This window comes from Antechinus flavipes, chromosome 5, assembly GCF_016432865.1.
Source record: "Antechinus flavipes isolate AdamAnt ecotype Samford, QLD, Australia chromosome 5, AdamAnt_v2, whole genome shotgun sequence".
Lineage (NCBI taxonomy): Eukaryota > Metazoa > Chordata > Mammalia > Dasyuromorphia > Dasyuridae > Antechinus > Antechinus flavipes.
In genome coordinates, this window is record NC_067402.1 from 196,053,980 (window position 1) to 196,342,337 (window position 288,358).

Consider the following 288,358-nt stretch of genomic DNA (forward strand, 5'->3'; position numbering starts at 1 on the left):
TTAAGTCAATTAGAAGGGTGTGGGCCAGGGCCACCTGAGGTTATGGAAAATTTTGAAGGTGACTTGGAGGGTGCAGGTTATAACAGGAATGATAAAGCATGCCAGGTGTGAAATTATAGTAATAAGTCAGACTCAGAGACTCCCTCAGAATACTCGGATCATAAGGGAAGGATGTGGTGACAGGAAAAAGAAGGGATGGGACTTCCTGGTGTCTTTTTTTTTTCCTGGACTACCGGATGAAAGGGAAGAAAGGGAAAGAAGGATTTGCTGAAAGATGAGGAATCATGAGATACTTCAAGTCTTGAGGACTCACTCTCCTGAGTCATATGGAATCTTGGATCAAGAAGGCTTGCCTGTAGCAACATAATTCAAAAGTCACTTAACCTCTCTGAGACGATTTCCTAATCTGTAACATGAAAATAATTATACTTGCTCTAACCACTTTCTGTCATCTTGAACAAAGTACTTTGTAAACTTTAAAGCATTAGATAAAAATCAATTATTAGCATTACCACATCCACTCAGGCTTCATCAGATTCTCTAAATGTGCCCTCACCTTTGACTCTGAGTTTGCTAGAGAGGAGGATGCATTGGTTATAGAACCATAGAGAAGAGCTGGAAGGAGCCCAGATGCTGTATCTAGTTCAACCCCATATTTTTTACTGATGAGTAAACTGAGACCCAGGGAGAGTGATTGATTTGCCCAAAGCCACACGGAGATTTTAAGAGCTGAGATTTGAATTTATATTCTCTGACTCCAGAGCCAATGTACCACATTGCCTCCATCAGACATTTTTTTTCAAGTGAACATAAAACAGTGGAAAGTGTCCTAGGCTGAGTCAAAAAATGTGAGTTTAAACTCATTCCATTATATGTTGTAGCTATTTGTACATATTTTATATTCAATTTTGTGCATATATGTCATTCTTTCCCATTAGAAGGCATTCTTCATGAGAGAAGTGACTTTTATTTTTAATCCCTGATACTTGAGGAGGGCCTGGACATAGCAGGGGCTTAATAATTGACACCTATTTGAACCTCTATTTTCCTGTCTGTGAAATGGGAGGATAAGTCCCACCCTACCACTGCCCCCAATGAGTGTTGTGAAGATAAAATGAATTTAGTATACAAATAGAAGAAGCTATTATTATGAGCTTTGTTTTTGATAAGCCTCAGGTTAGGGCAGCCATTGGAAGTCTCAGATCCAATCCATTCCCCAAGAAGAGTACCCCAGATGAAAGCTTCCCTATCGACTGCTTGCCATCAGGGGGAGGAGGTGGAGGGAGGGAGGGGAAAAGTCAGAACAGAAGTGAGTGCAAGGGATAATGTCGTAAAAAATTACCCAGGCATGGGTTCTGTCAATAAAAAGTTATAATTGTGAAAAAAAAAAAGAAAGCTTCCCTATCCCTGAAGTCTCCTTTTCTCCAAAATTGGAGAACTTGGACTAAATCAGAGATTCTTAACCATTTTTGGTCATGGACCCCTTTGGCAATCTTGTAAAGCTTTTGAATAATTTTCTTCTCAGAATAATTTTTAAATACATAAAAGAAAACATATATAATTACAAAGGAAATCAATTAGATTGACATACATTAACAAAAAAATTTTAAGTTCAAAGATCCCAGGTTAAGAACCTCTGGATTAGGAGTTTGGGATAAGGGCAATGGGGAAAAAGGGAGCAAGCCCTCAGAACAAAATGAAAAGTAATGTGGGCCCTGACCTAAGGAAGCAAAGAGGTCCAAAAAAAGCAGAGACAGGCCAATAAAGATCACAGGGGGAAGGGACAAAGATAGGTAAGAGAAAGAAACTAACTCAGAACCACTTTTGTACAATGCCAATGTGGAAAATAGCTTAAAATATAGAAATAGATTTAGGCTAATTCAAGTAAGTTCTTCTGAAAAGAAATAGTATTTAAATATAAGAAGAAACTATCAAGGGAAGAATCTCTTCTTTCCTGGACTATAATAAGTAGGAAAGAGAACCCATTTCTCCAATTCTCTGTGAATAGTTTAGGGTCTATACCTCCCATAGCCAAAATATTCATTTCTGGAGATATCTCCATGCCCTGTAATCTTAGTATCACCTCTCCAAGCCATCCACCCATGTCCTTTAAGGGATGAAGTCTGGCATAGGGGAAGGAAGAGGAGAATGGGAAGGGATAAGGAGGAGGGAGAAACCTGCTCAGTTTGTCTACGAAGACAGAAGCTCAATCCCACGCTGGGCTCTGCAAAAGTTGTAACAGAACTAGTAAAGTCCACAATTTCCCAGCCACCTTCCCAAGTGCAGAAGTCAGATTCTGGTTCCAAGGCTGAAATATCCCTCTGTACCCTGCCCCAGGCAGGAGAAAATCATTTGCTCCCTCACTTCCCCATGCATTTGGGCAATGTCCACTCTCTGAGTGCCCACTCACTGAAGGTTCCAGGGATGATCCACTCCCTGTTCTCCGAGGCCCTGCCCAGTCTCCACACCCACATACCAACGCCTGTTTCCACACACACACACACACACACACACACACACACACACACACTCACTCTTGTCGTTCCTGGTCACGTCCTTCTGCACACACATACCTGTGTTCACGACACCAAAACCTGAGGGCCTCTGTCCACCTAGTCTGTCCTTCACACCCAGTGGGCAAGTTTGTACCTATGCTACCTTCCCCCCTCCTTCATTCTCTCATTCTATCCTTGGTCAACTATTCCCAACCCAGGAGACACGTGCATTTTTGTACACCCCCTCCTCAGTCATCTCAGAGCCCAATTAACTTTCTCTTTCTTGGAGAAGCATGTTGCTGTCACAGCTAACTCAGAATGGAGAGAGATACCTCTCACTACATCTCATCTCAATAACCTGGTTTTATTGTAGTCCACCTCCCCTGCCTCTACTACACTGGCCCGCCAGTCTTTTATCTCACCTACTATCTCTTCCTAATGCTCTCTTCTCCTTATCTCTCCTTTGTTGTCCATCCCATCCAGTTCCTGACCCCCTTTTCCTAGGGGATATGGCCACCTACTTCCTTTAGCAATCTCTATACTCTTAGTCTTCCCTGTCCAAACATATCTATGTATTTAGAAATCCAGATAGTGAGACTGCAATAAGGGAAAATGATATTTCCATATCAAGATTTCTCTAAAACTAGATCCTGTCTTTGCTCTCAGTGTATCTTAGAGGAAGGATCCCCTACTCCGTCTCCCTTTCCTCCCATCCCATGACTACTTTCTAGTCAAGGATCTTAAAGCTCAGCTAAACTTCCTCTAGTTGAGAAAAATCCTTTCTGAAGGCAGCTTTCAAAGTCAGTGACAAGTCCCAAGTCCTCCATCTCACCTCAGTCCCAACTCCAGGTTCCTGTGGTCAGCTCAGCCTTGGGCCATCGGGTCTTGGGACAGGCACTCAGGAAACTTCTGGCTTGCAAGAAAGCCAAAAGAAAGGGGGCCTGGGAAGAAAACACCACTCCACCTTCACTCCTCCTACTTTCCCTCCCACCTCCTGAATCCCATCAGTTGTCCCAGGACTCCCAGACAGAGAGCTGCTCTGTGTGTGTGTGTGTGTGTGTCTGTGTGTGTGTTTGCATGCACCCGTATGTCAGGAGGGAGGTATGGGAGTGGGGAGGTGGCTGACAGAGAAACACCACAAGCAACAGGAGGGACTGGCCAAATATCTGTGAACATGATTACAACATCCAACCCCAGGAAGTCAAGTCCCCAGGGTCTAACCGACGCCCCCTGCCTCCAACCTTCTAATCCCTCCCTGGACACAGTCCTAAAGCTTTGCCTCTTTACAACTGAACTGAACTACTCTCTCTGAAGGGCCTGGCAGACAAGATCCTCTCATTACCATCAGACATCTCCCCTCTCCTCTCAAAACCTTCAAATCCAAAAGACCAGGGATGGGGATGAGTGGAGAGGGAGAGCAAGGACTTGCTTACTGACTCTTAGGTCAGGAGTGGTGGTCTAGTGTTTTTGGCAAGGAACTGGGAGGTGATCCAATCTTAGAGTTACTGGACTTTTCCACAAAACATTAGCCTTTCAGACAGACTTTCAGAGAGACACACTGAAATTGGACATGGAGTCCTAGCCTATCCCTTATAAGGTGACCGTGGATCATAGTTTCTTCCTCTGTAAAATGTCCAACTGATATCCCAGGGGACAGGTGGAAAGACAAGTGCTTTGTAAACTATAAAATACTGTATACATGTAATCCTCATTTTTATTATTGACATCCAAAATGAATCTGGGGTGGTAAGGACACCACCAATGAGCATCAGTTTCCCCAAAACTAAGAGCCAAGATGCTTAAGATAGTGCCTGGCCCCTATCAATAGAAATAACCTTCTGATTGTTCCCCTCAATCTTAATATATAAACATATGGAACCTGTCTCTAACAGTGAGCCTTACCTAGTAGATGCTTAGCAAAGATTCTTAAGGGGAAAAAAACCCTATAGCCCTTTTTTCTTATTTTTTTTTCTGTTCCCATATCTATCATGAAATTATTACTTCCTTGAGGACAGAATTCATGTCATGTCCTGTCATAGTGCCTAGTCTTGACCACAGAACCACCAAGGTTATGAAGCTGACATGGCCAAAACTCACTGTGAGACAACAGTTCCAAAATAATACTGGCTAGCATATACACACACATATAAATAAACTCATAAACTTATACCTGCAAGGCTTTTTAGAGTTTATTTAGTCCAGTCTTTTATTTTACAGATGAAGAAACTGAGGTTTAGATAGGTTTTTTTCATAATGGTGGCATGAGGACTTGAAGCCAAATTTCCTGATTTCAGGTGTTTGGATCTTTCCATAATACCCCTCTGCCTCTGAAACTGGCTGTATGGCCCAAAGAAACAGAGACAGAGGCAGAGGGGGAGGGGGAGAACGGGGGAAGACAGTACATTTCCTTTCTCATCTACTTCCTCTTCAAAAATGAGTTCTTCCTCATTCAGGATGAAGTGTGAAGTGGGTGAATCATGGCTTGTAACTTTCCACAAGGCTACTGCCCTGTTTCCAAACCACAGTCAGCATCTTCCTGCCTAGAAGATTATACAAAATGATTCCCAGGTAATAGGCTGCTCATTTAATCATCAGCTACCCTCCAAGAAGAGGGTACACTGCTCTATTCAGTGAAGTTTACATTGCATCTGTCCACAGAAAAATGGCACTTTGAAAAAATACTCTTTGTTCAGCATGCTCCTCAGCACAAAAGGACATACCTGGGGCTTTGAATCTCTCTCTCCTCTTCTCTCTCTCTCTCTCTCTCTCTCTCTCTCTCTCTCTCTCTCTCTCTCTCTCTCTCTCTCTTTCTGGCAATTGGGGGTAAGTGACTTGCCCAGGGTCACACAGCTAGGAAGTGTTGAGTGTCTGAGGCCAGATTTGAACTCAGGTACTCCTGACTTCAGGGTTGGTGCTCTATCTACTGCCCTACCCAGCTGCCCCTCTTTGTCTTTCTCTTGTATGATTGTCCTGTCCTTAACCTCCCCACCCCAATTCCAGCTCTCTTCAGATTGTGAGCTCCTAGAAGGCTGGAATCATTTTTTCTACTAGACCCTTGAAAAAAACGGACACACAATCCATGCTGCTGACTTGCTGAGACCCCCTACAAGAAGGGAATCCTGGGTTTTATCTCCATTTTAAAAAATAATCTATTATGGGCAAAGTGCTAGGGATCACAAGAAACTACCCATGCCCTCAAGGAACTTCCAGTTTACTGATAGGGATACACATAAGTAAATCCAAAGTAATTTGAGGAGGAAAAAAAGCATTAACAGCTGGAGGTTTAGGGAAAGGACCCTCAATAAAAGATGGTTCATGAGCTAAGCCTTGAAAAAAGAGAAAGATTCTGAGAGGCAGAAATGAGGAAAGAACGCATTCATTCTAGGCATGGGAGACAGTTTGTGCAAAGGCCCAGAGGTGAGAAATGAGATGCAAAGTTTACAAAATAGTTAGAAAGTTAATTTGACTAGAATGTATCAAATGAACATGAAATAAGTCCAGAAAAGTAGATGGGGGCTAAATTGACTTTAAATGGTAAACTAAGGAGTTGGTATTTTATTGGATTAGGGGATTATTGGACAACAGAGAACCACTAAAGGATTTTAAACAGGGAGTAGATATAATCTGAGTTATACCTTAGGGAGAATATTTTAGCAGTTGTATGGATTAGATTGGTTGGAGATTGGAGAAACTGGAAGTAGAAACACATGCTACAAGACTATTACAATAATTCACAAAAGAGGGAATGGGGACCTGGATTAGAAGTTACTATATAATTAGAAATAATAGGAAGGATTTGATTGATATGAAAGTATAATCAACAAAACCTGGCAACTACTTAGATATCAGCAACTACTCAGATTAGTGGCAAGTGGTTAAAACTCTGAAAATACACATTCAAATCACTAGAAAGATAGTAGTGCCTTCAAAAAAACTTTGGAGCAGAAAATAGGGAAGTTGGGGCAGGAAGAAGATGATCAGTTCCATTTTGTACATGTTGAATTTAAGATATCTATGGTATATCCAAGGTGTTGAGATCTCCAACAGGAAGCTAGTGATTTGAAAATAGAGCTCAGGAAAGAAATAAGAATTGTCTATAATGTAAATGTGGGAATCTTCTTCTGAGAGATGACAATAAGCCTATGTCAACTGATAAGATAACAAGGGGAGACAGTATGAAGATAAAAGAGAAAAGGGTCCAGGACAAATGGGACAGTCACTAATAGGGAATGGGAGCTTAAGAAGTAGTCACATAGTCAGGAGAAAAAGAAAGAAAGCTATGTCACAGAAACTAAGGCGGGAGAATATCCAGGAGGAGGGAGTGGCCAACAAAATAAAAATCTGCAGAGACATCAAGGAGCCTGAGGAATTAGAAAAATGTCATTAGGTTCAGTAGGTAAGTAACTATTAGTAAACTTGGAGAAAGTGGATTCATTCAAGTGGTGGGGTCAGAAGCCAGAATGCAAAGGACTGAAAAGTGAGGAATAAGTGAAGAACATGTTTGATGACTTTCTAAGAATCTGATTATGAAAGAGAGGAGATATATAGGACAAAATGATGGCAAGGTCAAGTGAAAGGTTTTTTGATAGCAGAAACCTGAGGGTTCTAAAGTGAACTGAAAAAAAGAGATGGATTAAGAGACATTAAATGTGAGACAATGAAGATAGGACAAGCTATTAAAGGAGATGGGAGAGGATGGGACAAAGGGCTGAATGAAGTAGAGATTGACCTTAACACTGATAAAGACACCTTGTCCTCAAAGACTAGAGGAAAGGAATAGAGGATGAAGATATAAACGAGTTTTGAGGTAGGAAGTAGGAGCAAAGAAGGAGTTTGCAATGAATGAACTCAATTTTCCCAGGACAATAGGAAGTGAAATTCTTTTCTAAGAGGGACAGAAGTGGATGGCAGTAGTACAAAGGACTTAAGAAGAGCTGACAAGGGATAAGTTTTTTGGGGAAAGCATGACTAGAGTTCAGTCAAGGAAGAACAAAATGACTACATTGTAACACTTGGGGCCCAGTTGAGTAAAGAACATGAATTTGTAATGGCCCCAGTGACTTCTTCAGGTCATCATATAAGAGTGAAGATACAAATGGCAGGAGCTGTGTTGGGACAGAATTTTATAAGGTGTGTTTGGTAAGGGATTCAAGGGTAGAGGATAGAATATAGTTGAATTATTCAACAATAAGGCCAATAGAGGAAAATAATGTTAGATTCAGAGTGAAAAATGGAACAACAGTAAAAGGAGTCACTGAAAGTCATAATGAATGTGAAGAATAGATTTGATAAGAGTGAGGAAGAGAGAAAGATGAAAAGATAAGTTATTATCATTAAGAGTAATTTAAAAGTACAAAAATCATGGAAGTGTTGCAGTTGTGGATGATAGTGAAATCAAAGATATAACCATGTAACTAATACGATATACAAATAAAGTTCATGGGGGTCAAAGAGATTGGTAAACTGGAAGGCCAAATATTTGAATAGACACTAATAGCAGAGTATTCAACTCTAAGGAGAACTTCAGACTTTGGAGTGGAGTAGACTATTAAGTAGTTACTTGGATTCTTTGAGAAAAGATGGAGAATGACTTTGAGGACCATGGCTATAGCAAGTAAAGAGTTCTACTGGATTATATAGACAGATGGTATGAATTTCAAAAGAGGAGATGTAGAGCAGTAGTGGTAATTGTAAGATCTGAAAGAGGCTGGAGAGAGCAAAAAGTAGAATAAGTAGGAGAACCTTAGAGAAAAAGTAGAGAACCATTTTTCCACAATGGAAAAAAAAGTGGAAGAATACAGTATTTTTGATGTCTTTTTTTAGAGCAAGGTTTCTGTGAACCCTAGAAGATAAAAAGAGCATAAAATCATAGGATCATGGAGATCCAACTAGAAAGACCTCATGAACAATATAGTTCAATGCCTTTATTTTACAGATGAAGAAACTGAAACTTGGTGAGATTTAAGCGATCTGTACAAGATTACACAAGGTAGTAACTGAGGAGCAGAATTTGAATCCAATTCCTCTAACTCCAGAGGTAGAAGAGATGCCTTTTTGATTAAATTATATCACTTCCTTTGATAAAGAGAGCTGGGATGAAACAGAGTCTTTTAACTTTAAAGCAATTCTTAAAGGCACAGTTGAAGGGAAAGACATAGTAGGAACAGAAAAGGATAGCTAGAGATGAGACATTAGTGTGAGTCACTGTGACACAGTAGAAAAAGAGTTAGTTTTGAAATTGGGAAAATCTGGATTTGAGTAAGACACATTCTACCTGTGTGGTCATGGGCAAATCACTTTATCACTCAGTGCTCCTAGACAACTTTATAAAATTACAAGTTGTAAAGGAGTTGCTGCTCTACCTTGGTGGAAGAGCTTCCATCCCCAATTTTTCATACTGGTGAAATCATAAGTTTGGACTCAAAACAAAACAAAACGAAAGAAGGATTTAAGGAAATAGGACATGAGAGTTTACCAGATGTGGCATGGGGAAATAACCAGTTAGTTGGTTATTTCCCTCTATGATCCCACAGTGACTGAGTTCCATAAATATATGGACACAGTGACATGAGTTTTCATAGGTTTTCACTCTAAGCTCCAAGAAGGGCACAGGCAGAGGGCTATTTAGGTTAGGCATATGGGTCAGTGGATATCTTGTTAGATCACTGGAACTAGACTGAACTCAAATTCTATACCAGTACCATAAGCTCATCCCAAAATGGCAAGGGATAAGAAACACTCAGAAAATAATTTACATCTGAGTTATATATTTAACTTCAAGTATTTGGTAGTTCTGAGTTTCCAATGCTTCAAAATTCACTTCTTTTCTGGAGGAGAGCTACTTTGTTTCAGCTTACAAAGAAATGTCAACACTCCCACCCAGGAAAATGATAGGGCATTTGACTTTCCCAAAGTATACCAAATAGGTTTTTTGTCCTGCTCTGATGCCCAGGTTCAAACCTACTTTCTAAACTAGCTTCATATCTACATCACACAGCCCCTCAAAGTATGGTCAATTCAACCTCAAGAGCTCTAGTGAAGCCAGTCTAGCACCAATCAGATATTGTATGTGGATGAGATGAAAAGCTCCTGGAGATAAGCAACCCATCTTTTCAAAGAATTACAATTTTAGTAGCACCTTGGACAGTTCCACAACCCTAGTTGGAAGGACTTAGCAGGGGTTGGAGAAAAGAGCCAGGGTAAAATGTTAGCCAACTAGGTCACCCTATTTCAGGAAGAGCCCAGGAGTTCATAGAAAGTCCTCTTACTACCATAGGGACTTCAACTGGTAAAGACCACATTCAGCAGACTTAAGGATTGTAATGATGATGATGATGATATTTAATATTTATTTAGTACCTACTATGTGCTAGGCATTATGCTAAATACTTTACATTTATTATCTTAGTTGATCCTAAGACAGTTCTAGATGATAGGGGATATGATTATCACTATTTTACAGTTGAGGAAACTGAAGCAAACAGGGGGTAAATGACTTGCCTAGAGTCACACACCTTTCAAGTGTTTTTGAACCATTCCATACACTTTTTCCCAAAGAAAATATCCAGAGAGAATCTTGGTCAAGCAAGATTAGATCCTAAAAGGCATTAATTGAGGGTACACATCTTCTCAGCAGTCTTTTCTTCCAGACAGTATGTTTCTTGGGATAATAAAGGTTTCTTTGATCTCCATTTTGGTAAATGCAGTTGTGAACTGGATGAAGTATCCTCAAGACTGGCTCAAAGGCAGAAGACTGTTGGTGCTCTCTAGGAAGAAAGTGATTTTGCCCAGGAGACATTATGAGGGAAGTTTGAGTAATCTAATTCCCTTAATTCTTTTAAGGATTTTTTTCAACTGAGGGCTGACTGGGCCTCTAAAGTAATAATAGCTTTCTCTTCCTTATAAAAATTGAGTGAAATAAATGCAAGGGTCCAGGGTGAACTGAATTGATGACCAGGACTGGAGAAACTGAACCATTACATAGTCATGTAGTAGGTAGTCAGTAGAATAACAAACAGCAAAGATCTCTCCTGGATCTTTCAAGTTTGTCCCATTCTGGATAACTAAAGATTGAATGCTGAGAGTGGGATTGTTGTTAATTGTCCTTTGTTCTCAAATAGAACCAATGACATCATGAGAATGATGTATCAACTTGCAAGTGAATTAGATTTAAGTGAGGCAGAGTTTTGTAAAGTCATCAGCTTCACTCTCTCCTCCATAGTCATGGAAGTCCAGGGGCAGGACATAGGTCAAGATGACTGGGAATGGCCTCTTGAGTATGGGACCAGAAAAGTGGGACTGGAGATAGTCTGGAAATACATAAGGTTAATGTCATGGATCAAAGAAAATAGATTTAGAGAAAATCGAAATACTGAGCATAAATATCAAGTACCTCACTCAGGGGTATTATGCTCAGTTCCTCCCTAGGTCTCAGTGGTTACCTCTTAATCATGCCAAAAATGGAGAAAGCAGCAGAGTTCTGGAGAAATGAGTTTCCCTCTCTAATCACCATAGATGTGGCTCTTATCCATGGATTTGAAGGCCAGGGGAAAGGTATTGTCTGATTTCAAGGATTCTCAGACTATCATCAATACAATAAGGCTATAACACCCCTAAAGTCACTGCAAAGTCACTACATCTTCACCCGTTCTCAAGCAAGGGGACACATTGTTTGAGAAAGACATGAGTAGTAAGAGCATGCAAATAAGAGCTGTCATCATAGTAACAAATCCATGTTACTATCTGGATTTGTATATACATATGTGTCTGAGTTTCAATAGTCATGCTTAGGTAAAAATTTGTGGTAGAGTGAGACTCATAGAGATTACAAGGATGTTTGGAATTGCTCGTGTATGCTCAGGAGAAAATATTCACTTGTGGATTCATATAACTGTCCTTCTAGACTTCTGGGTTTTATGATATGGCAAAGATCAAGTTTGTTTATATTATGCTTCTTTCCCAGTGCTCTGATTAGATTTTAAGCAAGTGTTTCTTGAACATACTTGGAAGAAAGAGGCAAGAAAACCTATACAAGTGTATGAGCTACTTGGGTACTGAGGTCCCATAAACCACATTGCTCAGTTGACCTCATTGATATAATAAATCTCACATTTTTATAGCACTTTATTTATTAGGGTAAGTGGGTTTTCTAGGTTGGACACCTGGGCAACCTATTCATTCCCCAGTTTATAGGTATCACCTATAAATAACAGTGGTGCCTTTATAGGAATTTTTTTTTTTGCTTTTTTCTTTCCATTCAGCTACCATTTGCCTCAGGCGCTCCCCAACCTGATGGACTTTTATTCTCTGGTTAAGTGTGATCATTGGACAAACAAGCCAACTTTCATGTCTTTTGTGTCTCCTTCCAGACAGGACTATGGGATCCAGTGTACGCTCTTCCTGGCGGAGGAAGAAGATAGGGCAGGGTGATTCCCCTAAGCACTCAGCCTGACTAGCTAACAGTGTTAGAATGAACCAAAACCCAGCCAGTAAGTATCTGAGGTAGGCTTTGAAATCAAGTCTCTTGACTCTAGGTCCAGTAGTGTGTCTTTTAAGCCACCAGACCAAAGTTGTGCTGAATAATCTCCAAATCACCTTGCCCCACTCTCAGCAGTTTCAGTCCCCAGAGCCCTGAACTAAAGAATTTAGGAAGATAGAACTTTTGGAAATTTCAATATATTTTGATATTATGCAAAAGAATATACAAATGAACACCTCTTTTACAATCAGCCTATGAAATGTTAGTGTGTATGTGTTATCAGACTGCAGTATTAGTTACTTACTTCACGTTCTATTTGAATTAAATATTGGAAGTTTTAGTATGATGTAACACTTCATTTGATTTTGGTTGCTGGAAATGGGGGATTAATTCAATGAATTTAACTCTATGATTAGTCAATGAATACCATAGACCTGGAAGTAGCTATCTAAAGCCATATTAGGGGCTCAAGGTGCTCCTAATGGCCAAGGCAAAATGGGGGCATGCACCCACATACCTACATGAGAACTACATACCTGGAGGCATACATGTACACAAATTCACAGTATCCAAACAGGTATCATGGTATGGTGGAAAGAATACCAACTTTGGAGTCAGGAAACCTGAATATAAACCTGGACATAACAGGATCCTATAACATTGGGCAAATCATTATTTTGGGAGCTTCAGTTGCCTCAACTGTAAAATGGAGGGGTTGGGGATAGCTAGAAAGTTCAGTGGATAGAGTGCCGGCCCTGAAGTCAGGAGGACTTGAGTTCAAATCCGGCCTCAGCCACTTAATACATTCTAGCAGTACGATTCTGGGCAAGTCACTTAACCCCAATTGCCTCAGGGAAAAAATGGAAGGGTTGATACTATTGAGCATGAACCCTAAGGAAGTCAGAGACAAAAAAAGAAAGGTCCTATAGAAACCAAATAATTAATAGCATTACCTTTTTATCTTGTAGATAGAAAAAAAATCTTGAAACAAAGTGTATGCCTATTAATTGGGGAATGGATGAGCTTTGACATGAGAACGTCAAATTATTATTATTATGATGCTGTAAGAAATAATAAATATGAGGAATTCAGAGAAACATGGGAAAAATTATAAGAACTAATAAAGAAGAAACCAAGCAAAACCAGAACAACAGACACAATGACCACAATACTGTAATCAAAAACAATACTAAAAGGCAGTTTAACTCAAATTAATTGAAATAACAAATTTTGGGCTTAGAAAACAGAATGTACACACTTCCCTCCTCTCATCAGAAAGATAGGAATAGAGTGTTGCATATGCACCTATCACTCAGTTTTGCTTTTTTTCTTTGTCACACAAAGGGGGAGAGAAGAGGTATTGGGAAATAACTGTGGTGTAGAAAATAGAAGGCATCCATATAAGTTTCCCCCCTCCCAGAACGATCTGGATGATCTCTAAGGTGTCTTCTATTTCTAGGATTCTGTGATTCTCTACCTATGGAAAGAAGTGGTCCTTGGGAAGTTCTGGTTCTGTACCCGTGAGTTCTAGGAACAGGGTTTGAAGACACACACTAGAGGATTCTTCCGAGGTGGGGACCCTGCCCAGCAAAACCAGAAAGGCAAAGGCCCGGTCACTGTATCTTTACAGCAAGGCTTAAATCGGTTTTGAGCAGCAGGATTCAACCCTCTTCCATAGATGTTAAACCATTCCCTCCTAGTGCTGGAACTCAAATGGGGCTTTGGTTGCAGCAGGGCCACCCCCTTGTGGTGACAAGTGGTCACTGAAACAAGGAGGTGGACCTTGGGAAGATGAGGACCAGTGTGGCCGAGTCTGGATATTGCTATTGGCTCCCAAGATGCTAAGCTGTTTTTCTCACGTTTTCGCCTGTAGCATCGTTGGTCACATCCCTTCTTTCCTAAGGTTACAGAGAGAGACAGAGATCACTTGGGAATGGGGGGAGCCAAAAAGAATTGAAAACCTGAGGTTGACAATTGTAAACCTGCTCAGCAAAATTGCTCTTCTTGTGAGGTCTGAAGGAAACACATCAGGAAAGCGTTTAGAAAGCAATGGAATTGAGAGGATAATGCTTGCAGATACAGCCAACTCTTAATGGTCTTAGGACAGATGCACCAGTGTGTAGAATATTTTGGAGAAAACAGGATTCTCTTGTTCTCTTGTGATACTTTCTACTTTCTGTCATGTCTCTACTCAGCAGCCCTCCTAAAAGGTTTAGGAGGAATAGGGAAAAGGATAATTTTTATTCCCTGAGATCAGCTCCAACAAACTGTTTGGTTGAATAGAGAAATTTAAAACCATTGACCAACAATAGATGTGAAGATTTCAATTATACTCATCCCCCAGTGATAACCCATAAATAGGGATGAGCTGAATGGCAAAAAGTGACAAGAAAGAAAAAGGAAGAAAGGGGTGAGACAGGAAATTAGCTCTCTAACCCTATTTTTTACTGCTAGCATACCTATATCTGTAAATCCTTAGGCCTAAAAATCTGAAATGTACATTTCTGCTCCTGGCCACAACTTTTCTCATCATCACTTGCACCTCCACCTGAAATGTCCCTCCTATCTCCTCTTTATCTAATTCCTGTCCCTACATCCCAAACTCAAAACAAAAACAAAGGACCTGCCCCCAGGGAGTCTATATTCTACCAAATAGGGCATTATATATTACATATACATAGATAAGTAGAATAAAAGGTAAAAAAATGATAAAAGATACATCAAGCAAAGAATATGCTCTAAGAATAGTTAAGGAAAAGAGCATCAAAGTCTCAAGGATGGGGAATCAGGTTGTCCCTTAGTAGCAATGTTCAAGGGAAGATTGGACAACTACTTATTAGGAATGTTGTACAGAAAGTTGGACTAGATATTTTCTAAGGTTCTATGTGATTCCAAGATTCTGCCTACATAGGACATAGCAAGCACTTGGTAAATGTGGATGGAAAGGCTAATGAGATGCCAAAGAAAGCCAGCTGCCTTTCTTTTTACTTTCCCTGTATTAGGATCAAACCTTTGCTTACCCAGTAATTCTTTTGTCAGAACCTCCCCCTTTACAAAGGAATAAGGAGACTTTAAGGGAAGAATGGAGGGAAAAGGGTTCCCTCTGTTCAAGATTGTGGTGATGGAACACTCCAAAGTGTGTCTTCCATTCATCAATCTATCCACCTAATCTAATCATGGGAACTATGAAACCTCATAAACTCCTCATATATCTCTCTTATAAAGCTCCATGAAGGAAAACTGAGGTAGGGAGAGGGGAATGAGTGGAGTTAGAGAGAAAAAGGCAGGAGTGGCTGAGTCAGGAACCCAGGTTTCCAAAGCTCTCTCCTTTTGTCATGCTAACTTCATGCTGTAGTATCTGTCATATCTCCCTAACTAGATTGAAAATTCCTCAAGGACACAGACCATATCTTCTGTCTGATGATTCTTTGTGTCCCCAGGCTTTTTTAAGCTGTTAAGAAAAAAAAGAGGACAATCAAAGAAAGGGAAAGATTCTGAAATTTCAGTGTAGATGAAACAATGCTTAATACATAAAGGAGACATAACAGAAATACTCAACTCTTGTTTTGTGATGAAGGTCATGAGGACTGTGAGACCTCATAAATCCTGCATAGCTCCTTCCTGTTTTTTACATGTTCCATGAAGTAGGGAGGAGGGAGGAAAGAGATAGCATCATGAAGTAAGGAAATCAGGGAAAGAGAATAGAGGGACAAAGAAACAGAGACAAAGTTGAACTTTTGCAGGAGGACCAGTGCAAAGAATGTGGATTTAATGGAATGAAAGGAGAGGGGCCTTTTTTTTTTTAACCTTTCTATCCATTCCACCCTATTCTTTCCCCAAAAAGGATCCCCTCCCTTAAATAGCTGAAGACTTAATTTGCACTCAGTTCTTTCCTCTCCCACAAGACATGAACTTGGGAATAGGAGACCTCCAGCCCAGAAGGAATAGTACAAAACATCCCCAGCAGTTTTTTTGTCTGTGATTCTGGGGTGAGATAGGATTGGGTATGGTTAGAAAGTTCCTTCCTCTCAAAAAGGTACAGCAATTTCGCCTGCTCCTCTCTGCAGCCATATCAAGGACAGGGCAAGGAGCTGAATACACGGAACTTTGGAAAACCAGCAGTGTCACAGACTCAGTTGGTCTCTAGCAGTGGGACTCAAGTTCTGTGAGCCTAAGGAGTGCTGCCCGAGTAGTGGAGGGAGTGGGGGGTGCTGTACACAGCCGCTGGGGCAGGTCCTCTTCTGGGCAGATGAGCTGGCGGACTCTCTGGAAGACAAAAGGCAGAGGACATGAAAGGGTCTGACACTAGGGGTGAGACACCCTGCCTCTCCCCTACATCAGATTCGGTCCTCTCATCTCATAAACTCTTCTCCCAGAGTCTTCTCCAGATCTAATCACATACTCTGGCTTTGCCCCTTGCCATGCCCAACAAGTCTGCTGCCATGTTCTTTAAACCCATCCTCAGCTTTACTTCCTAACTAGCCTAACTTGTTTTGTTGGAAATGTAATCTCAGGAATCAACAGTATGTCATGGCAGCACTCAGTAAATACATGTAAATTTATTCTATTTGGAAGGGATATTGACATGCATACAAAGAAGAAGATGAGAAAAAGAACTAGAAAGTGAATCATGTATATTTAGGAAGAAGAAGTTAGGGAAGGCAACAGGGTGATGTATAATCACTACCTTCAAATATCTAAGTGACTCTTTTCCAGGACAGATGGATTTTTTTTTTGCCTGTCTTCAAAATAATTGGAAGTTGTGGGAAGGTAGACTTCAGGTCAATATAAGGAAGAACTTCCTAACCATTAGAAATATCCAAAACTGAAATAGGTTGCATGGGTGGGGACAATAATTTCTTTTTCATTGAAAGTAATCAAGAATGAGTTGGATAATCTGTCAAGGATGTTGAAGAGAGAGGATTCATATTTCTGATCTAGGTTGGATCAAATGATCTCTAAGATTTCTTCTAATTATTAGCCTATGATCCCTTAATAGCAGCATCTACTGATCTCACTGGCTTTGTTGCCACATGCCGATTTATGGCAGGCAGGTATGCTACCTACTAAGACAGTCACCATGACACCTCCCCTTTTGCCTTCTTCCCTCCCATTCTAGCCACAAAACTTCCAGTTTCTATAAGTCTACTCTTAAGTACTTCTTAGAGTATACCTTGCCTACCTCCCCTTGCCCTACCCCTACCTACCTCTCTCAGGGAGCCTTTGAGAGTTGTCAGTTTGTAACCACTCCAGGCAGGGATGCAGACCATGGAGGACAATGCCAGGAGCCAGCCCAGCGCATCTCCCCACCATGGATAAGTGTACTTCTTATTGTAGGTCAGTGGGGTGTACTTGGCCAGAGAAAAAAGGAAAGTGGCCTAAAATAAGGAATGGGAAAGGAAAGAGATCAGTGGAGAGAGAGCCCCTGGATCTTTAGGATCCCCCCATCTCCAACCTCCTACCCCCATCACAACCATTCTATAAAGCTTGTATGGTAGGAAAACTATTCCCCCTGCTTGTCAATTCTTTCTCTGTTAATCAATACCTCTCCCAACTCCACCACTTTCTATATTCTGTTTTTACTCTATTTTCTGTTTTTATTTTACTTTAATTTTACTTTCTTCTGGAAATATTTTCTGATTAATTCTTTTTTGACTAAAATTATACTAGAATTCCATAATCCACTTAATTTATAGTATCCATTGTTGATGCTATATTTATCTGAACTTATTTAAGTGCTAATGTTATATGAATCACGAGTCACTCTTATATATGATTTTCTTAAGGGATTCTCTATTATTTTCTCAAGGATCTTCCTCTGTATCTCCCAACAGTTCAAGGCTTCACCACAGGAGATGCTAGACATATATTATTAGCAGAAATGTAGCAGCTATATATATATATAATATAAAATTAATCTTCCAGCCTCAGATAACCTGACTTTTCATATCCTCAGCTCCTTCCTCTTACTTTTCTATGGGCCAACATGGAGGGAGAATTAGAACCTATGCTGTAAAATGCTTTGAAATCATCATAAAAGTAGCTTTGTGAAAGGAATGATGTCCCCTCCAGAAACTATTTCTACTTCTTGAGCCCTCTCCCCTTCAACCTGACCAAATTCCTCTGAGGTTTTCTTACTGTGCATACAGCTGGAGTGAGGAATATCCAACAATATTTGATAACAGGCCATGGTCGGTAGCCAATCATGTCTTCAATGTTATCATAGAATCTCTCAGCTCCTATGAGAAGGTGGGAAGGACAAAAGGGTGAAATGGGAGAATTAATTCTTTTTCTGCCTCTGCACTCAGAGACATCAGGGGAGGGGCTTCAGGAAAGCAGTTGCAGGGCCCAAAATACGGGCAATTCAAAGGTAGTATAAAGTTATTATAGCAAGGGGTAATGGGTCTAATCCACAGCAGAAACAACATTATTTAGATTTCTAACATAACTTTCTGACTTCCATGGTGGTAAAAGGGAACAGATGAGGGAGTCTCGTGAGATATCTTTCCTCAGAGAATTTTGAGGAAAGAACAGAGATCTGTATATTTAGGATGGTATAGAAGCCTGGAATGGCCCTTCCAACCCTGAAAAGTCCAGAACATTAATGATCTTGCTGGAAAGATTCTGGAAAAGGCTGATTATCAGCATTTCCCTTGAGATCTGAGTTTCTCCTCTGATAGGGAACTCTTGAGTATCACTTACCATATACCCAGGCCACACACAGTGTCTCAAAAATGGCTACAAATAAGAGGCACATGCCGCTGGCCGCATAGTAGTCAAACAGCTGAAACACATACATTCCACCCTGGCAAAGAAGAAAGAGAGGGAAGGGGCTGCTGTGGGATCTGTCCATCTTCACATCCACGGGACAACCCCTAACGCAGGCTATTTCAGTCCAGAGGCATAAAAACTGAGCCACTTTCTCTTTCAGTGGACTCAGGTTAGGAGAGGTCACTGCTACCATCATATAGTCATTTAGCCAGGGTCAGATTACAGCTGAAAGCGTTTGAAAATTTGCCCAGATATCCTAAGGGCCAGCTGGTTCTTTTCTTTCTGAAGGGCAGTAGACATATAGGAAATCCCTTTTCATTATCAAAGGATCATAGATTTAGAGTTGGAATGTACCTTGGAGGCCTTCCATTAAGTGGTACTAAGACTTGTCTATTTTCTACTTCTTTAGATCATCACATGGAATAAAACAGTCCCTTAAAGTTTGATTTTGGTAAAGAGAGTATGGCTTAGCTTCAGGACCAGCTCTGAGTCCTAATGCTCCTATCTCCAGCATAGGGAGGTGAACTATCTCCAGCCAGATTCCATGCCGGGTCTGATATTCAGCCCCTCCTTCTTCCAGGATCACCCAAGACAACCCCTTTCACTACATTTCTCAGGACACTATTCCTAGGATAGTCTATGGTAGAAGCTACTTTGATTTCTCCGAGAAAGATAAGGGAGCAACGGCACCCTAAGTTCCCTGGAGAGACCCAATACTTTAAGAATTTGGTGAGGGTTGCCCGACCCTGGCTCTGATCTGATGTAACCCACCCTGGAGCTCCACTGGCCTCTCACCTCAGTGAGCATGATCAGCCCGATGAGGTAGGAAAGGACAGAAATCACCAGGATAAGAGTTTCCCGTCGGTTCTTCTTTCGGAGTATGTTGGGGTACATGTCCACCAAGGCCGTCACCAGGCTCTCCACACATACAAACTGGATGGGAGGGCCAAAGAATTAGGGAAGAGGATCCAAAGATAAGTTTCATCAGCCCACTCTTTCCCCAGGTTAGCCAGCTTCTCAAGCTGAACCCCCAGTCCTCTTCACATAAACTGACCTTGTGCTTCAGTAAGTCCTGGACTCCTGTCCAGTGATGCTAGTGCTACTGGGGAGGGAAGCTGCTCTCCTGTCATTAGCTTTTCCATTCTCCCCATTCGAGTTTCTACAGAAAGTTCTCTCCTCCCATGCCTCTCTACTTCTCCCAACCACCCATTTAGCCACATATTCTCTCCCTCCCTCCACCCTCCATCTCTCTCTCTCTCTCTCCCTCCCCCTCCTTCCCTCTCTCCCTTCTCTCTCCCTCTCTTCTTCTTCTTCTTCTCTTCTTCTTCTTCTTCTTTTCTCTGTTTCTGTGTGTGTGTGTGTGTCTCTCTGTTTCTCTCTCTTACTCTCTTGCTCTTTCTGCACGTCTGTCAGTATCTCTCCTATCTATGTGTCTATTTATCTCTTTCTCACACGCACCTGTCAGTCTTCAGGTAGGAGGTAATGAACTATACCTGGCTATCCAGCCCAAGCAGCACAACCATGAGGAAGAAACAGCACGCCCAAAGTGGAGAGAAGGGCAGCATCACCACAGCCCTGGGGTATGCGATGAATGCCAATCCAGGGCCTATGGCAAGAAGTAAAATAAAAGAGTTTGGTCCTGGAAAGAGGGTGAAGGCCAGGAGAAGAGAAAGGACAGGGGATGCTCCGCTCCAAAAACATTCCCTTTTAAAGCAGATCTGGACGTGCACAAAACCTGAACCCTCCAAATTTGAACCATCCCAGAGAAGGAAGCAGTATGGCTTAGTCTGATTTAATCAGAAGCTCTGGGTTTGAATAATAAATCTGCCACAGGTGTGACCTTTTATAATTCACTTCCCTTAGCCCCAGTTCTCCAATCTGTCAAATGAAGGGATTGGACCCTATAGTCTCTGCAAATCCCTCCAACTCTAATTCTGAATCCTAAAATCCTAATTCTCTGCTGGCCACTACACTCCTAAGGGATCACCTCCCACTTTCCCCAGCTCTACCCCTACAACTAAAGTACCAGTTAGAGGATGAAGAATAACAGAGCTAATGGGGGGATTTTTAGTGATTATATTTTTAATCTAACCCCCTCATCTGACAGATAAGGAAAACTGAGACCCAGAGAGATGAAGTATACTTAGAGCTGTGACAACACAATAGCTGCCAATGGCAATGCTAGGACTACTCAGGTCTTTTGACTCCTAGGCCACGCTCTTTCTACTACACTATATGACCTTTCTAAGTATCATTAGTCCCACCTATACATTATTTCTACACACCTGATTCTCAAATCTATTTATCCAGCACTAATCTCACTCTGATCTCATACCACCAATGACTATCTCATGGCAGATCCAAAGCTGAATTAATTATCTTTCTCCTAAATTTTCCCCTGTTCCAAACTAACACTATCAAGGGGAAAACCATCTACCTAGTCACCCAGGCTTGCATCCAGGAGGTCCTCCTAGACTCCTCCATCTACCCTGACAATCATTTCAAGTCTTATCATTTCTACCTTCACAATGAACCCCTCTCTTCTCTGACATCACATCCATGCTGGGGCAGGTCCTCACTATCTCATGCCAGTCTATTGCAATAGTTGCTGATTGGTCTTCCTTCTTAAAGCTCCATTTCAATCCTTCCTCCATTCCATTGTCAAATTGATCTATCTCCAGCTACAGGGGCTTCTTATCACTTCCAGGATCAAATAAAAAGTCCTGCTTGGCTATTCAAATCTTCCATTATAAGTTGGCCCCTTTCTACCTTTCTAGTTTTCTCTTAACTTGCACCTGACACTCCAGATCTCAAATGCAGCCTTTTCACTGGCTTTTCTCCATCCCTGGAATTCTCTCTTCCTTCTTCTATGCCTCCTGGCTTCCCCAGCATCATTCAAGTTTTTGCAAAAGTTCCACTTTCTGTCTTTCCCAGCTTTCCTTAATATTAATGCCTCCCTTTTAAGAAAATCTTTAATTTATCCTTTCTATATTTTGTTTATACATAGCTGTTTGTGTTTTGTGCCCTCTATTAATCTTGAAGCTCCTGTAGAGCAGAAATTATTGTTTTGTGCCTTTTTGGTCTTTTTTATATGTCTAGCATTTAGCACAATGCCTGGCACATAGAAGATACTTAATAAATGCTCATTGACTGCCCCAGGCTGTCCTTTGGTCTCCCTAAACCTCAAACTGATATTCCTCAACTTGACTATAGTTTCCCCAATCTGGCAGTGTTTTGGACATTTTGAGATTTTCACTGGAAAGTTCCATCTGGCAACTCTTCCTGAATAGGGATAAGTACACTGATGGAATCAGGACTAGCTCTACTTCAATATCCAGGCATTCTCTCTGCCCCATCGGTGCAGTGCTACTCACCTGACTCGGCCACCTCAGAGATGGGTACCCCCTGCTCCTGAGACATGAAGCCCAGAATGGAGAAAATGGCAAAACCAGCCACAAAGCTGGTGCCACTGTTGAGGAAGCATAGTGAGATGCAGTCCCTGGGGGAAAAGAAGAGACAGAAGTGGGACAAACACAGCTAATCAGCTTCCTGAAAAAGTCCAACACCCAATTACATTCAAATGTCAAGGAACCTATAATCACTCTTGAGGGCAGGGGTTTAGCCAGTCTTGGTTTATTTGGAGGAGAGGGAGCTATTGGCAGGGCCTTGCATATGTTAGCTACTTAAGAGTTTATTGAAGTGAATCAAAGGAATCAATTATTAAAAATAGTCTCTCCAAATTACCCTGGCATGGATTCTGTCAATATAAAGTTATTATTAAATAAAATAAAATAAAATAAAAATTTTTTTAAAAAATAGTCCCTCCACTATCCAAGTGCTATCTCCTCTAGGAAGCCTTCCCTGGTCCCCAAAACTGGAATTATTATCTCTCCCATATCTTTTGCAATACTTTGCACCCTCCAATGTGCTTAGATTCCATTTTGAATAAGTTATTTGAGCACAGATTGTGTATTACGTAGAAAAAAGAATTCATTACTAATGGCCAACCAGTTGTTGATGAGTTAGAGTAGGAGTTCTGAACTATTTTTGTGTCCTTAAATTCGTAAAGCCTATAAACCCTTTCTCTGAATAATGTTTTTAAATAAATACAATAAAATATATGGAATTACAAAATAAGCCAATTGTGTTGAAATATGGTTATCAAATCTTTTTTTTCAAAAAAGTTCATAGACCCCAAATTAAAAATCTCAGACATGAATATGGGACATCTGTAAGAGAGGATTGATAGAAGACAACATAAATCAGATAGAATGAGAAATGGATGAGCTACCATCTTCACTAATTAATGGTTTAACTACATTCTTGGTTTCTTAGATCCATCAAAGTAAGAAAAAAGATTATAGAATTTAGATGGAAAAGACCGTCATCTAATCCAAAGCTCTCGTTGCATAGGTGAGGAAAATGAGTTTCAAAGGTGATAAGAAGCAGAGTAAAAATAGGAAATGAGGCCCTTTGATTCAAAATCCAAGGCTCTGTCCCCATTGTGTACCTATAGAATTTCCCTACTAGACTATATATAATCTAGAGATTGGGGTCATATCTTATTGACCTTTGAATCCTCTGGAACTTAGCACAACACCTTGCTTGCTTAATAATTGTTAATTAGATTGAATCGGAACCTCAGGAAAAAGGCCTAGTTTTGATCTGCCCAGGACCTTAAGATGTATTCTAGCTATTCCTTCTTTATGTCTCACCTCCTTGGACTGTACTTACTGAGCTAGTGCCATCCATGAGTTAGTCCAGTCCTAGAGACCTAAATCTCTGGCCTGTTCTCTCTGTGACCATTCCTAAATCTCTTCCATGAATTCAATAGTACATGTCCTACCTCCATATCATCACACAAGCCTTTTTCTGGGCCCAGAATGAATTCCTTCTCAATCTCTTCTTCTCAGAACACTTATTTACCCTCAAGGCTGAACTTAGGTACTATCTTCTCTAAAAACCCTTTCTTGATCCCTCAGTTTTCCTTAGTTTTCATGTATCCCCTCATTAAAATACAAATTCTCTTTTGGTGAAGACTGTTTTGTATCCTCAGCAACTATTAAATATTTTACACAAGCCCAAACACAGATTTAAAGCTAGAAGGAATGTCAACTGGTTCAACTTATTTTAAGGATGAAGAAACCAGAGAATTAAGTGAATTGCCCAAAATTGCAGGAATAATAAAGATGCAATTTTAATAGTGAGTGCTTCATAATATCTTAAATTTCAATTCAATCAGCTTTGTATTTTGATCTAGTACATAATGGGTGCTTTTTTAATTTAAAAAAATCATAAAGTTGTTCCCTCCATACTAATGTTCTCTATTAGCAAATGCACATTGGATGCCCAAGGTCAGCCAACTAGTATAAAAAGCAGAGCTTTTGGTGTTGTTTTTTTTTTAACTCCAAGTTCTACTTCATGGATTATCCAAAACTGAAGATCAAAATGCACTTCAATTTAAGTTTAGAACAGATGATATGATTTTTTAGATAATATTTAATTCATTTTACTTCAACTAATATTAAAACTTATTTGCTTTAACAAATAGATACTGTGATAAAAGGTGATACAGAGGTATGAGTGTGTTAATAAATATTTAACAACCAGATATCCAAAAAACAAAGACTATATAGATAAAACTTTTAAGTTAATCTCAATTATTAAAATTTATCTATTATTTTCTCTAAGCCTAGGTAATTAACAAAACAATAAATCATGCCCTGATTTGTAGTATTTGCCAATTTTGAAAGTAGAAATTTCACTCTGAAAATTTACTAATAATAAAATTAATTTAATTAAATTAATAATAAAACGAACCATTGGAAGCTAGCTTCAGCACATCTCTGTAGCAGGTACTAGGGGGTAGACAGAGAACTGTCCCAATATTATCCTCTATGGCTGACCTACAAAGCCAGTGACTTAGACTTAGTTGCCGTTAACAACTCTATAGGGCAGCTAAATGGTACAATAGATAGAGCACCAAGTTCAGATCTAATCTTAGACACTTACTAGTTGTGTGACTTTGGACAAATCACTTTAACCCTGTTTTCCTCAGTTTCTTCATCTGACATGGAAAAGGAAATGGCAGACCCCTCCAGTATCCCAGCCAAAAAAACACCAAATTGGGCATTAAAAGTCAGAAAAGACCAAAATGAATGAACAACAAAAGCAATTCTGCCCAAGTCTTTGCCCACAAGTCTTTGTTCAAGAGCCTCACATCCCACTGACCCCTATGAGCTAGGCTGCTCTTCCATTGTTGTGGGTTCACAGATCTTAATGGCTATCTTCCCCTGAAGAGGATTTCTTTTACCTCACCACACAGCCAGAACATATAGGAGTAAGACTGGGAAAATTTACTAAATTGGTAGATTCTTCCAAATTTTTCTTGGCATACTATCTTGCTAGAAAGACAATTCTGTTACTGTGGGCAATATAGTGGCCAGAGAAAGGCTTCAGAATCAGAAAGACATGGTTTCAAGGCTTGATGTACACTGGCCATTTGAACCTAGACAAATCTCTCAGTGCCTCCAGGCATCCCTCAGTTGTAAACTGCCCAACAGTTACTGATCTGTAATAGGCAAAGGGGTTTCTACACTGAGGAATTTCTCTAAACCATGAAATCATAGGCACAGAGTCAAAATGTGTAAAGTACTGAACACTGAATTCAGGCTTTAGATACCAGTCATTGTTCAACTCAACAAATCTTTGATCTTTCTCTAAAATCTTGCTGTTCTACATAGATAACTGGGTTCAATAAAACTGTTTTAAAGTAGCTCACTTAATTTTCCAAGCATAATTTGTTTTATCTGTGTTGATTAGTAAATTTAAAAGGTTTACTGCCATTTTATTCTTTAAATTGTCTTTCATTATTATTTCTTATCTTTCATTATCATTTGGTTAGGTAAATGGCACTGTCAGAAACACAAAAATGAGTTATACCTAGTCCTTACTCTCAGGAAGCTTATAATTTAATCATAGGAATAAGTCAACAATAACTCTAACATGCGTTCAACCATATTAGGCCATGATGATATTTGACAGAAGTAAAATAGAGAAGGGTTAGAAACTAAGGGAAAGACTTTAGATAATAAAATCATTTCATTCACAATAGGGGAATGGAGAGCAACAGGGGTGATAGAAAGACAAAATATGTCTAGAGACTCACTTCCCAAGTTACCTGTAACAGTTGTTGTGGTACTTGTTGTAGCTGCCCAAAGCTGTCAGACATCCCAGACAGATGGCATAAGAGAAGAAGATCTGGGTACCTGCATCCATCCATACCTGCAATGAAAGGGCCAGCACAGCTAAGCAATAACTACTAGATAAGATATTTGGCTCTAGAACTGCACATAGAAATATTATTGAGCTTTAATGGATATTAACAAAATGCTAGTAGGATGAGAAACTAGCAGATGAGGAACAGAAACCCCAGTCTGCTTATAATGAGCCCTTGACTCTGTTTTCTAGAACCAATGTGTTGGACAGGGCCCAAAAATGATCAGAATTTCCTAGACACTCAGGTAGGGAAAAAGGAAAGACTTGGGTAGGGTATTCCCAGGAACTAGTCCACAGTCCTGAGTGTTGAGTTTTCTGATTTCTCCTAATTTAGGCTTTTATGGAAGGAATAAAAGGAAATCCCCAAGCAAAAAGAGATAAGTCATCATATAATCATAAAAGTTGGACATGCCTTCCTCCCTTCTTTACAGAGTTAGACTATGGCTATGGAACTATGGAATATGCAAGGGCATATACTGTAGAACTCAATTCGACTATTGGCTTTGCTGAACTTTTAACAAAACATTCTTTGTGACAAAGAACAGTTACTTGTCAGGGAAGAGGGGAGGAAAAACAAATAAGTTTCAAAATACAAATAATATAAAACAATTTTAAAACACCAATAGATATTTTAAAAAGAATGTTAGAATTAGAGAGAATTGAGATCATTGTATTTGTCTCTCTCAATTCCTGGTTCCTGAAAAAAATGCCATACCTCATCCCCAACCACATTTTGTTCGACCATGGCTAGCCTAACTGGAAAAGGTTTGAGGCAGAAGCTCTGGGGATATTGCTCCTAAAAATAACCTCGCATTTCTGCAGCATTTAAAGTTGATAACTATGTACTTTCTTCACAACAAGTGTTTATTTAAGTGTTATTATCTTCTTCTTACAGAAGAGGAAAGCAATCATTATCATCATCATCATCACTAACATTTAGTGTTTTAAGCTTTATAATGTGTTTTTTTATAACTATTCTGTCATTTAAGCCTCACAACAACCCTGTGAGGTAGGTGCTATAATTATCCCCGTTTACAAATGAGAAAATTGGGACAGGGGGAAGTTAAAATGATTTACCCAGTCATATTACTAAAAAGTAACAGAATCAAGATGTCAGACTCTAAGTACCATGTTTCCTCACTTCCCAGTTAGTTGCAGCATCACTAGTGTATTAATATCATCCAACACCCACCCACCCTCCGTTCCATATTCCCATCTGAAAATAAAGGGAAGTAATAATCCTCAACACAGAGAGGGTCAAGGAAATGGACAAGATTTTTTAATGTAAAGGGCTTTACTCTTTGAATGTAAAAGAGGTGGGGGAGTTGAGGAAAGATATCTGGGGGATACAGGGAAGGAAGACAGGAATAGCCCTCTAGATAAACACTGGGTATTATTGTTACTGTTATTATCTCAGCTGGCTGGCACAGCCTGTGCATGTTATGATTCAGCTTTAACAGCTAGAAAAACATCCCCAAGAGTGTGTAGGTCCTGAAAAACAGGACTAAGCAGTCCTACAGCCTTGCAGGAGACTGGGGTCCTGTTGCTACGTGGACCCTCCCCCAGGCATTTCCTGACTTCAGAGGATTTCAGTTCTCAATCTGAATGTTTCCTTATACCATACAGTCCAGGCCTGTTACCCTATTACAAAAAACATTCAAACTATTGACTCAAATGACTGAAGCACATCATTTGACCACAGAGCATATTCACATCGACCTGGATCCTGTTCTTTATCCCCATCTTGATACCCCTCAGGTCCTAAATCACTATAAAGTTCCCCAAGTATTTCTATTCCTCTACATCCATCAGTAATTAATCCCTACTTCTTATCTTTTCCCCACATCAAAGCTGCCCAGTCTTTGCTTTTTTCCCATTTCCATTCCATCATGTAATTTTCAGCATTATCCACTGGCTTGCTACCTTCTTCTCTCCCCAACACCCAACAAAATGTCCCTCAAAACCTCCCAGGATGACATTTTTTAAAATTTCTTGGGTTCTACCCAGCCTTTATTTTTGTACCATTGTAATACTTGATAGGTAGCATGAGTGGGTACTCCTGGGTATCCTACTTTAGTCTCATCCCTGTGGAAATGGGCCCCAAAAGAGCCAGAAAAGGTGATGAGATAATCATGGCTCTAGTCTATCATGCCTATTGTGCTCACCCTGAAGGTCCTTCATTGGTTCATGCGGGGTTCTCAGGGCCAGAAGTTGCTGCTAGGGAAGAGAAAGATCAAAGACTGGAGTTACAGATGGGCAGGGATTCAGGATTGAAAAGGAGCTAGAACCACCATGGCTATGATTTCTGCATAGGTGGTGGGGTGGAGACTAATGGAATGAAAAGGTACAGTAACTAGAGGAAAGATTTCAAGGAGGATAGGGTAAGAAAAGGGATCTTTGGACTGATTTTGAATGGCAAAGAAAAAAATGAGAATGAATAGAAAAGAAATCTTGGCCACAGTGAAGCTCTCAGGTAAATTTGAAATGCCTTTAAACCGAGTTTGATGTTAGAGGTTTAAAAAGTGGAACAAGGAAAGTTTAAGGATAAATGGCCTTAGAAATGCCAGAAACACTGAATGTTCCTTCATGATGCTTTGAAATACTTTTATTTTCTAAAAACCTTTCCACAAGATTTAAGGATTCACCCCAGAATAACTGTTTTGGCTCAGGAAAACAAGTCTGACCACAGATCTCTGGCATTGACATCAGAATCTTAGGCAGATTTCCAGGGACTTAAGAAGACATTGCCATTCCCTCCCCAGACCTAAAAGTTCAGTATGAGATTTTCCGAGAAGATACCAGGGAGATTCCTGACTACCTTCTGAAATAGTCTGAACATTGGCTGTCTAGAAGCGCCTCCCAGGGGAGGAAAGAACCAAGAAAAATCATACTGTTTCATTTCCCCACACATGCAAAGGTCTAAGATGAGACAAGTTATTAGGGAACAAGAGACCCAGGAGGAGAGCCAGAGTTCAGAGATCAAGGCTCAGATCCAGCCCCTGTGACAAGGGGCCCCCTCACTGCGTTCTTGGCAAGCCATCAACCCTCTGCACAGCTGCCTCGTGATGAGCCTGCCCAAACGCAGGAGAAGAACAGTGGTCAGAGCAGGGGATTAGGAAACCACAGGGCAAACTGTTCGCTCCCCACTCACCCCCCCCCCAAACATACACAAGCTCCTCATTTCCACCAGAGGATATTGGTTTTCTGAAGCAAAAATTTTGCCAGCTGGTAGTCACCTTGAGCAGAAGTGGAAATTCTCCAGTGAAACTTCATGGAACAGCCTTTGAGTTTAAGAGACACAGGAGGAAGGGACACCTAATTATTACTGATCTTTTCAAGGTACTTTACATTATGTATTCCAGTTGAGTCTCAAAATGCCTCAGTGAAGCAGCCAGAATAAGTATGATTATCTGCATTTTACAGATGAAGAAACAGTCTTATAACACTTAAAGGACTTGGAAATCATGGAGGCAGGATTCCAATTCGGGTCCTCTGACTCCAAAATGCAGTGATCTCTTAGATTAGAGGCAGACAGATAATTCAGTTGGTAGAACACTGGATCCAGATTCAAGAAAATCTGAGTTCAAATCCAGCCTCAGACATTTACTGATTGTGTGATCCTGTGTTAACCTCTGTTTGGCTTAATCCACTGGAGAAGGAAATGGCAAACCTCTCCAGCATCTTTGCCAAGAAAACAACATGGACAGTATTGGTATGTTGTAGTCTACGAGGTCACAAATAGTTGGACATAACTAAATGACTAAATAACAATATTAGATTTAGGAAAAGTTATCTGGAAGAAAGAATAGAAATCCTTCAAAGAGGTGTCTAGTTCTGAAGTGAAGCAGCTTGTAAGTCTTGAGCAAGGAAATCTTGTTTCTTTTCCTTGAAAAAGACACTCTCACTCTTTAGGCCATGTGGGACATAATTCATAAATGATGTAAAATTCATCTTTTTTTTTTACAATAGCTTTACTTTTTTCCATCAAACCTGCCTCTAGAACTGCTTGCAAAGAGCAAAAAGAAATGTTAGGGAAAAGCACTATAATGGGAGTCTGAACAGCTAGATAACTTTGAGTAAGTCATTTATTTACTCCCCAAAGACTGTTCCCTCATCTATGAAATGAGGGGTCTGTACTAGGTCATCTCTAAGGGATTTTTCAGCTCTTACATTCTATGATTCTAGGAGTTTCCCCATCTCCATCCTTACTTATTTTGCCAAACAAGGGAATAAACAAGATGACAGTGTAAGTGAGCTGAGCAAAACAATAGAGTGATCGAGGTATCAGATAATTAGCTCCAGAAAAAAGAAAAGTCAGTTTTATCTGAGACTCTAATAGTTATTTACTAGTATAAAAAAGCTGGGTGTCAATGCAACAATCTATCCAATTATCCAAGACTGAATGAGTTTAGGAAAATAGTTCAGACCCCAATGTTAAGTGCTGCTCTCTAGCAGAGAAGTTAGCAATTAACTTAGCTTTGAAGGCCACCAGTGCATCCAGAAACCAAGAGACATGATATCTAGTCATGACTCTATATCTCAGATGAGCTCAGATTTCCATTCCCTTAGGTTTCACTTTTCCCCAGATGTAAAATGTGAGAAAAGATTCCTTGAAGTTTCCATTTCAAAATTATGTTAGGAGGATAACATGAAATAGTGAATGTGAAAGTACATGTGGATTCTAGGGGAGGGAGGGAGGGAAAGGAGGGGAAAAGTTGGAACAGAAGGTTTTGCAAGGGTCAATGCTGAAAAAATTACCCATGCATATATCTTGTAAATAAAAAGCTATAATAAAAAATTAAATTAAATTTTAAAAAGAAAGTGCATGTGGATTAGTGGGCCTTATCATTTGCCCTGCTACTAAACTCTTGGATTTCTTAGACTTTTCCACTTACCCTACAGCTCAAATCCCTGAAAACAGGGATTATCTAACTTTTGCTATTTGTATCCTTAGCATCTAACATAGCAGGTTGTAGGGCCAAGTGGTTTTAGGATGCTGTAACTGAGCATTTGGTAGGGCTTGACAATCTTGCATCTCCCTCAAAAGCTTGTAATTGGTTACTACCATCTTATCTAAGTAGTAATGCTCAGTCACAGCATCTTAAAACTCGGACCCACCATATGCTCTGATACTGTGTCCTCCAGATACACAGGTACCGTGATCTGACTTGATTGTATAGCTAAGGATCCTCAGACTTTGCTATCTACCCAATTGCTGATTCTTAGAACTTCTGACCTTTCTATCTGTCTTTCAGATGAACTCTTCTGTGCATGTTGCCTCTCTCATTAATGAATGAGTTCTTTAAGAAAAAGGACTTTCTCATTTTTAAAAAATATAGTTGTATCCCCAGCATTTAGCATAGTGCTTGCCACATAGTAATTACTTAAATGTTTTTTCATCCTTTCAAATTATAGAACCTGGAGCAGTTAGATGGTGCAGCGGATAGATTACAAGGTTCAAATCCAGCCTCAGACACTTAACACTTACTAGCTGTGTCCTGAACAAATTGCTTAACCCCTATTGCCCCCCCACAAAAAAATGATCACATAAAATTATAGAATCATAAGATTCGGAAGTGAGGAGAACTTGGAGATCATGTAATCCATTCTTTTTATTTCATAGATGAGAACAATAAAGAAGCAAAATTATTTGCCCAAAATCATATAGGTCATACAGGGAATTGACAGAATTTGAACTGAAGTCTCTAATTCCAAATGTAAATAATTATATACATTGCCAGAAGGATGGTTATGAGGCAATAGATACAATAGATACTTTGGGCCATCACGATGCATGAGAACCATCTATTAAGATCCAGAAGGGTTCTTCTGATTTGCCTCAATGAGGAAGATAGATAGACTGACAAGATCAGAGATCCTTAACGTATTATCATTAGTATTCCCTCTCCTGTTTCCATCTCCTTTCCTCTGAGAAGAAAAGGGGACAGAAGAGATGTCATTCTTTTTACCTGTGTGGGTTACGTGATCTCAGCTCCCTAGTTGAGTGTTTGAAAGCGAAGATAAGAGACTACAAGTGCCAGGTTGCCAGCTGGAAATGTCACACTCCCAGGGAGGTGCCAACTAGATTCAATTATGGCTCTGGTACAGACACCCTACAAGGAGCTACTCTTTCTGCCTGTTACAAAGACTTATCTATGAATTGAGGTCAAACAGTAACCACAGATTCAGAACTGAGCTTGGGTCACAGACTAGGTGCTAGACTGGAAAAGCTTGAATTAAATCTCTTAGGAAAAAAATGGCCCCTCTCTACTTACATCCTTGATCCCACCCCTCTTCTCTCCCCTGAGAACTTACACCTTTGACCTCTCTATCATCTCAAACAATTCTCTCCCAGGTTCCCAATATCCTCCTGCTAAATGAAGCAGCAGTCATGCAAGCTTGGAATCTAGTCATCTTCACTTCTTCACTCTTCTTTGTTCCACATAACTAATCGGTTGGCAGGATCTAGTGATTTTAATTCTCTAATATTTCTCACAGTCACTCCCTTCTCTACAACTACAAACCTAGAATCCTAGCTTGCCAACAAATGATGTGGATGTTCATGAAGAGGAGAAGGAAGAGGAGAATGTGAGTTAACATTAACATAGCATTTTAAGGTTTGCATCACCTTACAATATGTTATCTCATTTTATCCCCACACTAAATCTGGAAGGTAGGCAGGAAGAGGTCAGGTAATTTACCCAGGTTCACACAGCTAGTGTATGGCTGAGATAAGATTCAAACTCAGGCCTTCTTGTCTACAGGTCTGTCTAATTCTATTTACGAAACCTCTAGCCGCTTCTAATTCAGACTCTCAGCAACTCTTCTCTAGACTATTATAACAGCTTCCTAATTGATCCCCCTGATTCAAGTCTCTTCTTTTTCCAATCCATTCTCCATGCCAAATTGTTATTCCTATAGCATAGGTCTATCTATATCACTTCCCTGCTCACAGTCTCTGGGACAAATCTCAATCTGGCATTTAAAGACCTTTACAATCTGGTTTCAAACCATCTCTCTAGTCTTGTACATTCCTATCCATCACACGTTCTTCATTCTAGCGAAAGTGGATTAATTGTTGTTCTCCTGACATAGCATTCTATCTCCCACTTTTATCCTTTCGAACATGTTGTCTTCCATGTCTAGAATGTTCACCTTCTTCACTTCTGTCTGTCCTGATTCTCTGCCTCCCAAGTTGTTAGTGCCCTTTCTACTTCCTGCTTGACACTGCCTCAATAACCCATCTCATTATTTCCAAACTGGAATTCATTTTATCCTTTAAATTCATCCTTCCTATAATTTTTCTTTTTCTATTAAGGACATCCCCATTCTTCCAGTCATTTAAGTTTACAATATTCAAATCATCCTTCACCATCCCCCTCATTCAATAAGATGCCAAGAATGATCAATTCTACCACTCCAGCATTTCTTGACCTCTTCTCTCTATACACATTAGACCCCTCTAGTTCAAGCTCATATTACTTCTCACTCATACTATGTCAATAATCTCTCTATTAGTATCCTAGCTACCATGATCTTCACTTTTTAATCCATTTTCCTCATGATTGCCAAAGCAGTCTTCCTAAAGCATAGGTTTTGATAATGCCATTCTCTTGCTCAAAAATTTTTAGTGGTTCCTTATTGCTTCTAGAAGGGAATACTGGTTGCTCCTGAGGATTTCCTGATACTTTAGGCTTCTACAATTTTTCTCCTACTTTTCTAGACTTATTTAATATTTCTCCCTTTCACCAAAGAATTATTAGCTGTTCCCCAAATTTATCATTCCTTTTCCTATTTCCTTCTCACAGGCTGTCTAGCATTCCAAGAAGGCATTCTTCTTCATTCTTACCTCTTTAAACCCTCACCTTCCTTCAGATCTCAGGTGAGTGCCAAGTACTCAATGAAGCCATATTGATTGCCTCAAATATTAGTGTAGTCTTCCTACTCAAATTAGGGTGCTACCTCCTTGAAAAAAGATTCTGTTTTGTTGTTTTGTTTCTTTGTATGCTAGGTGACTAACATAACTCCTTGAACATAGTGTATGCTTCATAAATTTTTTCTTGAATTGAATTGAAATGTCTACCCCAAACCATCTTTCTGATATTCTTAAATGATGGTTCCTATTCATTGCACAACACACAGCTACTTGGGAAGGTGATGAGATGTGGGCAGCAGGAAAAAAGAATAAAGATGATTTCCTGCACATTTAATTAATCATAGCCCACCCCCAACTGAAATCCAATTCACTTGCAAGTCATGACATCTCCGTCTTGATATCATGGTCTTTTTCAAAAATGAAGAACAATCAACCTGTAAGTAGTAGTAGCTGTTCCACTGGGGACCCAATTGACCAGTTTCAATTGAACAATGCAGCTCCTTCTTTCTCTCTTTCCTTCCTTCCTCCCTTCCCTCCTTTCTTCCTTCCCTCCTTCCTCCCTTCCCTTCTCTCCTTCCCTCCTTCCTTTCCCTCCTTTCTTCCCTTCCTTCCTCCCTCCCTTCCTTCTTTCCTTCTTTTCCTCCTTCCTTCCCTCCTTCCTTCCTTCTTATTTCCTTCCTTCCCTCCTTCCTTCCCTCCTTCTCTCCCTTCTTTTCTTCTGTCCACATGCCCTTACCAGTGGGTACTCTTGTCAAAGGAATATAAATTTTGATCACTGAAATCTAACAAGATATCTTAGGGTTTATTTCTTTTTTATGGGCCATGCCTTAAATCCAAATCACTCTGACTAGCATTGATTGGCCAACAATAGGTTCCAGGTCAAGCCCCACTTGGTCTTTGTTCAGATTCTGATGGCTCAGAGTATAAATAGCAATTGTTTGTGTTTTGGCCAGAAACCCTCAGGATCTTCCCTCCTAGATTGGTTTTATTTTATTTTATTTGACTAATAAAAGAAGTCATTCTCTACCTCATTTCTTACCTATCCTTAATCATTGAATGGATGTTGCCTCAAACCAACTGAGAAATGGGAAAGACCTTAGTTTTAAAAGGCTGAGATCTCCCACTGCATCCAGAGCCATGTCCAGTTGTCCTGATACATTTAAATCCAATTCATTGTAAATTATGACATTAACTTCCTAATGTCTTGGATCTCTTTAAGAAAGGACAGACAAACAACAAGTTAATTAGTAGTATTCATTGAATGACTACTCGCTGTGTATGGGAATAATACTATACTAATTACAAAGTAGAAGACATGACCCTTTACTGTCAGTCACTTATCCAGGCAACTTCAAAGTATAAAACATTGAGGATGAAAATCAGACCCAGAAGCCTTTTCTCTGCCTTCCTGATAAAACTGAGGAAGCAGGAAAAAAGGGGACAAGACACCAACTTGGACTTAGCTACAAGTAGGGGTTAGAGGGCAGCATCTGACTTTTGGCACTCTCCATCTGCTTTATAAACACCCCACCCCTGACATCAGAACAGCAAATAAAATCTATTGGAAAAAAATAAGAAGGCCACAGAGATCTGAACTGAACTCTTTCTCAGCCCCCCTCCTGCTTGGACCCTTTAATCTCCTTTGGAGGTACTTTTGTCCACTAAGGCTGCCTTCCCTCTGTCCCACCCTGCACCCTGTAGGGAAAGACAGGCGTGAATGATATTTATTACAGAATAATACTTCTTGTGCCAGAGAACTAAAAGCAGCCTCTAATTTTGAGGTCACAAGATTAGGAATTGCCAGTCTAAGGGGAAAGTGGTTGAGGGTGGGGCCCAGCAGGAAGGGGGTGATGAGGAGAACAAAACCCCTAGGACATAGGAATGGGTCAGATGAGCAGAGGAAAATAGCTCCGAGAATGGGAAGTTGAGGAGAAAGGAAAAAGGAGGAAGATGTCAAATCAAAAGAGAAAAATGGCATAAGGGGAGGGGAAGAGGAAGCAGCTGTCAAAGAGCAAAGTCATGGTTTCCAAGGCATTTATAGAACCAATGTTAATCCAAGCCCCAAAGCTCTCTGGCAGCTATGAGTCAGACAAGGGAAGCTTCCAGACACTACTTCCTACACCATTTAAGATCCAAGAAAGTAATTGGAAAGTAATCTCCAAGAATAGACAGATAACCTTTGAATGGCCCAGAATGGGCATGGAGATTCCTGCACCTGAATACCCTTACCCTGCATGATTTCTCCTTCTTAGAGCTTCTTACCTGGGGATCCCAGAGACGAGTGAGATTTGGGTACAGGTAGAACTGGATCCCCTGGGCAGCACCAGGTAGAGTCACCCCTCGGATTAACAGGACCACCAGCATGAGGTATGGAAACGTGGCTGTGAAGTATACTACCTGGAACAAGGGAAGGCATCAGTTTGGAGGCGTTAAAATGAGGAGGTTTTCAAGCAAAGATACAGGAAGGTACCAAGCTAAGGAGGAAGGAAAGTGAAGACAGGACATTTGGAGAAAAGGGGCAAGGAAATCTCCCCCATGGGAAAGGTCAAAGAGGTTCCCCCTCAGCTGTTCTCTCTCTACATACCTCACAGCTGCTCAGATCAATCTCCCCTCCTCTCTCCTGCTACCTTTCCTCCACATTTTGCTCCCTTCCTAGAAAGGATTCAGACATCCACCAGCTATCCTCTATAATTCTTCTATCCACCTCCATTCATTCATCCTTTTTCCTCCTAAAACTCACTGTGTTTTGCTAGACAACATGGAGTACACAAAGACATAACACAAAATTGCAAATAAGGCCACTATCCAAATTCCTCCTAAATCCTGATCTAACTGGAACTGGTGACATTATCCCCCTTCTTCTACAGCAAAGACAGCAAAGACTGTCTTCAGGACAGTCAAGCAACCGGATGGGGAAAAGACCTAGCTGGGTCCCCTAAATGGAAAATTATTTGATAGGCTCAAAATAGCTACTGATACCTCATTCATTCAGTAGAAAGTTACTTTCAATTTTAAAGTTGTTCCCAGAAGATGAGGGGGCTGGTTAGTATCTCTACTGGGGATTTTACCAGGAAAATGTTTCAGATAATGGGAAGTCTCTAGGCACAGAGTGGAATAGAATTTTGATCTTTCCCCTTCCCACCCTGTGATCCTTGGTAAGCCCTTTCAGCTTCTCTAAAGCTCAGTTTCTTCATCCATAAGAAGGGACTCTCTTCCTGCTGGGCCCCAATCATTATCTCTTGTCTTAGAATTATTGTGAGAGTCAATTGAGATAGTGAATGTAAAGTGCTTTGTAAACCTTAAAGTTGGCTATTATTATTAAGGAGGGGGGAAGGATGTAAACTGTGTACAAATTGTACTTAAACAGCCTATGTGATATATTCTCAAGCTGTCTGCAAATTAGAATTTCTTTGTAATTTCTTTTTTACTTTCTTCTAATTCTAATTATCAAAGACCTTATTTTCTTCTACGAAAAGTATGTAGAACAGAGTGGAAAGAGTCATGGACCTCAGAGGAAGGGAGATGTCAAGGGTAAGAGTAGCTGGGCTTTTTAGCTTCTAAAACTAGGGCTCTTAAACTTTCTTCTGTCACAAGACCCTTTAGCAGTCTGATACCCTTTTTCAAAATAACATTTTTGAATAATTGAAGGAAAGGTTAAATTTCAGCTAGAATTTAGTTAATTACATCAATTTTATATTTAAATACCTTACTTAAACAATAGCTTATATATTTATATAATTTGTATGATAAAATTATAATTTATGTAGATTATATAATTAATTACCTAGATTACAAATTTACATAGCTTATATAAACAACAGCTTATATAGATTACATATTTAGATAGTTTGTATAAATTAAACTATAACGTATATAGATTATACAGCTAATTATATAGATATCTATTTAATTAGTTTATATAAAGTAAATTATAGCTTATGTATATTATATATTTTAAATCATTTATATAAACTATAGTTTACATAAATTATATAGCTAATTATCTAGATTAGATATTTATGTAGGTTAAATAGAATATACTACAGTTTATGTAGATTATATATCTAAATAATTTATACAGAGTAAACTAAAGCTGATATAGATTATACAGTGAATCATAGATTGTATATATAGTTTAAACTGATTAAGCTATAGATTATACAGATTGTACAGTTAATTATATAGATTATGTATTTACATAGTTTATATAGAGTAAACTACATTTATGTAGATCATACAGTTAATCATATAGTGGTTAGTTAATTATATAAAGCTATAATTTTTCCCATACAATTAATCAGACATCTTGAAATCTATCTGTAGATCTGAGGTTGAGGACCTCTACTCTAAAGTATCTGGTGCTTTATAAGTCTGGTGACTGTAACATTCAGGGAAGGCAATGAATCCTAAAGTTGAAAAATATGGGAACTCCTTGGATGCCTACTTTGCCTGTGGATTTGACTCCTTTCCAAATGCAGAAGTAGCAGATAATCCAGGCGAGCAAGAGGCACAGGGCCAGCTCCCAGCGCAGGCTCCCCAGGTGCTGGATCCCTTCGGAGATTTTCAGGACCCGCCTCCTGTAGAGAGAAAAATTGAAGCTGGCTCCAGTTTGGGATGACCCATAAAGTTTTGCAAACCCCATCTTCAGAACAACAGCTCAATTACATGAACTCTCTCTAACCCAAGGATTCATCATCACAGAGGTCACCAGCTGTGGTCCCCCAGACATCCACAGGGAAGTCTCCTTTGCCCAGATGAAAGGCAGGGAACTGGAAGGTCAAGAGGGACAAATGCAAACTTCACCATAGCAAAAGCCCAAGGGAGCACTGGGAGAGAAAAGGGGTTGTTATTGGCTTAAGCTAGGAAAAAGAGTCTAAAACTTTATTCTCCAACCGTGTATTAGGATGTTCTGAATACATTCCCTCCTCACCTCCAACCCTTGGAGTCTCTTGCTTCCTTCAAAGCTTGTGCATCTTATATGGGGCTTTTCCTGACCCCTCCAGCTGCTAGGATCTTGAAACTAGTTTATTTTTGTATACTTATATTCATACTGCTTATCTCCAACACACACACACACACACACACACACACACACACACAGAGGTACATAAATCTAAATCTGAGAAGAACTTCAGAAATCTAGTGCAACTACTCTCTTTACAGAAGAGGAAACTGAGACCCAAAGACCCAAGCTTATACAAAAAGATAGTTTTAGAGACAAGAACTGACACAAATCCTCTGCCTCCTAAACCAGTGCTTTTCCCACCTTTCCCACACTGGTGTAATGTAAGCTCCTTGAGGACAAAAACTAAATTTTTTTTGGTGTGTATCCCCAGTGCCTAGCACATAGCAGGAGCTTAATTAGTGTTTATTTAGGAATCAGATTGATTTTAAACAAATGGAGAGAGAGAGCTGAAAGTAGAGGCATGTAAAATAGGCAGCTGCTTAAAGTCTAGGATGAGAAGAAAAGGGTTGAATAACATCTAAATTTATGTATTTTATGCCAGAAAATCCTACTTTCTGTGATATTTCAGTATTTATTTTCTGGTGTCAAGTTGCATATGTTATGAGTAGGATCGTGATTTTCAAATCTTGTTTAGGGTACACATACTTTGTTCTAGCTTGGCTGAGCATGTAGTGGGTGCATTTCATGAAGTGGGTGCTTTTCTGCTTAAGAAAAAGAGTACACATACCCACAGTATATGTGTTCATGTCCACGACATCAGAGGATTAGTCTAAGAAATGGAGAGGAACTTGGAGATCTAATCTTATCTTCTCGTTTACAGATGAGAGCACTGGAGCCAAGAAGGGAAATAACCTGCCCAAATTTACATGGGCCATTAAATGGAAGAATTGAGATTTGAACACAAGTCCTTTGATTCCAAATCCAGCACTTCTTTCCCCTACCCCATTCATGCCTCTATGTATGTACATTTGTGTGCGTGCCGTGTTAAGAGTAAGAAGGAACAAACATGAAAAGGGGTGACAGGGCAGGCAATCTCTCTCAGCAAATCATAAAAAAGCCTGAGAAATGCCATACTAAGGGACATAGCTGTGATCCAGGTTAACCATAATGGGAAAAAACTAATAGAGAATTAAAGAGGAATCACTCTTTCATGATTGACATGGGACAGCTAGATGGTGCAGTGGATAGAACACTGAGCTGAGAGTCATAAAGACTCATCTTCATGAGTTCAAATCTGGCCTCAGACACTTGAGCTGTATGACGCAGAACAAGCCACTTAACCCTGTTTGCTTCAGTTTCCTCATCTGTCGGATGAGCTGGAGAAGGAAATGGCAGACCATTCCAATACCTTTACCAAGAAACCCCCCAAAAAGGTCATGAAGAGTCAGACATGGCTGAAATGACTGAACAACAGTTGATATCATGACTGTTTCTTCCCGGATCCCTCTTTCCAACAAAGCTAAGGTTTCACTTACTCCCAAAACTCAATGACAGGAGAGGTAGCATTCTCAGCTGTCACATTCAGGGAGCCATTGGTCCTCTGGAACTCCACACAGTGCTCTGCTCAAGAAACATGTAGGAAGGAAGAAGAAACATTAGGCAGGTGCTAGGCAAGTCTAGAAAACTGAGGAGAAAATTAGGGAAGGGGAGAAGCACTAGGGGGAAATGGAGCTAATAAATATAGAAGCTCCAAGCTGAATCTATGACCACATTGCCCCCTTCTGCACCACAGTCCCCAAGGCACTTCCTTTCTATAGACATTTATAGATAGTTTCATGGCAGCCATGGAGATGGCAGCTGCTTCCCTATGTTTGTGGACGTCTCACTTGAGGATGGTCAGATGGAGTTAAGAAAAACATTTCCTTGACTCAGACCCAGAATGTTTCACCTTATGAGGACACAGCTTCATGAACAATGAACAATCCGACAAAACAACACCTAGAAAATCTGAATCTCACACTTAACCTTGAGGGGTTACATGGTACTAGGAATGCCAGTTTCCTAAAGGGAAATAGCTATTAATAAAGAGAAATCTCTAATTGTGATGGCAACATTGGTGTTCTGAGTAATACCAGATAAACTGAGAGAGCTGTCCACCAGGAGTCTTCTGAAAGAGTCACCAAGTTTTGTCAGTAAAAAGAATCCCCAATTAGTCCAAAAGCACAGAAGCTTGAACAAGAATTTAGCTACATCAACATATGGCCCATTAGTGAGAAACTCTGTGGATAAACTCACTAATACATCTATCAAATCAATAGACACTTATTCAATGCCTACTATGTGCCAGGCAGTGGGCTCACAGAGTAACTGCAGCAAAGCAATTACTGCCATTTAATGAAGGATCTGTCATGATGACTTCAACATTTTTGCTGGCAGCCATGTAGATGGCTCAGGATTGGAAAACTGAAAAGCAATGGTTTTGTTTGCTGGCTTTAGCATCGCCACAAAATTATATGCTTCCTTCTGAATACAGCAGGGTTGGGAGTAGAAGGAGAATCACCAGCATGACCAAGATTAATTAACCATCTCACTGATTTCATCCTTGCTGAACAACCATAATTAAGAGAAGTCTAGGCAAAGATAACAGGTTCTATCCTGAGGACAGACCATAGTTTGATTATGCTTCAAAATTGGTGATTCTAAGATTAGGTTAAATGCATTTGATTGACTCTCAGCCTCAAGGCAGCCAAGCTCATACACCAAACTGCCTGAGGAAAGCCACAAGCAACCACACTCTTCTGAGATAAAGAGCTGAAGAATATTCGATTTCTGTTTCCATCCATAAGCCAAAGGACAAAACAAGTGTACTGTGAGAATCAAAGAGAATATTTTGAGGGAAGTGCTTTGTAACCATAAAGAGCTATTTGTTTTTTTACCAGTCTGTTAGCTTTTTGATGAGCCAAGGAAAACTGTATCCCCAAATCACATACTATTAGAGCTAGAAAGGACTTCAACATCTGGTTCTGTACCTGAAAGGAATTTCTATTATACCATGTTTAGCAAGTGGTTATCCATTTTTCCTTTTTATAAGAGGTCTAGAATAGCCTTTGTTGATATCATGCTTTGCTTGTTGGACTTACAAGTGTGCTGGAAAGAAGAGGAGAAAGACCTGGGATCAGGAGATTCAAACAGCTCTGTCATTTAACAGCTCCAGGACTTGGGGCAAGTTATAGAATTGCCAAATTTCAAGTTGCAAAGGACCTCAGAGGATGCCATCCAATCCAACATGGATTTAGACAGAACTTCCTTCTCCAGTGTCCTCAACAAATAGCCATCCAGCCTTTCTTGAATCTACTACTCCTTCAGGCAGACCATTTAAAAAAAATCTAGGGGACCTGAGTTCAAATCCAACTTCTCACTTACTAGCTATGTGACCCTGAGCAAGTCACTTAACCCCAACTGCCTCCAAAAAAATAATGGCTCTAATGGTAAGGAAATTTCTCCTGTGATCCAACCAAAATCTGTCTCTGTGCAACTTCCACCCATTGTTCCCAGTTCTGCTCTCTGAGATCAAATTGAATGACAATCCCTCAATAGGTTAAAGCCCTTTTCTACATGACAATCCCTCAAATATTTGAACACAGCTAAACAATCCCAGTTCCTTGTGATTCTCATAGAGGATGGAAATAACATAATACATAATGTATTTAAAGTATTTTGCAAACTTTAAAATGCTACATAAAGGTCAACTATTAGTACCTTTATAATTATTATCATCAAACTGATCTCATATGGAATAATCTCCAATCCCCTATGACCCTCCTCTGGACACTCCTAAAATTTGGCAAGTCGAACTAAATACAATATTTAGATGCAGTCTCTGATCAGAGGGCAGGGAATCTATTACTTTCCATAGTTTGGATTTTGTTCCTTCTTCAATACTACACTCTTTTGGCTTCCAAATCATGTTTTTTATTCTATTTGGCCTCTGAGGGAAGAACTGGGGGCATTGGGCAGAAATCACAGAGATTTCAGTTTAGAACGATGTAAGGAAAAACTTTTTGACAGATGGAGCTGTCCAAAAATGGCTCAAGCTGTCCCGGCAGATAATTAGTTTCTTTTCCCTTAGCAAAGGCCAGATGACCATAATGTTTGAAGAGAAGAGTACTTCCCATTTTTTTGTTGAGGCCATTATTTTTGCTTTGGAATCTGCTTCAGTAAAAGCCAATTTAGGAGATGAAATTTTATTACTTTTAGTCTTCCTGTATTGTTCTCTGAAGAAGGAATCTCTATTCAAAAAACTGATACTGGCTCAGTGTTACAATGAAGTTCACCATGTTTGAAAATGAAGCAACCATGAGGCCTGAAGAAGTAACTATCCCATGACTTAGTGAGTGCTTTGAGAATAAAAATGAATTATTTTACCCAATAAGTGAGTAGGGAATAAATAAAAAGGGACTATTGACATTGCTATCTTTCATTTCTTACTTCCAGGAGAAGATAATGAACTTAGAGACATATCCCTGTGGGTCTGTAAAGTCTCTAGGTTAATACTTTCATATTACTTTATTCTAATAGTTTCCCTTCCAAGAAGGCAGTGATGCTATCACGAGTCCATGGACATTTCATAATTTTTGCCTTTTGATAATTATAAAAGAGGAAATCAAAGAGAATGACTGGGAAGTCAAACTTGAATGTAATTTTGCATTCTCAACCTTATCCATGAGTTCTACACATTGTTAGTTTCTCTGGCACGGAAATCTTGACCTAGCTATGTAGTAGGACTGGATGAAGACAATTTTGGAGCTATGAAAGCTTCATCACCTATGTGGCCTTCAGGAAGGTGGTATTGACTGAGGATGCCTCAAGAAAGCTAAAATTTTGTTTTTAAAAACAATTCCTTTATAAATAACAAGGCCTATGCTGCCTCATTTATGATCCAGAGAAAGGATTTAATTTTCTTAAATTTAAAAGAAAAAGAATTTTATACAAGGGATTCTTGTTCAAGAATAAACTTGATGAGAGGACTATTGAGGTTCCTTCCAGAACTGAGATTCTGTGATGCTCTGGAAATAACCATTATTAATTATATTGATATTTTGGTTATAAAGAGTAATACTTTACTTATCCAGCAATTTTAACTCTCTAAAAACAAGACTGAAAACTGCACAGTAAATAAAAGGAGCATCTGAACAATCAAAGAGAAATCAAAAATGTTCTTGTCCTCAGGTTTTCATTCAAATCTTAGTTACTCCTACTTAAAACAATTCTAACAAACCTATTTGGTTTCTCATGTCACAGCTGCTTAGGATAAGTAAATACTATAGAAGAAGTATCATTGGAGGAACAAAAATTAAAAGCAACCAGAAGAGAAGGAAGCAAGAGAAAAGATAGAAAAACTATAAAAATCAGAAACAAGACTTTAAAATAAATTTCAGTTTGGATCCATTTCATATGATAACAGATTCATCTAAAGAGCCCCCAAAGACAGAGCATAGTAGAATTCACATTCAAAATGAAGCTCAGTTATAAAGGAAATGTTAAATGATGTTAGTTATATTTTTCAAGGAGAAATGAAAAATGTAATAATTGAGGCAATAAGATGGCTAGAGTTAGTCAGTGAACAGAGTGTTGTACCTAAAGTCAGAAAGATCTGAGTTTAAAAACCAATCTTACAATTTCATAGACTTGGGATAGAAAAAGTCCTTTGCATCCAGAAAGAGAACTATGGAGACTGAATGCAGATCAAAGCACACCACTTTCAGCTTGTTTTTTTAATTTGCTTTTTCTTTCTCATGCTTTTTCTCTTTTATTCTTATTTTCTTTCACAACATGACAAATATGGAAATACATTTAAAACGATTCTACATATATAATCTATCTCAGATCTCTTGCTATCTTGGAGAAAGGGAAGCTAAGGAAGAGGAGAAAAGATTTAGAACTCAAAATCTTACAAAGGTGAATGTTAAAAACTATCATTACATGTAATTAGAAAAATAAGATATTATTGAAGAAAAAATAAAAATAAAATAAAATCCAATCTTAGACATTTACTAGCTAGGTGACTATTTGCTTCCATTTCTTCGACTATAAAGTGGGGGTAATAATAGCACATACTCCCCAGGGTTGTTGGGAAGATCAAATGATATCATATTTGTAAAGCAATTAGTATAGTCCCTTACACATAGTAGGTGACACATAAATATTATTATTATTATCTAAATTCAAATCCAGCCTCAAACACTTATTAGTTGTGTGACCCTATACTAAGCCATTTTACTTCTATAACCTCAGTTTCTTCATCTAGACAATGGGAGTAATAACTGCACCCTCTCACCCCCAGGGTTGTTGTAAAGATCAAATGAGATCTTATTTGTAAAGTGCTTTGCAAACCGTAAAGCACCATATAAATGCTAGCTATCATTGACACAGGAGGAGAATTAGAGAAAGGAATAGAGTAAGAAGACCTGGGGTTCAATTCTCCTCCAAATAAGTTGCTCTATGTGTAACCTTGAGTGAGTTACTTCCTCTCTGGGGCCTAAGGAAACTGATTCAAAAGACCCTCATCTTACAAGAATTGATTTCAAACTAATAGATGATTTTGAAAGATCTTCGCAGCTCTAGAGCTTGTGATCCTAAATGATCTCTGACTTCCCTTCCTCAGCCTGTGAAATATGAACACTGATACTAAGAGACAATCATAATATCTTTGCTGCTGTTGTTGTTTTTAGTTTGTTATACTGAGACCCCATTTAGCAAAGACAGTGGAGTGCTTTGCCATTTCCTTCTCCAACTCATTTTGGATGAGAAAACTGAGGCAGAGTTGGGTGATTTGAGGCCATATTTGAATTCAGGTCTTCCTGACTCCAGCCCTGAAGTCTAACCACATTGCACCATCTAGCTGTCCTCCCATAATTTTAGGATGAAACAAAACAAAAAAATCAAACTATATTTCCATACACAAACAAATAAATAAATGGATGGAAATCCCAAATTTGTCAACTCACTTCTCAATGATTCATCAAAGATTTTCAGGAGTGACCTGGGGTTTTCTTCTCATAGCACAAAGCCAGACTATTATATTGAATAATAAATCCCCAGGGAGCACAAACAGCAATAACCATTTATTTATATATAGCACTTTACAATTTACAAAGGGTTCTTGCTTTTGTTAGCTTATTTAATCACCATGACAACCCTGTGAGGTAGACAAGAAAGGCATTATCCTCAGATATGCGAATTTTTGTTTTTGTTTCATGGTTTGTTTTTTGTTTTTAGGAATAAAGAAACTGAAGCCTCAGAAAATTAAAGGATTTGCTTAAAGTTTGTCTACTTAGGTCACAGACCTTAGAACTGGAAGGCACTTTAGAGGCCATCTAATTCTAAACTCCTCATTCTGAGGAAACCAAGGCCACATGATTTGTAAAGAAAAGAGGTGGGATTTGAACCAGGTCTTCTGGTTCCACAGCCAATGTTCTCTCCACTATATCACACTGACTTCTTTAAGAGACAAAAGTAGAATTCTGGCTCTCAAATCTTCATAAAATGTTTTTTCCCAGTATTTTCTCCTGTCTCCCTGAAATAATCTGCCCAGTACTAGGCATGGTATCATTATATGGTTGGTAAAAAAAATCACTTTTGTCTAATATCAGTGGCTAGATCTCCTTTGGCAACATAATCTTAGAGCTGGACAGGACTTAATGGATTAACTCTCATCCAATCCATATAAGAAGCTACCCTACAAGGTACCCACCTAATGTGGAATTACTGACCAAATTGTAGTACATGAGTATAATGGAATATTACTGTGCCTATAAGAAATGACAAAATGGACCATTTCAGTGGAAACCAGGAAGACCTCCCTGAACTGAAACAGAGTGAAATGAGCAAAAGAATAGAAGAATGTATGTTATGATGACTATTATATAGAAAAACAATTTTGGAAGATTTTAGAACTCTGATCAATGCAAGGATAATCCATGAGACCAGAATCTTGAAAATAAAATATACCATTCACCTCCTGCAAGAGAAGTAGTTGACTTAAAATGCAGAATGAGGCATAAATTTCTAGACTTGGCCAATTTAACAATTTGTTTCACTGGATTGCATAACTATTTATAAGGATATTATTTTTTAATTGTCCAGTGGGGGGGGAGACAGTGAAAGAGGGAGAAAATAAATGCTCAGAAAAAATACTTTAAAAGCATCCCATACATGACAAGTAGTCATCCTTCCTTTGCTTAAACAATTCTAGTGATAGAAAACTCATTACTTCTTGAGGCAGCCCATTCCACTTAGTTGCAGTTTTAATTGTTGGAACTATTTTTCCCCTTTATTTTAAGTAAAAATCTAACTCCCTTTCCGCACAACAGCCATCCAAATACTGGAAAATCACTATCTGATTTTCTGCCCTCCCATCAACATTAATCCATCCTATCCCATGAGTTTTTTATTTGTCCTAGTTCCATCAGTTAGTCACTCATATGGCTCAGCCCAGTCCCTATCCAAGACAACATTAATAGAATTTGTTAGGAGCAGCCCTTGGGGAGGAAGAAGGGAGGATAAGAGGTAGTTTGTATATGAGAGAGAATTACCTGTGTTCCACTCATGGTCACAGCTGCCCCAGGGAAGGTCGATGGTGAAAGAGCTGAAGAGGTAGAAGAAAGCCCAGGCCAGAACTATGATGTAGTAGAAGTTGAGGAGAATGACAATCACCTGGGAGGCATAACCAATGCCTGGAGAGCAGAGCAGAGAAAGGACAGAGAAATAGACCTGAAATGAAACTTAGAGATCATCCAATTCACCCCATCCCCAAGTGACTTGTCTAAAGCCATAGGTAGTCAAGGAAAAAAAATCAAATCTAACTTCTCTGCCTGCATCATCACCTCAGAATGGACATTAGAGCTTGTGAGGACTCATCCTCTTCCCAACTCTACCTTGAAGAAAGTTTTGCTTTGTAGTGCTAAGGTCCTTCCTGAGCTACTGATTCTTTCTATTCTGTTCCAATCTCCAAAAGTCAGTTTCTTTTTTCCTTTTCTTCAAAAGTATGACTTTTGCTTCATTGGTTTTTCCTCAGCTTATCTCTCCAGCTGTTTTTACCCCAAACATTCCCTTAAGTTCACCAATTCACAATGATTGTTAACATTTACAAGTTGCAGCATCATATACACTCAGGAAATAAGTTCATACAGTTTGCACATAATTTGAATGCTGAACAGAAGGTAAATGGCACAGTCCCCCTAGCCTTTACTTCCTTATTCCTACTGCTTTATTCCTAATGACTTTTTCCTTGACCTCCTCTCTAGCAAAATCAAGCTTGCAAAATCAACTGTCCAACTTCCAACTGGAAATATTCATCCCTTCTTGGTCTCAATGTTCTTTCTAAGTACCAAATTTTCTTAGGCCAGCTTTACCACCATCACTTTGTAACCCTAGAGCTGGACCCTCTTTGGTACTTACCTTCAAAGATAGGACAGATCTTTCTCCAGGCTGTGACACCTCCCTGGCTGGTATACTGACCCAGTGCCGTCTCCAGGAGGAAAACAGGAATGCCACAGGTGAAGAGGAAGATGAGGTAGGGTATGAAAAAGGCACCTATGGGAAATGGTTTGGGGAAAACATGTATCTTATACCTTGTATTGTCTCCAACCACATCATTACCCACCCCCCCATTCCTCTATCATGCAGCTCTGAACCCTCATTTGTGGCCTTTGGTCCTTGCAACCCATTTTCCTTGGCAACTTTTCTTGCCATGGTCCCCACCCCACCCACAACTACGTAACTTCAACCCAGGACAAGCAGAACACAAATCCTTCGATATAAATGGGAGGTAGTTTGCACATAGCTCTAACACAGGGAAGTGACATTGTGGGAAAGAACGAGGCAGATACTACCCTTTCAATCCTGTAGGTTTTTTCACTGTGAAAATTAATTAACCTCTACCAAGTTTTTTTCATACAATTTATTATGTTTAACACGTTAACATGCTGTTAAAAGTTTTTTAATATACAATTGTAACCCCTTTTAAGGGTTGCTGCTGTTTGCAGTGGCTGAAATCCCAATCCCCTCTTGTCATTCTTTTCATGAACACAAGATGTAACAAATATTTAGACCAGAAACATAGTTATTTTTCCACCAGCTGCCATGGAGAATGGGGTGATATGGAAGTGAGACAGAGGATTGGAGAGAGGAGGAAGAGGAGGAGGAGGAGGAAGAGGAGGAGGAGGAAGAAGAGGAGGAGGAGGAGGAAGAGGAGGAAGAGGAAGAGGAGGAGGAAGAAGAAGAAGAAGAAGAAGAAGAAGAAGAAGAAGAAAGAAGAAGAAGAAGAAGAAGAAGAGGAAGAAGAAGAAGAAAAGAAGAAGAAGAAGAAGAAGAAGAAGAAGAAGAAGAAGAAAGGAGGAGGAGGGAAAAAAGAAGAAAAGAAGAAAAACAAGAACAAGAAGAAGAAGAGAAGAAGAAAAGAACAAGAACAAGAAAGGACCCTTGGACCATGGACCCTTAGATTTAGTAACACTGGTTTTTTCTGCCTATTGAACTAGCCTATTCATCTCTTGACTCCTGGCATTTACTTTCATCCATACCTGGGATGCCCTCTCTTCTCATCTCTACCTCCTGACTTCCCTGGTTTCCTGCAAGTCTCAGTTAAAATCCCACCATATGTAAGAAACTTTTTCCTAATCTCTTTTACTGTCAGTGCCTTCCCTCTTTTGCTTGTCTCCAATTGATCCCATATCTTGTTTGTAGGTAACTATTTGCATGTTGTTTTTCCCATTAGATTGTAGCTTCCTTAAGAGCAGGAAGTCTATTGCTTTTCTTTGCATCTCTATCCCTGAGCATAATTGCCAGCACAAAGTGCTATTATTATAAAATGTCAAGAAGTCTCTAACCTGCAATGGTCAAGGGAGGTTCCTCATCTGGCAGTTCTCTCTACCTTTGAAATCATGTGTTCACTCTACTAGTAGGGAACAAGAGGAATTTGGCCAGAGACTAGGTGGAAAAAAGTTATTCTTTACCTCAATTTTTACCTAGCTTTAATCACTAAATGAGTGGTTGTCTCAGTCAAACTGAGTCCTGTTTAAGACTAGTTTAAAAAGGTCAAAATTTCCCAGTCCAAGCAGGCCTATCTTCAATCATCTTCATCTGTATTTGGCCACTGGACCCAGATGGCTCTGGAGGGGAAAGTGAGGCAGGTAACCTTGCACAGTCCTCCCTTACTTAAATCCAATTCACTTGCATATCATGGTATCACCTCCCTGATGCCATGGCCCTCTTTGAGAAGAAGGAATAAACAAAAACAAAAAGCACAAAGGATCAAAGCCCCAAAAGATAAGATTCTATAATTTTTACTCCTTATCCTAAGTCTCTAATTCCTATTATACATCCCTGATGCAGACTCTGGAAAGGAGAATCCTCAGCACTCTGTTCTTTCCAAGACCAAGAAACAAAAAGTATTTTCAATGAAGTGCAATATGTCCACAAATTGATCAAAGCTAGATAGAGGGGGAGAAGTCAAAAGGGAGGAACAAGAAGTGCCTGATACTGTGAGTTAGCCTAACAAGGTAAGACTGGCTATATTGTCTACAGTACAGTACAGGATAGGGAGAGAATTATTTGCCTACTCCCAGTTCCTCCCCTTTTCATCTTCCACTCCAGACTCTTTTCCAAGCAGTCAAGACAATATTTAACCATCCAGTCCTGCTCTACTTCCCTCCTTCCTAGCCTCTTGAAAGAGCTGCCAGTATGTGCTAGAAGGGCCAAAGTCTAAACCTGCTGGGTAGAGCAAGGCAAGGATAGGGAAGGAATGACCAAGTTAGAACAGAGTCCAGTAGGCAAGTATCCTGCCTTTGAAACACTTTAGGGAAATGTCACCAAGAGAATTTCTAATGGAAATGGAGTTGACTCAAGGACTGAAGTGAGGTTCCCACATACACTTTATCTCCAACATACATATTACATACTATTTCAAACAAGCCTCCTCTTAACCTAAAACTAGGCAGTCTTTCCTGCCACCGTCATCACCACTACTCCTTCTACCATCACCCAAGAAAAGAGCCCCACCACTGACTCTCTTTACTAAGGGAAGCACTCCCCTGAAAACAGGGTTGCCACTGTCATAAACAGATCCTAAATTCTGTAATTTTCTTAGGGGTAATCCAAAGAGAATGAATGAGAACAAAACAAGGCCACACTTCAGGTTTGAGCTTTATAGCTCCAGTTTCCATGACTTTCTCAGAACTCTCAAGTCTGGAAATCCCACCCCTATTGGAGAAGAACATTTTCTTTCTCTTTCTTTCTTTCTTTCTTTCTTTCTTTCTTTCTTTCTTTCTTTCTTTCTTTCTTTCTTTCTTTCTTTCTTTCTTTCTTTTTCTTCTTCCCTTCCTTCCTTTCTTCCCTTCTTTTTCTTTCACTCTTTCTTGCTTTCTTCCTTCTTTCCTTCCTTTCTTTTTCTTTCATTCTTTATTTCTATCCATCCATCTATCCATCCATTCATCTATCTATACATTAAAGATAGGAGCAGGTAGTATAGAGTGATGGGATGGAGATTCAACTGCAAAACCACTTCACTAAGTTTTCTGAGTTAGATGCTCTATTCTCTACTCAATTGTCTTTCCAACTGTGAGCTAGCTAGAAGTTATGATTCCTAGGGCTTTGCTTTGATTTATGGAAATTTATAGTATAAGAGAGGTAAAAAGCCCTCTCCACTCCTGAAGTCCCAATCCCCTAAATGAAATTAAACCTGAGAAAATACTTAACATAAACCCAATTTCTGTCAAACGGAGCCATTTTCAGGGAGTATAAAAAAAGTACTGGACTTGAACTTTTGGGGACCAGGGTTTGAATCCCATTCCTAATGTATAATTGCTGGCTGACTCCAGACAAGTGTGTTTCAATTTCCTAATCCATCAAATGGATAAAAAAAATATTTGTACTATCTATATTTCACAGGTTTGTTGTGAAGAAAGCACAACTTTGTAAACTTTCTAAGCATATGCTATTGTTATTTCTAATCAATCTAACCAAAGGCTAATCCATCATTCCTTACATGATGCTCCTTTCCCCTTGAAAATGATTTCAAGGACCTAAGATCATTTGCTTCTCATATTTTCACCTCCTTGGGGGTGGGAATTGAGAGAGAAGAGGGATGATAGTATAATCAAGGGGGGAAAGCAATACAAAGATAAATTTTGTCTCCAATGACCACCTTGTTTACCTTCAACTATGCACATAAAACCAAAAGGCTCTTTATACAGCTAATTTTGTCCTATGTGGTTGAGCAGGCAAGAAGCTTAGCAGTCAGTTCTAGTCATCAGTAACCATTTCATCAGAGTGGAGATCTGGGAAGGAACACAGGAGCACAGAAAAGGACAGTGACTTGAGTAAACTAAAAAATAAACAGGAAAACAGAAATACTGATACATGCCCCATGGTAATATATATGTATAGGGAGTCTTAGGTTTTTTGTGTTTTGCTTTGTTTAGTATTTGAATAGTGGTTCTTGGAGTTTTTCAATCCCCTGACAACTCCCCCACTCAAATACTTACCACTTTACTACCAAGAAAAGCTTTTTTAAAAGTCTATATCTGGTCTTTTTTCTTTAGTATAGCAGTAGATCTTTAAGTCTGAGGAGGCAGGGAAAGGGTATAAAAGTAGAGATAGCCCTTTCACATAGAATGCAATTTGTTAACAAATTGTCAGTTTCCACAAATATCAAAGATTATTCTGCAGTGACCTTAGGAGACTCAAAAAGACTCAGAAAAAACCATAATAGACAATCAAGGAAGTTAGCTCACCCCATTACCCCCCCAATCATATAACACAAACTTTTTTTATATGAAGGTAGATTTCCTTTTTCTAGGGAAATCAGGATGACCATAGGATGAAGAATAGTTCTGTATACTTCCCCCTCTCAGGGGGCAAGCTTGCTGGTGGGAGCTTGATATACTTGGAAAAAAGAAGGGATCAGTTGACTGGGGATAAAAGCAAATAAACTCTCTAAGATCAGCAACCCATGCTCCCAAATGAGGAAGCTACTTTCACTCACCTATGGTCCTCATTTGATCAAAATCTTTTAGAGTAAATCTTGACAAGGGGTACCATCTCTGATCAGCCCTTTAGACCAACTTTTTTAAGGTTGGGACCAATGGACTTCTGAATACAGAGTTAAAGTCTATTTTTCCAGAGGCTCTAGATCTCAATAATATTCTCTATTCCCAAATCCTACTTTTCGAAAGGTTGTCCCAATGTTTCTACACCATGACCCACAGGGAAATCTGATTTGGACCCAAACACTCCAAGCCAAATGGGTTCATTCTGTACTTTCCTTCCCTTTCTTCACCCTATTCCTGACAATTCCCAGACCAAAGATCACCCAATTTCCAAAGAAGCTTGAGGAAATCGGCTTCACCTCCTAATCCTCTTTCTGCCAATGTGAGGGGCTAAGCGGGTTATTCAATCTCAAAGGTTCCTGGAGCCTGAGCTCCAATTAAATCCTCCAGACTCCCAGTACAATTTTAACAGCTGAGGTAGTTAAGCCAGGTTTTCTCTGACAAAGCCATAATGGTTCTCTAGGTACAGAGGGAGACTTTGGGGGAAAGAAAATTAGAAAAAAATATCCATGATCCCAGATGACAAGGCCATTTTTCCAGGGTGGGGGACTTTTGCTATCTCTACACCTTTTGCAAAAATGTCAGTCAGTCTACAAGCCTTGGAGCAATGCCTTAACTTCCATAAAGAGGCTGATCCCCTCCTGCACCTATATTCATAATCCCTCTTATCCATATTATACCTACTCTACACATCTTCCACACCCTCAAGTGCTAAGTATTTGGAGGCACATACCAGGATACATACCAGGTCAAATAAACTAATTCTAGCTATAGCCTACTTCTAAATCACTAAGAAAAGAGAAATATAAAAGTCTTCATTAGTCCAGCCTGGCAACTCTGCCTGTGGCAAACTATAATTACTCCCAGAGGATATTTGAGCCCCTGCATTCTGTGGAGTAACCCAACAAATTCCATCTATTAGTTTTGTCTGTTCTATATCCATAACTTCTCCAAACATTTCTAAAAGCCTTGCTTTGAACCCTTCCCTAACTTGACCTCTACATGGTAACCTATGAATTTGTATAGCAAATTAAGCCATGTAATCATGCATCTACTTTAGGGTTCTCTAAGCTAGGATACCACATGAAAGAGAGCAGCAGGAATCAAAATGCTATTTTGAAACATTTTTTCATTAATCTGGATTTCTATAAAAGTTAAGAATTAAAGCTAAAGTGGAGAATTTTTAACCAAACTATGGATAGAAGAGATTATGAAAGACAAAGTAGACAATTTTGATTATATAAAATGTGGAAGTTATTGCACAAACTAAATCAACAAAGATTTAAGACAAGTTACCAAATGGAATAAACATTAATATCAAATATCATCAAGAAAAATCTGGGTACATACAGAGTACATACAGAAATTGATGCTAACATATAACAACTAAAGTCTTTTCCTAATGAATAAGTGATCTAAATAAATTTCTAAAGAAAGATTGCAAATTGAAACAATTCTGAGGTTTCACATCATATTCTGTGTATTGAAAAGGATAAACAAAAAATGGATATAGTCAATGTTGTCAGAACTGTGGAAAAACAGGTATGCTAACATAGTTTTGGTGATGTTGTAAGTTAATTTAACTGTTCTAGTTATCAGTTAAGAATGTTGCAAGAAACATGACTAAACTATCCATTATCCTTTGACCCAGAGATCCTACTGCTTGACTTTTACACCCAAGAAGGTCAAAGATAGAAAGAAAGGTACACATTAATATATTTACTTTTTTGGTAGTATCGAAATCCTGGAAACAAAGTTGATGTTTATCAATTAGGAAAGAGCTAAACAAATATGTTACGTGAATGTAATAAAATATTACCGTGCTATAAGAAACTGAATATGAAGAACAAAATACTACCATGCTATAAGAAACTGAACATGAAGAATACAGGGAACACGAGGAGACATATGAACTGAAATGAGTCAGAACAAGGAAAACAATGTACACAATAACTATAATAATAGAAAGAAAAAATGAAACTAATTATAATAATCAAACTTGGTCCCAAATAGGATGAGAAACAATGTATCTCTATATTCTTTGTAGAGGTACAACACTATGAGTGTAGAATGTTATACATACTATCAAACTCAGCACATATTATTTAATGTCACTTAACTAATTCCCCTCCCCAAATATGCTTTTTTTTTACACAAATTATGGCTTAAAGAATAAAAAAGAGAGGAGTCTGTTTTATTAAGGAAACATTAAGAAATGAAGGTAATCTGAAAAAATGTATTAATCAATAATTTTTGTTCTTGGATTATTTTTTAACCTACTCAAAGTTCATAATTTATACTTTGTACATTTGCAAAAATAATAAAAAACTACAAGCAATGTTAATGGGGCTATGGAAAGATGGGCACACTAGTACATTGTTAGTGGAATGTGAATAGGTCAAACCATTATGGATATTGATTTGGAAACATGTAAAAAACATGACTGAATTGTACATACTTTTTGACCTCAAAGGAATAAGAAATAGAAATAAAAATCCAACATATATCAAAATAAATAAAATGAAGTGCTGCCATGCTATAAGAAACTAAGCCTATGAAGACCACAGAGAATCATGAGATCTATATGAACTGATGTGGAATGAAGAAAAGCAAGGAAACCAATAAGCACAATGACTACAACAATATATGTAATGCTAGCAAATGTAAATGTAAATGCTAGCAAAAGAAAAAAAAAATCCAAACCTAGAAAGAAAATGGATTCTCATTGAGTTAGGAATAGTTGGAAAAGGGGGAGGGAGTTATTAATGTTATCAAATTGTATTGTGCAATTAGAAATGATGAATATGAGAAATGTAGAGAAACAGAAGACTGAATAAACCAAATTAACATAATGAAAAACAAAGGAATATTATGCCCAACTACAACAATGTAAATGGTTTTTTAAAATCACCAAAAGGAAACAAAACTATAATTAATTGTAAAACTATTAAAGATCCTACAGAACAGACAATGAAATATGCCTCCCTTCTCAGCAGAAAAGTGAGAGACTACTGGATCAGAATGTTGTATACAATGTTAAATGCATCCATCGTATCAAGTATTTTTGCTTAACTGTTTTCCTCTGGAAAATAGGAGAGGGGAAAGATTTTGTTTTTTCTAGAACTCATTGCTATGTGATCACAAAAGACGTCAATAAAGCACAGCTAAAAGGTGGAGGGGAGTCTAAGGAGACAGAGCCATGATTTTTTTGTGAAACAAATACTCATTTAGTTGAAGAGAATGCTCCAAGACACTAGGATGTCCTGAAAAACCACAATTCCTTAGCCCACTTTAATTACATTTGCTAAGACCAGAGAGGCAACATCACATGCTGTCAGTCTCAGAATTGAGAAGACCTGAGTTCATCTTCACCTCTGACACATGCTGACAGTGTGAGCCTAGGCAAGTCACTTAAATCTACATGCCCCAGACAATTTTCTGAATTGCAGAGGTCTGGCTTATCCTCACTAAGAATTCTCTCTTATATCAAAAAAATCTGTTCCAGACAGAAAAAAATGCTAAAATTAGTTGTTTCTATGTTTCTGAAGGGCTGAGAGTGCTGTTCTTCAATTCCTCTAAATTTAATAAAAAGACAAAGCCCCAGTCACCCGTCACCGTGTTATAGCTCCAAAAAGAGAAACACTCAACCAGCATGGCATGGGTATCCCACAAAAATAGAGTCAAAGATGAACTCCCCACCTCTGATCTGTGGTGACTATCTCTAAAAAGCAAGAACCCCCAGGTCCAAAGGTCACAATGTTGAAGGTAGTTCAGTAATTCAGAGAAAGTACAAAAAAAAAAAAGGACAAGGAATCTCAGGATTTTAGGACATTGAATCATTTAGAACATTAGGAATCATTGAATACAAGAGATGAAAACTTTTCCCTCCATGGGAGTCAGTGAGTGCTCACCTCCCCCATTCTTGTAGCAGAGATAGGGGAACCTCCAGACATTGCCCAGCCCAATGATTTCCCCAGCTACAGATAGCACATATTCCAACTTGTTGTTCCAGTGACCCCGCTCTAGTGTGCCTTCCTCTTCCTCCTCCTCTTTCTCCTTTTCCACCACTGAATAAGTTGGTATTGTCTTTCCATTGCTAGTTGCACCAGGGACCCTGCTATCCATTCCACCTGAAACAGAGATAGAAGTGTTGTTATTGGTAGAAAATCCCTAGAAATAATATTCCTCCTATTCCCCCAAATACATATGAATGAGAGAGAGAAAAAGAAAAGAGAGAAGGAAAAAAATGAGATGATGATGATGATGATGATGATGATGATGATGATGATTATAATGATGATGAAGGAGAAGAAGGAGGGAGGGATGGAGTAAAAAAGAGAGGAAAGAAGGAAGAAAGGAAGGGAGGGAGGGAGGAAAGAAAGAAGAAAGAAAAAAGAAAGAGAGGGGGAGAGGTAAGGAAGGAGGGAGGAATGAACAAACGAAGGAGGGAGGAAAAGAAGGAAAAGAAAGGAAAAGGGGGGGGGGGGTGTTCTACCTGAATGGTCACGTCTTCTAAAGCATTTCCTACTGAGAACTATCTAAATGTTCCAGTTGAGATCAATCTACATCCTCAGTTTCTCTACACTTGTAACTTTTCCTTCTTCCTAGAAAAGCATTCATTAAACCCAAATGTTCAAAGTGAGTTCACCACAGACTCTCATGGATTACATAGAGCATGTGAAGGGGTCACATGACCATAAAAGTTGTCTAGGTTCTGCTTTCCATGCAGGAACTAGTCTGCTAGATCTTGTAAGAAGGGGAGAGTTGAGGTACCATTGATGATGTTTTCCATTCTGGAAGCCACATTTTAAGAAGGCCATTGATAAGATAAATATCATCCAGAGTTGAGTGAACAGGACTATGAAGGGTCTACAGATTATAGTAAAGAACTAGGAGTTTATTTTAGACAAGAGAAGGCTTGGGCAGGGGAGCATGAAGATATTTTTCAAGTATTTAAAAAGCTGTCAGGAGGGCAGTGGGTGAGTGGCAGAGTGGGTAAAAATGCCTGGAAGAACTAAGCTCAAATTCTACCTCAGGCTTTACTAGCTGTGTGACCCTTGGCAAGTTATTTAACCTCTCAGCCTCAGCTTTCTTGTCCATAAAATTGGGATAATAATAACACTTTCCCTACAGGGGATCAAATGAGATAGAATTTGTAAAGCAGTTGCAAAATTCAACCATTATTATAATTATTCTATTTGTTTTGCTTGGCCTCAGAAGGCAGAACTTCTGAACAATGAGTTCAAATTATACAGGGATAGATTGAGAATTAATGTGAGAGAAAAAAATCACTTCCTAACCATCAGGGCAGTCCAAAAGTAGAATTGGTTCTTCGTTTTCACTTCACCTTCACAGAGGTTGGCTATTTGTCAGGTATGTTGCAGAGACAGATGTCTCTATGTTCAAAAGTAGTTGTCTACTGAGGACTCTTCCAGCTCGAAAATTCGTTATTTTGTGATTTTATTCCCAGATCAATAAAGTATTTTGCTCTTATAAACCTGGAAAACTCCAACCTTATGTTTCCCTAATCTTCACCCAGTGAGAAGAAAGAAACTAGAGGAGAACATGATTCGTGAAAGTCCAGTGCTCTGAACGTAATAAAGCTTATATAAATTAGCATGGCAACTGGTTTCTTCATGTCTTTCAGTTGCTAAGATTTGGTTCAATACTAAAAGTGATATAAGTACCAGTCTTTTTTTTTCCTTTATGGTACAGTATGGGGGGAAAGAGAGGATACGATAGGGCATAAAAGGCACTATTGGGAAATAAGTCGGAGAATGAAAAGAATTTGAGATCTTCAACTTTGGATACACTCAAGAGATAGTTGGTTGTTAGTCCCTATTTCTAAAGGCCAATCAGTGTTTCTAGGATATAGAAAATTATGTATCATTCCCTTTTCCCACCACACCTTTGCCAAAAAGAGACCACTGGGTCCCCCAGAAAGTTTAAAAAGAAGATATGAGAGCTTCTAAATTATACACAGAGCACCTAGACATGACCCTTCTTAGAAATGTCTTTTCCTCTATCCATAGCCCTCTATGGGTATATACTTGAGGGCCTCTAGTATAAATATCAAGTGAGGATTTTAATAATTCTGTCCAGCAGTACTTCTATAAGAGAGAGACCTGAAGGAAAGGAACAATACATATTTTTCTATACTCTAGAGGCCTCCCAGTATTTCTTCTGGCCCAACAATATAGTATTAGGATCAAAAAAGCTATCAATGTTCATCTTGACAGAAACAAGATCCATGCTTGGTGGTCATTACGGTTTATGAATAAAAAGAGGGGTTTGGGTGATTGATTATGGGAAGATTAGGTAGAAAGGAAGGAATAGCTCAATGAAGCACTTTGGTTCTCTTTAGGTACTGATGTATGAAAGCTCTCTAGCTAGTCTTTCCTTTCCCTTTTTTCCTGATGGACTTTTCTCAGGCCCAGAAAGAAAAAAAAAACAAAACACTGTTATTGCTAGCTTTATTCTTCTTTACTCTTTTCTTCTCTAGCTTCTCTCCAGTAAAACGACTCTTTTATGGATCTCTAAAGGTTTCCAAAGCCCTCATGCCTACCTGGAGCCAATCATTGTTCCACTTCCTAGAGAAGATCAAGACCTTAGGGGCCAGAAATCAAGTAATCCTTAATTACTTGGTGAAAGAACTCAGATGCCTTCATCTCACTTTGGGGTTTCTTCTTTACCAGATCACATTGTCTCCAAATCAAACAGTCATAAAAAGTTATATATATATGTGTGTGTGTGTGTATAGATAGATAGATAGATAGATAGATAGATATGTATATGTATTATAAGATTAAAAAATATACACATACATATATATGTATATATAGTGATATTTAGCATATATAAAGATATAGATATAAATATACATATGGGGAAAACATATTTAGAAGAAGGAAAGGTATATCATATGTTTTCATACACATTCCCACAAATTATTTTTCCTGCCTCCTTTTTAAAAAGAATTTTATATGGACTCAAGAACCTGAAGATCAGAACCTGATCTACAGAGAGAGAGAGACAGAGAAAAAGACAGACAGGGAGAGGAAAGAGAGAGAGAGAGAGAGAGAGAGATATTGAGAGAGAGAGATTGAGAGAAAGAGAGAGAGAGAAACAAATAAGGAAATGTTACAGACCTTAAGGAAGGAGCTGCCAGGGGTCCAGCTAAGGGGGAGAAGAAAAATCCAAGGGGGAAGGTGCTGGCTATTTAAAGTATTGGTTGAGAACGCCTCTGCTGCACTGTAATTCTAAACTTTGCCCAACCCACATTCCGCCCTCCTGCCCCCCCCTTCTCCCCACAGCCACCAACCAACTACCTCGATATGAATGACTTTCCAGCCCGGAGTGTGAGTGTGTGTCCGTGTGTATATGTGTCTGTGTCTCTCTGTGTATATGTGTACATGCATGTGTATACTCTCATAGATCATCCCAGGTGCTTATGTGCTTACCTGGAGGAAGGGAACTCTCCTAGTGGGTCTGTATGTGTCTACAAAGCACATGTCATCCTCTTTCTGTTTCTCTTTTTCTACAGTCCATTTTCTTCACCTACTCCTATCTGAATTCACATCACCAGAATCATTTCTTAAAGTGCCTCTTGGGATACTTTGTTGTAAAAATGAAAGATGAGACAGTTATCTCTATGTTATAGAATGGCCAATTAGGTGGAACAATGGATATAGTACCAGGTCTGAAGTCAGAAAGATCCATCTTTCATAATTCAAATCTGGCCTCAGATACTTACTAGCCGTATGACCCTGGGCAAGTTACTTAACACTGTTTGCCTCAGTTTCCTCATCTATAAAATAAGCTGGAGAAGGAAATGACAAACCACTCCAGTATCTCTGTCAACAAAACTTCATATAGGGTTATGAAGAGCCAGGCACAACTGAAATGACTGAACAATACACAGACCAAAAACAAAAAAACAAAAAAAACCATATAAATTACAAAACAAGTACTGGTTATGTGCACAAGTTCTTTATTCAAATAAAGTTTTAGCACAAATATTAGGTGTAAGTATAAAAAAAGTAATTGCAGATTCTATAATTGAAAATCTTGAGATATATATATGTTTATGCAAGGAAACATCAAGGAATCACTAAGTAGACTTTCAATTGGGCAAGAAACTTCTTTAAGATGGGAATTTGAGAACATTTTGAATGAAAAAAGGAAGCTTGGTGGGATGGGGAGACACAGAATGTGAATATATTAAGCACTTTCTGTGTGACAGACACTTTTTACAAATATTGTCTCATTTGATTCTCACCATAAACCTGGCAGGTAGATGCTATGGTTATCCCCATTTTAAAGCTGAGAAAGCATGAGAAAGCATAAATGGTTTGCCCAAGGTCACATAGACACTGAATAACTGAGGCTGGATTTGAATGCAAATCTCTGGGACTCCAGCAGACTATCATCCAGTGTGCCATCTAGAAAAGGATATAGTATAGAAGAAGGCTTAGAATGAGAGTGAGGTATCTGGATTAGTGAAGAATTGAGAATGAGCCTCAGAGAAGAGATAAAATCTGGTCTCATCATTCAACTGAAACTGTCTTCTCTAAATCATCAAATAATTCTTAATTGCCAAACCTAATAATTTTTTCTCAATCCTCATTTGTGAGAGTATTAGTTACCTTAATCTTCCAGATATGTTCTTTTTACTAGGTTTTCCTAACAACTGCTTTCTCTTGATTTTCCTAATATATTTCTGGCTACTCCTTCTATGTCTCCTTTGCTCAATCTTTATGCAGTCAACAAATCAGCATTTATTAAGTGCTTACTGTATGCCAGGCACTGAGCTAAATGCTAGGGATACAAAAACAGTCTCTAATGCTCAGAGAACTTACATTCTAATGGGGGGAAGACAACACATAAACTGGAGCTAAAAAAGCAAGAGTGGGGGAGAATGATGGAGTTACCCGAACAGGAACATAGTGATGAAGTCCATAGGAAGCAAAGCCTATAGAGGCTAAGAGAATCCCCCAAACACCTGTCCTTAGTCCTCTTCTCTTGCCTGGTGTGCCCAATTACAATTTTTAAGCAAATGATTCCCAGCTTTCAGTCCTAACTTCCCTCTGGAGCAGCCACATGGCACCATAATGCACAGAGTACTCAGCCAGAAGTCAGAAAGACTCATTTACCTGAGTTCAAATCTGACCCCAGACATTTGCTAACTGGGTGAGTCACTTAACCCTTGTTTGCCTCTGTTTCCTCATCTGTAAAATGAACTGGAGAAGGAAATGGCCAACCACACCAGTATCTTTACCAAGAAAATCCCAAATGGGGTCACAAAAAATGATTCAACAACCAAAACATCCTTGCCCTACTCGATCTCCACTGTCGTATCACTAATTGCCTTTAGATGTCTCAAATTGGCTATCCTATAGGCATGTCAAACTTAAGACATGCATAACAGAACATTATCTTTCCCAAAAAAATCTTCCATTCTTCCAAATTTCCCTATCAGTGTTGAGAGCATCACTATCTCCCAGTCACCCATGTTTACTACTTTGTCGTTGCTCTCTCTCACTCCATATATCCAATTTTCATTTCTACTGTCACATCTCTGATATACATCCCCTTCTCTCCACTTATGGGGACTTTCATCATCTTACATCTTGAACAATATTCTAATTCCTTTCTCTGCCTGCATCCTTTACTCAATCACCAAAGTGATTTTACTAAAACACAGATCTAATCATGTCACTCCCCTATTCAATAAATTTCACTCTTTCCTTATTACTTCTGGGACATATGTGTGTGTATATATATAAAGAAACATATATGTATATATAGGCACATACATACACATATATACGTAAATATATGCACATGTGTGTATGTATATCATCTGCTTGTTTTTTCACAAACAATTTTTCATAATCACTTTCCAATTTCTTTATACTTTACTAGTATATAGCACATAGAATGTGCTTAATAAATGCTGACTGACTGGGAAGGATGACAGAAGAATAACCAGAGTATTCTCCAGTTTTCTGGTCTTTCTGTAGGATCAAATTCACGCTTTGTCTTTCAACCTTCTCTTCTCATTCTATAAGATTTTACAAATTTGTAAAGAAGTATATTGATGGCAATTAACAAACTCCTTTACACTTTTAAGGCTGGCAAGGATCAAATAGGATAGCCCAACATCAACTTAATTCTATCTTCTATTAATCTCCTAAAGATAAGCATTTAATTAAGTGCCTAGTTTATTCCAAGCACTGATGAGAGAAAAATTAGTGAGAAAAATGCCTTCTTCCACTATTACCCAGTTCAGTTGATATAATCACATAATGTAGTCACAAATGATAAGATTTTAAGGCATCTATACCCTGGGATCCCACAATTCAAACTTCTTGGGTCAAGTAGGGAACAACTAGCCACATATCTGGGGACTTTAGATAGCTGGATAAATTTGAGTAGCTCCAACTTTAAGAGTTGGAGAAGTTCAATCACAAGAGCAAGTCATGGAGGAGAATATTATGGAAGGGATTTTCTCTTCTTTCTGGTACCCAGTATCAGAGCTACTATACCAGTAGGAGACAATGAATCCAATTAGGATCAGAGACACAAGCTATCTTTTCCTGAATCATACACGTGTGTGTTCATACCATTGTATGAGCCCATTCTTTCCATGGACACTGTGTATTTATGCTGGGCTGGGGTGGGAGATAACGGATTATAACAACTCTTCTTACTACACCATCTTAATAAATGGCTTTCCTAAAGGAATAAAGTATACTGTCATGATTGTTCATGGGAAACACACCAGGTGGGGCTCATAGCTATAAGCTCTAATAATAGGAGTAGCCACCCAGTGTTAAACAATAAATAGGTGCCAAAGGGAAAGGCAGGTCTGGGAAGTAAATAACTAGTTAATAGTTTACTTAAGAGAAAAGCAAATATGGGAAGTAAATAATTGATTTTTTAAAAGTTATGTCTAAAGATAAGCTTTAGATTTCTAGACCATGGTTAAAATAGAGGGGTGACTGGCCTCAGGGATGGAATTCATTTAACAAGGACTAATAGAAATGTATTTGCATAGAGTCCTGCATATATAATCAAAATAGCTTTAAGCTGAAAAAGAAAGGGGAAAGAGAAAAATGACCTATACACATTCTATAAGCTTTAAATATCTACTATTTGCCAGACACTGCACTAGATTGTCTTATAGATATTTCATGTGTTGGTCTCATCAGCAAATTGTAAAATGATGATTTGTTGGCATTTTTCTCAAAAACCTTTGTGCAAATATTTTTATTCCTATGTGGTGAGTACATGAGTGATTCTCTAATCTGGGTCCCAAGACTCCCAAGAATGACCATGCAAGAAGAGATCTGTTCTAATTCAACTCAGATACCTATTCTATAAAAGGCACTACACTACTCTAGGGAGTTCTCAAACAGATCTGTGATCTCACTGATTTTGGAGTTCTCGCCAATAATGCTGATTACATACCATCCATACCCATGTAAAAGTCAATAAGGAATTATTAAGAGTTTGTTATGTGGCAGACACTGTGCTAAGTGCTGGGAATACAGACACAAGCAGGACGTAAGACAGGCCTTGCTATCAAGAAGCTTATGGTCTAATAGAGGAAGGCAAAAGAAAGTTGGAAAGATTTCTTTCTAAGGAAGAGACAGAGGTGGTAATGAAGGTACACCATGAAAATAGGAGGCACTGTAGAGGAAATCTTGGAGGAGAATCACAGCCTAGGAAGCAAGAAAAACATGGGATATCTGGATATCCTACTTCCACTGGAAGTTCTGGAAGGAACCAACCAATCAGATGGAGGATCCTTTCCACATATGAAGTTCAGACCTGGAATGAGCTTACAGGAAGGGAAGAGGTTTCTGAATATTATAAAGAAAGTCCAAGAGGAGAATCTCAGTTAGACAATAAATGAACAACCTATGGGACTCTTGTCCATGTCCTCCCAAAAGTTTCCCACAAGGAACCCACCCAATGTGCTGGAGACCTTCTTTGCTTGGGGAGCAATCTCCATTCTTCACTTTCATGACATCACTAGCACAGTTTTTGTCATATAATCAGTCCTTTAATGACATCCTTTACTCTTGGCTAGAGAAGGTTTTTAAAAGCAACAAATAAAATAATCCTTGTTCTCAGAGGTCTTACATAATAATTATAATAATTATTTTATTATGTAATTATGTAATAAGTATTAATTATAATAATATTTTAATATTATATTAATAGAGACATAGGAATATCTCTTCTAAAGACCAGTTCTCCAAGCTAAGGCTTGGGGAAGCCTGGCCTTTAAAGAAAGAGGTTATGTTCTTTCTGATAATCTCTTACTCTTTATGCCAAATCATTTAAATATTAAGTTTTCCTCAAATCTGACATCTCACCAAAGGGATCAAGAGGTTTTTGGTTTTTTTTTTTTTCCCTAGAGTCAATGTAGGAAAAAGATCATCTATAAAATAACTATTTATTTCTTCCACACAAAAGAAATTCTTTAAACACAAAAGACTCACAAGCTTACATTAACAAAATCTTTTATCATTAACAAAGTAATCTATAAATTCTGTCATACTCTTTCCAGTGATTGATATTTAAAATATCAAAGCATGAAACATCTTGGGGACTGTGAACAGTATTTCACTTACAACTTAGGTCCACATTCACTATTTGAGCAGCTTTCTCAGAGTTCATATTTTCTGGCAAGTCATATCGTAACTTGGGCACATGCTCTTGGTGGAGGTCATTTCCTCTGAGTAGAGGGATTCTGTAGGACAGCTGATATTGACTGTAAAACCCAGGAACTGCTGAAATAACCACAGGGCTCAAGAAGTCCATCACTCATTTCTGTTCATTCATCTGTATTCAAGAAAAAAGCAATGCAGAAGAGACTGTGAAGACCTTGAGATGCAATCTCAAACCCACCTGGATGATCCCATGCTCTTGCTCCATGTGCCAAAGCTGTTGGAGAGGTTGAGAGAGTCCCATATTTGCAGGAATTCCAAGAAAAAGGTTTACAAAGTCATCCAGCCACACATTCAGAAGAGATGAGAAGGAAAATAAGAACAGAATTCTCTACTCTGTCCTCTTGTCACTATGTCCTGCCAATACTCAGACTTGAATCATTCCAATCACCCACTGCATTTGTTTTTACATACATACTGCTAAATGAAGATGGAAAAAAAAAAAAAACACCCAACCATTCTCATTAATCCACTAAAATCTATGGTTCATATTCTCCACTGGGCCCTCATTGCTACTATATCTCCCTCATCCACTTGCTAGCCCACTCCCAACAGTGGTTCTTCTAAACCTTTATATCTCTTCTCAAACTTTCCATGGCTCCTCTTTCCCCAATTCTACCTTGCCTTATATTTACAAGAAAAAAAAAAGACCATTCATCATGAACTCCCTCTTCTCCCCTCTTCTTCATCTCCTATCACTCAGGTGCTTTCCACCACCTTTTCCTCCTTTACTCCTGTCTCACATGATGACCTTGCATTACTCCTTACCAAGGCTAACCCCTCTCTACCTGTTCAAAGAATCCAATTACATCCTGTCTCCTTCAACAGACTGTCCCCTCTGTCATCCTCACTCTTTCACTTATTTTTCAATCTCTCCTTGTCTTTTTTCCTATTCTCATTTCCTACTGCCTAAAACATGCCCCTATCTCCTTCATCCTCAAAAACAAACAAACAAGCAAACACAAAAAAACACTCTTACTTGGTCCTTCCACACCTGCTAATGATCATCCTATATGTCCTGTGCTTTGTGGCTAGACTAGAAAAGATTATCTACAATAGGTGCCTCCACTTTTTATGTTCTCATTCTCATCCTAATCTCATAATCTGGTTTTCAATCTCATCATTCCACCCAAATTGCTTTCTCAAAAGTAACAATTATCTCTTAAATGCCAAATCCAATGCCCTTTCCTTTCAGTTCTCCTTGACATTTCTGTAGTCTTTGTCTACTGAACTCTCTCAACATCTAAGATACATTCTTGTTTCTAGATTTTCAGATCACCATTTTCTGCTGGGGAGCAGCCAGATAACTCAGTGGATAGCAGCCACTGCTATTTGCACCTAGAGTCAGGAAAACCTGAGTTCAAATGTGATCTACCAAATCAGATCTGACTTCAAACACTTACTAATTATTTGACTCTGGGCAAGTCAATGTTTGAGTTTTCTCATCTGCAAAGTGAGTTGGAGAAGAAAACAGCAGACTATGGCAGGATCTTTGCCAAGAAAACTCCAAATAGGGTCACAAAATGTCAGACAATAAAAATTCTCTCCTACCTCTCTGACAACTCTTTCTTATTCTCCTTTGTTGGATTTTCATCCAGATTATGACTTCTAACCTTGGTGTCCAATGAATTCCATCCTGGATCCTCTGTCCTGGATCCTCTTTTTTTTTTCTGCCTCTATACTACGTATTTCATGATCTCATCAATTCCCATGGACTTAATTACCATCTCTATGTTAATGATTTTCAAATCTATTTCTCCTGTCCCAACTTCTCTGCTGATCTCCAATCTTGCATTCCCAACTGTCTTTTAGACATCTTGAAATGAATGGCTAGCCCTCAAACTCAATATATATCCAAAAACCAAACTCATTATCAATTACCCTCAATTCCATCCCTCTCACCTTCTCCATTATTTACAACCCAGAAGTTATTCTGGATTATACACACACATATATATATACACAAACACACACACACATACACACACACATCCCACAACACCACTATATATATATATATATATATATGTCTACTTTCCTCCTCTGACACCCCTCTAATGCAGCTTCTCAAAGTCACCTTATCTCTAGACTATTGCAATGGCCTGCTGGCGAGTCTGGCTGCCCCAAGTCTCTCCCCGCAATAATCCATCCTCCATTCATCCACCAAAGCATTTTCCTAAAGCACAGATCAAATCATGTCACCTTCCTACTCAATAAATTCCAACAGCTCCTTATTTCCTCCAGTATCAAATACAAGACCTCTGATATTCAAAGCCCTTCATAACTTAGCCCCTTTTTTTACATTTTACTCCCTGCCATGTGTTTTTGATCCAGTGTCCCTTGCCTCCATGAACAAAATACTCCATCTCTCAGCTCCAGGCATTTTCTCTGACTGTCCCCCATGCCTAGCATACTCTCCTTCCTCATCTCTGCTTTATCAAACTTCCCTGAATTTCTTTAAGTCCAAACTGAAATGCCATCTTCTACACAAAACCTTTCCCAACCCCTGTTAATTCAAGTGACTTTTCCTCTCTTAATTATTTCCTACTTATGCCATATATAGGCTGTTTGTATGTATTTGTTTGTTGTTGTGTCTCCCATTCCTTTCAGAGAAGGACTGTCTCTTGCTTCTTTTGTAATTTCAGTACTTAGCACAAAGCCTGCCATATAACAGGTGCTTAATAAATGTCCACTGACTGACAAGTTGTCTCTAAATTCTACTAAATAGATAATGCTCCCTGGCTCAGTGGTCAGTACTCCTTGATTCAGCTCCTCCCACTTAATGCCATCAAAAGGACCAAGAGATTGATGCTTTATCCCCAAATCTTTCAATAGAGATATATGTCCCCAGAAGTACCCAGGAGAGTTTATTTCAGCCCTAACCATGACATCTCCTATAGTATATCCATTAGAAAGAATGATAGACTGTGAAAGAAAAAGAGATAATGAGTCCTATACCTTTAATTGCCCCTAAAGAGACTGCCATGCACTGAGGAATCAGTTCCCAGACAGAAATAATGAAACAGCAACAGAGCCACAACAGGAAGGAACAAAACCAAGAATTTGGCCCTTGTTACTACACGAGTAATTAACTTTGCAGGAACCATGTGCATGTACCACGGAGCAATGCTACTCAGGAACAAAATGAGGAGCTGCAAATCTGAGGAGGGTCTGTTTCTTCAAAAGAGATCCATGTATTAGGGAACTGCAGACACTCAGGAGCAGCTCAGACAAGGACTAAGGCACATGGATTATGGAGGTGGTAAGAGAAGGTGGGAGTTGCCCATGGTGGGGGGAGGAGGGCTGGAGAAGATAGCCAGGAAGGAGGACAATGAAGGTTGTATAAACTGCCTGAACTAAGGCCTTCCCAGGTCCCTAAAGTACCTAAAGCGAAGTTCAATCTTTTTACTTCTGACAGAATGTAGTTTCTTGAAGATAAGAAAGATTGGCTGTGTAATAGTGAGAAGACTGTGATTATGGTCTAAAACACCTCCTCTTTAGATGGAAACTTGAAACAACAAAGGTACAGCCAAGGCTGTCATATAGATGCTCATCTGAAAGGATCCCCTATACACAATTACAATTATTCTCAAGAGCAAAATGGTCTTGCCCAGAGATTCAGCTTTCAAACCATGATTGGAGCATACTACAGAATGCCTGCACAAATGTCAGGTACTTTTAGAAGAGGCCCAATGAGCCTTTATTTGCTAGAGAATCTTTGTGGACATCCCTTTGACATTCTATCTTCCTGGAAAATGGAATTCCACTGTTAAGAACACTCAAATGTCGGTAGCCTCAAGATATACACTTTGATGATACTGAGAATGGAGAGCATATTTATGCTAAGTTCCTAACTTTATCTTCCAGCCACAGGGAAAACAATTTTCCAGCTTTGTATAAAGTAAGGACTGCAGAGACCTGTGATTAAAGGGGCAGTGACTATACATATGAAATTACTCTAGGCTCATAGAAGTGCTGGGGGTTGGGTGGGCAGGGGGGAAGGAGAACAGCCAGTGACACACTGATATTATTAAAAGTATACCTGGCTAAGCAGCTAAAACAGACCCTTGGCTACTCCCTACTGATCCCCTTTAACAAGAACATAGGGGGCATGTAAACAAAGAAAACACCTACAAGTTACAAAAATGGGTCTCATGGGTCTTCAAGCAATCTATTCAGGTATGAACTGCAGAGATCAAAATAGGAAATAAACCAAAACATAAAAACTACTTTTTTTAGTCACAAAACAGGTTTGTCATCTATATAATTGTCCATTATATGTGCAGAGAATCAAAGTTCAGGTTCAAAAGTCAAGACAGGAGTTACACTGAAAGAGTGTGGCTCCAAATGGTATTTTGTTTCAACGATGGACAATTTGGATACAAGCTAAATGCACATAAGAGAATCTAGTACTACTCTCCCAAAAGTTGAAATTTCAAAAAGCTGGAGACAGGATCTGGGAAAAGCCAATTAATGTAGCCCAAATACAAGTGATCTATGACTATAAAAAATGATTTGGATACTTCAGGCAAGAGAACTCTATAAGAAATATGAAACCTGTGCTTGGAGCATTCAGGGAAAACTCACCTGCTACTGACAAAGGATGTAAGCAGTTGACCTGGTGTACCTAAACACCTTTACTCTAAAAAAGGGACATCCTAGAGCAAGAGGTATGAAACATATAGCCTTCTGGCCATATATGGCTTGCAACACTCCCAAATGCAGCCTGAATCAGAAAAAAAATAATTGGGAAATAGTTAACAAAGTTAATAAAAATACAACAAAATAAAGATACAATTACATTTTAAAACTAAATCAACATGCAGCCCACAGGAAATCTTTTGTAAAGATTATTGGCCCTGTCTCTCTTTGAATTTAACATCTTTGTCCACGAGGTAGGCCCTTTGGTTCAGGTATCATACCTATGTAGGTTTATTCAAATAGTGACCAGAGGACTTCTGCCATGACCAAAGTGTTCTAGTATTAGCTTTTGGCTTTGGCTTCTTTGCAAGGATTTATTTCAATCAAAGTTTGGATTTTGAGATCTGACTACCTAAGGAGGTACTTGACTTGGAGGAATTAAAAAGTCTAAAAAAATCACTTCCAAGGAGATATATACACCCACAGTTTTTTCATTGTTGAACATGATGGGGATGACAAAGAGACCCAAGTGGGTAACTCACTGGAGTCAGCATGTGACCTCTGTGTATAATGTCACAAGGAATAAGACCATAGCCTAAGAGCTCCACTGCCTGTGGATTTGTACTTTGGCATCTCTAATATAGAGATTCATAACTAGTATGTCACTCATCTGAAAAATCATTTGAGGGAAGCCTATTGCCTAGCATTAGCTTCAGCTCAAATGAGTGTAGAAAGGTGTAATTAATAGTATAATGTTCAAGGATACTGTCTGAAACTCCAGTCAAGGGAACATATCTTGCAATAAAATCTTGGCATTCTGAGAAAATGCAAGATCATATATTACTGGAAAATTACTCTAAGCGACTAATAGGTGAGATGGTTAGCCATTCTACAAAAGAGTCTGCAGAGGATGGCCATGGCCCATGAAGAAGACACACCACTACATAGAGCCTAGAGGAGAATGAAAGACTCCTTGGTTGTTATAATTAGAAAGGACCAATGACATCAGGAGGGTCATGTCTTGACTTGCAAGTGAATTGAATTTAAATGAGGCAGAGCTGTGCAATTTCATCAGCCTTATTCTCTCCTCCAGAGTCATCAGAATCCAGTAGTCAGGATGACTGGAGATGGCCCAGGATGTAATGGGAGACCTTGGCCTTCTTAAACTAAAGATCTTTCCCAGGCCTCAGTTTGTCTGAGGCAACACCCATTCAGTAGTTAAAGGGTAGGTAAAAACTGAGATAACATATGGCCTTACTTTGCCTTCACAAAAGGATCAATCAGGGAGTGGAAGACTCAGAATTAAACGAATCAGGTGACATGACATTAATAATACTTAGTCATGAAACATTTATTAAATACAAAGGCAAAACCAAAAATAATTATTGTATATTGACCTATTCATAAATCATACTCTCTCATCAATGTGCAGAGTATCCACAGGGAAGAAAGGGTATAAATTTGTAGAAATCTAGCTGAGACGCAGAGGGAGAGAAAGTCATGAGTCTGTGTCAATTCACAACTGTGAATTTGTCTGGGTGTCATTCTCCATAAGAGACAGTGTCCAAAACACATCCCCTCAGGGCACTATTTCTCTTCAGTGCAGTCACTTCTGGCTTACAGCTACTTACTAGTAAGTACTCTTGGGTGGCTGTGGAAGTGTTATGCGCTTTTAAACTAGAAATCCTTGGGTCTGTAGAGCTATTTTTGTCTATTCTCTTGTTGTTTGTTCTTCATTTTTTGAAAAAAATCAATGATATAATTTAGCTAGGCTTTCAGCAAAATTGTTTTCCCATTCCTGGGCTTTCCCCTCTTCACCTGTAGGTGACCAATAAAGACCAATGAAGACAAACTTCTAAGACATTTCTACCTTTCAAGATATTGGTGGTAGTAAAAGGAAATAAAGCCTAATCTTTTCTTTCCCCAGTTCACTCTTCAAAAATGGCTGAGGATTCTTTTTTCCTCCAATCAGCTTAGCTTTTAACACTAGCTGCAAAGCCTAGTATTTCCCATTCATCTTGTCTTGACTGTGGCTCAAATTGAAGTAGATGTGTTTTTTTCTCCCTCTCTTATAATTCTCCACTCTATTTCAAATCTTTTTGTTTCTATCTCTGACCTTAACTCCACTTGCTATCTGATCCCTGCCTCAAAACATGGTCTCATTGTGTAAAGTGAGATCTCTATTTTACAATGTGAAACTACAACTTACCCCTGGACCACAAAATTCATTAAAGATAAAAAATGCATGACTACTCCATAATTATTTTTTTTAAAGTTCTAATTAGGCTCTTACAGAAGTCACTTTTAAAATTCACATAACACTCATATAAATGAGTTGCTGGGAAGGAAAGATACCTATTTTTGATTTCTCTAAGTAGATTTTCTCTGAGGCATTACTTTCTCTCAGGTACACTCAGAAGTTTCCTCTGAGATAATTTTTTTCTCAATATTTGTCATGCAATACAGTATATCCTTTCCTTTCCTATATCCTTCAATGGATCAAAATGTTCATATACAAAGAGGCTATCTACAATGCCTCCAATGTAGTTTTCAGAAGCTGAACATTGTTAACTAGGAAGAGGGTATAGCAGGAAAGTAAACTCTCCTCCTCAAGATTGAGTAAAACTCTTCTATCTCATTCATGGGGAATTCCTTCTTGTACATGTAGCATTTATATATAGCATCCAAATAAATCCAAGAACAAATATAATTGATGAGAGAGAGAAACCCCAAGTTATACAAAGACCCAGAATAAATTCTGCACATCTAAATCCAAATGACCACAGTAGGGAATTCCACACATTAAGGAGTAGAACCAGATGGGCTCAGTAAAACTGTAAAGAGGGATTTGTTGCAAAAATGGTAGAAGAAATAGTAATAGAACAGCCTTGCTTTTTCACAACTAACCCAATGAAGATGAAAAATGAGAATTGGACTGAGTAATGATTAAGAAATCTGAGGAGAAACTATAGTAAATGCATTTTTCTGACCCAAGTCCACATGAAGAGCATTCAGAAACCTGTAGGTACTGGGAAAGAAATCCATCCCCTGCAAAAACTGTCTTAGGAGTGCAGCACATGCAAATCTTCCAGAGTATAGACCATGAGCAAGGTAGGTAAACCCAGAACTTGTGCCTATGTTGCTCTGCCTACAAGGTCAAGGGTCAAGAATCTGCAAAGTTCAGTCAAGGAGAGTAGCAATCAGACTGCATCGTAGGTCAGATTATTTAGAGAATGAAAAATGTGCTTAGTGGCCTGAATGGCTCCTAAGGTCCTTGAAGAACATGGTATTCAGTACCTAGAGAAAGCACTGGCAGGGCCCCATATAATACAGGTTAAGATTTTTTTTAAAGTCTATCATTCCTTCCAGAAGTATTCAGAGTTTAATAGAGCTTAATTGGAACAAAGTTCCAATTCTAGAAGTAAGGATAAACAAATGGACAAATAAAAGCTCCTAATGATAAAGAAATATTACAGAACTTAGGACACCAAGATATAAACCCAGAAGAAGATAATAACTTCACAATATCAACTAGCAAATCCTCAAGCAAAAATAGAACTTTACCACAAAGTGTATTAAAATTCCTGAGAGAAATGAAGCAAGCACATTTTTGTTGTTGTTTTTTAATGATACTATAAATGAAATTATACTTCTGAGGAAATAATTAGATGGAGAATTTAAAATGTTATCATAAATGGTATACAATTTTGTACAAGTAACAAACTCCCTGAAAATTAAAATGGACTAAACAGAAATTCATGCAATAACAAGAAATACTAAAACAAATTTTCTTTTAAAAAATGGAAAAAATAAAGAAAATATAAGAAACACCATCAAAAACAACTGGCATGGAAAAGTAGTCAAGGAAATATAACCAAAAAATTATCAAAATATTTTAAGAACAGGAAGTAGGTTCAAGCAAGAGAAGAGATGGAACAGGGGGATATGTTAATTATAGAATACTATTTTTTTAAAGACATTACTTGCTCGTCATCTTCTTTATGTTTTGAGGGAAAAGAATATAGAAGAAAATATAGGAAAAAAGCAGAAGAGGATAGTATAGAGATAAATTAACAATTAAAAATAATAACTGTGGACGTAAATGGGAAAAATATACCCATAAAATGAAAGAGGGTAGCAGAAGTGATTAGACAGTAAAGTACAGTGAGACATCTCATAAGAAAAACAACTAACCTGAAGAACAGATCAAGAAGATAAAAGTATAAAAATAATCAAGCTACCTGAAAGTTACGATTAAAAAAAAATCTTGATAATATACAAGAAATAATTAAAGAAAATTGTTCTGAAGTGTTAGAACAAAAGGGGGAAATAGAAATAATGATCACCACCTGAAAAATATCCTAGAAGGAAAACCTACAGGAACATCATAGCCAAATTCTGAAATCCCCAGGTCAAGGAGAAAATATTACAAGCAACATGGAAAAAACAATTCGATAAGGCAGAGACACAATTAGAATCACACAAGACCTAACAGCAGTTACATTAAAACACTGCAAGTCTTGGAATACTAAATATCAAAAAGCAAAAGAACTGGGATTGTGGTCGAAAATATCATACCTAGCAAAGTTAGGCATATCAAATGAGCATTCAGTGAACTGCCAGACCTTCAGGATTTTGTAACAGAGACCTGAACTTAATAGAAAAATTGACATACAAGATCCAAGATAAATATAAGGTAAATATCAAAGAATAATTAATTACAAGGGACTCAATAAAGACAAACTGTTTATATTTTATATGTGGAAATGGAAACTGTATATCTAAGATTTTCATTAGTAATTGGGTAGTTTGAAAGAAAAATGGGTAGAGCTGAATATGAAGTGATTCTAAAATAAAAGCAAAAATGTATAAGAAAAGATTTTTTAAAATCTTATATTAATGAGGTGCAAAAGGAAGAACCAATAGAGAGGAATTAGATGAGAGAAAAAGGCTGGTAGTTCTGGAATGCTATTCTTATCAGGAATGAGTTAAAGAGAGACTAATACATACATACATACACACACAGAGAGAAATAGAGACAGGGTATAATAGAAATAGAAGGGTTTAAAATCTTCTAAATTTAGAAAGAAAAAAGAAAGAAAGGGATAGGAAGGGGGAAAGAATATAGGAGAAAGTTTTGGAGAGAACTGTACTCAAACCAGGGTTAAAAGGAAATAAAATTCTTCTAAATTTATAAAGAAAAAGGTTGAGGGAATAATATAAGGAGAGGTATGGAAGGGTGTGTACATTAACAGGAATGGGATAAGGTATGTAGATGAATGAAAATGGGATAAAAAGGGAAGGAAAGAATGAGGGGAAAGGATAAGGGAATGATCCTTAAAAGCGAAAATAGGTTAAATAGTTAAAAAAAAAAAAAAAGGCAAGGTAATGGGTAGAAGTAAGACAGAAAAGTAAGGAGAGATAGGAAATAAGAAACACACACAAACATAATAATGAAAGGCAGAAATGTAATTTATTAGTTTAAAAACAGCAAAGATAATGATTGACCTCAAAGATAAAAATAAAATAAATTTAATCAAAAAAGAAAAATAAGAAAACTACACAGTATGTCAGCTATATTAGTTTTAAACTATTTAAAATAAGTAGACAGCATAAGGTCAAATGTTGTCGTGGTGATGGTAAATTGCTTGAATTAGAAAACTATGGAAAGATTTGGACTTATGAAGGAAAGTGTTATCAACCTGCAGACAAACAGGACAAACAAGCATAATACTGTCTTACATTGATGAATATAAATGTATATGTGTAAGTATGTGATTATAGCTATCTATATATAAAATCTATATATATTGTTTATATGTACATATTTATCTATGTATGTATGCACATATATACGTGTGTGTGAGAGAGAGAGTTAATTGTAGGTGTAGCTAAATGGTGCAGTGGATAGAGTACCAGGTCTGAAGTTAGAAGGACTTGAGTTCAAATCCAGCTTTAGACACTTAACACTTATTAGCTGTATGACCCTGGGTAAGTCACTTAACCCTAATTGCCTTGCAAAAGAGACAAAAAAGAATATTTCATGACACTTAAGAATTGTTCAAAATTCAAATTCCAGTATCCATACTTGATTGTAGCCTTCTTGGGGGAAGGAGAGGAAAGAGGAAGTGGGGAGAATAAAATAAAAAACTGCACAGCAGAGAACAAAAAAAAAACCTACAATAAGCAAAGATGGACAACTCTGAACATAATATATAATATTTATTATATAGGTTTTCTTGAAATAGAAACTTATTGTTTTATATTTTTTAATTCTCTCATGTTCTGATATGCATGTGGCAATATTTTGTTTTCTCTTTCTATTTTGTATTTAAGTTTTAAATAATTTTTTAAAAAAGAAAATATACTATGACACTATATTCTGCACATGAAACACATTGGAAAATTAAAAATTTATAGATTTAGAATAAGGAGCTGCAACAAAATCTATTATAATTTCAGGTGAACTAAAAATAAGCAAGAGTAATAAACATTTTCTTAGATAGGACAACAGTAAAATGAACAATTAGAAAAGATAAATAAGGGAACTACGTTATATCTAATGGCATCATTAATAATAAATCAGTATCAGGATTTAGTATATATACATTGAGTTACATATCATCTAAATACTTAAATGTTAAATGAATTTCAGAATGAAAGAAGATAACAAATAAAGAACTATAAGAAACTACCAAAAATTACTTTTGCCCAATTTTATGGTAACAAAATTGATAACTTATGTAAAATGATTAAATATTTACAAAAAGTATAAAATATTCAAGATAACATAATAAAAATTAGAGAATTTAATAATTCAGTTTCAGAAAAAGAAATAGGACCAGCCATATACAAAAAGAAACAACTTTCAAGATTAAATAGCTTTACTAGTGAATGCTAATGAATATTTGAATAATTAATTTTAACATTACATAAACTACTTGCAAAAATGAATAGGAAGAAATCCCACCAAGCAAATATATTTTTGATAAATAAACTAGGAAGAAATAGAAAGGTGAGTAATAATTATTTTTTTAAGTGTCAGATATATTAATATGTCAGCTACTGTGCTAAGTGCTAGGGATACAAATACACGTAAAAAGATAGTATTTACTCTCAAAGAGTTTATATTCTGATGATTGAGGGGAAGAGGAGGAGATAAAAGAAGAGGCAGAGAGAAAGTATGCATGTGAAGTCATGGCAATAAAATCAGCCCAGTTCAGAAAGGAATACAGCATGACTGACCTAAACCTGTCCCCAAGATGGAGATCCCTGAAGGAACTCAACAATAGGAGAAAGGGACCAGAATAGGCAAGGGATATTCCAAGGTGAGAAGACCCCAGATATTGGGTGGTTGGAAATTCTAGGTTAAGATGGCAGTTTAATCATAGAGGATAAATCTAGGAGAATCAGAAGCATAGTTAAGAGGGGAATAAAGACAAAACAGAGAAAAAACTATAAACGAGTATATTTAATTAATATAGTACAAAAAATTTATAAAATATTAACAAAAATACTATAACAGCACTATGACTAGTTTGGTCATAGACCAATAGACTGATTGAATATTAAAAATATTATATTAAGAATAATATTAAGAAAACTTTAAACATAATACACTATTAAAATATTAAATAAACAATGTCAACAAAGTTAATAAAAATTAAAATCACATAATTATATCAATAGACACTAAAAATATAGCATTGCAAAGCACTCTTTAAAGCAATAAAAAGAGACCCAAATTATTAGAGAAATATTCATTGTTCATAGGTAGGCAATGAAAATACAATAAAAGTTACACTAGTATCTTAACAAATCTATTTATTCAGTGTCATATCAATCAAACTACCAGAATATTGCTTTATAGAACTAGGGGAAATTTTGTTATCTGGAAAAACAAATAGTCAAGAATCTCAAAGGAAATAATGGGGGGAAAATTGGAAAGAATGGAGGCTTTGAAATACTACAAAGCAGTAATTATAAAAACTATTTGGCTCTGTTTTCAAAAAGTAAAAAGATTGATAAGTGGAACAAATTAGGTATACAAGATAACAGAAGCAGAAAAATAGTAGCATAGAATACTATAAATCATTGATACCAGCCATTGAGGTAAGAATTTGCTTTTCTGCAAAAACTTTTGAGGAAAACTAGAAAGTAGTCTCATAGAAATTAAATTTAACCCATATTCTCATACCATATATCAAACAAATTCCAAATGGATATGTGTTTTAGATATAAAAGGTCACATTATAAAAAAAAAATAGAAGAGCTGGTAAGGATGTAACTTTTGCAGCTATGGATAGGTTGAAATTCTTAACCAAACAGATTGGATGGAAAAGATTAAAATTGAAAAGCAGACAATTGTGATAACATAAAATTAAAGGTCTTCTGTATCAACAAAATCACTGCAATTAAAACCAGAAAGATGTGAGAGAAAAGTGAAGGGGGAGTCATCTTTAAATTAAATATTTTAATAAAATTCTAATATTTATAATATATAAGGAATTTATCCCAACTCAGAATGAGAGCCACTTCCCAAAAGACAAATGATCAGATGATATGAACAGACATCTCTCAAGGGAAGAATTCCAAGTTATCAACAGCCATATGGAAAAAAGTTCTGAAACACTAGTAGAGAAATGCAAATTAAAACTAAGGTTTTTTTGCATATCTATCAGATTGGCAAAAAAAAAAAAAATGAGCAAAATTATAAGAAGAGGATAAAGGAAAAGAGGCATACTAATGTCTTGTTAGTAGAACTAGGAACTGGTCCAGCCATTGTGAAAAGCAATTTTGAACGATACCTAAAAAAATGTATATACCCTTTTAGTGATATTACTCTTAGGCCTATGAACTCAAAAGGTAAAAGAAAGTGGAAAATGAGCTGTGTGTATAAAAATAGTAGAATAGCTCTTTTTGGTACAACAATAAACTGGAAACACTTCTCCCATTGAAGAATGGATGAACAAATTATGAATTATGAATATATAGAATATTATTGTACCTTAAGACATTATTTAAAATAGTTTTTTAAGGCAATTGAGATTGTGACTTGCCTCAGGGTCACACAGCTAATAAAGGGTCTGAGGTCATATTTGAACTCAGATCCTCCTAACTCTATGACCAGTTCTCTACCCACTGTACCATCAAGCTGCCCCAAAATAGTTTTATTAGAATCTGAGAACTGATGCAAAGCAAAGTGAGCAAACATAAGAGCACAAGTTATACAATGATTACAATAATGCAAAGAAAAATAATTCTATAAGACTTAAAAAATCTAACCTATATAAAGACCACAACTCCAGAGAGATAGCCAATAATGAAGCAAACTTCCCAAATCTAGACAAAGATATGATGGACCCAAGCTACAGAAGGAGACCATATATTTTCAGATTGCAAATGCATGGGTTTATTTTGCTTGATTATATCTTTTCTTAAAATTGGGGGTGGGATTTGCAGAGAGAGGTTAGTAATAGTGTTGTCAAAACAGTGAAGCAGTTAAAAATGCATGAAAGAGGAGAAAATTTAAAAGAAAATCTACTGAAAAGGACAGTTTTGAAAGCACCGTTTTTAAAGTTATTTCACAGAGAGAGACAGAGAAATGTATGCACTGTACATATATGTATATACACATACATATACATATGTGCACATACACATATATTTATATTTATAATACACATATATGTTTAAAGTAAGCTATTTGTAATAGATATTTGTAGTTTTATATGTAATCATTTTCTCTTCTTCTAGTTTCTATATAGAAATAGCTTTTTTGTGTGCTTGTTAAATAGTGTTATTAACAAAAAACAAACCAGCAACATAGCCACAAGACTTAGCTCTGTTAGTGATAGAGAGTTCAGGACATTAAGGAATGACTTCCTCTGAGAAGCCAGAACTAGTTCTTCATTAGTATTGAATCATGTAGACTTCATGGGTCCCGAGGAACCAATAGGTTGAAAAAGGTTTAAAAGGGCACTCCCAAAAGTGGAGAAGAACTTTCCTGAGGTCCATGAACTCATGTATGAGCTATTCTGCAATTGTATTGCTAAATTCAACCTTTTCTATATTTGTTTCATAAGCCAGAGTGCTGATGGAGTAGATAGTTAAGGGCCATTTGGGTTAAATCAGAATTAATCAGTTCTCTAGGTTACCTTAGGTGGACACAAATCAAAGAGGTTTTGTTAAAGATTTCCCCCACCTTAAAAAAGAAAAACCCAATATTACATCAGGGTTAATTTGACACACAGGGCATATCTACTTTACAACTGAGCAAAATGATATTTTTAGAGGTTAGATGATTTAACCAAGATCACCCAGGTCTTAAGGAGGTGAGACTTTGACAGCAGACCATGCCTTATAATTTCCCTCACAGTATTACACCCTGTGCTAAACACACAATAAAATATCAATATTTATGAATTCATTTATTCAACAAATATTTATTAAGCATACACTGTGTGCTGAGCACCATGTTAGGCAATAGAAAAAATACAAAGTTTAAAGAAAACAGTTCGTGCTCTTCTGGGGCTCATAGTTTCAGGAAGAAGATGACAAACACAGAACTACAATGTGCAATGTTATAGGATGAGGGGTGCTTTAGAGAAGGTCAAAGTACTTTATGAGATTTGAGGGAAAATGTCATCATCAACTAAAGGATCAAGAATGTCTTCTCAGAGGAGATGGTGCTTGAGTTATATTTTAAACCATGGGTGGAAATTTAACAGGCAAAGGGTGGATGGGACAAAAAGATTAGCTTGAGCAAAGGTAATGGAAAGGCTGAGGAATGTTTGGGAGGGAAAGTCATCTGATTTGGTTAGAGATCTTAGTGTTGTAGGTGAGGAATAAGAGATAAAAATGAGAGAGGGTAAGAGATCGTGAAAGGCCAGATAAAAGATCTTGAACTATATACTTCATAAGCAATTAAAGAACCATTGAAGATTTTGTGTGTGTGTGCATAAGAATTGCCAGATCTAAGCACACATAAAAATTCTGACAATAGTATGAAGAAGAAAATTAGAAGAAAGAATGGACAGCAAAAGACCCAGTTAAGAGGCAAGGGCAGTGGTCCAGAAAATTATATAAGGGTGATGGCTATGGGAATAGAGTTGATAGATTTAAGAGATAGTGCAGGGTTGGGATGAATTTGAGGGGCATTGTGATAGCACAAAATAAACAGTGGATTTGAAGCTAGATGGTGGGATCAAACGACAGATTGTTACAATATATTTTTGTTGTTGTTCAATCGTTTTCTGGTCATTTCCAACTCTTCATAATCCTATTTGAGATGAGTCTTTCTGACTTCAAGTCTAACACTCTATCCACTGTACCACCTAGCTTTATAATATAATAATATAACATGTATATGATAAAAGACATATATATATAATGGAACATAACATATAATGGAATAGAATTTCAACTGGTGTAATGTTGCATTTAGTCATTCTGGGTTTCATCTGCAAAACGAAAAGATTGAACTACAGGGTTTCTAAGGTCCCTTCCCACTATAAATTTATGAAGTTGGAGAAGAATCAAATAAGGGTGGTAGTGAAAGGAGAGCAGTTAAATGAACATTTATTTGGTAAAGTCATCCCATTTGGCCCACTTATTGAGAATATTCATACTCTTTCAAGATCCACACTTTCAAAATTCAGGACTCCTTCAGAAACTAAATACCAATGAAAAGAAAAACTATGAAATGGACTAAAATTAAGATCATGGATTCTGTGCCAAAAGGCTACTTCTACTAAAATCTAAGCAAGCGTAGGTCACGTTTCTAGTCAAAATGTTCTGGGAAAAATGAGGTTCTTCTATTCTAAAAGCTCTTAAAAAGGAGATTCCCCAGCTTGCCTCAATCCCAAGGCTTTGATGTACTTATTTATATACAGGAAGGTCTTTTGTTTCACTCAAGCCCTCCTACTGCTACTGACTTATTTCTTGTTCTACAAGTACAGCTGGTCATGTATTTGAAGGTTTTGTTGTTGTCTTTTTTTTTTTTAAAGGACAGCCTTAACCTTCTCTTCTCCAAGATAAATAACCACAATTCTTTTCATCTTTCCTCACAGGTCCTATTTTTCAAAACCTTTTGTCATTTTCATTGCTTTTTTCTGGATGTCTTCCAGCTTTCTTTTAGAACCTTGCTGAATTGCAGTCTGAAACTGCACAGAAAATTTTATTAGGGCCTAGACCATGCTGAGTGTAATGGAATGATTGCTTCATTGTTCCTACACGTGCATATTCTTGTTTACACGGTCTAGTATATTTATTTTAATGACACTACATTGTTGACTAGCTCCTTGGTTTCAACTGATCTGGAAAAAGAGAGCAAAATGACAGCTGGGCACAAGCCCAAACAGCAAAATATCAAAAGCAGGAAAATATTGAAGTTGAGTCATTCTTGGAATGAGATGGAAGTCTTTCAGAGGAGATATCCTGGTGCTTCACAAGGGAAGATCCAGAAGACACTGGGTACAAAATGGACCATGAGTCAATAGTTGTATAGAAGAAAGAGCACTGGATTAGGAGTTAAACAATTTAATCCTGGCTCTGCCACAAACTGGTTGTTTGAGCTTGAGTTAGCATTTTCTTGAATCTCAATGTTCTCATTAATGATAATAAAAATATCAATAACAACAATAATAATAATTAGTATTTTAATAGTACAATGTGCTGAACAATGTAGTAAACACTTTATATATCATATTTCATTTGATCTTCACAAACAACCCTTGGAGGCAAATGATGTTATTATCTTCATTTTACAAATGAAGTGACTTGCCCAGGATCACACAGCTAATAATTATATAAAGTCAGATTTGATCTCAGGGCTTCCTGACTCCACACTCAGTACTCTATCCATTGAGCCACTTAGCTGCCTTGGAAAGAGATCAAGAAATAAATGTATGAATAATACAAAATGCATGAATAAAATTTTAATAAGAAATTTCTTTAAATGGGGCAGCCTCCAGCTTTATGAAAGAAATTGACCCAAAGCTACTTTAAAGAAAGGATCTGATAAGTCCCCTAGTATTATTACCCCCAGTTCTTTTTTTTCTCCAACAATGTTGGTCTTCCTGAATTTTTATGACTATATACAGAAAATTCTCTGAAATTGTAAACTTCTTAAGATCAAGAAAAACTTTTCTCCTAACATGGTAGGTAAAGATGTAAGTAGCATAAAGATGTAGGATAAAGCTCCAGAGCTTAGGAAGTTAGGAAATCTTGAGTTCACTTTCAGCCTCATTCACTGAATGATCCTAATCCTTTTAACTGTTACCTGCCTCAGTTTCCCCACTTGTAAAATATGTTGAGTCATTTAAATCATGTCCAATTTTTTATGACCCCATTTGGAGTTTTCTTGATAAAGATACTGTGAAGTTCTTTAACTGCCAGACACAGGACTTTATCTACATTTGATCTCAGCAAATTGACCCAATAGAGTTTATTGAGTGAAAGCCTGACATGAGTAATTAGGATGTAAAAAAAAACTGGCATACTTATCAGACATTCCATTTGAGATGTCCAAAATAAAGTTGGTGATGTGGAGCTAGAGCTCAGGACAGAGACCAGGACTATTATATAGATCTAGGAATCGTCTGCATGAAAATAATTATTGAGCTCATGGAAACTGATAAGATCATTAAGTTAGCAAAGTGGGGGCAGGACCCAAGAGAATCATTGTTGGTGGAAATAACATGAAGATCCAGCAAGAAGAATGAAGAGGAGCACGGAGGAGAAGAATCAGGAGAGGGCCTTGTCATAAAAACCCAATGAGATTAGAGTTTATAGGAGAAAATGTGACCATTTTTGAAAAGGACCAATGACATTGTAAGGTAATTTTATGACTCACATGAGAATTGGAGTTAAGTAAGGCAGAGTGCACAAAGTCATCAACCTCACTCTCTTCCAGTCATTAAAATCCAGTGGCAAGATATAAGTCAAGATGACTAGTGATGGTTCTGGATGCAGTGGAAGATCTTGGGATCTTTGGTGTCTGACCAAGCTCCAAGCACATTGCAGTGTCTGCTTCAGCTGCCTTCATGGTCCAATGAAACAAAATGTTCACTTCTGCCTAAACTACAGGGGAAGTCTTCCCATGTTAGGGGTGGATAACCCCCTAACTCGCTTTCAAGTTTGAGGCCAGTTGGTTACCCTTATCTTGGCTTAGACCATCTGCCAAGATGGTTTACTAGGGTATAGCCATTGTGCATGTTGCAACTTCTTGGAGTCACAACTGAGAGTAGAGTGACAGGTAAATGCCAAAGATGAATGAGCAGTCCTGAAAAAAGACTCAGCAAGCCCTCACACCAGAAGTGCTAGTTCTCCTTGAGCACCCATGCAATGGATGTTGAGGCTGGAAGCCACATTGCAAAGAGTATACAAAAAGAGTGAGAGAATTAGAGGCACTTAGAATAAATTGTTTTTTCATGGAGTTTAGTCAAGAAGGGAAAGAAAAATATAGAAAAATAATTAATGGGGAGGGCTGGATCAAGTGAAGGAATTTTTTAAGGATGGAGGTGATATGTGTTTGTAGGCAGCAGAAATAGAGCAATGGTGGGAGAGAGACAGGGGGAAAAGGAGAGGGGGGAAGGAGAGAGAGGGAGAGGAAGGGAGAAGGAGACAGAGGGAGAAGGAGGAGGGGAGGGAGAGAGAGAGGGAGGGAGGAAGGGAGAGAGAGAGAGAGAGAGAGAGAGAGAGAGAGAGAGAGAGAGAGAGAGAGAGAGAGGAAGAAGGAGGAGGAGAAGGAGGAGGAGGAGGAGGAGGAGGAGGAGGAGGAAAGAGATTAGAATCTGAATTACAGAAACTCAATATAGAAAGAAATGTTAATTACTCAAGTTCATTCCTTACTTAAATAGGATTTGCAATATGGGTTCTCATCCAGTCTTTGCTTAAAGACCTCCAGCAAAGGGCAATTCTATCCTTCCAAAAGTATCTCACTGCCCTTTTAAAGAGATCTAATTGCTAGAAAGGTCATCTAGGTGGCACAGTGGATAAAACACCAAGTCTAGAGTCAGGAAGACTCATCTTCCTATGTTCAAATCATCAAATACTTGCTAGCTATGTGACCTGAGACAAGTCCTTTAATCCTATTTTTCAGTTTTCCCATTTGAAAAATGAGTGGAGAAGGAAATGGCAAACCTACTCTAGTATTTCTGTCCAAAAAAACTCCAAATAGGGCCATGAAGAATTGGACACAAATAAACAACAATACTTGTTAGGAAATGGAGGTATGGCACAGAGGTTAGAAAACTGGTAGGAAAGCCCTAGGCTTAAGTCCCACTTCAGATATATACTATGTGATCAAGGACAAGTTATCTAGTGTCTTGAACTAAGAGACATTTCTCTAAGACTATAAGTTGCAAAACATATTATTCTGAATCTTTAGAGGAAGGTTCCTAGGGAAATTCCCTTTACCAATGAAATCAGAGGTTCAGTTAAAAAAGATCTTTCCCTTTTGAATTTGTTCAAGATGTGGTCTGTAATTCAGCAGTAGGTCTTTCCGACAGACTCTGCTAGTAAATCAGGAAAGCAGACTCAAGGAATCATTGTGCCATTGTGTTCTGAAGTGATGTAAAGTGTGTTGAGGTTACTTTTATGTATTGGGATAATCACCATGATTGTAGAGCTGTTCTGGTACTCAATTATGGGACTCACTATTAGTTGGTTTATGCTTTTTTCCCCCTGGTAGGGGGAGCAGCTATTAAATAATTAGTAGGAATAATAAATAAAATAGTAATTAAATGAGGAAAATATTAAAAGGGCTCTTATGTTAGGCCTTCTTGAGGGGATCATGGAAATAGAAATGTTATATAATACTGTTGAGTGATCTGCCTGAAACTGAATGACATTCCGAGGTCCCCAAACACATGACTGGAAAGGGGAATATTTGGAAATTAGTTATTAGCCTACTGGGGAGAAGGCAAGGAGGATACAAGAAGGAAAGCAAGAGGAGAGAAAGGTGTTCTTCAGTGTCGGTTGTTGTTTAGCCATTTCAGTCATGTCTCACCTTTCATGACCTCATTTGGGATTTTCTTGACAAAGATAGTAGGTGGAGTCAAGATGGTACTGTAAAGATAGGAACTCACCTGAGTTCTCCCTCAAACTTCTCCAAATTTCTTTAAATAATGACTCTAAGCAAGTTTTAATGTGTCAGAACCCACAAAAAGACGGAGGGGAACAATTTTCCAACCAGGACAACTTGGAAGGTCAGCAGGAAAGGTCTGTAGCACCAGAGTAGCAGTCTAGCCCCAGACCTGCCCCAGTGCCAGCAAGCCAGGACTGGGTCTTAGGGCCCCTGAATCAGTGCCAACACTGGTGGTTTCCAGACTCTTCTCAGCTCAAAGTCTTCAAAAAATGACTTGGAAAGATACTGGAGTAATTTTCCACGTTCTTCTCCAGCTCACTTTACAGATGAGGAAACTGAGGCAAACAGGGTTAAGTGACTTGCCCAGGGTCACATAGTTAATGTCTGAAGATAGATTTGAATTCATCTTTCTGACTCTTGGCCCAGGTTTTATCCATGGCACCCTCTCACTGCCCTAATCATCAGGTCTTTCCCCACTCAATCATCATAGGAGGATTGGGAGGAAAAAGCAATGGTGTCCAATTGATGGTCCAAGTTCAATGTCTTTCTTAAAAAGAAATCTTGACCAAAACTCCACATATACACACACACACACACAATATGGGAAACCAGGGATATCATTCCAAGTAGTTTGGTCATTGGGCAATTTGCCAAGCTAAAAAATAAAAAATAAAACTCGAGGATTTGAGACTTTAAATCATAAGCACCTATTGTTAGACTTGCTGGTGAGGCGCAGGCTGAGTGATGAAGAGCTAAAAAAGCAGTTTCCAGTAAGGGACTTACCAATGTTACAGATGAACAATTTACCTTAGACGATGGCAGGGATCTGGAATGAGATCTCAATATAAAGGAAACTGCATCTTGATACTCTTTGGGGGATGAAGAAATTTATCAGGGGACAACCTGAGCCTGAAGATAACCCACTGATGGGGGTGCAGAAGTGGATTACCATTTTCTCTATAAAATGAAAGTTTGGGTTTGATGATTTGGAGGACTCTTTTATCTCTGCAACTACAATTCTTTGCTCCTCTTGGTGTACCCTATTTCCATAGCTTAATACTTAACTCCCATTGGACCAAAGACTCTTTCAGTTCCAGGCTTGGACTAGAGTTCCTTCAGGGTAGTGGATATCAACATTCTGACCTGCTGCCCCCAAACCCCATGAACAGCATAGCCATCAGATCCTGAATTACCTTAGGGATGACCATTAGTGGGCCAGGTGAGGCTTCCAGGTTAGAGAAGCATTCACAGAGGTTCTTAATCTGGGCTCCATGAACTTTTAAAAAATCATTTTGATAAGTATTTTAATAAAACTCATATTTGTAAAGCTATATTTTATATATTTTAAAACATAAGCCGCCTAGAAGCTCCACTAGACTACTTTAGTCCATGACACACACAAAAAAGGGTTTCTGCTCTAGGTGGTCCAGGAACATTTGAGCTATACTAGGGAGCTTTGTCAAGAGTTGGATGCAATCTGGAGATTTTCACAGAGTCAACCTGGCAATGCATATTCCTACAGTTTAGTTCCCATAGGTCATTTACTTTCCCCCTTTGGGGATCATTGTTTCCATATTAACACCTCTCCCAATAAGAGTCAGGTTCCCCATTGGGGTCCATTAATGAGTTGCATCTGTGACCACAAAAGATGTTTTCCATCCTCCAGTCAATGGAAAAAGAATCCTTTCTGATTGCTGTTTGTCTATAATGACCTAATTACTTGGTGTGTTGTACATTCTCTGACACTTGGATTAGTACCTGCTCTAACTCACAAGTAGGCTTAGTGGTAATTAAGTGGGCCAACTTAGTTTGTCCATCTGGGATGGCTGAGTTAGAGGGAAGATCTTATGAGACACTCATTTTTCCCCTTGTTCCTCCTCCCATCCTCATAAGTTTTAATAATTCCAAATACTCCCTTTTCTAGATGTCTCTCTGGGGATTTAGTAATATTCCCTCAGTTTCAAGCAAGTCACTCAATAAAACTACCTCATTGTCCCATCTTTCTTTTATTTTTGCTGAGGCAAATGGGGTTTAAGTGACTTGTCCAGTCACACAGCCAGCAAATTTGAACTCAAGTCCTCCTGATTTCAGGGCTGGTGCTCTAATCACCATGCCATCTAACTGCCCCGTCCCATCTTTCTTACTCAGTATTTAAAATTCCCTTACAGAATACACAAAATGGTATGAGAACTCAGTATTTTCATTATCTCTAAATAAGGGTCTCAATGCCCTATAAAGCCTCTTTCGACTTTGAATCAATCATCCATTAGGAGTTTAACCCCTACCCCACCTACTCAAGAACAGGTCTCTCTCTCCCTTTACAAATTACCTGAGTTACTTTGCAGGGTCTTCACTTCTCTCTTGCATGGCAATTATTTGTGTACACATCTATAAGATCATAGGCTCTTGAGAGCAAGTCTGTGATAGATTTGTTTTTAATTCTCAGGGCTTAGCATATAATTAATAAATGACCTATTTATTAGGAATTACAAATGGGAGGCAAAATGGCATTGGTGATATAGCACTGATCAGAAAGAGCTGCATTTGAAATTCTCAGACACTATATGAGGACAAGCCACTTAACTTTTATTTGCCCGTTTTCTCATCTGCAACAGGATGTAGTGAATATCAAATAAATTAATATGTGTAAGCTATTTTGCAAACCTTGAAATGCTATAAAAATGTTAACTATATTTAACTAAATCATTGAATTGAAAGAAAAACAGGGCAGCTTCACCAATTAGCATTTGAACATTCATTCAGGTTCTGGTATTAAATAAAATGTTTTATATAAAACAAACTAGTCCATGTATTTTGCAAGCTCACTGTTATCAAATGCAAGTCTGATGAGTTTAAACCCCACCTCCCAAAATAATACATAATTCAATGGCTACTTCCTCATAGCAAAGCTTGCTTGGCATTCTAAGTCAATATATTAATGTCATTTTTTTTAAAAAAATTGTTAGTATCTTTTACTGGATTGGAAACCTCTTGAAGGTAGGGAGCTCTCCCAATCGTTAGCATAGTATATGGGGTATATGAGATGTACAAGGAGAATTAGTGCCTCTGGTGGAAGCCCTTTTCAGGGCTCACCTTTGTTGTTCTCCAGCTTTCACCTATGGCTCCAAGAAGCTACTGCATGCATGGCGGCCACAGCCTGGTCAATCCTCTCAGGCGGGTCTCAAACCTGTCAGTGAGTTTGGGGAAGTGACTATCCCAAACATGTGAGACTTGCCCTGCAGAAGAGGTGGGCCATGAAGGCAGATGAAGCAGGTGTGGTGGGGAATTAGAGCATGGTCAGATATCAAGGCCCTCCACTGCCTCCAGAACCATTCCCAAACATCTTGGCTTTTGTCTCGCTAGTGGATGCCAATAATTGAGAGAATGAGGCTGTTGACTGTGCAAGTCTGCATTGTTTAAATCCAATTTACACATGAGTTGACATGTCTCTGTGATGTCACTGGTATTCATGAAAACAAAGGACAGGCAATAGTACATTGCACATTAAATGAGTAAAAGGCAACAGTAGGGAAAAGGAGGAAGAAAAAACTACTAAGGACAAATATGAAGTGATCAAATTATATAGTATGAAGAAAGTTTAGGATGAAGAGCTTTTGAGAAATGTCAAGAATAGCAAAGAGTGTTAAAAGATATGTTTGGAGTAAGGGGAGAAAAACGAGGGAATGAGATTAGAGTGGATGAGAAAAAGTCTATTTCACTCCTGTTTTGCTTCAACATTCTCTCAAGAACTAACCACCACTAAGAAAAAAGTTGTAGTCCAAGGTAGGTAAACAAAGGTAAGAGTTCAAAGTATTTACCTTCTAATGGGGGAAGTAACAGCCTACTTGACTGTGATGTCAGAGAACTGGCACTCAAATTCCACCTCTGGCAATTATCACTTATGCAGTTTTCTTGTGTGTCAGATAGTGATGGATTCTGACGTATTTTCAGTTCTTGATCTATAATCCCCTAAATCCTTGTCCCGCTTATTTCATGCTTAGGATGCTGCATGTTCCAGTCAGGCTGTACTACTAATGGGTCCTTAAATTCTACATTTCATCTCCTCACTCCAAATCTTTGTACAAGCCATATTTCCCCAATGCCTGGAATACACAGCTTTCTCCTGTTTACCTCCCTTCAAAGTTCAGCTCAGGAACTCTATGTGCCATGACCCCCCCAGTTGCTATGTCTTCAAATCAGTTGCTTACTTTCCTGTATTATAACTCCCAAATGGAATGTGATCTCTAGAACAAAGATTGGTCTATTTTATATCCATACCACCTACCATAAAGCCGGCATGAAAGGTCAAACTGAATGTTTATCGGCAAACTCTATGCATACTTTGTTCCAGATTTCCCATTCCCTATATCTAGGGTGTTGATTTTTTCTTTTTCTGGATGATCAACTGCATGATTGCTAGAGACCCATTTCATCCTGTTACAAGAACCTCTCATGATTTCTGCAAATCCTTTCCATTGTCTATAGGGCCAAACTCTTTCCCCTTTACTACTGCTACTTTTCTTAGAGAAGCTGTGTAAAGGTCAATGGGAAGGAAAGAAGAGAAAGTTATATAAAGAACATATTGTATATTGTGATTTCTACTCCATTAGGCTCTACTACGAGCTTACTGAAGCATCATCCACAGAACATTCCCTTTATTATCAATTATACTGCTTCTATGCCAAACTTGCTATTCTCAGAATCCTTCCTTCTCTTCGGATCCTTTACATTTCCATTCCCAAAACTCATCATTAACAGTATGATCAAAAAGAATTAATCAAAGAAAACTCGTAAGTCTCCAGACAACTCTGGTAAACATTAGTGTAATAGAAAACTGATAATTAGGATCTGATTCTAGATCTGCTCCATACTGTAATGTCCTTATTTCCAACTTAGGAAGGTATACTACTGGCCAACAACCTTACAAGAATGTTAGCATCACAAATGAGAAAAGGTTTGTTCAGTTAGCCAACAAATATTTATTGTACAACAAATTACTTGGCATTAATAACTAGAGAAAAGTGGGACAGTATCAGATTATTTACATGCAGTGTATTCCAGACTCTTTCCAGCAAACAGGCAATATCTTTCAAGAATGGCTTAGATTTTGTCCTGCCCAGCAGCAGAGGTAGACAAGATGATCTCCTAAAATCCCGAGGATTCCCAATATTAATCCCTAGAACCTCAACAGTAAAGCAGTAAAGACAGGGATGTGTCTGCTAGTGGAAACATACTTTAACATACTGAGTATGTTTCCAGGCCTAGAACAGTTATACATACCAATAAAACCCAATGATCCCAAATCAATTAATTGGAAAGCATCAAGTTCTTAAGGTAGAAATCACCATATGACTATCAATCTTATCATTTGGGATAGTAACATATTACTCTCCCAAGTTTCCAGGATAAGCAACTTTTGGCCCTTTTTTTATCTACTCCTTCAAGGAAACCAAACTGCTGACTTCCCATCTTATTCATTCTCAGGAATAAATATCAAATCTCATACTGCATCCCAATTATTCTGAAGGATTAATTTCTATAAAAAGGAGACTCTTCAATCCTCCACATTTGAATGAAATGGGGAAAGAAATTACATGCTGGCAGCTTCCAAAAGAAATGCAAAAGAAAAAAAATGCCACAGTAGTTTGCATAGAAAAGGATGCAGGAGTGTTTGAGATCCTGAGGAGCTATAAAAGTTTGACTTAACCAAGCTCAATAAACCAGTGAACAGAGAAATTGCATCTGACACTATTGCAGCACAATCTTGTAGGATTTCCATCCAAATCCAGAAAATTACTGTGGTGCCACAGCACCAGGTAGTGTGCTATAGGTGTAAAACGAAGCACACACTGTCAGACATGGCCTATATGTTGATTTGTTTTGCTTAATCACTTTTATTTCAAAGAGAGTTCTATTAGGACAGGAGAGGACAAGTTATAGGGAAATGACAATTAAAAAAAAAAACAAAACTTAAAAAAAACAACCTACGTAAGATTTAGTATTAAAGGTCCAATACCAAAAATTTTTTAAATGCCCATATTGGGGGGAAGGATAAGGAGAAATATTTTATTGTAAACTTTTATTAAACTCAAGGGGAACAGGCTCTTTCCCCCAGGTATTTCATCCATAGCTTTGTTTATTTTTCATATGCAGTGAATCTATGTGTACACATATACAATTAGCATATGACTGTCCTCTGTTATACAGGTTCATATTTAGTCACTGGGATCATGAGGAAAACATTTTGTATAATTTAAAGTGCTACATAAAGATGAGCTACTTTATATGTTGTATCTCTATATAAATACAGTTACACAGATACATGTATATTCATTTATGGAGGCAGCGCACACTTGAAGCTAAGGTTCCTTCCAGGCCAATCAATTGGTTTAAGAATCATAAATAGTAGAGCAGACCAGGAAGATCTTAAAAAAGGGTGAGGAGGAGTAGGAATGCTATAAGAAACCAAAAAATTTGGAGCAGAAGAAAAAGGAGAAATTTGTTAATATACTAACAGTACATTAGGAATTGATGTTTTGAGAAAAACAATCAGATGATAAGAAATTCAATGAGAACTCACATAACAGACCAAAAAGAAACATACAGTGATGCAGAAGAAAAAACATTCCCTAGAGATTTTTAAATTTTGGGGTCAACACTAGTATTTCTTTTCAGTTGGTTATATTCCTTTCTAGGGACAGGGAAGATTTGAAGTCCCTTTCACCTATTTTATGAATCAAATAAGATAACAAATGTTAAAGTCACTCTGGTAGTGGCAATTTTGGATAAGATCAAATGAATGGAAGGAAAGTAACAGAATGACTCATAAGACTTATAATCAAACTAGCAATGTCATACTGACAATGATGGCTACATAGGGGAGCAGGTACTAAATAACACTGAATCAGCTTTCAGAGGGCTGGCATATCAGACAGAAAATTTTAGAGTCAGTTATCAAGCAATAAAAGCCAGGTTTGTTTTTTTTTTTTAATGTTTAAGGTGTAGCTAGCCTAAGGCTACAGAGTCAAGAACCTTGGTTTTAGTGTCAGAGAATGTGTTCAAATGTGATCTGGGCCAAGTTATATTGAGTCTATTTCCACATCTGTAAAATAAGGCATTAGACTAGATGTCTTCCTAAGATCTCCCTTTTCTTGTGTGAGCTGAAAATTTCACATAGAGAAGACATGAGGAAGATCTGGTACTTCACAAATTGATAATGGGAATTTGAAGCTTTCCCCAATCTCTTGTAATTCTAGTGACTTCCCTGTGTTATTTATCCTGTATATATTATATTTTGCTTCTTTCCCTCTCTCTGGCAGTTAGCATAGTGCCCAGAATACTTACTGATCGAATGACTAGGGATGAAGAGTACAGAATGTACTGTTCAGGATTATAGAATTTTTACAGGTAGAAGGCTCCTTAGAGATCACTGCATATATGTCCTATACATATAGAAACATTTTAACTAAATACCTAGGACTCTAACCCCTTTTGTTCCTTAGCATTTTATATGATGGTCTAAGCATACCATAGCAAGTATTTAATATTTTCTGGTAATTATCACCTAGATCCTTTACCTCACTTTAGATATAAAACTTAAAAGGTTGAACGTCTTACCCAAGTTTACACACCAGACTAGAATCCACCTCTTTTATATCTGTTTTTTCTGCAATGTAATTTTATTTGGGGAGAGGTGACTTGCCACTTAGATGATTAAATTTTCCCAAGATTAAAAAAACTATCACTCTATCCAACATTCCTGAGCAATCCATTTGGACTTCATAAACCAAGATTCATCAGCTTGAAGCTATCCAAATCATTTCTGAGGCTCCTGTGATCTCCTCCTAAACAACAGACTAGCCAACTCTCTATGGTTGGGGGTCCCCAGTGGTAGATTATAGTAATAACTGGCTAACACTTGCACAGTGCTTTAAAGTTGCAAAGTACTTAATACTTTATCCCATTTGATATTCAAAACAATTCTGAAATAGGTGTTATCCTCATTTTATAGGTGAGGAAAGCCATTGACCACTAACCATGTGAATTCATTAGGGTAGGAATTCCCTAAATTGATGTGACTGGAAAAATCACCCATTGTGATGAAGTTTTCCTAGGCTGGCCCCTTCTAAGGGAGGATACAAATTAGATCAGACCAGAGAAGGACTGTTTTTTTTTTTTTTTTTAAAACTAATCAGAGATTTCCTTGTATAGGGAGGTCCTGATGAGTAGCTTCCAATAGTAGTACCAGTGCAGACTGATAACTATTCTGCAGTTTCATCTTATACATTCTCCTACACTACTGAAAGATAAAGTGACTAGCTCAGAAGGGGGATTTGAGCCTAGGCCTTCTGAATTCACAAAGGCCAGCTCTATAACCACTATACCATGTTGCTTCTCAGTGAACTGTATTAAGCAGACTGTTTTTTCACAGATTAAAATTTTCCCTATCAAGAGTTGGATAAAAATAAATTCAAATGAGTAAATGCTTCTGCAGGAGAAATGTCAAAGGAATTCCAATGGCAATTTAGTCTACATTATGCATTTTATTACTTATCAACTCCCTAGTATATTCTGCCATGTTTCATGCATATGTACCTCATTTCTCAATTAAAATGTAAAGTTTCTTCAAGAAGGAGATTGTGCTTCCTACTTATACATTCTACACAGTATATATCACAGTGGTAGGCACACAGAAAGTCAATATATGTTGACTACTAGGGAATGCCCTAAGGAATTTCAGAAGAGAATTTACTATCTTAAGAAAATGTAGGCACCTAATTATTACATGTAGAAAAGAAATTCCCTCATAATTTATAAAAACAGAGTACATTTCATTCTTATAATCAGAAGGTACTTAGCAGTCCCATTATTTGTCTCTGAGATTTCTATGAGAACCCATATCATTTCCTTATATGAAGACACTTTGGGTCTGAATCCATCTTGGGCATTTGGGAAATACAAATTTCAAATGGCTTTTTTTTCCCCCCTCTCCTCTATTTTTATGCCTAGTATTGGCTCACCGTAAAGGGACAAAGTTTCAAAGGAACAGAGGTAGAGTCATATATATATATATAGAGTCATATATATATATATATATGTCATCACCTATATATATGTCATCACCTGAACAGCTGATCTCTTCAGGTACCAAACCCATCTATATTTTTGAAGACTGTTTTCAGTATAATATCAGCTGAATAATAATTCAGTATAATACCATCAGATTATCCAACATCTTTCCTAGCCACAGAGTGAAACGTGTCTGGGAACTCCTATTCATCTGTACAAGTTTGTAAGCCAGCTTTCCTCATTCACACTTTGTGTCAAACTACATCACATGTTAATAACTATTACAAGTTGTAACCAGTTTGAGAATATAAGTGAATGCACATCAAACTTTATTTTCTTTTGGCTCTTATGTGTAATAATTAATTATGTTCAGCTGACTAAAATAATGAAATAAGCCATACTTATTATAAGGCACCAATAGCCCTGTTAAATGAGAGCCCATATGATATGAAATAATATTCTACACATAATCTCTAAAAAATGTCCTACAACAGATTTTCCTAACCAAAGTATACTTCCACTACATAAAATATTTTAAATTATTTTACTTCAGAGCTGGGTGGCAGAAGTAAGAAGAGAAGTGAGACCTAAAGAAAGAGGGTTGAAGATTAGGAAGAACAAGGGAAAATGTAGAGAGGAGAAGCAACAGGAGTCAGAAACCAGGTTGTTTTAAAACATCCACTATTTCTCCTCTTCTTAAGGCATTAAGGAAATGTGATTTGCATTGATACAGGGAATACACATCAAAAAATGACAAAATTTTAGATATTTTGAAGCAAGGCAAAGTACATGGTAAGGACTTCTGGCAATAAATTTTGTGGACCCCTAAAAATGTGCCACGGACAGACAGTAAGACAAACACTTCTCTAAAAAGAATCACTTGAAGGATTATTTATAGGAAACATTCCATTATGGGATTGTTTAGACAGTAAAAAAATTTTGGTCTGAACTTAGGATTTCAAATAGGTTTAAGGAATTCCTTGATATAGAAACTTTCATTCACTGATGCAAATAAGAAACATAGTTTTCTAAAGTTGCCTGAGGCTCTAAGAGATATTTTGCCCCCAAGAAAATAGCTACTATGGTCAGAGGCAGGACATGAATTCAGGGTTACCTCTATGCTTGGCCCTATGTCCATTATACATGGATTCCAAACTACCTCCAAACAAAAGAGATGATATAATTCTTGTTTAAAATTTTTCAGTTCTATTTCTGTATCAACATTTTTTTTTTGCTCTGGACTTCTTTCATCAATATGAGGAATCCAAATGAAATCTCTTCTCACTTATCTGTGGCACAAGACTTGCCTGTGCACATGATGCAAAATTATGTGAATTGCCCACAGCTAATAATATGTTTGAGGAAGAACTTGAATGCAGATCTTCCAATCTCCAAAATCAACCCTGTAATCTCTCCTCTATAGTACCTCTCATTAGCAATAAATGACAAAATATAATTCAGGTAATAGGAAAATCTAACAATACCCAATCTTTCTAATTCCAAGCTATAAACTTCCAGCTAGAAGAGACTTATTTTTTCTATCTCGTTACCTATTACATTGTCTTGTACAGAAAAGGAAACTTAAAATGTCTGCTGAATCAAAAACAACTAGAACAGTAGAGAACAGAACAAACCAATCATTTTTCTTGCCAATCTGGCAGTCAATGAAACTCTAAATATACCAAGAGTTGACATAAATTTTTAACAATTTCACCTTAACACATTTTAGCCCAAACTCTTGATTTTCATCAACTCTCTTTAAAAAAAAATGTAGCAATCAATCATCTTTCCTGCAAATATAATTTCTAGTTTCTTTTCCTTATTTCCAAATAGATTACAGACCTGAGATCAAATCTTTCTTCTGAAGTCTCAGTATCCCCTTATGCTTCTTACTGTACACTTTCAGCTTCTATCCTATATTAACAGTGATTTGCAGATAATTCTCATCTCAAAAAACTATAAGGTACATGAACTCCCTCAGTCTTATACATGGTAGGTGTTCAATGTTTGTTGAATTAGTGAGATCTTGCTCAATTTTAAGTACTGATTCATGCAGACTTATTTTTTGGTTGGGATACTAACACTTATAGAAATAGCTTTTCAAAGTGCTATTTCGCATCTAAATTCTAAAAGTGTAAAAATAAAAAATAACATTTTCTAGAGTACAAAAGCAAGTAAGAACAGAACTGAGGCAACAACTAAAATCTTCTTGTCAATCTGACAGGTCCATCAACCTCCAGTGTGTTTTTTAACTGTTATTTTCATTTTTAAACTTTCCTTTTATAATTTTCCATAACCTTTGTCGAAATGGTTTGCAATGACAATTGCCTTTGAAAAGAAATAAACAGGCAAAATGCTCAACTATGATCAACTGCCATTTTCTGCTGGCAACCATTTAAAAACCAAGCTTCGATCCCAAAGTTATCTATAGTATTGAAGAATGACGTAAGTTGTAATATCAGTAAGTAGTTTTTTTTAAATTATGCTTTAGAAGAATACAAACATCTCTTAGCTTTTACTTTCTTTACTCTTCCCAAAAACTAGTCTAGCATGTGAATAATAATTTAACTTTATGCTTCCCAATCCTGGAGGTCCAATGTGTAATCTAATTAAGTCAAGCTCTCATATTTTATTTGAGTGATAGTCTCATAGTTCTAAAAAAAGGAATATAAATTCTTTTAATGTCAAATGATGTCTATAACAACTTTTTAGCAAGAAACCATATACTGCTGGCAGATAGTTTGTTTCTTGTGAGTTTTCTGGGGAATAATACCCCAATATGTATACCTAAGGACAGAAATCATACTCTAGATTGCCACTCTCGTTGACCCCACCACTTTAAAGGGCACAAAACTTCGACAAATAGTATACCAGACATTTTTATGGCCTGCTCCCAACAACTGAATTTTAGAGAGAAGTACAAGAGGTAGCAGAGCACACATACATCTCTAAGGAGCCAGAGACATCAATAATTATGGGAGTTCTTTTGATTTTTTTTATATAGAAAGCCACAATAAGGAGACTGATAGAATTTCTCTCATATTTTAAATTCTCAGGATTATTTTCTATTCCTGTCTTTATCTTTAATTAATCATCAATTATTTTATTTATTTCTCTCTATCTTTGTAATAATAGATTAACAGCCTATAGCCCATACTGACAGTAGAGGGGAACAAAACATATAGTTCAGGCATGAACTAACTGCAAAATATCCACATATTTTGATAATTCTTAAATTAAGAATAAAGTATTTCAAAAAATAAAATATTCACCTACTAAATCTTGAAACAGTTATATTTTCCTTATTTGGGATTGATAAAACCTGAAAATATGAACTACTATTAATTCACAAGATTAAAAAAAAAAAAAACAGTAGCATTGAGGGGAAAATAACTAAAATAGGTGGCATGCAATGAGGAAATGTCCTCAAGGAAACCAGATTTTGTAAAATTTGTTTTATATAATCTTGTATTGACTCAAATGATAACGGGACAGTAGTAGCCACTAGCCATTAAAACAGAATGAGGCAAAAAAAGAATGGAGGAATTAATATAAGCTTTTTTCAGGATACCTTTTAGTTCAGCTGCCGAAATGTCATAAATCGTTACTTTTAGGACATGGAGAAGAGACGCAGAACAGTCAAAGACAAAACACTATTTTTAGGAAGATTTTTTTTTTTGTTTTGTTTGTTAAATTTCAGCTCATCTTCTACGTAGACTCTGCTCTATAACTCACCTATCATCTGTACAAGAAATGAAAACATAGTGGAAGGGGAGAGAATACAGCACCCTGGCCAGCTTCAGACATCCACATACAAAACAGCATCAACTAAAGTGAGACCAGCACTTCCCCAAAGACAGGGACAAATCCCAATACATGAAGAAAATGTAATTACCTATTTGAACACAGGCAAGATGATGGAAGTCTAATTAACCTAGTTTGGGAAAGAGTGACTGCTTACTCCTTGTACTACAAGGAAGGAATGAAGGTCCTTTTAAAAAGCAAAAAACAAAAACAAAAAACAGCCCCCAAATGGGTTTTTGATGGTGGAAAACTGTATGTATGCTGCTGGTAATAGTGGTAAATATATATTTATATATGTATATTAAAAAAAGGAAAAATAATCTATTTATAGAACAGTCAGTAGTCAGACATTTAGAAAAAAGTAAAAACAAGTTCTTTTCTTTAAAAATGGATCGACTAAAATGACCTCATCATCTAGAGGTATCATAATCCTACATCTTCTGTCGAAGTCAGGGTATGACTCAGCATCATCTGTTGCTGCTTCTGGGCCAGAATCTGAAATAGCCAGTGTTTAGAACGGTAGTTTATGGGTCAGGACTACAAGGTGAGCAGTTACATATGGTGGTCTTGCTTATGATCATGCCTAAAGCCTGGTGATGATAGGAATACTTGTAAAAGAATGTTATCCCCAAAGCATGCACCATTGTGGCTCTGCAAGACAACCCTTCTGGCCTTTATTCCTTTTCTTTGTGTAGAATCCTGGGTCCATGTAGTTGTTCCTCTCCAATATGTAGGCCCAGGAGACTGGGAATTCTCAAAGCCAGTCTCTATAAGAGAAGCTGTTGCTCTTGGAGGAAATAAAAAATGCTCTTCTTTCCAAGATCCAGCCTAACATCTGAATTGAGATGGTATTCTCCACATTCGGTGGTCTGTCCCAGCTGAAGGGAAGCTCCAGGTTTTCTTTTTTGGTACCCACAAGCACTAGGAACTGGTATAGGTAATGCTGCTTTTCCATGACTCCTAATAGAACCTGCAGATCTGCCCTCCCTTCAATAACTGTAGAATATAGAATGCTTACAAATAGTGGAAAGGGACTACGGTATTCTGATGGCTATCTTGCTGTCCCATTCAGGCAGACCCAAGGCACTCTGGTTCCACACATGCCTACAAACAGTGCTGCCATTAGGCTGTAACTCTCTAGCTAATGCCTACAGGCCCCGAGCCAGCTCCACACCCCAGCTGGATCAGCCACCCTACTGCTCAGTCAAGTCTCTGAACACAATGCAGGACACCCCACTCACGAGCAAACACTCCAGTTAAGAGAACGGCTGGCAGGTCAAAGGAGACATCTCTGCATAGATGGGCTGGTGCAGTATGTGGCTCACACAGTCCCACTGCACAGAAAAAGCGAGGAGGGCTTTCTCTGCGGCAGGCCATTCGTCTTTGGAAGCAACAACTCAGAGCAGATCCAAACCACCCTCCCTTGATGACAAGGGTCTCAGTGTGGTCCATTTCCCTCATGTTCTAAACTAACCAAGCTTCTGCTAGCTGGCCTCCTTCAGTTCCTCCACTGGTAGCTTGTAGCTCATTATGAAAGAAGGAGGCTGGGCCTGTCCTGGGCTACTTGGCCCCTGCTTCTTTGCACAGTTTATACAGATGTAATCTTCATTTTCTGCCATTTCTGGAGAAACACCCACACAGACTTGATGAAACCACTCATCGCAGCCACCATCACACTGTACCCAGTCTACCTGTAGGAGATAAGATTGAGAGGGCTTTAGGACAGTTAGCTATCCCTAGGGTGAAAGTAAAGTCAAGGCATAATACATAACAGCTTAGTTTTTACACTATTGTTTCGTAAGTATTTCTGTATTTTTTACATCCATTACTTCACTTTATCCTCACAACAATTCAGTGAGCCAAGTGGGACAAGCACTGTCCCCACTTTTCAGATAAAGAAGCTGAGATTTAGAAGAATTAACTAACTTGCTCAAGATCAAATGGCTAGTAAATGGCAGAGTCAGTGCTTGAATCCAGGTCTTTTGACTCCCCAAGTTCACTACCATGATCTATTCACTATACCAATGGTTCCCAACCTGTAGGGCAAGAACATCTGAAGAACTAGATACTGCAAAGAGTCCAAGAACCCATGTGGTGCACTGATGTGACTTCTATCTTAATTTGGCTCCAAAAAAATATGTGTGTGTATATCCATTTGTGTGCACATATGTATATTCCATATGTCTTACAACTTTTCCAAATTCCATATTCTGCACATTTATAATAAAATACAAATTTATTTTAAAAGCATTGCTGATTTAATAGATTTCTGTAGATGTCTGTTTTTCTCATTCAATAATAACAGTGTAACTATTATCACATAGGGCCTCTGTAAAATTTTTGACCTAAAAAAAAAATCCTTTCTTCTCAAAAATGGGGAACTAATCCATAATATCAAGTTATCTCTCAAAAAGAAAAGCTGTTTAAGTTATGCTGGTAGAATCACTGAAATGCCCACAGTCAATACAATCTCTATTTCTTCTTTTTAAAAAGGGGTTGGAGGAAGCCAGGAAGCTATCTAAAAGTTAACTATACTCACAATATTGGAACAATTCTCAAGTGGCATTTTTCCTCCATGAATATCTGTCATAAGCACACAACTGATATATTCAGCAGCTCTTCACCAGCCAATCTCTCATAGCAGGCATTGAGCACTAAAGTAACATCATGGTTCCACTTTGCAGATCTCATCCGAAATCCACAAAATTTCTGTTTCTCAGATCCAGTCTCTTTCAGTCTACCAGAACTATCAATATCATTTCATTTTTGGTCCCAACCCCTGGTGGCTTACCACTAGATCACACTGCTTCTCAAGTTTACTAATCTAATCAGAACTATTATCACAGAATATCTTTAAGAAGAAAGACTACAGTAGTCACTGTTGCCATAAATATTAATTACTTTTATAGTTCCTTCTCAAACTAAATTCATTCCTTGTTCTCTATGAGAAGTCTGGCTTTTGAACTCAAACTGTGCAGCACAAAGAATAAGTAATCAAAATGTACCTATCCCAGCAGTAATATAATAAAGCCAGAAAAAGAAGTTAATCACTTCTGTGCACCAAAGTAAAAATAAAAACACTGCAGATATGTGATTTAAGAAGATACTAACTGTACAGTAGGTAGATACAAATAGGACACACAAGAGGAGTATGTTGGCTATTTTTGAATCTGTGGACGTTTACTTTAATTAAAGGGATGAACTTTTATTTCTCTGGGCTACCTGAATATGACATTATTATCCTTTTTATGAGCTAACCCACAGACCTTTGCTCTAACATTAATTCTCTTAACTAGAATAGTCACTACTCAACTACTTGCCCAAATGTCAAATCAGTTATCAATTACCTACATTTCCATGTCCTGAACTTTTCTTGACATCTTATCCTACACTATTATATAAGCATTGAGCCCCAGTTTTCGAAGGGAAACATACATACCCAAGTATAGATTCATCTATCTTTCTCTCTCAGCCAGGAGCAAGAAGGAAAGCAGTTCAGTTCTCTCTCTTTTTTTTTTTTAACCCTGGTAAATATACTTGCCCAAAGTTAAGATCTCTTATGACCTTTTTAAAGAACAAGGTTTCCCTTGAAACATAGCTATATTGACTATAATGAAAAAATGTTATATGCCAATTTATATAAATTCTTAAATGTTGCTTCTCTGAAATTTGCCATATTTTGTTCTCTCAACTTTACTCCTTTTTTTAAAAAAGAATTTAAAAAATATCCCATGACTACTCAAAAGTTAAAAGACTAAGAAGTTAATTAATACTGTAAAAGACTAAAAGTTCAGTAGGAGAAGCAGATGACTAAAAGCTCAAGAGTAGTGGTTCAAATTTCACTTTGGTCACTCAGTCATTAGATATTACTTCAAATACTTTCCTTTTCACTGCTTCTGATCGAATTAAGACTATTTACTACTTTACAGAGGCATCTGAACAATAAAAATAAATAACCTTAAAAAATGTGAGGTGCCCAAACATAATTGATAATAATGAAGAAGAAATGTTTAACTTATAGTGAAATAAGTTAATGGGAAATAGTGAAATGGGAGAAGGGGAACAACCTACAAGAGAAAGCAATATGGTAAATAACACGTCTTCTTTTCATATGTTTAATCCAAAAATAAGTAAGAAATTTAAATCTCCTAGGACATAATGAATAGTTATTGTCCCTAGAAACAGGAATAAATATTTCAATACTATCAAAACAAGTTTTAATCTCTCAAAGATTCTTTATATATTTCATGTTCTGACCATTTTCTAATGAAAATGTTATTATGTAATTGCTATAGCTAAACCTTAGAAATGAGATACTGAATGATTTTATCACAAGTACCTAAATACCACTGAATTTGTAATGCCCTAAAATTAAGTCATTTAATGCTATAAGTAATAAGTACTCCCAAATTAGTTTACTAAAATTTTCAATCAAAAAGCCTCATTTTTTCTATACATTTCTGAAATCTTCATCATGATCACTTATTTTAAAATTTTGAACTTCTAATAAAAGGAAATTAGAGATCTCATGACTAGGATTATCTATTTTAAAGCTTACTAACAGCCAGAAAAGACAACTATGTATAAAAACATTCATGGGGCATTATTTGTAATAACAAAATTTGGAAATAAAATGTGTCCAGCAATCAGGGAATGGTTGAGCAAATTCTGACAAATAAAAAATGAATGATGACTATAAAGAATCTGCTTTAAAAAAAAAAAAAAGGATATATCCTTTGACCAAGCAATACCACTTTTAGATTTCCCAAGATTATCAGGGAAAAAAAGAAAAGAATCTATATATCCTAAAATATTTATAGCAACTGTCTTTGTGGTAGGCAAAGAATTGGAAATTAAAAATATGCCCATTAAGTGGGGAATGCTTAAACAAGTTGTGGCATATGATTGTGACAAAATACTGCTGCAATGTAAGAAATAATAAGCTGATTAATTTAAGGAAAACATAAGAATACTTGTATGAAATAATGAAAATTGAAATGATCAGAACTAAGAAAATGTTCCAGCAATGTTGGTCAAAGAATAATTGTGAACAACCAAGTACTTCTGAATATTATACTTAAACCAATTAAAAGGTACCAATAAAGGAAGATGTTATCCTCCCCACCAAGAGAAAGAAGTGATAAAGAGAAGTTAGTATGGTTTTACATATATTTATAAAAAAGCTGTGGTAATAGTAGCCTTCTCTAGTGCAAGGCGGGGAGGGAGGAAGGAAGAGAATTCAAAAGTTAAAATGTAAACCAAAAAAATTAAGTTAAATTATAAACAAAACAAAAGCATGGAAAGGCATGTATAAAGTTATGCAAAGTAAAGAAAACAGCTAAAAGCAACATACAAAGTAACTACAACAATGTAAATAATGTCAACATGTAGTTAACAAAACTCTGCTCAATCTGTCAAGAAATTTATAAATATAAATTAAGAGTTGAGGTCATGCCAGAGAGTGAAAATAAATAAAGGTGGAGTCGAGATTTCTTGTTTTAAATTCATCAACCAAGACCACCGCAAATTTGGCCTCCAAGACAATCTCTGGTTTTGATTTTTAAAAAAATAATAATAATCCTAGCCTCCAGGGTTTACAAGATTTAAGCAAGGGGTTGAAAAAGATAACATTTCATTTAGAGAGTTAAAAGTACACATTAAGTTTGGAATCTGGCAGAAGGCACAATTGAGTGAATAGTTTTACAATTCTACTTCCATCCCACCTCAATGTCAGTCCACTAAAAAGTACAATTTTCTAAAGTAGCGAATTCATTATCATTTTGGGTCACTTATAAAAAGATTTGGTCCTGAGGTTCACATAACACATCACAGCAAGACAGGACAAGCACAAAATCATACGAGAAAAGTTGGATGGGATCTCAACCCATGCCTCAAAGAAAAACCCTTCCATAGCATCTCTGACAAATGGTTATCTTGCTTTCATTTAACAAAAAATGGGGAAACTCACTCTCCCCAAGGCAGATCATTCCCTTTTTCAACAATTCTAACTGTTAACAAGGCTTGATGCATATACATGATGCGTATTGATAAAATCCTTTTGGAAAGCAGTCTGATAGCATGTTAAAATGGTTTCATTTTCTTAAATGTATAAATTACTTATAACTTTTGATTCAATAATCTTATGATACATATGCCCTAAGAATATGAACAAAAAGGAAAGAGCTGAGCTAACTATTCAAAGATACCTATGATAGTATCATTTATGTACCTTCAAAAACACCAGAAAACCTCCTACAGAACTGGAATGAATGCTCAATCTGGGATCCGAGAAAATAAGGTTGAATCTTGGTTTTGCAACTTTCTACCTAAGTGACCTTGGAAAAGTTAACTTACCTCTCAGTTTCCTCATCTGCAAATTATGCCATTTACTCTGTCATCTCTTAGGTTCCTTCCAACTCTAAATTCTATAATCCTAAAATCTTCAATGTACAATTTGGGAGTAACTAAATCAATGTAATGAAATAATACACTGCAAGTGAAAACAACAGTCAAGGGACCAACATGGTATAGTGGAAAGAACTCTGCCTCTAGACTCATGAGAACTTGGGTCAAATCCCACTTCTGATCTTTTGTGACTGGGAGAAAGTCACTTTAATCTGTCTGGGTTTCCTCATCTGTAAAATGAGGGAGCTGGATTAGGTGGCTCCACCTCTAGACTTACAAACCTGTGAACAATCACGAAAAATATGGAAACATGACATAAAGAACAAAGGAACAAAGTATCAGCACACATTTGTGACAACTATAAAGAATGAAAAGTAGACATAAATACAGGGGTGAATAGACAGACAATACAGAAGGGAACAAAGGGAGGAACTGTTAGATTTGTTATAAATACCTTTATGCTAAAGACTTTAAAAAAAAAAAACTGAATGTTAAAGTAAATTTAATTGATTTTGTAATTAAAACTACATTCACAATGATTTATAAAGTAAAACATGTTGCATTCTAACAGTTGTATTGCTTGTCCTTGCATCTGCCTTACTATGTTCATTCAATGTATTCTAGTTTTATTTTATTTAATTAGTGAAAGACTTCTACTGGATGTCATCCCAGTGGCCTAGACGCCTCACAATTTACCAGGGATTGTTAAGAAAAAAAATGCAGAAACCAAATTATTTAGAAGGCCAATTTGGACTGCACCAAGAACAGACTATTATGTTACATCTATGCTCTCAAAAACTCAGCCTTTAGAAGTCAAAATTCTTCTTCCTCTCTTACATCTGGTTGAGTTAGGGATGAGCTAGGATTTACCTTGTCCTTACAAGGCCTCTGGCAATTCTGTGCTGCACAAACTGCATTTTCGTCATCTGACTCCTCAGCTCCTGACCAATCATACTTTGAGGGGATATCTAGCACCTTCTTCTCTCTTTTCTTCTCAGTATTTTCCTTTACAAGTTCAACCTTGGCTGCAGCAGCTTTCTCCCTCTTTTTCTTCCTTTCCTCTTCCTTTGCCAGCTTCTTGGCCAATTTATTCAGCTCCTTTGACTTATCTACACTCATCTTCAACTTCTTCTTTTTTGGTTTGTCCAGTTTCTTCAGTTCCTTGGACCTCTGTTTCCCTTCTCCAAAGAGCTGTTCAACTTTTTCCAGTTTTCGCTTTCTCTTCTTCTCAGAAGAATCCTTTCCTTTTATTCTCAAAGGTTTCTCTTCCATACTGTCATCCTTAAGATAAGATTAAAAATTTTGTGAAAATCAGGAGGTTTAATATCAGAAATTTTTAAATTCTACAATATGGAATAAAAAAAGCAATCAGGAATCTTGAATTAAAATTAACAAGGATTAAACAATAAAACATGCCTCAAGTTTTCAGATTTCCTAAAGAAAAAAAAATTAAATTAAAAAAAAAAATGGACCCAAATGGACTCACAAATTTAAAAAAAAAAACTTAAAGAAGTAACTTCAAATTACATAGATGTTTTCAAAACACAGCAAGACTACCTAACTCCCTTTCTGAGGGAAATATAATATTGATCCCTAAACTGTCCAAAAATATAGCTTAAAAAAAAATTATGGACCAATATAATTAATGAATAAAAAGCAGTCATAATCATTTGGAAGATATGTAATCAGAAAGTCTGGAGTATTAAAGTAATTCTTATAGAGTGAAGCTTTGAAAAACTAATTTAAGGAATTTGAAAACTAGACTGGAACTAATTTTATGAAGACCAATTTCTAAACTAAGTATAGACAAAAGTTGTAATACAGTTTTCCAAAGAATGCTGCTAGTGATATTGTTCCACTCCTATTAAAAGTTTTTCTCTTCTTTCTCTCTCTTCAGTCTTGCCTCTCTCCCCCATATATGCTACTCCTTTATTTCACCACACCCCCTGCTTGTGTTTTAGACCTTCTTAACCCCAGCAAAGCTTGGTAATGTGGTACAGTGTCACACTTGAGACAGGAAGACAGGTTCATAACACTCTTCTGATATTTAATAGCTGTGATCTCATCAACAAGTCACTTAAGTTTTTTTAAGCCTTAGCTTCATCGTTTGCAAAGTGAAAACTATAATACTGTTAGACTTACACAGCTCAGGAATGCTGTGAGGCTTAAATGAGATAATTTAAATTTATGTAAAGCACTCTGCAAACCTTCAAGTACCGTATAAAGGTTAGTTATTATTATGGCTTTAGCACCACTGGCAATACTCAGTAAGTTTTAAATTAGTACCTACCTCCATGACATGAAGGAATCTATCCTCTGAGGGTGGATGTGTGGCTTGTAAGATTCGCCAGATGTGTTGTGTCTCATCCAGAGATACCTCAAGGAGATCACCAACCATCATAAGTTCTTCTAATTGGGCTTTAGCACCAGCTGATAACTCCAAGACTGGAGACTCCAAACTTCGGGGCACTAAAGGACTCTTTCTGGGTTGTTTCCTTGGGGTACTGGAACCTTTGCAAACAGAAACAAATAAGTTAAAAAACACAAGAAAGCATATGTATGACAGAAATTTTTTGCAATGGAAATCTTAATCCTGGTAGCAGCATTAGATAATACAAGTATAATATTATGGATTAATGCAAAAATAAAACATGAAATAAATAAAATGACCTTTACCCAAATATTTTATATCCACAGTTCCTCCTATATAAAAATGAATATTAAAACAAAGATTTTCAGGATTTTGAAACTATTTATCATAAACAAATACAGAACCCCAGAGATATAATTATACTTCAAAGCAAAGTATTTATTCTCCAAATCAAGATAAAAAGATGTATGTGACCTTCTCTGCTCTACTGGTTGTCACTATAGAGAAATAAAACTAACACATATCTTATTGAGGTATATCCTAAGATTCAGGATGCTACTATTCCAAATCAAGGATACAGTAAATCATTTTCATAATTATACATTAAAGACCAGAAAGCAAATTATTATTGGGGACTACTTTCTACGATCTGTGATTCATATTGTTAATATTTTTTATAAAGCAGATAAATGGATCCTCAACCTTCAAAAGCACCTCAGGAATTTTTTCAACTATTTATCACTGTGTTCCTCTAATTTTCCTTATGTAAACTGGGGAAAAGTTAAGTGCCACAGCACATATACAAAAAAAGTTATCAGCCTCGTACCTAATATACAGCTACTTTACAATTAACAATTACTTAGCCCACAAAATGCAAGGCCTAGTCAACTAGGTTGTTTCCTTCAACCACATTATTGTAATTGATGGAATTATATTCTGGAGGTACAATTATTCATATCAAGGAAGAAGACAATCCCATTGAATTCCACACTGATAAGAAAATATCCAGAATACTGTGTTGATTTCTGATTGACATATTTTAATCAAGAGAATTAATAAATTTATAAAGCATGTCCAAAGCAACTAGGACAGTGAAGAGGTCTGGAAAATGTCTTACAAGGAAAGGAAGAAACCAAGAACATTTAGTTATAGAAAAGAAGGTTCTGCCTCAAGGGATGGAGTCAGGAAGTCTGAGAATTAAAAGAGGGCAGTTAACATATATATCACGCAGGGTATGGCACTATCCAAAATATATAAAGAAATAAGGAGAAAGAGATCCTAAAGAAGGGAAAGAGACCTGTATGTGCCAAAATGTCTGTGGCAGCCCTGTTTGTAGTGGCTAGAAACTGGAAAATGAATGGATGCCCATCAAATGGAGAATGGTTGTGTAAATTGTGGTATATGAATGTTATGGAATATTATTGTTCAGTAAGAAATGATCAGCAGGATGAATACAGAGAGGCTTGGAGAGACCTACATGCATTGATGCTAAGTGAAATGAACAGAACCAGGAGATCATTATACACTTCAACAACAATACTATATGAGGATGTATTCTGATGGAAGTGGATTTCTTAAACAAAGAGAAGATCTAACTCAGTTTCAATTGATCAATGATGGACAGAAGCAGCTACACCCAAAGAAAGAACACTGGGAAATGAATGTAAACTGTTTGCATTTTTGTTTTTCTTCCCAGGTTATTTTTACCTTATGAATCCAATTCTTCCTGTGCAACAAGAGAACTGTTTTGCTCTGAACACATATATTGTATCTAGGATATATACTAGTATATTTAACTTGTATAGGACTGCTTGCCACCTGTGGGAAGGGGTGGAGGGAGGGAGGGGAAAAGTCGGAACAGAAGTGAGTGCAAGGGATGTTGTTGTAAAAAATTACCTAGGCATGGGTTCTGTCAATAAAAAGTTATAATTATTAAAAAAAAAAAAAGAAAGAAAGAAAGAAAGAAAGAAATAGGGAAGAAGGATGGGGAACAGGGAAACAAAGGGCGAGAGAAGAAAACAAGGGAGGGATCCTTGGGTGGAAGAGGTTAATAGCAAGGCAAGTTAGGAGAAAGCAAAGGATCAGCAGAAATAGGAAAGCTATACATATGTGTAGGTGGGAGGGAGAGACCATGTATGTGTGTGTGTGTGTGTGTGTGTGTGTGTACTTAGGTATACGTGTGTGTGTGTGTACTTAAGATATACATAAATATATCCTTTCTTAACAATAGCCTATTTGGGGATAGGATGGGATGCAGATGAAAGGGGGAAAAAAGAATAAAGTTTAAAAGTGTACACACACACACACACACACACACTTTCTTGAACACGTAATTTGATGTTATATATTTTGATCTTCCCTGATGTTCTGCTGGGCACATGACAATGTTCTCTTTTGTTTTATTTTGCTTTGTATTTCTTTTTTCTTATTTTTTTTTAATAAAAGAAAAAAAAGAGGGCAGTTAGACTTATTCTAAAATTCTACAACACTATGAATTAGAATTGAAACCTTCTGATTCACTTTCACTACATATTCTACCTGATATTGAAGTGGGTTGTGGTCCCTTTAAGCAACTGATTTGTAATCCTTTCAGATTGATTTGTGATTCAGATTACTCCCAACCCCTCCTGGCTGATGCATTATCAGTTCAGGAAACCTGCACCAGTGATTCACAAATTCTGGTCAAAAGCATCCCTTTGAATTCCAATAGGAGATCTGGGCTTGTCTCAGCCCCTACCAGATTTGAGTCACCTTGGACTCTCACAACCCCCATCGGATCTGAGCTAACTTGGGACTCCACCCACAGGCCCCCTTTAGCTAAATCTCTCATTATAAAATGAGCCAAACTAAAATCCTCTCTTAGCAGAGGTTCCAAACATGCCAGTCCTATGCTTGGCATCCCAAGGAGCTTCTGCCTACTGGAATACTGTTTCCAATGCCTTTCTCTCTTTATCCTCACCTATTTCCTTAACTAGATTTTAACCTTACTTCCTATCCCCATAGTAAACTTCTTTTATCAATTTAAGTTTTCGGGTTTGTAAATTCCTTTACAGAGAACTGCTTGCGCCACTAGAAGGGAGTTCCCCAAAACTCCCTACCCTTGTGCTGAATCCCAAGGGATGTAGGGAAGCCAAACCTATGCTGTACCCCGAACCTGCCACTAGACTTCATTTAACTCCCTAACCACCAGTAACCCTAATTTCATTTGGATTCCCCAAATCTAAACCTCATCAGATATGTTCTACCATTTCCCAAAAATTCAAGGATAGACAAACTATTCAGACTAGGAATCACATTTAGTACACTGATCAATAATCGACAATTTATAAAGCACAATTTTGATCAACTTTAATTAAAACAATGTTTTTCTTCTTTGGCTTTAGGTTCATCTCCCCACATGTAAAAATAGAGGAATAATACCTTGAGAACAACTCTTTGAAGCAGACGAATATGCATGTTCAGCACAGAATGATGGTGCTGTCCACATATGGGTCACCACCTCCTCAGATTTAATAGGGATCTCTTCATCGCAAAAGAGATTGGGTTCCAAGCTACTAGAAGACTTTACACTGGCAGTATCCTAAAGAAGAAACCCAGAGAATGTAAAGGTAAGTAAACTTGGCTTATGACTAAATTGTTAAATGATGATTACAGCACTGTAGCTTCCTATAGAAAATATCAATAATCTATCATTGCATATCAAATTTACAGCTTTGTGCAGCATACTAAAAATAAACAATTTTTGGAGAAAAATGGAAAATTGTATAGTATTAAGCAAACAACGACAACAACAAAAACCTCAGCAAACCTTCAAAAATCTATATAAAAGATCTAAAAGCATACTGATTTCTACACCTTACAATATAATATCATCGATATTTCTGTGTGAGATAAAGAAATTCTTAAAATTTAATAAGAAATGGTTTCATTTAAAAGAGGAAGTAATATTCTCGATATAGTCTTAGGGGATGGGGATTTTATAGACAACAGCACTGTTCTGCTATTTTCATTTACTCTTAGTACAGATTTTATCTGTTTATATCAAAATCACATCAAAATTTTTAAAAACCCTGAAGCCACAGACTGTGCAGTAGTCAAGTTATATCTGATGAGCAGGAGAGTTCAAATTATCTTGAATAATCTTAATTTTAGCATTCCTGGAAATTCTTTAGAAAATAGTTAAGTAGTTATAGAAAAGAATACTTGTGAGAAAGTCTATAAAAGTGATTCAAGAAAACAATGTCCCGTTAATTCCACTAAAGAAAAAACATAAAAACAAGACGTAAAGGATTCTCCCTATATGAGTGTTGTGCCACAGTTCCCTTTTATTGTCCTGACTCAGTTTCCCTAAATTGTCCTGCCTGGGTTTCCCTGAATTGTTCTGCCTCAGTTCCTAATTATTCTGCTCAATCCTGCAATACCATTCCTCCCTCCTAATCATCATGATTCAGATAAGGAGAAAGACTACCTGTCTTAGACATCATGACCCCAGACCTTACCCTACTTATCAGAATATCCAGTGCCTCCCCCTATTCTGTCATTGTTCTTCTTGATCCCAACTTATCAGAATGTCCTGTACCTCTCCCTACCATGTCAGAACTCTATTGATAGTCCATTCCAGTTCTCAGTACTCTGACTCCACTCCTGCCTTGGTCTACCCCTGGTCCCTTAAAGCCATGTGCATATATACTTCATGGGAAGCTCACGAGCTGCTGGATGCTGGATTGTTGGAGATGATGTTTCTTATTCAGCCCCAAGACCAAACCATGGATCCATTTGGTCCCAGTAAATCTCTCCCTTTCAAACAAAATATTAAAAACTCTCTAATCTTTATCCTGCCTCACTTTCTCCAGCATTACATGAAAACCTAACTTACAAAATTTCAAACAAAGGAGAATGTACAACTCCTTCCTTATACTCCAGGGACTTTTTATCAACAATTAGAAGTTATTCTCTCTTATCTGCCTGGTTTTATTCATTTCTCCCATTCATGTGGTGGGAGTTTCTGCTAAACTTTCAAAATGAAAAGACCAAAAAAGAATTATGAAAATGAAAGTGGAAGAATTTAACAGAAAAGTTTATTAAAGAAATACTCTGCAAAGGGAAAACAATTTCAGCCAATCCCACATGACTAAAATTGACAAAGGTGATTAAAAGACTGAATTGTATCCCTATGAAAGGCATGTTTACAAATGCTGATGAATTACTAGTGGTAGTTCACTCCTTAAGTGGTCATCCATTTAGAAAAGCAATTGGTAGTTTGATCCAAAGAGCAGAAGGGATTAAGTATTTATATAGTACTTACTCTGGGTCAGGCACTGTGCTCATTAAGCACATCCTGAAAACCATGTGCAGTGGGTGCTTATTATTTCATTTCATAGTAAACTGAGACAGAGTCATGCAGCTAGCACATTATCCTGACTCCAGGCCTGAGACTCTTATCTCCCTGTGCCACCAGCTGCCCTAGAAGGCTTATATCCCTAAAAGATCTAAGACAGATCAATATTTTTTAACAAAGAACAAGAAACAGAGTTGCCCAATAACTGGAGAAAGGCTGAACAAATTATGGTTTATGCATAGGATGGAATATTATCATATCATAAAAGATTATGAAAAAAACAAAGAGAAACTTGGAGAAAACCGTGTGGACTGATGGAGAGTGAAGTGATCAGAACCAGAGAAACAATTTCTATACTGACTACAACACTGTAAAAGACAACAACTTTCAGACTTATAACTCAGGTCAAGACAAGGACCAACCATTAATCCAGGTAAATGATGAGGAAGTACACTTGCTATCTCTTGACAGAGTCAATGACAGTAGATACAGGATATAATATATACAGGATATAATATACCAAATTCACTTGACACTCCAGATTTAACCAACACAACAAAAAATTGTTTTGTTTGATTATATTATTTGTAATAAAGGAGAACAATCTTGGGATAAGTGAAGTGGAACAGTGATGCAATTTTAAAAAGGAATATCAATGAAATACATAAAAGAATGCATATGGATGAAACTTAAAAAGTAGATACTATTTAAAAAAATAATTGCACAAAGGAAGACTTGCAGTTTTATAGACAATCTTTTTTTCTGTTCTTTGTATATAGAAATGTTCACCCATAGATGATTTGTCAAGGATATGATATTGAAAATAAAATTTTTAAAAAGGCATATCCTGACCAACTGTGATGGACTTCGCTCTTCTGAGCAATATGGCAATTTAAGACAATTCCAACAATGTGGAATGAAAAATGCCATCTGCATCAAAGACGGAACTATGGAGACTGAACGTGGATCAAAGCATAGTATTTTCACCTTTTTCTATTTGCTTTTTTTTCTTCTGGTTTTTTTCCTTTTGGTTCTTGTACAACATGACAAATACAGAAATAAATTTTAAAAGATTTTATGTGTTTTAACCTATATCAGATTTTTTGCTGTCTTGGGGAGGAAAAGGTAAGGGAGAGAGGGAGAAAAAAATTGAACACAAAATCTTACAATCACAATTTCAACTACAGATGGGAAAAAAAGGGTGTCTCTCTCTCTCTCTCTCTCACACACACACACACACACACACACACACACACAAACAGAGTTAAGGATGGTTAATACCAAGTGATTTGATACTAAGTAGAGTTATAGTGCCAGTTGGAACCAATACCTAGAAATATGTTCAAACAATGTTTAAGATCCCTCAGTATTAATCAGGGGAAAAGATAAATATAAATGAGTCTCCATATTAAAGATATGCCTTTTATTTTATTAAGATGAGCAATTAGTGAATTTTGTTGTGGTGCCATTTGTTATCAAACTTCCTAAGGTTTGAAATATGTTTATGATATGCATAGGACAGTGAGAATAAAGGGTCAGCCAAATGTCTAAAAATGAGATACCCCTTAAAAAAGTACATAAAAGCATTATTAAGAATTATAAACTTTCAAAGAGAATGCTCCAGGGACAATGGAAGAAGGCTGAAAAAATGAAGCAGTTGACACATCATTATATCCATCAGGACTATACTCAAGAAACCAAATTTTGCCAAGTTACACAATGTGGTAAACAAAGAACCACAGAATTCCTTCTAATCACTTCTGAATCATCAAAAGGTGATTATGCACGCAAGTTATGGTCCTTTAAAGATTTTTAAAATAACATTTTAGGGGCAACTAGATGGTGCAGTAGATAGAACACCAGACCTGGAGTCAGGAGAACCTGAGTTCAAATTTAATCATAGGCACTTAACTAGCAGTGTGACCCTGGGCAAGTCACTTAATCCCAAATGACTTAAGGGGAAATAATAAATTTTTAATATCTTTTCTTTTTACATCATTTACATTTCTCACTGTACTTCCTCCTCCCTTTCCTTTCCCAGAGGGACATATCATAACAATAATAAAAAAAAGAAAAAAGTTAGCAGAATGAAAGCTATTGAGAAAAGTCTACCATTATCTACAGTGTTTCACATTCATAATCCCCTATTTCTTCCAAGAAAGGAGGAATGAGGATTGAAGGGAGTTAGGATAGAAGAGAAACATCTATCTTCTTTGGGATCATCATATTTCACTGCATTCAGTCAATTTTTTTGTTGTAGTTTTTTTCCATTTAAAATGTAACAGTCATTGTGGAACGTTTTCCTGGGATCTATGGACTTTTACTTTGCATCAATTCAATCTCTATATTCATCATATTCATTCTTTCTTACAACAAAGTAATATTTATTAACTTTCAAGCATTCTGCTATTATAGAAAGTGTAGTTATAATTATTTTGGTGTAAATGGATAAAGCCTTTCTTTTTGTCATCTGTCATATACCTTAGGTATATACCTAGCAATGCAATTCTATAGATGATCAGCATGTGTCAGTGCTTTCACACAATTCTAAATTACTTTACAGAATGATTATACCAATTCACAACTCCAAATAGTACATTACTATCCCTGTCTTCCTAAGTAAAGTTAATGGGAAATGAAGTGAAGTGAAACAAGACACAGAAGAAACCTTGATTGGGCAATTTGAGACATGTCATGACAATTGTGGTCAAAATGACTGATCAAAATTCTATTTCTGCACAAACTACTTCAACCTTTTTCTCAGATGAATAAAAGGTCTTTTCCTTAAGAGAAAATATTAAACTCAAATCATTATGATATAGAAATAATAATACAAAAGAAGTCATTAGTTTGGTGGCATGGCTTCTGTTTTATAGCCAAATGTTCCACAGTGCAGAATTGTCAAATGAAATCTCTACTATATAACAAGTATTCCAATTAGCAAATGCCTAATGGGATCAGAATAACAAAGTAAGATTACTCCTAAAACCCTAACATTCTTGTCACTATTCTGCCAATATGCTAAACCTTCAAAAGTATCACTAACTCAAACACAATCTGAAACTTTTTGATACCTTCCTCCCAAAAACCAGGAAGGAAATTCAGCAAAGTGATCAACCAGCACAAAAGAGATCTTAGGCAAGAATCACATAATCTCAAAGTTAACAGAACTTCAGATTATCCAATTCAATACATTCCCCTAAACCAAAACAGTGCAATACCAATTAATCCATAGCTCATCTGAATCAAATGAGCCAAAACTCATCCCCGGCATTAATCATACAATGACCAACGAAGGGTTTTCTTTTCAGCTTACCAAACTGCTTCAAAGCAATCTTCATTGCTTTATCTAGCCACTCTATGTTATAGCTGATGAGAGCTGCTTAGCTGCTATAGAATATTATATAATGCCAAGTATGACTCCTCTGGCTTCAGTATTAAAAGGAATTTATCAGATCTGGTCCAGAGATTAGCTTTTTTTCCCTGAGTACTGTTGAACATTAGTGAATGAAAAAGTTTTTATGAAGGACTTCGTATGTGCTAAGCACTGTATTAACCCCCTTCTACAAAGGGTTTTCCCAATATGTAGCAGAAATGATCTTGGATTTCTAGTAAGTGACATTCTACTTCCAAAATACATATATTATAGTTTGTGAAGTCCTATATCATTTACAACTATTAACCTCTATAGAATCTGTTCATTATGTGTGTCCTTGTCAACTAAAAATTAAGTGGATAGATATTCTTGGTAGTCCAAGAAAGCAAGAGCTAGACACTGAACCAGAACCTGAGAGTTTGTTAAAAAGTCACTCTCTCGGGACATCTATATGAGTCAGAGTAATGACTTTAATGGCAAGTGGTCATTAGTACAAGTCTGAGCAATTAAAATGGAATGGCTTGGGAAAAGATCCTATCATTAGTCTTGATTTCTGCGATCATGATGCTCAGGTTTACTTACACTAGTAATCCAATCTTCATGAAGGCTATAATCCATACAAATGAAGGTTCTTTCATGAAAAATTAGAATTCAGGTTAGTTCATGAAAATTATTTTCTAGTAGACATTTTTGTAGGGGCACACATGTGATAGTTTCAATTTTACTACAGATGGAATTCACATTGCCCAACCATTCTATACAATGAAAACAAAAGGGAATTTAATAGGAAAGAGAGAAGAAAGGAGGGAGGAAGATAGGAAGAAAAAGAGGGAAGAGGAGGGAGGGAAGGAAGGAAGAAGGGAGGGATGGAAGAGGGAAGACAGGAAGAAAAAGAAGGAAGAGAAGGAAGGAGGGAGGGAGGGAAGGGGGGAGGAAAGAAGAAAGGGAAGGAGGAAGGAAGGGAGGAAGGAAGGAAGGAAGGAAGGAAAAGAGGAAGGGAGGGAGGGAGGGAGAAAGAGAAGAGAGAAGGAAGGAAGGAAGGAAGGAGGGAAGGATTTAGAAGTTCTTTGGAAAATGTCCTGCTTCAAAAAAGTAACAGCTTCTGGATTATGTATATAATTATGAAGGCTTATTTTGACCCAGCAAATATTCTTTTCAGACACAGATGCCACTGCTAGTTAAAAAAATGAAGAACTAGGCAACTTGTGTTAACAAATAATGAAGCACAATTCAGTATAATACTTGCATTCTAAGAGGACCTTGTCACCAACAATGTTTGGAAATGAGTATGCTGATGTCAATATAATCAATCATTGAAATAATATTACCTTTTATATATCCTTACTAAGGGACTAGATTTTATCTATCTTTGAAATAATATATAACTTGCATCATGAAAATAGGATCTGAGTAAGAGGATCAAATAATTGGACTAGGTCTCATAACCCTAGACAAAATTGTGGTAAATTAGCCTCACAAGTTTTAAGGAACTAAAGTACGTGCTTTCCCCAGAGTGTCTAAACATCAAGTACAAATAACTTTAAAAATTGGGATTTTAAAGAGATTGCATAATTGTGGGATAGACTCAAATGAGAAATTAATTTTTCACCTTTAATTATCACTGTTGTCAGATTTTTTAACATGTTTAGTTGATAATATGTTTAATATGACCTACTTAATTACCTTCATGTCATATCCATATGTCTCCCGAATATCTTCATCAGAATCTGTCTCTTCATCATCATAGTCCATGGTTTGCCGAGGGGAAGATGACACACTACTTACAACCCTATTAAAAGCAGACTGCTGGAAGCCAGGCAAATGTCCCTAAGTATAACAATACCAGAATGAAGAAAGAAAATTTCTGACTAGATCCATGGAAATGAACTATATTTAAGGTGGGGGAATAACTTTGGGATAGCTTCAATAGCTAGTAATTACATTCTATTTGTGCTTATAATGCCAAGCTATACATGAAAGAGATCTATATGGTAAAATCTCTCCAGAATCAATACTACTATAAAGAACTTTGCATAGTTACTTTCAACTCTCAAAATCACATTTATAATCCTTAATTCTACAATATGGACATAGTTTTAGTTATGTAGTTCAATGTACAAATATTATACTTACATGATTACAACAATTTCCTCCAGTTAATAATTTTGTAACAAAATCTTTCTTTTGTTACTATTGATATAGCAGTCACTAACCAATTACCTCCTAGTAGACATGGTAAAAGAAAATAGATGAATTGAATATAAGCTAACTTTTTACATCTCATTCTGCTATGAAGTAACAATCTCTCCCTTTCTATCTCTCCCCTACTTCCCCGTTCCCTCCTTCTTTATCACTGAAACTCCTATTCACTAACATAGGTTAGCATTCAGTGTGCAATTTAATCTATAAAATTGGGTGGGAACATTGCAAGAGCATTGCCTTAACCAGATCAGAGATTGTTTCTGAACTAGTCTTCTTAATGGGCCAGCATCCACATACCTCTCTTGAGACTTTTTGTCTCAATTAAAGTATTTCTATCTCATTAACTATATGGTAATGTATGTTAAAGATCCATGCATATACTGCTGTCAAGACTAATCCTGTAATTATTAATTTATTAGTTGAAGCTAACAATAGGTCTTAAGCCACAGGTATACTTGTACTGACCACTAACAGGATCTTGGTGACATGAGAAACTGAATTATTGACTCAATGACCAGTCACCTGCTTTTTGTAAAGTTTGGCGTGAGTAGATTCAAATCATTGACCTAAACAAGCAGAAATATGGCTTCATAATTGCTTCATAGTAATTAGTAGATCACAGGTGCCTCTCTAGACTAGATGGTAGAAACATAGTGTATTTCAGATTTAATTTACCAATCACACAGAGACAAATGTCATCATTTAATTTAGGATAAAAGATGAACATACTATATTTACCTGTAAGTCAGGGTTGGCCGCTGCTTTCTGGAGTTCAGCACTGATGATCTTTTCAGTTTTCTCTCGGGCTGCCTGCTCCACCATACGCTGGCTTAACACAGAAAGTTTGGCTAGAGCAGATGACAGTTCATCTGTGGCCAGTGCCTGCCTTGCTCTATCTTGCCAACTCATGGCACGTTCTGTCAGGCACTGGAGAGCCTCTCCTTCAGGCAGTCGCACAGGTAATTTCTGCAGGGACACTAGGAGAGACAGGATGGTCTCTAATCGGGGCCTTCGGGAGCGCATACAGAGAGGGCACAAAAATTTTACTTCTTTGGCCTGCCAGCTGGATCCTTTTTTCTGGGAACTTGTTTTGGGAAGGGGCACACAACTGCTATGGAACCAGTCTTTGCAGAGCTCACACTGAAGCATAAACCCACTTGCTGTCTTGCGGCAGATACAGAACTTTACATCTTCAATCCGATCCACCATAGTGATCTTAGCTAAGTTAGCCGCCCTGAGAGAATGCATGGCTTCAATTTCCTTCTGCTCCCGATCTTTGAATACTGCCACCTGTGCAAAACAAACATTTTACTGAAAAAGGGGAATCATTGTAATACACAGGACACATGGCAGGGTTGAGATCAAAGCATGATTGTTAGACTGAAAAGTCTAAGCATCATTCTACTAAAATCAATCCATTTTCTATAAATTAGGGAGAGTTTCCTCCTGTCCTGATCACTCACGCCTGATGACTGACATGACATCACTGAAAAAAGGTCTGAGCTCTTCTTGACAAAGTTATAAAAAAATTAAATCCATTAACATCTTTCAATTTCTACATAAAGCAGCATGACCAAATCTGATCAATTAAAACTATTTTTCCAAAACTGGATTACATGTTTCATAAAATAACAGTGGATAGAACATGGTGCCTATAGTCAGGAACATCTGAGATCCAGCCTAAGAGATTTACTAGCTATGTGGTACAGGCATGTCACTCAACCTCTGTCTACTTCAGTTTCCTCAACTGTAAAATGAGGTTAACAATAACACTTTCCTCATTGGGTTGTTGTGAGGATCAAATGAGACAATTTTTGTAAAGAGCTTAGAAGAATGCTTAGCACATGTTATTCCCTTCCTTTTAATCTAATCTCAAATATATTTTCCTTTTGAAAACAGTATTAGTTTATTATTTTATTAGGAAGATTTTGAGAGGGAAAAATGGTAGCTTCAAGGTGTGAGAATACACAAATGCAGAAAAAGGGGTTGGGGAAAACAGTCATCTGATGAACCTTATTATCTGAAATGATGAACACATACACATGTGCACATAAATACACAATGTAGAAATACAGCAAAGTCAAGAGTGGGGGTTTGAAAATGAGAGTTAAGAGAAGATAACACTAAGGAAAGAATAATACAATGCATAACAAACTTCCTAATCTTGAAAGGGGAAAGAGAAAAGAAAATCAAAGAACTAGAAACTAAGGAGGTGACCATTAAAAAGGAAGTAACCAACAAAAACCATCCATCCTCAATTTCCCCTACTTTCCTAGCTGAGAATCTTGCCTCACAGATCACTGAGAAAACTGAGATCATTTACTAAGAGCTTTCTCTTTTTCCATTCTCCTTCTTTCATATCACCCAGATGCCTTTTGCCATTATCAGCTACTTCACCATAGTCTCACATGAAAAGGCAGACCTTTTTGCCAGAACAAAACCCTCTTCATACACAAATGCTTCCATTATCTCCTGTTTTCCCAGCAGATTGTTCCTTTTATCATCTCCCCTCTTATTTATCTTCCATCTCTGAACACTGGCTGCTGTCCTACTGCCTACAAATACATGTCTCCCTTATTCTCAAAAAGCCCTCCCTCTATTCATCAATCCCTATGAGCTATCTTTCCCTTCATTCTCTTAATCTATATAGTATGGCGTCCAAATGCTCTCTTTGTTGTCAAAGGCCAATGCCTTTTTTCAGCCCTCATACTTCTTGACTTTCCTGCAGCCTCCAATATGTTTGATCACCCTATTCTCTAGTACTTTCTTTTCTCCAGATTCCTTCCTACCTCTGTATTAGTTCTTTTGCAACCAATCTGACTGCTTTCTCAGTGTACTTTGCTGAATTTTTATCCAGGTTATACCCATGAATGGTAGCTAGCCTGGGGTTCTGTCATGGGCCCTCAACTCTTCTCTGTCTATACTACTTCACTTGGGACATCCCAAAAGATCCCATGGATTAAGTTATCATTTCTATGATTATGATATTCAAATCTACTTATCCAGGCTCCAATCACATGCTGGGCTTCCAATCCTATATCTTCATTGGTTTATTAAATTTCTCAAACTGAATGTCTCATACAATCTTAAATTCAAAATATCCAAAATGGAAGTCAATTTTCTTTTCCACTAAATTCTCTTTTCTTTCAAGGATCCCCAGGCATAGTACAGGATCCAATTCCAGCTCCTAGGCTTGTCTGCAGCTTATACAACTTCAGAGCAGGACAGGAATTCCAGACAAAGGCAAATCTATAATATGAACCAACAGAGCTTCCTACCTAGCTGATAGTGGATCCACAAGCAGTCTTCTGAAACACTACCCATACATTTTTTTAGATCTGTTTTGTCTGACTATACTTACTTTTTATAAGTTACTGCTTTACTTTTAATTCTCAAGTTTTTTAACTAGGAAGGAGAGAGGAAAGACTTAAGAGTAGTAAAAAAGAAAAGGTCATGCAAACATTTTAAATGTACAAAAGAAAATAGAAGAAAGCATAGATAAGAAAAAGAATTCTTAAAGTAACATGGAATTTATTATAACACATGGAACTTATTCATTTTTTTAAAAAGAAGTATGAAAATAATATTTATGATTACATTTTTTGCATTATGCTAAATAATGTTCCTTTTTAGCATTTAAGTTCAAAATAAAAAATTAAATTATAAAATAAGGAACTAAACAATGAAGAATAGTTTCCTTTTTCTGTAATCTAGATAATCAAATATATGGAGTATTTACTATGCAGTGTTAAACACTATGGGAAAGAAATAAGTACTATAAGACATGATCCCCAATCTTCAATATAACTAGTTGGAAATGCAAAAATTATCATACATGAAAATGTAAAACTATGTAGTACTTAATGTACAATAGAAGTTCAAAGAAAAGAGAACAGAAAATTAAAAAAAAAGAATAAGGAGGTCAGTAATTAAAGAAGGAAGCAAGATCAAATTTTGTTTTCTTTCTTTTAAAAAAAAAAAAAAAAGACAGGGGAGTTGGAAAAGAAGTGCCCAATTATGTTTGAAGGTAATTTATGCAGAAAGATATTTAAGATGGTTAAGAAGTAGGAAATATTTGTAGGACCAAAAATCCTAAAAAGATGGGAAAGATGGAGTCCAGAGTAAAGATGGAAGAAGTAATCTTAAAGAGAAGGGGGAAAAATATTTTCCCTCCAAAATTTATTGGGAAGGTTGAAATAACCAATTTATAGACACTGATAGAACTAACCTTTACATGTCTATGCATATACATACATAATTATACCTTAAAGACAGAATTCTTCAAATGAAACCCTTACCACCACCGCTGTATCTCTAGTTTCCTCTAATCCCTCTTCCAGATCACTCAGAGGATCAAGGTCAATATCTTTCTCCTTCTCCTTCTCCATTAGTTCTTTTACTTTTTTCCTTCGGTTCTTGCTGCTTCCATAAACACCAATATCAGTTCGAGGACTTAGTACCTTTTTTAAAAAGTGTAAAAAAAGTAGAACATAAAGAATAAGAAACTGAAAGAGAAGGGGTTCTATCCCTATACAAGACCTTTTTATGTTTAGAGATCAAAGTATATAATTATCTGTCAGGCCAATTACCATAAAAGTATCTTCTTCTTTACTATATCAAAAAGGATATGAATATATATTCTTAAGAGCAGTGGGCAGCTAGGTGGCATAGTGCCTAAAATGCTAGGTCTGAAACCAGGAAAGCTCCTCTTGCTGAGTTCAAATCTGGCTTCAAACACTAACTGTGTGACTCTGGGCAATTTACTTAACCCCATCTGCCTCTGTTCCTCATCTGTAAAATGAGCTAGAAAAAGAAATGACAAACTGCTCCAGTATCTTTGCCCAGAAAACCCCATATAGGGTCACAAAGAGTCAGAAATGACTGCAACAACTGAACATATAAAAACAGTAAGTAAAACAGCTTGAGAATGGAAATTTCATGACAATGTCTGATACTAATGCAAGTGGTTCTTAGAACACATGACTTAAAAACAGATGAGGAAAAACTGTCCTTTAAGTTAATTTCATGCTAAAATAATAAAACCTACAGTATCAAAAACCCTTACAGATTTTGAATCACCAAGGAAAGTAAGTCAAAATGTTGTCTCCTTCCAGCAACACTGCTGCTCACCTGTAACAGAGTGTGGCTAGAATTCTTTTTTAGAAAAGTTCTCCCAGTACGTTCCCTCCATGCTCGTGCAGCTGCTACTTGTGACTCCACTTGTGGCAGGGCATCTAGTCGAACTGGGATAGGCCGTCCCTTGGCAGACAAACTTTCCAGTTGCTCTAGGTAAGCATAATTGCTGCCATTCTGAAAAAATAAAAAACCTTTTGGTTTAGTATAATAGTCTATTGCTGAAAGGTATTTTCCAAGAGTCTGGAGTAAATTTTTTATATCATTCCTTATAATGCTCATGAATAAATTAGAATATATCAGTAATTTACATGACACAAAATTATAATTGATAAAAATCAGAAAAATTGAGATTGGTACCAAGATGTTTGTGGCAAACATTACTGGGGAAATGAAAGCACTGTCAGAATACAGGTTGAGAAGGAAGTGAAGGGGAAAGAGAATTCTTACTATAGTGTCTCAGTAGAAATTTAAAATATTTCTTGATTAGTTGATTCTTAGAAGGAAAGGATTGAGTTGAAGAAGAAATTAAAGAGTTAAGCTAGATTTCTTATGAAACAGACTGCTGAAATATTTCTGAGTATAGAAATAAGAAATGATAGCAAACAAAAAATGTGGAAAAATTCTCCCGAAAAGGAATTTTAACATGAATTTAGGAATTATACCTGGAGAAAGAGATAAAAAGGATGTCATTCTTCAAGGGACTTAGCTGGTCTTGAAGTAGAGTCAGAGTGGGAACAAAAAAATGACCAGACTGCAATGTTAAAATTAAGCTAGCATGCTAATAACTACACCACACAACTACAATTTACTGGCACAAAAAGAAACATAAAAGATACCAAAATCAATCCACAGCCATTTCTTAACCACTTATTATGTGCCAGGCACCAAACCAAGCAATGAGAATATAAAGCAAGGCAAAAAACACCCAGAAGCATTGTAAAGGGGAAATCAACATCTAAACAGCAAAACATACAAGATAAATACAAGAGAGTTGAAAGGTAATCTTGGAGGGGGTGTTAGCAACTGAGAAAACCAAGGAAGGTCTCCTGGAGGAAGTGATGCTTGAACCAAGAAAGTGGAGATTCTAATAGTCAGTGGTAAGGAGAAAAAGCTATCCAGGCACAGGGAACAACTCACATAAAGGCAAGAAGATTACAGATATTGTGTGTAAAAAATAGCAGCAGGCAAGTAAGGCTGTACTATATATAGTGCATGGTAGGGGGTCAATACAAGAGACAGTGTCAGTAGAAAAGGAGATAGGAGAATCATGAAATGAGAGAAAGAGAAAATTAATGATTAGTTCTAATAATACCCAAGAGGCCAAGAGCTAAGTCTACAGCAGATTAAATAAGCACTAAATAAAAAGTTCCCTGAATGGTATAGGTGAGAGTTATAGGATAAGAGGATAAGGACTGTAATTTGCACTACTGAAAAGATATACTGACATGAATAATAGGAAAGATCAAATGCTGAAGTATGCTAATTATGATACCTTGGCCACATTACTTATCTTTTTCTATGTCTAAATTTCTTAATATGTTAAATAAGGCATGTGAACCAGATGGACCCAAGTTAACACAATAACAATGTATTCTAGGAAATAGGTAGGCTTGGTCAAGCTCTTTATCATGAGAGAAATTTTACTAATTAAGGGCTCATGATTTAACACTGAATTATTCATTTACAAAATTACTGTAATATTCTAGGCCCACTTTAAATTCCATTCCAACTTAATTATTTGCCTTAAGAAACATTGTCTGCTTCAAAGACACTACAAATTGGAATATTAAGATTCCTTAGCACTTAAGCCATGCCACTATTTAACATGCAACACGAGTTAAAAATGTCAAATCCAAGGAAGCTGAGCTACTGATATTTGAAAATTTAACAATAACAGGGTGCCTTAAAATTTTTAAAATACTTTAAATATATTATTTTATTTGACTCTCACAGCAATCCTTAGGGCACTATACATACAGATTAGGCACAGAGGTTATGACCTGCCCATGCTCAAACACCTATTAAGTTTTTGAAATAAGCTACAAATCCAGTCCTTCAAGCAAAGTCTGGGTAAGTATTTGATAGGTAGGCCTTAAAGGGGATTCTTATTCAGTTGAGGCAGCTGGGTGGTGCAAGAGATGAATGCCAGAGCATCTGGTGTCAGGAAGATCTAACTTCGAATCTAATTTCATATATTTACTAGATGTAATTCTGAACAAGTTGCCTTGTTTGCTTCAGTTTCCTCATCCGTAAAATGAGTAGAGAAGGAAATGGCCAGTATCTTGGCCAAGAAAATCCCAAATGTCGTCACAAAGAGTCAGACACAAAGTGTAACAACTAAACAACTCAGTTGTGGGTTGAACCAGATCATCTCTAAAGTCCTTTCTAAGTCTAAGATTCTGTGAATATGCGCGCATGGGCGCGTGTGTGTGTGTGTGTGTGTGTGTGTGTGTGTGTGTGTGTGTTAGAAACAATCATTGTCAGTCAAAAGAAAGGTCTCTTCCAGAGACTGAACTCTTCAAAAACAATGTGCTCTCTTATGGTCTCCCTATTTGCCTTTAATATAAATTCACTATTAGCCATTTTTGTTCTGCTTTCCAGTCTAAAGGTTTCTTTTCTTCGGAAGAAAGAACAAAAACAAAATAACAATTTATGAAGATAGCATTTAAATGGCATTTTAAAAGATGGATTAAAAATTCAACAGGTTGAAAGTGGGAAGAACATTCCAGAAAACATTCCTGAGAAGAGGCACGTAAACACAGGATACATCTGAGGAAATGTAGTTCAATCTAGCCAAAGGATATCATGTTTGATGGTAATCCTATGATATAAAATTATAAAAATAGGATGGCCCCAAGTTGTGGAAGGCCAAGCTTATTAGTATGAATTGTCATCACCAGGCAATAAGAGACTAAAGAAGTTTTGTTTGTTTGTTTGTTTGGCTGAGGCAATTGAGGTTAAGTGACTTGCCCGGGATCACACAGCTAGGAAGTGCTAAGTGTCTGTAAAAAAAATTTTTTGAGCAGAGAAATAACATGACTGGATCCACACAAAAGAAAAACCTAACAGTTATAAAGGATGAAGAAGAAGAAAAAGAAAATAAAGATGGAAGATCTTTTAAGAGACTATTTTTAATAATCTTGGGTGGGCAAAAATGAGGATCTATACTTATACAGTAGTGACAATGGATCTGGAAAGGGCATATGCAAGACTAAGAAAATAAGAGTATTACTAACAGAAATAATAAAACTAAAGCAAGGAACAGGTCTAAGGGATAAGGTCAATTTGGGACCTAAATTTAGACTAAGTGAAACCAGAAAATCTCTTAATCTGGTAACTACTTCAGAGGTAATTATTTAGTCAATTATTTAGTCAAACTCATACATAAAAAAGAATTACCCTATCAAACTGTGCATACCCTTTGATCCAGCAGTGTCACTACTGGGTCTGCATGCCAAAGAAATCATAAAAGAGGGAAAAGGAGGCACACGTACACATGTCAATAACAGCTCTTTTTGTAGTGTCAAGGAAATAGAAACTGAGTGAATGTCCATCAATTGACAATGGCTGAATTAGTTATGATATATGAATGTAAGAGAATATTATTGTTCTATAAGAAATGATGAGAAGGTTGATTTCAGAAAAGCCTGGAAACCTGAGTGAAGTGAACAAAACCAGAACACTGTACATAGTAACAGCAAGATTATGTGAAGATCAACTGTGGTAGATTTAGCTCATATCAGCAATATGACAATCCAAGACAGTTATAATAATTAAGATTTTTCTTTTGTATAGATCCAGTCGTGTTACTTCTCTGCTCAATCTGATAAACTTGGGATGGAAAATGCCATTTGCATCCAGATAGAGAACTATGAAGACTGAATGTAGATCAAAGCATACTATTTTCACCTTTTTTTGTTTGCTTTTTCTTTCTTGTGTTTTTTTTTTCCATTTGGTCTGATTTTTCTTTCACAACATGATAAATATGGAAAGATGTTTAAAATTATTGTACATGTATAATCTATATCAGATTGAGCAGAGAAGTAACACGACTGGATCTATACAAAAGAAAAATCTTAATTATTATAACTGTCTTGGATTGTCATATTGCTGATATGAGCTAAATCTACCACAGTTGATTTTCACATAATCTTGCTGTTACTATGTACAGTGTTCTGGTTTTGTTCACTTCACTCAGGTTTCCAGGCTTTTCTGAAATCAACCTTCTCATCATTTCTTATAGAACAATAATATTCTCTTACATTCATATATCATAACTAATTCAGCCATTGTCAATTGATGGACATTCACTTGGGGAGGAGAGAGGTAAAGGGAGAGGTAAGAGGAGGGAGAGAGAAAAAATTTGGAACTCAACTTACAAAAGTGAATGTTGAAAACTATCTTTACATGTAAATGGAAAGATAAAATACCACTGAAGAAAAAAACTGGCAAAAGCTAACTAATGACATCTCCTAATTCCTCCAAAATGTAATCTATTTAGGCCTGATGACCTGAATTCAAGAACAACGTGCTCTCTTATGTTCTCCCTACTTGTCTTTAATATAAATTCACTATTAGCCATTTTTGTTCTGTTGTCCAGTTCAAAGATTATTCGGAACAAAAATAAAATAAGAATTTATCAATTATACCTTCTTTTTGTTAGCAGTTATCATCTTAAGGACTTGTTGATAAAGCAAAACAACAAAAAATCCTTTTAGTTGTCCTTAGCTTTTCTTGTCCAGAAACAGCCCATCTTGAGCCTTTGCCCTCCTGATATATTCTCATGGAACCACGGCATATTTTGGAGTCAACCTCCATTAGTTGGTCTTGCTTTCATATTCTATAAAAATTGTTTGTTTTTTTTTAATTAGTTGAGGTATTCCTGAATATCCACATTATTTAACTTATACAATGAGTCCTCAATGAAATTCTCTCTTTCTCTCTTCAGAATTTTATTCTTGAGAACTTTTCACTCCTTCCATGCTCCCTTTCCCCTATACCATGGGATCCTGCCCCTTTCCCCTTTCTCTGAATACTGTGAAATCTGAATTGTATAGCAGGCAATAAGAAACTAAAGAACATTTCTGAGCAGAGAAGTAACACGACTGGATCTATACAAAAGAAAAATCTTAACAATTATACAGGATAAAGGAGAGAAAATCCAGTATTATGTGACACTGTGCCCAGTCTTCCTTTCTTCTACTACTAATCATAAAAAGACTATTTCCCTTCCAAGGTTCCAATCATGTGTATAACAGCAACCAGTTTTTCCCTTTTTTTTTTTTTGAAAATCAGATTCTAAATAGAACTTCCTTTTGTTGATTCTAACTTCTGAAGTATGAACACATCACAAAATATGTCATTATTAACTTTGTGAAAGCTTTTGCAAATAATAAATAAATGAAAGTATTTAACAAATAAATGAAGCCCTCCATTATTAATATTATCACACACTCATGGAAAGATCACATTTCCTATAGGAATTTCTAATTTTGCTTAAGTGGTCTATAACAGAGGTGCCAAACTAACAGTCAGCAGGAAATTATATTAAAATATAATTGGAAAATATTTAACATAATAAACAAAAATACAACATAGCAAAAATATTATTTTGTGATTTTCTAAGTCAAAATGCAGATTCAGAAATCTATTTCTATTTGAGTTTAACAATACTAGTTTACAGGATATTACACTAATAACATGGCTTCTGAAAGTTTGTATGACATAGTAGAGAGAAAGCTGACTTCGGAGTCAGGCCTCAAATCCTGCCTCCAACACGTAGTGGAGACATATAACATTTATTCAAAATAATGCATGGTAATTTTTTTTCAGGGGATCATTAGTAACTGGGGGAAAGAAGAGAAATAATAAAGACTTTATGCAAGAGGACAGTTAGATGTTAAATAGGATTCCAAGAGATAGAAAGAAGGAAGAAGCATATTCCAGGCATACATGGGAGATAACTTGTACAAAGACAGAGAGATGGGAGGTAAAATATTGTATATAAGGAAAAATAAGAAGGCCATTTCAGCTAGACTGTTTAATTTGGGAATGAGAATGATTTATATAATAAATCTCTAGGCTGGATATCATATAGCATAGGTACATTTTTCTTCTTTCTTCTACCTTTTCTGCTTAAAATCTTTTGATTAAATATGTCAGGCTCTTTAAAAATTTACAAGCTCTTTTATATGCACTATATTCCTGTCATTTCCTTTTAAACTAGGGTCCAAAAATAAAAATTTCCTTCTTGAACATTCTCTTCATTACCAGCATTTCATCTCTCAAATCTGCTCCTCTCTTGTGAAGTCTCTGATTTCAAAAAATGTTAAGAGCTGGAAGGAAGCTTGGTAGTCACCTAGTCCAACCTAAAGTGGAACTTAGAAGAACCATCACAGCAACGTACCAGACAAATGATTCTCCAGCTCACCTCGAAGACCTCCAAGAAGGAAAAACCCATCTCCTTTTAAGACAGACCACTTCAGTCCTACTTCTTGTTCTTCCCTCCGAGTCTAATCAGTACACATCTAATTTCTCCTTCACATGATAACTTTAAAAATACTTAATGACAACTATCAGGTTCCTCTGAGTTTTTTCCTCATCCTGGGTAAACATTCCTAGTTCTTTCAATCAGTCCTCACATGACATGGATTCAAAGACTCTTGATCACCTTGGTTGCCTACCACCAATTAGTAGCAGTGATAAAAACGCTACTTAGAACTCTAAAGTCTTAAGTTTCTTGCCCAATACTCTGTAATCTTCAGCCATGTGTTCTAGATTTCTTCTGGGAGTTTCATTTGTACCTCTACTAATTATCAGATGTGAGTCTTGTAAGGTTTTCCTTCTTTTCTTAGATATATACCCCCAGAAGACCTCAGACCTTTCTCACCTAATTAGAACCTGTGGAGGATAAGCAACTGCTTCCTCTTCAAAGCATCCAACCCCCTTCTCCTTACAAAGAACTACACATCTATTTCTTAGCTCTAAGTATTCAAAGGTCCTTCTTCCTTCCTTTCTCCCTTTCTGGACATAATTCCATCCTTCATCTCCAGGTACAAGTGGGTTTATTCTCCCTTAAAATTTGCCAAGTGAAGAGGCATTCCTTGAGCCCCTTAATTTCTCTTCTGTGAGGGAGATTAGGTTCTTGAAAACTAAAGACCACTCTAGCTTTCCAGTCTTCTCATTCTGCTACCTTCTACACAAACTATATTCCAGACAAACTGTATTGCTCTCGGTTCCTGGAACTTTCCTATTTTTGTCCTTGTGCTCATATTGTTCTCAATACCTGATATTCTCATTTCCCTTTTTTGCCTTCTGAATTCCTACCCATCTTTTAAAAGTCCAAAAGAAAGGAAACCTCTTTCATGAAGCCTTTCCTTATCATCACATTTGCTAATGACTTTCTTACCTGCCAAAACTCATAAAATACTTGGTTCTTCAATAATACATTTTTTATTATGATTATCCATGATTTTGTCTTATACCCTACAAACTTTAAAGTCTACAAGAGCATAGGGTCTTACTTAAATTTTTTATTTTCCTGCACTTAGCACAATATTTTACACAAAACGGTACTTAACAAATGTTCACAGAATCAATATTCTATAGGTGGCCGGAACTGGTAGGCAAGTTCTGAAAAGTGCTGAAGAAAAATAGTTGAAACTAAAGGAATATATAAATGAGAATGCCAAGAGTAAAAACAGAGATGGCTAAGGACAAAATCCTGGAGAATACAGAACTTTTCAGATATTAGAAAGATGAACAACTGGAAAGATATTTAGAGAGATAGGAAGATCAGAGGAATATGGTATTCCAAATCCAAAGGAAGAGAGGTTAGAAGGGGGTTTTCAATAGTGATCAAAAGCTACAAAGAGATCAAAGAAGTTTTAAGATACATCGCTAGTATTTCAGGATCATCAATAACTTTTAAAAAAATTTTATCCAAGAATTATATTTTTTAATTTGACCAGGCTACTTATGGCAAGGAGAAAGCAGGTATGTTTTCAACAAGTTTGGTAGTAAAGGGGAAGAAAAATAAGAGGCAAAAGAATCAAGAGAAAACTATTTTTAGGATTGGACCTAAGTAAGTCTGTAGGCAAATGAGAAGGAATTAGTAAGAAGGAAAAATTGAAGATGCCTAAGAAAAGCTAATTGTTAGGGACTAAAAATGAAAAAAAGAGAGAGATTAGCTGTAATAAGAAAACAAGGCAACTTTACATCTGTTGCCTTGGTTGGTTTCAACTTCAGAGGACAAGCTGTTCCTCTTAGGTTAAATTCATCACACTGAAATCTCACCGTTTGCTAACTCAAGTCTGGACTGACACTACCTCCCTCAACCTTCAAACTCCTCTGACTGAAGGGTTGATGATGTACCAAAACTACTTTAATGCTTTCCTTTATACAGGGCAGAAACTGGACTCTGAAGTTCATTCCATTTTCTATCTACTGTCATGCCTATCTACTATTTAAACTCCATTCAACTAGATACCCCCAAACTTGGTACTACTTTTTGTCACCTATCCAGCCTCTTTTTGTGTGTTTTATTCCCCCCATTAGAATGTAAGGTCCTTAAGAGCAGGGTGGATCTGTCTATCTGTCTCTCCCCCCAATTACATTCCCAGCTTAGCATAGTATCTGGCACAAAATAGACATTTCATGTTTATTAGATTGGATTAGGAGGAGAGAATGAGTAATGACACTCACAAATTCTTTTCAGGTATGAAAGGAGGATATATTGAGATATCAGGCAATCCCAATTAGTGAAAGAGGAGGCTAAGGAGGCTGACCAGAAGTATGGCAGTACGATGCAACTAGACTTGAGCTGTGACAAAAAGGTTTAGAATAATGGCTGTAGAGAATAAATGAGGAGCTGACAAGAGCACAATATTCATTTATTTTTAGGATAAGAAGAAACAAACACAAGCCATTTGGTCCAGCATACTTACCTGAATAGCTTCTACTTTAGCTGTCCACTCTCTAGCTCTTTGCAAGGCTTCCCTTAGGGCTAAAACATTGGGTAGGAAGGCTGGGATATTCTTGGCTTCATTCACAATACTTTCTAAGCTTGACATGCTGTGACGAGGTCTAAAAGAAGAAAATAATTAGAAAAACAGAGTCAGAAGAACAGTAAGTCATTTTTTTATGAGGCATCCATGATAACTTCACACATGAATCACAGATAATTAGAAAAGGTAACATATTTAAAAAAAAAAACAAAACACCGGGGTATATTAACTACAAAATATCACTTAGTAATGCAAGGAAGGAACATATTAAAGTTCCAAATAATTTTAAATTAGTATAATCATTTACCAGCCATGGTTTAAGTATGCTCCTATCTAAAGGAAAGGGGAAAAAATTAGATGACCTCTAAAATCACCTCCTTCCCTAGTATTCTATAATTAACAAAAGGACAAGCCAAAGAAATAAAGCTGAAACTCCAACACTGGGTAGCAATGTAGGAGCCTCACATCCTGTCCTTGAATTAGCCTATTTTTTTAAAGTGAGGATTAGAAGGGATAGGAAAATTAATTTAGGGAAATAATTTTCTGTCATCATGTATTATCAATTACAGACCATATATAGAACAAAAAATTGTATTTAGCCACTTTTAATTAATATTAAAGGCAGCAATAAATAGGCCTGAATCACAAAAGAGTTCTACTTGGAGCAATAACTCTAATACAAATGCTTATTTTTCTCATGACTAGCCCTTTTCAACATAAAACCTCTACTCCAAACACTCTGATAATTCACTGTCCCTCAAATACTTTGCATATTCTCATCTCTGAGCTAGATATACACATATCTTCCTGATAAAAGATCGGAAAGATAGACTATCCAATATCAGAAAGAAGTGCCTTCACTTTTTTGCTTTGTTTCTCCAGCAAAGTGTCTTGTCACATAGAAGATGATGCTTAATAAATGCTTATTGATTGATTTGCTCTTACCACTCCTCCCACCTGGAATGCCCTTCCACCTATCTGTATTCTACCCATCCTTCAAGGCCCAGGTCAAGTTCCATCTCTTGAAGCTTCTTCCCTGATATCCTGAGCCTACAATGAAACAGGAAATAAGTCTGGACCAAGCAGTCTGAAACTAGGGTCTAAATTTGAACCAAGCCAGGAAAAGATCAGGGCAAAAGAAGAAGTGGAACAAAGTAAGAAAAGGGGAGAAAGTGGCATGACAAAAGATCAATGGCATAGGTAAGGAGCTATTGTTTTTGTTATGGATTTATTTTGTTCACCACACTCAAAAGGAGGGAATATGACAAGATAAAGAATATATAAGGAGGAGATCACTAATGAAGGATCATTTTTTCTTTCAACTGAAAGTAGAAAATACCAACCCCCTCCCCAGGCCTGCAGTGAGTGATCTTTATCCTCCAAACCAGGTCTTCTTAAACTTTTTCTCACACCCTCTTTTTGCTGGAGAAATTTTTATGTGACCCTAGGTATAGAGGTATATAAAATAGGGAAACAAACCAAACATTTATTGTTAATAAATCATTATTTTGCAACCCCCACATTCAGTTATGAGATCCCAGATGGGGTGATGAACCACAGTTAAGAAGCTGGGCTCAAAATTCATCATATTTAATGACCGATCGTTATCACCTATGTCATACTTAAATATAGGCAGTGTTTATTATTTCCAGTATGTGGGCTTTATATCTCAAATAATCCGTAAGCTCCTGGAGGGGAGATAGAAACCACATTATTAACTACTTGTACCCCCCAAAGCACCTGGCAGAGTATCCTGTACATCAATAGCTAATGAATTCTGATTCACAACCATCAAGATCAGCCCCAACTGAGAGTTTAATGCATATGCAATGAAAAAATGTGTAATTATTCATTTAGTGAATCTTTCTGATTCCCCCTTCCAGATTCTACTTTTTGGTAAATCCTATGACTATTATAGGGGGCAACAGTCACCAAAAGCATAACTTACCTAGCCTGTAAGCAAACCTTGGCCTTCTCTTCCCATCTCTCAGAAACTGTAAGGAGCTCCTGAAGCTCAGCCATAGCTTTCTCCACAGCATGATGAGGTGCCAACCCAACCCCAGAGTCTATTAGCTTCTTCATGACATCCAAAGTGACACGCTGTGGATCTGAAAGTGTCAGTCTCACTTCATCCAGCCATCGAGCCTGTTGCAGCTCCTGCTTCAGCCGGGGCAACTCAGGTAATTCTACATAGAGACAAGAACCCATGTCTATTAACATCTGAAGTTTGGAAGAATCTGGGGTTTCATCCATCATAGCCTCTTGAGCACGTTCATGAAATTCTTCCACATCATCCAGAAGATTCTAGAAGGCAAAAAAAAAAATATCCAAAGTTAGGCTGCAACAAAAATGATTAACATCAAACTGAAAAATGATTATCCCAACTGTCTAGGATTTTAAAATTATCTCTATTATAGACAAGAAAACACAATACAACAGTTACAGGTATATACACCTGTGTATAATAATCACTATACTTTATTACTTCTGGTGAATCACTGCTTCTTGCAATAAATAGACCAATTTAAAAGGTATTTAAACATTTAAAAACTTCTTACAATGTAAAACACATGTATAGTATTTGTAGAAGATAACTGTTAGATATTAATTAAAATTGGGCCTCTATATACAAATATTAAACTTGGCATTCATAACTAATAGGAAAGGTGGGGAAGGGAAAAAAGCAGACGGGAAATGAGAGAGATTAATAAAACAAACCCAAAAAAGAAAGCACTGGTGTGCCTTATATAGTTATGGAGTAAATAATATAATTCAAACTAATTCTTGGTCCTCTGAAATTAAAGGGGAGGGAGGAACAACAATTAAAACAGACAACAAAGTCTTCTTAATAGCTCATTTTAAGATCTCAAATAGCAATAATTTTATGAAGAAAGGAACAACAGAACAAAAAGCTTATTTTTTTTTCATCCCTAAAATGAAGTGGAAAAAACAAGATCCCTTCCAGCTCCAACCTTATAGCACTTAAGGAAAAAAGAAGGTAGCAAACCACTGAGGCTAAACTATCCTGGGTTCATGCATGGTAGTTCTGGTAGTTTCCCCATAGGAGGGTAATGTCCTGTAAGAAATAAAATATTCCAAACCTTGACTTGTCGAGCCTGGCTGATGACACATGGAAGGCTAAAAAGTTGCTGGACAAAGGCCTTTAATTCTTCCATAGTCAATTTGGTCCGAGTCTTCCCACTCTCTAGGCTCTGTCTGCTACACAGTTAATATAAAAAAGAACACAGATGATATGACATGAGATAGCATTCGAGGAGATCAGTATTATTTATAGAGAAAAAATCCATACTTGTTGATACAGTTTTGACATTGTAGATTATGGATTAGCATACATAACTTTGGGTTACTGGAGTATTTTTATATGAGTACTTATAACTTAGATTTCTTCCTTTGAAAACTGCTTGTTCATATCCTTTGATCATTTAAGGAATGGTTTTAGCAAGATAATTGGAGAGCTTCAATTCTTCAGAAACTGTAGTCTCATGTAGTTTGTAGCCACATGACATTACAAGATTAATATAACTATTAAAAAGATGGGCAATTCAGAAAGAATGTAATCACCAGAGAAATAAACTTAATTTATCCAAAAGCAAACTTGTCCAAGATATACATATTCATATATATACACCACGAATAAGCCAATTTATATAATATCCTGTGAACAACTACCTGAACAATCCCCTCCTCCTTTTTAAAATACAAATCATTGTCAAAATCTTCATCGATTATGGACCTTGTTTAGGAGACTCTGTAATGTTTTAGGCCTTAATGCAATCAGAATAATATCACATACATACAGAAACACCTGAAATATCTTATCACCTAAATGGAATCTCTCTTTAGCTTGGTTGCTACATTAAATCCCATCCATGGTAGCGGCATTCACATTTAGTGAGTTCACTTCTCCCAGTTTTATGCCCTCCTGTCCATGAATAATGAGAGTATCAAAATTCTGTCATTCTATTTAATCTTTTGGCATTTCAACAGAAGTCACTTTAAAGTTAGAGATGCTGTTACATGCAACAATGTGCTATTTTATAATATAGCAATAATCAGCACAGTGCATTCATATAGTGTATACTTTCTAATCAATTGTGTTATATTAAATGTTGTCTTCTATTTTAAGGAATATTGACTCTGAAAAATTGCTTGTTCATATTTTGCAATCCAGCTTCTAATTTCAACTCTTAACTGAAAGCTGACTCACCAGAATCTCTCTCCAAAGTTACTAGGTAAACTAGAAGATTCATACAGAAGAGAATTCATAGAAATATAATGTCAATAAACTTTCTGAATTAATCAGCAACTAAGGAGTCATAGTGGAGAGAAAATCTAGCCATGTCCAATTTAGTCAAGCAGTTTCAGAACTAGAAAGAATACAATCTCATATTACAGAGAAGACTGAGGCTGAGAGACATTGAATGACTTTCCTAATGTCACAGCTGATGATTGTGTGGGACAGGATTTGAAAATAGGTCTCTTTGATTCCAAGTTCAGGGCTCTAACCAAAGCACCAACTCGATGCCCAGGCATTCTTGTTTGCAAAAAAATGTGCCTCTTATAAATAACCTAATGATGTTGGCTTATCTTTTTTTCAGCCATTCTGTAATTAATTCATTTAATGCTAGAATTTCAACCATTCATATTCATAGATTTGATTAATAAGATTATAAGCAACAACATTACCAGGCAGATAAGTAGTCCAGGTGATAGATTGTCCAAGTGGAATCAGGAAAACCTGAGTTCAAATACTGCTCCACACACTAACTATGTGACCCTAGGCAAGTCTCAACCTCTAGCCTCAGTTTTCTCATCTGTAAAATAGGGAATGATAGTAAAACCAAGTACTTCTCAGTGTAGTTATAACAGAATGAGGTACTATTTGTAGAGCATTTTGTAAAACTTGAAATGATGATGGTGATGATGATGACGCATCTCATCTGCCAAATCTTTGTGGCATTTTCACCATGCTAATCCTTCTCAATTTATGGACTGCATTTGATAGTACCAATTACCCTATCTAGCTCTTCATTCAGATTATATTCACTGAGCCTAAATTTTCATCAGATTCTGACTTAGATCTTCCTTTTCCTCACTCTATCAAGGGTTCTTAATTTCCTTCTGCAGGGGCCTCATTGGAAGACTAGTGAAATGTAAGGACTTCTCAGAATAATGTCAAATGCATAAAATAAAATACATTTACAAAAGAAACCAATAACAAGACATCTTCTCCTCCCCCCCCCAAAAAAAAAGTCCTTGGACCTAGTTGAAAACCCTGTTCTAAATTACCTCACTTAGCAATCTCATCAGCTTCCACTGGTTCAATTATCATCTCTATGCAGATAATTCCCAGATTTATATATGCACCCTTGACCTCCCACTTGAATTCATCTCACATGTCAATTACCTTTTGCAAACTTTGAACTAGATATTCTAAATATATCTCAAATCTAATATATCCAAAACAGAATTCATTACTTTATCCCAACCCAAAAAACCTCCCTCTCTTCCAAAATTCCCTATTACAATTGAGACACCACCATTTATTATTAAGGCTCACAATCTATCATCCTCATCCCTTCTTTCACCCTCACTATACATATTTAAATATTATGTCAGATCTTGTTTCAATGTTCACAACAACTCTTGTATATGTTCCCTTCTTTCTCCTCACAGTCACAACCCTTGTGCAGGCCCTTGTTACCTCACAACTAGACTATTACAACAGCATTCCAATTGATTTTCTTGCCTGAAGTCTCTCCCCATTCCAATCTATCCAATCCCAACCCGCCTCAGCTGCCAAAGTGATTTTCCTATAATGTAGCTCTATGTCACTGCCACCACTTTATCAACTCTAGTAATTCCTTATTACCTCAAGAATCCCCCACTTCCCCCACTGGTAATGCTCTTCCTCCTCACTTCTACTTCCTGGCTTTAGTTCAAAATCCATATGCTACAGAAGACATTTCCCATCCTTCTCCTTCCTCACTGCTAGTGCCTTCCCTCTAAGATGGCCTTCTGTTTAATTGTACATATTTTACACACATACATACACGTGCGCGCACACGTGCACACACACACGTGCTTTCTTCCCCATTACAACGTGAGCTCCTTGATGTTTTTATCTTTCTTTATATACACTGCACTTAGCACAGTACCTGGCACATAGTAAGTACTTTTTAATTAACCACTCTTCATCCTCATCAGAGATATGCTGCGGATGTTAATAAACTATGAATGATTCCCATGGTTCTGTGCTGGATCTCCTCTTTTGTTTCTTTATTCTTTCTTGGTAACCTCATTCATTCTACTAGCTTTCTTTACAATCTCCATGCAGAAGATTCCCAATGGTCTATATCAAAACTGTCTTTCCCAAGCTTCAATTCTATGTCACCACCAATTGCCTGTTGGACAACCTAAACATGATGTCATCAAGGTATCTTAATTCAACATATCTAAAATTTCCATTTTTCTGTCAAAACCACTAGTCTTCCAGTCTGTACAGACTACAAGTGTTATCCATACTTTGTGAATGAAGAACATGAGATACAAGTATTAATGTTATTTATTTCTCTTATTTATAAGAGTATTATTTATAAAAGCCCCTTAGCAGTTGCTCAATATTCTCTTCTCAAAGCTCTATTAACTACATTATTATTGATCTAAATGCTTCTTAACAGCCATTCCATACCTTCCTTTTTCATTGCCCCAACTTCCATGCTCTCCCAAAACCTCCAGAATAAAATATAAAATTCTTTGATGGGTATTCAAAGCCCTTCAGGCAGCCAATGGCACAATAAACAACACTGCGCCTGGAATCAGGAAGATAAATTCAAATCCAGCCCCAAGTTCTTACTAATTGTGTGATCCTGGGTAATTCACTTTCACTTAATCTCTCTTTACCTCAGTTCCCCCAACTGTAAAATGAGGATAACAGTCTTTTATTACCTCACGGCATTGCTGCCAGGATCAAATGAGATAGATAACATTTGTAAGAAGTGCTTATTAGCATACTGCCTGGTCCACACTCTACAGATGTTTTTTTACTTTCCCCTTCTACTTCTTCATGACCTCCCTCCCTCCTATCTTTTCAGTCATTATATACCTTACTCCCTGCCCTACATACTCTGAGATCCAATTACACTGCGCTCCTTGTTGTTCTGAGCTAGAGTCTGTCTCCTGACTCTGCATTTTTATTGGCCGTGTTTCATGAATGAAATACTCTCCTTCCTCATTTCTATCTCATGGCTTTCCTGGCGCCTTTTAAATCCCAGCAGAAATCCCACTTTCTACAAGAAGCCTTTCTGATCCCCCTCAATTACAATGTCCTTCTGTTTATTACCTCAAACTTATCCTGTTCTTAGCTTGTTTATACATAATTGTTTGTATGTGGCCTCCTGTTACACTGTGAGTCCCTTTTAAGATAGGCTTTTCTTTTGTGTGCTAAACAGTGTCTGACACATAGTAGACACTTAAATCCTTGTTGACTATCCATAGAGATAATATGTGTTAACTAGCTTGTTTAAATTAGGACAATACATCTCTAACTCTCCCTCAGTTAAATCCTTCAAAGATTCAAGTCTTTGTTCCTTATCTTATAGTCATAGGTCTACCTTCCTTCCTGTCATCTGGCTTACAGAGTGAGTAAACCTTAAAATTCTCCTGAACTTTTTTAATTCCGTTGTAATTTTTTTGTTAATTTTAGCTTTTTATTTACAAGACATATGCATAGGTAATTTTTCAGCATTGATCCTTATAAAACCTTCTGTTCCAGTTTCCCCCCTCCTTCCCTCCACCCTCTCTCTCCCCTAGATGGAAGGTAGACCAATAGATGTTAAATATGTTAAATACAATATATGTATACATATCGTAAACTTTTTTTTTAACCAATTTGGAAAGGAATACAAAGAAATCTGTTCATAAGAGAGGAGAAAATTCAAACTCCTAATAACAAATAAGGGGGGAAAAAATCACATATTATACATGTGTCTATCTGACTAGAACACTTCTTTTTGCTTTTTTCTCAATACACTTGTCTTAGGATATACATTTTTAAAATTAGTTTTGTCATTTTATTTTAGTTCAATATTGACAAATACAAGTATTCAAACATATAAGCCAAATAAAAATTAAAAACTAAATGAAACTAAATTACTACAAATTGTGTCCATAAACTTTCTTATTTACTAAATAACTCAAAACAACGAATGTGTAGCATAACGAGGCAGTGAAGGAAGAAAAATCAGTGATTTCATTACTGAAACCAACTTCTGGCCTGAAAATTAACTTCTTTTTCCTTTCTATCCTTATCAATCAATAAGAATTTATTAAATTCCTAATATATGTCAGTTGATGAGTATGAAATGGAATCTAAGAGTTATTTTATTTTATATTTCTCTGAGAATTTGGAACATTTGTTATAGTATATGCTGCTACTTTGGTTTTTTCCCCAAGAATAAATCAACTATTTATTAGGCAACTATGTGCAAGGTACTATGCAAGGCACTGGAAATATAAATACAATAACTTTCTTGCTTTTACTAACTGCAAACTGTCTCTTATACACTAATAATGCATGTGTATCAAAATCTAATAAACGTTGGATATAAATTTTTATCAGAAATATCTGAAGTGCAAATATTTTCTGAACAATTTTTCCCTTCTGAGTAGAATACTTTGTTGTGATAAAGATTTTATTTTATCTATTTGTCTCAGTCCTTTGAATTAACAATCGAACATATCTCATCTTTACAATTATGAAAAATATTTCTATTAGATCCTCTAATTTATAATTTAAAAAAACATATTTTGCTCAAGACACTATTTGGAATTTATTGAGGCAAATGGTGTTTCATGCTGGTCTACTGCCAATCTACCAAAAAATTATCTAATTTTTTCAATAGTTTTGTAGACTGATAATTTTTTAATCTAGTCCTGAACATAAGCACTATGTTAGAATATCTAAACCAAAGCTTCTTAAACTTTAGGTCAATGTTGGAGTTGCGAAATTATGATTTATTATCAGTAAATGTTGATTTATATACTAATATCCTCAGGGTGATATAAAAATTTCTCAGGTGCAAAGGGATTGCAAATGGAAAAATTTTTAAGAAGCCCTGAACTATTTAATCTATTTTTCATTTTTTTATTCTGATAATAGATTATTTTGAAAATTTCTACTTCATAGTACAATCTGAAATCTGGCAATTTAATAACCCTTTTCCTCCTTTTTCTTTTTCATAATTTCCCTTGTTAGTCTTGACCTTTTCTTTCATGAATTTTGTAATTTATCCACATTCCTTTTACTTATTAAAAGCAAAGCAAATTAAATTATATGAAAATAAATCTATAAGTAAATTTTGTTAGTATTACTACTGAACTACATTAACTAAATCTAACCAAATACAATGAATTTTTCCCAATAATGACAGGGAAAAGGCAAGATTGCACAGTCTAAGTTAATATCATCTGACACAACTCTGGAAATCCTAACTACAACAATAAGTTAAGAGAAAGAAATATAAAAAAACACTAAAGTACTTCTTGAATGTCCTTTTTTTATTCTAATGCATTTTTTATATTCAAATGAGCACACACACACAAACACACACATATACAGACACATACAGATAGTCTCTCTTTCTCACACACACACATATACACACTTTAGCTATAACCTATGATTTCACTCAAATAAAACTTCTTGAGAATAAACTTTTTTTCACTCTTAAAACACTGTTTAGAAGGAATAAAACTTTAGGTTACGCAACCAAAATCTTATCTAGCCTATGTCAGAGAAGAGATGCAAAAACACAGGTCACGGGGACTTCAAAGCCAGCACTCTATCCACTATATAGAGTGATTATATATATGATTTTCAAATCAACAATATATCAAGTAAGTGTGTTGGCAGATTAATTTCCAGATATTTAATAAATCTTTATGTTAAATAGTATTTCTCTTAATTTGAGAGCAATGGGGAAAAAAGAGATTCAATACTGGCAATTGTTTTCTTTTCTATCTCCTTACTCTGAAGAAGTTATTTATTTCAATTTTTTAAAACCCTCTTAAATTTTTTAACTAAAGCATACTTTCCACACAGATAGTTTAGCATTGTTTTTAATCAATGCTTAGTTCTTTAATTTCCTCCTCTTGCCTTATTAAAAGTAGAATTTCTAAAACTTACATAAACTGATGCAAAGTGAAGTGAGTAGAACCAAGAGAACATTGTACATAGCAACAAGAAGACTATGTGAGGACCAACTGTAATGGATTTGGCTCTTTTCAACAGTGAGGAAATTCAAGGCAATTCCAATAGGCTTGGCATGGAAAGTACCATTTGTAACCAGAGCACAACCTAAGAAGGCTGAATGTTACTCAAAACATATTATTTTCATCTTTTTTTTGTTTTTGTTGTTTGTTTGCTTGGTTGGGTTTTTTTGTGTGTGTTTGTTTGTTTAACCTATATTAGATTGCTTGTTATCTTGAGAAGAGTTGGAGAGAAAGAAAAAAATTAGAACACAAGGTTTTGCAAAGGTGAATGTTGAAAACTCTTTTTGCATGTATTTGAAAAAATATTGAAAAATAATAAAAATATAAAACTAGCATTTCTAGAATTAGCATTTATTAAGCACCTAATATGCTCTAGCTTTTGTGGTAGGGATACAAAGACAAAATTGGAACAGAACTTGCTCTCAGAACATTATAATCTGTCAAATAATATTAATGATAACAGGGAGATTTGTATAAAAGATTCTAAGGTTTCTGCTGGCTATTGGATTCAAAAATGCTATGTACTGTTTTAAGAAAAACTATTTCAATTACTATGCTTATGTTTTTGGCTATTTTTAACATAAATAGGTTCGTCTATTTTTCCATATCTATTGCTATAGTCATATAATTATTAACTATAACTAAAATAATAAAAATCATGATTACTGATAAAAGTAATTATGTTCATTTCAATCCCTAATAATTGAACCGTCCATGCAAACTATGAATAAATCTAATTTGACCATAAAGAATAATTAGCTTATAAACTGCTGTGATTTTTATTAATAAAGAAAGTTTTTTTCTCTTTCTTTTCCCCCCCTAGTTTGGTGAGGGATATGTATTCCTCAGAACAGAGTGACATCTGTATCTTTTTAAAAAAAAATTATTTAGACTAACATGGAAATGTTTTGCATGAGTCCACATGTACAACTGATAGCAAACTACAAACTGCTCACTTCGTTTTGAGGAGAGGACAATGTGGGGGAGAAAAGAATTTGAAACACATATTTCAAAAAGAATGTTAAAATTGTACATGTAATTGGGGGGAAAACAATATTAATTTTTAAAATTAAAAAATAAAAATAAATTAACTGTTTATTTAACATAAGGACAATTTGTTCTTTAAATGCCTACTAGAATTCATCTAGTCCCCATGGGATTTTTTTTTCTTCATACAAGGCTGTTCATTAATAATCCATTTAATTTTTCTTCCTAAAACTGATTTATTTAGCTTATGTATTTTTTGTTTTGTCATCTAAAGAGATTGGGGAGCTATTCATATTTTAATAGATGGACATTTATATTCTCAATTTTGCTAGAATCTAATTACACATATGTCTGTAATAATTTTGCTTTTTTTTCATTCACTGTATCTTCCTTCTTGTCTGACATTCAATCTGACATTACTCTTGTTTGATAACTCACATCTAAGAGATTAAGACATTTACATAAGTGACTTAGGTGATTAAATTACTATGTAAGTATCAGGTTTTTTTATATTATTTGAAATATTTCTAATTTGACATTCAACTTTTTCCCAGGTGGATTTTTTGATCCTTAACCTCAATTATTTTGGGAAATTTCTTTTGTGATTTCTAAAAATATGTTCAGATTCCCTCAATCTACCTTGTTCCAATAATTTAATGACTTAAATTCTCCCTTCTATTCACTGCATAATTTTTGCTTATAAAGTTATCAAGTCTTCCAGATTAGTAGATCTTTGATTTGGTTTCTTTAAAGTATTATTGATGCCTTTTGTTCTTAGATTGCAGTCATTTCTGCAAAAGCCACTAACACACACACATACTGCCAATGAGTCTTTTCTTAATGCAAAGTTAAGGAAAACCATGTATCCATAATCTGCTCTACAAAATGGAAAGTGGGTACATTCCCTCAACTGGCAGAACAACTCCATTTATCATAAATTCTTTTTTTTTTTTTTAAATGTCCACAATCCTCTCTTGAAATTTTTCAAGTTTTAAAAAATCTGGTAACAACTAGGTCTTCTCCTTTTACTAACATTCTTTTAAATTGATAATTCTTTTTTCTTTGGTTACCTTAAAGAATTTGTTATTCAATTTGAAGCATCTTGTACAAGGTTCTAGATTTATTTTTTGGAACACGATTGATGTTACTCTGCAACCTTCCCTCTTTTCAAACATATTCTTTTCAGATTATTTTAATTCATAATATTTATTCACTGAGTTTTCTTTCTTGTTCTTTTTGTTTACTTTTCCTTCTCATGTTCTGAAAAGCTACCCTCTTTGAGGCTCTTTGGTTATGTTTATGAGGGTGTTCACCACTACTCTTGAAGAGGGCATAAAGACACAAGGTTATTTTATGACCTCTCATTTTGCCAATTTCTTGGCCAGACTCTGGATGTAATATAAGAGGAGCCAGATGGGAGGAGAAAGGTTGAAAATCTGTCTCGTCCATTCTAGAGAATTATGCACATGATGAGTATCCAAAAGAAGGAAAATCTAGATCTGAAAGAGTTTAAAAAAGCCAAGAGCAATGGTAAAGGTTCAAGTTCAATGAACATAAATGCAAAGTGCTGAAGAACTTCTTGTGATAAACAGAGCACAAGGTGAAAAAAACTATTAAATTATTGAGAAGATAATAAATTAACCAATCACTGTTCACTCTTACCTGTGTTTTTGTTTTTTGCTCAAAAGTAACTGAGCCACTGAAGCACATGTCTCTGCTTCTTTCACAGCATCCCTGAGTTTTCTAAAAAGATCATTCTCTGGATACTTCCTATCTTCAGCATCTTCCAACATCACTCTCAATTCGATCACATCTGCAACATCAACAAGAAGCTATCCAATCAGAAAAGGGAAATAATAAATGTTGGAGGGGATGTGATGAAAAGTGGAGCATTAATGCACTGTTGGTGGAGCTGTGAACTTATCCAACCCATTCTGGAAAGCAATTTGGAACTATACCCAAACTATGCACATCCTTTGATTCAGCAATACCACTACTAGGTCTGCATCCCAAAGAGATTTCTTTTTTTTAAAGGGAAAAGTACCTATCTGTAGAAAATTATTTATAGCAGCTCTTTTTATGGTAGCAAAGAATTAGAAATTGAGGGGATGACATCAACTGAGGAATGGCTAAACAAATTATGGTGTATATGATTGTAATGGAATATCTATTGTGCTATAAAAATGATGAACAGGTGGATTTTAGAAAAAACCTGGAAAAATACACAAATTGATGCAAAGTGAAATGAAAAGAATCAGAACACTGTACATAGAAACTGCAATATCGTCCAATAATAATACAATATATGAATGATTTAGCTATTGCCACCAATACAATGATCCAAGATAATTCCAAAGGATTCATAAAGAAAAGTGCTATGCACATCCAGAGAAATAATTGATGGGAATCTGAATACAGATTAAGACATACTATTTTTCACTTTTTTGTTTTCTTTTCAGGTCTGCCTTCTTTCACAAGATAAATGTGGAATTTCTACATCAAATTGCTTACCACTTTTGGGGGAGGAAGGAATTTGGAACTCACAATTTTAAAAAATGAAGGCAAAAAAATTATGTATAATTGTCAAACAAAAAATAAAATAGTATTTTGAAAAATGCAATGCAAATACTTTGAAATCAGCTTTAAAAGCAATTTTAGAATCTTTTAAATTTTGAAATTTTAAAACCCCTGTTCTATTCAGTCTTTTGGTAACAAGTTTTAGCTGTGAAAATTTTAACAATCTAATAAAAATAATTCCTTATATGCTTATTCTTCTGTGCCACAGTTTCTTCCATATGAAGAAACTTCTTTTCCAATCTGCTTTCTTTACCAGTATATTGAGAACAATCATTACCCAAAAAAAGCCTTACGTCTAATGCAAATCACTGATTCAAAGTCGTTCTTTATCTGGGGTCCAAGAATTTGTTTTTTAAAATAGTGTTATAATTTTGTTTCAAAATTTCCTTTTAACATGTTTTAAAAATATCTTAAAACATTGTTTTGACAACAATACTATATGATGATCAATTCTGATGGACATGGTTCTCTTCAACAATGGGATGAACCAAATCAGTTCCATTTTTTCAATAATGAATAGAACCAGCTACACTTAGCGAAAGAACTCTGGGAAATGAGTGTGAACCACTATACAGCATTTCCAGTCTCTCTGTTTTTGTCCGCCTGCATTTTTGATATCCTTCACAGATTAATTGTACACTATTTCAAAGTCCGATTCTTCTTGTGCAACAAAACTGTATGAATATGTATACTTATATTGTATTTAATATACACTTTAAACATGTATTGGTCTACCTGCCATCTGGGGGAGGGAATGGAGGGAAGGAGCAGAAAAATTGGAACAAAAGGTTTTGCAATTGTCAATGCTGAAAAATTACCCATGCATATATCTTGTAAATAAAAAGCTATTAAAAAAAAAAAAAAAAAACATTGTTTTAAGAGGCAGGCCAAAGGCTTCACTAGTCTGCCAAAGCGAACCATGACATAAAAAGATTAAAGATGTCAATTTTTTCTTCTAGATATCCATTCCCACAGAGGCCATTTCATTCTTAGCCAATCCATTCGTCACAAACTTCAAAAAGGTTCAAAGTTCTCTTGGTGGGTTGGGAAAGCTTTTAAAAGAGAAAAAATAAGAGTCTCACCCCACCAATTGCGTCTTTAGAAAAATGATTTTGCATAAAATAACCAACGTATAAGTCCTCTAATAAGAAAATAATTCTTCTTGTATTGGCTATACTAGAAAGAAATCTAACCTTTCTTGTGGTTGAGGCTGGCAGACAATGCCTCTGTAACTCGACTGACCCAAGTGTCATAGGACTGTGCTCTGACTTTAACACCATACAAAAGAGAAGGAAGGTCTTCCAATGGATACCGGTACCTGGGCATAAGACATAACAGCAAAAACTTCAAAAATTCTAACAAATTGGAGGAAATTGTTAAGTCACATGAATATATTCAATCTTAAAAAACATATAAGAGGCAAAGGAATGGCAACTTGGTCTAGATGAATACCACAAGGAGAAGAAGAAACATAATAAATACTAAATTAAATGAAGTCAAATTTTAGCTTTCAAGATCAAAACAAAATTTATGGGAATAATAAAACAGGAGAAACTGATGAAAAAATACAATTCCTTTTTTAGAAATTTAACAATCATTAAACACTAAGGATAAGAGAGTTTTATATATATATAAAAGAGAGCTTCTATACCATGGGTCTCCATTTTTTTTTAGCCAAGTTTGCAGCTTTCTAGCTGGAATTTCAGTTTTCTAGTTATTTTTGTACGTTTCCAGTTGGTCTGCCAATTTGATAATAATCATAACAATAAGTGGAGTAATAACTAACATTCACAGTGGCTTAAGTATATTATAAATATCATCTCATTTGATCTTCTCAAAAACCTTGTGAAACAGAGTCCCACTTTACAGATGAAGAAATTGAGGTAGATAGAAGATAGCAAGTAAGTAACTGAGGACAAATTTAACTCAGGTCTTCCTGACTCCAGATCTACCACTCTATCTTTTATCCCACCAAGCTGTCCCTAGCTAGGTTTCTAACCCTCTCGTTAAATGCCTTACATTTTTAAATATTTATAGCTACGTTTGTAGCTCTCTACCTGGATTTTCAATTTTTCAGACTATCTTACAGCTTCAAAAGTTTATTTCCATCATTTTAGCTATGTTTGCAGATTCCTAGCTACAGTGATTTTACCACATAAGAAAATGGCAGAAAACTTTAAAAAAGATGGATCATTTTCATACCTAAGACACTTCTTCTGCATGGGACAAGGGCACAAGTCAGCAGGATGATAGAGACAAACAAGCCGATCAGGGTTACAGGAACAAGTAAGAGCAGAGAGAAAGCATGTAGTTCTGCAAGCTGAACATTGTCGTTCATCATCAGGAACAAGTTCAAACACCTCTTCTTCAGATAAGAGTACACCCTGAAATAGAATTTTTTTCAATAAAAAAATATAAAAAATTTTAAAAAGAAAAAAAATACCTACTGATTATTTTCTAGTCAGCAGTACAATCATGGAAGGTGTAATTTCCTTTAATAGCAGACCAAAGAAACATAAGCCATTATATGCTTAAATAATATAAGAAAGTATTAGGTCCCATATGTGTATAACATCATTCAATAATGAGAAATTATTTTTAGTCTTTAAGAGTTTAAAATCTGAATTAACCCTGAGATATACACAAAGAGAAATAATATGATCCCTTTCTTATTTGGAATAGAAACTGTAGCATGGAAAAAAGTATGGTATTCACACTTGTTTTCTTTGGTGTCAGAAAGCTTAATTTAATAAGGGAAGGAGTCTGTAGAGATGAATAAGCCAAAAAAAAAAAAAAAAAAAAGGCTAATAGGATCACAGACAATAAAGTAGAGTTGTAAATTTACATGTTTAATTTATTATATATATAAAAGAAAAACAAGCTCTCAAAGAGAATGAAGCACAACTAAGAAAACAACTCACATAGTGACTATAACAATGTAAATGGAAAAAACAATCATACACTAAAAAAAAAAATTAATGTGACAAAATTAATAAAAATCAAGCATGACATGAAGGAAGAGATGAGAGGATAGCTCAAACCATAGCTTCTGTGGAGGTAATATGTCCACAGGTTATATATTGCACACTGTCAGACTTTTTCAATGTTCAGTTAGTTATGGGGTTTTTCTCTCTTTAAAAAATACTTTTTGTTATATGAAATGACTCTCTGGGAAGAGATAGGGAAGTGATTGGGGGGAGGGAGGAAATACTGGAAATAACTATGATGAGAAAGCATCAATACAAACGTATATCTGGAATCAAGCTATCATCTTAGATCTTGCTTGGATATTATATATTTTACACATAATTTTTTTATATTGCAATATTCCACAAAAAGATAATGCCACAAGCTGATATTCTAACATCGCTACAGCTTTACAGTAACAAAAGTATTGATCAAAATTATGAAAAATGTACTGAACTGATATGCCCAGCCTTGCCTAAGTGAATATTCCACAAAAAGATAATGCCACAAGCTGATATTCTAACATCGCTACAGCTTTACAGTAACAAAAGTATTGATCAAAATTATGAAAAATGTACTGAACTGATATGCCCAGCCTTGCCTAAGTGAAGGACAGAAGGAAGACAAAATTACAACATACAATCCCTGTACTCCATAAAAGCATACAATTTACTTCAGAAGACGAGTAGTTTGACACAATACTGAACAATATAACATAGTACACAATAGCATTCCATCTATCTTCTAGTAACCTCAGTTAAACAATAAAATTTCAGAAATAAGAGGAAAATTTTTTTGAATAATTGAAGATGGTTAGAATAAAACTCAAGGACTGAAATCTGTATGTTTTAAAAGATAGAAGTCTTAGGGCTTCACTCAAAGGGTATGGATTTTATTTACATAAAAAAACAAATTAAAAAAAACATTATCACCACAATATAATGACTGATTTTATGATCCTCATCAATTTATGATGGGGAATCAAATTATCAAACAATTATATCAAATTATGATTGGGGAGGGGAATCTATGATCTCATGGACACAGAGAATTCCCAATGAAGAAACTCTCTCTTCCAATTCATGCTGGCACCTATTTTGTGACTTAAAGTCTTTTCTCCAGGGCACCGAGAATTCAAGTGATTTGTCAAGGGTCATAAAAGAAGATTAATAAAGAAGGCATTGTCAAGGGCAGGACTTTTCTGGCTCTGCAAGCGCCAGAGCCAGCATTACTTTCTGCTTTCTTTGTATACCCAGCACAGAATCTGGAACTTAACAAACATGACTGTTTTACTAATTATTGCTAACCTCAAGGTCAGTTCTCAATCCAGTACATTCTCTGTTTTAATGAGCAGGGAAATATGACAGAAATTGGCCTTGCTCTTCCCTCAACTCCAGCTCATTTTATAAAAGCCAAGTGAGGTAGAAAACCATTGTTATTTTCAGTATATTTTCCTTTCAGAAGATCTCTTTTAAGGATTCTGACTCATACAGTAATAATGCATTTTAGAAATATTTCAAATAATATAAAAAAAAACTGATGCTTACATAGTAATTTAATCACCTAAGTCACTTATGTAAATGTCTTAAAGATGTGAGTTATCAAGTAAGATTAATGCTAAATGTTATGGCTTAGACCACAAAGGAAACAGAAGTACAAAGAACAAAAAATAAAGCTGAAATGAATATGTTGGGAAGACTTGACAGGTGGGCCTTAGATGGATTTAAGACACAAATGTAGGACAAGAAGATGAAGGGAGAATTCCCGATGAAGAGAACAATATGGGGAGAAGGAGGATGGGTGATAGAGCAGGTGAGGAAATGAGCCTGCCTACAGTAACAGAGAGACTGGGTTAACAAGTAACAATATAGAGACTGGTACACCAAGGCCTTAAAAAAAAAAAAAAAATCAAGCAAGAATTTTAGACTTAATATGCTAGAAAATAGTAAACAAAGTACTTGAGCAGACTTACAACATATGAAAGCTCTCTGCCTTCTGATATGGACAACATAGATTGAAGAAACCTTCAAGTCAGAGAATCTAACAATAAACTTTTATGGTAATTTCAAGTTAAAAAGCAAAAAGCACTGAATTAGGTCAGTGACAGTAAATGGGGAAAAGGGGTGAACATGAAAAACATTTCAAAAGAAAAAGTGACAGCTTAAATTAACAAGGGAGGGAGTCTATAGAGATGAGTAAACCAAAAAAAAAAAAAAAAGGCTAATAGGAATCACATAATAAAGTAGAGGAGTTATAATTTATTATATATTTTAAAAGAAAAGCAAGTTTCATATAATATAGATTCAGATTTTATGTGTGATCCTCTCACACTTACAGTATACATGGAAATGTTTGTTTTGCTTGCTTTTTAGGTTCAGAGTTTTAAGCAATAAAAGAAACTATGTATATGAATTTAAAGACATGGATGACTCAAAAATGGCACCAATAATTTCATCTAAAACAGTACAAAATAGCATAGTTGAAAGAAATGGTTTCAAAGTTAGGAAGTGTGGCTGTTTGTGAGACATGGTGAAAGATTAGGATACAAGAGCTGAAAACCCTAAAAAGAAAACTAACATCAAAGTCCATGGCCCTATCAAATGGTTCAACATCAGAAACTGATATAATTTTATTATGTCACATTAGAAAAGAGGCATTTGCATCTGTCATTTTACTTTAAGACTGCAAAAGTTTTCCATATGACTTGCATCTGAAATCTTCAACACATTGATATCTCCCCCAATTAGAAAGTGAGCCCCTTAAGGGTAGGAAATATTTTACTTTTGTATTTTTACTGTGTAGACAGAAAGTACTTCATAAATGCTTTAGTTATTCATTCAAAAAATAAAATAATAGCATACTACTGTGCCATAAGAAATGACAAATGAGACTTCAAAGAAACAGGGGAAGCCCTTGATGAACTGATGCAGAGTGAAGTACAAGCATGACCAAGAGAAAATTGTATACTACTCACACTGAAAAGACAAACAATTGTGAAATACTTAAGAACTCAGATTGATACAATTATCAATAGGATTCTAGGGGACTAATGATGAAGACAAAACTCATTTTAACAAGAGAGATGACGGACTGATGGATTAAAGAAATAGAATGAGCTATACATTTATGGATGTATTCAATGTGTGAAATAGTTAACAAGGTTTTATTTTTCCTTTTTTTTTCCTGATGGAGTAAAGGGGAATATTAAGAAAATAAATGCATAGAGTTCAGAAAAGATGACTGCTAGAAAAAGACGATCACATTTAGCAACAGAGCACTGGCAACTTTAAAGAAAATAATTTCAACTGAGCGACGAGCTAGGTTACAAAAGGTTGAGAAGTCATTAAAAAAAAAAAAAATCACTGAATCTCATAGAAAGTCACCCCGATGATTCCATTCAGAAATTCAGAAATGAGGGCAACATAAAAAAAAAAAAAAAAGATATCAACAAAACCACTTTTAAATCATAATAAGCAAAGCTGAGAAGCAAATACAACATTTCCTAGAAGTTTGGTTGTTGAAAGTAGAAAAGATAAAGGACAACAGTATCTACAAAGGGCTTTTTAAGAATAAGGCAGATTTGGGCATGTTTATAAGCAGTAGAAAAGAAATCAGCAAATAGGGAGAAAGTGAGGGCAATCTACAACACAGAAGGGGATGGTATGACAGATAAAGTGACTGGTATTGCCAAGAAAAGCTATCTAATGTCTGAGACTAGTAAAAGAAAGAATGGGAAAAGATATCAAAGAGTTTCTAGATTTAGAGAAAGGGGGAAAGGAAGAGCATGATGTTTACAACAATTTCTTCTATTTTCTCAGTAAAGTAGATGAGTTTATTAGCTGTGAAGGGGGTTGCATGGAAGATTTGATGAAACAAGTTTGAAACACCTGCTGCAATGAGCTCAAGTAATTAGACACTGAATCAATTAAACTTCTGAAATGAGATATGTGGAAACCTTAAGCTATACAGATTCTTCTTGTAGCATATTTCTTACACAGGTAATACTGAGCTTACTCACCATTTGTACAACAGACTCCCTCAGTCGTGTCTCCTCTTCAGTCATAAGGGTCATTTCTTTGCAGACCATAGCAGCAAGCCCTACATCAAGGCATTCTGGATCTGCAGCCATCTTGAAGATAAGTTCCTCATGTGAGAACACACAGTGACGCCTTAGTCGTCGATAATGATTCACACACTGACGTCCAATAGGCAGCTGAAGCCATGAAAGGATACCCAAATCGAATTACTTGTCTACGTTACATTCTATAATGCAGAATAATAATAATAATAACTGGCATTTATAAAGCACTTTAAAGTTTTCAAAGTTTTATATATAGCACTTCATTTGAGCTTTATAAGCAGGCAGGTATTATAAACATTATTATTTCTTGGACTTAGACCTGAGATTTCTTTGAATATGGTATTTTTGCCATTGCAAATCAGCATTTATTCTGCCACCTATATTCTTAGTGAGTATCTTGGGGCACTCAGAGGTTGAGTGACTTGCTTCTACAAACCAGTATTATATCAGAGTTGAGACTTAAAACTATGTAACTTCATTGTTATTGGGCCAGCTCTCCTTCTAGTAAACTGCATTGTTTCAACATATAATTATCCCCAATTTAAACATGAGGAAACTGAAGATAATACAACTTAAATGGGTAGTCACATAGTATTAGGTGAGACATGAATTTAGGCCTCTCCTCATTCCAAGTTCAACCTGGGGACAGCATAATGCCACCCAACAGATCCCTCTTTTCTGTCCCAAAAAGATACCCTCTAAGTACATATTCTATATTTTAAAAAGATAAGTATATATCAATCTGTAATATTCAGGACCCCAAGATAAATGCTATTTTAAAAGGACTATTTAAGAAATCAAGCAAAAAATTTTACATTTAACAATGCCTTTTTTGCAAAAGTATTTTTTAAATTTTTTTGCAAAGGATTGTTTTCTTTAAAATAGACAGCCTAACCTTGATTTCATTCCAAAACACTAAAATTATGACAGAAAATATTTTTTCCTAACAATGAAATACACATTTCTTAAAGATACAGATGCATTCTTAGAGGTGAATTCTAAATTTAGCATACCAGCAACTGTCCTTTCTAGCAGATTATACTAGCCAAGCCATACATCTTAAAAAAAAAAAAAAGTCAATCCAACATGTGGGCAGGTCAGGTGACAAAATTTTATCTGAATAAATTTTAGGAAGTTTTATTTTCATCTTATTTAGAAATTAGATTGCAAAAGAAAAATATATAAGTGGATCTTTAGGAAATTTTAAGATTAGAATGATCTTCCACTTTGAAGTAATCAAGGAGAGCAGGTCAGTCAATATGTTAGACCCATTCTCCTGATGTCAAATTAAATATCATCTAAAAATAGAGCAAAGCTCAAGCTAAAGGCAGAATATTTAGAGGACACAACTAAGCATAAACCCAGTATGTCTTAAGAAATAACTAAAATCAGCAGATCATATTAGGTCACAGAGTTTATCATTTGGTATTTTAAAAATTAATTACTAACTTGAAACTTTTTTCAATTTGATTTTTCTTAATGAGAATTAATAGTATAATTCGATTCAACTGTTTACAAATAATTAAGTGTTCAGAATTTGAGAGAGATACAACTGAGTTCAGTCAAGGAAAAACTGCTAATGGGAACTTTTTTTAATGAATATTTTTGTGAAAATTACAAAAACATAAAAATTATTGTTTGGGTCTCCTATTAAATGAATGAAAAACAGTCAAGTTAACAGACAATCTTAAGTCACTGGTTTCAAAACTTTCCCACACTTATCCTTTATGAGAAATAGCATTGCCCAGTAAGAACAATACTAAATTTAGGAGTTAAACCTAATATAAGAGTTAACATTTTACCAAGGACTGTCCAACCTTGGACAATTACCAAATTCCAACAGTTCTCAAGAAAAAAACTAGCACGTTGCTTTATCCAATTATAATAAAAAAAGAGTATATATGTGAAAACATTCTATAAAAGAAAAGAATGATATCAATTTCTCCAATAGAAATATTCTACCTGGGATACAATAATGAAGTAGTTATAGACTTAATGTCCATAAAACATGCAAGAAAATAATTTTAATTAATTTATGATCACACAATTGTTCTAAAAAAACTGGAATTAATAGTTTATATATGGTTTGCAAAGTAATCTGCATATTTTTCATAATATAGTTATAATAATTAATAATTATATATGATATTAATATATATAATTATGTTTAAATGCTTTAACATTATATTATGACTAATATAATATTAAACTCTTGAGCTGGGAAAAAAACCAGGACTTGAATTTTCTGCCACCTTATAATTACTTTTTAGAAAAAACAAAATGGGAAAAACGACTAATGAAAAAAAAGTTAAGAAAATCAAGCATTAGAAATCAACAAACTTGGATGATAGTCCCTTTCAGAAAGCTTTTCGGATTTCAGTTGTCAGACTGCAGCAACACTTGCGTACACCAAAAGGCAATTTGTTCTGTTCTATCTCCTTTACAAGTTTAAGGTTTCAAGTTAAGTCCTAATTAGTGGTCTTTCTTCATTAGGCTTTTTCTGCCTTACTTCAGTGATTTCACTGCCACCAAGTATGTGGGAGTTATCGAATTCAAAGACAGCTAATGATCAAGCTACACTAGAAATGTATAGCCATGATTAAAGGAGTAACCAAAATCAAAGTAAAACAAAGGTAAAACTGTAAAAATGGTGACTGTCACAATCATATTGTGCAAGAATCTTCTGAAAGACTATATCTATATCCTAAGACATGCAATTTCATGTTCACTTGATGTGACATAACTATAACTATTATTTCCTGAAGATAGCAAAGTTTCCTAGTATTCATGAGTAGCACCATTTACATTACATACATAAGTTATTTTCATCATAATACCTATATACCGCATAGAAATTTCAAAGCTGGAATTACTCTTTGGCTCTGAAATCGTTCTCAACTGAAAAAGATATTACTTGTATCTTTATATATATATATAATATATATATAAAATATATATATATATATATATACACACACACACACACATATATATATACACACACACACACACACACACATATATATATATATACACACACACATATATATGATCTCTTCTTGTATGAGAAGAGGGCAGGGATTACTTGATTCTACATTATTAAGAAGAAAATAAGGTCAGATCCTTTTTTAAAAATCACATTGTCAGAAATTTAGCTGTTGTTGTAAGATACTTTCATCATTGTTATTCTGTAAATAAAAGCAATATTCTGCACTTAAAAGCATCATTTCCAAAATCTGGGTAGTACAAACCCTAAATTTAGTCTATAATCCCATTTTTAGTAGGAATGACAAAATGACAGATGAAAATAGCAATGGTCCTTTTTTAAAATATGGTTTGATAACTAAAAATTTCATCATAAAATGACCAATCTACTGGTGTAAGCCAGTGGTTCTTGAACTGTGATAACATTTTTCCCCACTTGGTAAAACAGATGAGAATTTATATGCTAGTAGTGTAACTTTTCAGCAACTTTTCAATTAGTTGCCTTCACAACATATCTGAAGCATCAGAATAGAACTTTATTTGACTTTAAATTTTTTAATAGAATTTACATAATAATTTTATCTAAAATATTTTTCAATGTATACTGAAAATGTTCTCTCTTGACAAAGCTCATTTTAGGAATATGGCCTACATTCAAAAAGTGATCTACCTTTGGACCAATATAATACTGTTAAATTAATACTCCAATTAACACCTGAACATTTAGTCATCTCCCTGATGCCAAAAATTTGCAAAAGCTTAGACAACAATGGTCAAATACAAGAAGTTTAAAGAAACCACTTCTAAAAGCAAGGAAGTATGACATAGATTGCTTTTTTAAAATCAAATAAAATTAATCAAGAATAAATAAGGGATGAATGAAAAACAATTAATTGTAAATAAATCAAATGAAGAATGTGACAGAAACTCAAACTGACCTCTCCATTCCAATTTATGAATCCTATCCACTGCCTAACTAAAAACATAGTGACTAAGCTATATATTACAGACTTGTTAACAGATAAAACAACAGCTACTAGCAATAGAACCAACCCAGTCAGCAGTGCAGAAGTTCACAGCTTCAGCAAAATTGTAGCCCTGGTTAAATCCAGAGTGATAGGCACGAGGAAATGTCACCACAAACTCTCCTGCACACTGATTGGTCCTGAATACCTGAATGCAAATTAGAGAAAGAAATACAAAAAAGGAGGGAGGGGAAGGGAATGGAATAGGGGAGAAAGATTTTTTTTTTATCAGACAGCTATTTTAGAAATATTTTTTCAAAATAGAAACAGCAAGTACCCTGCTACATTTGCATTAAAAAAATTTTAAGGTTTTTAGAAATATCTAGGAGCTTTTCCTTCAGGGGGGGAAAACTCTTCCTAGTAATACCAAAATTACTAAATAACAAAATCAGTTAAGGGATTAAAAAATAACAGATTCTCAATATACCAAATGTTTCCTATATCTTCAAAACAATTTAATGGCTAAGTTGACACATGAGGGAATTTTCCCTCCATTCATTCTATGGAGTACAATGGGAAAATAAAAAGTTTCATCTGAGACATATGGCCACCTTTGGGGAGTTAATCAGACCCCAATCTTTGATATGTGGTCATCCCAAGACTAGTTATTTTGTCATTGCGTCAGCTTTGTTCAAAAAAATTTAAATTTGCCCTTCAAAAGATCCTAGAATAAAATCCTTAATCAAGAGACAAGCAGAACCATTAAAGTTGCTTAATCTGGACATTTTCTTTCTTAGTCAAGCATCTGTCTCTAACCAATTTGTTAAAATAGTGCTTTATAAGATGCTTATATAAGTTTTAGAAAACATCTTAACATTAAAATATTGAATAAAAATGTTTAGATATAGTAGTTATTTTATTAGGTCACCTGGTTAAATGATTACAAATCCTCATATGAAATTCAATTTTCACAAGCATAAGGATTAGCCATTGCCATTTAAAACACTTGGATTTTATTTAAAAATGGCTTTTGAACAAACAAAAGTAATATAAATTACAAGACTGAATTAACATAGGATGTGAAATGTCCTAATGAAAACAAAAGGGCTATTCTTCAGAATATTCCATTTAAAATAGGATTTGTGAAGTACAGTCTGATTCGTTTTTCAAAACACCCCCTTTTAACTAACCACAGAATAGCCTATTTTGACTCTTATCAAAATGTGAAATAACTTCAAGTACTAAAAAAAAAACACAAAAAGACTCACAGGTACACCATGCTCCATTAGTACATTGGGGTTCATAATAGTGACTAACTGATGTAGGAGATCAGGTTGGGACTCAAACAATTCAGGGGCCAGCTCTCTCATAACTTCTTCCAGTTGTTCTGCAGCATGAGATGGGACACCATACCATGTCTTTGGCTCCCCCCTAGGAAAAAAATTAGCTCTTAAGCAAGATAGAACAAGTGCTGCCTAAGGATAAAATCACAAAGTCAATTCCAACCAACTAACTTCAGTTCATCTCATGATCACAGATAACATCCAAAATCCTGACAGCTCACAAATGGAAGACCACACATGAGTTTGTTGAATGAGCAATATATTTCACTGCAATTCAAAAATATTCATTAAGCACATACTATGGTACTGTGCTCTAAGGATATGAGGCAAAAGATAGTGCCTGCCTTCAAGGAACTTACAATATAACAAGGGAGGCAACATGAAAACAAATACATATGAAGCAAGCTATTTACAGGATAAACAGGGAAAAATTAAAAGAGGGCAAAGACTGGAGTTGAGGGTTTAGAGCAGGCTTCATGTGGAAAGTAGGATTTTAGCTAGGCTTTCAGCAAAGTCAGTAGTCTGAGTAAAAAGAAGGGAAAGCATCCAGGTGTGCTCCAGGACAGCCAGCAAAAAAATGCTCAACAGTCAAGAGGTGGAGCATCTCGTTCACAGAGCAGCCAAGAGAGTAAAGTATGCAAAGACATGTAAGGGAAGGGAGAACTTGGTTATGAAGGGCTTTGAATGCCAAACACACCATTTTGTATTTGTTCCTGGATATACGAGAAAGCCACTGGAGTTTACTAAGTGGGGGAATTATAGGTGGGGAATAACATGATCAGACCTGGAAAAATGCCTCACAAAAAATATACTCCACCAAGCATGAAATCTTTATCATCTTCATATGTGAAGAACACTTATGTTAAAATCTGGAGTCTGTGGTTTCATCACAGTGAGAGGTAACCCCATTGGGAGCTGCAGGTTATAACACCTCTATGTCTTAGTGGGTTTATGTTAGTTGCTGTTACCACTTGCAGAAAGTTGTTGTAGAAGCACAAATGAATAACCTGGCAACCAACCTTCTGATGATGATCTTCTTCAAATTTAGTTTATGCTCATACAACAGGCTATACTGAAACTTTTCCACTTTATAAGGACTCGTTAGAGCTTTGGCTCTAGTGACACAGCCTTCAAGTACCTAGGATCATCTCTATAACACAAAGAGGCATGTAGTGGATAGCATACAGGATAGTACATTAAAAATAGGCACTCTTCTAAATGCTGACACACCAACATGAAAAACCATAGCACACCAAGTCCAATGGATTAAAGTTATAGTTACTGCTCTGGTCTCTAGCATATCTTTAGATAACATCTTAATGAAGTCCAACTAATAACCCAAAAGTCAAAACCAAAGCTAGACTAAAAAACTGATATAGGACAACTACATAACCACTTTATGCTACTAACACTTGAAATTATCAGTTACACAACTTACAGGTCAAATTTCTTAAGCCAATTCACATGATGAGAGTGGAAACAAAATAGGCTATGGTAAGGTAAGAAGGTTACAGGACTTTCTACTTGTCTTCTCTAGTAAAAGTGGGACATAAAGAATAAAGAAAAAAGTTTGGTTTCTGGAGGTATCAGAACACTAATCAAATAACTGAGAAAAAATAAAGATCACAAATACAATTCAGGAGGAAAAAATGGACATCACTACCTACTCAAGTTTTCTGAAGGCAAAATGTTTTTTTTAAAAAATAAACATAAAAGGATGGAAATTCTAGAAAATTAGGTTTGGTTTCATATTCATGGATTAACCCACTTATTTGGATTTAATTTACCCACATGGCTAAAGGCTAACCATTATTAGAACACAAGATTTTGCAAGGGTCAATATTGAAAAATTATTCTTGCATGTTTTGAAAATTAAAAACTTCAGTTAATAAAAAAAAGAAAAGGCTAACCATTCAGTTAAGTTATTCAGTAATATATATTAAGCCAGAATGAGCTAGAAAGACATATAAGATTCAACCAGAACATATTGGCCACGTATCATTTGGTCCAAAAACTTTTGCCTGTACTTCTTACATATGTTGGAAAGGAAAGGGAACTGGGATGTTGTAGCCTACAATAAAAGGAAAGGAGCTTAGCAGGAAGCAGCCTTCAATGATATTTCCAATTTCTTTCAAAATCAAATTTTCATTTTGGGTAGAAAATATTTTTAGATCTACTCAATAAATCACTTAATAAATTAATCTGTCCCCTACCCCAGAATGACTTCTATTAAGTATACACATTCAGAAGCAATCTGCACTGATAAAAGTACAAGGGTCATTAAAGGATACTCCTACCAGTGCAGATAATTGATGGAGTAACTCCAGTGATCCTCAATATGCCAGCAAAATGAAGAGAAGCACATGCCCACATAGAGCCAGGGCACCTTCATACCAGAGATATCCACATTGATGTGTGCAAGGACAGACTGTTCCAGCACAGGCATGTTATTCAGGTTCCAGCCAGAAAGGGCATACTCCTGTCAAAAGATAAAAAGTGTGAGACATGGCTTAGAGATGAGTGAGATCACTAAGACTGTATTATGAGGCATCATGCCTTCTATAGCTGGATTCCATTATATGGAATCTCACTCTCTCCCAGTCACCAATTCTCCAAACCATGATCTGTTTGAGCCTCATCTCAATGCTCTCAGTTATCTTTGGTTAAGCTTGAAGCACAAATGCAAGGCTTTAAAATCTTTGTCCCCACCCATCCACCCTTAAATCAACTTAACAAGTAATATTTTTTGATGATCCCAATGTTATGTGTATAAGTTAACACTGTGATGGATATTTTAGGGAATCTGAAGAATTTTAAGACATAAGTCTCTCCTCTCAAGAAACTTATAATCTAACTGGAGACAAGACCCACATATATGAAAATAATCTAACAAGAAAAGGTAGGATAGTTCAGTCCTAAATAAGTGAGACAGTAGTAATTCACGTCAGGAATAATCACTGTGGAGTGTGGTGATCACAGAAACAAGGTTTGTAAGAGACAAAGTTGGGACTGAGACTTAAAGGATAGGGAGGCCTGAAGGCATTTCAGGCAAGAAAAAACAGCACAAGCAAAATCACTGAAGGAGGAATGTTTGTGCAGAATTCCAGAGACACTTGAGCAGAGAAATTTGGCTGGAATAATGGATTGATTTGAAGGAACTGTAAAAAATTGAGGCTGAAAAAAAAAATAGGTTTAAGCCAGACTGTTGCAGGTTTGAAATAACAAAATTAATTTAGACTTTTTGATCAATATAATGCAATAGGATACTACTCAGGGTTTGTGAGAAAAAGGACAATCTGCAAGCAATGTTTTCAGATAAGCAGTACATAGCATAGATCACAGAAAGCAAAGATTAGAAACAGGATGATTCAGGTTAATTGTACACTATTTCAAAGTCTGATTCTTTTTTGTACAGCAAAATAATTGTACGGACATGTATACATATATTGTATTTAACATATACTTTAAACATATTTAACATGTATTGGTCAACCTGCCATCTGGGGGTGGGGGTAAAGGGAAGGGGGTGAGGGGGAGGGGAAAAATTCGAACAAAAGGTTTTGCAATTGTCAATGCTGAAAAATTACCCATGCATATATCTTGTAAATAAAAAGCTATTTAAAAAAAAAAAAAAGAAAAGAAAAAAAGAAACAGGGTGACTATAGTAATGTCCAAAAGCTTTAAAAACTAATTGGTCCTAAAACCCATCAGCTACACATATTTTCATATCCTTTTTTTTTTTTAAATTCAAGGATGAATAACATGACAAACTATAAAATATCTAGCTGATAAGCAGATCAAGAACTGCTTTGGGTTTTGGACTTTTAAAATGACACTGAGTTTAAGACTAGAAATTCGTGTTTGATTTTAGTCTCAAGACATTTAATATTAAAAACAGGTCTTCAACATCAACGTTTCTACTATATAATGTCTGGTTAAGAAATTATTCCTCAAATAATTTTAGCTAGATGGTAGGGGGAAAGACACAATGACAGTCACAGACAGAACAATTGTCTGAATCACAGAAGACACAAACCAGGGCTGCTCCAATTCATTTTTTCCCTGTTTTCTCAGCCAAGGAGAACACTCTGAGTCAAAAATGACAGGCAAAAATATAGCTAATAGATAGCTTAATTTTAAGATAAGTAGAATACTGATATTTGTTGCTATTTGTTCATTTCCATTATGTCCAACTTTTTGTGACCCATTTGGAATTTTCTTGGCCAAGATAGAGTAACTGTCATTTACTTCTCCAGCTCATTTTCCATGTGAGGAACTGAGACAGTTAGGTAAATTGCCCAAAGTCACACAGTTTCAAGTGTCTAAGGCCAGATTTGACTTCTGGCCTGGTATTCGGTACACTGCACCACCCAGCTGCCCAATAAGATAATGATTACAGCATACTTAGAAAAGTTCCAATCATCTAAGTCAAAAGAACCACATCTAAAAGTTCTAGAAATCTATGGACATGGCAGTAAACTCTGAATTATCATGGAGGATAGCACAACTATACCACAAGGAAAATTTCCACACTTCTAAACAGGAAAGAAAACAGAATCTACAAACTATAGGCCAGTGAACTTGACTTCAAATTCTGGCAAAAACATAGATGAGGTTACTAAATGGCTACTTGATGAACATCTAGAAAAGTAACGATCTCAAAAACCAATGAGATTTCATCAGGATGTCACATGTCAACTTTTTTTTTTAAGTTTCAATAAGACATTTACATTTAAAAAGAAACAAAAACCCATTCGTTGACTATGGAAATGAAAACTTAAAAGAATTCTTTTAGAGAATAACTGGCAATGTTATATAAAGCATAAATATAAAATATAAATATAAAAACATAAATATAATTTTAAAGCAATATATAAAGCATAAAAGTAACCATACCATACGACCCAATAATTTCAATGCTGGGATTTTACCTTTAAAATACCTTTTAAAAAAAAACCTAAAAATAAAAATTTAATTTAAAATTTAAAAAAGCCTTAAAAAAAAAAGTGAAAATAATACCAAAAAAAAAAAAAAATCTATTTCAAGTCTTAAACTGCAACAATAATTTAAGGCCAAACAAAAATAAAATACCTCAAAGTAGGATAACCTACATTGCTGATGTTGATATAATGTAATACTACCATACAATTAAGATCAATAATTGATGATACAAAGAAACTGAAAAGATTTTTATGGAATAAAGCTAATCAGAAAAGGGAGAACAGAGTACACACTATGTAAGACCATTCTAGCTTTTGTGGGAGAAGAAACAAAAGAGAGAAGCGGACTTGCACTAAAGATGTTCTCAAGAAATTGTGTAGGTAACTTGAAGGGGAATGGCCTTGTAAAGGTAGAAATTAAATTTGAGTAAGGACAAATTCAAGAAAATTTGAAGGGAGAATGATTTTCAAGACCAGAACATATTCTTTACTCAGAGAAAGAGTTAATGGAGAAAACATAAAAAAAAGACTGAGCTGTGAGGACCTGAAAAGAAAGATTCAAGAAGGCCCCAAGGGAAGAAAAAAAAATAGTTAGGGGGGAAAAAAAGGGCTGTGGAGCAAAGTAATAGACAAAACAAATCAGTAGACCTGGACTAGTTAAGAGTGAGCTGGTATGGAGAACTACATGGCACAGTGGATAGAGCACCAGCCTTGAAGTAGGAAGACCTAAGTTCAAATCTGGTCTCAGACACTTAATTTACTTCCTAGCTGTGTGACCCTAGGCAAGTCACTTAACTCCAATTGCCTTAGCCAAAAAGAAAAAAGAAAAAGAGTGAGCTGGTAATAAGCTATGATGTGGCAATGGAGCTGCTAAAGTGAATATAAGAAACTGGGTATAACTTCCAAGATCTTAACAAGGCATTAACACTCACAAGAAGTTTGGTTTGTTTTAAATCTCAATAAGTACCAAGAACAAGAAAAAATATGCAGTGACTTGTAGAGTGAAGGATATTTGTATTTCTGCCATAGCCAAATAACTGTCTGTTCCAAAAGCATTTGGTCTTCCTTCAAGATAAAATGGCACCTGTACTCAAGGAAAACCTTTCTTCCATTCAGGTTTTACGTACAACTACTCTAATGAAACTGAAAGCAGAGCCTCAGCAGGAATCCTTAGAGAGGAAGGGAATTGTCAGAAGCTACAGAATGTAAAGTTATTCCACAGAAAAGAAAGAGAAGAAAAAGAATGAGGTTATTTCTGAAACAACATAATGGATTTGAGATTCTTCCTGAAAAAGAGGAAGCTGAGGGAACTGAATGGGCTGAGTAGTGGCAGAGCTGTCAAATGCAGTCAGAGGAAAAGGGTTACTGAGGCTCTTGAGATAGCTCTTTGTCAATATTAAGAGAAAGGTGGTTTTCTTCCTGCAGGAAGTAATCAAGACCTAACGGAGAACCTTCTAAGACTTAACAAAATAGGAGATAATGATTCACAACTGGTAACTCCTACAGACACAAACTATTTGGTCATAAGAAAACAATCAAACAACCAATATTTATTAAGCACCTACTATATACTAAGCACTGTATTCTAGGCTAAAAATATTGCCAAAAATTATTAAGTCTTGGACTCAGGTTGCAATTTTTTCCTTACTATTTAGGCACTGCAAAAAAGAAGAGAAAATTTATCTTGGAAGTGAAGAGTTGGCTAAACAAATAAGTGTCTGACAAAGTGATTTGGATTTCTGGAACAAGTAAAATATAAAGATGAGAGACACTTAGCAAGAGATAGAGTATCCCTAATAAGGGCTAGAAAGAACAGCTCTACTGAATATCCTACAAATCTAAATTAAAAGACTTTAAGTTAAAAAAAAAAAAAAAAAAAAGAACTGAGAAGGGAAAAACCTGCCTATGCCTATGAATCAGACTGAAAACCCCTACAGACTAGCTACAATGAATGAAGAATGTTAGATTAGACACCCAAAAGTTCCTAGGAAAAGAAAATCCAAGAAAGGAACTATTGAGGTCCATGGCCTCAAATGTCTCTACAGAGATGCCCAATGTTTAAGCAACAAGCAAGAGGAACCAGATGTTGCATTAGCAAAAAATATTTGACCTGATGACCTCATAAAGATTACTGAGCTTAGCAGAATGAAACTTATGACTTGGATAGATTCTGGCTCTACACAGATATAACTTATTCAAAAAATATAGTAGAAGAAAAAGCAGAGTAAGACAATGGTATACATTAAGAAAGTATATTCATGTGAGAAAATTAGGGAAACAGGAAATAATCAATCACAGACTAGAATCCAGATTTAGTCTAACTTGGGCCAAATTCAGCAGATCCATTGTAGCTTTGGTTTGAATGTTGTCTCCGCTCAGGAAAAGAGGTTTTTTGCCCAGGGCATGCATCTACATACTTTCATTCTCTCCCCTAATTCTCTCTCTCTCTTTCTGCTCTCTTCTCTCTACTCCCCCCAAATCAGAGTAAGCTAACAACCTCTTGCATTGCAATAAAAGAACCCAAAAGGAGAAATTCTATACTGGATCTGATTTTCATTTGCTAGGATGAAAATGATACAAATATTGAAGAAAATGACCCACGACTCCTAGGGTTTGTGGGCAGAGAGAAGCAGAGACAGAGAAACAGACAGAGAGTCAGAGACAGAAAGCTTGAGTAAGCAGATTTCAAAAAGATCAATAAAAAAGATAAGCAGGATCCCACAGATGAAAATTCTATATTAGTCAATCCAGGAGGAATAGAAAACTCTCAAAAATAAAATTCTAAATACAAAAAAGGAAATTATTTCAGTGAGGTGAAAAGGGGAAACTATCTGAAGAGATCAAAGTGACTTCACAGAGAACATTCAAACCAACTTTTTAGATTTTTTAAAAGTAGATATGGAAGATAGATACAAAGAAAGGTAACTGGATGAATACAATAGCATGGCCCATCTGTAATGGTCTCAGGAGTGCCACTGGGAATAAGTTGATACAGGCAGAAAACATTCAACACAACAGAAGGGTTTCAACTTCACTGGGGCACAGGAAGGATAAGAGAAAACTTGTTGTCCAGGTAGGGGGAGCCACAGTGACCACAATAAAGTGCCTGGCTACTTTTGTTATTTTGCTCATTTTTTTCTTTGCAAAAGAGACTAGTCTTTGCATGAGGAACAAAAGAAATAAAGTGCTACAAAGAAGCCTGATGTCTCAAGGAGAACACAAGAGAACCCTGTTAATTCTAAATTGATAGTCACCAACCTCAAGTGACAAAGATCCTCAATCAGAGAAAGATTTTGGCAAATCTGACCCCTCTGCAATCATCAGTAATATGCAAAAGACAAAAAAGAACAGAATATATGGGACTGGAAAGGAAAAAAACGTTCTCCTGATCTTTTTATAAAGGGAAAAAAAAAAACAGTCTACAAACTCCAGGCCAATAATCTTGACTTCACTTACTGAGAAAGTTCTAGAAAAGCTCATTAAAGAAATGCTTAATAACCATCTAGAAAAATAAATGCTCAACACAAAAGCCAGGCTTCATTAAGAAAAAGTCATGCTGGACTTTTCTGAGTTAATGTCTGACCAAAGAGGAAAGAATCGGGAAACATGGGTTTAAAGAATGCAAAGAGGGTAAATTTAGGATTAGCAAAAGAAAAAACTTCCTATAACTTTAGTTAGCCAAAGGCAAAATGGGTTGTCTTGAAATGTACTGGGTCCTATCCATACTCCCCACATCTAGAAGAGGTCTTCACCCAAAGGCTGACTGAATACTTTGTAGCAGAAGAGATTCTCTCTTGTAGAAGAGATCCTTTTTCAGATATTGATTGCCTCTAAAGTACCTTCTATTAGGTAGTCCTTTCTAACTCCAAAATCCAATTACTTTGTGGTCCATACTCAATAATAACTATAAAGGATTGCAGCCATGCCCTAAGTGTTCTGTGACTATGCTGATGCTTGGAAAGGGATTATGGAGGGCCAAGACAGGACAGACAGAAAAAAATTATTTGCCTTGTATTTGGCTATGGCTAACTGATCATCCCTATATAAAAGTCTAAGTCTAACAGAAAAAATGGCCAGAGTATCATTGAATTTCCTCATTTTGAGAAGAAAGGAGTTAAAAAGTGAAAAGAGACTATAGCTACAAAGAAAACAGGAAATTTTTTTTGTAAAAATTAAATATATGGCAGGGTTAGCAGTCAGGGGTACTATTTTGGTACTATATTAGTATTATTCATAATCTTCTATTTTCTACTACTTCAGAACTAAAGAACATTTACATACTAAATAGAAGCTTGGGGCGAGAGAGTTGGAGGAAGAAGGTTTGGACATGAAATTTTATTGGTACAGGGAATGCCTGTGGTAATAACTTCCCTCTGTGCTTAAGACTTAGGGTCTTACAAATTAAATAACTTCTCCACAGAGCTAATAAGTACTGCTTGAAGTAAGACTTGATACTTAGAATCTGACTCCAAAATCATAACTTAATCTACTTTGGTTTGGTTTTTTAACATAAAACTAAAAAGGAAAAATATAAATGATATGTCCAAGAACACAAAAAAAAAATTAATAGCAGAGAAAAAATTCAGAGGAAAGAAAAGAACGATAGTTAACAGATATCTCCTTTCCTTAAGCAAATCAGAGCATTAATAATCTGACATTTCTTCATAGTCACATACATAAGAATAAACAATATCCTCTTTTTTAAGACCTTAAAAAGCATAAATGCTTTCTAGCTCTCCAATTATCCTGTTAAAACCACTCCTTAAATTTATTCAAATTAAGCCATTTCCCAATTGATAAATGATCAAAGAATATGAACAAGCAGTTTTCAAAGGAAGAAATCCAAGTTTATAAGTACCCATGTAAAAAAACACTACAAATCATTAATAATTAGAGAAATAAAAATTAAAGCAAACTCTGAAGTTCCAGAGTTCACCCAAAAAGGAAAATGACAATGTCTAAGAAGCTGATGAAAGACAGGCACATTAATGCACAGAGCTATGAAATAGTCCATCCAAAATTTCTAAATGGCACATACTCTCTTATCCAGGAATATCACAATTAAACCTAGACTCCAAAGAAATCAAAGGAAGAGAAAAAAGACCCACATGTAAAAAACATTTACAGCCAACTCTTTTTTTGTGGTGGCAAAGATCTGGAAACTAAGATGAGTACCCATCAATTGGGGAATGGCTGAACAAATTATGGCATATGAATGTAATGGAATACTATTGTGCCATAAGAAATAATGAAAAGGATGGCTTCAGTGAAACCTAGGAAGACTTGTATGAACTGATGCAGGGAGAACCAAGCAGAATCAGGAGAACAATTTATACAATAACAATATTGTGAAAAAAAACAACTCTGAAAGATTTAAGAATTCTGATCAATGAAATGACCAACCATGATTCCAGAGAACCGATGATAAAGCATACTACCCACCTCCTGACAGAGATGTGATGGAGTCAAGGTGCAGAAGGAGACATATGTTTTTTGGACATGGCCAATGTGGGAATTTGCTTTGCTCGACTATGCATATTTATTACAAGGGTTTTCTTTTTTCTTTTTTTAAATGGTAGGGGTATAGGCTAGAGGGAAAGAAAAATCAATTTTTGTTAATTGAAAAAAATAAAATTTAATTTTTAAAAAAGGCTCATATGAGTCAATGGCAAAAAATACACACACACACACACACACACACACACACAAACATGCATGCATGCATGCATGCGCACTCTGTCTCCCCCTTCTCTCTTTCTCTCAAAACTATTTCTTAGAAAACTAATACTCTTTTTCCTTATTTTTGGAATCAGTCTCTTCCTCATTTGGTGAACTCAATGTCCATCTTACTAAACTCAAATGTCCATCTTACTAAAAAGCAAAATATTTCTCTTGATTTGGAGCCTTCCATTCACAAAAACATCACGGAGTTCTCCTAATGACCTCCATCACAAAGTTAGACTAGAACAAGTAAAGTCTACCAGAACCAGTGAAAGTGTAAGAGAACAAAAAAAAAACAAAAAGAAACAAACTAGCTAGGATAACAAAGAATTGGGTAGAACTGGATAAGACTACAAAGAAAATGAATGGGATCAATCAGGTCTGAAGTGATTTAAAGAGTAAGGAAAAGTGATCTAACCATTCAGGAAAGCAATTTAGAATTATGTTTAAAAAAAAAAAGCTCCTAAAATATCTTTGACCTAGAGATTCTAGAAATCAAAGACAGAAATGTCCCATATATAACAAAACATTCATAATAGCACTTTTTGTGGTGGCGAAGAACTTACAAAATAATGAGATTGAAATGGCAAAACAAAACTGATACACAAACACTATAGAACATTATTGTGCTATAAAAATATGAAGTTAGAAAAGCATGGGAAGACATGTGAACTGATATATACTATAAAAGCAGATCCAAGAAAACAATGTATAAAATGTAAATGGAAAGAACACCAATAAAATTAAATTGAATACTATACAATTATAATGATCAAGCTTGGCCTGAGAGAAGAGATAAGAAAATGCACCTCTCTGCCTTCCTTTCAGAAGTGGGAATTACAGACCATTATATATACTGTCTATCTCAGTAGGTGTGAGATTTGCTGGATTCCTTTTTTCCTCTCTTTATCTTTTTGGCCTTTTTCACAAGACTTGATGCAATGGGCTGACAAAGATGTCAAAACAAAAGTTAGCGATTTTTAAGAAACCTTGTGCTTTCTAAAATGTGGCTATAGTAGATATAGTTTACCACTCAGACTTTACTAGATAATTATAGAGGTAAGAGAAAAGAAAGAGATTAAAATAAAGGGCAAAGAAATAAACAATTTCCTTTTTTTTTCTCACACTTAACTTACAACATTTTTCCCTGGAGGCCCAGAAAGTCAACTTCATCATGATCATACAGAAATTTGTGGGAAAATAGAAGGGACAGAATGGGTGTATGTGTATGTGATGATGGTCTCTCTTATGAATGACCTGCGTGTTAAACAAAGGTAAACTGAGACTCAACCTTTAAGTTTACCAAATTTTAAGCTCAAAAATAATGAATTTGATTATAAAAACCACTTCAAGTTCAAAATGAGATTACTCAAAAAATTTTAACTGAATGAAATATTATATTCACTTTTTATCAAACTCACTGTTTTTCAAAGAAATTAAAGTGGTTTTTATCATCATATAAGCTTCAAGTCAAAGTGTTCTTTGCACAACTGTAAGTGAAAATGTGTTCTTTGTTTTACATGTTTACCCTAACATATATTTATTAAGTCAAAATTACTCTGGTCCAAAACAATAAAAGAAGGGTTTGTAGAACAGACAACTGCTCTACAAAGCTCAGCCTAGATGTAGGTACACAGAAGTTTGCACCTCCTCTTCTGGCATCATCTTTCTCCGACCATCCTTTACAGGAAACCCACTTCCAAAATCCTTTGAAGAGATATCAGCTCCATACTCCACAATGACATCTTCTTCAATGGTGCTCACCAGTCTCCAGAATTCCTTCTCTACCAGTTCTGTTGGTACCATCTGAAGAAAAACAGAATGGCTAATGAGTAAAAATGGCCATGACATGACATGCAGGGCAACTATTATAAAATGACAAACCTCTAAAGCGCCCAGGTCCAGACAGACTAGATCCCAGCTTTTTTTTCACTAGAGATTTAAAATAGAGAAGTTGGGTTCCTCAGAAAACCATCTGTAAGTGTAATTAACCTTTTTCTACAGAAAGCTGTTTCAAAACTGAAAAGGAAGAAGATGAAACAGAACATCAAAGGGAAAAGGAAAGAGGTGAAAATCAGAGTAGAATTTCAATAGAATAAGCAAAAATATCCTGACAGAGCACCATGAAAGCCAATGAAAAGGCTTTTTGGAAAAAAAACAAATCCTATTATTACAAATAGGTAAACAAAAACAAGCAAATGCTAAGTACTTCGTGTTTCTCAGTTGTCAATTATTCCCTATGAGGAAATTAGGCCATCAATACTTAGTTCTTAACAGGGAATAACACACATTTTAATATATATAACTTAAATGTTTACAAAATACTTTCCTCAATAACTCTGTGCTACAGATAATACATGTATCATTAAGCCCATTTTACAGATGAGGAAGTTAAAAACTCAAAGGATTTACTTACCCACAATCACACAGCAGAGTAAGTGTTAGAACTAAGACTTTAAACTTGGTCTCTCAACTCCAAATCTAGTGCTTTCTTTCCAATTCACCATACTAGGCACTCTCAAATCAGAGAGCCAGTGAAAGCATTAAATTCCAGGCTGATTTCAAGTCCCACATTCTATTACATCTTTCATACTGTGTGTTCTGCCTACCTTTATTTTTTTAAAGAAAAAAGGAGGGGCAAGAAGGAAGGCAGGAGCAAGAAATAAAGAAAAAGAAACCAAAAGGTTTGAAACTTGTAAATCCTTCTACCTCCCCATAACCAACCCTTAGACACAGACTCACATGAACTGGCATATTGAAGTAATCTGATTTAAAATTATCTGCCATCTCTCCAAAGCTCTGGAGGGTGTACTCTCGAACTGCTTGCTCAAACCCAAAGGCCTCTCGAGGTTTGTTACATTCCTGGAGTAATAAAGAAAAAACACAAAACTGAGTATCACATTCCTTGGAAGTATACTTCATAGAACTGTGACAGATACTGCCAATTTCTGAGAGTGAAAGTTCTAATTATTTTCTTGAGAAATACATAAGCTATCTAATTTTGCATCTCAAAAATGATCTAAAAACCTCACTTGCAATGTTATAGGCTTATACCACTCCACCTGATGTAAAAGGAAAAGTATAATAAGGCAGTTTTTAAGTCTCAGAGCTGGCAATAAGCTCTGGCACCAGGACAAACATTGGCGGTGTTAATGGACTAAAATCAAGCCCACAGCAGCCTCTCAAGTCTTAACATTTCACGGGATTTCACCATGAAAAAGACAGATATGTATTTAAAAAAAAAAAAGGATAAAAGGGATTAAGTTATCTGGCTAGGAATAACAGTTTCTTCATATTACTTTATCCATTATCATAACCATCATATATAAGCATATATATAGATTTAGAACAAAATACATTTCCAATTATCTAATCCACAAAATATAAACTACACCACCTAGACTTGCACTTCTAAATCCAAATACTTCTAGGCACATCGTATCCAGCTTTTAAAAGATTTTATTGGTCCTTTTTCTACAGAAGAATATCCAAATATCCACACTTACCAGAAAATCCATAGTTAATTACTTCTTCCTAATCCCTCCAATTAAAATAGCTCATCAAATTCAAAGTAAGATACAATCAAAACAAGACTTATTGCCCAGTGATGCTTTGGGTAGAAGTATACATTTTGAGTGTCCAGATCCTATGCACTGCATGCCCCTGTCCCACCCTATTTGTTTTATTTAAATACTTTAGTTTTTAATTTAAAAAGAAAATGAAAGCTTTCCAGTCTTCAATAATTTGCTTATTCTTAGGTTCTGTTCAATCGTCTATAGTAATTTGTGGGTTTATATATCCAACACCCAAAGTCACAAAAAAAACTTTTACAAAGCAAATATAATCTACCAAAATATGAATTTTAATTTCCTCCAGTATAGTTCTTCAAAAGACAAGAGGATTTCATGAGCTGATAAGAGTTCTGTGCAATTTTCTGGTTGAGGTGCATTTTTTTAAAAGGGTAGAAAACAATGCTTGTACCTCAGCAACACACTTAGGACACCTCCAGTCTCCTTTGGGAACATCAGGTAGAGGAGGAATCAAGCAAAATGTATGGTAGCTATCATCACATCCATCACACAAGAGCAGCTTGTCTTCATTGTTTCCTCGACCACAAAACATGCAAACATAGAGATCCACCTATGGACAAGTGGAGGAGAGAAGGGGAAGAAAGTCATCTATTAGTCATTGTTTTAAAAATGGGGGGAAAAAAAAGGAACAAATGATTCCCAATCCCAAACCAAAAGCCCACCAGTTAGAACAGAAAATCGTTTATTACTGAAAAACAAATATAATCATACATTGTACAATCACACAAGTACCGTATATACTCGAATATAAGCCGACCCGAATATAAGCTGAGGCCCCTAATTTTAACCCCAAAATTTGGGAAAACTTATTATATCAGTAGGTTTAGGTAGCGCACCGGTGCCCGCAGAGGAAGAGAGCGGGTGCCGGTATACGTATATAGAGCGGTTGCCAGCATTAGTATACAGTCCGGTTACTGACTGTGATACTACAGGAACAGCCGCATCACCATAGCAACGGCCAGCACTAGTGCTGTATACTATACAGCAGGGGGGAGGAGCATTCAAAGGGATATTTATACATGTTTTATCTAGTGACTCGAGTATAAGCCGAGGAGGGGATTTTCTGCCCAAAAATTGGACAGAAAAACTCGGCTTATACTCGAGTATATATGGTAAGTACTTGGTCCGGTGCAAGTGCCTAAAAAGTGTTCTTAGTGCTTTTCAAATCAAGAGGATCTTTTCTCTTGTATAAAGAGAGTCTTGAACAGCAGAAAACTGGGGAAAAGTCATACTGCATTATAAAATGAACAGAAACAAAACTTGCAAATTATTTCTATCATAACCTCTAAATAACTGTTCAAACTAAGGTAGTCATTTTGTTGTGAAGCAGCAAAACACTGCATCTGTTACTTTATTAAGTAAAAGTAACTTCTATACAAATAATAAACAAACAATATATTGTATCTAGGATATACTGCAACATATCCAACATATAAAGGACTGCTTGCCATCTAGGGGAGGGGGTGGAGGGAGGGAGGGGAAAAAAAAATCGGAACAGAAACGAGTGTCAATATAAAGTAATTATTAAATAAAAAATTTTAAAAAAAATAAAATAAAATAAAATAAACAAACAATATAAACAAAATACACAATATAAATAATAAACAAATTATCTACATATTCAAACATATCGTGAATAGAGTTATTTATCCACCATAGGTGACACTGATCTGTATCCACTTTGAACCTAGAACCCAATAGTGTAGGACTGTAGGCTACTAACAAAGAATTAAAAAAAAAAAAAACTAATTGGCTCATTCTAGGATCAAAGAAGATACGTGGCCTCACTGACATGAGTCTATCCAAGGATCTCATCAGTTTCCAAGGCACACTGTAACAGTCCTACCTATACTTAGAAAAAAAAATTTTTCCCAGCTACAACGCACCTAACAAATAGTTATCCTGCCTCTACTCAAAAACCTCCAGTGAATGGGAAACTACCTTGTCTTTTAGCAACACATTCCACTTTTGAACAGCTTAGAATGTTAACACATTTTTTCCTGACAAACTCAATCTGTCCCTTTGCAACTTCAAATCATGACTCCTAGTTCTGTTCTCCCAAAGCCAAACAAAATAAGATTAATCCTGCTTTAAAATGATAGACTTTCAAATATCTGAAGATAAATATCATGTCCTCACCAATTATCTCTTCTCTAGGCTAACCAACCCTAATTTCTTCAAATAATCTTCTTATGACATGGACTAAAGATCCTTCACTATTCTGGCTGCCCTCCACTGGATAATTTCTAGTTTACCACTACACTTACATTATGGTCCACAAAACTGAATTTAATATTCCAGGTACGATCTGATCAGGACAGAGCAGGGAGGGACTATGTCTCTTCTAATGCAGCCCAAGATCACATCAGTTTTTCTGACTGCCAAGCCAACTGTTCACTAATATTCAGTTAAATTAAAATCCTGAGGTCTTGTTCAGATAAAGTGGTATCTAACCATGCTTCCCCCTTCTTATAACTTTTCAATTAATTTCTTGAAACCAAATCTAAGAGCTTATGTTGATTCCTAACTAAATTTTATCTTCTTAAGTTTAAGTCCAATACTCTAGCCTGGAAAGATCTTTTTGGATCCTGACTTTCATCCAAAATATCAAGCCATCTGTTCTGGCTTTGTGTCACCTGCAAATTGGGTAAGGATACTGTTACTATCTTTATTGGAATTACTTAAAACATGTTAAAGTGGAGCAGGGTCAACTACATATCCTTGGGGCATGCCATTATAAATACTTCCCAATATAATACAAAGCTATTACTGACCTAAGTCCAGCCATTCAACTAGTTTCAGATTATCCATTTGCACTACCGTTTAGCCTTTATCTCTCCATCCTTTCCCAAATACTAGAATTTGTTATTTTACCTTTTCCTCCTTTTGAAAATTTGAACATTTGCCCATTTGCATTTTAAGGTACTTCTATTGTTCTCAAGTTTTCAAAAATCACTGACAGTGCTACTTAGCAACTTTTCTCCCCTTTCTCCCCTGTACTCAAGGACACAATTCGATTGGCCAAGTCATTGAAATTTATCAATAGCTGCTTGTTAAAAATTAATTTCCTTACTTAAGGACCAATTCTATACTAGCCATTTTTGTTCTATTCTTTTCAATGCAAAAGTCATTGGCCAAAAAAAAAAAAGAAAGAAAAAAAATGTGAGCAGTTCTGCCTCCTCTGTTGTCAAGTGTTATTGTCCCCACCTTTCTTGAACAGCTGTTCTCTCCCTTCTTTGATGCTCCTCTTCCCCAGCACAGCTATTTTAAAAGCTCTTCTGTGGTATTAACTTTCTCTTCCTTTTCATCAATCTTTTATAAAGATCTTTTTTTTTTGTCTTTTTCTATCCACAATTCTCTTCGGAAAATTCATTTTTCTTGTTCATTAAAATTTCCCTTTGTGACATTATAATTTTATTCTTCAATTTCCAAAATACCTCGTAATGGGCTGAGGCTTGAGTTGATGCACTGAGGTCCCACGCACATGAGGCTAAGAGGGGAGGAGAGACTGTTTTGCTTTTGCCATTGCAACGATCTTTCTGTTTGTTTCAAGCCTCAGCCCATTACAATACCTGAACTACATGTTTGTCTGTGCCCAGTCACTGACAGATAACAACTCTTTTTTTAATATATTATTGGAGTGAAGGTGGTAATAATTTTGCTGTATTATGACCTGATTAGAGCAGACCTAAAACAGTGTTCAATGCAGTTATCACAATGGAGGAGACACTGAGAAATTAAAGAGCCCTCAGGGGAAGACAACAGAATTGTAAATGGATTCAAAATCATGCTATATAAAAACAAATGACAAGAAATAAGCTTTTTTAATCTAGAAAAGACTTAAGATAGAGATATGACTATCAAAAAGTGACAACATTATCCTGTGTCTAAAGTATTGAGACTTGCTTCTGCCTGGGCCCAGAAACCCAAGACCAATAAGTAAAAGAGGGAAGCAGAGTTTAACTCAACATAAATATAAAACTTCCTAAAAATAAGAACTATCTCATAATGGAATAGACTGCATAATAGGTAATGTGTTCCTAGTCAATGGAGGTTTTCAAGGAGAAGCTAATCAACCAGATTTATAGGATAACAGATATATGACATGGTTCAAGGCTGGTCCAGAAGAACTTGCTTGTAGCCTTTCCAACTCTCAAAGATTATGATTCCAAATTCAGTTTTAAATAATCTTTTACATATGAGATAAACATAGCTGACAAATACTTTCCATCCTGTAATGTCCCATAACACTTACAAAGTTAACTGAAAGAGTCCCTTTTCGTTGTCTCATTTGCATACTAAATGCTTCTGACCTCGTACTTTTACGTCTTCGAGAGACTTCATCTTGAAAGTAAAAATACAAATAAGTTATATAATACTTTCACAAGAAGTAATATAAAGAGTAATATTTCAAGACCATTGGACTTTAAGTGTAAGAGAACATTAAAAACACAAGCAATACTATGGGGGAAAAGAACAGATTCCTAATCAAAAATGTTTAATTTAATGAATGAATATAAGCAACGTAAGTCAACCAAACCATGTTAAGTATTTAGGAAATTAAGTGGCATTTTCACTTGATACAGTGAAGATGAGATATCCATATCCTGAATTATGAAACCATATTGTCTTTTTAATTCACCAAGAAGCAATTATGATATTCTTAGATTGTCTTTAAATTTCTGTAGTCACATAACACATTTTATCTCTTCTTTGATAAAACTGAATTCAAAACTGACTGACTTGCTACACAGAAAAAACAAAAACCTATGTAAATTTATATAAAAGTTTTATAAGTCTTTTTTATCACTATTTATGAATATAAAGCACATCTCAAAGGTAAGTAACTGGTGATAAATACTGATCTTCTTAAAGAAAGTGAGAACTACAGTCAAGAGTAACTCTTAGAATAACTTAAATTATGAGATGTTCCTATCACTTAGCTCTTACTTTAAAACTATAATTAGTAGATGAGAAAAAAAATTTTACATTTAAGTTTTAACATCAATTAAAATATACAGAGAACTGACTAAAATTTATAAGAACACAAGCCATTCTCCAAATGACAAATGGTCAAAGGATATGAATAGACAATTTTTAGATGAAAAATTAAAGCCATTTCTATCTAGACTTATGAAAAAATGTTCTAAATGACTATTGATTAGAGAAATGCAAATTAAGACAACTCTGAGGTATCACTTCACACCTCTTAGATTGGCTAAGATGACAGTAAAAGATAATGACAACTGTTGAAGGGGATGTGGGAAAATTGGGACGATAACATATTGTTGATGGAGTTGTGAACTGATCCAACTATTCTGAAAAGCAACTTGGAACTATGCCCAAAGGGCTATGCAACTGTGTATACTCTTTGATCCAGCAGTGTCTCTACTGGATCTGTATCCCAAAGCGATCTTAAAGGAGGGAAAGGGACCCACATGTACAAAAATGTTTGTGGCAGCCTTTTTTGTAGTGGCAAGGAATTGGAAACTGAGTGAATAGCCATCAGTTAGAGAATGGATGAATAAGGTATGATATATGAATGTAATGGGATAATACTGTTCTGTAAGAAAAGATCAGCAGGCTGATTTCAGAAAGGCCTAGAGAGACTTACATGAACTAATGCTAAATGAAGTGAGTAAAACCAAAGGAACATTGTACACAGCAATAAGAAGATTATATGATGATCAACTGTGATAGACTTGGCTCTTTTCAACAATGAAGTGAATCAGGCCAATTCCAATAGATTTGTGATGGAGTCAATTGTATCTAGAGAGAAGACTACGGGGACTGAATGTGGATTACAACGTAGTATATTTTCACCTTTTTTGTTGTTGTTGTTTTTTTGATGACTTTTCTTTCTCATTTTTCCCCCTTTGATCTGATTTTTCTTGTACAGCATGATAAATGTGGAAATATATATAGAATTGCATATGTTTAATCTATATTGGATTGCTTGTTGTCTGGGGGAGGAGGGAGGGAAAAAATTTGGAACACAGGGTTTTGCAAGGGTAAATGTTGAAAATTATCTTTGCATGAATTTTGAAAAATAAAAAGCTTTTATTTTATTATATTTATATATATAAAAAGACCTTTAAAAAGGATTTGGAGTTTTTTAGTTATGTTCAAAGGAAGAAGACACTTAGTTTTGGCACACAGCAAGTGCTTAATAAATGTTAATCATAGATTGAGATTAAAACAAAAACAAAACAAAAAAAAAGCATAATTGGGCATGGAGATCACTGACTCTGGGCTTCTGAAGCCATACTAATGAAGTACTAGTTTTGTCATGTCCTACACTACACTGAAAAAGCTGCAAATATGGACCCAATGATAGCGCAGTCTAAATTTTGAAAGGTTCACAATTAAATGACTTTCCATATTAATTTATGATTTATTCATAACATTGTTAAAGGATAGTTTGTTGTCTATCTTACCCAGATAAATGAAGTCGCAGTTTTTTTTTAAAATTTAATATTTTCTAACCATCAGATCATTCTAGTATTACTCCTAAAGCAATTTTTAAATTCTGTAGCTAAGGAGCTAACTCCTTTAAAATGAGAGTTAAAAGCTTTGACAACCCCCATGACAAAAAAAAAACCTAATTTTACCTTTTCTTATACACATAACTTTGAAAACAGTACTAAACTTATATGCCACAGATCATAGGGAAATCCTTCTTTCTAAACATAACATGGCTTCTCATAATAGGAGGACTTGCATAATGATTTAGAAAAATTCTAGGTAAATTACAAACACAATTGGTTCCTCAAAGCAAACAAATCCTGGCTATAATGGTGTAACTCATATCCCTTGACACCAATATTATTTTTCCTTATTATTGATATTTCTTATTATACTTTATTTCATTTCTCTATTCAGAAAACAAAATTTACCTTCTTTATCCTTTGCTCCTATTGCCAGGCCCATCATCTTAGGCCCAGCTCCAAAGATCTGAAGTTTCTTCAATTCGGTGTTTCTACTTACTTCTCCAGTCTCTGCCTAAAAGCCAACAAGAAACACATAAGCATTGGGAAATCCTAGTCTTCCATGTTCAAGTTCTTCCTTTTTTATCCCATAAAAAAAGGCATAAAAGTGGCTGAAATCTGAAAAGCAAGATCTCTTCTTCCCAAATCCAGTATCACTAAAAACAGCAGGGCCTATTCACTTCCTCATTTGATGAAAAAATTTTTGTTTATTTCCTTAAGGATTAAATATCCATTCACAGAAACTATTGCATGTTTTATGCATATGTGAATACATGTATTCAATAATTTATCTAAGAACTCCTAAGTAAAATATGCTAAACCAATGTAAGGATAAATCAGAATTAAATCGGAATCTCTTAAATCTATAATCCCAATAGATTAGTCTGCCACATTCAATTAAAATTTCAGGACAAGGAGGCAAATGGAAAGAGTAAATTAATCTGGGACAAACCAATTAACAGCAGCAATAGCAACTAGCATTTTATATAGTATCTACTATGTGTTAAGCATTTCACAAATATTTCATTAGAACTTCACAACAACTCTGGGAGACACTGTTATCACTCCCATGTTAAAGTTGAGGGAATTGACTCAAGTTAAGGAATTTAACCACAACTTAAAAAAGCTCATGAGGCTGAATTTGAACTCAGGTTTTACTGACTCCAGACCTATGGCTTTAAACACTTAGGCACCTAGATGCATAGAAGTTTGCCCAAACTTTTATTTCTAATCTAGATTTTAAGCAAATCTAATTCTGCCACAAAATACAAATTTTCTGTTTTAAGTTAATATGATCATTGATAATTCAAATCCAAATAAAACATTATTTTCCACTTAGAATTTATTCTTCAAAACCCTATCTGACTACTGTCAAATAGAAGTTACTTGTGGAATAGTACAATGACACTAATACAATGTATTCTTCACTACTGTAAAGCAAAATAAAATTTTATTACAAACCATTTCAGCAAGTTAAACCTTTCAAATCAATGAACCATATGTAATATTTATTCAATCCCTTGAAATTAGAAGAATATAAAATAAGCAAAATAGAATTTACTATACAAAGGGATTCAAGATTAAAGGAGAACTATCTTTGCAGTAAATGTCCTTTATTATGCCTACTTGGTACAATGCCTTGTCCTAGCCACTTTCAACCTGTATAACTCCTGAAAGTAACTGAAATGCAATTGAAAAATGTTTAACAAAATAAATACAAATACAAAATACCATAAATAATGTTAATTTATTGTTTTTGGAATCAATATGGAGCCTGCTTTTTATTTGAGCTTGACACCACTGCTTTACATATACTCTCACATTTGATTTTTTTAATTTCTTTCTTTAAAAGGACTCGCTCCAGGGGACCAGTTTCATAATGAAAATTTAGTCTGGCAATTTTTAAATTGCTACTGTTCTTCAGTCATCTTTCAGTCATATCCAACACTTCATAACCCTACATGGAGTTTTTTTGGCAAAGATATAGAACCAGATTTTTTCTAAAACTCTACTTATTTTACTTCTCTTCGTATTAAAAAAAAATCTGGACTGAAATTTCTAAATTCCCTTCTTATAATGCCTTGGTAAAAACCAAAATTATCAACATTTGTAGCAAGATTTTTAAAGTGATTTTTAAAAGTTTTAAACTGAAATAGTATTTGAGTACCAATAAACTAGTCAGTAAGTTGGAACATTTACTGATTTCACTTTATATAAAGTCCCATATTATAATTAGATATCAACAGAAAATTAACACACAAAAATACACAACCCCTGTCTTTAAGGAGAGTATCATAAGATAGCATGAAAACACATTAAAAAGATCTGTGATGCTTTCATAGATCCATGAAAAAAATGCTCACAAAGTACAAAATATATATATTTTAAGTGTCGAGATGATACAAGAATGACTAGAGTTAAACAAAATTTGAACTCAGAAATATGAGTCTTCCCCTAACTCCAGACTCCACACTTTATCCACTGCATCACTTAACTGCTCAATTTTAAGTATATCCACATAATATATATATATATATATATATATATATATATATATATATATATATATATATAAAAAGTGATGACAAATTTTTCTCTCCTCAACTTCTTTTTTGTCCCCTTCTTAAAAGGAAATCCAAGAAGGAAGAGCAACTTATTAAGGAACTACATGCCTTAGTTTTAAGCCTATATCCTATTTTCTGACCATCAGAAAATTACTATCCTACTCCATGCTATGGGCACCTTCTTAAAAAAAAAAAAAAAAAAAAAAAAAAAGTAGGCTTTCTACTAGATAAGGAAGAACAGAATAGAATGAGGAGATAGAAAAAAAGAAAATCAGACACAAAGAAAAAAGATTTTTTCTGATATACCATCCAGACTGCCAATATAAGATGTCATCTTCAACTCCTCACCAAACAATTGACAAGTCCTGCCAATTTTACCTTAATACACCTTGAATATGACTCCTCTATTCTGACATTGCCATCCTCTACAGGCATTCACTACCTAATACTGGACAACTGCAATAAGCTGCTGGTGGATTTGCCTGTGTCAAGTCTCCACACTCCAGTCCATCCTCCAGGTCTAAAGCTCAGGTCTGACCACAGCAATTTCTTCCTCATTCAATAAAACCCACTAGCCCCCATCACCTCCAGAATGAAGTGTAAAATCTTCTGTTTGGTTTTAAAGCCCTTTATAATCCGATCCCCTGTGATCTTTCAGTCACTTTACAGCTGAGTTCCCTCTATATATTCTACAATTCATCAATTTTGACCTCCATGCTTTTTTTTTTTTTACACCAGATATTCCATCTCTGGGCATTTTCATCACTGGCCCTCCACACCTGGAAATTCTTTCCCTCCTCAACTCCATCTTTGATTTTTTTTGGCTTTTTTCAAGTCAGCTAGAATCTTACCTGCTGCAAGGAGCCTTTTCCCACAGCCTCCTTAATTTTAGTACTTTTCCTTTGTAATTATCTCCAATATATCCTGTCTATATCTTGTTTGTACATGGTTATTTGTATTATATATCCCCCACTAAATACCTTGAGAGCAGATACTCTTTTGCCCAGCACTTAGCACAGCATCTAGAACATAGTTGGGGCTTATTAAATACTTACTGACTTGTTGACACTGGACTTAAAAGTGATTTTAAGATTCATGAATAATGTAACAACTATATGAAGACAGCCCAGACTCATATAAATTTATATTAAGATGGCTTACAGAAATAATATGAAAAACAAAACCACCCTTCCCAAATCCAAGTCCCCTAAAAGATTTTTTTAAAATCTTTTTTAGTTTAACAAAACTAGGCTGGAAACAGGTCAAAGTTTTCCAGTCATTCACCTGATGGATTCCTTTCTGTTGAGAAATATTCACAAAAATAAACAGATTCCCAGTCAATCTGAGAACAATTAATTGGGGTTCACAATTTCTTCAACCTATCTCCCAAAGAGATTGAGAAAGGTTTCTGAGGTATAAAAACTTGTATTAAAAAAAATAAGATCCAATGACCAGAAATACTTTGTAGTCAATGCTATTGCACTGACAATTAAATGTACTTCTCTCTCAAGTGGTCAATAGATCCTGGATACCTGAGATTTTATGCGTCTGGTTCTCTTCGGTAGAATATTCATTCTTGTGCCCTGCTCTGGGGAAGCCTGGGCATCAGTGCTGAGGACCTCAACCTCCACTTTTTCCTTAATATCCAAGTTGGGCATTTGTACACCCTAAGGGATCAGAGCAAAGAAGGACAGCAGAGTCACTGATCAGACACCAGGCATGAAAATCAGTGAGAAAAGAATAAAAACAACCAATAAGCTGATAAGTTCACTGAAGCAGGGAGAATTATATTTCTAGAAACTTTAAAACATGAATCAAACATCAGACTGTACGTGATATCTAAATACCAGCCTACTTAAATTCAGAGAGGTAAATTACAATTACAAAACTGACTGCTTGGTGATTTCACACATAAATCATAAGGAGTTGTAATCTGCATCAAGTACATCCATGCTGATGAAATCACATAAACTTTAAGTTACTAAAGTGCTAAAATGTAGTCATTGTAAACAACCAAGAAAAAAGAAAAGCATACTTCCAACAATGAAGATTAAAGTCTTCACCTTGTTTATCAATACAACAAATTCTATTTTAAATTTTCAAATATATCTCTTTTTCTGTTGACCATAATTGAACTGATGATTGAAGCAATCTAATTCCATGTGGATAATTGTTAACTTATTCTAAACCACTTCTGTTTCACAGAATACAAACTTATTCTTGATACCTAAAAATCAAGGTACATCCAAAGATGATAATGCAGATAAAAAGTGCTGGATCAATTTTTGAAAAGAATGACTTACCATAAGGCTGACTCCAGACTGAAAAAGCTCATAAGGGTAAAGGATCCTTTCGTAATGAGACTTCAAGAGAGACCCAGTTCCTTTCCCTGGCAAATAGCCTAATCGACTGCCCACTTTAGACCATTTCTTCTCTTTTGTGACCATTTCAAAGCCTCCTTTACTAGCAACAATCTGAAAGAGAAGTAAAATAAGTAGAATTTTAGAAAAAATCTGGTTTTATACATATAGTATTAGAAAAAAAATTTGGACTGAAATTTCTGGAATTCCCTTCTTATAATGCCTTAGTAAAAACCAAAATTATCAACATTTAGAGCAAGATTTTTAAAGTGATTTTTAAAAGTTTTAAACTGAAATAGTATGAGTACCAATAAACTAGTCAGTTAAGTTGAAACCTTTATTGCTTTCACTTCATTTAAAGTCCCATATTATAATTAGATAGCAACATAAAATTAAAACACAAAAATACAAAACCCCTACCTTTAAGGAGATTATCATGAGATAACATGAAAATACATAAAAAAGATCTATAATGCTTTCATAGACCCATGAAAAAAAATGCTCACAAAGTACAAAATATGCATATTTTAAGTGTCGAGATGATACAAGAATGACTAGAGTTAAACAAAATTTCAAAAATTCAGATTATAAATTTGAAGGGGAGAATTTAAAAATAAGAGACAATCAAAATTTGTGGGTAAGGGGGAGACTATATGACACAGAACCACAGATCATAAACATAGAACTAGAAAGGAGCATCCAGTTGAATTCCTTATTTAACAGATGAGAAAATTTAAGCACAGAAAGGTAATTTTTTTGCCCAGAGGCACACAGCTAGTAATATCTAGGATGTGAACTCAAGTTTTCCTAATTTAAAGCATTTCTGTGACACTTAACTGTTTCCAAGAGTTTGACATGTAAGAAAAATCAAGTCAGTAGTAGACAAACTTGTCTGCAAAACATTATGGTGCTGTAAAGAACTGCTTGCCATCTGGGGGAGGGGGCAGAAGGAGGGAGGAGAAAAATCGGAATAGAAGTGAGTGCAAAGGATAATGGTGTAAAAAATTACCCTGGCATGGGTTTTGTCAATAAAAAGTTACTAAAAAAAAAAAATTATGTTGCTTATAATGATATGAGTAGTAGCCCACTAAGCAAAATCACTTTAAGTCTAATAAAAATTTCTCACACGTCCATATCCAAACTGTCCCATACGTTCTAGCTACAATACATGAATACCCCAGTCTCATTTCATAGATGATATTTGTAGACTGTCTGATATGAGTATCTCAAATTGTAAAAATTGTAAAGAGCTGAGAAGATCATTAAGTGCAGGGATTCTTTACCTTTTTTATGTCATGAACTCTTTTGGCAATCTGATAAAGCCTATGGATCTTTCTCAGAATGTTTCAAAGAGCATAAAATAAAATACATCACATCAAATATAAAATCCTCAGGCATTTAATGCCCCCCATTACTGAGCATTCTCCTACCTTTCTAATCTTCTTATATCTTACACCCTCTCCATATACTCTGGGATTCAATGACACTAGCCTCCTTAACTGTTTCTTTTACAAGATACTCCATTTCCTGACACTAGGCTTTTTCACTGACTGGCCTCCATACTTGCACTGATTCCCTCCCCACCTTGTCTCCTAGCTTTCTTCAAGTGTAGCTAAAATCTCACACCCTGCAAGAAGCCTTTCCTTCTTGTTGATTATTTCAGATTTAACCCCTGAATATAGTTAGTACACTGGTGGGCACATGGCAGGCATCTAATAAATGTTTGTTGACTTACCAATTGATTAGAAATCAAGTCAATAACTATGCCCAAAAGGCTATCAGGTTGTGTATATCCTTTGATTCAGCAATGTCTCTACTGGGCCTGTATCCCAAAAAGATCATAAAAAAGGGAAAAACACCCAAAGGAGCAAAAATGTTTGTAGCAGTCCTTTTGGTAAGGAAATGGAAACTGAGTGGATGCCATCAGTTAGAGAATGGCTAGAAAAGTTATGGTGTATGAATGTGACAATATTGCTGTTCTACAAGAAATAATGAGCAGACTGATTTCAGAAAAGCTTGTAGGAATTTATATGAGGAAGAGAGGAAGAAAAATCTGGAACACAAAGTTTTGCAAGGGTGAATGTTGAAAACTATCTTTGTATGTATTTTTTTTTTTTTTTGGGGGGGGGGGAGGGCGCTGAGGCAATTGGAGTTAAGTGACTTGCCCAGGGTCACACAGCCAATGCTGTGTCTGAGGTCAGATTTGAAGTCAGCTCTTCCTGACTTCAGGGCTGGTGCTCTATCCACTGTACCACCTAGCTGCCCCCCTTTGCATGTGTTTTGAAAATAAAAAGCTATTATTAAAACCAAAAAATAAGAAAAAAGGAATCAAGGCAATTCTACAGAAATAGAGCTATCAATTTTTTTTAAAATACTCATAGATCCCAGATTAAAAACTTCTGATTAAGTCCAATCCATTCATTTTGGAGGCAAGGGAAATGAGAATCGAATTGCCCAAAGTCCCACAGTAGAGCTAGGCATGGAGACTAGAACTCAGGTTTTCTGAGTCCCAAAGTGTTAGAATCCTTACAAAGTGTTAACTCACTGGAATTGATAGAAACTTATGTACTTAAGTTTACACCTTTGAGAGTTCACACATTAGCTCACACATTAGAGTTCACAAGTCCAGGAGATTCACAATTTACACCTCCCACAATCCCACTCTTGGAGGAGGAGTCAACCTTTGAGTTCACACCTCTGAAAGAGTATAAAAGGATGAGCTTCAGTCAAGAGTGGAGTAGAACTGGAGATTCAGAGGGAGCTGGAGGCTGAGGCTGAGGCTGAGGTTGAGGCTAAGGCTAAGGCTAAGGCTAAGGCTGAGGCTGAGGCTGAGGCTGAGGCTGAGGCTGAGGCTGAGGCTGAGGCTGAGGCTGAGGCTGAGGCTGAGGCTGAGGCTGAGGCTGAAGCTGAAGCTGAAGCTGAAACTGGTAGAGAGACAAAGGACAAGCTGCAAGAGCTCTTGGAGCCAAGAAGAGAGATAGGCCTCTAAGAAAACTAACTGAGCTATTTTAAAAGAGAAAATAGAGGATTTGAACTTTTAACAGCTGGCTGAATTTGGAGTGATTATTGATCTAAACTGAAACTAAGGCTGCCTCCAGAAGCACTCCAAGAAATCTGCTCCCAGAAAACTATCATATTTTAGAAAAGAAGAGAACACCACACCAAGGATTAAATGGTCTTAATACTATTTACTAAACAAAACCAGAATGATCAAGAATAGGGTTAATACTTAGTATATGTTATTGTTCAAAGAAAGGGAAGGATTGGGGTAAAGTATGCTAACTGCTGTAAGTTGATGCTACAAACAGTTACAAACCTGTATCCAAAAGCAAAAAATCATGGACTATTAGAACTAGAAACATCTTAAAGGCTAACTGAAGGCCTGCCCCTTACTTTACAGATGAGGAAACTAATATTCAAAGAGAAGAAAAACACTATCCAACCTCACTAAAGTTGCTTTACATGTATCTTAATTTCCTCATTTTAATTTACACAAGGGAGAAGTTACATTCTTCAGCAGGACAAAATATATAATTATGCACTATAAATCAATTAATTTCAGGAAAAAATTAACACCATAATATGGCAAAATAACTATAGGCAATTTAGTATCACTAGGAGGAATATACTTTATAAAAGTATCTGACAATTAGTTGGAAAGTACTATGTCAAAACAACTCCAAAAAAGTGTAATATTGTCCAAAGAAATTAATGGTGTTTGTGTGTATTTTGATTTTCTAATTGAGTTTAATTTTTTTTTTTTAATGGAAAGAACAATTATCTGATAAATGGTCAAAAGATACAATTTTCAGATGAAGAAATTAAAACCATTTCTAGTCATATAAAAAGGTGCTCGAAATCACACTATTGATCAGAGAAATGCAAAAGAAGACAACTCTGAGATATCACCTCTCAGATTGGCTAAGATGACAGGAAAAGATAATGACGAATTTTGGAGGGGATATGGGAAAACTGTGACACAATACATTGTTCTACTGGGCTTATATGCCAAAGAGAGCTTAAGGGAGGGAAAGGGACCCACATGTGCAAAAATGTTTGTGGCAGCCCTTTTTGTATTGGCTAGAAACTAGAAACTGAGTGAATGCCCATCAGCTGGAGAATGGCTGAATAAATTATGGCATATGAATGCTATGGAATATTGTCATTCAATAAGAAATAATCAGCAGGATGATTTCAGAGAGGTCTGGGAAGACTTACATGAACTGATACTAAGTGAAGTAACTAGATCATTGTACACAGCAACAGCAAGATTATATGAGAATCAATTCTGACAGACATGTCAACAATGAGAATGATTTAGGCCAGTTCCAATGATCTTGTTATGAAGAGAGCCACTCAAACCCAGAGAGAAGACTATGGGAAGTGAGTGTGATTCACAACATAGCATTTTCTTGTTGTTTGCTTGCATTTTTTTCCCTTACTTTTCTTTCAGGTTTGATTTGATGTTTTTTTGTGCAAGATAAATATATATGCATATATTGAATTTAACATATTTCTACCATGTTTAACATATATTAGACTACTTGCCATCTAGGGGAGAGGATAGGGGAAGAGGGGCAAAAATTGGAACACAAGGTTTTGCAAGGGTTAATGTTGAAAAATTATCCATGCATATGCTTTGAAAAATAAAAAGCTTTAATTAAAAAAAGAAAAGAAAGAACAATTTTAAGTCTGAAATAAATCCTGTCTGAAAACAATTTCACTATTCCTTGATGAATTCTAATTATGTTAGAATCTAATGTTAAGAGCACTAGACATGGAGTAGGAAGGCCTGATCTCAAGTGAAACTTATATTAATTTCTGAACCTCAGTTTCCTCTTCTATAAAATAGATACAACAATGCTTATATCATTTGCCTCAACAAGCTTTTGAAAGTGCCTTGCAAACTATAAAACAATATACAAATATAACCTATAAAATAATGAACTCTCCTTCATATTCAAAGGAGACACTGCTATCCCACTATCAATAAGACCTGTATTTGCTATGGTTTTTCTGGTAACAATTACAGATTAATTTATCTATACTCACTTGCCCAGTTTCTTTTGTAATCAATGACAGGAATTTGACAACAGCTGTATTAGCAATCTGTCATCATGAAATGAAACAAAGGGATCATACCCATGATCTTGGCTTCGTTAGAACAGCTATAATGCTTAAATACACAAAAGCTTAAGCTTTGTTAACTGCATTTCCCCTCTTGACAGATTCCAAAATTGCAATAGATTAGATATGCTCAATATAAACTTTTTCTCAATCTGTCAGACTAGGCCAAAATTTCAGTCTTCTAAAATTATGAATCTGGTGGGAATGGGGCCAATTTTAATAAGCAGAATGGATGGGAAGTTTATTATTTAATCAATTACATGTTTTAAAATTAATGATAAGACTTCAGTAATAACATATTCTAAGCACAACAGAGTAAATCACTGGGGATTAAAAAAAGAAAAGAAAAAGAAAAAAGAAAGTGGCAATCAAAACAGGAAACAACCCTCATGATAGGAATAGAATTTGGAACTGTGATGGATTCATGCAGGAAACTCCAAGGTGAGAAAATGCCTTTTACCAATGCAGTTCAGCACTCTGTCAGTTACTAAAATATTGAGAAGCTAAGTGATTTGTCCAGGGTCACAGTCATTATGTGACAGAGATGGAACATGATCACAGGCCTTCTTAACCTCAAGGCATGTACTCTTATCCATTATAACAAGAATGAAAACTTGCTTTTCCACCTTAAAAAATATTAAAAAATCAAAGTGTTTTAAGGTTCCCTAGAGCACATGATCTGTAATAAAACTAGCCACAAATAACCTTTTTAAAAGTCTGAAAGAGTTACCTAACAATCCCTAACCACTAAAATTCTCAACTTAAGCATCTACAAAATTCTAAATCAAGATGAACCTCTGACTGGATGATATATATATATATATATATATATTTTTACTGTAAAATGTAAAGAGAATTAAATTACCACATAGCTTTTCATTACTTTTGAAACTCATTGAATCTGACAGTCTTATAAGCAAACATTTTTATAAATTTAGCATGTATCTGTTCAAGATTATACAATAAATCTGGGATAGAGAAGGATGAAAAGCCTAGTTCAACCAGGGCTTAAATTTTAATTATTCAACATAAATTCTCTGACTAGGTTCAATGAAGTATTAATAAGAACATACATGCTATCGTTTAAGATGATTGAAATCTAAAATGTAATCTAACTTCCTATCATGGGATTACTCTTATTTCAGAAAAAATACATAAAGTCAGCTTTGTCTAGATTATAGAACTTTACATATGACACTTAAAGTGGTGACTTCTTGTTAATTTTTTAACTGTCTTATATTGTTGGGTTTGAAGATTAAAAAAAAGAAATTCAGTGGAAAATACTAGTAGTTAAATACAATTGCAAAGTAACTTTTGGGGAAAGATTTCTTATTTTTGTTAGACCCTAAAATATAAGCAAAACTAATACAGAAATTTAAATAAAGTATCAAGTGCCCCCCAAACCAAATTTATATATGTTGATACACAAAAAAAAATTGAAGAAATTCATAAGCATATAATTTTCTAAGAATGATTTTCTACACAAAAACACAAGATCACCAACAAAAATCTGCCAAAATTAACAATGTTGTTATTATATAACCACAGCAGACAATTAAGTTGACACTACCATTTTGTAGACAGCTTAGGTCAACAGCTTTTTTTTTTTTTTTAAGCACAGCAATATTATGCTTCTCAGATTTCTGAGCTCAAATGTGCCTAATAAAAAAGAAATGCAACTACTAAGTTAATTCACTCTTTGTACTCTAAAAGTATCACACAAAATTAACTTTAACATAAATGAGAAGCAATTTTTACTTTAAAACAATTTTTTGAAACAAAATTTTTTAAACAAAAATAAACAGATCATTTTACAAAATTACTTAAATTATAGCTACTATAATTCTACTATAAGACTTAATCTTCATCAATTAAAATCACTATGTTTGTCTAGTTTTTTAATAACAGAATATAAGCCCTTTGACAGAACTCTTTTATTTTTATCTTTGTATCCATAATAACTGGCATAATGAAAATACTTCATACTAGTATGTGATAAAATATGTTGGCAAGAAACTTTACAGTACTTCCTACTTTTAAATGTCAGATTAAGTTTATTAGTTTTTACAGGGTACAGAGAAGTTCAATAACTTGGAAACAAGAGACTGATGAAGAGAAACATTTCCAGGAATTTGCTCAGACTATAAGATGTTGTTACTCGCAACTAAACAGAAAACATGACCTGATGACACAAATAAAACTGATCTACACAACTTTCTAGACTGAGTGTAATGAACAGTTTTACTTATATGGTATTGTCTTCAGAAAAGTATTTCTGATTAAGAAGTAGAAAAATAAAAAGTTATACACAAGGATACTTTTCACTTATCCCAAAACACAAAAACAATTACCAGAAAGATAATGAGTTTTCTATATATTATATATTATCACAGCACTCACTGATACGAGGTAACAAAATACGTGAGAGAAAACAATCAAAGTCATAGGTTTTTAAATTAATCTATATTCTTATCATTTCATTTAATCATATGTATGAAATCAAAATGGTAATACATTTCTCATAAAATTCTACCCAGGAAATCTTACAGCGCCCTCCCAGGTTTATTTCAATCAAATTCTTTGGCACTAATCCTAATTTCTAAACTAGCTTACCCCTTACCTTGCTTAAAGCATACAGATCAAGGATTTTTCTCTCCACTACAGGTATTTTCAGAGTAGATCCCTGAAGTTCCCAGAATTTTGCTAGTTGATCTAAGAAGTCCAGCCTCACTCTGGTCATTGCCTAAGACACAAAACAAAGAAATAAATATCAGATATCAGAAATATATGAAATTAAACCATCAATGAAATTTACTTCAAAAATACTAAGTGCAAGGCACTTAAGCTACATGGTGAGAACATAAAACATAAAAATGAAATCATTTTTATCTTAAAGGAAATGTATTTAAAAATCATCTTAAACGAGATGGCAGTTAAATTTTAAAGTTAAAGTTTGACAAAGGAAAAAATTATTAGAAAGATATCAAAAGAGTAACAAGGACAGCATTTTGGGAGATATATGCCTCAAAGAATTAAATGTAGTTAAAGAGTCAAAAATATATGGTTATCCTTAACCATATTTTGTCATCCCTAACCATATTTTGTCATCCCTAACCATATTTTTGTGACTCTTAACTATATCTAAAGGGTAGGGAACAGAGACCTGAAGAAGAAAGGGTAAACAACAATATCAAACACTACAAGAAATCAAGAATGGTAAAGACTGAAAAAAGGTCATCATGTCAAGGTCATTGGTGGACTTCAGAGAGTAACAAATAAATCCTAAAAAATCTTCCAGATTTCAAGCTGCTAAAAAGAGCATTGGTGGTAAATAAATGAATAACTAGGGTAGTGAAAGAGAAGGGAAAAGTGGAAAGAATTCTAAACGGAGTAAGAAGGTCGAGGAAAGGCTTTTTTTTTTAAATGAGAGAGAAATAAGCATGTTTGTAAGCAAATGACAAGGGAGTCAACAGAGGGAGAGATTAAAACTGTGAATAAAGGCAGATGACTGTGGGAACAAGGTCATAAGTGCAGTAGAAAGAAAAACATCAAGAGTGCAATTAAGATTCCTATTATGGAAAAAGGATAAATCCTTCTGTGAAGAAAAAGAAGAGAAATTAAGTGTTAACACTAAAAAGTTGAGGAATGAAATTCTCAGTGAAGACTAACTTTTCCATTTAATTGTTAAAAAGTAATAATAGTTGATTTCTAGTATTTTATATATTCTTATATATCTATAAAACTATGTATGTATATGCACAAATATATAATAAATATGAGTATGTGTATATACGTGTGTGTATGTATGTAAAATTATCCTCACGACTACCTTTTAAGAGAGATAGTACTATGAGTAACTATCAAACCCATTTCAAAAATAAGGCAACTGAGACTCCTAAAGTCACAAAACTAGTCAAAGCACCCAAGTCCAGGACTTTTCTGATTCCAAGTCCAGCACTTTCTCCACTATACCTACAATGTATAGTATATTGCTATAAAATTGAACTATTATCAATTAATAGTATTTATTAAGTGTCTACTTTGTACCAGGAACTATGCTAAGCCCTGGGAATCTTAGTACAAAGAATGAAATCACCCCCTCTCCCCGAACCACCCCATTTCCTCCCCTGCTCCCAAGAAACTTATATTGTCAGGATAGACAAGTTGTATATACATAAACACATACTGAATAAATATAATCAAGTTAAGAGAGAAAAAAAAGTTAAGTGGAGATGGAGGGAAGAGGGAAATGGGAAAGGCTTCATATAAAAAGTTGCATCTGAGGTGCATCTTAAGAAGAGTGTAGGAAAGGCAGGAGGAGGCAGAGGGAGGACAGAGTCTATTCCAGGTATGCAGAGAAAAAGAATAAAAACAGGAGAAGAGGTACCATGGGTAAGCCAGAATTTTGCTGAATTGTACAGCACCAAAAGAAGAGTGATATATAAGGAATAGAAGAGGTCAAATTGTAAAGGATTTTAAGGCCAACCAGGGCAATTTATTTTTGATCTCACAATCAATAGGGAAACACTTCAGTTTACTGACTAGAGGTGTGACATGATCCTATCTCTGGAAAAGGAAAATTACTCTGGCAGCTTTGTGGAAAATGGAATTGAAGTAGAACAAATTTGAGGCAGGATGACAAACTAAAATTCAGGTGAGAAAAGACAGGAGCCTAAACCAAACTAGTAACCATATGATAAGAGAAAGGACTGGCTAAAATAGTGACAGCAAGGCAGCAAGATCTGCCCACTGACTTGCTATGTGGAATGGAGAAATGACCACTACAACTTGGAGAACACAAGGGAGAGGGGATAATTCAGGGATTATGGCAAAGATTTATAACAAAACTGAACAATAAAAGTCTTCTATATAATTAAGGTTATTAATGAATCTGCTTTACAGGATACACAATATGACTGTGAAAATTCACTCACAAAATTGTTTTAGAAAAGACTTAGGAAGGAATAATAATCTTAAAGAGGAAAAGTTAGCCTGTATCTTACAAGCATAGGATTCTCAAAGCAGTATCTGCTGCCCTCACTACTGTAAACCATGATTACAGTTCATCTTCTGTAAGTTAAGTATAAAAACTGGTAATAGTTTTAAGGCAATTAAAAAAAAATCAGGCCCATCCTCCAGGCCTCAGTTAATTCTAATTAGCAGTAACTACAAGTATTAGCATGAGGTGAAGGCAGAGCATGGAACCCATTATTTCAATATTAGTGAATTTCCTCTGTCAATACAGATCTTCAAGAGATTAGGTGATTTGCCCAGGATCTCAAGCCAAGAGAGGTAGGACTCAAACTCAGGTCCTCCTGATTCCTAAGTAGCTATATACTACTCCATGATGTCTCTCCTGAGCAATGCCTATATAACCTTTTGAAACCTTTTTACCTGAAGACATGAAGAAAAGAAATAGAACAGAAAGAAAAAAATAACTCCTTAAGTATAAAAAATGATATTCTCATTAAAAACACTTACCTCAAGTTCATTTAAACGTTGGACTCGAGGAGTAAAACGAAAGCTTTTTACTTCACATGCAAATGGGGGCTGCCAATCCTGGATAAGAAAGATTTAATGTTTAATACACAAAGAATGTATGCCCACAATTTAGAAATTATTTGCCATAAAGCATGAAGACTATAAAGCCATATGATATTCAGTCATCTATTAACATAAAAAGGTCTCATTTCTAAAAGGATAGTTACAATGTTATCAAAAATAATTCTCAAATATCAACAGCCCTTTCTTATATATTTCCTCATAAGAATCTTTTCCATATTAGTTGAGTATAATAAAGGCTTATTTTCCACAAAACCTTTTCCCCTTAATGTCTAATTATAAAGAAAAATGGAATGTAAAAATAACCAAATAGGTCAAGTTATAAAATTAAAGATTGTGAAGTATTTGTATTTGCTGTACTTGCATCATGCACAGTACCTCAGAAAGCAAATCTATCAGAAGACTATGCCATACATATTTGTTGTATGATGGCTAGTATCAGGACACACAACATTTAAAAACAACACTGTATATATGAAAGAACACATTAAAATGAAATCAAAATTTCCAGATCTTTACAGTCCTGAAATGGGATAATATATTTAGGGTGGAATTGTTTTGCAACATAAAGTTTAAGTGCTTTTGGGGACAGAGCTTCAACCTTAATTTGGTTGACATAATCATAAAGCCATTTAAAAGGCTGGAAAGAAAAAAAAAAAAAAAAGGATGAAAAGTAGTGACCACCGAATGTTGTAAATTTTATAAATCTACCAACACTGAAATAAAATTGTTTTGCAAGTTTCTTTTTTAAATAAAGTTCTGAAAAGGAAATTTTAGTTTACTATTTCAATTGTTTTAAGAATTATAGAAGCTTTTTTCATTCCCAAAGAAACTCTTGAATGGAATTAGTAATTAACAATTCAAGAATTGATCTTAACTACTCAATTTAAAAGCATTTTTAAAAAAAAGTAAAAATGATTCTTGTAACACAAATAGGAAGGATTCGAGAGTGTAAAGGGAACTTTGGGTACAGGAACTGCCTACATCACTGCAGAAAGATGGCCAATCTCTGGCTTAAAAATTCTAGAAATCTGCCTAAAAGCTCAAATGACTTGTTCAAGGTCATAAAGCTACTTAAGTATCACAGAAAGGTTTTGTAACAGTTCTTGCTAACTCCAAGGTCGGTACTCTTATCCACTACACTAGGATGCCTTTAAAACCAAGCAGTTTGAAAATTCCCAAAATTCAGTACATGAATTAAATGGAAGCTTTGTAACATAAACATATGTATCATAATAATAATTATATGGGGGGGGTTAGCCTCAATATTCGCTTTATTTGTCTAAGTTCTTTCTCCTATGTTCCTACTGTCTACATTGCACAGTACCTTTACATAAATATTTCTCTAAAAATGTTTTGGAGATTGTTTTAAACGTCTCTTGACAGTGCTCAATACCGATATCTTCATCAAAATAGTCATCACTACCCAATGTTCAGCAAACCAAAGCGTAAATAACCAGTGGTTAAAATAAAGGACAGGGGAACCTGGCTTCTAAAACCACTTCAGTTACCAACTTACTATTTGACCTTGAGCACTTTCTGTAATCCTTTGGGTTTCAGATCTTCAGACTGTAAATACCTCTCCCTCTCCAATCCTCACACACTAATCTTCCTTTTCTTATAGATTAAGAGTATAAGATGTTTCAAGCCTCTAGTAGCACTGTCAGTTGCACAGAAAAGATATGTTATCAGAGGCAACAACAACATAGTAACTGGGCTCAAAGAATGAAATGAACGTTTTTCTTCATTCAGAACAGTTCCAACATCTACCGACACTAACAGCAATTTCTCCCCCAGGTTTCAGGGGCAGCGGCGTCTCGCTGCCTCATCTTGGCAATGCCCTTTCGATGCAGCTGGAACTAGTACTGTGTCACTTGTCCTGGGGGACAACTACGTCTCCCCACGCCTCGTTAAGAAAGCCACAAGGCCAAAGCCCGAGACGGAGGAGAAGGAAAGTACTTGGATCAAGTTTAAATCGAAGCAGGGAGAAGGAGCTGGGAAAGAGACGACAACAAAGCGGCGGGGATGGAGCCGCCCCACCCTCCCCTTCCCCCCACCCCCGGGCCCTGTCAGCATCCTAGGGCTCCCCTTCCATCTGGACGAGCCGGGGTTGGGGGGACGTCACAGGAGCCCCCTTTCCAGCAAAACAGATGACTCAAGAAGGTCCTTCCCCTTGGAGAAAGAAGGTGGCCGAGCACTAAGATCACTACTCCCTCGAAACCCGAGGCTCAAGGCTGGGGAAACTGAGGCAAAGAACAGGCAACACCAACAACCCCCACCCCCGTACCTTGGGAGGTCGGATCTTGCAAATGCCGGTTTTCTCGGCCAGGGGTCGGATCCGGCCGATGAAGCTGAGCGGGTCGGTGAACTCCTCCCAACTGGGCTCGAAAACAGGGCACTCCGGGGGCGGCACGAACTCGGCCGCGTAGCCCCCAGGCCCCGCACCCGCCATGTCCACACGGAGGGGACCCCACTCCCTGGATAGTGTCCGGGGGGAAAAGTCAGAGAAGAGAGGGCAGCAGGAGCCCAGTCGGGTCCTTTCACGTCCCCCTGCAGGAAACAGAGCTCATAGTCCAGCAAGGGCCACAGCGGCCAGAGAGAGCCGGGGAAGTTCCTCCTCCTCCTGTTTGTTATTGTTTCTTTAGGGCCTTTTTCCTCTCGAGGTCCCACAGACGCCCCCGGAAGTCGAAGCAGAGTCAGATCCCTCCGCCAAATAGTCAGACCGCAGGATCCTTCCGCCGCACTCTTAAAGGTCCCTTATCTCCAGATTATTCATTAACTCCGCTTGAGCGAGGGCTTCACCACCCCCACTCCACCCCACCCACGGGGCACTCAAGCAGCCTTCCCCCTCTTCCCACCCCTTTCGGATGGAGCTACAAAGAGAAAGAGGAATTGGGCGAAGGGAGGAGACAAAAAAGAAAACCGCCGCGTTCTTCCGGCGCGGAGGAATGTGTAATCCCCAGAGGGTAAAGGTTTTGCTTCCGCTCTCAGGTTCTATTTCCTTTTTTGTGTGTAGATGGTTGTTCTGGCACCCATCTTCCTTGAGCTAATAATTATAAGTTTGGGATTTTTTTTCTCTCACCATTGCCGTAGCACTGCTGCTTCGTCTCTGAGTCATCGCGTGCCAGACGCCCTTAATTTGTTATATATGCCGACCGAGCCTCAAATTCAAATCCAGGTTGGAATATCCACCTCCTTCGCTACCACCCAGTTGCTTTAATACCCTACTTCATTCCCATGGCAACTCACTAAAATCAAAAGTTCCTTGGCAGCAGTCAAAGCCGTGGCGCAGCACTTAGTGCCTTCTCATCCCTGCCCTTTCTGGCATCTCTCAAAACTTTTCATCGATTTACCTCTGTTCTCGCTTGCCTCATTTCTCTCTCGAGATGTCAAAGGTGAGAGCTGTTACTCCTGCGGATGTGAGCATTAGTGAATAAAAATGGACGCACTAATATCTTGCTGGAAATACACCCACTGACAGTGCAGACCGAACCTGTTCTCATTGAGTGATCCTTAAGCTCAATTCTGCAGAGAGGATTAGATGTGGGAATTTGTTAATAAAAGTATGCCCATTCGTAATGAAGACAATGCAAATCCTTCGTTTGGGTAATCCTTCATCTCAGTTCTATGGAGATACTGACATTCAACACTGGAGGCCACAGAACATCATTATGTAGGTCTTGACCAGATACTGCAAATGGATAGTAAACTACTCAGAACTGAATAGGAGAAACAGAACGGAGTGGATTACAATTAGGAAACTTTACAATTCTTTTATTGATCACACTTCTCCCTAGAGCAAAGGTCCATGTATTTAACTTTTTTTCCCCATGTTGTTGTTTGGTTTTGACATGACGTACTATTGTGTAAGTAATCTCTGAGAATGGAAGTTCAAAGTGGCCATGAGCAGCCTTCAACAAATTAAATGAATTAAGAAGAAATGTTATTTTAAAAAATATAAAAACATGACCAGAAAAAAAATCTATATCTGTGTTGCTCATGTAGAGGAGCGACTTTTAATCAATAAACTATCCATATATCTCATTGATACCCTAGAAATGGGAAGAAAACCGAAGTCCCCCAGATGGTTGCCGGGAAAGGTGCCTAGCAGTGGGATTTGGGGGTATAAGGGTATGGATATCTTGGTCACTATCTTCAAATTACTACAAATTATTTTCCAGGACATTTGGACCAATGCACAGATCTACCAATAGTTTAATAGTATTCCTGTCTTTCTACATCCTCTTCAAAATCCATCATTCCTATCTTTCATCACCTTAGGTAATTCTTTTAATGAATTCAAGTTTCTTTGAGAAACAAAAAACAATTTTAAAAAATAAATGTTCTTGGGAGCAGCTAAGTGATAGAGCACCAGCCCTCCAGCAAGTAACATACATTTCAGCTTCAGACAATCACTAGCTGTGTAACTCTAGACAAGTCACTTAACCCTGATTGCTTCCTCCCCACCCCACCCCCCAAATTCTTCAATTGTTACTCTCTGGCTAGAAAGTAAACAAACTAAAACTTCTTAAATAACAAGTAGATAGAGGGTGTGAATATCTTGGAACTCATTAACAATAAATAATTATGCATCAAAATCAGCATAAATTATATCATCAAAGAGATAGAGGTTTAAAAAGTAGGTGGGGTCTATTAAAAAATGAGAACAAGGGATAATATCTCTAGACAATCCATATTCTCGGTGTGGGTGCCTTCCAAAAGCCTCATTTATTCTAGGCTCATATCCTTCTCTTTAAATAGCCTTGTGCTGTATTACCCCCTTTTACTCAATCTATATCCTAGCTGAATGACTTACTTGTTCTCTAAACTCAACAATATGTTCTCTTCTTTCATGCATGGGTGTTAGGGTAGGAATGATAGGGACCTTGGGGAGAAGTACCCACTCCTTTTTAGAATTTGTAACAAGAAGGAAAGTAAAGAAAGAAAAGTCTAACTTTAATTACATTTTTTAAAAGTAAATTTCAAAGAGTTGACAAAAAAATCAATAAAATTTAAGTTCTAAAAGGGTATGAATTCAAGACAATAGGAACTCTCAAGAATGAAATTTTGAATATTGTACAAGCAGAAGAAATACTGATAAATGCCTGGCTCAGAATGAGTGCCTAATAAATGTTTGTTGGTGAAGTTTAAAATGGGAAATGATCTACCAAAGTTATTTGAGTATATAAGGAACTGATTGACTAAATTAGATTTTTAAAATACCACAAAGACAGAAGCAAGGAAAGACAATGACAAGTGCACCATGTTTTTAAAGAATAACATTGGAAATATTAATATACAAGATAAACTAAGAAAGCTAAAGATAATGATGGTATTTTGTTTTGTTTTATGATGTGGGGAACAAGAAGAGAATCAAAGAACACATAGGACTGTTTTTTGAGATAAATGGGGCAATGAAAACGAAAGACTAATTTAATTGTTTAACTCAGACTTTGCTTTTGTGAGATTTTGTTCAGTTTTTTTTTTAATTTGCTAAAAACAATGATATTTGTACTGTAAAAGAACTGAAATGTCTACTAAGAAGTTGATATCTACAATTAGTAGATAACAGGAAAAGTACTTAGTTGCTCTAGTTCAAATCATGAGTCCCAAATAAGGTATATTTCAGAATACTGAAAGAAATTAGAGATATGATTGTTAAACCATTAATAGTGAGCTTTGACAGATCATAGAAAATGAGAAAGATACCTTAGGATTTGAAAAAGGTAAACAGTATCCCAGTTTAAAAAGGAAGAAAATAAAATATGCAAACTTTGAGCCAGTGAACTTAATTAAAAATACAAAGACAAAAGTAACTACTTCTTGCCCTAGAGGAGTTTATATTTTAGTGGAGAAAACAGTATACAAGCAAATATGTATGTGCAAACTACATGTAACCACTCTTTGAGGTACATTCATTCCATATTTATCATCCAATCAAGATTCTGGTGGTGGTCATCTAATAAGACTAATAAGAAGCTAATAAGCTTCTAAGATATGCTACTTCCCTCCTCAATGAGTTCACTGTCTGATTCATAGTTTTTATTTTCTTCCCAGTACTAGAGGATTTCAATATATACATTCGTAACTTCTCAATTCTTCAATTTATTCATTTCCTATAACTTAGTCCTCCACTTCAGCTACAGACAGAAATAGTCAATACCTTTGATCTTGCTATCATCCACAGGAGTTTCACTTTCATGAACTCTGAAAATCTCTTAACCACAATATGGTGTCATTCCACTTTTCCCCCTGCTTTGTAATCAATCACTAACTTTTTCCTTTGTCTTCAGTAGTGTTCCAGTCCTTCCACTCCTCAGGTGTTTCCTCATGCCTGTAGCATTGGCTACACGTTCCTTCCTTCCCCATCCTGATCCTTTGGTGAACCAATTCAACTGAACACCATTCCCCTCTGTCAAGGCCCTTATCTTCTTAACCTATCACTTCTCATCTCATCTTGCCTATTCCTAGGTTTGGATTATTTCCATCATTTACTACTTTCACTCCTATTTACATAATACTGAACAAAATCATTAAACTTTGCTGGCTAAATCCGCTTTACACTACATAATCTCAACTGGGTGGTGACTGCTGCAAGGCAATCCTTTATACTTCCCAGTTGAGTTCACCATTCCATTCCCCACAACAGCATTTGTAAAATTTTTCTTCTCTAATTTTTCATGCTCTCACCCCACACTTGTCAATTGAGAACCTTTCCTCATATTTCACTGAAAAAAAAAAAGTAATTTTCCTAGGCTGCCTCTAATACTCTTCTTATCTTGCATCATTGAGATAACCTTCCAGGACTGCTTTAGCCCTCTCTCACATGAAGCTGTCTCTCTCTGTCCCAAGGCATATTCCTCCATATACATAAGTGATCCCATTCCATCCTTTTTTCTCCAGCAAATTGCCCCCTTTGTTATCCCACCTCAATTCTCTTCAATCCCTTCGATAAGAAGATATTGGCTTCTCTGCTGTCTATAAACATACATATGTATCCCTCATCCTCAAAAAACTCTCACTTCCGATCAACTGTGATGGATTTGACTCTTTTCAACAATGAAGTGCCACAAGGACAATTCCAAAAGACTTGTGATGGAAAGTACCATTTACATCTAGAGACAGAGAGAGAGAAACTATGAAGATTGAATGTGGATCAAAGAACAGTATTTTCACCTTTTTTGTTGTTTGCTTGCTCACTTTTTACATTGTGCTTTTTTTTTCCCTTTTGATCTGATTTTTCTTTTTATGCATCATGATGAATATAGAAATGTGTTTAGAAGAATTGCTCTTTTTTAACCTATATTGCATTGCTTGCTGTCTTAGAGAAAAAGGAGGGGGGAGGAAAGGGAGAAAAATTTGGAACACAAAGTTTTGTGAAGGTGAATGTTGAAAACTATCTTTGAATGTATTTGGAAGAATAAAATACTGTTAAATGGAAAAAAAACACCCTCACTTCATTTTTCCATCAAGGAAAGCTGTCATCCAATATTTGTCTTTTCTATCTGAACTGCTAGTTAAGGTTTTCTTCTCTCTGTTTCCACTTCCTTTTCTCTTATTCTCTTCTTAAATCTCTGCATTTGACTCCTGACCTCATTGTACAAATGAAATGGCTCTTTCCAAGGTTACTAATAATTTCTTAATTGCCAAATCCCAGTGATTTATTCCTGTATTTCTTCATTTCTTCACAGCCTTTGACGTTCTCAATTACCCTATTCACCTTTATACTGCCTCCTCTCTAATTTTTCATAATACTGCTCTTTCCTGGTTCTTTTCTCACTGATTTTACTATTCTTTCTCAGTCTCAAATCTTCATTGAGAGCACAATGTGACCAGTGAATGTCGAAGAGGCACAGACAGAGCCCAAAGCTCTTGTCCTGGACCACCACCTCTTGATTATTTCACTTGTTGATCTTATTAAATTTCATAGATTCAGTTATCTAGAAAGAGATGAATCTCATATTTATGTAGCCATCTCTAACCTTTCTCCTGAGTTCTGGTCTTATACCTCTAATTGGGAATCTGGTCTATCCTCTCTCTGTATTGGGAATCTAGAACTGGATTCCCACAAACATTTTAAACAATCAATCAATACACACTTATTAATCACATACTCTGTGCTAGGCATTGTAATAATAGGTAGTGGTATCCTAGAAAAGCTAGGAAGAAGAGAAGTTTTAGGTAGAAAGATAATGTGTTCAGTTTGGGACATGATCGTTACACAACATTCCTTCTCCCTCATTCAGTAAACTTCAGTGGTTCCCCAATTACTTCTGGGAACAAATATGAAACCCCCTATTTAGCATTCACAACCATCAACAACTTAGCTTCTGCATTGGAAAATGGATAAATACTCATCAATTGGAGAACAACTAATTAAGCTATGGCATATGAATGTAATGGAATATTATTGTTCTATTAAAAAATGATAAGCAGACTGATTTCAGAAAAGCCTGGAAAAAGTTATATGAACTGATGTTGAATGAAATGAGCAGAATCAGGAGAACACAATAACAGCAAGATTATGTGATGATCATCTATGATAAATTTGGCTCTTCTCAGCAATACATTGGTCCAAGACAATTCTAGTAGATTTGCAATGGAAAATGCCAACTGCCTACCGAGAAAGAGAATATGGAGACTGAAAGCAGATTGAAGCATACTACTTTCACCTTTTTTTTATTTGCTTTTTCTTTCTTGTAGTTTTTCCCTTTTTGTTCTGATTTTTAGCTTTCTACTTTTTACATTTTTCTTGCACTTTACTTCCCTCTCCCACCTCCAGTACTCTGTATGGCCTCCTTGCTGTTCTTCAAACAAAACACTCCATCTCTAGATACTGGCTGTTTTCACTGGCTGTTCTGGAATATTCTGCCTCCTTTCCTCTACCCCCTGGACTTCTTGGCTTCCTTCCAATCAGCTAAAATTCTATATTCTACAAGAAATCTTTCTGATTGTCCTTAAGGGGGCTGCTGACCTACTCCAAATTATCTTGCATATACCTTATTTGTACATAGTTGTTTGCATTTTGTCAACCCTATTAGGTTGTAAACTCCTGAGAAGGGGACTGTTTTTTCTTTTTAATCCTTTTTTATATACTCAGCATTTGTCACCTTACTTAGCACAGGTGTTTTAGTAAATGCTTGTGGACTTCTTGATATAAAACTTGATTCTTTCAAGATAAACTTAAAAGGCATAAATACTTATAACTAGGGGGTATATAATGCAGAAGGTGTCATTTGTTCTGAGCCTTAAAGGAAACGAAGATGGAGATAGGGAAGAAGTTCATTTCTGATAAGGGGAATGACCAGTGCAAGGATATGAGACAAGAGATGAAGTATTGTTATGGGGATTAGTAAGAAAATCAATTTAAATAGATGTTACAATGAGTAGGAAAGAGAAATTTGTGATAAAGCTGAAAATTCAGAATGGAGCCATTTTGTGAAGGGCTTTAACAATTTTAACAGAGGTTTTTATAACTGATCCTAGAGGTAGTAGGGGATTACCAGACATTATTGAGTAGAGAGACATGATCAAAGTTGTGTTTTTAAAAATTCACTTTAAAGAGCATTTGGAGATGAATTGGAAAGAAAGGAGTGATGAGTCAAGAATACCAACTTGAAGATTATTATCATCCTGGAGAGTGATGAAGGCCTTAACTAGGGTGGTAGTTGTGTGAGTGAAGACACAAGGAAATCTAAAGTCAGTGAAACATAATATAGATAGCATCTATATTATGAAGATAGATGAATGCAATGATGGTAGGGCTCTGAGCAGGGAAAGGGAAGTTTAGGGGGAGATAATGAGGTCTGTTTGTAAACATTTTAAAATTTTAAATGTTTATTGAGAATTCCAATAAAAATAGGTGGTAAGAGGAGCAGCTAGGGGACGTGGTGGATATCAGCCCTGAAAGTTAGAAGGACCTGAGTTCAAATCTAGCCCCAGACATTTAACACTTTCTAGCTGTGTGACCCCTGGAAATGATATCAAGGGAGCTTGATATGAAGAAAGTGAAAGTACCTTAAATTGAATGCTCTTAATTTTTTTTCAGCAAAATAAAAGACAATGTGTTCTGCTGAGACAGATAACATAGAAAAATTTGTAGGAGACTTGAGGAGAGGGAAAAGTTTGAAATAACTTTGTGGGGAATGAGATAATCAATCAATGATGATCATCCCAGTAGAGATGTTAGTTAAACCCAGAGAACTGATGAAGTTACAAAGAGAGTTTAAAGAAAGATAAGAAATTCAAAGTCATGTAACCCCAATTGGCTCAGCAAAAAAAGAAAAACGAATAAAGAAAATATGTGGTAATTAGCAAGTTGTGCAGGAGTAGACCTTGAGAGTATCAATCAAATGATCAACAAATATTTGTTAAGTATTTTTTATGGGCCCTACGGGCAGCTAGGTGGCACAATGGATAGTGTTCTGAGCCTGACATCAGGACTGACTTCAGATCTGGCCTCAGCCACTTATTGTGTGACCCTGGGCAAGTCACTTCATACTGTTTACCTCAGTTTCCTCAACTGTAAAAAAGGCAGGAGCAAACTATTCCACTACATCTGCCAAGAAAACCTCAAATAGAGTCACAAAGTTAAACAACAACAACAATATACTTTGTCAGGTACAGGGGATACAAAAGCAATGGATGAAATAGTGCCTACTCTCCAGGAACTTAAATTCTGATGGAGTTAGGAAAACATGGGCATATATAACTACATATAGAACAAATACAAAGTAGCTACAAAGTTGTTTGAGAGGAAGGGATGAGTGAGAGGAAATGAAGTGGAGGCAGCAGGTTAGATATCTTTTTCAAGGGGTTTGGCTGATAAAGGGAAGAGAAATATAGGGGTTGATAGGATCTTTAGAAAATACTTGTTTTTAAGATGGAAAAGATTTGGGCGTGTTTGAAGTGGGGAAAGAGACAGTTGATTAGAAGTTAAAGAGATTGAGAAAGGGAGAGGATGATTGAGGATGCATTCTGTTAAAGAAAATAGGAAGAGTTGTGTTCATGTGCATGTGGACTTAGCCAAGAAAAGGATTTTTTAAATTAGAAACTGGGAAAAGGGAAAATGGGAAATGATATCAAGGGAGCTTGATATGAAGAAAGTGAAAGTACCTTAAATTGAATGCTCTAAATTTTTTTTTCAGCAAAATAAAAGACAATGTGTTCTGCTGAGACAGATAACATAGAAAAATTTGTAGGAGACTTGAGGAGAGGGAAAAGTTTGAAATAACTTTGTGGGGAATGAGATAATCAATCAATGATGATCATCCCAGTAGAGATGTTAGTTAAACCCAGAGAATTGATGAGGTTACAAAGAGAGTTTAAAGAAAGATAAGAAATTCAAGGACAAGACCTGGGGATATATTCACACTCAGGGTACATCATGTGAATAATGACCTAGTAAAAAATATTAGAAAAAGAACAAGTGGGAAAAGTATCAGAAAAACCCAGAATTTTGAGGGTGTAAGGGTGGTCAACAATATCAAATGATGTAAGACAGGTCAAGAAGAATAAGAATTGAGAAAATTCATCAGAGTTGGCAATTATGAGACCATTAATAACTTTGGAGGGTGTAGTTTCATTTGACTAATGAGGTTGGAAGCCAGATCATAGAGGATTTAGAAGAAAATGAAAGAAGATGGATCAATGAAGGTAGAAAGTTTTTCCAGAAGTTTGAATGAGAAAGAAGGATGGAAATAGGCCAAAATCTTTCATATTGGATCTAGTAAGGATTTTTTTTTTTTGAAGGATGACACTCTGGAATTTTTACTGGTTGTTCCCCATGCTTGGAATGCTTTCTTTTCATTTCTACTTCCTGGCTTCCCTGACTTTCTTCAAGTTTCAACTAAACTCTCATTTTCTGATAGAAACTTTTGTTGGTGCCCTTTAAGGAGAAAGTCTCCTTGAATCCTGGCCTCAGTAAAAGACCTGCCCAAGGGAAACAGGATAAATAGCTTCATTCTGTTATCCCGATAGAGAGGCACCGACCCCATTGATATCATTACTGATTCCCATTAAGGTGAAGATTAGCCTAGAGGCACTCATTCAATTCCAAGATTTTCTATTTTGATTCCAGCTCAAACTGCATCCAGCCCCCCTCAAGAGCAACCCCTAGCTTCTAGCCATAAAATGAGCCAACTTGTGGCTCAGTCCTTGCAGAGGACCTAACATGCCATGCCATGCTATGTCATGCCAAGAAACTTCTCTCTCCCCTTTGCTAGCAGCCACCCTCTGCCTGATGAAATATTCTCTTTCAGTATTACCTATTCTTTATTTCTTTCTTACCTATTTCCCTAACAAGACTTTAAACCTCTCTGTTGGGATTTCTCTGTTAGAAACTTTACTTCTGTGTCAGGATCTTGCACCAAGGAATTCAGTCTTTCTATTCATGCACATTAAAGGCTGACTTCCCAATGCCAACAATAAACTTCTTTTGACAGTCTAGCTTTTTGAGTCTGTGAATTCCTTTACAAAAGATCTCTGCACTGTCAGCAGGGAGTTCACACAACTCCCCAACATGTGCCAAATCCTAGGAGAATCTAGGGGAACCAAACCTCTTCATTTGGATCCCTGAATCCCGAACCTGCCACTAACTTCATCACTTTTACCCAAATTGACTTCTCGGAGGTATCTCCAGATACAAACAGAAAGCCTTTATTTGATTCTTGCAAGAAGAGGGCCAGCATACTCTCAAAGCAGTCTATTGGACTCGGCCCAATGCAGAGGCAGAAGCTAGTTTATATAGCCCAAACCAGCAAGTCCTCCCTTATCCTGTTGATTTTTTAAATTTATTGGTTGAATTGAATTCTTCAGGAACACGGAAGAAGGCTGTTTCTCCTTTTTCTGGCATGTGCAAAACTTAGGCCTAAAGTCTGATCTACTTTACCCTACAGTCTCTGAGAAATCTTCACTTGTCCAATTCACTCTATGGTTTTAGCCAGACTAGCCATCCTTCTATTGCTCATTCATGCTTTCTCCAATTCCTAGAATCACTCTTTTCCACTTCATTTTCTTCCAGTTTCTGCTTAGCACTACCTTCTCCATAAAGCCTTTCTTAATCCCCTCTACTGCCAAGTCCCAATCACTGTGCCAGACTGTTTATGAGTAGCAGAGAGGAACATTAGTGGGATAACGGTGTATTTGATAATGGGTGATTATTAAGACATTTTGGACCTGACATTGGCCCCATTGTATTCAGCTAGAAGGGTTTCTCCACAGCTGTCTGTTTCGGAGCCCATTCTGGAAGCTTTTATAATGATTACCAGAACTTTACTTCTTCCATGGCTGGTGGATAAGGCATCCTGTTTAGTTTCTAGTGTTCTAACTTTAAATAGCCTTAGTCTTAGGAAACTGGGGAGAACCTGAGTGTGAATCATGCCTCAAATACTTGGTTCCTTTGTGTCCCTGGGCAAATCACTTAGTCTTTATTGCATTTGTGTGTACATAGCTTATCCTCTTTACTAAAAGGTAAGTTCCTGGAAAGCAGGACCTGAATTTTAATTCATTTGTATCTATTGAAGTATCCCCAATTTATAAAAACGGGAATAATAGTAGTACCTTCCTCCCGGGACAGTTGTCAGAGTAAAATGAGATAAGATATGTAAAGAGTCTTGGAAATGTTAAAGCAATATGTTAATTCATTATGAGTCCCCTCCTCTTTCCCCCACAACCCCCAGGCACTCCACCAGCCTGTTGGATGGACCTCTCCTGGCTTGTTTATGAAAGGAGATTGACCGAGAACCTCCCATTTTCAACAAGCATAGATGGATGGGTTGTGTCGTGCATAGGAGAAAAATGAAAATGTTAAGAACCTGAGTAGGGAGAGAAAGTATTTTGTTTAAATTTAACAGATTGCATGCACACTAGAGCCGGGACGAGGGCATTTGGAGAACCAACCGCGTTACTCCCGGCTACGAGAGATGAACTACATTTCCCAGAGATCTTTGCGGAAGTAAACGGATACAGGTAAAATGTCTTGTGGAGTGTGGAGAAAAGTGACTGAAATTCACTGCGTTCTGATTCGTTTTTCCATTGGTAGAAAATCCGAAGAGCTTTGAAACCCTAGAGGTGATTGGTCAGTTTCTGTGGCGTCCTGTTCCCACCTTGTTCAATTAAGATATTTCCGTTGGGATTGAAGACGCTGACAAGTTCTGGTTTGTTTTGAGTGAAGGATCCTTGGGAGCTCGGGGACCGAGGGAGACGTTGTTGGCTTCGGTTCGGAAGATCCGGTGAGAGGGTAGAGGTCTCGTCTCAAGGCCTGACTCCCTGGAGGGAGGAGAAGGATGGACGCGGGGAAGGTCTCCAGGGACCTTAGGAAGGAGGAAGCTGAGACTCAGACCACACTTGTTCCAGGTCATACTTGTGCTAAGCATTAGCGTTAGGATTCGAATCCAAGCCCCATATCTCTAGAGATTGTGAGGTTCCCGTCACCGCATCAGGCTGCACAATTAGGAGATCTATGGGGTCAACCCGGGAATGGCGAGGGGCATTTGGGTGTCTGCAAGTGTTTTCATAGATTTCCTCCTCTCTACCCATCCTAGGATAGTCAGCGAATCCTGAAGTTTGTAAACAAGTCAGATAACCCAAGGACAGGATATTGCAGACCCGGATCCGGATTTCTAGAAATTCCACATTGAGAGTCCCTCTGATGTCTTGCTCCCTGCAATCAGTCGTGAGCAGTGCCAGTCTCCAAGAATGAAAACATGAGAAAACCCAGGCCCTCCCTTTGCCCTCCGCCCCCTTCCCCCCCAGCTTGCCCTTTTAGTGGGAGGAGAGAGAATATGTACACATACTGCTGCAGTACGGTCGTACTGAAATATGGTAAAAGCGAGGTCCACGAAGAGTGCTACTGGAGGAATTGGTCACAATGGGTTGGTAGAATCCTGAGGTGCCAGTGGTCAAAACTTTTCACCAAAGCTAAATCATTGTGATAAAAATAAAAAAAAATTAAAAAATCGTAAACTTAATTATATCGTTCCAGAATTTAACTGGCTCTCAAACAGATGAAGAGTTTTATTAATAATAAAAAGTTTTGATGCTACCATTAAAACCTTGTTTTTCCTAGGGGAGAAGACAAATTTAAATGCTTAAATACTTTTTCTGTGACTCCCAGTCCATTAATTAACAATGTCATAAAGCCCATTTTACTTATTTCCTGCTAAAAATAGGAAGAAAAAATAATTGACCTGATTGTATTAAGGAGAAAAATATAATTCTGTTGATTCAGTTTTCTGATTGGAATATTGCATATTTGGAGAGCAACTTGAAAGCAAAGTAGAATTTCTTAAGAATTCAGTCTCGAGGTAGAATTTCTGGAAACAAGGTGGGTGTATTGGATGTGGTGGTGCTGCTAGGAAAATTATTAATGCTGACTGGGTAATAGAAGCTTTGTGCTACACAGTTTCTTTTATGCTCATTTATTCTGAACTTTGTCTCTTGGGCAGGTGCAGAAGAAGGCAGTATGTACAAACAAACCCCACCCTCTACTCCTGTCTCCAAAAAGTAAGAAGGCTTCCCATTTCAAAGAGTTTAACATGTCACATTTACACTAATCCTTGTTCAAAATAACACTTTATTATGACAGCTGAAAGAATATATTTCTTGAACTTAGGTTTGAAAGGAAACCTTCAAAGAGATAGAGTTGTGGTATTTCTTAGGGTTTTAATTCCCATGTTTTGGCTTTCCTAGTTCTCACTTTCATAATATGGTTAGGGCAAGAGGGTATTGCTTATAGAAAACTGAAATTTCTGGACCTTAAATTATTTCTTTTCCTATTTGTGAATTTGCAATTAAATGACTTAGTATATTGACACTACTAGCTATTACCCAATGCTTGGTAATAATTGAGATACAAATTGTTTATAGATTTAGCAGTGTCAATTATATCTGTAGTAATAACTCATTTATATAGAATTTTAAGTTTTACAATTAACTTTCCTTCACAACAGCTATTTGAGATGAGTATTTCAAGTATTACTAGTCTTCCAGCTGTGTCAGAACTAGAGTTTAAGTCCAGACCCCCTGACTACAGATGTAGAGCTCTTTTTGATACAGCATACCACCTTCTCATTGTATGAATGGGAACTTTAATCCTGGTTTTGCTGTGATTAGTTATATATGATTATTACCCCTTCTTTCAGCCTCCATCCACTGCTCCTACATCTGCAAAAAGTCAGCAGTACTTGTAATACTGACTTGCTTGCCAGTGCTGTTATTGGGAGGAACTGGAAGTGATGTCTTTTGAAAATACAAAATTTTATATTAAATGATAATTCCTGCATTTTAAATAATTTTTTAAAGATGCTGTTCTCATATATTTATTTTACTATTTTCTTCCTATTCCTAAATGTTTTAGGTGACAATAATAATGAAAAAAAACCTGAAACCATTACTTCCTTTTCCCCCATTTGAGTCATGTCGTTCTACTTTTTCACACATTTTTGATTTTTACATAGGAGATTATGATCCTACACTGGCAAGCTGTGGGTATAAAATGAATCTACCAAACTCTTTTGTCTTCACTGTAAGGTGGAGAAACTTTTTAATGTTCATTCAGATCAGGATTTCTGCCTTAAGTCTCATATTTGCTGAAAATTTAATAACTTTGTAGGCCTTTGTCACTTATAATGTCTTTTTTCTTAGAATTTGAAAATTCAGGTGCTAAAGGTATATATTTGTTAACTGAACGAACATATTAATTTTAAGTTTACCTTAACTGGCACAAGATTTCAAATATGTTAATAAAAACATAAGAAAATTTAAGAAATAATGAAACCCCCCTCCATATTGTAAATTATTGTTCATGTATTAGGAGACTTATTTACTAATTGTGATCTTTTACTAAATAGAACTTTTTCTAACAGCCATTGGTCTTGTTTTTGTGATTCTTTTGGATTTGTCAGCATATTTAACATGGATTTCTTGCTATAATTGTTTTAATCGGTTATATAGCTGTAATATAATCTTTTGGCTTTGTATGTCTGTAGCAGCAGGGCTTGAGAAAGTATATTTCACTTTATTTTAAGTCCTACTGTGTGCCCAACAGTGTGCTTGACTGAAAGTGAAATAAAATGCTCAAAGAGAAAAAGAAAAGTACAAAGGGAGGCATTGACCTGGGCAAGGAAAAAGACTGCTTCTTCATCAGAAACTGAAACAAAGAAGGAAAAAATAGCAGATCATGAGGAAGGCTTTTGAGATATAAATTAGGGAAAAAGAGGGATGTGATGAATGCCCTCTATTTTTTTAAAAAATGATATCAATGTTTTGCTAACAACTTCTAATATTACTATAGATCCATAGTCAACACAAATAATTAAAAAATCTAGCTGATTTAAAAAAAAGTTTTATGTATATATTTTTTAAATGGCTGATTGAAAGGGATATATTAACTGGAATTATGGGACTTAGAATTTAAATATTCAACACAAGATTTATTTGAACTAATTAATCATCATGCCCAGTGTAGTATAATTGAATCTCTATAACTTTCAAAATAAATATTAGGATCTAACTGTACCAAATTCTGGGAATTCCATAAATACTAAAAAGCTTCAATTTTAACTTCTATAATGATTTTAATTAGCTTACCAACTTCTCGGAGCCCTTCTAAATACTGTGGTATTTCTGGGACAAGATCTCCTAGAGATTTAGAGGGGTCAACTCCCCTGCCTTCCATTTCTGAGCGCCTAAACTTCATCTGCTCATCTAACGAATTATTAGAATATTACCGAAGAAAGATACTTGAGTTTGATGAACAAAATGAAGAACTATTGAGAAAACTGGAAAAATATACCCACATGTATAAAAACCAGGTAAGAAAAAACAATGTGGTCTTCATTCTAGTCTTTCTCACTAAGTTTGTTCTTTAAATTATAATTAAATGTTAAATGTCTGTAGGAAGTATCAATTTGTGTTCCAGAGAGATTAGTTATAAAGACAGTTGTATTAAAACATTTTAGTGGTATCAAATCCTGAGATCTGTGCTTCCTCTAAGATATATCCCTCCAAGGGAAAATGGTGCTAAAAGATTTTATATAAGATTCTGATACTTAATACATTGCTCAATAACCTCTGTATGGCTCAAATTTAATTTAAATTTTTCCTCATATATTTTGTACCAGCTCATACAAATAACTTATATCCATCCCTAGCTAAACTACAAGAATAGTCTGTATAAGAGTTAAATCTCAAAATGTTTTTTCAGGAATTCACTTTCTATGCTCTGTGACTTGGTGGCTTATTGATTTACTATAGTCTCATAAATCATTCTCACCACACTTAAATAACAGGAAGCTTTTAATATTTGGGAACTGTATTGAATGTTAAGAAATCTGTTATTTTTAAGAAATATCCTCTCTGAGGTTCAGGATCATTTCACCTGGTTTTTTTTTTTATTTGTTTGTTTTTGGCAGCATAAACTGGAGTTAGAAATCCAGCAGAGGGAGGAAGAGATTGCTGAATTACAGAAAGCCCTAAGTGACATGCAGATCTACCTCTTCCAGGAGCGTGAACATGTGTTACGCCTCTACTCAGAAAATGACCGATTAAAAATCAAGTACTGAGCAGAAAAGGGGGATTTTAATGTCCTAGAATTCAAAATTGGAAGAGACCCTAGAAATCATTCAACCCAACCCCCTCTTTTTATAGATGAGAAAACTGAGGCCCAGAAATGACATGAATTGCTTAACATCATATAGCTAGGGATTTGGGCTTCCAACCTCTATCTAGTGTACTTCTCATTCTGCTAGGAGTTAGCAGGAAGAGAGATTTCAAATATGCCCTGAACAAAAACAATTTTTTTTTCATTCTTGGTAATTATACTGTATAACATTGCTTTTAATGACTTAAAAGGGGGGTGGGGGGAATCTATGTACAAATCCCTGTTCCTTTGCAGTGACAGCTAAGAAAACATTTCTAAGATTTCTCCTCCAAACCCACATGTTCTGTTACTTGCACTTACATGAGATTAGAGCTGAAATCTTTTTGGTGGTCTAATTAATATAATATGAAAATGAATGGAAAAACCGCCTGGTTGTCATTCCTTTAACCACTAAAATATACATTGCTTTTTCATTATTTATTTATTATTTATTATTATTTTAATAAAAGAGATCATTGGAGTTGTTATTTTTAAGAACATTGTGGATCGGCACAGAAACTTGGCTAGTAGAGTAGAAATCTGTTATTTAAACATTTTCTCCCCCCAAAATAAATAAACATTTTTACAGTTCATAGTATCCCAGAAATTAGGAACTTTATAGTCATTAGATAAGGTGTACAAAAACTGCCAGAGATATCTTTAGATAAGGAGTAAAAATGATACAAGAAAAGAGTACTTGTACTACCAATTGGGAATGAGCTCCGAGAGTTAGAATACTAGAGCACTGATCTAGTTTCATTTTCATAAAAATGCTTATTTTGCCAAAAGGACTCTATTTAAAAAAAAAATCTTTGAAATATAGGAGTTGGGGCAGCTACATGGCTACATGAATCACCAGATAGAGCACCAGCCTTGGAGTTAGGAATACATGAGTTCAAATCTGTTCTCAGACATTTACTAGCTATGTGACCTTGGGCAAATCATTTAAGTCCAGTTGCTTCCCCAAAAAAAGAAATGTAGGAATATAGTAGTACTATTCATAGTAGATAATTAAATTTAGAATCAGGAGATTTGAGTTCATAACTAGATTCTAATATTTACTAGCAACATGACTGGACAAATCGGCTTTTCTGACCTCAGTTTTCTAATCATAAAATTGAAGAGGATAATTCTTGTATGGTCTTCTTCATTATTTAATTGGGGTGAAGAAATTTCTTTGTAAATTTCAATGCAAAATGTAAATGGAAGTTTCTCACAGTCCTATTTCTTTCTCCAAGACAAAATGCCCATCAAATGAAAAGGGCATATATAATTGCAATAATTATCAATAATAATCTCTGGTGATTGTAGGGAGCTAGAAGACAGAAAAAAAATTCAACATCTCTTGACCTTAGTGGGAACACATTCTAGAGAAGTGACATATTTTCACAAGGAGCCTCTACACAAAGTAAGTGGTTATTGTAACATCTTGATCCATAAGATTTTTTTTATAATGAGGTTTGGAACAACCTAGAACATTCAAAGCAATTGTAACCAAAATCTGTAATGGATAGAACAGGAGGGAGATCCAGGACAAATACCATTAATTCTCATTTCTATAATGACTGTGTCTTAACATGAATAATTCATTTGACTAATATTTATTGACCAACTATTTTGTGTAAGACACTGTACAAAGTGTTTTGTCAAATATAGAGAATAAGATAGTCTTTGCCCTAAGGGGGTAAATAGTATATTAAACTAGGAACTATTAACTCACACATACAACATAGAATAAAAGATAAAATAAAATATGAAAAAACAAGACTAGGGTAGATAATAAGAAGGAGAGATTCTTAGCTAAGGGGATAAGGGAAAATTTCATGACAGAGATGACATTTGAACTGGGTCTTGAAAGATGGAAATTGGATAGTCTGGGCTTTAGAAGAACATTCCAAATATAATGTCTATATTCAAAAACATGAATATAATTTCTTAAATTATTTCAACTTAACAGATTTCCTTAGTTTATTTCTTCATTATGGGCTTTCTAAATGGCTGAGTAATATTAAAAGTGAAATTCCTTCGTTATTTGGGAGGGAATATGGGAACTGAGGAAAATTTGTCTTTGCTATTAAGTTTTTGTTTATGGCACATCTATTTAAGTATCAGGTGGATTTCAAAGTTCATTAGAAGAAATCCTGTAGTGAAATTTTGGCTAGGTATTAACTGGATACCATATGGAGCCAGCAAAAACTCTGTCATCTTTCAGAGATTAAGTTCCTCTGTCTTGCCCATGGAATCTCATGCTTAACTTAGTGTCTTTTACACTTGTGTGCAATATAGTGAATGTACTGTGGGAATGATGTTTGATCTTAGGAGTATAGATTGGAAAGTAAAGTGTTTTCTTTAAAAGGAATGCCCTTTTAATTCTTTCAGGTCACTATTCCTCAAAAGGCTGTTCATTTCAAGCAGCCACATGAAGCAGATACCAGTGAGTAAACTTTTTTCTTTGGAATTCAAACAGCTAAGTCAATTAAAAAAAAATTCTGTACGATAATAGTTGACACTTATAATGATGACCTGTGGCACTTTTAAGCTTCTGAAGAGTTGCGTAAGCAGTTGAAGAAAGTTTCAGTTTTGTTTAATGTGATTAGTGTCATATATTATACTTCTTTTGAAAATTAGTTCTCCAGATGTGATGTGGTGTGTGTGTGTATGTGTGTGTGTGTGTGTGTGTGTGTGTGTGAGAGAGAGAGAGAGAGAGAGAGAGAGAGAGAGAGATGTGGCCAGCAGTTCTCTCTATTCCCTAGATTTTTTAATCAATATTAATATCCTGCATAAACAGAAATTACTAAGAAAATCTAGCTCAGAAGTTCTGTACCTCAGTGCAGTGTTTGGTAATGAATTGGGTATTATTAATTAGGAAGAATTCTTTACTATATTTTTAGGGGAAAAATAACAGTGGTTGCTGTAAATTTTTCTTTTCTCTCCTTTTTCTACTAGACTCCTTTCTGAAATCAGACTGAGCACCTCTGCTCTACTAGAGTAAAACTGGTAACTGCCTATCTGGAAGAAAAGCCAAATAAATTATTTTCCCAACTAACCTGTTTTCTACTGCAGGTACTAAAAGAAACTTAGGAAGACCAATAAAAGAAACACAAGAAAGTCCTGAGAAATACCAAAGAGACAATCAGACACTTGTGCTACAGGTAGAAAATATCTGTTGGCAAATAGTGACAGTTTTTGACTTCCACAAATTAAATTCTTGTGATATTCTAGGCACCCAATTAAAACATATGGTTCTCTGCTGTATACTGTAAGTTTAAATAAAACAGACATAATTTAAACATTGCAGAACTCCTGCTTCTGGCTGTATAAAGTCCTTATTTAGGGCTAAATCCTTAGCCACCATTAAGTGTGAAATTCCCTTGTTCTTGGGAAAGGAAATAGAGAAACTGAGAAGAATAGCTTTCCTGCCAAATTATCATATATGACACATTCACTATGTAACTGATAGGCTTTGAATCAAATTCTTTAAAATAGTTAATGCTCTTCCACTGATATTTTGGCCATTTGGTAACCAAATGCCACATGGAACAAGAATTCTATATCTAATTACATTGGACAATCTGTCTCTATCAAAGTAACCCAATTGTTTAAGTAATATTTTTCTAACAATAGGTAATGACTACATTTAAACCTGACAACAGGATATAGAAAGAGGAGGCATGTAATTATTTGGTTATAAGGTGACTTTGTTTTCCTCAACCAAAAAACAAACAAACAAAAAACCTAAGGAAAGACTGTATTCCCTGCCTCGCTAGAATCCTAGGAGTGGAAAAAGTAATTGGATTTTACAAGAATACAGCCTTACTGTGTATAGTTGATTATTTTGTTGCATAATCCGATCCTAATAAAGATGATGAAAAGAAAAGAAACTTTTTTTGCTATTTTGTTAATGTTGTAGCTGATTGTTAATTTTCTTACAAATGTTTTAGTGTCTCTTCCTGTGAGTAGTTGTAAAAGGAAATAGAGCTGGGTATTTTATCTCCTGTTGATCTGTCTAGGTGGAAGCACTGCAAGCTCAACTTGAAGAGCAGACCAAACTTGCCAGAAACCAGGTCGAAGGGCTTTTGGAAGACCGACGCATCTACATGGAAGAAGCACAGGTTCAGCATGAGAGAAACCAGGAAAGGATCAGAGTGCTGACACACAAGTGAGTGCCTAGGAAAGGAGTATTCCCCTTCTGTCTTATTTTATTATGTTTATTTATTTTTGCTAAGGCAGTTGGGGTTAAGTGACTTGCCCAGGATTATATAGCCAGAAAATGTTAAGTGTCTGAGACCAGATTTGAACTCAGGTCCTCCTGACTTCAGGGCTGGTGCTCTGTCCACTGGTCCACCTAGCTACTCCTTTGATGAACAGTTTAAAAGGAAACAATTTCATACTTTGTGCTGTCATCATTTTTGTTAAGATGATGACTATTGTTACTTTGGTGTAATGAAGAATCACAGAACTGGGAATTTCAAAATGTCATCTTGGCATTGTAGGTTTAGAGCTGAAAAAGATCTTCAACATAATCTAGTCCAAGCTCCTGCCTTAGCTCTTAACTATGTGCAAGGATAGAGAAAATCATGAAGCTCTTCTGATTGGCTCCATTATAAACATGTTATACAACCTCAACTGGACCCTCACTGCTGCTAAGCAATCCTTTTACATCTCTCAAGTCATTATTCTACTATCATCAGCAGTTCTTCTAGATGTTTTCATCATTCCTCAAACCTCCCAAGATTCCCTCTTCTTCGTTCTTTCAGCTGAGAACTTGGCTTCATATTTTATAGAGAAAGCTCCCACTTCTTCCCTCTTCCTTATTTCCTACCTCCTGCCACTCTCCTCCTTCATCTTTGTTTTATGATTCCTTACCAAGGCATTGAATCCCTCTGCCTACTGAAGAGATCTTGTTCCATTTCCACTCTATTAGTGATTTTTAAGGTCTCTCATCTACTGGTTCATTCTCTACTGCTTACAAATGTGCTCATGTTTCCTTCATCTGAAAAAAAAACAACACTTACTTAATCTACCCCTAGCCAACTTCAGTGACTTCCTGTTTCCTCAAGGATCAAAACAGAATATTCATTTGCCATTCATAGCCCTTCAAAAACATTTCCACTTTTCTTGTATTTTATTCTCTTTAGTATATTATCAGTCCAGTGACACTGGCCTCCTGGCTATTGTACAAACAAGACACTCCATCCATGTCTTGGATATGGATATTTTCTCTGACTCTCTTCCATGTCTAGAATGCTCTTTATCTCTTCTCCTTAAGATAGAGGTCATTCTGAAATAAAATGAACCATATTGTTCAGATCAACATATTCCAGGTTTAGTGTGTTAATGTTGCTTTTGAAAGGGGCACTTTTAAAAAAATGTAGTCATATTCAATTTGTAGTTCATGGAAAAGTGGGAAGTATATTATGAAATCAAGTTAACAATATATAGATAAAGTAATACCAAGCTTGTAAAGCAAATATTTTATAAACATGATTTACTGGTTTTACAAAGCTTATTCCCAAGTTCCCGTACAATTACTTTTTGTTCCAATGTACCCTGGTAACTACATTGTAAAAGTTCTATCTTTTAATATTTTTTAATTTTTTCAAGTTTTTAATATTACTTTTTTTCTGAATTTAAACACTCCCAAGAGGGTCACACATAGCAAAACAAGAAAAAGAATTATATATTTGAAACTGAATATCTCATTTTGCTTGCTTTTTTAAAAAAAGTTTGATCCTTATTTGTCTGTATTTCCTTCTGAACTTCCTTCTGTTGTCTGCATCTTAAGAAATATTTCAGTGACCCTTTCCTTTTTGGCATCATTATTGCTACTTCTTCCTTTCCCTTAAAAAAGCCTCTCCACCCATTAAAAACTCAAAGAAGGGGGTGGGGAGGAAACCTAAAAATAAGGATAGTCAAGAAAACAAATCTGAACAAAATGGCCATGTCCAAAAATGTACATCTCTGCAGTTTAAGTCTGTCACCTCTTTGTATGGGCTTCCTTTGAAAACTTGGTTGGCAATTTCTTTGATAAATGTTTAAGTCATATTTCTCTTTATAATATTGCCCTTGTGTAAATATTCTTCTGGTTCTAATCTCTTTAGTCTGCATCAATTCATACTACCTAGAATGCTTTAAAACTATTATATCATTTCATATAGTGCTGTGATGTTTTATTATATTCATATGCCTCAGTGTGTTTATTCCCTAATTGTAAAAAACTTCTCTACGATTCTGATTCTTTGCTTTTGTTCTACTGCCCTTTGAATCCCTTCTTCAGGATCTAGAAGTTTGTTTGCTTGTGACTATTCCCTCCTAGATATTATCCTCTTAACTACCCTTCTCCTTTCACTACTTGTTTACTTATTGAGTTATGATACCTTACTGTTTGTTTATGCAACCCTTTCATCTGTTTTGGATAAGAGTGAGTTTCATTTGACATGCCTTCCCCCCCAGTTCTTCCATACTCTATCCTCCATGTTGAAACCTAGCAAGTTCTACCCACTTCTTCCCATTTTTTATATTAGAGTATTCCTTTTATCCTTTCTTCTTTTTTCTTCTTTAAAACTCTCAAAATGGAACAGAACAAGTAGTCCACCCCTAAAGTTCTTAAGGGACACATTTATTTCTTTTCTCCCTACTATGTTAGCACTACCTCATCATACAATCCCTTCCAGTTGCTTAAATAAATTTTCTTTTTTTTAGGTTTCTCTGGACTCTTGTATTTGCTTTTCAAAGTACCTATTCAGCTCCCTAGTCTTTACATTATTAATGACTGAAAATCCTCTATTCTTTTTTTTTTTTTTATTTTATTTTATAATAACTTTTTATTGACAGAATCCATGCCAGGGTAATTTTTTTTTACAACATTATCCCTTGCACTCACTTCTGTTCCGATTTTTCTCCTCCCTCCCTCCACCCCCTCCCCTAGATGGCAAGCAGTCCTATATATGTTAAATATGTTGCAGTATATCCTAGATACAATATATGTGTGCAGAACCGAACAGTTCTTTTATTGCACAGGAAGAATTGGATTCAGAAGGTAAAAATAACCCGGGAAGAAAAACAAAAATGCAAATAGTTCACATTCATTTCCCAGTGTTCTTTCTTTGGATGTAGCTGATTCTGTCTATCATTTATCAATTGAAACTGAGTTAGGTCTCTTTGTCAAAGAAATCCACTTCCATCAGAATACATCCTCATACAATATCGTTGTTGAAGTATATAATGATCTCCTGGTTCTGCTCATTTCACTTAGCATCAGTTCATGTAAGTCTCTCCAAGCCTCTCTGTATTCATCCTGCTGGTCATTTCTTACAGAACAATAATATTCCATAACATTCATATACCACAATTTACCCAGCCATTCTCCAATTGATGGGCATCCATTCAATTTCCAGTTTCTAGCCACTACAAACAGGGCTGCCACAAACAGAAAATTCTCTATTCTAAAGTCTTCTTTTTTAAAAGTCAGTCTGTTGACTTTTGGCTTTATACCAGCTTTGTAGGAAAGTTATTCTTTATTGTAATCCTATATCTTTTTACCTTTTAAAATACTGTATTCTAAGATTCCCTGTAGTTTATATTAGAAACTATCAGTCTTTCCTTCACAGGCTAATTGTACAATATTTCAGAGTCCGATTCTTTTTGTACAGCAAAATAACGGTTTTTACATGTATACTTATTTTGTATTTAATTTATACTTTAATATATTTAACATGTATTGGTCATCCTGCCATCTAGGGGAGGGGATGGGGGGAAGGAGAGGAAAAATTGGAACAAAAGGTTGGCAATTGTTAATGCTGTAAAATTACCCATGCATATAACTTATAAATAAAAAGCTATTAAAAATAAAAAAATAAATAAAAGAAACTATCAGCCTTAGGTAATCCTGACTCTGGTTGCTTGATGTGTGCAGTTATCTTCTTGTGTCGCTAGCACTACTACTGGGATTTTTTGTTTGGAAGTTTCTTTCAGAAGATAATCAATGGATTTTTTCTGTTTTTAATTTGTCGTTTGATTCTAATGGATCTGGGTAGTTTAGTTTTAAGATTTTTTGAAATATAGAGTTTATGGCTTTTTGTTTCTGTTCTTTTTTTAATTATAGTTTTTAATAAGTTCAGTGATTCTGAAATCATTTCTCCTTGATCTGTTTTCTAGGTCCTTTTTTTTTTGCTATTAGATTCCTCAGGATTCTTTCAAAATCTTTTGATTCTGTTCTAATAGATTTTATTTTCTGATTGAGTTACTGATTTCTATTTGGTCTACTCTAGTTTTCAAAGGGTCTATACAAAGGTAAGGCTTACTAGTCTTTCTTCTAAACTATTTATTCTTGTCATTTATCTTTTCCATTTTTTTCTCATTTTATTTGTTGCTGCATATCTACTGGGTAAAAAACTGATTATTTTCTAGTTGTAAAGATTACTTGTTCCTTCTTTGAGAGATTTCTGGATTTATAGTAATTTTTTATATTGCCATTTGTTTTGATTTATTTATCTCTTCAACTTTAGTTGCTATACTGAAACTTTGTTCCAGGGCCAAGTTTCTACCCCTTCTAGCTTTTTTTTTTTTTTTTTTAGGTGGGGTAGTAGACTCTGTTTGGTCTTGCCCTGGGTTGGTCCTCTGTATTTCCTGTGTTGACCTCCACCTCTTGGGCTGGAGCTGTCCTGGATCTTTAAGGTTCAGAGCACTGAATTCTCAGGCCTTCTCTGATAGAGATTCTTAATTTGGAATCTATGATTTTTTTAAAAATATTCTGATAAGTCCTTCCCAGATCTTATGGTGCATTGCATGCCACATCACACAGAGCAGCAGGTTACAGCTCAGTAGGTTTTTTTTCTGTTTGTTGAAATGTTTATGCTTTTATCTGCTTCAATGGTTCATGTATAAGATGGATTACTGCTTTCTGCTTTTACTGATTATGAACAAAGCAAAGCATGGGAGTGCAGGAATGCAGAAAGTATTTTAAATCTCTATCAAACAAACTTGGTCAGCTTCCTGATAGATAAACATTGAAAATGGATGATATAACATTAATTTTATTAGCTTCCTGGGAGTGAGTTATAGGATGCTGTGTACCAAAAATTACCCAAATGTTTCTGATATGCAAACTGGAATCAAGTTGAGACTACTTTATCAAGTTTTCATATCTGTACTGGGATTAGCCAATGGATTCACATTTTCATTTGAAGGTGTTAATTAGATTTCTTCTGTTCACCAGCAATTGGAGCTAGTGACTCTACCAGTGATTGTGGTATTTCTTTTTATTTAGACTCATCTGTGGGGCTCTGAATTTAATTCAAGACTTTGGTTTCATAGAAAGTCTCCTCCAGAATAGTATTGAGAATTTCATTTATGTCATTACATTTTCCTTGGAATAGCAGCTTGTCTTAACTAATGCTATTTGTTCATCTATTGCACTGACTGGAGGAATGTAAAAATCTTTCTTCATTGTTGACTTAACTTGTCTATGTAATGTGTTATCTATCAGAACTTTACAACCTCTGACAGCTTTCCTTTAATGTGACTGTGGGAGTCTTTGTAATATATACTACAGATTTGATTATGGCAAATCCCTCAATTAGAACTTCTAAAAACAAAACAATATTTGTGTGTATCAGTTGCCTAGAAGGTAAAGAGAACCTTCTACTTGTGCCAGTGAAGATTTCTAGCAGACCAGACATGAGAAGCTTTATTTGTCCTCCTTTCTTCACCTTTCTTTTTGTTGTTTGAAAACAATATAATCTTTTAAAGTATACCTGCCATGGAAGTTTCCCAAAAGTCTTTAAAAAATTACTGAATGGGAAATAATTAGCACGAAGAAGATCTTCTTTTTGCTCTGATGAACTTGTGGAATGACAAAATAAATTTGGAAAATAACTAGCTGCACATGGGCCTTTCTGAAAAATTTTAAATTTTAATGAAAATTTCAGTATAGTTTGAGGTCTGCAAAGCAAGAATGAACTAGTACAAATGTTGGTTTTTATTTCTGTGAAATAGTAATGTAGATTAAATAAAAAGAGGCAATGGAATACTAACAAATTTATATTTGGAATTATGTCAGGCTGTTTGATTATTCACTAATGGGAACATGCATTTGTATATCCAAAGGTTAAATTAAATTTTTAAGTTTTCATTTGAATTCTTACCTCAGAAACCACCTAATTTTGAAGATGATGCTGGCAGGCTTATCTAAGTGGGATCTTTAGAAATATTTAAGGAGATAGTAATGTTTACGAACTATTTGTGGGTAATATTGGAAATGACTATTAGTAATAAAAGTGTTAGGATTTATTTTAAAGCAGAAAGTTCACCTAAATCTTTAGAACTATTATTATCTCTCAGCACTTGCAGTTAAAGCATTAACTGCCTCAGTAGCCCTCCTGATAAAAGATGTCCAAGTGCTTTGAAAGTCTGCATTGTTAATCCAGCCTTAAACAAAAGCTGCCTATATTTGTAAAATCCATGAGCTATCAATCCTGCTTTTGGCAGTTATATTCATGAATGTCTCATTTAAAAAAAAAAAAAAAGAAGAAACCAGTTTCCAGCAGAAATTGGAAGATAACAGTAGCCTGAGGTACAGGAGGAATACAGGAGGAATAGAATGGGAGTCCAGAGACTTATTTCCTATGACCTCCTACATGCCACCTTAGCTACACACAGACATGTTTATACCTTGGATCTTGCCCTCATCCACGAGTGTTCTATTTCCAAGTTCATGCATTCTGAATTCCTTTATCTGACTATAATCTTTTATCATTCTACCTCTCCCTTTGCCTAATAACCTTCACTGTGACCTCCACTTCCTCTCTCCTTCACTTCTTTTCCAGATTATCACCCCAGTGATTTACTTCCAGTTCAGTTCTCCTTCTTTGTTGAGTCCCTTGCCTCCTTCATATGACCTTGCCCTGTCCAACTTTAGCCTTGGAGTACTTCTATGAGCTTCTGTCTTTGCTTCTACTTATATGCTGCTTGAATAAAGCTGGAGAAAATCATGAAACTATGTTGCCCACGTCCACTACAAATGTATTTTATTTAATTCCAATTGGGCCTTCTCTGTGACAAGACAGTCTCTTATACTTGCTTAATCAATTCATTCACCCCGGCAGGTTTTCCAGAACTCTTTGTCCCTTCTCAAATCTCCCATTGTTCAACATCCTATCCTCTTCAGCTGAGAACTTTCCCTCACATTTCACTGAAAAAAGCAACGTCTTGTGTTCCATGAAGAGATTGGCCCTTGCTATGGCAAGCCCAACAGTATTCACAAGTGATGCTGTTCCTGTCTTCTCAGCTCACTGTCAACCCTATTCTTGTGAATCTCCAATTGCTCCCTGTCTACTGGCTGCTTCCTTGCAGTTTAGAAGCATGCTCATGTTGTCTGCATCCTCAGAGCCCTTACTCGACCCATCCATCCAAAATGGCATCTTTCTTTTCCCTGTCATGGCCAAACTTGAGAAGGCCATCTAAAATTATCACTTCTACTTTCTTACTCTCTAATTCTCTGTAGTCTGGCTTCTGATCTCATTATTAATTGAAATTACTCTCTGCAAAGTTATAATGAGCTCTCAATCACCAAGTCTACACAACCTTGACTTCCCTGCAGTCTTTGACACTGTTGATCACTTTCTTCCCCTGGAACTGTGGTTGTTCCTCCACGCTCTCTTCTCCTTCTGTATTACTTCACTTAATGATCTCATTAGCATCCTAGATTTAGCCATCGGTATGCTGATAATTCTCAGATCTGTAGATATAGCCTTATTCTTTCCAGATAGCTACCTCAGAAAGGGGTACAACTGGGTGGTACAGTGCATAGAATGTTGGGCTTGGAACCAGGAAGACTCATCTTCTTGGTTTTAAATCTGGTCACAGACACTTAGTAGCCATGTGATCTTTAGTATGTCACTTGACCTTGTTCGCCTCAGTTTTCTCATCTGTAAAATGAGCTGGAAAAGGAAATGGCAAACTATAGTATCTTTGCTAAGAAAACCCCAAATGATATTACAAGGAATCACACATAATGACAACAGCAAAAGCTAGGAAGCTAACTTTTCCATAGATGATAAGTGTATAATCCTGGGCAAGCTTTCTCAGTTTTCTCACTTGTAAAATGAGGGTGATAATAGAATCTACCTCTCAAGGTTGTTGTGAAGATCAAATGAGATGTTTGTGAAAAGTTTAGAACAGTGTCAGCAATAAAGATGCTTAATAAGAAAAAAATATAGATTGAAAGAATATGATAAATGTACCTGATAAAACCCCGACATCTAAGATATATAAGGAACCTCAAAATTAATAAAGGCTGTAATCTTCTAGTCTGTTATGGCCAAAGACTATGAAAAGGTAATTTTCAAAAAAAATGCATTTAATTCTTGAATTTGAGCAGAGATACAAATTAAAATAATTTTTGAAGTATCACTATAAAGTGATAAAGTGAAACTTATCAAGTTAATGAAAAATAATCAAAAGCAATAAAATTTAGTACTTTTGGGATTGTGAAGAAATAGGTTCACTCATTCAATTCTTATTAGATTTGAATCTGTAGGATCTTTTGGAAGTTGATATGGCAGTGTATAGTAAAATTTATCAAAATAATCATATCCTTTAACCTAACATTTCCATTATTGGGAATATGCTCTGAAAGTTTGCCCTTAAAAAAAAACAACCATTTCTTCAGATGGTCATAGCAATATTATTTATAATTGGGAAAAATATGTAAAAGCTGTCTCAATGTCCAACAAGAGAAACAGCTGAACAAATTTAGAGTATATTATCAGTACTAGATTGCAATTAAAATTGGCATAGAATATGAGGAAGTAGGGAAAATCTTTATAAAATAATGGAGAGTGATCAGAGCAAAACTAGAACAAAGAACCCACTAATTGCAAGCACATAAGAGCTGGATGGATGGATGGAAAAAGAATCTTTTTGGAGACTTGGAAGGATCATAAGATACTTGTTAGGTCAACTTATAGAATGAATTTCCATATGAATATAAAGTTACACTTTATATTTACAAAGTAATGCTGATTTGACACTTATTTGATACCACTAGTATAAAGTATTAAGATCATTCAAGTAAAGCATGAGAAGGATTGATACTGGAACAATTTGCTAGAAAGGGTAAAGGACAATTGGATAAATTGACGTGATTCACATTAGCAAGGAAACTTCTATAATCTGAGAGAAGGAAGAAAGCATGAACAATGATGCTGAAAATTTTTGAGAAATAGCAATTAGGAAAAAGGAAAGAGCTCATGTTCTGAGTATTTCTTAGAAGACTGGGTATGAAATAGGGGGCTAAGTTATTTGCTATAGGTAAAAGTGGAATGAAGGAAAGATAAGTAAGGTACAGTGATTTTTGAGCAACAGTAAGGGCCCAGCTGCTGTCCTTCACCAATAATTTATTATTAGCTAATTTATTTTGCTTACAAGAGAAAACCCCTTAAGAAAGATTAGCCAAATATATCATTCTGTGTGTTCCAGAGCAGTTACTGATCTCTTGATAGACATACCTGTATCTTTTTCTTTAATTCTCTATGTCTTTGTCTCTTCTTTCAGTTTTAGTTTTGGAAAGATCATAACAGTAGATGACTGGAGAAAAAAGAATAGGAAATTTTATTTTAAAGTGACAGATTTAATGTGATCAATAATATAATTTAATTTGAAATGTTCCTGAGAACTTTTTAATCTAATCTTGGCACATTTGTACAAGTTATATAAAAATTTTCTTTTTAACCCTTGTTATAAGCAAAAAAAATTCATTTTGTTTTGTTATAAACTGGTATCTATTGGAAGAGCTGTCATATTTTTCTATTTCTATATTATGGCATCACAGTTGAGGAAATTGAGATGCTGCTATACAATGTTCCAAAGCACTTAAGCCCCATAATTGTTAATAGAAATATAGTAGAGTGGGAATTGAGTGCCTTGGGCCAATAATCAGACTTAGGTCTCATCATAGCTCCATGTGGCTTTGGGCAATTGAGTCATTTAAACCTCTTCAAACTTCAATTTCTTTAAAAAATAAGAATGGTACTTGTCCTGCTTCTTTATAGAATTATTATGGGAATCAAAAAAAAACTTTGTAAACTAAAAACTGCTAAGATAGGACATTGTTCTTAAACAAAGATACCTACTTATTCCTGTTGAGTTTGAAAACACATGTCATATATCAGATGTATTAATGGAAACATCTAGGAAAAATGACCCACTTCCTCATTCATACCTTTCTTAGTCTTCAACGAACCGAGGAGTTTCTCTACGAGAGCACCAAGGATTTCTTGCATCTCAAATTTGAAAATCAAAACAGAGAGAAGGAATGGGTGGCTGAAAAAGACCGTTTACTTTGGAAATTGAGCCAATACCAAAAAGAGCAAGAGAAAGTACTACAGTACGATGAGGAAAAGTGTCAACAACCGGTAGTCAGCAGTCTCCTACCAGCTGTACAAGACCTTCAACAGGAGCAAGATATGTATATTCAGGTAATTGCTTTTCCACTCAATCAGTGAAATCAATCCCCTTTTGTGGAAAATATGCAGTTTGGGGAAATTGAAAAAATTCAGAAAAGAGATATAAGGACTGGACCTTGATTTTAGTGGCATGGAGAACTCCCAGGGAAGGAACTCCCTTAATCATATGTAGGTCAGCTCTTCTCTGCAACTTAAATTGCTTAGGGAGTTGCCTGGAGCAATGAAAGTTTTCATTATGTTACATAGCCAGTGTGTGTAAGAGGTGAGACTTGGAACCCAATGCTTCCTGGCTTTGAAACTGGTTCTCTATCCACTGCCTCTCAATGACAATACACATAGAAACTGGCAACAGCAGTCCCAAGGGATGAGAGAAGGAATGAATGAATAAATGAAATCAAGAAAAAAAGCACTTATAAAGTGCTTATTTTGTATTCGGAAATATGCTAAACTGAGGAGGACATAGTTTTACTTCTTGACATCAATTTTAAAGATTGTATTGCACCTTTTCAAGTTTGTTTAGATTTTTTGCTATTGTCCTCTCGTAGAAATGAAATTAATGTTGTTCTCTGTATGAAGTAGTATTTTGTTTTGTCTTAAATTTACCTTCTAAATTTTTTCTTTTCTCAAAAAATCATTTATTATATAAACTTAGTTACCATCAACAAATTTAGCGTGTTTATTAAGCTAAGAACAAAGTTTTCTTATTCATTTCTATTTCTAATAATCATCAACATCATTATCAACATTTGTGTAGCACTTAATATATATGTGCTAGGCACTGTGCTAAGCTCTTTATAGCTTTTTTCTCATTTGATCATTGCAGAAGATCTGGATGATAGATGCTGTTACTATCCTCATTTTATCAATGAGTAAACTGAAGTTGTGTTTTTCTGGATTTTGTTATTAGTTGTTAACTATTACATAGTTGTATCCAGTGTGTATATTGTTGTTTAGAGTTCTCTTTTTACATTTTGTATCATTTCATATAAATCTTCCCAAAGTTGTTTGCATTCTTCATTATTTACCTTTTCTTACAGTGCAGTATTTGCAATTTGGGATCATTATGGAGAATGCTGATAGGAATACTTTTGTAGATAGTCATCTTAACAACTTCCTTAGGCTGTAGTCTTAGTATTCAGTGAGTCAAAGGGTAGGAATAGTTTTAATACTGGTTATATAATGCCATATTGCTTTTCAAAAAGATTGCTAGAGGTGATGTTTTTGGTAAACAGGCGGAGTTTTTGTTTTTGTTGACCGAGTTCCTTTTATTCTTTTTAATTTTGACTTTTTATGCACGCCTGAGTTGGGTTAACAATGTGTGTAATAGAGTGCTTATCAATAACAGCATTACCAACATTGGTCTTGATTCCCCACAGCCTTATAAGCATTGATTCTTATTGTTTAAATGGTATTAGGGTAAATGTTGGTTATTCAAGGAACATTGTAGCGAGTGGATAGTACACTGACCATAGAGTCAGGAAGGCCTAAGCTTAAGTTCCACCTCTGATGCCTAACCAGCTATATGACACTAGGTCATTTAACCCCAGAATTGTAGGAAGATCCCTCACAACTACGCAGGTAAAGCTCTTAAAATGCATAAAAAGGAATAGTGATAAAATCAATGAGAAAGAAAGAATTATCAACTCCTCCATGTTTTGTAGAGAAAAGTCAGGGAAGAGGGGAGAAAAAAAGGCATCAGCCCTCATGTACTGGCCTGGCCAGGACCTAGCACCAGGCTGCCCTGTGCTACAGACAGGTCAGGCCAGTGTCCAGCTTGCAGTCTGGGTAACCCATTCTCCAGACTCTGAAAGAGACTGTGCTCAGTATGGGTCTCCCTCTCCTCCTGACCTAATCTCAGTTTAAAACAAAGCCAGGCCAGTACCCAGCATGGGGTGAGGAGCCACTTCATGCCTTAGGCACTGCCCATCCAGCCTCAAGTCATACAGTGCTTGGGGAGCGCCCAGAATGAGGGCAGCACCTAGGAAGCCACACAACTGGGTTTTTTGATTTTTGTTTTTAAGTTTTTATTGATGTCTTTTTCTTAATATCATCATAGTTATCCCTGGTTTTTCTTCTCCCTCTCCTGGAATGCCTTCCCAAGTAACAAATAGTATTTTTTTAAAGGGGAAAATGGGATGGGGCATCAGTGCAACTAACTGATATATTGGGAAAAAAATCTCAAAACTTATGCAATGTAACATCTGTGGACCTCCTATCTCCACAAAAGAGCAGGTTTGGGGCATCTTTTCATATCTCTTCTTTCTAGTCCTGCTTGATCTTTGTAATTTTGTTATTCATTTTTGGTTTTTTGGTGTATAGCTCTTACTATTTATATTGTTGTAGTTATTGGATATATATTTTTTCTTTGGCTCTGCTTATTTTGTGCTGTATCAATTCATGTAGATTGTTTCATGTCTGTCTGTATTCATCACATACATCATTTCTTACTATACAATAATATTTCATTATATTCTTGAAACACAGTTTGTTTAGTCATTTCCTAATTAATAGATATCTACTTTGATTCCAATTCTTTACTCTCACAAAAACTGCTGCTATAAATATTTTGGTAGATATTAGGATTTTCTTTTTTCACTAGGTTCCTTGGACTACAAGCTCTTTAAGGAGTCCTCATTTCAAAGGGTATACTTATCTTAGTTACTTTATTTGCACAATTCCAAATTGCTTTCCATGGTAGTACCTTTTTACAACTCCACCAGCAAAGTATTAACCTATCTATCATTTTACAATCCCTCCAACATTGAGTATTGCCATTTTTTGTTATCTTTGTCAATTTTCAGTATATGATGTGAAACCCCACAGTTGTTTTGAATTGTTTTTGTTTTATTATTAGTGATTTGAAGCATTCTTCCATGTGGTTGTGAATTTTTATTTTGTAATTCTTTTGAGAATTGTTTGTTCATGATCTTTGTCCATTTATCTATTGGGGAATGGTTATTATTATTATTATTAATCTTATTATCAGTTATATACATATTTTGAATTCCAAACCCTTATCAGAGAAATTTGATACTAAGATTTTTCTCATTTATTCTCTCCTTTTTTTATGGTAAGGGCATTAATTTTGTTTGTGCTTCTCATATAATCTTACAGTTCTATATAATCTTATAGAAAGCACCTAATAATAGTAGAGCTCTGTTAGGGCCTTGTCAGAGTTACAACAAGAGAAGGTGCTAATCCTGAGTTCATGACTATATGAGAAGTAGTTAGAGAACAATACTCTTTAAACTGAGCTACTATAGAAATAGATATAACATATTTAAATATGCAGGTATAGGCAGGTGTGTATACATACATGCATATGTATACACAGAGCGAGAACATAAAATAATGTGAACCTTTAACATTATTAGACTGCATTTTAGTCAGTAATTCTTTTTTTAATAGAATAATTAAATCTATTAACATATAAGATTGTAATTGTTAAATTTGGTAACTTCTGTTACACTTCATAAAAATGTTTTTCAGAACAGAATTTGTCTTCCTTATTTTATTAAATTTAGTCCAACCCGCACATTACTAATATACATACTTACATATCAGTAAACATAGTTTTTAGAATTATGAATTCATTAGGTTTTGTCAAAATTAAACTTCTTTTCCTACCTCAAAATTTGAAGTGGTTCTAGCATTATCACCACCATAGATTCATCATCTTTGCCCTTCCAAAAAGAAGGTTGGAGATAGGAACAAGTGAACAGATAGAAAAATTAGCCTCAGTGACAGTATGAATACTTTTTCCTCTGAGACAAGTGGAAGAGAGAGCATGATAAGAAATGTTGAGTAGGAAGCTTCCTATAGAATGTAAAAACTATGTCATCAGTTAATTTTAAATGATAAGAACTCAAATGCTATTCTGATATGAGTGTGTATGGCTATTACTGAGAGCTGATGTAGAAAGATTGCAAAACAGTGGTCAAAATTATTTGATACATTCATTACCTCTTGATCAAGAGGTACAACACATTCATCATCAGTATTCTTGAATCATATTCAAATAGTTGTGGAACTTACAAAATAATTTTAGGTCTTTAAAAAATTTTGTATTAATTCATATAAGTTTTCTATATTTATTTGAATTCTTTGTATTCATCTTTACTTATGGCATAGTAATAATATTCTTTAAGATTTATCCATTCCACTTTGTTCATCTCTCCCCCAATTGATGGAACATATAATTTGTTTATAGCTTTTTGGTACTACAAATAGTGCTGCTTTGAATATTTGGGAACAATTGAGATTTTGGGATATAAACACAATGTTGGGATCATTAATCAGAACGAATAATTTTAGAATTTTGTGAGCAAAGTTACTTATTCTTTTCTCGAATCATTGGATCAATTCACAGTTTCACCAATAATGGGTCAGGATGCCTGTCTTAGAAAGTCACCCTCCCATTGATTATTTCCATCTTCTTTTATCTGCCATTTTGATGGTTTGAGGTGAATCTGTATTCTTTTTAATTTGAATTCTTTTATCTGGGGTTTGGAGCATTTTTATGTAGATATCGAGAGTATGCATCCCTTCTTCCCAAAACTTTCTGTTCATATACTTTGCCTGCTTATTTATTGTTAAATGAACTATAGCGGTATGAATTTTGTGTCAGTTTCCAATAAATTTTGGATGTAATTTATATATATTTGACGTAAAGATTTTTTTCTTTCAATAAAGAATATTTCTTCTATTATTGTTAAAACAAGTCAATTTCTTATTTGTGTAGTAAATGCTTACTATGTGCCAAGTACCCAAGATAAACTTGAAATTATTTGTCTTAAAAATCTCCCTTGCTCCTGATTTACTTATGAATTTCCCCTTGGAATATTATTGTAGCAGTGTATTATTTGTAGTAGTGTAACAACATGTCTAAATTTATTTTTCACTTAACTGCTTAATAGTTTTCCATTGAATGTTTTTAAGTATGTAATCTCTCCTAAGTAATATCAGTCCTTGTGTTTACTGAATTGCTTTTTAAAAATAATCAAAAGTCAGAAAGGTAGAAGAGTGAAGTTGACATGAAACATCATGTGAAATCTAAAGGGAAAAATGTATTAAGAATTGTAGTAGAGGAGAAGGAATATGCCAGCCTGTTCTTTTGGCCCTATGGGAAGAGGAGGAGGAAGAATTTCATTGAAGAATCTTGCTAAAGTTGTGGTGTTCATAGGGAGAAGTCTGGTTCTGTTTAAATTGGAAAGGATGTATGAAATATTCAATATTATTGGGATCATTTGTGGAGAACAGAACAATGATTGTAAAGAATATAGTGGTAGAGGTGAAAAGGTAACTTGTAGTAGGCTTGAAGAAGAATAAGGCTGTTCTAAAAAAGGTTCAGGAGAGCACAGAGCAAAGCAGCTTCTGTTCTCTGTATTCTCACCAACTGCCCTAGAACAGTGATGGAATTATCCAGAAAGAAGGACTGAATGAGCAAGATTTCGCTCTAAGATTTCTCATCTACATGGTACTTTTAGATTATCAAATTATATTATAGTAGAATTGTGATTTTTTAAAAAATGTATCATATACATACAGACATACCTGACACACCCACTCATACACATACATATACTATAATACAATGAGGCCCTTTACATAGGCAGTCTGTGCAGTATATTTTCATTTTGGGGTACTTTTTAAAGGAAGCAGTGTAGAATAGTAGATCCAAGTGTCAGACAAAATAATTCCTAAGTTCTCTTCCAATATACCCTCTAAAAAAGTTTTACTTTGATGTCTGATTGTAGTGTGGGAGTCAATTCAGGATTTATTCTAGTAATCCTCTGACTTTGATAGATATTATCAAAATGAAAAAACTTCTGAGGTGGCTGTATACATATATTGCCTGAGGCCCCATTTAATGAATGTTTTAAGGCCACAGAAACTCTTGAAAAACAATACTACTCCAGTAGAGGGAGCATGTTACATTTATGAAATACAGATGTTTAAAGTTTTTTTATCTTTAAAATAAGTTATGAGCTCAGATTTGAAATCCACTAGAACCAACTGATGCTGCCTATTTCACTTTATTTATATAAAATTTCTAGAATTTGAGCTTTAAATTTAGGTATAAGAAGTTCCATACTATATTTCATGAACTAATAATGTTTTATTCCTAAAAATTCTTTCTTTTCCCAATTTTTCTTCATGCTACATGCAATTGGGCATTTATGGGCTTCTTTCTTCCTGGCTTGTAGTCCTTAAAAGAGAAGTTGTTGCAAGAACAAAAGTTATCCTGCATGTATCGAGAGCAGTGTGTTACTCTGGAGGAGGAGCTGGCCCGAATTCGAGAAGAAGATGATATGAGGCGAAAGATCTTCAAGGTAGGAACAATACCTGCTGTTTTCAGGGTGTGTGGCTTCCTTTCTCCAGGTGACATCCTGTTTTCCAGAACTAATGTAATGATTCCCTCTATGTAGGACCGTTCTAACAAGATGGGGAAACGTTTGCAAGAGATGGTGCGTCAGTATGACACCCTGCAGAATCGGCGGCGGCTAGAAGTGGAAGGTTTTCAGAGTGACATCAAGACCCTGCGTGGGAAACTGAGGGAAGTCGAGCAAATGCTTTATAAGGTGATTGCTGCCCTCGGATCTGGAAAGAGAACAAAGGCTGATATAAAAAAAGCCAGCATGTGATAGCTCTCCTCCCTAGGAGTCCAGCTAGATTGAAAAGTTTAAACACAAAGTCATGCCAGAGTGAAATCATCTGACATGTGTCCTTTATAATTAAGAAACAATATGAAGTGGTGGAGAGAGAGCCTGCCAGAGTGACCCAAGTTTAGATCTTATTTCTGACACATACTGGCTTTGTGATCCTGGGCAAATTACTTAACCTCTCAGTGCTGTTAGCAATTCTTTAAGAGAAGTTTCATTTGAGGTGCCACCTTGCATTGGTTAGCAGGAGGTTACTTATCCAAGCATTCCTATAGCAAGGCAATCATAGATCTAGTCCCTATCTCTTTTCCATTTATAGTTTGTATTATTTTTTGTAACTCCTTCTGAACAAGACACATTCTGTGTGTCCTTTTCTCCCTTTGGATAGCAGAAAAATGATAAATAGGATTATTCTCATTTTATAAATCACTTTTATTACTTAGCTGAAGAGATTTTCCCCAAAGTCAACTTTACTTTTTTACTTAAGTTTCCTCAAAAATCACTTTAAATTCATAGCAAATTTAACCAGTGATTGATATTTACAGAATGCCTTTTGTCTCTAGCATACTATATTAGGCATTATAAAGAGTAGAAAAGATAAAGGAGGCAGATCCATGCCTTTTGGGTCTTTAACAATAATGTTTTTCTTTTCATGATATTTTTTTCTTATTGGTTTCCATTAAAAGGATCTATTCCTGTTCTTTTGGGAAGATCAGAAGCCCATATTCTCTCTGCTCAGAGCTAGAGCTTCTTTTCTTCTTTAGCATAACCATATTTGATTTTCCCCCTACAAAAATGGTTAATATGCCTTTGTTTTAGCTCCTGGACATCTATTGACTGGTTTATACTAAAATTGTATTTTCTTTTCTGTTTTCGTCATTCTTTAGGCATCTCTCAGTATTCGACCAGATCAAGATCTTTCCATACTTAAAGAGGTTCGTAAGAGCAACAAACGGACTGTTAAGATCCAAGGAGAACTGAAGGACCTCAAGGCCAAATTATATAGTTTAGAGAATGAACTTAGAATCTGTTAACATCTTTTTGTATATGGGGTCTTGAGGCCTGTAATACCTTAAAATCTGAGAACGAGGTTATCAGCTACCAAAGGAAGGGTTTCAATAAAAGGCCTGCTAGGTCATAGGCCTCTTATGGCTACATGAAGGATCAGGGATGCACTGCAAAGGTTAGTCTTACATTTATGGACCTGATGAACTATACAGGTATAGATATTTCTCAGCACTAGTTTTTTTCCTGAGCCAATTTATAACCTGAAAAGGTTTCCTGAAGTTTTTTTTCATATGGTTATCACCATTCATATTGAAAGCTTTGGGATAAAAGGGTTTATGGAGTTAAGTACTAACTTGGCTTAATGATTAGAGAAGTAATTTGTCCTTTCTCCGGAGCTGGAGAGAAAAAGCAATAAATTCCAAAGTTTCAAAGGTGGGTAGTTATTGCTGTTCATCTTTTGCCTTTAGTAGTGGGGAAAAGATTTCAAATTTTCACAGTCTTCTTGTGACATGTAAATGGAAGGTATAATTTAGAGTCCTTGAGCAAATATCAGAAAGGGTTTTGTATTGATTTTTTTTTTTTTTTTGAAAAAGTGTATGCTGCACTATTTCACTGTGTAATTAGGTCTCATCCTACCAATCATGTTTCCCTGATTTACATATTTAAAGTTGGAATTCTTTAAAATAAAAAATAAAATTTAAGTATTATGAGTTTATAGAATTTCTTATTAAGACTATCTTATTCTTTTGTCACTAGCTTACTTATTTATTCCAGTTTGTTTGTCTATTGTCTGTTATACAAGTGGAAACAATTCTTAAATGACTTCCTTGAAATAGTTTATGTAGACAAATGGCTTCCATTTTTTTTCTTGAATACACTCTTTGTAGTAAATTGAATTTCTTTAGTTCTAGTCAATTTATCCAGGATATAAAAAAAAAATTCCTATTTTCCATGTATCTTGGTAAAAGATGAGATTAAGCTGTAAATAGTAGATGTGGAGTGTTTTTTTTTTTTTTTTTTTCCATCAACTAATTGGGGATAGGAACAGCCTTATTAGAAAAAGAATAGCAATCCAAGGAATTGCTAAAAAAAGTTAATGGATCTTGGATGTCATTGTAGAAGATGTGATCTTTCCACAGAGGAACAAGTCCTAGACTTCATCAGGGTCTTGGCAAGATTGGAATATACTCTACTGGCAAAAGTGGAAGTGGTAGTTTATATTTGTGTATGTATTTTTAATTAAAATTCTAACCTTAAAAGAGTTGTTTATATGTGAGCAGCTGATTTTTTTTTTATTTGAACATTAAAATGCAAAATGAATATTAGACTTACAACAAACCTCAGCCTACTTCATCTTTCTATTGTTACTTGCCTCTTCCACTTTTTTAAATAAAACTTTTTTGTATTATTAACAGTTCTCCTCAAACAAATATTTCATCGAATACATACACTCCCAAGCATTGCATATAAAATTGTAAATTTCTATTAGTCTTGTAACAAAAAAAATTAATAGTTATTAACAAAATTATGGTTTTTCTTCCCTGTGAACTTTTTTGTGTGTATATTTTAAGAAGTTTTATTTTTATCTTTTTTTTGTTACATATGTATGTATATGTATTATTATTTATTTTTTTACAAATATACTCAACAAATAAATATACTCAAGAAATACAATTCCCCTTTTTACTCCTTAGATGTTCCTCTCTTTTATTGTGTTACACTTCTAGTCCATAGACTCTGCCAAGAGTGGAAAGTATGTTTCATTATCAGTTCTCTGAAATCATAATTGATCACTGCATTAATTAGAGTTAAGAACTCTTTTACAGTTTTTCTTTACTCTGTTGTGGTCATTGTGCAGATTATTTTCTTGACACGTGTTATTTTATTTTGATTAGTTTCATATAAGACTTTTCGATTTTGAATCTTTCATTTTCATCATTGTTGACAGCTTAATACTACGTTACATTTGAATACTATGTTTTTTCAGCCATTCTTTATTTGATGGGTACCTCCTTTGTTTCCTATTCTTTACTGTAGAAAAAATTGAACTATAGTTCTTTGCTCCAACTCAACTGAAACTGTTTTTTCTAAAGTTACCAGTAATTTCTTAATTGCCTATGATTTTTATTGTTTTAACAGAAAAAGATGTTGTATCAAAAAAATTAATATCTGTGATAAAATCATGTGATTTTTATTATTGCCATGATCAATTGTGCTTGTTTTCTGTATATTAAACCAACCTGTATTCCTGGTATAAATCTAATATGATCACAGTGAATAGTTTTTTGTTTTTGTTTTTTTAACTTGCTATAGTAGTTTTTGCATTGACAATTGTTATTAAATACATTTGTGTCCATATTCAGTATGTCCTATTAGTTTCTAGTTTCGTTTTTTTTGCTTTATTTTTCCCTGTTGTAGTGGAGTATAGTAGTATAAAATTTTTTTTAATTAATTCATTTACTATTCATTCTTTTGTTGATGGTGTTTTGTAATATAAATTATTCCCTAACGACTGTTTTGGCTACATCCTCCAAATTTTAGTATGATTTTTCATCATTATAATTTTTAAAATGAAATTGTCTATTTTGAAATTTTGGACTTTGACCCACAAATTCATTAGGATTAAATTATCTAACAATTTAATTATTTTTTTACCCTCTGAAGACTCTTTGTTGAACATAATTTTTATTCATTGTGGTCAATAAAAAATGTTTAATTTTCCTGTTTTTCTGCATTTTTTGTTAGATGTTTATGCCCTGATAGAGGGCTACTTTTCATTAAGGTACCATGCATGTTTTAAAAAAATATAGTTTGTCCTTTCTATTCCCATTTCATGGATATTCATAATATTCAGGACTTTAGTTTTTTTGTTTAAGTCTTAAAGAGGTACATCGAAGTCCACTATTATACTTTTACTAGCTATTTCAACCAGCATATTAATGAACTTTAAATATTTAAGTGCATTATTCAATGTGTATGCATTGTGTTGATATGAATTCATTGTCCATATTAAAAATGATTGTCAGATCCATGAGATCCCCCAGTGAAAAAGCATAGAGAGAAAAGAGAAGAGGGCCCTAAACAGAACCTTTGAGCTAATTACAGTTAGTTGGTGTGTTTGAAATGAAGATTTCTCCAAAGAAGGCTGAGAAGGAATGTCCTTGTCACAAGTAGGAGAAGAGACCACAATGTCACTAAAACTGTGCTGTGCTGCAGAGAGGTAAACAAGGTTGAGGATTAAGAAAAGACCATTAGATTTCACATTGAAGAGATTGATGGTGACTTTGGAGATTTCAGTTTTGGTTGAATATTGTTGGAAGATAGATTGCAGAGGCTTTAAAAGAAAAAGGATAGTAAGTGGAGTTAATGATTAAACATCTTTTCCAAGGTATATAGTTGAGAAGAGGAGAGAGATTCATAACAATAGTTATGAGAGATTCATTTTTGTTTTGTTTTTAGAGAGACAAGGTCATGTTTGCAGCCCTAAGAAAAGCACCAATAGATAAACATTGAAGATTGAGAGTGAGTATTAGAGTTGGGCAGTCTATTTAAGAAAATAGCACATGGGGATCAAGTGTATATTCCATTTTGGCCTTGGAAAGGAGAAGGGGCACTTCTTCTTCAGAGAATGGAATGATGGAGAGCTTATCCCAGGGGAATGGGAGATAAGAATTATTTGTGAGTAGCATCAGTGTTTTCAAAGAATTATTAAGAAAAATCCTCAGGTGAAGGAGATAAGAAGTCACTTAGGGAAGTCACCACAGTGAAGCTGCTATAGATATTAGATAATGTAGTGGTCCTCTTTAGCATGTTTGTGTGAATGTGATAGATAGTCAAAGTGATCCAGGATTAGAGTTGGACAAGGAAACAAGGGATTCAAGAGTAGAGGATAGTATAAAGTAAGGGGTTAAGAAAAGGTTGGAAAGAAATTGTATTGTCCTGGGAAAGTACTGATGAAGAGAGAAATTAGAGATTATGGTGACGGTGTTAGAGATGTAAGGCATAGGGCAAGATTCAATGATAAAAGATTATGATCAAAGGAATTTAAGAGTTCATGATCATGGAAATGAAACATACATCACTTAGAGAATATTTTTAGGGTTAAGAGGCAGAGGCAGAAGCAGAATCAGAGTTAAAATTGGAATTAAAGTTAGAGTTATGGTTAGGGTTGACAAGATCAAGGGTATGACCAGATGGTCATGTAGCTGACCAGATAGTGTGTAGCTGAGATAGAGTAGACGAGCAGATTTTGGAAGTTGAGTAGATTGGGGGACTGAAGAAATAATAGTATTTCTAGGAACATTTAATATGTTGTGAAAGCTGTTGATCATGGAATTCTACCCATATTTCCTCAAATTTTGATTTCTACACCTTGAGTACATGTTAGACTATAGCAAGATTTCTTTTTGTTTATCACAAACTCTAGGAGAAAATGGTTACTTCTCCCCAATAGTCCTATTATTTCTACCCCAAACACCAGTTCCTTCAAGAAAGTGAGGAACAGAATTCACAATGAATTCGAATGGTATTAATTCACTCATGAAGTAAAATAATAGACTGCATTGAAAAGCAGAAAATACACTTGAAACTTAGAGATGTGGAGCAAAATCCATTATCCTTCAGGCTAACTCAAAAAAAATATAGCAATTATCTCAGACAAGACAATAGTAAAAAATCAATATGGTTCAAAGAGATAAATAGGGAAACATTATGCTGACAGGCAACAAAAGACATTGAAATAATGTAAGTACTTAATTTATAAGCATTAAATTGTATATTTAGTACTTTAGAAAAGTTAAATATAATGGATCTTTGTCAATTACTGAATGGGAATGGAAAGGAAAATACAAATTTTTAATTGTATATTGCACTTTTATAAAAATTAACTATATTCTTGGACATAAAGCATATATATAGATTTGCAAATATATAAGCAAATGCAGAAAAGCAAAACTATTAAACACTTTTTTTATTAACCACAGAAAATGAGTATAATCAAAAGAACTTTGAAGAAAAGATTCAAATTAAAATGGAGAGTAATCCTAAAAGATTGGCAAGTCAAAAAACATAGAAACAATGGATAATTTTATAAAATAAAATGAAAACAATGAAATAATATACTAAAAACTTGTGGGAAGGTCCAAATAAATCCTGAGAAGAAAATGTGTGGCTCCAAATCCTTTCATCAACAAAAATGAGAAAGAACAGATGAATGAATTAGGCATGTAACTTAAAAATCTGAAAACCCAGAACTGATAATTTATTTTTTAAAAAAAGTAACAAAATTGGGAGATGAGGAAAATGACAAGGGTTTTTTTTAATAAAATGGATAAACTATAAGTTATACTTAATTTAAAAAGAGAAAAGACTAAATTGCCAATATAAAAAATAATTCAGAATGTAAGAAATCATTAGAACTAATTTTGCCTAGTTACATTCCAACAAAATAAATTTAATGGATAAATATAAAAAAATATAAAATACCAAGTTTAGCAAAATAAGAATTAGGAAATTTCTATAATTCATTCTTTAGGGAAAAAAAAAAGAAGAAACCATAAAGGAAATCCCAAGGTGGGAAAACTTATGAATAAATTCTACAAAATAAATTTAAGATATTTTGTTCCATTAGAGGGACAGTTGGCAAAAATAAGAAATACTGCCAACTTCATTTATGATATAAATGGGAACTTGATTCCTACATTAGAGACATATGCTTTCATAAAAACCTTTTTAAAAGACATATGAACTCATGCAAAGTGAAGTGAGCAGAATTAGAACATTGTTCACATCGATAGTAATATGTGATGATTAATTGTGACTAACTTGGCTATTCTCAATAATATAGTGATCTGGACTATTCTGAAAGATTTAAGAAAAATGCTATTCACCTCCAAGGGAAAAAACCTGATGTATTCTGCAGATTGAACTAAACTTCTTTTAGCTTTATTTTTCTTGTTTTTTTTTTTTTTTTTCAGTCTGTTTTCTTTCATAACAGGGGTAACAACTATATCAAATTGTTTGCCTTCCCATGAGAGAGGAAAGAAAAAAGGGAGGAGAGGAGGCCAGAGAAGACTGAGGGAACTTTGGCTGACTAGGAATGCCACCCCCAGCTGTGTTGCAAAGACCCAACCCTGGGTGAGAAGGAACCAGCATATCAGGAGTGCAGAAGCAGTGAGGCAGGGACTGCCAGCACTTGCAGGAGAAGTTTTGTTTTGAGATTCCAGATCACAGAGTGGGCAGCTGAAATCAAGGCAGAGGCACAATCCTCCCCACCCTATGATTAGGTATTTACAGTAATATTTCTCATTTAAAAAAAAATCAACCGGAAAAGAAGAATTCAACCATAGAAACTTATTATGGGAATAGGGAAGACCAGAGTTCATCTTCAAAGTAGTTCATTGAAGTTAAAAAAAAAAAAAAAAAAAAAAAAAGCTTTTTCTGCCCCAAACAATAAATGGCTCCCTGCCCAGAGAGAATTTATAGAACTCAGGATTTTTAAAAATCAAATGAAAGACATTGAAGAAAAACTAAAATAAAATAAAAAACAAGAAAAATAAGATTATGTTTTAAATGTTATCCAACTAGAAAAGGAGATATAGAATTTTAAATATAAAAGTAATTCTTTGAAAAAAGAAAATTAGAATTGGGCAAGAAGAAGTCAGTGAAGCTATAAGAAACCAAGAAATAACAAAATAATATAAAGAACAACAACAAAAAAGAACAGAATGTAAAGCATCTTATAAGAAAAATAACAGATCTGGAAAACAGATCAAGAAGAGAAAATATAAGAATAGACTACTTGAAAGCTGTGAACAAAAAAAAAAAAAAAGAATCTTTGCACAATAATGTAAAGAATAATCCAACAAAATTGTCCTGAAGTGATTATGAGGAAAAAGTAGAAATAGAAAAAAATCCACTATTCACCAACTAAGAGAGATCCTATGTAGAAAACACAAAGGAATGTTATTGCCAAATTTCAAAATCTCCAGATTAAAGAGAAAATTTTGCAAGAAACAAGAAAAAAGCATTTCAAATGTATTGGAGCTTCAATTAGAATAGTAGAGGACTTAACAACAGCTACAATAAAAGACCACAAGTCCTGAAATCACATATACTGGCAATCAAAAGAACTATGCCTGTGGCCAAAAATATCATATCCAGCAAATTATCCATAATATTTGATGAAAAATTGGACATTAATGATCTTGCAAATTTTTAGGATTTTTTTATCAACAAAACCAGAACTCACTAGAAAAATTAACATGAGAGCCACTATCCAAGATTAATTTTAAGGAACTTAACATGGGCAAATTGTATTTTTTACATGGAAACATACACCATATGTTTAAGATTGACATCAGGAATTAGGTAACTCAAAAGAAATATTTATTCAAATGAGAACAAGAGGAAAAATAGAGTCATTAGAGGGAGGAGGAAGGCTCATAATTCTGAAAATCTACTCACACTGGGAATGAATTAAATAAGCAACATTACATATATATACCATGAAGAGTATAGTACCCTTCAAAATTTATAAAGAAGGGGGAAAGGAAAGGTGGAGGGGGATACAAAGGCAGGGGGAAGATAAGGGAGGGATCTTTGGGAGAGGGAAGGTTAAGTAATAGCAAGGCAAGTTAAAGAGCAGAATTAAAGTAGAAGACAGCAGAAATAGTAAAGAGATAGAGTTGAATTTATTAGGAAAAAAAGCATGACTAGTAGCCATTGATCTTATACACAGTCAAGCTTGAAGATTCAATTAAGAGAGAAATTTACATTCTACATTAGCCATATTAATATTGTTTTAGATGCATGTTTACAAATGGGTAAATGCTTTTGTGTGTGTGTGTTTGAGTATATGTAGTTATGTATGCATGTTGTTCTATGTATGTATATAGTATATGTATATGGTTATGTAGGTGGGTGGGAATGTAAAAGTATATATTATGTGTGTGTGTGTGTGTGTGTGTGTGTGTGTATTAAATGTGTGTATAGCTGTGCTTAACTATAGCCTGTTTTGGGGAGGTAGGGGGAGGATGAAAAGGGAAAAAAGAAGTTAAAAAAAAAGTATATAGCAAAGAACAAAAGAACAACCTATGAGGAAGTAAAGAAAAGCTAGACACTCATGAGTATAATTTCTTTTACTATTATGTATCCTTTCTTGAACTAGAAATTCATTGTTACATTTTGAATCCTCCCTAACATTCTGCTGAGCACATGACAGTGTTTTGTTTTGTTTTGTTTTTATTTTCTATTTTAAAAAATACAAAAGCAAAACAATCCCCCTCCCCCCCCCCCAAAAAAAAGAGAAATAAAAAAGATTTAAAAAAAAAAAAAAAGACTTGACTGGCTCAGGGACTAAAGACTCAGGCCATTGAGGAGCTCCAGGAACTTTGTGATATTTGTCAAGCTATCATGAGAAACTTGGGCAGGGGGGTTTCTCAGCTGAATAAAGTTGGAGGTTTCCTCAGTGCATATCCTTTAATAGCCTTTTGCTGTGGCTACATGCATCTCCTTTTGTTAACTATTGAATGACCTATTTGCATTTCATTTTGATCCAATATCAAATGTCATTCAGTATGGAATATATGCCCCCAAAGTGGCCTAAATCAGGCCCAGTCCAGAATAACTGGTGCAAGATAGAAACATAAGGATCTTGTTGAAGTAAGGGATGGGCAGTGCAGAAGAAGGTGAACTGGGATTGATCATGCTTTTTGTTGAAGCCTCCAGAAATATTGGTTACTTTGAGAAATTAGAATAAATTGCCTATGTCCTTTTGGTAAGGAGAAACTAAAGTGAATAGTCTCTGGGTCTTTAAGAATCATACTTTTAAAATAATTAGGGTAATTTGTCTTTTAGATCCACCTTTATCTTGTCTCCAGCCCTTCTAATTTGGCAATTTAAACCTCATTCAAATTCTGCTAAAGAATTTCCTTAAGACTCAGTTTATTTTCTTAGTAGTTGGGAAAATTTGAATTTTAGGAGTTTGAAATTGAGAAGAATGAGATGTGTTTTGCACTCCCTGAGACTGGATGCCTCTACTAGTGGTCGTCATCATTTAATTGCCTTTGGGCAGATTATTTTAAAAATGGTGCTAGGGTTTTGTATTTGTGAGTTAAAGGAGAATGTTGGTTTTAAATGTCTTTTTTAAAATGATCACAAAAATAGCCATAGGAATCTATAGCCCCATTTCCCCTAGGCTTGGCTTCTGTTACACAATGCTGGTACACTGGCACACTGAAGACTTTACTTAATTGCTTAATTCAATTCTCATTCCAACTTGGCTGCTGAAACTCTTCTGAAAATTGGTGATGGGACATGGTTATAATCCTGCCTTCTCATTCTGAGTTGGACTTTCTGGTTAATCTTTAGAGAACTCCTTTGCTACTTGTTCATGTTCACTGATCCCATAGCCCCAGGTAGCTGCAAGAGAAGGTCCTTTGTTTGAAAATCTCATGTGAGCCTGATCCTCTGGCAGCATGGGGCTTTTAACTGGAGTGTACATTGTACTCTGGATGATGACTATGAAGGAGAGACCAGAGTCTTCACTATCCTTGACTGAATTGGTTCTATCTGTCCCTCCTCTCCTGCTCTGGGCTTGGCTCAGAATTTAGAACCATTCACCTGAATGTTTCTCATATGTTCATGACACTGTGAAGTCAAACAAGCAGATTTCAGTACTGTATGCGGAGGCAGCCAAACAGTTAAGGGGGTGCCATAAGAGATCCCCAATGCGAGAGAGTACAGAAATCCTAGGATCCTCTAACAACTGTGCTGAAGGAACTGTTTGAAATTTGTTTTGTTTTGAATTTGGCATTTGCTGCATGGACTTTGTTGTGACTCTTTGGTGCAAGCTGTTGTGGGAGACCCTTGAAGAGAAAATGCCGAATTTTCTCTAAGGAGCCCCGATACCATTCTGGAATTGGGTATATGGATGAAAGTACCCACTGTACCCTATTTAATTTGCTGAGGACAAGCAGAGTGGTACATCAGTTTAAAAAGTTTCCACTTTCACTCCTAAACTGTGATCTCTCTCACTCTCTCTTTCTCTCCCTCTCTTTCCCCCTTCCTCTCTTTCTCTGTCTCTCTGTATGTCTGTCTGTCTCTCTCTGGCTCTGGCTCTGGCTCTGGCTCTGGCTCTGGCTCTGGCTCTCTGTCTCTCGTTCTCTCTTTGTCTCTGCCTCTTTCTGTCTCTGTTTCTGCCTCTCTCTTTCTGTGTCTCTGTCTCTGTCTCTTTCTTTGTCTCTCTTTCTCTCTGTCTCTTTCTATCTCTATCTTTCTTTCCTCCCCCTTCCATTTATGGGTTTTTGGAATCTAACTGTAGGCCTAGAACACTAGCACTCAGGCCTGCAGCCATGATCACAGCTTGCAAATGATGGGTATAATACATGATAGAGAAGAATACAGATCTTATGTCTTTCTATTCCATTTTTTGTGTTTCTGTGAACAGAAGTGGATGATCCTGAGCTGAAACTTCCTAGTCTTTGTAGCAGTTTTATAATTCACAAGATCCAGAGCATTTGGGTCCCTCAGTAGGGGCCAACTAGCAGCAGAAAGAATTTCCTGCAGTGGATGAGATGGGAGAACTGATAGGAAGCCTCAGCATGATAAACTAGAATCTTTTGGCAATACCTGCCGCATTCTTGTGGCAGTTCTGAACCTCATCAGCTCTGGTGGATCCCCCAGAGGCAGTGTAGCTCCAGCATAAGAGAAGAGAGTGTAGCAGTTCTAGGCTGCTAATCCTAGCAGTAGCAGGACTTGTGGCATTCCTGCGCAGCCCAGGAGAGCGGTGACATCCCAGGCCCACAGCGACCCTCTTCAGAGAGACCAGAATCAAGTCTGTCTTGAGGAAAAACCATTCCACTGCCATGGATCTGGTGATTCAATAGTGATCAGACCCGTGACAATCCTTTGCTCTGTCTCAACATAGGGTGAGTGGTGGAGCTCAGGCTCCAACAGCTTAGTTATCTTATCTTCACACAGAGTATATATAACTGTTGGCCCTGTAAGAGGGAGGCAATGAGATAGATGCAGACCCCAGTGATGATGGATTGGGGACAGCAAGCACAGACACAGGCCAACGGGCGGCCAGCTGAGATTTGGGTCTTAACTGGTAGCTATCACTAAGAGCTGAGATGTGGTTCTTAGTCACAGTGGATAACAGAGCAGAGCCTCTGTGGCAGACTTGGCACTGGCATGGGCCATGGCAAAAGGCAGGGTGATGGAAGCTTGTTGTTCGGTATGATGTTGAACTGATTTGCCTCTCCATGTTGCTGCCAGTGCAACAGCCATTGCTCATAGTGCAACTCCTCTCTGGAGAAGTGTTGTTGAGAAATGACTTGCTTGCTATCCACAAAGAGTAAGTTAAAATGTCCTAGAGAAGAAAGGGTACAATTCCTCAGAAACCACCTATGAGGCAGATTTTTTTATATTCCTACCACCTCCCTACCATACGGCTCCCAGGAAGGAGGAGGTCCTGGCTGGAAGTGGGTAGTTGTATAGAACAATTCAGAATCAATGATTTTGCAGAAAGTATTGTTTTCTTTACTGGTTCTGATGCTTCTAGTGTTGCTAGTACTTAGCTTCTTCATTTTAAAAGATCTACTATGAACTGAAAAAAAATAAGTACCATCCATTACATGAACTTCATCATTTAGACTCCAGTTTCTACTCTTTCAAAAGGGCTGGGGAAGGGAAGCCTGAGATTTCTGTCTCTGTTTACCCAGTCAATCATTCCTTCAGGGAATTATTTTATTTTTGCTCATTTCTTTCATCTATATTAGGCTTCTTAAACTGGTCAAGGTTGGCTAGTAACAATCCTAAAGTCATGTAAATGGTAGAAAGTCCTCCAGAAGACCTTAAGGACCTTATAAGCAAGGGGGAAGAATGTGGTGAGAGCAATATCCTAACCTTTATCTTCATGAAAGTTTTTTCATAAATTGTCTTGAAACCATATTTAAGACTTGAATCTTGCTACTTGCTAACAAGAAGAAAAGGCTCAGACTAATGACATTACTTCCTGGATTCCTAATTACAAAATTGTCATGAAGAGGTCTAGTTGCCCTCCAATGTTGCTGGATCATTATGGGCAATTAAGGCAAAGGAGCTTCATTAAACTAAATCAACTCAGGATGTTTTTAATGTACATCTTTGTTTAATATTCTTGTTAGCCATCTAAATTTTTCTTTTGTTAACTATTGAAGGACATTTTATTGTCTCCTTTTGTTCCAGCATCAAATATAAACTACAGTGGGATTGATCTAACTTAGGTGCACCCTAGGATAGAACAGATAGATTATTTACCCATGTTTATATTAAAGATAACTAAAGAACCAAAGCCTTAGAGCCTTCAGAATAGCCATATTCCTCCAGACCACCAAATTTGTTTCCAGACATGTTCCAACAGCCATCATCTGGGAAAATAAAACATTATCCTTGCCAACACCATTCTACTGATGGAAAGTAAGCCCAAAGGCCTCAGCAATAGAGGCAACTGCCTAGACCACTGATCCTATTTCTAGTTCAGTTCCCAAAGCCATCATTAAGGGAAGCCATCCTTGTGGAAAGAGCCAGCTTCACCAACTGCCATCCATAGGTTGCTAAAGCCAACCTAGATGAAGCAGCAAAGTATCCTGAAAGAGAAGAAAGAAATAGCATGTGTCTGCTGAATCAATCCATCAGTACCATCTTGGGTACTGTCCCCACTTACTGTCCAAATGCCAATACCAGGAAGGTACCTTCTCAGCTGAAAAGTCCAGAAAATTCTCAATTGTCAGTCAACGAGGATTTATTAATCACTAGGTACCTCCTACTATACTAAGTTCTGAGGGAACAAATGCAAGCAAAAAAAAAAAAAAAAACAAACCAACAACAATCTTTGTCCCTCACAGATCTTACATTCTTTTTGTGATTCTTTTTTTTTTATTTAAAGCTTTTTATTTTAAAAATTATGCACATATAGTTTTCAGCATTCATCTTTGCAAAACCTTGTGTCCCAATTTTTTCTTCCTCCCTTCTCCCCACTCCCTCCCCCAGACAGCAAGTAATCCAACATATGTTAAACATGTGCAGTTGTTCTATACATATTTCCACAATTATTATCTTGCACATATCAAAAAGGAAAAAAATGAGAAAGGAAACAAAATGCAAGCAAACAACAAGAAAAGTGAAAATATAATGCTATGATCCACATTCAGTTACCACAGTGCTCTCCCTGGCTGCACATGGCTCTCTCTATCACAAGTCTATTGGAACTGGCCTGAATCATCTCACTGTTGAAAAAAGCCACATCCATCAGAATTGACAAATCTTACATTGCAAGAGGGGAGATGGTACATAAAAAGAAATCTGACAAATTGGGTGTTGAGGAGGGGGTGGTCGCCTCCAAGAAGCATAGTGACTAAGTCTGGAAAATGAGGAATGGCTGGTCTGGGTCCTTCCAGAAAAATGGAGTTTCCAAGAAGAACTAAGAGTCTGCCCAAAGGAGTAAAGTCAAGAGATAAGTCACCAAATTCCTTAGCACTGCCAAATGATTCAAAATCAGAAGCATATGGTATTATTAGTGAAATGACATAAAAAAGATGCAATACTGTTGAGGTCTAGATTTGAGGTACCTAAATGAGATTAGGGTTTAGTTGAGGTCTAGTGGTAGGTTTGGGGTACAGGGAGCCAAATGGAGCTCCCCTGCAACTCCCCTGGATTCGGCACTAGGATACAGCAGTAAATGAGGTCTAGTAGTGGTGGGAGTCCCCAATAAAAGCATTTATAGGCCCGAGAGCTAGATTGATAAAAGAAGTTTATTATTGGGTTTGGAAGTAAGGAGATAGATGAAGGTAGAGATAAGGAGGGCACAGGACAGATGGTCCAGTGGACAGATAGTCCTCACATGGCTAGCATGTTTGGAATCTCTGCAAAGAACTGGTCCCAGTGTCTCCCTTTTATAATGGGAGATTTAGCTCTAGGGGCTTTTAGGTGTAGCCCCAAAAGGGCAGCTCTCTTCCAGCTTCTGTTCAAATGTGGATTATGTTATTATCCTGGGAGTAGGAGTAGGAGTAAGAAGGAAGTCCCTCCAAAACACCTATCTTTCCATCTCAATTAGTTTCATTGCATTGGAAAGAAGCAATACATTTAATTATTTTATTTTGTCCCCCAAATTTTTACTTGACTATACCTTGGTGGACATACTAAATTTATTCTCCTCCTCCCTATTCCTCTTCAGTATAAAGCCCTTTTGATTAGATTTGTAAGATTTCAAGAAAACACATTTTTACCAGCTCTTTAAAAAGTACACTCTATAGCTATCTCATTTCTATTTTTTAAGTGGTGGTCCTGAAGTTAAAATCCTTTTCTTAGATACTATCTTCTAACTAGCTTTTCACTTCTCCAAATGAAAAGCTTTCTTTCAGTGAGTGGTCATGATAAAAATACCAGCTATGTTCCTGTCATTTCCAGTTTTTTGCTGTAGATTTTATCATCTTTGGCAATTTTTAAAGGTTCTTCTGATTCTATTGATTATGCTCACATGTATCATAAGAAGTAAGTATTAATCACTCATTTTTAAAACTTTTAGTTTTTTTAATCTTAAATATAGCAAAGCATAAGAGATTTTGATGTAAAACAATATATTTCCATTTCAAACTGTTAACTTAAAAAAACCTATGTAATAGGTGCACATTGTGTTCAAAGCCACTCAGCTTTTGTGTGCTTCCTTCTTGTTTTCTTTTGTTCTTTCCTGTGTATTTTTAATTAGTTTTCTCCTCTCTCTCATCCTGCTCTAGAGCATGGCTTTTCAAACTTTTTCGACCCATGACTCCTTTTCACCCAAAAACTTTTTACACAAACCCAAATATGTAAGTATTTAAAATATGTATACAAATTAAACATTCACTGATAATACATCATAATTTCATGACCCCCACTTTCAATTATGAGACTCCATACGGGGTTGTGACCCACAGTTTAGAGAAAGATACAATTAAACATGAAAATACATACACACACGTAAGACCCTACTATACATATTTCTATTTGTCAGTTCTTTCTCTGGAAATAGATAGCATCTTCTACACAGATCCAAGTTTTTTCATGTTTTTCTAAAATCAACCAACTCATTATTTTCTGTATCACAATAGTATCCCACCATAATTGTATGCCATAACTTGTTTAGCCATTCCCCTGTAAAGGACGTTTCTTATTTAGCCAATCTGATAGATGTAAGATTGATGTGGTGTAGCTCTTAGGGAGGGTTTAACAGGAACCCAAAGCCACTTGGCCTCGGGAGTGATGTAGTTAGAAATGATCTATTTCTTTCCCTAGGTTATCCTGCCCCAGTTTATTCTATATGACTAGCACGCTGAATGAGATAAGGTGAGATCTTTCAAAACAGTTGTGAAAATTGAGTAAGGCTTCATCTATTTCAGAGTTTGAGTAGCCCTGAAGGACTTTAAGCATTAAGTCAAGGACTTAAAGTGTCTCCTCCCTGCTATTCTCCTAAGGGCATACTTAAAGTCTCCTCCCAGCTATCCTCCTAAGGGCATACTTAAGTCCCCTTCTTGTTATCCTCCCTATTTCAACCAAATATGGGCAACTATGTACTTATTGGTCAAGTTCAATTTCTTGGGTAGTTCCCGCGTTTAGAATGTAAGATCCTCAGCCAATAAGGATAGGGGTCAGTGATGGGAGGGGGAATTTGCGTTAGGGATGAAAAGCGTTGACCCAGCCCCTTACGGTGCTTCCTCCCTTCCATTGTCTGCTCCATGGGTGGGAAGCCCGATTCTTATGAGAACTTATAACAAACTTTGCTTTGCTTCTAGAGATCTCTCCAGTCTTTTTTATTAAATGGTTTCTGACCCACGCTAAGGTTACACATATTGCAGGCTGTTTGATAACAGCCTGTTGGTTAGTGATAACAGAATTTCTGAGTCTAATGAGCAACAGTAATGAAGTGCTTAAAGTTGATGCCGGTGCAGAACAAAATTGAGTGTCTGCTATTTGACCTAGTGACATTTCAGGCCAAAAATACACTTTCAGAAGGTTCCCCCCCCGCCCAATGAACTCTGTCCAGAGAATTTTGGATACTGTACCTATGCACAAAGTCAGAACCAGACCACTTCTCAATTCCCTTCTAAGCCATAAAATCAGCATATCAATGACACAAAGCACCTGGTTTCTCTGACTTTTTCCCTATAAATTTATCTTCTTGCTCTTGGTTCTTTGCTAACTTCTTTTGGAGTTTAGTCTGTTAGTAGTAAAATAAATCTTTGCCTCTTTACCTGGAGACAAACTGAGTTTGCGAAATTTTTTCCATACCTGCAACATCAACCTGGAGACTCTAACATTGGTGGGGTGTCTTCCAACTCAACAAGATAATAGCTCAAAGTTGTTTTAATTTGCATTTCTCTAATCAATAATGATTTAGAGTATTTTTATATTGCCATATATAGTTTTGATTTCTTTCTCAAAAAACCACCTGTACATATCTTTGAATTACTCACATTTTTATAAATTTGACAAAATTCTTTATATATTTTAGAAATGAAACGTTTATCAAAGAGACGGTCTAAGAATGTTTGCCTCCCTAATTTTCTAATTTCCTTCTAAATTTGACGACATTGGTTTTATTTGCCCAACAATTTTTAAATTTAATATAATTCAAATTATTTAATTTACATTTCACACTGCTCTCTTTTGTTTCTTCATATATTATGAGTCTACCAGTTAATATGTTCTAATTTTCTTATGATATCCTCCTTAATATCTAAGTCATGTATCCATTTTTGCCTTGTCTTGGTACATGGTTTAAGACATTAGTCTATGACTAATGCATTGTTGGTGGAGTTGTGAAATGATCCAACCATTCTGGAAAACAATTTGAAACTATAGCTAAAGAACTACAAAACTGTGCATACTTTTTTGTCCAACACTGTCACTACTAGGTCATAAAAAGAGATTAAAAAAAAAAGATCAAGTGCAAAAGTGTTTGTAACAATTCTTTTTGTAGTGGCAAAGAATTAGAAAATGAGTGGATGCCCATCTATTGGGAAATGGCTGATAAGTTATGGTATATAAACATTATTTTTTAAATGTTTAATCACTATTTATTGTAATAGTGTTTTCCAAACATAGAAACATTCTCAAATATAGTTATTCCAATAAAATAATTTTGGAGATATTCAACCTTGACTATTTCTCTTATTTAAAGCTCAGCTTTTCATTGTTTTGATAAGCTAACTTTTTGGTTTTGTTCTTATTCCAATCATAATTTACTCATTTATATTTGTATTTTTTGACTTTTTTACACCAAAATTATTTCTCCTTGAAATTGCTTCTCTGCTTGACTCCAATTAAGCCATTCCTTGTAATACATAAAAATAATTTTAGCTTATGATGGAGTATACCTCATTTCATTCCCATATCCCCCACCATTCTGTGGATGAGAGAGGCAGGTGTGTTCCCTTTTAAGTCACTTTTGACCAAGATACTTCATTATATTTTATCAGAGTATGACAGCTTCTTAATATTTTTTATGCCAGGAATGCAGGACTGGTTTTTAATTTTTTTGGATAAGTTTTTTGTTTTATTTTTATTTTTAAAAAATTTTATTTAATTTTTAAAATTTCTTTTTATCAGTCTTTATTTTTTATTTTAATTACAAAATGAAACAAAACAAAAGAAAACATTATCATGTGCCCAGCAATATTTCTGAGAATTCAAAATATATAACAACAAATACCAATTTAAGAAAATATATTGTATTAGTAAAAGAAATTATATTCATGAGTGTTGTCTTTTCATTACTTCTTTGTAAATTGTTCTTTTGTTCTCTGCTAAGCACCTTATTTACTTTATTCTTTTCCCCCAACTTTCATCAACCCCACCCCCCAAGTAGGCTATGTTAAGGAAGGACATATATATATACATACATACACACATACATACATATACACACATAGTCCCCTTTCATCCCCCCACCACTCTCAAGCAAGCTACAGTTAAGAAAAAATTATATTTATGTATACATATGTAGATATATACATACAAACATACATACATATATATGTCTTTTCTATCCCTTTCATTAAATTCTGCTCAAAATTTAGTGACTATTACTTAACCTCCCTCCACCCAGAAATTCCTCCCTTATCTTCTTCCCTCACCCTTTGCTTCCCCATCCACCTATTTCTTCTCCTTATTTCTTTATAGATTTTGGAGGGTGATATACCCTTCATGTCATATATGTAGTGTTGCCTATTGAACCTATTTCCAATGTGAGTAGATTTTCAGAACTCTGAGCCCTTCTCCCCCTCTAATGCCTCTGTATCTATTATTCTTCTGCATCTCATTTATATAACATGATTACTATTTTTACTTTCATTCTGCCAATCTTTCTTTTGAGCTATCCTATCTATTGTTGGTGTGAATCTTACACAGAAAGTACACATTTCAAAAAACACAAACAATTTGTCCATATTTAAACAGTTTGTCCATGTTGAGTTCCTTAAAATTACTCTTTGATATTGGCACTCATATATTAAATTTCCTGCTAAGTTCAGGTTTGGTTGATAGAAAAATCTGAAAAATCTTCAAGTTTGTTGAATGTCCATTTTTTCTCATTCAAAATTATAGGTAATTTTGCTGGATATGATATTTTGGGCTACAAGGCTAATTCCTTTGCTTGTCTATAAATATGATTCCAAGACCTGAGATATTTTATTGTAGCTGCTAATAAGTCTTGTACAATTCTAATTGTTTTTTCTTGTTTCTTGCAAAATTTTCTCTTTGTTCTGGGAGTTTCAAATTTTGGCAATAATATTTCAATGTGTTTTCCACAAAGGATCTTTTTGAGATGGTGATCAGTGGATTTTTTCTATTTCTACTTTCCGCTCAGATTCTATCACTTTGGGACAATTTTCTAGGATTATTTCCTGCATTATTGTATCAAGGTTCTCTTTTTGATCACAACTTTCTGGCAGTCCAATTATTCTATATTTTTTCTTCTTGATCTGTTTTCCAGATCTATTGTTTTTCTTATGAGATGTTTCACATTCTGTTCTATTTTTTCATTCTTTATAATCTGTTTTGTTACTTCTTGGTCTCTCATAACTTCACTAGCTTCCCCTTGCTCAATTCTAATTTTCAAAAACTTATTTTCATCTTTGAGACTTTGTATCTCCTTTTCTAATTGGCTAGCCTTTTTTCATACTCTTCTTGTTTTTCTTGGATGGTTTTAAGTTTTTCTTTAGTTTTTCCTCAGTGTCTCTCATCTGAATTTTGAATTCTTTTTTGAGAGGGAGGAGAGGGGAAAGGGGATGGTGCCTCAAGCTTCCCTTCAGCTCTCCACTCTGACCACAAGAGCTTCACCCTCCTGCAAGTGCCCACACCTGGCAGTGCCCTTACCCCACTGCTTCTTCACTCACTGGGAGCTGGTTTCTTTCCCCCCAGGGTTGCATCTCAGCAGCACAGCTGGGCCTTAGTGTTCCCAATCAGCCAAGGTTCATTTCCCGGACAAAAACCCAGACTTGACAAACAGTCCAGGAGGTAAAAGTCTCTGTGGTTCTTGCTGAGGTTCCAGCCACACTCAGCTAGCCTAAGGGATCGCCACTTGATGTTTCTGTGGAGCTAGCCCTGAAGTGTTTGCACTTCAGACAGATTAATGCTGGCCTGGGGTCTTTCTTCAAATCCTGTGGGGTTGTATCAGGAGGACCCCTGTTCTGCCCCAACTCTTCTTGATTTTTCACTAGTCTGTGTTCACCCTGAGGTGCCAATTTGTTTTATTTGTGGGATAAATCAGGAAACTCAAAATTTACCAATCTATTCTGCCATCTTTCCAGAATCTTTTCCTTATTTTTTTTTCATAAGTAATCATGAACAGGCTGATTTCAGAAAAGTCTGGAAAGACTTACATGAATTGCTGCTGAGTAAAATGAGCAGAACTGGGAAAACATATACAGCAGCAGCAAAAGTGTATGATGATCAACTATGATAGACTTAGCTTGTCTCATGAATTCAATAATCCAAGGCAATTTCTTTTTTTTTCCCTAATAGTATTTTGTTTTTCCAAATACATGTAAAGACAGTTTTTAACATTCATTTTTGTAAGACTTTGTGTTCTCAATTTTTTTCCTCCTTCCTTTACCCTCCCAAGCAAGCATTCTGATACAGATAAAACATGTGTAATCCTTTTAAAGATATTTCCATATTTGTCATGTTGTGCAAGAAAAATCAGGCCAAAAGGGGAAAAAAAAAACACGAAAAAGAAACAAACAAACAAACAAACCAAAAATGTGAAAATACTATGCTATGAATCACATACCATCTCCATTGTTCTCTTTCTGGATGTGATAGCCATTTTCTATCCTAAATTTATTGAAATTGCCTTGAATCACCTCATTGTTGATAAGAGCCAAGTACATCACAGTGGATAATCACATAATCTTGTTATTACTATGTGTAATGTATTCCTGATTTTGCTCGTTCACTCAGTGTCAGTTCATGTAAATCTTTCCAAGCCTTTCTAAAATCAGTTCGTTCATCAATTTTTTTATAGAACAATAATATTCTGTTACTTCATATACCACAACATATTTAGCCATTCCTCAATTGGTTGGCATCTATTCATTTTCTAATTCTCTGCTATCACAAAAAGAGCTGCTATAAACATTTTTGTACATGTAGTTCCCTTTTCCTTCTTTATGATTTCCTTGGTAAATAGATCCAATAATGGCACTGCTGAGTCAAAGGGTATGCAGTTTGATAGCACTTTGGACATAGTTCCAAACTGCTCACCAGAGTAGTTGGATCACTTCACAATTCTACTAACAATGCATTTGTGTCCAGTTTTCCCACATCCCCTCCAACATTTATCATTATTTTTTCCTGTACCTCACAGTTGTCTTAATTTGCATTTCTGTAAACAAAAGTGATTTAGAACAATTTTTATACAAGTAGAAATACATTTAGTTTCTGTTACTCTTTTTCTTTTTTCTTTTTTTTGCTGAGGCAATTGGGGCTATGTGACTTGCCCAGGGTCACACAGCTAGGAAGTGTTAAGTGCCTGAGATCAAATTTGAACTCAGGTCCTCCTGACTTCAGGGCTGGTGTTCTATCCACTGCACCACCTAGCTGTCCTGCATTTAATTTCTTCATCTGAAAATTGTTTATGTTCTTTGACCATTTGTCAATTCAAGAATGATTTGTAATCTGATAAATTTAACTCAGTTTTCTACATATTTTAGAAATGAGGCCTTTATCAGAAACACTGGCTGTAAAATTTTTTCCCCAACTTTGTTTCCCTTCTAATCTGGTACAAGGCAACTTTAATTAACTTTGGATGGAAAATGCCATGTACATCCAGAGAGAGAACTATGGAGACTGAATGCAGAGTGAAGCTATTTTCACCTTTTTGTTTGTTTGTTTTTTCTTTCTTGTGGTTTTTCCCTTCTGTTTTGATTTTTCTCTCCCAACATAATTCATATGGAAATGTGTAAAAAATGAGTATACATGTACAATCTATAAATAAATAAATAAAAAGGTACTAGTCTGTGATTAATTTCTGTAGGACTACTTTCGAGCTTTCCCAACAAGTTTTTTTTTTTTTAACCAAATATTGACCTTTTTTTATCCTCCAAAGTTAAATCTTTATATCTGTCAAACATAAGGTTACTATAGTCCTTTATGACTGTGTAGTATGTCTATTCTGTTCCATTGATCTTCCTTTTTGTTTCTTAGCCAGTACTAGGTAATTTTGATATTTATTGACTTATATTTTTTCATTAGTTTTTTTGAAATTTTTGACTTTTTGTTTTTCCACATGAATTTTGTAATTATTCTTTCTAATTTAGTAAAGTAATTTTCTAGTAATTTAATTGGGATGGCATTGAATAAATAGATTAGTTAGGCAAAATTGTAATTTTTATTATATTGACTTTGCCAATTCATGAACAATTAATATTTCTTCAATTATTTAAATCTAACTTTATTTGTATAAAGTGTTTTGTAATTATGTTCATGTAGTTCCTGGATCTGTTTTGGCAGATATGCCCTCAGGTATTTTACTGTAAGTAGTTTAGAGTTATTATAAGTGGTCTGAAATGATATTGAATAACATGAGAGATATATAATATAATTTCCCTGTTTATCTCTTTTAATTAAATCCATTTTAGCTTTAATTTTGTCAGAGATCATGATTGCCCCTCCTGCTCTTTTTTGGATCTTTTTTTTTTTTCCTAGTTGGTTGATTCTACATATATATATATATATATTGGCAGAGGCAATTGGAGTTAAGTGACTTGCCCAGGGTCACACAGCTAGGCAGTGTTAAATGTCTGAGATCAAATTTGAACTCAGTTCCTCCTGACTTCAGGACTAGTGCTCTATCCACTGTGCCACCTAGCTGTCCCACTTTTCATAATTTTCTTGATTTTCTTGGATTGTTCTTACTTTCTTCCCCCCAAACTTGCTCCAATCTCTCTTATTTGATTTTTGAAATCCTTTTTAAGTTCTTTCAAGAACACTTTGACCATTTAATGTTTCTCACTGAAAGAGGAGTGCATTTTTTAGGTACACTGATCTTTTTTTGTTTGTTTGTTTCCACTGTTTTCCTCCGAACATGAACCCAGAATAGCTATCTGTGATTGATATCTTTTCATTTTACTTATTCATTTTTATGTATTTATTTTGTTTTAGCAGCTTATTATTACAGTTCTAGTTCTGATGTGTGAGGAGTGATGCCTAAGCATCAGGTTCTTCATTCAGTTAATTTCTGAGCTCTGACTTTGGGCATTTTTCTCCACCCATACGCTGTGGTTAGAACTCCCAGCCACACTAACCAGCAAATGTTCTTGCTCCCTGTAGTCTCTCTAGTGGCTGTAAACTTCAGCTCTTCTCTCTGTCCTGGAACCAAAACCAGGTTCTCTTATCTCTGCAAGTGCCCACAGCCAATAGGGTCCCTACCTCCCTTGCTTTCACACTCACTAGGTCTCCTTCTGTGTTTGGGTCTGTACCCGGTCCATATAACGAGCCCTGGCAACCCAAGAGAGCTGGCGGTTCTTTAATCTCCCCTGCTTGGCTGTCCCACCCCCAGACATTTGTGAGGTGAAAGTTCCTGAGGCTGAAGCTGCCTCAGCCCCCACTGCCCCAAGGGTTTGTTGTGTATTGACTCAGCAGAGTCTGAATGGAGGTGTTTGCACTTCAATCAGGTAAACCTCTGCCCCTCAAAATTGAGCCTTTCCCAAGATCTTCTCCTTAAATTGCCTTAGAAGGACAACTACTTTACTGTGACTTTTTTATTTCTGCTGCTCTGAGTTCACTTTGAAGTGATGTTATACCTTTATTTGTGGAAGAAATTATAAAATGTGAAGATTTCTAATTTATTCTGCCATGTTCCCTTGTCACCCATTTTAAAAGGTCAGGAAGGTCTCCATTTCATCTCATGTGTGTTAATTTTGTTAATAAACTATCCACAGCAACCTTCAGCAGGTAGTCACCAACCACCACTATTCTTTTCTTATTTCTCTGACTCTTAATGGACGATCTCTTACCTGATAGCATGTGTGACTCTGCTTTATTACCCATTGGAAGAAAAACAGTTGCTTCATCCTTAAAGCATCCACATTTTTTCTCCTTTAGGAAGAGTCTTAAATATGTTGTTGGGTTTTTTTTTTTGCTCCAAGTGTTCAATTCAATTCAATACATTCTTCCACTATCCAAACACAGATTATATTTCTCTTTTCTTCTTCAAAATCTTTTCATTTCTTGAAGTTCCACTTCTGTGTGTGTTTGGGGGTAAAGAAGATTCCTTTTACCTTCTATTCTAGTAATAAGACAAGGTAGCACATGGAGTGTATGCAGTAGTCATTTGAATATGGCAGAAGTACAAATATCATGAACTCAATGAAAATCCCTGCAATGTTTGCCGTCATTCCATACTTAGTGAAAATCCTAGTCACTGACTTTTAAAGTTATTGTGGGTTTATAGCTTTCCTCTTTAGTACATTGCTAACGTCTTGATAAGCTCTTACGCAGCTCTTGTCTGCTTATCAGATATCCAGTTTCTGGATCATAGAATACACGGAGAAGTGTAATATAAGAAGATTAGAAAGATAGGAAAACCATATCATAAAGAGTTTTAAAAAACCAAACAAGAATTTATATTTGATTCTGAAGGTAACAGGAAGCCACTAGAGTTTTATTAAAGAAAGGGGTGATGTGGTCAAACCTGGACACAGTTGAATGGAAGACAGATGGAAGTGGGTAAAGAATAGAATATTACAATATACTAGGCATGAAATATTGAGGGCAGTGTCAGAGAAAGCAAAGTGGCAAATATGAGAAATTTTACAAAGATGGAATGACAGGACATGGTAGCTGATTGGACATGGAAGGAGTGGTAAGAGAGAAAATGAGGAAGAAGAAAACAAACATTTATTATTGTATGCCAGGCACTGTGTTAAGCAGTTTACAAATGTTATCTTATTTAACCTTCATATTAACCTGGGTAGAGCTGGACTAATCCATTTTATGAGACCTGAGATGGTCCTAATTCCAAATCCAGGTCTTTATTATTGAAACTTAGCTGCCTCTAGGAGTTGGAGACAACATCTAGGTTGTGAGCCTCGGTGAGTACTAAGAAATAATAAAATTTAATAGTATTATTATTAAGTTAATAGTACTAAGAAAATTAGGAAGAAGGGAGAGTTTGGGGGAAGAAATAATGATTTATAATTTGGATATGTTGAGTTTAAGATATCTATGAGACATCCATTTCAAGAACTATCACATCTGGCTAGAAACTGGAAAACGAATGGATGCCCATCAATTGGAGAATGGCTGGGTAAATTGTGGTATATGAATGTTATGGAATATTATTGTTCTGTAAGAAATGACCAGCAGGATGAATACAGAGAGGACTAGCGAGACTTACATGAACTGATGCTAAGTGAAATGAGCAGAACCAGGAGATCATTATACACTTCGACAACGATATTGTATGAGGACATATTTTGATGGAAGTGGATTTCTTTGACAAAGAGACCTGAGTTTCAATTGATAAATGACGGACAAAAGCAGCTACATCCAAAGAAAGAACACTGGGAAACGAATGTGAACTATCTGCATTTTTGTTTTTCTTCCCGGGTTATTTATACCTTCTGAATCCAATTCTCCCTATGCAACAAGAGAACTGTTCGGTTCTGCAAACATATATTGTATCTAGGATATACTGCAACATATCCAACATATAAAGGACTGCTTGCCATCTAGGGGAGGGGGTGGAGGGAGGGAGGGGAAAAAAAATCGGAACAGAAATGAGTGTCAATATAAAGTAATTATTAAATAAAAATTTAAAAAAGAAAATAAAAAAAAAGAAAAAAAAAAGAACTATCACATCAAGAAAAAGATATTGCAAGCAGCCAGAAAGAAACAATTTAAAGACCAAGGATCCATGATTAGGATTATCCAGGACCTAGCAGCTTCCACCTTAAAGGATCGAAGGGCCTGGAATCTGATATTTTGAAAGGCAAAGGAACTTGAATTACAGCTAAGAATTTTAGGGAACCAGATGAACATTCAATGATATAGGTGAATTTCATCTATTTATAATGAAGTGATAGTTCTGAAATTTAGCCATGATATTCCTTGGTTTTGTTTTTTTTTTCATCATGGCTTTCAGGAAGCCCAATAATCCTTAGATTGTCTCTCTTAGATCTATTTTCCAGATCTGTTGTTTTACTTAGGAGGTATTTCATATTTTCTTCTATTTTTTCATTTTTTTGTTTTTGTTTGACTGATTTGTGAAGTCTTTTTGAGTCATTCACTTCCATTTGTTCAATTCTAATTTTTAATGTATTATTTTCTTCAGTTGCCTTTTTTTTGCTCCTTTTGTAATTGGCCAATTGATTTTTTTTTTATTCACTGCACTCTTTTTCCATTTCACAAATTTTGTTTTTCAGTGAATTGATGTTTTTTTCATATCTCTTTTGTAGGGTATTATTTGCTTTCCCCATTCCTTCTTGCAATGATCTCATTTCATTTCTTCATTTTTCTTCTCTTTTAAGAACCTTTATGCAATCTTCCAAGAAAGACTTGTGAAATAGGGACCAGCTCATATCTCCTTTTGGGGCTTCATCTGGAGTTGCTTTGCCTTTAGGATTTGAGGTCTGTTCTCTCTCTTCATAAAAGCTGTCTATGATTAGAGTTCTTTTTGTTTGTTTTTTTAAGTCTTGAGGTCTGTTCAATGCAAAAGAGTGGCATCTGTTTTAATTTGTTCTGGGGCAGTTCTGCTGGTTGATTTCCAGTGCTGGCTAATTGCTGCTAGATACAGCATTCTTCTGAGGCTTAGTGGTTTACAATTTGCCTTTTGCAGCAAATCTGCCAAACCACCTGCTTGCAACAAGGACAGAGTAGCCTAAGAGGCTCACAGAAGATTTCCAGGTGCTTGGAAGCTGCAATGCTCTGACTCCTTGCCCCAGCTCCTTGCCCCAATTTCTCTGTGCTGTGGACTGGGCTCAGCAGACTGTTCCCCCTGCCAATTTGAAATAGACCTGTTCTGAAGTTCTTTCAAGGAAGGTATCTTCTTCTGGGAATGTGTTGTACTCTAAATATTTGTGGATTCTTTGACTCCAAAATCAGTTTAGAGGGTTAATCTGCTGTTGGTTTGAGAGAAGGTCAGAGAAAGTCACAAAAAGTCATGTTGGCTCTATGCTATTTGGTTATAGGGAGTTAAATGGGAGGAAAAAATACATTCCAAAGGAATTTATGGTCAAAAGAGAACTTTCGTACATTATTCAATACAAAATGGATAATTTTGATTATATTAAATTTAAAAAAATTGTATAAACAAAATCAATGCAGACAAAATTAGAAAGGAAGCAATAAACTAGGGGAAAATTTACATTCAAGGGTTCTGATAAAGATCTCATTTCTAAAAGATATAAAGAGTTGACTCAAATTTATAAGAATTTAAGCCATTTTCCATTTGATAAATAGTCAAAGGATATGAACAAGCAATTTTCAGATGAAGAAATTAAAACCATTTCTAGTCATATGAAAAGATACTCTAAATCATTATTGATCAGAGAAATGCAAATTAAAACAATTCTGAGATACCACTACACACCTTTCAGATTGGCTAAAATGACAGGAAAAGATGACAAATGTTGGAGGGGATGTGGGAAAACTGAGACACTAATACATTGTTGGTGAAGTTATAAACTGATTAAGTCATTCTGGAGAATTTGGAATTATGCCCAAAGGGCTATCAAACTATACATAACCATATCCAGCAATGTTTCTACTGGGCTTGTATCCTAAAGAGATCATAAAGGAGGGAAAGGGCCCCACAGGTGCAAAAATGTGGCAGCCCTTTTTGTAGTGGCAAGAAACTAGAAACTGAGTAGATGCCTATCAGTTGGAGAATGGCAGAGCAAGTTATAGTATCTAAATGTTATGGAATATTATTGTTTTATAAAAAATGATCTAAAAATGATGTTTTTAGAGAGCCTTAGAGAGACTTACATGAACTGATTTATGTTCTATGTGAACTTAACACTAAGTGAAATGAACAGAACCAGGAGATCATTATACAGGGCAACACCAAGATTATAAGATGATCAATTCTTATGGATATGGCTCTCATCAACAATGAGGTGATTCAGGTCAGTTTTAATGGCCTTGTGATGAAGAACGCTATTTATAACCAGAGAGAGGACAGTGGAAACTGAATGTGAATCACAACATAGTATTTTTACTCTTTTTGTTGCTGTTTGCTTACATTTTGGTTTTTTCTCTTTTTTTTCCTTTTTCATCTGATTTTTCCTGTACAGCATGATATTTGTGAAAATATGTACAGAGGAATTGCTCATGTTTAACATATATTGGATCAATTGTCAACTGCGGGAGGGCATGGGGGGGAGAAAAATTAGGTTTTTGTAGGGGTGAATGTTGAAATTTTTTCATGTATATATTTTGAAAATAAAAGCTTTAATTTAAAAAAAAAGAAAATACATTCCAAAGGCACAGAGACAGGACTGAACAACTAGGCAACTAATATTTTAAAGCCAGGTAGTGTATGGGGATGGAAGTATTAATCAACAAAGACTAGAAAGGTAGGAAGGGCTTATATTATGGAAAGCTTTAAATGTCAAACATGAATTTGTAGTTGATCCTGAATATAATAGGGAAATACTGAAGTTTATTGAGCAGAAGAGTGATTTGTTTAGAGATGTACTTAAGAAAATTCATTTTGTGCCAACTGAATCCAGAGAAAGAACTATTGAGGCTGAATACAGATTGATGCATACTATTTTCATCTCTATTTTTTTGTTACATTATTTGTTTATTTCTCATGGTTTTTCTCTTTTGTTCTTATTTTTCTTTCTCAACATGATTCATGGAAATATGTTAAAAATGAGTATATATATATAACCTATATCAAATTGCTTGCTGTCTTGGAAAGGAGAGAGGGAGAAAAAACAATTGGACCTCAAAATCTTACCAAAAAAGAATGCTGGAAGCTATCTTTGCATGTAATTGGAAAATAATATACTATTAAAAGAAAAAAAGAAAAACCATTTTGATGGCTATATGTATGATGAATTGGAGAGGAGAAATACGAGATTGGGAAATCAAATATGAAATTATTAAAATTAACCAGGGAAGAGATGATAAGGACTCAACTAGAGTAGTGGCTTGCATGGGTTGAAAGAAGATGTATGGGAGAGGTATTATGGACATAGAAATGACAAGATTTCTGAGAAAGTAATTCAGGCTGCTCTTCAAACTTCTTCAATAATCTCTCAGCAGAGGATTTCAATTCCTATTTTATGGGCAAATTTGAGGTCATTCATTATTATTCCCTCTTCTTCCTTACTTCGCAACCCAAATCCCTTCTTCATTATCCCTTATTCTCTCCTTATTAATTTCTGAGAAAGGGACAATCCTTCTTGCCAAAGCCAACACTATCCACTTTACTTTTGACTCCTTTTCCTTGCCTCCCCTGAGATCTTTCCCTTTTAATGATTACTTTTCTTTCAATTTTAATTTCTCCTTAGCTATTGCTTCCATTCCTTCTGCCTTCAAATCTTCCCACATGTCTTCCCTCCTTCAGAAACCTTCACTTAATCCTGCTATCCTCTCAAGCTCTACTGATAGTATAGCTATACTGATGTAGACTGCTACATTTTTCTTTATTTCATAGCTAAACTCCTAGAAAGAGTAATTCTCACACTATTTCCATTTCCTTACTTTGCACAGTCTTCTAAATCTTTCACAATCTGACTTCCAGTGCATCTATTTGATTTTGAAACTATTGAACATTATGTAGCTTTTAATTAAAACTAACATAAAACTATTCTTTTGAGAGTTTCTTCCTATCTGTCTGACTGTTCCAAGCATCTCTTGTTCAATATTTCCAAAACAAAATTCATTTTCTATTCCCTTAGATTCATTCCTATATTTCTGTCAAGGACACCACCATTCTTTCAGCTACTCAGGTTTGCAACCCAAGTGCCATCTTCAACTCTTCAATCAAGATATGTATCTTGTCAGTTGCCAAATCTTATGAATTATACTCCCACTATATCTTTCCTACACCCATCCCTTCTTTTGCTTCTAAATTCTATCATCCTTGTTCAGGGTCTCATCAACCATTTTAGAAGTTATTGCAGTAGCTTCTTATTTGATTCCTTCATTTCTATCCTTATCTCTGTCTAAGCCATCCTTCACATGACTGCCAAATGGATATTCCTTTAGGTCATGTCTTTACATAGATCTGACCTTGTCATTTCTCTGCACAAAGTCTCAGTAGCTCTCTATTGCACCCTGGATAAATTACAACTTTTTTTTCTTGGCATCTAAAGTTCTTAATAATCAAGCTTCAACCTCTTTTTCCAGGCTGATGATTACACTTTATTCCCCTCAACCACTCTTTGTTCCAGCCAAACTAGCATAGTGGTTATTGCCTATACATACCATTCCATTTTATCTCTGATTTGTATGCCCATGCATAAATACTTTTCCTCTTCACCTCTACTTCTTTGAACTCCTAACTTGCTTCAGGGTTCTTTTTTTTAAATTATAACTTTTTATTGACAGAACATATTCATAGATAATTTTTTACAACATTATCCCTTGCACTTATTTCTCTTCTGACTTTTCTCTTTCTCCCTCCACCTCCTCCCCTAGATGGCAGGCAGTCTTATACATGGTAAATATGTTATAGTATATCTCTGATACAATATATATGTGCAGAACTGTACAATTCTCTTATTGGACAAGAGGAATTGGATTCAGATGGTAAAAATAAGCTGGGAAGAAAAACAAAAATGCAAACAGTTCACACTCATTTCCCAGTGTTCCTTCTCTAGGTGTAGCTGATTCTGTCCATCATTGATCAATTGGAACTGAATTAGATCTTTTCTTTGTTGAAAATATCCACTTCCATCAGAATATATCCTCATATATATTGTTGAAGTATATAATGATCTCCTGGTTCTGCTCATTTCACTTAGCATCAGTTCATATAAGTCTTTCCAAGCCTCTCTGTATTCATCCTGCTGGTCATTTTTTACATAACAATAATATTCCATAACATTCATATACCACAAATTACCCAACCATTCTCCAGTTGATGGGCATCCATTCAATTTTCAGTTTCTAGCCACTACAAAAAGGGCTGCCACAAACATTTTGGTGCATACAGGTTCCTTTCCCTTCTTTAGTATCTCTTTGGGATATAAATCCAGTAGTAACACTGCTGGATCAAAAGATATGTACAGTTTGACAACTTTTGGGCATAATTCCAGATTGCTCTCCAGAATGGTTGGATTCATTCACAACTCCACCAACAATACATCAGTATCCCAGTTTTCCTGCATCCCCTCCAACATTCATCATTATTTTTTCCTGTCATCTTAGCCAATCTGACAGGTATGTAGTGGTATCTCAGAGTTGTCTTAATTTGCATTTCTCTGATCAATAGTGATTTGGATAACCCTTTCATATGAGTAGAAATAGATTCAATTTCAATGAAAATTGTCTGTTCGTATTCTTTGACCATTTATCAATTGGAGAATGGCTTAATTTCTTATAAATTAGAGTCAATTCTTTATATATTTTGGAAATGAGGCCTTTAATCAGAACCTTTAACTGTAAAAATGTTTTCCCAGTTTGTTGCTTCCCTTCTAATCTTGTTTGTATTAGTTTTGTTTGTACAAATAATTTGATATAATCAAAATTTTCTATTTTGTGATCAATAATGATTTCTAGTTCTTCTTTGGTCACAAATTCCTTTCTCCTCCACAAATCTGAGAGATAAACTATCCTATGTTTCTCTAATTTATTTATAATCTCTTTCTTTATACCTAAACCATGGACCTATTTTGATCTTATCTTGGTGTACGGTGTTAAGTGTGGGTCCATGCCTAATTTCTGCCATACTAATTTCCAGTTTTCCCAGTAGTTTTTGTCAAATAATGAATTCTTATCCCAAAAGTTGGGATCTTTGGGTTTCTCAAACACTAGATTGCTATAGTTATTGACTATTTTGTCCTGCAAACTTAATCAAGTAATCTAATTCTTAGACAATACCAAATGGTTTTGGTGACCCCTGTGTTATAATATAGTATTAAACCAGATATAGCTAGGCCACCTTCTTTTTATTTTTTTTTTCATTAATACCCTTGAAATTCTTGACCTTTTGTTCTTTCATATGAATTTTGTTGTTATTTTTTTCTAGGTCATTAAAATAGTTTCTTGGGAATCTGATTGGTATAGCACTAAATAGATTAGTTTAGGGAGTATTGTTATCTTTATTATATCCACTTGGCCTATCCAAGGGCACTTAATATTTTTCCAATTATTTAAATCTGACTTTATTTGTGTGGGAAGTGTTTTGTAATTTTGCTCATATAATTCCTGACTTTTCTTTGGTAGATAGATTCCCAAATATTTTATGCTATCAACAGTTATTTTGAATGGAATTTCTCCAAGTATTTCTTGCTGTTGGATTTTGTTGGTGATGCATAAAAATGCTGAGGATTTGTATGGATTTATTTTGAATCCTGAAACTTTGCTAAAGTTGTGAATCATTTCTAATAGCTTTTTAGTAGAATCTCTGGGGTTCTCTAAGTATACCATCATATCATCTGTGAAGAGTAATAATTTGGTTTCCTCATTACCTATTCTAATTCCTTTAATATCTTTCTCAACTCTTATTTCTGAGGCTAGCGTTTCTAATACAATATTGAATAATAATGATGATAGTGGGCAACCTTGTTTCACTCCTGATCTTATTGGGAATGGTTCCTGTTTATCCTCATTACATATGATGCTTACTGATAGTTTTAAATATATGCTCCTGACTATTTTAAGGAAAAGTCCATTTATTTTTATACTCTCAAATGTTTTTATTAGGAATGGATGTTGGATTTTATCAAATGCTTTTTCTGCATCTATTGAGATGATCATATGGTTTTTGTTAATTTGGTTATTGATATAGTCAATTATGCTAATAGTTTTTCTAATATTGAACCAGCCCACTTCAGGGTGCTTGAAAATAACTTCTTACCTTTTCATATTCCTTGATTGTTTGTGGTCCTCTCTCCACACAATTTCCTTTGTGTATAATTGGGATTTATTTACTATTGTGAAGGGCTTTGCTATCAAAGTTCCTTGAAAGCAGGGACTGTTTTAGTTGCTTTTAGTTTTGGTTTTTGTATCCCCTGGGTCTAGCCCAGTGCATGACACATAGTAAATTTTAAAAATAAGTGCTCATTTAATTGAATTGAAGCAGGGGACAAATTATTATCCAAGAAAGAGAAGATGTGAAGAAGGTTTGAGCAAAGCTAGTAGTTTTAGTTAGTGAAGAGCGAAGTGCTGATGTGAGCAAGGTTTTGGTGGTAGAATCAACAATTCTTGACCACTAAATATATAGGAATTGAGTGTGAGGTGACAGAGAAGAAAGAAACAAGAACTCTGAGGTTTTGAACCTGAGTATCTGGAAGAACAGCAATGCTTTCAATATAAATAGGGAAGTTTGGTTGAGGGATGAGTCTGGGGAAGAAACAGAATTAGTTCTATTTTGGAACTGTTGAGTTGAAGATGCTTACAGAAAATCCAAGTGGAGCTAGATATCAATTTTAAAGTGTATGACTTAGCATGTTATAAATACAGTGCTAAACATCCAGGTAAAAGACTTAGTCCTGTCAGTCCATCCACATCTCAATATAATTGTTGCCTAGAACAAAATAACATAAATTAACAATAGCTAGTATTTATACTGTACTTTATGGTTTGCGAAGTGATGCATATATTATCTCATTTGATCCTTAAGCAACAACCATATGAAATAGATTCTATGATTATCCTTGCCACCTTACCTTTTTTTAAAACAGATGATAACAATGAGGCTGAGAAAAGCTGTGTCTTTTATGTGTCACATAGCTAGTGAGTTTCTGTGGTAGAATTTGAACTCAGATCTTTCTCCCTTCTTATCTACCGTCTTCCCACTCTTAGATAGAGCCCACAAAAGCAAGGACACAACATGGTATATCTATCATAGAACATTAGCTCTCACTTGTTTAATCTTAAAGCTCAAAAACAAAATCCATTTCTTTACAGGGAATGGGATAATTGCTTTGTCTTCATATTTCAGCATGGGCTCGTTCATGGATGAGGAAAGCAACACTAGAAGCTCAGAGGCAGCCTCTAACAAGTAAAGGGCATAGTGTTTTAAATCAATATTGATGACAGTTTCATGAGGGCCAGAACTTAGAGAATTCAGACATTTACTTAGCCAGTTTCTTCCAAAAGACTTTTCTTCATTCCTCACCTCCTGTCTCCAAATAAAATATGTCATGAGAACTGAAATGACAGAAACAACAGTGAAAAAAGATAAACTTTATTCTTGGTCACCTCTCTAAAATCAGAGAATGTTCAAGCTGAAAGAAACCTTAAAGATCAATATACCTCATCCTCTGCTGTCCTCTTTCCCTTGGAGAAAGATACAGCCAGAAAGAATTTATTAAAATTATTATTATTTACAGATGAAAGTCTGTCTTTTTCCTATATGAATCACATTGGGACTATGATTCCATTTGGTGATTTCTCTGGGCAAATAAAAATGGAGACTTTTGCATTGGATCATATGGCAGCGTCTCAGACCAGACTTTAAAATAGATCCTCTCACTAAGTAGCCTTTGTGGTTGTCCATGGGCGGGTTGGGGACCTCTGTCACCCCACCCCTTTTCCCCCATCCCCGCACAAGACTGAGTTGTTGTGGTCCAATGCCTACAGAGGGCGTTGAAGGGAAAGAAAGCAGTGTAATTCTTTACTTTTACCTTACTGGAGCCAAGTTAAATTCCAGAGAACCACATACAGTGGAGATTTTTGTTTTCTTTATTACGTCCCTCGGCAGGGTGGTGGCAGGACTCAAAGGGAAGTCTGTTTTGGGGAGAAGTCAGCGTCTGCCTCTCTCCTAAACCAGCCTGATCAAATCCCCAGCAACCAGTCCTTAGATAACACTGCGCGAGAAACCTGAAACTGACAGCCCTGGCTCTCATCAGCCACCTAGGATCATTGTCTGGAAACTGAGACATGTTGCTGAGATGCCGCGGTGATTGAGTATTAAGTAGCACCGCTGGGATTTTCTCTCCAGGGTTTACAGCTCGGACCTCTGAACTTAAACAAAGAGAGTTTTTAGAAAGCCTGTCTGGAGCCTGAAGACTTGAGCCTTTCTGTGGCACTTTGCAAACATAGGCTTTGGGATCATTGTTCTTCCCAGGCAGTACTGTGCAGAAAGCACAGAAAGCCCACTCCCCTGCCCCCAACCCTTGTCAGAGATGTATTCAGGGTTCTCAGCAGTGTTCAAGGCACTCACCCCCTGCCCAACCCCCAAGTCCACTCAAGGCAATCTCAAGGGCTAGGATCTACGCATTGCCTCATGTGTCGTAAGTGGCTGATGAATGGTTGCATGTGTCAGAAAGGGAATAGACTTTGAAAAAAGTAGCCCCAAGAGTGTGAAGTAGGAGAATTTTCTGTTATTACTCTCAAATAATGCTTATTTATGATGATACCTATTCTATCTATACTATCTATATCTATATCTATATAATACCTATTCTAGGTATTAATAAATTGCATGTATCATAGGATAGAGAGAAAATATGAATCAAGCTGTTGAGAAGACATATGTATACATACATTATTTTGTGTGTGTTATCTTAGTTATGAAAGCCTTCCTCTGATTTGCGAAGGTGACCCTGAATTCTCAAGCTTATGCTTGCAAAGTACAAGTATTAGCCCTTGCAGAAAGGTATAGTCAGAAGGAATCTAAAAAGCACTACTAAGTATTGTCAAGTTTGTAGTGAAATAATACATGAATTAAACAACATGTATTAGGTGCTAAGTAGTGGACTAAGTAAGCATTGTGGACAGAAATAGAAAAATGAGACAGCCCCGATCTCAAAAAGCTTACAACAACACATACTGGAGAGCGGTGGTCAAGGAAGAATGTTTTATTCTGGTAAATTACAGAGATGTTGGGTAGAATGATAGGAAAAACTATTGCCACAATCTTGCCAATGGTCTTGTTGTTTAGATCATAATTTTCATAGGCAGGGAAAGTCAGGGCACCTGCATGAACAGAGGGGAAAAAAGCCAGAATAAAGATGAGAATGCAAGGTCCCAGAATAATTCAGTTAGAAAAAACTCCAAGACTGAAGACTGAGGGACACAGATAGTCTTTTTTAAAAAATCAGTTTAAAGACAAGAACTTCAAAAGAAGGGAGTGGATTTGGAAAGTGAACAACTTCTGAACTGCATTGATAAGATTTTATTTTGTTGTTCAATCATTGTCTTGTCTGACTCTTTGTGATCCCATCTATGTACTATAGTGGGCCAGACCCACTTTACTGTCTATACTTTACTGTTTCAAAGTGTGTCTGAGTTCATGTCTATTATTTTCATGATACTATCTATTCATTTTACCCTCTGCTTTTCTTTTTGCCTTCATTCTTTCCCAACATCAGGCAGGGTCTTTTCCAGTGAATTCCATCTTCTCATTTTGTGGCTAATGTATTTATGCTTCAGCTTCAATATCTCACCTTTCAGTGAATAGCCTGAATTAATTTCTTTAAGAATTGACTGACTGGACCTTCTTGCTGTCCAAGGAACACTCAAAAGTCTTCTCCAGCACTACAATTCAAAAGCATCGATCCTGTAGTTCTGAGCTTTCCTTATAGACCCAGTTCCCACAGCATATTGCTGCTGAAAAAACCAAAACTTTGATTACATTCACCTTGGTTGGCAAGGTGATGTCTCTGTTTTTTAGTATGCTGTCCAGATTTGCCATAGCTTTCCTTCTAAGGAAGAAGAATTCTTTAATATCATGGCTGCAGTCATTGTCTGCAGTGATATTTGAGCCCAAGTACATGAAATCTGACATTGCTTCCCTTTCCTCTCCCTCTATTTGCCAGGAGGTGATGGGACCAGTTGCCAAGATCTTAGTTATTTTTGATGTTAAATTTCAAACCAGCTTTTTATAACTTCCTCTTGCAAGAGACTTCTTACTTCTGTTTCACTTTCTGCTATTAGAGCAGAATCACCTGCAAATTTGAAATTATTGCTATTCCTCCAGGCAACCTTAATTCTGGCTTTTGATTCATTCCGCCTAGCATTTTTCAAGATGTACCCTGACTATAAGTTAAATAAATAAGGTGACAACCTACAGGTATGCCATACTCCTTTTCTAATCTTAAACTGATCATTTTCATGTTCAGTTCTAACTATAGCTTCTTGGTCCACATACAGATTCCTCGAGAGACAAATAAGATGGTTTCATTATCCCATTTCTTTGAGGACTTGCCACATTTTGTTGTGATTCACACAAAGTCTTTAGTATAGTCAATCAAACAGTAGATATTTTCCTAGAATGCCTTTGCTTTTTTCATAATCCAGCAAATTTTGACAATTTGGTCTCTAATTCCTTTTCCTCTTTGAAAACCAGCTTGCTTTCCTAGTGATTCTCAGTTCATATATTGTTGAACTTAGCTTGCAGAATCTTAAGTATAACCTTACTGAAGCATGAAGTAAGCACAATTGTTCAGGAATTTGAACAGTCTTTGGCTTTGCCTTTTTTAGGATTGGGTTACTGATTTTTTTTTCCCAGTCCAGTGGTCATGGTCATGTTTTCCAAAGTTGCTGATGTATTGAGTGCAATACTTTAATAGCATCATCTTTTAGGGTTTTAAATAGTTCAGTTGGAATTCCATCACCTCCTCTAGCTTCCTAAGGTCCACTTGACTTCATTTTCCAGCATGTCTTGCTCTAGATCAATAACCATATCATTGTGGTTATTGGTGATGTTAAGATCTTTCTTATAAAGTTATTTTGTGTATTCTTACCACTTTTTAAATTTCTTCTGCTTTTGTTAAAACTCTAACATTTTTATCTTTTATCATGCCCATTTTGGGGGAGGGTTCTGAAAATGGAATTTAGATTTCTGGATCATGGCCTTAAGTATAGGAATAAGGGACTTTACAGCCAAGAGTAGAATTTTCCTAACAGACTAATAAAAATAAGTTTGTCTGGTGTTTTATTAATCTTGCAAAAACTATTTTTCCTTTTCACTGTGATTTCAAATACTTTAATCTTTCAATTCTTCCCCAAGGTATCACCCCATGCACTAGCTTCATTCTTCTTTCTCTTCCATTTTGATCCATTGGTGAATCCATTCAGCTTTATTCAGTGCTTTTCTCTTAGTTGTCTTGTTTCCTCAACCTATCAAAGATCTTAATTGGTGAATGTCAGTCTTTAAGCTACTGTCCTTTACTATCTTTGCTCCTATATATGAACTGCTGAAGAAAGATGGAGAAAATCATGAAACCCTACTGACTGAATATATTTTGTGTTTATTAGACAATCTTAACTGGATCCTTCCTGTGGCAAAGCAATTCTTTTCTATCTCCCTGATTGATTTACTATGTTATTTACCAAAACCAACTCTTCCAACCTTTCTAATTTCCTCTTAAAGCCTCCCAGGACATTCCTGGTTTCTACTCTGCCAACCAAAAACTTTGCCCCATTATAAAAAAAGTGAAGCTTCTCATCCTGAGCTCCCTCTTCTCCCCTTCTCATTTCATGTCACAAGGATGCTTTCTGCCATTTTTCTTTGCCAAGGCTAACCCTTCGCTAACAAGTGATTTCTTGCCATCCTGTCAGTAATGGTCCTCTCCATTATTCCTCTTCTTTCACTCATTTTCCACTTTTCTGTCCACAATCAAAAGCTGTGTTCTCACATATCAATCAGTTATCATTTATTAAATACCAACTATGTACCTGGTACTATAGCTAGGCACTAGAGATATGAAAAAGACAACATATATACATATTAAATATATACAAAATAAGTACAAGGTAATTTTTTGGGGGGACAAGGGAAGCACTAGCACCTAAAAGGGAGAATTGGGAAGATCTCTATGCAAAAAGGTGGGATGTATCTTTACAAAAGTGTTCAAAAAAGAAAAAGAAAGGTGAAGAAAAAGAGGCACTGTTGACTTAGAAATATTGAGATTTAGAGAGATGGAACTTGTGACTAGAAAGATTATACCTTGCTCCAAAGGAAAGGAATAGGAAAAACTGTGTCAAGGGAAGGGAAGGAGGAAAGAATAACATTGCATATTCCGAAGGCATACACATGAGAAATTCCAAGAACCAGAAAAGGGAAGCTTGGTAAAGGATGTTTGCATGAGGATCAACATAGAAAGAAATAGAGGCAAGCATCTAAATGTACTTTAGATCACTTGGGCAGAAATGGGAAGTTTAGCAAGTAAATGAAAAATCTGGTACAGAGGCATGATGGTAATAATAGAAGGGCTTTAATTATACAAATATGTGCTGGATGGAACTTTGTATCTGCCCAAAGCACTGTAGCTCATAATTTCAGGACATAATAATTTTGTCTTTCAAATGTGGAAGGGACAGTGAAAGAATCTGCTTTTCTATACTTGATTCTTTTTTAAAATTATTTAATTTTAAATTTGTGGAATAAAGCATTTCTACATCATAGTATAATAAAAAGCTAATTGTAATGAAACTGCAAATCTATTATATATAACTTGCTATCCCTTTTAAATATATAATAAATTTACCATGTAACTTTATTTTCCCTTTTTTTCTTCTCCCAGTCCTCCATTAGATAAAAATATAGCTATATCCATATATAGATAAAATTATTCTATTCACACTTCTATTTGTCAGTTCTTTCTTTGAATTCAGATGGCAGCTTTATATGTCCTTTATTTTTAATTTGTATATTTATAATAGTCAAAATGTCACTCAAAGTCATTCCTAAATAATATTGCTTTTATTGTATATGTTATCTTGGATCTATTCACTTTATGTAAGTCTTCCCATGCCTTTCTAAAATCACTGAGTTCAATATTTCTTACATCACAATAGTATTCCATCACAACCACATATCATAACTTTTTCAGCCATTTCCCAATTGATGGGATTCCTGCAATTTCCAATTCTTTGCCACCATAAAAAGAGTTGCTAATAAACATCTTGTTCACATTCAAATTTATAATTGCAATGTATGAATTTTCATCCCTCTTATTTTTACTATTTTATTTCTCAGCCTCTTTTTACTCTATCCCTGTTGTCTTATTTTTCCCTCCCCATTCTCCCGTTTTCCATTCCACTCATCTCTCCAAGAGTCCCCACTCAACCCCTTCCTAATCCCAATCCATACACTTCTCCAAAAGTCCCTCTGTCATCCTTTCCCTTCATCCCTCCCATATACTTGATTCTTTCTATCTATCTAAATGGTTGTTGAAAGAGATCAGTAGAGCTCTCTCAGTGAAGAGAGTGAGGAGTAATCTCCTACATCTTAGTTATGTGAAGGAGAAGTAGAGGAAACCAGACAGCATGTAACATGCATTCTAGATGTTCAAGGAAGATTTCAAAGGGTTTATAGAAAAGATAGGTAAGATTCCATGACCATTTGCCATGAGGGAAGTGTGATGGTTATAGGAAGCTTGGCAGTTAGTCATTTAACAAATTTGGAGCTGGAAGGGACCTTAGAGGCTATCCCAGTTTAGCTTTCATTTTACAAATGTGTAAGCTGAGGTAAAGTGACTTGACTTGTTCAAAGTCCAAGAGTTAATAAAAGAAATTTAACATAATTCTTCCTCAAAACCCAGTAATCTTTCCCACTGTAACATATCAACATATATCCTAGTCACTCAACCCCCCAGTGCCCTACGCATCTCTCCAAGAGTTTAAATTGAAGAGCAAATGCCAATTTATATTAGTAGATGGAATTTCTTCATTATTGGTTTCTTACACTAATGAAATAACAGGTCTAGTTTAAAATATTATTTTCATTTTCTTTGTAACCTATGTGTCATTTGGGCTTTTGATCCTGAAACTATGACTCTAGAGTTATCTTGAGAACTTTCTCACAAGCCTTACATCCTCTCTTACATCCTCTCAAGGTTACCCTGGAAGGAGCCAAGTTGTAAAGAGCTTTAAATGATAAAGGATCTGCTATTTTATCCTATTAGAAATAGGGAGTCACTAGTGTTTAGATTATGGCTCAGTTCTTTTCCTCAGTCCTCAGCAAGTATTCAGGTTAACAAGACAGATTTTATTTAGCTCGAAAGGAAGTGCAAACTCTTATATCCAAGCTCTTAAATAGAACAATTTTCTGATACTTTCTATAAGTAATCTGCCCACCTTCCCTTTTAGTATTTCTGTTCCCTATAGTTTGTATTCTGCCTTCTTTCTGCATACAGAAAGACAGGATGTTATTTCCTTAAGCAATGAAGAATGTAATATATAACTTGTCCATCAGGTGTCACTATATGCAAGCCACCAATTTACTGGCCCCATCATTATTTTTGATGTTTGTTCAAGAGATCTTAATGTTCGCGTACAAAGTTCCCAGCCTACAAAATGATACAGTCTCAGATATCTTGGCAAAAAAGAAAGACTTGCTGGCCTGGTTTGGAATTGTAGACTGGTAGCTTATATAGAACATTATTCAAAATTATAAAAATTAGAGAAATCTTTACAACTCTTTCCTCCACTTGGCATCTGGGAAATCTCCTACCTCAATCTTGACCTTCAATCAATAAAAATGTATTAAACACTTATGATGTATCCAAAATAGCTCTTGTCTGAAGGGGACATTTTAATGGAGGAGACAGTATATACAAATCAGAATATGCAAGAATTAGTTATTTAGAAAGTAATTGTAGAGGGAACAAGCAACTTGTGGGATCACAAGGGGGAAGCCTTCAGCTGCTTGAGTTCAGTCTTAAAGAAAATCAAGGATTCTAAGAGTAGGAGATTCAGATTTTCTTCTAGGCATGAAGAACATCCAATATAAAGAAATAGAAATGAAAAAAGTAAAAGACTGAGGAAAATATACAATTGACAATTTTAAATTGTGAATGTGAATATGATGAACTTACCCACAAAACAAAGTAATGGCAGGATGGATTAGAAAACATAATTCCACAATATGTTGTTTATAAGAAACATATAAAGATTTGCATAGGTAAAAATAATAAGGAGCAAAATCTATTATGCCTCATACAAATTAAATAGCAATCATCACCTTAGATAAAGCAACAGCAAAAATTATCTTGGTTAAAAGAGAGAAATAGAGAAATTACATTATGCCAGGAGACATCACAAACAATGAATTAAAACTAGTACATATATATGCACTGATATATAGCACCTGTAACATAGAATGTATAAGTAAAATTTATTTACTTATTTATCATTAAACATACTTATTAGGGATGACTCTAATAATAAAATTTATGATCATCAATGCATACAGTGAAACTTTACTATTAAACTTTATAAATATCAAAGCCTGTAGGAGCAAGCATCTAACCTGTTTCTTAGAGGCTCCAGTGAGCATGGCTTGTAATGGTGCTGTTAACAAGGTTCGCTCTCTGTACAGCTGGAAGCTGTGTTGCTTTCTCTGAGATATCATTCTGTCATGTCTCCTGCAATCAGTGTGGTTCTCAGGTGAACATGCGAAGTTTATATTTCAAAATACAAAGAATACAGGAATCCTGGTGAAGACCCATGGCCATGACCTTTTGTAAAAAAAATTTTTTTTGTGGTTCTGGCTAGGGATCTTTAAAAGTTATATCAAAGCTCCAAATGGTGATTAATTATCTAAGTTTATGATGAGGGGAAATCATCAACCAAAATTTTAGTTTCCCAAACCATAAGGCAGCTAGATAGCATGGTGGGTAGCACAGGCCTGGAACCAAGGAAGGATTAGATTCAAATGTGGCTTCAGATACTGTCTAGCTGTGTGACCTTGAACAAGTCACTTAACCCTGTTTCTTCATCTGTAAAATGATCTGAAGAAGGAAGTGGAAAGCCATTTCAGTATCTTTGCCACAAAAATACCAAAAGAGGTCACAGAATTGGACATGATTGAAAAACAACTAAATAACAACATATGAAAGGAATTTATTAATCAAAATTTTATTTTCCTAATGTCACTAGTAGGTATTTTTTAGTCTTTACTCAACTTGAGACACATATACATTACTAATAGTTGTTTATAAGATTTGGGGGACACTCATATCATTGCTAAACTATACCATTCAGTTTCTTATCTCAATATAGAAAATCAGCTTATGTATCTACCTTGTCACAAAATGGAAACTTAAAACAAAAATGAAGTGGCTCATCCTAAGTTTACATGCTTATTCCCTCTACAATATCTAAATATTTAATGGAAAAGCAAAATGTACTTATAAGGAGAAATAGAAAGTAAAACTATAATAATGGGAGTTCTCAATGTACCACTTTCTGATCTAGACAAATCTAAGAAGGAAGTTTTTCTAACCTGAAGAAAATTTTAGAAAAGTTACACATGATGGATCTCTTGTGATTAATTAGTGAGAATAAAAAGGAATAAATTTGGTTCAGCTGTGTGTGGCATCTTTACAAATGTTGACCATAGCTCATTAAAACTTCATAAATAAATGCAAAAAAACCCTAAAAAATAAAACAATCCTTTAATGATCAAAAGTGATAAAAATTTTATTTAATCAAGAACAACTGAATAAATAATTAAAATTAACTAGACTAATTTATGTGGGGAGAATATGTGGGTTAGAGAACAAATTATAAAAATAATAGATATTTTTTAAAAAAAGATAATGACAATAAAAGATCAAATTTGTGAGATGCAACCAAAATATTCACTAAGTAGAAAATTCATACCTTTAAAACTTTTTTATCAATAAAAAATAAATAACAGGTCAATGAATTAAGCTCTAGAAGACCAATAAATTTTAAAACATCATTTAAAAAAATCAAAATTCTGATTCTCAAAAAAGAGATGAGCAAAATGAAAATAATCCAGTAGTCACTGGATTAACAAATAAAATTGGGAGCTGGTTTTTAAAAAAATAAATAAAGATAGGAAAGAAGTATTTATTAAGTGCTTACTGAATGACAGACACAATGCTAAATTCAAAGGATATAAAAACAAGCAAAAATAGATGTTTCCTGATCTCTACAAGTTTGCATTCACTTCATTGTTGTATGTTTGTGAAACCTGGACAGTCTACAGTGCCATGCCAATGAATTGAATTACTTCCATTTGAATTATCTTAGAAAAATTCTGAAGATCACCCCGCAGGATAAGATACCAGACACTGAAGTTCTTTCTCAAACTAAACTGCCAAATCTTCAAGCTCTACTGTAGGGAGCACAATTCTTTTGGGCTGGCCACATTGTTTGAATTTAATTAAATTGTCAGTATCAAAAATAGAGAACTCCCAACAATAAAATTAATAATTTGAATGGAATGGAAAAATATTTACAATATTTACAAAAATATAGATTGTTGGGGTTAACAAAATAAGAAATATAATTTAAATCACAGAAAAAGAAATTAAGCCATAAATAGCAGGTGCATTTATGAATAGATTTTATCAAATATTTCCAAATTATACAAAATGATTTTAAAAATAGGAAAATAAAGGATGCTACCAAATTTTATGATACCTAAAGAGGTAACTAAGTGGCACAAAGGAGGGGGGGGAACCTAGAGTCTATAACACAAGTTCAAATCTGATCTCTGATATTAGCTAAATGAGCTTAGACAAGTCAATTAATCTCTGTTTCCTCAACTGAAAAATGGAAATAATATTAACACTTACCTCTCAGAATTGTTATGAGGATCAAAGGAAATAATATTTATAAAAAGCTTGGCACAGTGCTAGTAGTTCATATAGAACTATATTTTCTAAATGAATAGTAAGTTCTTTATGAATGCTATTGTTGTTCCTGTTATTAAACCAAGGGGAGTCAAAACATAGAAATAAAACTATCAACCAATATCCCTAATAAACATTGATGCAAAATTCTTAAATAAAAGCAAAAGAAACTCCAAACAATTTTAAAAGGACAATATATTATGAACAGTTGGATTTATATCAGGAATTCAGGGTTGAGTCAGATTTAAGAAAACTATAAAGATAATTGACAATATTTGTTACCAAAAAAATCATATAATTTAAAAAAATAGATGTAGAAAAAGCTTTTTAACAAAATACAACTGTTACAGTTAAAAACAGTAAGCATAGGAATAAATGGACCTTTCTTAATTTGATAGGTATTATTGATCTAAAATCAAGATTCAGCAGTATGCTTAATAGAAAATAAACAGAGGCTTGGCAAGAAACTGGAAACTGAGTGGATGTCCATCAGTTGGAGAATGGCTGATAAGTTATGGTATATGAATGTTATAGAATATTATTGTTCTATAAGAAACGATCAACAGGATGATTTCAGAGAGGCCGGGAGAGATTTATATGAACCAATGCTAAGTGAAATGAATAGAACCAGGAGATCATTGTATATGCCAGCATCAATATTATATGAGGATCAATTCTGATGGACATGGCTCTTTCCAACAATGAGATGACTAATGCCAGTTCCAATGATCTTGTGATGAAGAGAGCCAACTATATTCAGAGAGAGGGCTGTAGGAACTGAATGTGAGTCACAACATAGCATTCTGGAAACATTCAGAAATGTTGTTCACTTGTATTTTATTTTCTTACTCGTTTATTTTCTTTTTTGATCCAATTTTTCTTGTGCAACAAGAGAATTGTATAAATATGTTTACACATATTGGATCTAACATATATTTTAACATGTATAACATATATTGGATTGCTTGCCATCTAGGGGAGGGAGTTGGGGGAAGGAGGAGAAAATTTGGAACACAGGGCTATGCAAGGGTCAATGTTGAAAAATTATCAGTGCATATGTTTTGAAAATAAAAACCTTAAAAAAAGAGAATAAAAAGAGGCCAATCCAGTAAGATCAGGGATAAAGTGAAGATGTCCATTAACCCCACTTCTTTTTGATATAGTGCTAGAAATATTAGCTATAGCAATAAGACAAGAAAAAGAAATCAAGGAAATAAATACAGGCAAAGAGGAAACAAAATGATCAGTTTTTGCAGATGTGATGGTGATTTACAGATGATATGATGAGAAGCCTGGAGAATCTATGAATCTAAAAAGTAGTATTATATAAGAATAAATCCATAGAATTCATTAGCATTTCTATATGTTACCAGCAAAACAAAGCAAAAAAGTCCATTTAAAATAAGTATAGAATGTATAAAATAGTTACTATATTGACCAAGATATATACCAGAATTATATGAATATAATTACAAAAGTGCTATGAAGGTAAATACAGACTTGAATAATTGGAGAAATAGTAATTTGCTATGAGTAGACAGAGCCAATAGAATAAAAATAGAATAAAAATGACAATGTTAACTAAATCAATTTACTTTCTTAGTACCATACCAATCAAATTACCATAGGATTATGTTTATAGAGCTAGAAAAAAATTCATCTGGAGGAACAGAAAATCAGAAAATCTTCAGGAAAATCATAAAATAGTAAGAAGGGAAGGGGGGCTTAGAACTATATTACAAAGGAATGATTATAGAAATAATATAATATTGTTTAAAATTAATGAGGTTATTTAGGGGAGCAGACTAGTTATACAACATTCAGAAAAAGCAACCTGGTATAGTCTAGTATTAATAACTCACTATTGTATAAAAAGTCTTTGAAAAACCAAAAAGTGATCTAGTAAAATTGATATTTGGATGAATACCTCAGAGCATATCCAAGGTAAGCTCCAAATAGATACATCACTTAGATAAAAAAAAAGTTTTTATTATAAAGTATAAAAATATAATAAAGTATAATGTATAATATATGATTAATATAATATATAAAAATAAATATTATATAGTAAAAAGCAATGAAGAAATTGTTTTTTGATTCTTTGGACAGGAAAGGAATTTGTGACTAAACAAGGAATAGACAGGATCACAGAAAATAAAATGGATAATTTTGATTACATAAAATTTTAAAAGTTTTTATGTGAATAAAACCATGTAACTAAAATTAGAAGGAATAGTTTTGCAGCAAGTTTTTATGCCAAAGGTCTTACTTCCAAGATATATAAGGAAATGGTTCAAATTTACAAACATAAGAACTATTCTCCAATTGATTAATGACCTAGTGACACAAATAGGTAATTTTTAAAGGAAAAAATCCACACTATCAACAAATATATGAAAAAATGCTGTAAATCACCAATAATGAGAAAACTGCACACTAAGGCAACTCTCAGGATCTACTTCATGCTTATCAGAGTAGCAAAATTGATAGGCAAGGAAAATGATTAGTAATAGTATTATGGGTAAATAGGCACATATACTTTTTTGGAGGGAGAGGCAATTGGGGATAAGTGACTTGCCCAGGGCAACAGAGCTAGAAAGCATTAAGTGTCTGAAGCCAGATTTGAAGTCAGGTTCTCCTAACTCCAGGGCTGGTGCTCTATCCATTGCATCATCTAGATGTCCCATACACTATTAATGACATTGTGAATGTGTGGTTATCAATTCTGAAAAACATTTAGAAGCTTGCCCCCAAATGTTACTAAAGTAACTTAATTTATATTGCTACTAGATCTGTACCCCAAAGAGATCAAAGAAAAAAAGAAAAAGGATCCATATGTAGAGAAATATTTATATCAGCTCTATTTTAGTAGCAAATAATCAGAATCCAAGGTGGTGCCCATCAATTTAGAAATGATTGTACAAATTATGGTAGATGAATGTTGTTGTGGCCAAGCAAATGGTGAGATAGATGTCAGTTAACCCTAAACAATCCCACAGTTCTAAACCAGGACTATTGTAAGCAACAAGTTGTAATGCAGACTTGGAGTAGTTGGACTAAATGTTTCTTTCAGGCAAACTGATCTGGGACTTGGATATAGACCATTGGGATAAAAGGCACGTAAAAATGGTTTTTGAAACTTTGGCAAGAAGCCTGAGAAAGTGTATGTGAAATGATGCAGAGTGAAAGAGGAAAATATAACAACATTGTAAAGACAAACTTTGAAAGACTTAAGAACTCTGATCGATGCAATGATTAAGAAAGTTTGAGGACTGGGGGACAGAAGGTGAAGAATGCTACCCATCTCCTGACAGGAAATGGAGTCAAAATTGTTTATGAAATGCATATTTCTGAACACAGCCATTGTAGGAGTGTGCTTTATTATCTTTTTTTTTTTTTTAAAGGAGATAGGAAAGAAAAAAAAAGTGTTAATAAAAATTTTTTGAAATAAAATCCCTTTATATTTTATTCTATATTTCAAACAGGTAATCAACCTTTTCATCTCTATAGTGTATTTAACATATTGAAAATGTATAAGAAAAAAATTTTTAATCTGTCTATAGAAATATGCTGCCTTACCACTTCTGAACCTTCTCTTAGTTGTGGAAAGGGAATAGAATACCAGAACTCAATGCTCCATCCAGGTTTAAGGTAGTGAGAGCAAGGAAAAATTGGATGAGTGCTAGAAGGCAGATAGGTCTCTTAGTCTTATTAGCTGCTGAGTTTTTTCTCAAAGGCAAAGAAAAGGCAAAATGGAAGGGCAAGACTTACACAAAACTCTTGCAATTCCTTGTCCTTATAGTGGTGCAGTTGGATCTAGAATCAGAAAAACCCATCAGCCCTAGGGATATAATCTTGGCCAAGTCACTTAACCTGAACTTGCCTGTTCTTACCAGTTGAAATGGGGATGATAATAACGCCTACCTTGCAGGCTGGTTGTGAAAATTAAATGAGAAAAGATTTGTGAAAACATTTAACACAGTACCTGGCACAGAGTAGGTGCTGTATAAATGCTAGTCTCCCTCATTTCCTCCTTTCCTTTTCTTCCCAAACTATCACATTTCCAGACCCTGAGGCAAAAGAATAATTTTAGAGAGATGTTGGAATAGCATGATCACCGATTACTCTGAATTCAGAATATTTCTCACACATCTTCTCAACACCACATGGGAGCTCTATAAAACAAAGCCCTGTAGAGAAAAGTGTTATATTGGTATCCTTAAAAGCCATTGAAAACTCTTTCTTTTTTAGATCCTTCCAATTATCTGAGTGTAACTTTATCCCATACCACCTATAGCACTATAGTATTTAGAAATGGCAAGGAATTTAATCCAATCTTCTTGTATTAATACTATTAGCTAGCATTGATAAGGTTAAGGTTTGCAAAGCATTTTATATATGTTCATTCATTCCATCCTCAACAATCCTGTGAAGTAGGTGTCTTTATTATAATCAGTTTATATTAAGACAGATAAAGAAACTGAATTTGAACTCAGGTTTTCCTGATTCCAAATTCTTTGCTCTATACTATCTAGCTATTTGCCTCTATTTGTTACCGCCCAAAGTGTTCATCATTTTGCAGATAAGACCCAGAGGCAGGAAGATTTGCCCAGGGTCATACAGATAATAAGCAGCTGAACTAGAATTCAAACACAAATCTGATTGAAAATCCAGTGTTCTTTCCAAATACCAAATTGCATCCCAAGTCAGGTAAACCCAGAGGCCTCAACTTGACCTTTTTTAAGAAGTTATAATGGATCATCTCTTATTTTGGGGATAGGACATCATATGTGTGTTCACCTTCTGTTAATACAACCTCGCTATGCCAGAGCCCAGAGCATTATAAACATCACAATGAGTATCATTTTTCCTTTCAAGCTCAGATGTACAAGATGACCCTGTGAGGCATGACTCTGAGCAATTATCTGAAACTAAGGGATCCAAGGGATCCAGAATATAAGCAAAATCACCATAGCAATTGGCAGTCAAAACATGAAAGTAGCAAGGTATAGTGTCTCCAAAAAAAAAATGGATCCCCAATACACCTTAGCCACATGTTGCCATGCTTGGGTAAAAGCAACTGTGAGTTTGCTCTTTAACTGATTTGAGAAAGAGTTTGCATCCCCAAATCTGGAGGCTCTCTTGTTTTCAGCACTGACTGATCAACCAGAAATAAAGACATGAAGCAAATAATGTAAAACCAGGAAATTGAAGGCATACTTCAGAGGACATATGTCTCAAACTCTCTTCCTCCATGCTGGGTAATATTAGTACAGGAAAGACACATAGGACAAGTATAGGAACACAATTATGTTCCAAAGGCCAGGGTTGCAAAGTTCTTTCATATGACTCATTCTGCAATGGAAGTCATGATGTTCATAAGACTAAGTTAAAGACTATAGGAGATTTAAAAAAATAATAATTTTTCTGAAGAGGAACCATTATAGTCTCTAGCTGTAGTTGGAAAAGACAGTTTATAAGCCTTCTTAATCTTCTAGCTCACAGTGATTTACTCCATTATATTGTGTGCAACTCACTGCCTATACAATTCCTTTGGCATTTATGCAATAGATGTAATGGTAGTTATCATGTATATATACTTCTTTTCTCTCAACCTGATCGAAAGCTCCTTGAGGACAGAAACTACAGAATACGCTTATTTGTGTTCCCAGCATTATTTTCAACAATGCTTTAAACTTCATAGTAGGTCCTCAAAATATATTTTGATTGGTTGGTTGAATGTAGATAAATCAAGCTTTGGGGTTAGAATTGAGTTATAGAGACTCTGTCTTTTTTTCCCCCACCCATAACAAACATTTGAAAATGAGTCAGTCTGACATCAGGATCTGATACCTAGGTATCAGAGAGATTTTATGTAAAGGAGCATTGGTTACTTCCTAATTGACATGGATAGACTTGTACAGATTATTAATGTTGTAGCCTTTTTGTTTGGGAGATTAATTGAAAAAGTGTACTTTGGAATTTCACAGGGTCACTTTCCTAAGGAATTCTGCTAAGGGAATGTAGAAGAGACTCAAAGGCAATTGGGTAACTATTTAAATATTTGACAGGTTATCACATGGAATAAGAATTACACATTTTGCTTGATATCCTAGGGCAGAACTATAGGGACTGGATAGAATTTATAAAATGACTTTTTAATTCAATATAGAAATAGCTTTCTAAACATAAGATAAATCCTAATCACCCACATGAAAGGTAGTGAATGAGTTCTCTATACTTGTTTTTTTAGTTGCTTTCAGTCATGTCTGACTCTTTGTGACACCAATGGAGTATTCTTGTCAAAAATTCTAGAGTGGTTTGCCACTCATTTTACAGTTGAGGAAACTGAGGCAAACAGGATTAAGTGAATCACCCATGGTCACATACCCCAGTACGTGTCTGGGGCCAGATTGGAACTCAGGAAGATGTCTTTTGGGTATAAAACAGTTCTATTACTTCAGGATTTATCTTCCAAGAGTATTTGTTGTTGTTTAATCATGTCTGAGTCTTAATGACCCATTTTCAGGTTTGTTTTTAGCAAAGATACTGGAGTGGTTTACCTTCTCCAGTTCATTTTACAGATGAGACAATTGAGGCAAACAGGATTAAGGGACTTGCCTAGGATCATATAGCTAGTATTTGTATAAGGTTGGATTTGAATTTATAAAGACAATTCTCCTGATTCCAAGCTCAGTGCTCTGGATATACTTCCCCGTCTAGCCATCACTGCCTTTCCTAGCAGCAGCACCAGCAGCAGCAACAGGAACAACAAACAACAGCTCCTTTGAGGAGAGCAGGCATAGGCCTGGATGATCACAATATAAAGTAGCATATGTTGAACAGCAAAGGACCGGAGAAATCTTAAGGACTGAGTTACAGAGAGCACAAAGGAATCATTGAATAATAGAGCAGGTGAGGGAGATTGCATGGAGGGAAAGAGGCTTGAACTAGATCTCCAAGGAAAGATGGAGATCGAAGAAACTTTTGAGTAAAGGTAGGCAAATATAAGGCAAATTCGGAGGACATAAGAGAACTGAGTATAATAAGTTTTCTTAGAGCAAAGATTCATGAAGAGAATATTGTAAGGAGAGTTCAGAGAAAGTAATAGAGGAGTCAATCTCTGCAGATCCTCCGTTGCCCATATAAAATTTTTAAATTTTTATCTTCCAGATGATTGAGAATTTTTCAGTAAGGTAACAATGCAAATTAGTGTTTCAAGAAGATTAACCTGGCAGTTGTGTATACCAGGGTTTTTTAAACTTTTTCCACTGGAGATCTCCTTTCCCCTGAGAATTTTTACATGATTCTGGATTTATAGGTATGTAAACAAGGTACATTTACTGATAATAAAGGATAATTTCACTCTACCCATATTCAGTTAGGAGACCCCATATGGGGGTCACAAGCCACAGTTTAAGAAGCCTGGGTGTACATAATAGAATGGAATGGAGGGAGGCAAGACTGGAGAGAAGTCAATTAGGAGACTATTGCAATAGTCAAGTGGGAAAACCATTGGAGTCTGCCTAGGGTAGTGGCAATGGGAATTCAAAGGGATGGTTGCCAGAAACCATTACAAGTGCTCATTTGTGCTGTTACAAGCACTTTCTTTGTATTCTGCATGCCCGGCAGAGTCAGGTAATTTGTAGTTATTCACTTAATATAAAAGCACAGAAATGTTTTGATCCT

The 288,358-nt window shown here is 35.7% G+C and overlaps 3 protein-coding genes and 1 pseudogene across 4 annotated transcripts; 2 read left to right on the forward strand and 2 right to left on the reverse strand.

Moving 5' to 3' along the window:
- Positions 1-15,702: 15,702 nt before the first annotated feature.
- On the reverse strand, positions 15,703-106,620 carry SLC6A13 (solute carrier family 6 member 13). The gene is made up of 16 exons (XM_051961499.1): positions 106,529-106,620; positions 65,554-65,764; positions 56,821-57,039; positions 48,264-48,398; positions 47,399-47,539; positions 40,340-40,424; positions 38,343-38,475; positions 36,161-36,295; positions 25,925-26,028; positions 22,119-22,243; positions 20,238-20,350; positions 19,540-19,677; positions 18,676-18,778; positions 18,112-18,212; positions 17,181-17,351; positions 15,703-16,239 (listed from the first exon to the last, which is right to left on the reverse strand). The coding sequence occupies exons 2-16, from the start codon at positions 65,741-65,743 to the stop codon at positions 16,117-16,119; spliced, it is 2,016 nt and encodes a 671-aa protein (XP_051817459.1). The 5' UTR covers positions 65,744-65,764; positions 106,529-106,620; the 3' UTR covers positions 15,703-16,116.
- On the reverse strand, positions 91,336-201,073 carry KDM5A (lysine demethylase 5A). Its single transcript, XM_051961498.1, has 28 exons — positions 197,924-201,073; positions 195,556-195,633; positions 192,695-192,817; positions 184,891-185,061; positions 184,120-184,254; positions 180,432-180,537; positions 177,791-177,879; positions 173,927-174,085; positions 172,688-172,807; positions 171,593-171,751; positions 161,582-161,763; positions 159,210-159,372; positions 158,030-158,149; positions 153,929-154,123; positions 149,146-149,327; positions 148,137-148,261; positions 146,029-146,179; positions 136,188-136,305; positions 135,035-135,390; positions 133,027-133,165; positions 124,076-124,255; positions 123,244-123,405; positions 119,684-120,235; positions 118,427-118,570; positions 111,450-111,609; positions 107,949-108,169; positions 106,529-106,939; positions 91,336-100,944 (listed from the first exon to the last, which is right to left on the reverse strand). The coding sequence occupies exons 1-28, from the start codon at positions 198,086-198,088 to the stop codon at positions 100,738-100,740; spliced, it is 5,073 nt and encodes a 1,690-aa protein (XP_051817458.1). The 5' UTR covers positions 198,089-201,073; the 3' UTR covers positions 91,336-100,737.
- Positions 201,074-209,424: 8,351 nt separating this feature from the next.
- CCDC77 (coiled-coil domain containing 77) lies at positions 209,425-238,689 on the forward strand. Of its 2 annotated transcripts, none has more exons than XM_052000721.1 (12): positions 209,425-209,991; positions 211,083-211,140; positions 213,221-213,449; positions 214,050-214,192; positions 215,588-215,684; positions 216,656-216,710; positions 217,340-217,428; positions 218,287-218,435; positions 228,507-228,753; positions 234,948-235,073; positions 235,170-235,322; positions 236,291-238,689. In XM_052000721.1, the coding sequence occupies exons 1-12, from the start codon at positions 209,922-209,924 to the stop codon at positions 236,435-236,437; spliced, it is 1,563 nt and encodes a 520-aa protein (XP_051856681.1). In that variant the 5' UTR covers positions 209,425-209,921; the 3' UTR covers positions 236,438-238,689. The 2 variants fall into 2 exon arrangements, with proteins under 2 accessions (XP_051856681.1, XP_051856682.1); XM_052000722.1 differs by having other exon boundaries at positions 209,426-209,867.
- On the forward strand, positions 223,124-225,739 carry LOC127564753 (vesicle-trafficking protein SEC22a-like; annotated as a pseudogene).
- Positions 238,690-288,358: the final 49,669 nt, after the last annotated feature.

Bases quoted from the DNA above. Each gene is read 5' to 3' on its own strand.
- KDM5A (XM_051961498.1), bottom strand. From the start codon at position 198,088: ATGGCGGGTGCGGGGCCTGGGGGCTACGCGGCCGAGTTCGTGCCGCCC. The intron at 185,062-192,694 runs GTAAGGGGTAAG...CTTCTCTTTCAG, and splicing joins ATCTGTATGCTTTAAGCAAG to ATTGTTGCTAGTAAAGGAGG. The intron at 124,256-133,026 runs GTAAGTATGCTG...TTATTTTTTCAG, and splicing joins CTAAAGTAGAAGCTATTCAG to AATGGCAGCAATTATGCTTA.
- CCDC77 (XM_052000721.1), top strand. From the start codon at position 209,922: ATGGACGCGGGGAAGGTCTCCAGGGACCTTAGGAAGGAGGAAGCTGAG. The intron at 213,450-214,049 runs GTAAGAAAAAAC...TGTTTTTGGCAG, and splicing joins CCCACATGTATAAAAACCAG to CATAAACTGGAGTTAGAAAT. The intron at 214,193-215,587 runs GTACTGAGCAGA...TGGTGATTGTAG, and splicing joins AATGACCGATTAAAAATCAA to GGAGCTAGAAGACAGAAAAA.
- SLC6A13 (XM_051961499.1), bottom strand. From the start codon at position 65,743: ATGGACTTCTTGAGCCCTGTGGTTATTTCAGCAGTTCCTGGGTTTTAC. The intron at 47,540-48,263 runs GTAAGTACCAAA...TCTGCTCTCCAG, and splicing joins GATCTGTCCTATCTTTGAAG to GCATTGGTTATGCCTCCCAG. The intron at 16,240-17,180 runs GTAGGTAGGGGT...TTTGTCTTCCAG, and splicing joins TCAAAGGCTCCCTGAGAGAG to AGAGTCCGCCAGCTCATCTG.